Source organism: Podarcis tiliguerta (genome assembly GCF_965153285.1).
Source record: "Podarcis tiliguerta genome assembly, chromosome: 2".
In the NCBI taxonomy this organism is placed as follows: Eukaryota; Metazoa; Chordata; class Lepidosauria; order Squamata; family Lacertidae; genus Podarcis; species Podarcis tiliguerta.
Genome location: NC_139535.1, coordinates 94,784,720 through 95,027,068, shown reverse-complemented (window position 1 = coordinate 95,027,068; position 242,349 = coordinate 94,784,720). Strand labels below are relative to the sequence as shown.

Sequence of the window (242,349 nt, the reverse complement as noted above, 5' to 3'; positions counted from 1 at the left end):
TCCAGCATATTGTTACAAAAACTGGGTGCCACCCCCACTCCAGGGGGTTCCAGTCACTCACCCAGGATCTGGGTTCCATTGAAGGATTGAGACACGGCAGAGACTGTCTTAGCTTTAAGAAATACAGTGGTACCTCGTGTTAAGTACTTAATTCATTCCGGAGGTCCATTCTTAACCTGAAACTGTTTCTTAACCTGAAGCACCACTTTAGCTAATGGGGCCTCCTGCTGGTGCTGTGTGATTTCTGTTCTCATCCTGAAGCAAAGTTCTTAACCCAAGGTACTATTTCTGGGTTAGCAGAGTCTGTAACCTGAAGTGTCTGTAACCTGAAGTGTATGTAACCCGAGGTACCACTGTATGGTTTATTCACCTATTTACACCTTCAGTCTGTATGGAAGGGTCCAGATAACTAGGAAAGGTTGGAATAAGTTATCAGCACCCATTATAAAGGTGTGTGTGTGTGCATTATTCATGATGCTGCTGTCGGTCTGTGTGACTTTATGCCTACCATTCCAACCAAAATATACCTCTATTTAGCTCCTGGCTCGGGGGGGGGGGTACTAAGCGGATCCCTCATTTTAACTTGCTTCTATTTAACGATCACTTGCTGCCCACTCCCTAAGTGGGCATCTTTGCAGGTGCTTAAATCATTGGGCCAACTCCTGTCTCAGCAGTCCACTGGCCATGGGTTCTGTCGTGTGATTTCACATGCTTGTGTGTTTGTGTACCACCCTTCTACCACTTCGCTTTACATGTCTAGCTGGCACCCTTCATTCCTTTTGGACGGGAAGGTGGGAAGTGGCTGTCGTGGCATTTCTCAAAAACCTGTAAAGGCAGTGGCGTAGCGTGGGTTGTCAGCACCCGGGGCAAGGCAAGTAATTTGCGCCCCATAACCTGTGGATTTTAGTAGGGGCAGAGAGCTGCGAGTGCGAGTGCCCCCCCCAGATGTTGCGCCCGGTGCGGCCAGCCCCCCCCTGCACCCCCCACGCTACGCCACTGTGTAAAGGTAAAGGGTAAAGGGACCCCTAACCATTAGGTGCAGTCGTGACCGACTCTGGGGTTGCGGCGCTCATCTCGCTTTATTGGCCGAGGGAGCTGGAGTACAGCGCCACCCGCGTCCCTCAAAAACCTGTAGGCAGCTGATAATCTTCAGGAAACAGAAGTCAGTGGCTGATCATACCTGGGTTGGGGGAGAGAAGAGACATCCAGCCAGTACCTCTCCATCTGTTTTCGCCTTGAATAAGACTGCTAGTAGCAGGCCAAGCGAGAGAGCCTCCGTTTATATATTGATACCAATCAGGGTGGTCTGCCACAATCTAGGGATGCACAGAGTACACCAGGAGGTTAAAACTTAATCAACAGTTGCCAAGAGCTGCCGCAACCATTGCTATATCGATCTCTCTGCTCGTGCTGTTGTTTTTCGCCCAGTGCTTAGTGAAGGGAGAATTTCAATCAAAGTGTCCCACGCTTTGTGGGAAACTGGGATGATGCAGCCAAGAGTTGACTGTATTCTTCACCATTTGCTCCTTTGCCTCCCTCCTAGCTGGAAGGTACTAAGGAAAGATGAACATGACCGAGGCAACATGGGCAAACAAAGCCAGGGACCCAGATGGGGATGGGAAATCGCCTTGTCTTGCTGGCACTGCTGCTGTCATCTATTACTGCATCCTGCTGTGCGTGGGTCTGCCAGGTAAGGAAAAGGATGAGAAGCAAGCCATCTCCACAGGTGTGTCTGGGAGAAGCTTAAGAGATACAAAGAACAAGGAGGGAGAGAAGCAGCAATTCAGAGTGAAGGAATTTTTTAATTCGCAGTACTTTGCTTTGAAAGAAAAGTGGGATTTAAATGTAGTGAAATAAAAATGTGTTTTTCTGTTTTTATTAAAAAAAAATGTTTTTAAAAAATTAAATGCTATAATAAAAAACACATCGCAACAACTTTTTTAAAAAACGAAACAAATAAAAGCCCACAACAGAATCACAGAGAGAGCTGGTATGATATAAATGCTTCTTGGAACCAACCTAAAACTTTGGTGCAAAGGGGCCAAACAGATGCACTGTTTCAAGATGTGGAGCCACCACTGAGAAGGACCTGTGTCTGGTACCCATCAACAAAAAGGGAATAATATTTTGAGACCATGTGGATCATGAGCTCTGGGGTGATAGAAAGTGGCAAATGGTGGGGAAATCTGGGTGTGGAAATAGCAAGGGCTTTAGGAAATAGTTTAGAGAGGTGTTCGCATAAATGATTTGCAAACAAATCTGACAATGAAGAGTTTGGATTTGATATCCCGCCTTTCACTCCCTTTAAGGAGTCTCAAAGCGGCTAACATTCTCCTTTTCCTTCCTCCCCCACAACAAACACTCTGTGAGGTGAGTGGGGCTGAGAGACTTCAAAGAAGTGTGACTGGCCCAAGGTCACCCAGCAGCTGCATGTGGAGGAGCGGGGAATCAAACCCGGTTCCCCAGATTACGAGACTACCGCTCTTAACCACTACACCACACTGGCTCACAATAACCTTAGGGAGTTCAGAAGGATGCAGAGCCAAGGGGTCATGTGATGAGAGAGCAGAAAGGAAACAAAGCAACAAATTTTAAAAAGGCATTTTTTTCCAAGTGAGGGTTTGTTGATACATTGCTTGGTGCGGATTAATTTACCCCTTGTTTACAAAATGAGAAACCTTTTTAATCAAATGCAGCGAGGTTCATTTATAGTGACCCAGCAGTTATCTGTTAGCAGCATTCACACACCATATTGGAAAGCAGGAAATGGAAAATGGTTATGAAATGTCCTATATGAGCAGAAGTCATAAATGCTACTAAGCTTGGTAAATAGAGGAGTGCCGAGTTCTCATAGAATTCATTACGTAAAAAAAATGGGACGTTGTAATGAGAATGAAACCCATTTCAATGCAAATAAATGTGAGGTTTTTAAAAAAGTTGCGCCAGTGGTTGGAAATAAATATAGATAGCAAATTGGGATGTTGTGCCAAAACTCCACCACGGTGTAGCGGCCTTGCTACAGTGAGAATTGGTGGGGCTTTCTTTTATTCTGCACAAAGTGGGGGTGTTCGTCGACGGCACCAAGTTCTCTGAAATTCTAAATTATAATCTGCATGAATGTCACTTAATTCTCAAACTTTGGGATACTTTGCCAAGGCACAACTGACAAGAGACCCATCTCTTTGTCTGTGGCCAACTGCATCAAAAGGACACCCCCCCCCCCCCGTGTTGTAAAAGGGACACATTTTTTGAGCTGAAAAAATTGCAGCACGCTGTGACATACCTTCAGGAAACGAAGAAAATATATATATAAGCGATTGGCTTGGGAAAGGAAAGGTTATTTAGGACAAATAGATGGTCCCCTTATGTAAAGCAGAGTATTCTTTTTAGAGCCAATCACTAGAGGGAGCCATGAGCTCATGTAGATAAGACAATCCTGGACATGCGACTGGTTTGGACAGTGCAGTAAGTGCAGCTCTGTGAATGTGTGCTGGGGAAAAGTAGACCGGAGGCCCTGAAAGAGAATCAGCGGGTGTGAAGGAGAATGTGACTAGCACTGAGGAGGGGAGAAGGTTCAGAGCCAGGCCCAAATTGAGGTACGCATGCTTCCCCAACATAAATAAGACGACTTCGGATCTCGATGGGATAGGGACCTCCACTGCTATCATAGAAAGCTGCCTTATACAGTGGTACCTTGGGTTAAGTACTTAATTCGTTCCAGAGGTCCGTTCTTAACCTGAAGCAAAACTTTAGCTAATGGGGCCTCCTGCTGCTGCCGCTGCGCCGCTGGAGCACGATTTCTGCTCTCATCCTGAAGCAAAGTTCTTAACCCGAGCTACTATTTCTGGGTTAGCGGAGTCTGTAACCTGAAACGTCTGTAACCTGAAGTGTCTGTAACCTGAGGTACCACTGTACTGAGTTAGACCACTGGCCCATCTGGCAGCTTAGTGTGGTCCACTTTGACCGGCAATGCCTGTCCTGGCTTTCCAACAGAGGACATTCCCCACCCTTGGTGGAGTCGCCAGGGATTGAACATGGGACCTTCGGCTTGCAAAGCAAATGCTCTGCTTCTGCCTGGAGAGACATTGGGCACATTGAGGAAAGCTGGAGAAGGAATGTGCAAAAGGTCACCCAATGGGTTTTATGGCTGAGTGGGGATTTGAAACCAGGGCTCCCCGACAGCCACACTGCCTGTCTTTAGCAGAGTCATTCTCTTTGGAACTACCACCACAAAACCATTTCTCTTTTTTTTTTTAATTTGTAAAACTGAGTTTTGAATCGAGCGGATTTGCAGATGGAAGCTATTGTTTATGTTCCTGTACCTTGCTTGTGGTTGTTGTTGTTTTCTGTGACAATCTCTCACCTATTCCAACTCACTTGCCTCTCTTCCTCATTTCAGTGAACATTTTGGCTGCCGTTGCGCTGACCCGCCTGGCTGCCCGCACCAAGAAGTCCTCCTACTGGTACCTCCTGGCCCTCACGGCATCCGACATTATGACCCAGGTCTTTGTCGTCTTTGCGGGCTTCATTGTGCAGGCGGCCATCTTGGGCCGCGAGGTTCCGGGCGCCTTTACCCTCACCATCAATGTGCTGCAGTTCACAGCCAATCATGCCTCCATCTGGGTGACTGTCCTGCTCACTGTAGACCGTTACGTGGCCCTCTGCCACCCACTGCAGTACAGGGCTGTGTCTTACCCAGGGCGCACCCGGAAGATCATTGGCACTGTCTTTGCAATATCATTGGCCACCGGAATCCCCTTCTACGGGTGGCTGGATGTTTGGCATGATGCCTACCCACCCACCACCATGGACAAGGTCCTGAAATGGCTTCACTGCTTCCTCATCTACTTCATCCCCTGTAGTATTTTCCTGGTGACGAATTCTGTGATCATCTACAAGCTCAAGCACTCGGGCTGGCCCCACCGGCGCCTCAGCAAGACCACAGCCATTCTGCTGGCCGTCACCACCGTCTTCATCATCCTCTGGGCTCCACGGACCATTGTCATGATCTACCACCTCTACGTGGCCTCCGTCAGACAGAACTGGGAAGTCCACCTCGCAATGGACGTTGCCAACATGGTGGCCATGCTCAACACCTCCCTCAACTTCTTCCTCTACTGCTTTGTCAGCAAGACTTTCCGGCGCACTGTCTGTGAGGTGCTGGCGTCTATCCGGCTCCCATGCACCCAATCGCCGAGGAGGAATGGCCCCTCGGATCCGGCCCTGAAACCCCTGGGAGTCTTAGATGGGACCATTCTAGGAGGAACATCACCCTTCTGCAACCAGCTCCAACATTGCTGAAAGTTTCCACAGCCCAACAGCTCACTGGGACAGATAGGCTTGGCGTCCTGGCATGACTCTGAATCCAGAGCATTAGACGACAACACAGGAGGGTCTACTAGACATGGATGCATATGTGTGCATGGATATCTATATATGTATGTTTGCATATATGTATTCTGTGTATCTGTGCATGGAGACGGGGTGTGAAAGAGAGAGAGAGAGAGACTTTGTGTGCAGAGAGATACAGTCATACCTCGGGTTGAATATGCTTCATGTTGAGCGTGTTTGAGTTGCGCTCCGCGGCAACCCGGAAGTAACGGAACGAGTTACTTCCAGGTTTCGCTGCTCACGCATGTGCAGACACTCAAAATGACATCACACGCATGTGCAGAAGCGGCGAAAAGCAACATGTGCATGCGCAGACGTGCTATCGCTAGTTATGTTTGCTTCTGGATGCAAACAGGGCTCCAGAACAGATCCCGTTCGCATCCCGAGGTACCACTGTAACCATTTACAAAGTAGGAGCGTTTCCACAGTGTGCATATATCCACATGGGGAGCTGGTCATCTGTAATATCCCAACCAATGGGACGTAAGAGGACAGGTCATTGCTGCTTTTGACCACACCACGAGTCAACATGCTCCCATGACAAAAATCAAAGGGAGGAGGCAACTAGGAGCCACTCAGGGCTCATCTATACTGTGGTTTATTGTGGATCGCAAGATTCCTGTACTGCCACACAGGTCAATTCAGAGTCCAGAGCAACTGTCTACCAGCTCCATCTGGTACTCTGGCTGAGACCTTACCTGCCTGCGTCCTGTCTTGTCAGAGTGGTACATGCTCTAGTTATCTCCCACTTCGACTACTGCAATGCACTCTCCGTGGGGCTACCTTTGAAGGTGACTCGGAAACTACAACTAATCCGGAATGTGGAAGCTAGACTGATGCCTGGGAGTGGCCACCAAGACCATATAACACCGGCCCTAAAGGATCTACATTGTCTACCATTACATTTCTGAGCACAATTCAAAGTGTTGGTGCTCACCTTTAAAGCCCTAAATGGCTTCTGCCCAGTATACCTGAAGGAGCGTCTCCACCCCCATCGTTCAGCCCGGACACTGAGATCCAGCACCAAGGGCCTTCTGGTGTTTCTCTCACTGCGAGAAGAGAGGTTACAGGGAACCAGGCAGAGGGCCTTCTCAGTAGTGGTGCTCTCCTATCAGATGTCTAGGAAATAAACAACTATCTGACTTTTAGAAGACATATGAAGACCGGGATGTTTTTAATATTTGATGTTTTACTGTGTTTTTAATATTCTGTTGGGAGCTACCCAGAGTGGCTGAGGCAACCCAGTCAGATGGGTGGCATATAAATAATAAAATTATTATTATTATTATTATTACTACTACTACTACTACTACTACTACTACTTTATGGTCCAAGCTGCTGCCCTGTGTGCTAGTTTGGTGTCGTGAGCAGCTAGTCCATTGATCTCGAACACGGGTTCAAATCCCCACAAAGGCCACTGAACCAGTCACTGTCCCTCAGCCCTTACCTACCTCACAGGATTGTGATGAGGAATAAGGGGAATAACTAGCTGCCACCTCGGCTGCCCTGAGAGCCTTTGAAGAAACTCCAAAAGGTAACAAATTTCACCCAATGAATAAAAACATGGCTTCATCCTGACATAACCCTTCCATCTTGGCTCAGTTTTGTTTGGCTGGGAAGAGGGAGTAATTCGTCCTCCTTTTATGCTGTAAAGGTAAAGGGACCCCTGACCATTAGGTCCAGTCGTGGCCGACTCTGGGGTTGCGGCGCTCATCTCGCCTTATTGGCCGAGGGAGCCGGCGTACAGCTTCCAGGTCATGTGGCCAGCATGACTAAGCTGCTTCTGGCGAACCAGAGCAGCGCACAGAGACACCGTTTACTTTTCTGCCGGAGCGGTACCTATTTATCTATCTACTTGCACTTTGACATGCTTTCAAACTGCTAGGTTGGCAGGAGCAGGGACCGAGCAACAGGAGCTCACCCCGTCGCAGGGATTCGAACCGCCAACCTTCTGATCAGCAAGTCCTAGGCTCTGTGGTTTAACCCACAGCACCACCTGCAACCCTTCCTTTTATGTTGAGGACTTGCAAATATCCTCAGTTTTGTTGCTCAGCACTAATGTTGTCACAGATCCTACCCAATGGTGGGTCATGGAACCCACACAGATATAGGATGGCATTCAAGTAAGTTTTACTAAGAGAAATTGATTAGTCGTGTTCATACATTTCAGTAGGTCTGCTATAGGTATCACTTAGTTGAATACCACCCATAATCGACCCAACACTCCTAACTGATGCTGTATGGGGGAAATGGGGCAGGAGTACATTTCCCCAGTGACAAAATATTGCAGGGTGCAAGTGTGAAAATAATGCGATACTCCCACCACAGAAGTGCTGTCAGTTTCTGGGCTGGGTGGGTGGGATTTGGAGCCCAGCCGGACTCCCCATTCTTCTTTATTCCTTTTTCATACCAGCCCTGGTCCAGAACCAAGACACAGCATTTTTTAATTCTGGAGACAGAACTCAGCATCTGACCAGAGTGGAAAACCAGGTTGCTGAAAGGTGAGCAATGAGCTCAGTCAATGCCCGAGCCTGCAAAATCCATTCCACGTTTTCAAGACTACAGGCACGCTTCTACAGGCACCCCACCCCCTTGCTTTTTGCTCCCATAATATTTGCCTTTGGGTGGGTTTCTCTCCCTCTCTGAAAAGCTCCTTTCACACCAGTCCTGAGTGCTTCTCAAACCTGGCTGCATCCCAAGTCGCTGGAGGCTGTAACACTGCCTGGGAGAAAAACTGGCTGTATCCTGCCATGCTCATCATCAGCTCATGCTCTCTCACACAAGATGCATTCATTTCAGCTCCAAACATCACATCTGTGTGTGTATACACACACACACACACACAAACACACACACGTTTGTATATGGCTGTGCAAAGCAGAAACACAAATGTATGTGGTCCATTCAAAGGCGGTTCCACCACAGGTTGACGGTGTTTGACTGGTGGCTTAGCTGAAGACACTGTAAAAAGGTAAAGACACCTCTGACCATTAGGTCCAGTCGTGGCCGACTCTGGGGTTGCGGCGCTCATCTCGCTTTATTGGCCGAGGGAGCCGGCGTACAGCTTCCAGGTCATGTGGCCAGCATGACTAAGCCGCTTCTAGCAAACCAGAGCAGCGCACGGAAACGCCGTTTACCTTCCCGCCGGAGTGGTACCTATTTATCTACTTGCACTTTGACGTGCTTTCAAACTGCTAGGTTGGCAGGAGCAGGGACCGAACAACGGGAGCTCACCCCGTTGCGGGGATTCGAACCGCCGACCTTCTGATCGGCAAGTCCTAGGCTCGGTGGTTTAACCCACAGCGCCACCTGTGTCCCTCAAAGACCCTGTGAATCCTCCTTATATCCCAGCATGGCCCAGTCTTCTCACTGAGGCGATAAACTTGGGTCTGGGGCACTTCAGGGTCTTGCCACACTTTCCGCTCCCTCAATCTGGACTTTACCATACCAGGGATACTCAAAAAGGAGAGGGTATCCCCTATTGTTGTTGATGATGATGATGATGCTTATTAATCGCCTTTCACATGCGCATTTCAAGGTAGCGGTTTCCAACCACATACTGAAATGTAGCTGAATCAGACCAGTGTATGTGGAAGATAACATGCTAATCATGCACACATTATAAACAAAAAACATAAAACTGGATCTCAACAGCTCATCAGATACAAAGTCCCTACCTGGAAGCACCCTTAAAATGCCTGAGTTTTTTAAATACACATTAAACATCACCAGTCAATATTCTCTCTCCCATCACAAGAGGGCAGAAGAGACAGGGTCAGGAAAGGAGTGGACAGAAATAGACTTGAGAAAAACTATATTGATTTTTACCGACATTTGACGTTTTTTCCCACAAGCCCTAGGGGTTTTTCATTTGCATTTTTTTTAAGAGGGGGAGAGCAGGATAGAAACTACTTTCCCCATTAAGGGTGTTTCCTTTGGGCCTGGCTGCTCAATATAGATGTAAAAACTTAGGCTGGATCTAGACAAATCAAAAAAATGTGTTTCAGGAAAACATGTTGTAAACTTCAAAATGGGAAATCACATTGGCGAAAGATGGGACTCTGCAGCGCCATCTGGTGCCACAGTGTTATAACGCATATAAAACGCTTTTTCTTTACTAATGTAGCTGTGTCCTTAATCACACCTTTAATGAAAATAAACAACAGAGAAGCCTGCAAGGATTGTACTGTATTGATTTGCGTGCCTTTCTTTGAATGTACAATTGTAATATGCAGTCACCTGATTGTCAAGGGACTTAGATCTCACAGTCCCTGGTCAATAGGCTCAGCTGAAGAAATGGCTGAATGCTCCTAACTGAGTCAATTTTTCTAGCAGTGTAGTTACGATCCTGTGGTTTTGGCTGGGTGTGCTTTCACCAGAAGGCTATTTTAGTAGCTCCCATCACGCAATGTTTTTTTTAAAAACAAAAAAATGAAAAGAAAGCTTGCATTTTATGGGAAACATTTAGGCTGCCCCCTCCCTTGTTTGTTTTTTAAATAGAAACAACTTTTTTCAGAGATAATTTGTGTTACAACAGAGTGCTAGAACTGGAGAAAAGGGATCTTTCCAAAGATCGCTTGAGCACTTCCACTCATGTCAGTGAAACATATTCACATGCTTGTATTTAGTTTTTTATTACAGTGGTACCTCGGGTTACATACGCTTCAGGTTACAGACTCCGCTAACCCAGAAATAGTGCTTCAGGTTAAGAACTTTGCTTCAGGATGAGAACAGAAATTGTGCTCCTGCGGCGCGGCGGCAGCAGGAGGCCCCATTAGCTAAAGTGGTGCTTCAGGTTAAGAACAGTTTCAGGTCAAGTACGGACCTCTGGAACGAATTAAGTACTTAACCCCAGGTGCCACTGTATTTCACATTGACGACTTCTTGTTGTTTAGTCGCATCCGACTCTTCGTGACCCCATGGACCAGAGCACGCCAGGCCCTCCTGTCTTCCAGTTGCTCCCACAGTTTGGTCAAACTCATGTTTGTATCTTCGAGAACACTGTCTAACCATCTCGTCCTCTGTTGTCCCCTTCTCCTTGTGCCCTCAATCTTTCCCAACACCAGGGTCTTTTCCGGGGAGTCTTCTCTTCTCATGCGGTGGCCAAAGTATTGGAGCCTCAGCTTCAGGATATGTCACATTGACTTACAAATGTTATATAATCTTACATTCCACTAGCAGCACAGCAAAGCTTTGGGATACCAAAATGCTTTCTCAGCAGGCCATTCAAGAAAAGTATCACCCAGGTTTTAATATTTGCATTAGAGATATCAGTAAAATAGCGCAAAACAATAAGTATCCATAAACGAAGCGTGGTGAGTAGCCAATAGCTGCAGGAGCAAGGGACACTGGATGGAAGTGTGTGGTGCTGCAAACTGCAAGTGCCCTTGATAAGAGGGAGAAAACTGCATTTTCTCAGCAGCATTTTCTCTGTTCTCTTTACAGGGCAGTTCTGTACATGTCTGCCCAGACGGAAGTCCCACTGTCCCACTGATTTCACAGGGCTTACTCCTAGCTCAGTTGATATAGGATTGCAGGCAATGAGAGGCTTATTCGTGGCCTGTGAATTTGTATCACTGCTCTCTGCACTAAATAAATGAGTGGGTGGGTGCAAGTGCAATCATATACACAGTGCTTCTTTCGTGGGGGGGACGCAGGGGTATGCATACCCCTAAACATTTTGTGAATCTTTGTACTTTTGTCCATTTACTCTATTTATTTTCCCCCATTGGAACTATAAAATGGTGGTTTTTTGGAGTCAAAATGAGAGTACCCCAAAACATTTTATAAGAAAAAAGCACTGCGTATAAATATTTGCTAGTTGCTTTGAGAGGCGGTGGCTCGACAAAGCGGGATTTTAAATAGAAATAAATAAAACAATAAAAAATAGCAGTTCAAAAGCATACCAATGCAAGTAGATAAATAAAACAATATAAACACAATTGCAGAGGAAAAGAGACGTCTAGATCTCCCCATAGCAAGTGAGCAGCTGATGGCGGTACATTTTTAAAAGACGTCATCCCAAAAGGCCCTGTGAGGCAGATGGTCCGGAAATGGAGACATTTTGTGAAAATCTCCGATACTGGACACAGCATCTTTATCAGAAAACTCTCTGCCTCGGAGGGCATTTTGGAATGGCTGCTCTTATTGCACAATGACACCTCTGTGCTTTAAAACACGTTTCGTTTCTTCTGGCTGCTGTTACCATCTTTGGCAGGTTTTAAATGGCCGCTTGCCAAAAGTAGCTGCCTTTGCTCAAATTCCAGGCACAGATCCAAAGGCCGATTGCTGTCCTTTAGCTAACTGGGCAGCTTTGACAGGTGAGCAGTGGGATGTTGTAGGGCTGGAAAGCAAAGTCAATGGGGTGCTTCAAGAAAACCACTTGCTATGGGCCCAGTGCAGCTCAGGCATTCCAGTTCTTCACAGCTTCCAGTTTACATCACCCTCATAAACATGCCACCCTGTTCCCAAGCGCTGAATCTGGATTTACCATTTCCACATGGTGCTTTATTATATTACTTAGCCAGTGCTTTTTTTCTATTAAAAAATGTTTAGGGGTACTCTCATTTTGACTCAAGAAAATCACCATTTAGTAGTTCAAATTGGGGAAAATAAATACAGTAAATGGACAAAAGTACAAAGAACATGCATTATCTCATATTACATAGCTGGCAGCTGGCAGTAAATTCCATGTTGGCTTGAGGTTGTGTACACTAACATCTTCCCAATTCCTCTGCTTGCTGTTGGTGAAAAATAGTAATTTTCCTACTCATATTGAAATACTGCCCCTCAATGAGGTCAAATTTTCATCAATAAAACACCCCACATCCACATTCCACACTGCTTCACACATTAAACGCTCACTTCAGACTCAGGAAACACTGGAAAAGGAAATGAAGCCGCCATCGGAGGTGGTAACAACGGAACTGACGATTCACTTTGCTAGAGAAGAAACTAAAAATTGTAACATTTTTAGTTTCTTCTCCCGTTAGATTCACAAAATGTTTAGGGGTATGTGTACCCCTGCTTCTCCCCAGAAAAAAGGCACTGTACTTAGCAGATTTTTCCATGGAAATGGTAAATCTGAATTGAATGGGAAGAGAAGATGAGAGAGCATTTTTGATGAGGACATTGTGTGGTCGCTGCAGAAAACCCCCCAAAAGTTTGCATGCATGAGCAGCGCCAGTTTTGCAATAAACTGCTGTGTGACAGCCTCCTATATCAACTCATATGCATTATGTGAGACTTTCTTAGTGTTCTTTCAATAAGGGATGCTGCCTTGAATTAAGGTATCTATTTTGGTAGCCTGGGAGAGAATACAGACATTTTGATTGGCACTGCAGTAGGAAAAAGAATTCAGTGTCATTCGAAATCATGCCGTCTGATATGCAGGAAACTTCCTTCAATGGGTCACCAGCTTTGATCCATCAATCTGACTGTATTGTCCACAGTGACGGGCAGCAGTTCTCTGGGATCTCAGGAAAAGATCTCTTCCAGCCCTACTTAGAGATGCCAAGGGGTAGACCATGGGTCAGCAAACTAAGGCCCACAGGTGGAGGAAGGGAGCTGGGCTTTGATTGGTGCCAGCCAATCCGAAGCCTCACCACCCGCACACTGAGACGTGGCCCAGACTCGCCACCCGCCCGCCAGCCTCTCTGTCCATGGCTGCGTTGTGGGCATCGTGACTGGTGCGTCATGGGGCTTCGGCTGGAGCTTGGTGCGCCTGCTGGTCCCACATCTGGCACCAGAAAAGAGAGGCGCCGCCATTGCCACCGGCTCCCAACCTTAGGCAGAGCGGAGGAGGAGGTAGGAAAGCAGGGGGAGGGGAGGGGGGAGAGAGGGGGAGAGATAGAAGCCCCCCTCCACCGCGTGCAGTCTGGCCTGCCACAAGGTCTGAGAGACGTTGAACCGGCCCCCTCCTTAAAAAGTTTGCTGACCCCTGGGGTAGGCCTTTGCATGGTCATCTTATAACATAGGGTGGGCCAAATAGAGAGAGAAATGTGTCTTCTTTTCATTCATTGGTGTTGGGAGCGAGTTATGCAAGTTGGAGTTCACTCTTTATGAGCAAGAACCCAATCTGTACAGACTTGGCAGAGTTTCAGGCCTAATGGGCACAGCAGCTCATCCTCAGCATATATTGCCCCATGGATTAGTTGCTGAAACTGGGGAAAAACCCCACCACCCCCACAGCTGTCTAAGTCCTGTCCTTCCCAGGGTTTCCCCCAAGCAATCAGAGACTGTGCCTTTGTGAAGCTAATTTCTCCTCCACCCTTTTCATGCCTCTTCTGATTTTGGGAGACCAGGTGCGGAGCTTGTCGCAGCAGGAGAGGGAGACTCCCGTGACTCTTCACCACCCGGACTCATCTCTGCCTCTTGGCCTCCCTCCTCTCCTGCTTCAGCTTCTGCCTCTGATTTTGGACTTCTCTCTGCCACAGACTCCCCTAGCTCACTAAGCCCTGTTACCTCTTTGAATAGCCCGTGCTGATGAGAGGGGCACTTTCTAGATGCACTCACCTGTTTGCTATTTAAAGCACAATGCTGCCCTAGCTAGAATTTCTGATCCAGCATAGAAAGGCTTAGTGTATTGCGTTTTATAGTCTTCCAAAGCAACTACTCTATTCCGAACTTAAAAATGGAAAACATGATGCCGGTGGTTAAAAGACTCTCTCAAGGCAAATCTCAAAAAATATTGTATAAACACCGACAACTGGGAAACACAGGCCTGTAAGCGCTCCAGTTGGAGAATAGCCTTTACCAAAGGTGTAATGGGCTTTGAAGACGCTCAAATTGAGGACAAAAGGGAGAAACATGCTGAGAGGAATGCATGCTTGGCAAACCCTCACAGTGGTCAACTCCTGCCCAGAAACCTAGGTCCCTACTGTGGAAGGACGTGTGGATCCAGAATTGGCCTCCACAGTCACTTACGGACTCCCTGTTAAGACCAGGTTCATGGAAGACAATCTTACTCAGCTACGAGTGATCGCCAAAGAAGAAGAAGAAGTTACCTCTTCAGCTTCTGACACCTCCACCTCCCAGACTTTCTCTTTTCTTTATGACCTCTCATTGTCTTCCCACCGCCAGTCCCCAGGCTCTGAGCTGTCTTCCCTTGGGGGTTCCCCAGCTGCTTCCTCCCGCCATTCCTCTGCATCCAACCGATCCATGACATCTGGTGCCTATTGCCTGCTTAATCTGCTCGCTGGTACTCTTTTCATCCTTCAAAGTGGAGGAGGCTGGCAGACAAGGTCGCTTTCGCTGTTAGACTGTTGTTGTTTTTTTGGTGTGTGCTTTTTAAGAAAAAGACCTGAGTTAATAGGGTTGGTGTAGCGCTCCTTCCCCCACCTCAATCCTCCAAGAAGCTCTGGAGTCATTAGGGGCTGATTGGATTCACTTGGCAAACACAGACAAAGGTCTGGCTGTTGTTGACTGTGCCGTAAAGTGTCCATCTGACTTCATCTGCTCTGTTTGAACAAAGGATTTCCTGTTGGTGTGCTGATGTGTCCTTGGGCACTGCTGGCTGGGTTGAATGGTTATGCTCCCAGGGTTCTCTCTCCCCCTTCCCAAAATATGAACACATAATGTTGGTGGAAGATGGCAGCTACTATAGCTGGGGAAGATGTTGTGCCTGTGTGTGCATGCAAACTCACGGAACTACACACACACATGCATACACACTGCATTTGCTCAAAGCAGGTGGAGCCTAATTCAGAGAACGTGCCGTCTGTAAAAAATACGCCACATTTTATTTATTTACACAGTATTAGAGCCGACCTTTTCACAAATCCTTTTTTCAATGTAATAAAAGACAACATAAAAACGCAATAAGACTTTAAAAACAATCAACGCACAAAGCTGAACAGCAGCAGAATAATCGGAAGTGGTACAGTTCAGAATTCTACCAACTCTGTCGTTTACCTGCTCATTGCGTATTAAAGCTGTTGTAAGAATTTAAAGTCTCAGATATATAAATTAAATGTACAAGGCAAACACGTACATAAATATATAAACCACATGTCTGAAACAGTACAGGAAGACAGTCCTGAAACCATTTTGACTCCCCCAAACTGACCAAATGTTTCTCTGCAAGGAGGGAGGAAATGGAAAAAAAAACCTCCCCCATTGTCTCTGTGCTCACAAATCCTGCCTTAAGGGCACATTTAAGGAGTGAATAGGGTGAGCCTATGACCTGGCTCAGGAATTAAGTATTTATCATTACAAAAGAATGGCCAGGCTGCCCGGGTGATCCAATCAGTGACCATTGACAGGTTTTTTGCCAGACAGGATTTTGCTGGAGACCACCTCTTTCTGTGATGTATGCATGATGTATTGGGGTGGTAGTCTTGGGATACACCCCTTCTGTGATGTATGTATGATATTTCTGGGGGTGGTCCTGAGTTTGAGGGTGGGCAATTTCAAAAGTTTATATAGTGGCGGGCACACCTTTGCTCCGGGTTCTTCCTCTTTCCTGCTTGTGGTGAGTGAGGACCCTGTGGCAGCAGTTTAATAAAGATCAAGCTTAATAGCTGCTTTGCTTCTCAATATTCTCTGGTTGGCCTCTGTTATTTTCTCCTACCGATAGGGAACCCACTTAAGGACTCTATACGTGCTCCGGAATACCCCATAAGGGAAAAGGGCAGGTTTTGTTTACAACAAAGCCAATTTAAGAAAGGGATTCACACGCAAACCATCTACTTTGCACAGGTACATAGTGTTCTCAGCCCGTTAACAAACAAACAAAACTCACATTTTACTGCTTCCAAGGTTTAGCCACACAGCCCACTGTGCATTAGTAAATGGGGAAGCTGAACTGCCTTGTGCTACGCTGACGAAGGACTGCAAAGTGATTGCACACACAATGGATCCTTTTTGCTCTTTCTCTGGAAGATCTATGCCATCGGCAACACTGCGGCACAAACCGCACCTGCAGAACCAGCCGATAAAGGCCCCGCATTGCCCTATTCACAGCTTACATATATGGGGCATTTCGACAGATTGTGTTTGTTTTTAAGATGCTGCAAGACTCTTCCTTATTCTTTGCTGTAACAGACCACCATGGCTACTTTGATGGACATGCAGGGCAGAGTATGTCCCTGGCAAAACCTGCTTTGCCCCCGGGACATCCTACCCCAGCCTCCACCCATGCTGTCATTCTCATTCCTTGCTGGGATCAAACACACACCAGCATGGGTTGCCCCGGGCGATAAGCTCAGGATGAGAGTTCCTGTCCGCTCAAAAGAATGAGTAACATTCTCCGCTTGTCAGAGAGCAAAGGAAGGGCATCATTCACACCCCTCTCCTGTTGCATCTGGCTGCCACCTCCTCTGCCAGAGACCAATGTCAAACAGAACATAGCTGGCAAGCCACAAGCTGGTTGTCACTGACATAGAGTTGCCACACAGCAGAAAGAAATAAGGAAAACAGCCTGACCACCACTCCCACTTTGGAATCCATTGTCAGGAAAGCAAGAAGCAAGGCCATCGCTAACACCATGGCATTTGCTGTCTGGTTTTTAGCTGAGCCCCGTAGTGTAGCCTTTGCCAACCTAATGACTGCCAGAAAAATGCAACGTATACGTATCAAGACTTTGAGATTAGACCACTGAAGAAGCCCGTAAAACTATCTTGGGAGTGTGCTACCAGCAAGCCCCAGTTAAAGGGCCCCATCGGGGGCGAACAGCGGCCTCTTGATTACTTGGACTGCCAGGGCGAAACAGATGCAAAACGCCGGCACCCTGTCTCTATCTACAACTCTACTAGCATCTCTTGGTATTGTGAATATCACCAAACTTACCTTTTGTTGGTATCTTCATGAACTTATCTAAAAGACTGAGTTAAGCATTTGAAAAATCTATTGAAAACAGACATTATAAGTTCATTTTAGGTTGGGTAGTTCGCAAGTCTTTGTGGCTTTGTTTAATGTTATGTATTTTTCTCAGAAGGTTGATAAAGTATGTATAATTATTGTTCTGTGTATATTAATCGCCAACATGTTGCATGAGTCGCACTGCAACCTAATGACTGCCAGCTGTTTTGGACTACAATTCCCATCAGCCCCGGCCCAGGCAATAGGTTGACAGCAGCTGCCTTAATGAATGAACAGCATTGACTGGGTCTCCCTGTATCCATCACGCCCCCCACTACTGCCCTGGGACTTTCTTACAGTCCATCAAAGATCGTGGAGATCTGCTCCACTAGCTCTACCAGCAGAACCCTTTGTGGGCCCCACATAGATACCAGAAATTTTGATTTCAGTAGATTTATTATTTGTTTGTTGGATTTATACTTGTTAGTGAGCTGGGGGAGATCAGCTGCATGGGCTCATTTCATTACCTCCTTCCTTCTCAATGTTCCTGACTATAATTTAGGTTCATAATTTAGGTCATGATTTAGCTTCATAATTTAGAGGTGGTGTCCTGAGGCTAAGGGACAGTGACCCAGCCTGGTGAGCAGCAGCTGAGACCACATGAAATTTGGCTGTGTACAATTTAAAACAGAGCCCAATTATCCTCCTTCTTTCCCATCACAAACTTTTCCTCCACGCACTCACCCAGCCATGTACAAGCCTGTTGCGCAGGTCTCACCAGCTCACGTCGGGTTAGCTTTGTTCCCTTCAAGAGGGAGGGTGCCAATTGGGTGAGAAAGAACTCAATGCTTGGCTCTCTCTCATGTGGTTATGATTTTCATGTGTGCACACTTCAGCCACATGGGATAGTGGCTTTCAAATGACGGGCTGTAAACAGCACGTAGCCTCCATTAAATGAGAACAACAGAGAGCGAAAGAGAATGCTTTTCCGTGTCTCCTGCATGCTCCCTACGTCTGTACAGGTGTCTGAGTACTTTCAGGATCTGAGCACAACATACCCTCCAACTGCCCCAATTTTCCCAAGACGGTCCTGTAAATTCCCCAAGCCATCACAGCTTCTGACTTGATCCCAGAATGTCCCGATTTCCCCCACCAGTAGATGGAGGCTATGGAAGCAACTCCTGGGGTGGCAGCAGTATTGGGAAGGAGGTGAAGGCAGAAGAGTTAGCTTCATAATCCGCAATGATACATTGGGCAATAGATATCGGTCATAAATATAGTCATGGAAGCATGGGGACTATTGTAGAATACGGATATAAACATTTTAGCATGTTATGGTCTAAGAGAAAATTATATGAAAATGATATATTGATGGTATCTAACACCGAGTAAATTGGCAAAAAAATGTATAAATCTAAATCAAATAAGTGTTGGAGGTGAGGGTCACATGCCTTGCCAAGCCCAGATGCTGCAATGAACATAAAAAGTGTGGCCCAGGTTTCTCTTTCTTTCATGGAACCCTGATAGTTGGAAATTTGGCAGGTGAAGCTTTTTTCTGGCATAGCAATAAATCATGAGAAGTGTTAATTAAACAGGTAGGTAGTCTAATGGCAGGCTGCTGTTGAATCCCGAATGAAAAACCTACGGCTCTCCAATGTTAGTAGACTACAAACTTACATCATCCGATCACGCCTGACCATTTGCCATGCAGACTGCGGTTGAGCCACACATCTCACAATTTGGTTAACAGTCCCACAACCTTGTGTTACAGGGACAGAAACTGGAAAAGTGGGTGTCAATGCTTCTTACCAAGGCTAGTTTCTCTCATGTCTCTGGTTCAGTCAATGGAGCAGTTATAGCAAGTATTTGTTCTGTTATCTTAAGCCTTAGGACCTGCCAGGAAATTCCCCCTCATGCCTAAGTATTTATTCTGTAGCTATGACAAGGTCAGCTCTCAGCTTTAGGGCCTCTGACGCCAAGCAGCCCTGAAACAGGGGCCTCTGGATAGAGATGGTTTTAGACCAACAGGAATTTACAACAGCTCCTTCTCAGACTTTGCAGCTGGGAAAGGCCAGCTCTCACCCTGATTTATGGCCAGATTACCAATTCTTTCATTTGATTGGATTGCTTCTATTGTTTAGGTGGGAAAAGGAAACACAGAAGACAGCCTTCACTAGAGCAGGGTTTCCCAAACAGTCTCCGGCTGTTGTTAGACTACAACTCCCATCATCCCTAGCTAGCAGGACCAGTGGCCAGGGATGATGGGAAATGTAGTCCAAAAAAAACAGCTGGGGACCCAAATTTGGGAAAACCTGCTCTAGTGAAGGGCTGGCGAATCTGTAGCTCTTCAGATGTTGTTGGATGCCATCAGTCCCAGCCAGCATGGTCAGGCATGATGGGAGTTATAGTCCAGCAACAGCTGATCAGAAAGAGGGGCAGCTACAGGTCCTACAGACCAAGACTAGGAACCAATGGGTGGAAATGGTAAGATTATGGCTAAACATTGAAATAAATGTCCTAAAGATAATTATGATTATGATTATGATTACTGTATGGTTTCCCCAGCCACTCTAGGCGGCTTCCAACTGAATATTAAAAACAATGCAGCATTAGACATTAAAAAGAGAGAGCTGTTCATTAGTGGGTCGGAATATCTTGGGAAGCTGGGCAGACTCTCCTTCTTTGAAAGCATTTAAGCCACGCATGTCCAAAGTCCGTTTCGGGGGCCTAATCCGGCCTGCCGGTCAGTTTAATCCGGCCCCTGTGGCAGTTTATTCCTAACTTTGGGGTAAAATCATAAAAAAACACTCAACAACTTCAATCCTAAAAAAGGATAATTTTGGTCGGCCCTCACGGCCCTTCACTTCATCAAAGTTTGGACACCACAGGTTTAAGCAGAGGCTGGGCAAGCACCTGCAGTTCAGCCTTCCCTGACCAGGTCCCTTGTAGATATTTTGGGGGCCTTTTACAATTTTAAGCAAATATCTAGGGCTTTGTGGGGGGTTGTCTGGATTTTTGCCTCTGGAAATATGGCAACTCTACCACAATACCTTATCAGAATAGACTCTGCTTATGTTCTCAGGCTGCCGATTGTTTGAAACATATTTTATTACACTGTGGGCTATGTAAACAAGCCAGGAACCAATTAATTAATCCCTTATTGGTGAATTTACCTGGAAACGCTGATATCATCTGTCAGGTATCTCCTTGGAGATAAGATAAATGATATAACTGTGGCAAAAAGAATTCTCTCGGAGGTGATAAGAATTAGAAATCAGCATGTTCTGGATAAAGCACAGTGACTGTCTAGAAATGCCTTTCCTGCTTTTCAAAATCGTTTTCTGTGGGTCTTTGGACAGTAATGAAGATTGTGTGTGCTCCAGAGCAGATTTGGGGAGGTGGGGGGCCTTGTGGGGAAGAAGAGAAGTGGGGGGAGTCCTGTTGTGCTAGCTTCTGCTAGCCCAGCAAGCTGCTTGAATATATCCCTAGGATTCTATGATGCTATTTCCAACGGGCTCGTTAAAAAATGCATGCGGCTCCATCGCAAAGCACCCAGTCTCCAGCTCTTGCTTTGCAGAGCTCCTGGGCCTGCCTGAAGGAGAAAGGGAAGGTCACCGAGTCTCCACCAGCCACAGCCACATCGAAGCGCTCAATAATTAATGGTGTCTCTGTTTGCTTCGGCTGCCATTTCCTGAGTGGCTGAAAAATTGCTGCTGATAGGAAAGGCTATCTGACCAGGAGATGTGCCGCCTGACCTTGGCACGACCTCTGGCCCACCATTGAGTCGCTGAAGCACTCCGGAAAGTTGGTTCCACCAGATGCCTTTCGATAATAAGGCTAAAGCTTCATCAGAGGCACTGGTCATTTTACAGCTCCTGTTCAAGATTGCAGAAAGCAATTAACCCATCACCTGGGAATATCCACAAAGAGTCTCGGGGCACCCAGTTTCCTTTGATTTTGCGGTAACAGCCTAGCATGGCTACCTCTTCATATTTTCTGGCATAGGAGCCAGTTCCAGGGGGCCGAGGTCCCTTTGTGTGCCCCCCCCCAATAGTTGAATGTTCAAATGTTGTGTAAGTGCTGCATCTTGTGATTATGTGGGGTGGGGTTGACCTGGCCCCCCAATATTTTATTCAAGTTGGCACCCGTTTTCAGGAGTGCCTAAGAAACCAGCTTTGCAGCACTTGTTCCCTGAGACTCCCCGGGCATTCTTTGCTAGTTTTGGAAACCGGTGTTTTGAAAACCCCTTTCATTTCCATAAATGTACATCCCTCATGATTTTTAGATTAAATGTTTCAGCTAGCATTCCAGGGCATCTGAGAACCATGTTGTTGCTAGTGCTGAGGACATACAGTTTCTATTTTGAGTGTTTTGGGTTGTGATGGAGTGGTTTATGGATTTTTGTTGCTGTGCATTTATTTAGCCACCGTGACTATTTGAAAAGGTACGTTAAAAAAAAACCACACACACAAATAAAATACAAATGCGGGGAAAGCGACAACAACAAAAAGTGCTTTTACTGTAATAAACATGCCCTAAGGTAGGGTGGCCATATCCCCTGAGGTAAAAATCCAGACCATATATATATATATGCTGAGCTTCGGCCTTTTGGGAGATCAATTGCTCAACCACCGGCCATCTGCTGCCACCGACGTCCACGCCAGAGCCCAAAACAGAGCCAGAATCGCCCATGCACATATTTTTTTCTAAACCCAACCCCCGCAAACCCTGAATATTTGCTTAAATTGTAAAAAATACCCCTGGATAAGCATGTAGCCCCCCAAAAGAGGACATGTCTGGGATGTATGGCAACCCTACCCTAAGGGGGGAGGGGACACAACTGAGGGTAAAATTGCATATTAGGCCAAATGCATAGGGCAGAGTTCACCTAAGGAATCTTGTCAGCAGACGTCCTGCTTGCACAACAAGGCTTCCTCCCACCCCCATGAACCCCCCCCCCCAAAATGGTTCAGAGGGATCAGAACCTCACAGAACAGTGTGTGGGGTGTCATTCCACCTGGTACGCTTGCCCATATTGAATGTGTGCCATTGTGTGATGGAGAATGGCACGCTTAATATACAACTACACGTCTTGGTGATTCCTTTCTTCATTTCAAAGGAGCTGGGGTGACAGGTTCTCATAAGGCCTAATCCTTCCTTCCTCAACTGCAATCCCAATGAGAATCTCACACACAGATACACAAGGCTTGGGGGGGGGGGGAGTGCTCATGGGCAGGGGGTGTGCTTCTCATCAGGATCGTGGCCTATAATTAAACAAGGAAAGATGGGAGCTGCGTGGCACACAGCTGGCCAATTTGCACTTTGGACTCTTGTGAAGTTTCTAGGCTGAGGTTCAGAATTTCCAGGTACCGTATTTTTCGTCCTATAGGGCGCACCGGCCCATAGGACGCACCTCATTTTTTTGGGGGGGGGAATGAATTTTAAAAATTTATTCCCCCCCCCAGCCGCGGCTGCCACCCCAAGCCTTGCGCACACCTGCCTGAAGCACGGGGCGCCCTCCGGAGGGCTCCCTGAGCTTCAGGCTGCAGGCTGCTGCCCCAAGCCTCTCCCGCCGGGCGCGCAAGGCTTGCGGACACCCGCCCGAAGCATGGGGCACCCTCCGGAGGGCTCCCCATGCTTCGGGCTGCAGGCTGCTGCCCGCAAGCCTTGTGAGCCGGCGGGAACTCCCGCCGGGCTGGCAAGGCTTGCGGATAGCTTCCTGAAGCCCTGAGAGCGAGAGGGGTCGGTGCGCAGCGATGCCTCTCGCTCTCCAGGCTTCAGCGAAAGCCTGCATTCGCCCCATAGGACGCACACACATTTCCCCTTCATTTTTGGAGGGGGGAAAGTGCGTCCTATGGGGTGAAAAATACGGTATGTGTTTGAACATTTTCCCGCCTTTGTCCTGGCACCTTCCGCGGGTAAAACCATGTTTTACCGCAGAACTGGAGCAAACGGCTGCTGGGTTTTCCATGGGTTGATCCGATTCAGTGGTAAAGCACGGGTTTTCCTGGAGAAAGCGCCAGGGCCTAAAAACAATGCCACCCCACTTGGGCATGGCGAGGAAAGCCCAGATCTGTGCCTAGAAAATGCAGAACAAATGTAAGTGTAGATGAGCCCTTCAAGGAGTATAGCAGACCTTGAGGAAGTTGAGTGGGATTGGCTTTCCTTGATCACCTGACTCTCAAGGTCAGGAAGTCCCCGTTTGTTGCTGGTTCTCCAAAAGGCCTGCCCGTATTTTGTGGCCCCCCCCCCATCCCATTCCTCTCCAAACTCACGAAAGAATATAAGAGAAAACAAGAAGTTTTAGGAAAATTAGGAAAAAAACCAAAACTGATTTAATTTGTCAGAGAACTCTGGGCTAAAAAAAGCCAGTCCTAAAAAGGACACACTTCTTCCCCCGACCCCCACTTAAATAACACTTGGATTAAAACACAACAGTCGCACACGACCCTCCTCCTGAGTTCTTCCTGCCATTCACTCACAGCCAGATTTTAGAAAATCACACTGCATTATCTATATAGAGAACAACTCACCCAAATACACACATACATACAACAGCAAGGCGCAGAACATCATTCTCAGTAAGGCTGGCCAGAAATCATGACTAGGTGCGAGAGGCTCTTCATGACTAGCCTTGGCTTCAGTGAGCATAAATTCATATTCTTGAGCACAAAGTGGTAGGCCGGCAGATTCTAAAAGCTGGATATGATCCCTCTCCTGCCATCGTAGAGAGTGCTTAAGATAAAAGGGAGGCCCGTCTGCAAAAGGCACTGAGTAGACCCACTCTCGGAAAGCAGAGGCCAGGTACAAAGGCATTGCCGGGAGTGTGTAGCTAGCACTTTCTGCATGTCCATTTCTTCAAGCCCTTCTCCCAACCAGGCCCACACAACAGCAGCATCCACCTCCCTGCCTGTATCTGAGAGAAAAACAGAACCTCTTTTCCTCTCTCCAAAGTGAGAACAAGGAAGAGGAGATAAAAGGTGAGGGAGCCTCAGGATGCTAAGAGTACCAAGATAAAGGTCAGGCCATAACCCAACACAACTGGCACAGAGCAGCATGTGAGTGGTGGCACCTTAAAAGACTAAGGCTGAGATCCTGGCACCACTTACCTGGGAGTAAGCCCCACTGAGCTCAGAGGGACTTGGGTGTCTTTTTTTTATGTGGTGAGGTTTGTACTGTAACTGTTTTATTGCAGCACAAAGCTCTCATGGGTCAAAGCCCACTTTTGTCAAAGGCAAGATATACATACAGGGAGAAGGCAAGGGGTTGTTATTAGCGGAGACAGATTGCCTAACAATGCAAGAGAAAAAGGGGGCGTCACTTTATAATGTGCATGGCACAAAAGCCAAGAGAGTTTTAGGCAGGAGATTCAGAGTAGGTGCAGCCCATTCTCAGCAGATGAGGAGTGAATAAAACTAAAGAGAGGCAATTACTTTTCTGTGATGAGCTCTGCAGCCCAAGACTTCCAAAGCTTTATCCTCTGAAACTCCAGTGGAAATACAGCAACTTGGGCATGGAAAACTCCCCATTCTCCTGCACTGCTAGACCCTCTGGCTTCACTTTATAATTCCATCTCCCCTCCTTCTCTCCTTTCTGTGGGGATGAACTTACGTATCTGTCATGAAACTGAGGTGATCACTTTGCGAATCTCACTCAGAGGTCCAAATGAGCTTGTGCTGGGGGGGGGGGGCAGAACTGGGAGGGGGACCCTTTTGACGTTGCATCTACTGACAGGGAACAGCAAATGTCATGGATCTCCCACAACTCTCATTCTGTATGGAAACTAGGAAGTACCCTATCTGTTTCCTTTAGCTTTCCCCATCAGTTGGCACCTCCTGGATGTTCAATGGGTGACAGCAAGAACTTACAAATACCCCCAAAACACAGTCGTCACAGACATCTGAGGTGCTGCCTGCAAAATAAGGCAGAACTGCAACCCCCCTCATGCACCTTGGCACCCAGAGCTAAGCACCAAACATTAAAACGTCCTTATGCGGCCTTCATTTTGTGTTGCCCTGAGGGGTGGAGAGGCAGCAGATCCGGAGCAATCAGGATGGGGACAGGCATAATATCTGTTGCACTTCAGGGTTGGTCCAAAGGCAGGAGGGCTACGAGAGAGCGGTTACCACAGTTCTTTATACACTTGACAAAGTTTTTCTCCGCGGAAGGACTAGCATCTACACGGCCTCCGTTGAAGAGGAATCGAAACAGCAGCACCCTTCTCAGTTCTGAAGCACTCCCTTATGGGATTTGGCAATGGGGAGCAAGGTAGGGGCAATTCAGTCATCCACCAGGAGGTCAAGTTGTGGCCTAGACAAGATCCTCTCAGTATTAGGAAAGGCAGATTTGTACAGCATAAAAACAGGTAGCATTGCAGAAGAACGTGAGACACTCACAGCAAAGTCAATGTGGTCCATGAATGGTGTGGCGTGTTAAAAAAAAGAAGAAGGAGGAGGAAAGAGGGTCCCGAAATGCTGGCTAGTTGTACTGCAGAGGTGGCACTAAGAAGAACTTGATTGAAGGCTCCAAGGAAAACAGAAGTCCTGCTGTCCAGAATTTTAAAAAACAAACAAACCACAGGTGTATCCCAGTACGGCAACCCAGATTTTCTAAAGCAGAGGTCAAGCAGAGCACTTGGAGTTATGTGTAACAAGAAGAAACTGTACTGTCTCCACTGCCAGAATGAAATCTCAATGGCTAACTGAGGCCCAGCCTCATTAGATGCTCCTTCGCAAAGGCAGGTTTTGCAAGGCATCCTTGAGGAACGGGACCTTCCGAAATCAAGACTTTGGCTTCTACCACCTACTCTTGCTGTAAGGAGATGAAGCCTGAAACAAAAGAAGAGATTGATACATTAGTTTTCTTATAGCAGGAATGGTATTTTAAGTATAGCTAACTAAAGCCAACTGGGGTGGGGTGGGGGCCGGAAACAAGCCCTTCTAAGTTTGGAACAGACTCTAGATTGGGTTGCACTCCTCTGAAGGATCAGCTTTGCAGTTCACACTCCACACTTACTGGAGTGTGGTTCAGGTGTTGGAGCTGGCAAGGGGTGCTTTTTAACAGCTTCAGTTGCTTCACCAGCCGCAATCCTATCTGGAGAGAATGGACCTTGCCTTGGTTACCACCTATTTATTAACGACATCCAGGCTTCTAAAAGCTGCTTAGACACTTCAAATGGTAGAAAATGCAGCCACCCACTGGTGTATAATTACAGTGTGTTTCTGGAACCAAATTAAAGTGTTGCAAATGACCTTTAAAGCCTTGGAATAGTTTGGGACCAGGTTACTTAAAGGACCATCTGCATCCATTATCAACCTGTTCCTGCCTTTAAGATCCACTTCAAAGGCCCACCTACAAAGACAATTAGGTTGGCTGGCTGGCAAATGCCAACCATGACTTTCTCAGTGGTGGCCCTACAGTTATGGTGCTCAGTTCCACATCATATATTCACTAGCATTTTATGCTGTTTAAAACATCTTTTTTAAAAACCGTATTACGAATTTTTGGGGGGTGTACATTTTTGAAAACTGCTTTGAAAAGCACTTTGCTTGAAAAGTGGTGTATAATAATCAGTGCTTTTTTCTTTTTAAAATGTTTAGGAGTACTCTCATTTTGACTCAAGAAAATCACCATTTGAAAACATTATTCCTGCTTATAAAACCCATTAAAAAAAGGGAAGAAAACCCCCATTTTATAGTTCAAATTGGGGAAAATAAATACAGTAAATGGACAAAAGTAAAAAGATTCACAAAATGTTTAGGGGTATGCGTACCCCCAGAAAAAAACCCCACAGGTAATAATAATTTTAAAATTAGCAATCAACCTAAATAAAATTTGCAGGATATTCCAAAATTCAAAGTGAGGACCAAATCACGGCTTGTATTTTCTCCAGGTTCTGAGGTTGCACAAGTTGTGCATTACTCTGCAAGGCACATAATATGAACTCACAGCCACATACAGGTCAGCTGCAGTCACATGGGTGCATTATGAATTGCAGAGATTGTATCAAGGCAAGCCGGGCTAGAAGCAGTGTATCAATCAGTTCAGAGGGGCAGAAAGATAGGGATTCACTATATATCTGTAGTTGGGACTGGAACAGAATTCCAGTCGTAGCTGCAGTAGCCAATTACACACCTGCCCGCTCTTTCCATCTTTCTGTGCCACTGCCTGCTTATTCTGTGAAATGTAGGCATCCTCAGCACGCAGTGTGGAATTGGCACTGCCCATCACTTGGCTGTTGGCTGTGGCGCGAGGGAGGATGACGTCATAGGGGCCCTCAGACTGGAAGCAAAACAACAACAACAAAAAGAGTAAGAAGTGAGTAGAAAGTGTGGTCAGAAAGGCAACCAGGAGCTGCAGTACGGTCAAAGAAACACAGAGCCAATCAACATTCTGCACGCGTCATCTATATAGGAATACAGATTTGACCTTCAATGAAGAAGGCTTGAACTGTTCCATTTTCAAATCACTAAAACATTTCCACTTTTCACCAGGCTGTATGAAACTTTTCCTGATTTTTGACATCATTTCCACACGTGAGAAACTGTTGGGACATGCAACAGATCTGAGGCTTTTTTAGATCAAAACAGAAGAAGAAAAAACTGTTTTGTTTTGACTTTTCAAGGGCACGACTCAGTCGGAGAGCATTTTCACTTGGGTCCCTGGAGCAGCATGGTTACATGCACACTTCAAGTTCACGCACACCTTGGATTCCTAAGTTGCAATATACTAAAACTTGCAAACAGTAGAAATACAGCAGCTGCTGCGGCGATACCAAAGATATTGAGTAAATGCCCAAATCCAGCTTCTGCCACATTGTTAGGTGAACTTCTGTATAGAAATACAAATGGATAGTAGGGAAGGTGCAAACTGTTAGGATATTTCCGTTCCACCTTAAAAGGGAGCAGGCTTTGTGAGTCACAGAGTCTGCGTATTTCCTGTTTCACAGGATGTTTCTGTTGTGTCTTTGCTTTCGTCTCTCTGTGCCGGAACACTGAAGCAGGCAGTCATGTTTTTCTTTGTTCTGACCAACGCTGAATAAAATTGTAAATAATACTCTCCTGCGTGCATCTTTCGCTGTGCATTATCTGCTGATAGAGCGTGCATCGGCTCTGGAATGTGGCAAGCTATTTCTGGAGCTCGTGTCGCTAATTGCTGATACTGCGTGTCTACGGGAGATTGATGGACGTCCGGAGACAACGTGGAGTCATGATGGACTTTGTCTCCCTGGCAGTATCCCAGGCAGTATCTTCTCTCATCATCTCTGACACCCCAAATTCACTGAGTATGTTTTGACTGTGTTCAGACAATCATGCCTCATTTTAATATGCTGAGGTGTGGATGAGCCTCTCTTGGCCATGCAGCCCCTTTTCATTCCTCTCTTGGTGTGAGCTGGCAAACAAATCATGGGACCTTCCAATTAACTATCGTTTCCAGTTTTGTCTGAAGCAGGAAACAATGATTAACAACTCTGGAATAAGCCAGGATATTAAAACCAACTTTAAACCATGGCATTGTGTCTGGCTTGTTTGAAGCTTTTCATGCTAACCATCGTTTCCCCCAGGAAACTATAGTTATTGGAAGACTTCCCGGTTCGTTTCCCAGCTCCTGCAAAGGGTTGCACCAAGGGCTGTGTCTGCAAGCTCAGATATAATAATCTGAACGCTTTCTTTGACAAAGTCAGATGACAAAATAGTCAGATGAACTGTCTTCCCTAGCCTCAATCCTTTCCCCTGCCACACATATAATCTCTACAGGACGACGCAGGCCAAATAAACTCCTTTGGTGTTGGTTTTTTTTTAAAAAAAAAAAAAACATGTCCCTGTCAAGCCTACTTCTCCCAGGAAGCAAATGAGGTGGTGAACCTGATTCTGATTGTACCCTCTCAGATTCCAAATGAGGGCTCGCATAACTGAACACCTATCCATGAAATAAAATGTTCTGAAAACATTTTTTTCAAACTAGGTGTTGTGGCAAAGGGTCCTAGGCTTGCCATCTGAATAAGGCGCACATCAGAAGCAGCTTCATCCTATTACCCTGCAAAATCAGTCCAGAAAGAGGGCTGCACTCAAAGACCTGTGAGTGTTACCGTATTTTTCGCCCTATAGGACGCACTTTTCCCCCTCCAAAAATGAAGGGGAAATGTGTGTACGTCCTATGGGGCGAATGCAGGCTTTCGCTGAAGCCTGGAGAGCGAGAGGGGTTGGTGTGCACCGACCCCTCTCCCTCTCCAGGCTTCAGGAAGCTCTGCGCAAGCCGTGGGAGCCCGTGGGAGTTCCCCCCGGGCTCCCCCAGCTTGCGCAGCGCTGCCTCTTATCCCGAAGTCCCGGCGCGCTGAGAAGTCACGACAGGGCTTCGGGTAGCTCCGTGCAAGCCACAGGAGGGCTCCCCCGGCATGCGCAGAGCTGCCTCTTATCCCGAAGCCCTGGCGCGCTCAGCAGTTGCGCCGGGGCTTCGGGTAGCTCTGTGCAAGCCATGGGAGGGCTCCCCCGGCTTGCACAGCGTTGCTTCTTATCCCGAAGCCCCGGCGCACTGAGCAGTCGCGCCGGGGCTTCGGGGAGCTCCGCGCAAGCCGCAGGAGGGCTCCCCCAGCTTGCACAGAGCTGCCTCTTATACCGAAGCCCCGGCGCGCTCAGCAGTCACGCCGGGGCTTCGGGTAGCTCTGCACAAGCCGCGGGAGGGCTCCCACGGCTTGCGCAGAGCTGCCTGTTCTGGGGGCTGGGGTCGGGGGAAGCTCGGGCTTCCCCAGCCTCGCGCCTTGGGGGGAGAAATAAAATTTTTTTTCTTTATTTCCCCCCCAAAAAACTAGGTGCGCCTTATGGGCCGGTGCGCCCTATGGGGCGAAAAATACGGTAAGTTTACATCCAAAGAATGCAAACACACAGAGTGACGCTGTTTATCCTGCCCCCTTATCTAGAGATAACTACACAGAATATCTGGATTTGACATTTATGAGAGGTTTCACCTCTCTCTGTCAGGAGCCAACTTCTCCTGCTGAACTGCTCAAGAGGATGTTGTGTTTTTCATTTTATTTTTTTTAAAAAAGCCCAACATTCTGGAAGCTAAGCTACAGTCGAGAAAGATAAGCAACACCAGCAGAGCTTCACACTCACTTACAGGCCCCTTGTGCATGAGAGCCATCTCTGTGGGCTGGTACACACTCGTCAGCAGCTGCCCGTTGTATCCGCTGTATGGGGACACAGGTTTTTTGGCTGAAAAGGAAGAGAAATCACAAGAAAGGTAACATTAAAAGGCACACAGGCTTGGGAGATCTTCAGTGACAAAGATGGTTTTCAGACAGCGCAGGCTGAGCAGAAGCAGAGAAGATTTTTTACTCAAATAAACCATGTAAGAGACAGAATAGTGGTTTGCCCCAGGTAACTCGGTTGATTAGAGCATGGTGCTGATTATGTCAAGATTGTAAATTCAATCCCCATATGGGACAGTTGCATCATCCTGCATTGCAGGGGGTTGGACTAGCTAATCCGAGGGCCTTCTGGCGGTTCCCTCACTGTGAGAAATGAGGTTACAGGGAACCAGGCAGAGGGCCTTCTCGATGGTGGTGCCTGCCCTGTGGAACGCCCTCCCACCAGATGTCAAAGAGAACAACAACTACCAGACTTTTAGAAGACATCTGAAGGCAGCCCTGTTTAGGAAAGCTTTTAATGTTTGATGTATTATGGTATTTTAATATTTTGTTGGAAGCTGCCCAGAGTGGCTGGGAAGGCCCAGCCAGATGGGCAGGGTATAAATAATAAATTTATTTTTATTTTTATTATCATCCTCAGGGTCCCTTCCAACTCTACAGCTCTATGATCCTATGATGCATACTTCGGTTTGTACCACTTTTTCTAGGCACAAGTCCATGACTTCCAGACATGGGTGCTAGCAGATCTTCTTTTTCTTTTTGGTCCCACCACTTTCCCCAGGAAAATCCACTGTTTGCTGCTGAATCCGAATACAGTGGTACCTCGGTTTAAATACTTAATTCATCCCAGAGGTCCGTTCTTAACCTGAAGCTGTTCTTAACCTGAAGCACCACTTTAGCTAATGGGGGCCTCCCGCTGCTGCGCGCCGTCAGAGCACAATTTCTGTTCTCATCCCGAAGCAAAGTTCTTAACCCGAGGTAATATTTCTGGGTTAGCGGAGTCTGTAACCTGAAGCATATGTAACCTGAAGCGTATGTAACCCGAGGTACCACAGTAAATGTCAATCAGGTTTTCCATGGATTGCTGTTTGTCCTAATTCAGCGGTAAACTGGGCTTCCCCGGGGAAAGAAAAAAATCGTGCTCAGACCTGTACCTGGAAGTCACAGAGACCTGTGCTTAGAAACTGCGGCACGAACGGAAGCATGGAAAAGCCCATACTCCACAATCTAGTGTTGAGCACAGAACTGAAGCAGATCACTGAGATTCCCCCCCCACACACACACGACAGAAACATGACTCATGTTAACGTAAGTTCAGCGTTGTGGGCACAACTCTATTGAACTCCCTCTTACTAGAAGTTCCGAGAGGCACCACCCATACAGAGTTTCAGACACCTGGAGACCTTTGCATCATGAATACTTATCTGACGTTTTAAATTTTCTGATGCTTGGTTGTTGTTGTTGTTTTTAAATAGATTTTAAATATCTGACATTTTTAATTTTTTGAGAATTAATTTACATTTTAAACTTTGTTTCTTTTGAGACCTAGATGGTGAAAAGCAGGTTGTGTTTTAAAAAATAAATAATTACATTAAAAAGGTAAAGGACCCCTGACAGTTAAGTCCAGTCACAGACAACTCTGGGGTTGTGGCACTCATCTTGCTTTACAGGCCGAGGGAGCCGGCATTTGTCCGCAGACGGTTTTTCCGGGTCATGTGGCCAGCATGACTAAACCGCTTCTGGTGCAACACCGAAACCAGAGCAGCACACGGAAATGCCATTTTTTACCTTCCCACCAGAGCGGTACCTATTTATCTACTTGCACTTTTTCTGGTGTGCCTTCCAACTGCTAGGTTGGCAGGAACTGGGACCAAGCAACAGGAGCTCACCCCATCGCGGGGATTCAAACCACAAACCTTCCGATCAGCAAGCCCACGAGGCTCAGTGATTTAGACCACAGCACCACCCGCGTCCCTCAAATAAATACATAGAATACCCTATATGGTAACCTCCAGATGTTGTTAGACTCCAAATCCCATCAGTCTCGGCCAACAACATCTGAACGCCACCATGTTGTCTACCCATGATATAGGGTCAGAGAAGGCGTACGATTGGCTTACAAGAGGCATACATGATGGTAAACTTCTCGCAAGCAGAAGAACCACGCCTAAAAGCCAAAATAAAGCATGCCAATTTTAACACACTACCCAATGATGCATTCACAAAGTTGCATCAAAAAGATAATATTTTTTTCTCAATTCAACATTGCAATAACTCATATTTAATTTACACAGTTACAAGAGCAGATCCCGGTTAAAAAGGGTGGGGTGGCAGCCCTAAATGATTGCATGGGCAACAATCACATTTGTACTCATTTTGACAGAATCGTTATATATGTATATTGTTGTAAACAAAAATCTGCCCTTTTCCCTTATGGGGTATCCAAGAACCTACATAAGGTCTCTGTATGGGCTCTTGGATACCCCATAAGGGAAAAGGACAGATTTTTGTTTACAACAATATGTATATATATGTATATACATACATACACAGAGAGAGAGAGGGAGAGTCAGACATACAAATTAGCCCTGAGAGAGCAAAACTGTTAGATTTCGTCTCCGTAATATACAATGCTTCATTTCATATGCCACTATGCGTTTGCAAAAGCCTTCACCTCTTTGCAAAGAAGTGATTGCTATATTTCTTCCATGCTGTTGGAAGCAAAGCAGGAAGCACTAACTAATCAATGTTCCCAAGTGCAACAACCATCAGAAGCCTGCTGGGGCATTCTGTGACTTAAGCCAGCCATAAAACAAAGCCTTGTTTGTGGGTAACTATAGACAGAGTAGGTTTTAATGAGCACCCTGTGCTCAGGAGACCTTTCCTAAATAACAGAGTCCTCTCTAGGGTTTAAGAAGCAAAGTGTGCTGTAATAAAATCCTGTCAGCCATGTAGTCATATGTGTGTATATTTTAGCCTATTGGTTTTTCCAACAAAGAATTGTGGAGCGGTTGAGATTTTTGACTGTGTGTGAAATGGCAACAAGCTTGGTTACTATTGCCATCAAACATACATGGGACTTCCATAGCCAATTCTTTCTCCTATCATAACCTAGTTGTGTTGTAGTTGTTGTTGTTGTTTACATTCACATACTGTCCTTAGCTTTGCTGTCTCCTTCTATAGAAGAGCAACAAAATGAAAGGTCTTAACTTTGGCTTCCTTCAGCAGTGTAGTATATATATTTCCACAAAGACTGAAATATTATTTTTTTTAAAAAAATGAAGTGGGGAGGGGAAACAATTTTGGAGTTGCTTCAGTGTCTGAAATATAGAGAATCAAGTTCTACAGGGAATCCAAAACTAGACACAGAAAAAGCAGATTACTTTTCTTTTCAATGCAGAAATATTCAGAAGTTCTAAACAAAGGAGGAATACATGGCAAAACTGATCCCTGAAAAGATAATCTAAGGAAATTCAAAGACATGGTGAATAAGTGTAAAACAGCAGGAAGCAGAGCATTTTGAAGTGAGTCACAGAACAATGCTGTGAGTTCTTCACTTCGTATCATGCAGATGAGGATAGTTTTGCATGTTGGGGCTTTTCTTGGTGATGCTTCTTATAAAGCCTGGAGAAAGAATGACAACAGCTTGTTCCAAATTGTGCTTTTCGGTGACACATACAGGTTTTTTCCCCCTGCTTGAAACTGGGGGAGGCTAAACTGGCAACAGGTTTCAAGAAGACACTTTCTGAGGGATTAAGGTGGAGTCTTAGGTGGGAGGTTGGCAGCCAAGAACAGAGGTTAGAGAGAATATATTTAAGTGACATTTTCAGCACAGGGAGCAATGCAGGAAATGGCTCCTTCTCACCCGGGCAAAGCAGCTTCTCATTTATATGTGGCACATATACCCCACACTTCATTTAGAAAGCTCAGAATGGCTCACTTGGGGATCCGTGATGAGCTGCAAAAGCATCATGTGCTCATGAATCATTTTCTAAGCCCGCTGGCAAAGAATCAGTGCCACAGTAGTAGATTCTTTAAAATAGGGCACGCACTAGTGAGTGGAGAGGGAGAAGTCAAGGTAATCCAATCATCAAAACAATTTCTTTACAGAAATACTCATCTGGGTCCATCATCTCATGCAGATGGAATTGTGGCCTTTTGAGCAACTACTTTCTAGGGCAAAAAGGAATCCAGCAATTTATTTTACAAGACGCGATTCCTCTCATTTAAGTTTCTAAACTCCTGAAACTAAAATTTTGGGGAAAGAGACACAAATCTTGGATTTGCAGATGTAAGATTATGCATACTGCCACCTTTGAAAATCTGAAGGAGTAGAATTTAGGATCCTCTTCCCAAGTTTCAAATTATCATCCCCTGAACTTGGCCCATGATGAAAGTAAAGCCAGTGCCATCCTGGGCTCCTTTGAAGGAAAGTCGGGATAGAAATTTAATAGATAAATTTCACACCGTCATGTTCTAAGCCAAACAATATATTTATAGCCCAATCCTATGACGCTCTCTGAGGTTAAGTGTGAAACAGCTTAGAGGTTTTATGCACAATCAAGAGGTATACAAGTTTTGTTAAATAAATAAATAAAAAGTCTCATGTAAAAGTTTGTAAATTTTCAGCTGCACATCTTCTCTGCAAGGTAGGTTTCCGAGTCTCAAAATCCAAAACAATTTAGGCAAAGCTAAATACTTTGCAAAGTAACCAAGATCTGAGCTGTGATTTGACCTAGCCGCTCTCGATTCTGTGTGGCTTATTAAATGAAAGTGAAAGTGACCGGAACATTAGAAAAGTCAGGAAACTGAATTACTACATCAGAGGAGGAGAGGGAAGCAAGGGCGGAAATCAGCCATAAGGCCATGTCTCTTCAACCGGAGCACAGAAAAGATGTCAGGTCTGTCTATGCCTGTGCTAGCCATTGTGTTGGGTTTTTTTGCCACAAGTCAAACTGAACATATGAGTGCTCTTGCGAGCACCGCTTTATGCGCGGAATTCTTGCATGCCTTGGTGTCGTTGCTTTTCCTTCCAAGTCTAATGAGCCAGGCAAACATGTTGTAACACAGATTGAGACAGGAAACCAACAGGGTAAGGCTGACTCTGTACCACAAGTCAGGCCCTGGTTCCTCCTGCTCTTCTCCAGGTATGCCAAAGATGCCCATCACCTGCTTGTGGCGCTGCCCACTTGCACTGTATTGTACTCTAAAAACTCAGAAGATAAAGACAAGGCAAACCTAAGCATTTTTTTAAAGCAATACAGTCATACCTTGGAAGGTGAACAGAATCCGTTCCAGAAGTCCGTTTGACTTCCAAAATGTTGGAAAACCAAATGGCAGCTTCTGACTGGCTGCAGGAAGCTCCTGCAGCCAATCAGAAGCTGTGGAAATCCTGCCGGACGTTCGGCTTCCAAAAACAGTTCAAAAGCCGGAACGGTCACTTCCGGGTTTGCGACGATCGGGAGCTAAAACGTTCAGGAATTAAGCTGTTCAAAAACCAAGGTACGACTGTATTTTAGAACAAGCCTTGTGGTGTTTATGCCTATAGAAAAGCACGATGGAAGTTTCCACAAACCAACCCCATGCCCACTGCCAAATACCTCTCCACAACAAGTATGCTGAGGCCTACCTGAAGAAGGTTCGTCCATTGAGAAGGCCTTGTTCTCCACAAACATGCTCTGGGATTTCTGTTCCTTGAGGATGGTTTCATATCCCACTCCCCGGGTGGGGTAGACATCTTCCTCGTAGATTTGCTCCGGTCCTGGCCGGATGACTTGGGAGATCTCTGGGATGACATAGAAGAAAATAAAGACGCAAGCGTTGGAGACGAGAGCAATGGCCAACGTGGGGTCGTCCCAGGCCTGGCCTCCTTCCTGCTGGTTGCCGTAAATGTACATCACAATCCACACAACCCAGATGGCCATAGAGAGGGAGGTGGTGAGGAGAACAAAGATGGCGTGCTTCCTCCAGTGCTTGTAACGTCCACACAAGACAGGCCACGAGGCAACGAAGGCAAGCACTTGCAGGAACATGACGTAGATCAGCGCCATGACAAAGTCTTCATTCTTCACCCGGCAGGGGTCCTTGGGCGAATCATCGCCCCTCACCACAGTGATGATGAGCCACTCAGCGTTGATAATGACCTCCACCAAGACGAGGAGCAGGGCCATGCCAAAGGTGACCCAGCCCCGGGGCCCGTGGTTCCGCCGGGCGAGGAAATTGAGGCTGAGGGAATGCGCCACCAGGCAAGAGAAGCACACGGCGAAGAGGACGCCGAAGAGGAAGCGTCGCGAGGCGCACGTGGAAAAATCTTGCTTCACGATGAAGGCAAAAGTCAAGCAGAAGAGCCCAAAGGTGCCAAACAACAGGAAGGCTTGCGTCCCTATCAAGCTCTTCTTCCGATAGTCCTGGACAAACGGAACGCTGGCCACAAGGACGACGGTGAGGACAAAGGTGGTCACGACACCAAAGGCGGCTACCGCCTCCAGCACCACGCCCCAGGCTGACGACAGGTCGCACAGGTTGTAATAGATGGACGGCAGCTCCTTGCCGCAGCCTGCCGGCGGCGATGGAGTCACTTCCGCCAAGCATACTTTGGTGGGAAGTCCCAGGAGCCAAAGGTATGGCAGCAGCGCCTTGGGTACACCCATCGTTTTGGAGCGATGACACATATTCTTTGGCACTTTGGGAAAGAACTGAAAAACAGGAGGGAAAAGACAAAGTCAGCGTATCCGAAAGAAAGCGTATTGTTATCAGAACTGGGCAATTTTGTAGTATCGATGGTGGTGTTTGGTTATATAACAGAACCGGTGATGGTCTATGCCAGCGTTTCCCAAACTTGGGTCTCCAGGTGTTTTTGGACTCCAACTCCCATCACTCCTAGCAAGTAGGACCAGTGGGCCAGGGATGATGGGAATTGTAGTCCATAAGCAGCTGGCGACCCAAGTTTGGGAAACCCTGCTCGGCCCCCTGTACCAGCACTGCTAGGCTCTGTCGGAGGTTTAGGAGACCAGCTACTGTACAGTGGTACCTCGGATTAAGAACTTAATTCATTCCGGAGGTCCGTGCTTAACCAGAAACTGTTCTTAACCTGAGGTACCACTTAAGCTAATGGGGCCTCCTGCCGCCACCGCCGCGCAATTTCTGTTCTCATCCTGAAGCAAAGTTCTTAACTTGTACTGCTTCCAGGTTAGCAGAGTCTGTAACCTGAAGCGTCTGTAACCCGAGGTACCACTATACTGCGTTAACCAACAATTAGTCCAGAGAGCAGGGTGACACTGGTGGTGACAGAAGCATTTAAAAACTGAAAAGGCAAGGGCCATGATTCATTTGGTACAGCATATAATGTACCTGGAAAGATGTAATGAACTTAAGAAGAGCGTTGCTGGATCAGGCCAAAAATCCCATCTAGTCCAGGCATCCCCAAACTCAGCCCTCCAGCTGTTTTGGGACTACAACTCCCATGATCCCTAGCTAGCAGGACCAGTGGTCAGGGATGATGGGAATTGTAGTCCCAAAACAGCTGGAGGGCCACGTTTGGGGAGGCCTGATCTAGTCCTTGGCCAACCAGATACCTACACAAATCCCACAAGCAAGACCTGAGTGTGATTCCCAACAAATAATGTTTATATATAGCAGGTTATATATATATATATATACAAGCAAAGTCTTCCCCTCACCCTGCCTAAAAACTTTTTGCCTTTAATTTGAAGTATATTTTGACCTCTTTCAGAGGGACAGGACTTGTATCCCTGCCTATTTGTTTTGGTCTTTGATTTCTTGGTCTTTGATTTGAATTGTTGTTGTTTTGCTTGTATTGTTTTTAATTGGTTTTAATATTAAGTCGCTTGTCAGAAAAACGATTAAAGCCACAAAAATTTGATGACCACTAGCACATCTTGCAGAAGAAGTGAGTTCTATTAAATCTGCACCATGTCTGCCTTCAATCTCCAAACCAGCTTCCTCGGATGGCCCCAAGTTCTCCTATGGGAGAGCAAAACTTACTCCATTCACTTCCTCCACAGTGAGGCAGGCCTGTGCCTCAGGGCCAAACAACACATTATGCAGGAGTTTGGAGATTAGATCTTCTGCCATTTTAATCGCAGCCAGGGGGGGGGGCTCCAAATGGGAGCAGCAGTGGAGCATGGATTGGGGGGGGCAGGCAGTGAGTGTTTTAACCCTTCCATCTGCCAATCTTCTCTTCCAGATCTGATCATTTCCCCTCAAGTTGCTGTTATAGCCCTGTTGTGGGGGAGGAAATGTTTGAGCCTCCCCACTCCTGAAGGGCTAATACAGTAGCTTTCGTTTCGGATAGGGAGTGAGCCGTGTCGGAAACTCAGATATACAGTGGTACCTCGGGTTAAGTACTTAATTCGTTCCAGAGGTCGAAACTGTTCTTAACCTGAAGCTAATGGGGCCTCCTGCTGCCGCCGCGCCGCCGGAGCACGACTTCTGTTCTCATCCTGAAGCAAAGTTCTTAACCCGAGGTACTATTTCTGGGTTAGCGGAGTGTGTAACCTGAAGCGTATGTAACCCGAGGTACCACTGTATAAGCTAGGTGCCAAATGGCTCCTTAAACCAAGATTAGAGTCGCCAAAACGAAATGTCTATTTTGGGACAAGACAACTCCAAAGTCTTATTTTTCAAGTGATAGGCTGACTGTGATTGATTCTCTGTTAGACACCTGGCTAGTTCAGATGACAACCTTGAGCTAGGCTACGGTAATAACTTTGAGAACTTAAAGAAGAAAAGTCACTTGATCCAGGGACAGGCCACATATAAAGACTCCGGTGGATACAGAGTACAGTGGTACCTCTGGTTACGTACTTAATTCGTTCCGGAGGTCCGTTCTTAACCTGAAACTGTTCTTAACCTGAAGCACCACTTTAGCTAATGGGGCCTCCCGCTGCCACCGGAGCACGATTTCTGTTCTCATCCTGAAGCAAAGTTCTTAACCTGAAGCACTATTTCTGAGTTAGCGGAGTCTGTAAACTGAAGCGTATGTAACCCGAGGTATCACTGTACACATGTCCCACAGTGCCTCTTTTAAATGACTGACCCTGTATATATTGGCCTATTCCTACAGGACGGAGCATGAGTGTGTGAAAACAGTCAAGATCCAAGGATCCCCAGATGGTGGAGATGTCAGGCATCATCCTGGCGCCCAGGTATCTTCACTTGGTCGCAAGTGGCCCATAGCCACGTGAAAAATGAGCCTGGCACATTTCAAGCACTGGGAGCGAGGAGAACCCCACATCATATATAGCTCGTCCTTGAGAGAGGGGGAGAGCCGCCGCCAATCTGGGTAAAGTACAGGGCTTAGATGGGCCACTGCCCTGGCTTGTCATAATGCAGCCCCTTATCCCATCCAAAGGCTATATGGGCAGGTGACACCACAATTACATAGACTCGGAGCAACGCTGAAGAGTATTTAAAATAATGGACCAAGGCGAGAAGAAAAAAAATAAACGGGTTGAGAGGAAGAAACCATAGACTCCCAGAGTGATCAGCAGCAATCCATTAAACCCTACCCTCTTGAGACTTCTTCCTCACTCCAAGGTTAGAGGCAAAAATACGCTAACTCACCGCACCACCAAACCACCAGCAGCCAGCCATCTCAGGCTTCACCTGGAGGCAGCTGCCTTTAGCATCTTGTTGGGATGATTTATGTCAGGCATCCTGCCCCATCCCCTGTGTGCCTCATCCTGACCTCCCTGGAAGCAGGCCAACAGTGAAATTAGCAATTCCGTTCCCAACGTCTATTACATGGGTAGGCAAACTAAGGCCTGTGGGCCAGATCCGGCCCAATCACCTTCTAAATCCGGCCTGCAGACGGTCCAGGAATCAGCGTGTTTTTACATGAGTATAATGTGTCCTTTTATTTAAAACGCATCTCTGGGTTGTTTGTGGTGCATAGGAATTCGTTCTCCCCCCCCCCCCAAAAAAAAATACAGTCTGGCCCCCCACAAGGTCTGAGGGACAGTGGACCGGCCCCCTGCTGAAAAAGTTTGCTGACCCCTGGGACTCTATTACCTTGATTTCTTTTGCAGCAACAACAACAAAAAAGACCTCAAAGTGCTCACAAAATTAATATAAAATAAAGATTTGCCTAAGCAAGGGAGGCATCCGGCTCCCTGTCCCTCTCCTCCAGATTGGCACATTGCTGAAGGCTGGAGAGGAGAAGCTAGGTCAGGCAGGCCAATGAAAAATGCCTGAATCCCCCCTTTTTTGTGGCTGTGTTTTGAGGGATTAGAGTTCAAGGAAACAGAGGTGACTTTTAGATCATTATTATTTTTGTAGAAATCACTTGGGCAGGGGAAGAAGAACACATCCTCACGTAGGATGTCATTTCTAAAAACAGCTGTAACTGCAGCATAAAAGGGGGGGGGGAAAACAAAATAAGGAAGAAAATGAAATAATTAGCTGCCCCACTGCAAAGCATATTCCCAGACCGGCTATGTTCCCCCTGAGAAAGAATCGGCCGGCAAACTGTTGGCCTCCCCTTGGCTGCCACTCAACACTTCTTGGTTCCCAGGCTTAGAGGATTCCAGATGACTTCCGAAAGAAGAGAACTCTCTCACATGCCTTCCAAATCCGCTTGTTGTGGGACTTGGATCATGGGCTAGACCCAGCTTCTGGGGATTGGGGCTTTATGCTACAGCATGTGAGAGCTAGCGCTGCTCCAGCTTTCTCTCTCCTGTTCAGACAGCTGCTTCTTGTACTAACTGAGAATGCTGGCGCCCATTCAGTTTGGCTTACCTTTAGGAGTACTGGCACGAGGCTAGTTCAGCTCCAAAACGTAACAGTCCAACAGAGTGAATGCCGCACATCCTCTGCTTTGCAAAAGCACGTTTTCCAGTCTCAAGGTAAAGCACCGAGAAGCAGGAAGGTCCCTTATCCTTTCAGTTTCTTTTCTGAACTATAACCATCATAAAGTTTGAGACCGAATGATGCAAGGTTAAAATGAACTAAATGCATCAGACAGCTTTTAGCAGGGACTGTTCAAGGACCTGTTTCATTGGCTTAGGTAAGAATAAGGCCTGTCTTGTCATAGTTTCAGCACCAAGCAAATATATTTTTTTTCTTCTCCAGGGCATTTGGGCAGCCCCAGAAACTAGTTGCTTGTACAGTGGTACCTTGGGATGCAAACGGGATCCGTTCCGGAGCCCCTTTCACATCCTGAAGCAAATGTAACAAGCGATGGCATGTCTGCGCGTGTGCGGGTCGCGTTTTGCCGCTTCCGCGCATGACGTCATTTTGAGCGTCTGCGCATGCGCGAGTGATGAAACCCGGAAGTAACACGCTCCGTTACTTCTGCGTTGCCGCGGAGCGCAACCTGAACGCGCTCAACCCGAAGCACATTCAACCCGAGGTATGACTGTATTCTGATTATGCTTTTAATAGGCTTGTTTTTATTTTTATACTGGTTGTAAACTGCTTTGGGACTTTTCGCAGCGGGCAGCAATATATAAAACTAATCATCATAGTAAACAACCTATATCCTGGTCAGTCCTAAGAACCAACCTGCACTCTATAGATCATCACCTATGTGGCTTTAATTGGCTCCATGTAATGTATTAGCCTAGATGAAATCCTGAGAAAGTAAGACCATTTAATTTTTTAAGACTGCAGTTCTATCGGTGCTTCAGAAAACATACAGCTCAAAAATCAGAAAGAGGCAGGAATGATCGGAACAATGATGGAGCAACAGGATATCGTCCATGTAATGCCTATGCTCAACTGAAGCTCAGAAATAGCTGTGCCCTCCATGTTGCAGACTCCAAATCCCATCATCCCCCAATCAGCAGGGCCAATGGTCAGGGTTGATGGGAGATGTAGTTCACAAAATCTAGAAAACACTATGCTGGCTACTACTATGTCCAAGCAGAGCTCCTGCACCTTTAAACCACTACCAGACAGGCAAAAATGAAACAGACACACATCTTTCCATCATTACATCTCTATGCCAAGGGACGGCAAACCTGATTAATTTCTGCCCGCAAAAGGGGTGCAACCATCTTTTTCTGGCAGTGCTCCTAGTAAAATGGAAACCGTTAGGACAACTCTTATCTGAGCTGAACACCTAGGGGTTTGGGGCATGAATGTTCTTGTTTCAGATGAGACCATTGATCTGGGAGGGCTTGACACACAGAATATTTTCTCAGCTCTGCAAGTCTGCAATTCTATGAAAGCCAGAGCACTTATGTGATTTCCTCCCCAGCTTACATAAATCAGCATTGCATAATTCAGCATTTTCTAGTCGCCAAACTTGGATACTTTTTATGGTGTGGAATATTAGACTTCCTGCTTAAGAGATTATTTATCATCCCACTACTGTTAAAAGAGGGACGTGGGTGGCGCTGTGGGTTAAAGCCTCAGCACCTAGGACTTGCCGATCGAAAGGTCGGCGGTTCGAATCCCCGCGGTGGGGTGCGCTCCCGTCGTTCGGTCCCAGCGCCTGCCAACCTAGCAGTTCGAAAGCACCCTCGGGTGCAAGTAGATAAATAGGGACCGCTTACTAGCGGGAAGGTAAACGGCGTTCCGAGTCCTGCGCTGGCTCGCCAGATGCAGCTTGTCACGCTGGCCACGTGACCCGGAAGTGTCTGCGGACAGTGCTGGCTCCCAGCCTATAGAGTGAGATGAGCGCACAACCCTAGAGTCTGGCAAGACTGGCCCGTACGGGCAGGGGTACCTTTACCTTACTGTTAAAAGAGTTTTGTCTGGTGGCTTATCTGTGGACAGAGAGAAATTCAAGAATTCCCTCTTGTCTGGAGGTGCAAGACTAGCTTGAGCAGCAAGAAGTATGCTGGTGGTTCCGTTTGCCAGTCCACACCTCTCATTTCAGTACATCTACTCCAAATAAACTTCTTCCCTGCCCTAGCAGCTGGACAGGGCTTTGTTTTAGTTAATGTGGTTTCCATCTCAATAATCACACAGTTAGACTGCTTAATGATTAAGCCACTAAACTTGCAACGCATTTGTGCGAACGCATTCACTTTCTTTGCAAAGAATTTGCAAACTTTGGGGGGGTTGAAAGGAAAACAACAAACCTGCTCCATTACAGATCAGGTATCACATATACGTTATTTTCAAATGCACCATTCTATATGGCCCATTTCATTGTTTGCGTAGGAAAAAAACACACTACGTTCCAGAATTGTGGAGACTACGGATGATCGCTATGTGGCAATGGGATCCACTGTTTCCTGCCTAGCACATAACTGTGTAGATTGAACAATAGCTGCACTTCACTCTGGAAGCCACTGATTTGTGGTGAGGCTTTAATTCTACTCTGCCAATCATTTCAGGAAATAGGCAGGTTGATTGCATCTCACACCTCAAGAGGTGGGGTTTTTTTAATCACTCCTTTCAGCAGAGCCACAAAGTCCCCTATGGCTTACAGGCTATCCACGTGATAGTCAAGATGAATGATGAGGAGCATGAGAAACACTTGCGTGTGGTGCTACCTCCAACAACTTGTTGTTGTTGTTTAGTCGTTCAGTCGTGTCTGACTCTTCGTGACCCCATGGACCAGAGCACGCCAGGCACTCCTGTCTTCCACTGCCTCCCGCAGTTTGGTCAGACTCAAGCTGGTAGCTTCGAGAACACTGTCCAACCATCTCGTCCTCTGTCATCCCCTTCTCCTTGTGCCCTCCATCTTTCCCAACATCAGGGTCTTTTCCAGGGAGTCTTCTCTTCTCATGAGGTGGCCAAAGTATTGAAGCCTCAGCTTCACGATCTGTCCTTCCAGTGAGCACTCAGGGCTGATTTCCTTAAGAATGGATGCGTTTGATCTTCTTGCAGTCCATGGGACTCTCAAGAGTCTCCTCCAGCACCACCTCCAACAACTGGGGAGGCTCAAATCCACACACTCACAGGGTGGGATCTCACAGTCTCACAGTCTCTCTCAGCCTATCCTACCTCACAGGGTTCTTGGGAGGGGGCAGGAATACTATGCATGCTGCCTCGAGCTCATGGTGGGGGGGGGGAGTCGGAATATGAATGCAACAAATATAAATACATTTTTCTAAGTCCTTCTAAGCATGTGTAGAAAGCTGCAGTCTGCATATGGAAACCGAGGTACACACCACCAGCTTGCTGTTACAGCCTGGAAATTATAGTGGAAACGTGCAGGTATTCTGGTGTTCTTTTTTCCCCTGCGGCCACGGCATGCCCAATAGTCGCTCAGTCCAAACTGCTCTGTGTACTTGAAGCATTACGGCAGCATTCTGCTCTGCAAGTCTGCATCTCGCAAAAGGCAGGGGGGTGCTACGAATGCGGCAATTATAGTTCTAAGTTTCTCACCGCCACTCCTTGCCTCAGGGTTTCCTCGCTGAAACTGCTTCCCTGAGCACCTGGGTCTCTATGGAACATCTATGGCACATGCTACACAGCTAAGAGGAAGGAGAGACTGTGTCCCAAAGCATGGTCTGAGTGCATGCATGTGTTTAGGAAGAGGTGCGCATGGGAGGCGGCCTGAGAACCCCACATGCATTGCCTTGAGTGCCAGGATAGAAGAAACCATCATTCGGTGAAGACTTGGCCTAGGTGCCGCCCCACCTCTGTCTTTAAGAGGGAACATTTTTGCCCTGCTAATGAACAGCATTTGATCAACATTAACCCATGCAAGCTCCTGGTGTAGATCCCCCAGTGGGAGTTATTATGGAGAAGAGCAACGTGGGGTTGGTGGTAGTTCTGTTAACATCACTGCTGGCTCACCAGAACTCCCCCCCCCCCCAAAAAAACCTATATTCTCAGTGAAGTGGCTTAACTTTCATCCTCGCTTTCCCTACAGATCCCAAACTGGCAAGAAAACGGTGCTCACACCACGTTGAAACTGGGCACTTGCTGATCTTGGCAGTGACTTCTTGAGATTCGATTTGGTTTGCTCTAACGGGTCATCGCTGGCTAGGGATGGCTCCACGGGTGACCACGCAGAAGGTCCCAGGTTCAGTCCTGGGATCTCCAGTTAAAAGGATCTTGGGAATGAGGAAGAGAAAACACCCCTTGCTCGAGAGCCAGTGCCAAACAAAAGAAAAACCAAAGTACTGAGCTATATATAGGCAAACGGTCTAATTTTTAGTAATAGCACAGCTACACACGCTATCAACATTTCTCAGGAGCAACCAACATGTTGCATTAATAATAATAAAAAATAATAACCGTGTAGAGGCACTGCTCAAAGGGAGAGGAATCACATGCCAATGTGAAACCACAGCGCTGACACAACCGCAGATGCCTGATTATCATCTTCCAAAGCAACTACTCTATTCCAAACTTAAAAATGGAAAGCGTAATGCTGGTGGTCAACAGAAGAGGTTTAAAGACTCTCTCAAGGTAAATCTTAAAAAATGTAGTAGAAACACCAACAACTGGGAAACACTGGCCTGCGAGCGCTCCAGTTGGAGAACAGCTTTTACCAAAGGTGTCATGTTGTGGGCTTTGAAGAAACCTGAACTCAGGATGAAAGGGAGAAACGTGCCATGAGGAAGGCATGCTTGGCAAATCCACACCGTGATCAACTCCCGCCCAGAAACCTAGGTCCCTACTGTGGAAGGATGTGTGGATCCAGAATTGGCCTCCACAGTCACTTATGGACTCACTGCAAAAACCATGTTTATGAAAGACAATCTTACTCAGCTAGGAAGGATCGCCAAAGAAGAAGAACAGTGCTGACATTTCTGCTTGTTTCCATGCCACCTCAAGAGCACAGAGCAAGCCAACCACTTTTGTTAAACACTTCAGGGTCTTTTAAACTTCTCCACTCATGTCCCTTCTTGCACAACAGAGGCTTGGGTGGGTGATCTCTTTCACTGCACTAAATAAGGATCTTGCATAACACAGCATAGGGACGTGTTGTGCTTCCCATTCCAAAGAGCAAAACCCCCAGTGCCATCATGGGCATGTCTTCGTCAGAGCAAAACAAAACAATCCATGCAACTTGCCATGTCCCCCCCCCCCCAGTTTAACTTCAGAGGCCCAGGCTGTCCCGTCCCGTATGATTCACTCCTTCTCCAGGAAGCAAGCCACATTTATCAAGGTAGCTGGAAGCTGTTACCGGATCTGTCTCAAGAGGCTGGTTCCAGCTAAGAGCCTGGTGTGGGCAGAGGGCAGGAGAAAAGGCAAGGGAGGAGGAAGCAAGGAGAGACTATCTATTTTGGAGAGCAAGAGAGAGGAATGGTTTGGAAAGTCAGGAGTTGGTGGAGCAGATCCTATTGGATCTCGCCCTTCTCACCAGGGTTCAAAATCCCCCAAGGACTTCTCAGGAGAGGGTGCCCGTTGGGAGTAAGCACTGGCCTCATCCCCAATCGTTGTACCTAGGATTGGCTTTTTCGTATTGCAGGCAAAATAAAAAATGGGGAGTTCCTGAAGGTCATATAGCAAAATCAGCAAGCAAGCAAGAAACTGTGGGGCGGCAGAGGGTTCATATTCCACTCCAAATCGCAGAGCTATACTCTCACAGATGGGACGGCCTGTCACCTGCCTGAAAGCGGGGGTTGGCAATGTGGCCTAGTGGGCACACATGAACCTGCAGACCTTCTGTGGCAGCCTCAGGGTCCCTGCCTCTCCCCGCTGCTAAAACTAGGCTTGGGAGAAGCATTCTATCCTAGCCAATAGAACGTGTGAGGCACTCACAATTGTTTCTTCGGTTTGAAAAGTGCCCACTAGCCCGCAAGGGTTGGCAACCCCTACAACGTCATCCACTGGGCAGTATAACTTTGGTGTTTGGGATTTGTTTTAACTTGGTTCTGAGATGGGAGCTTGGCAAGGCCTTTTCACCTACTCCAGAGCTTGGAAAACTATGTGACCCCTGGTCTGGAGTCCAAAACTCCAAACCCACTTAAACAGGACCAGACAGAAAATCCCTTGCCCAAAATCTACATCTTAGTACTCTCCCCTTAGTACCGCAGGACTCCTTCCCTTTCCCAAATCAGAGCTCACCTGGTTCTCCACACCAACCCACACCACTCCCATTCCCACATTACCAGGGCAACATGTGAGAGAAACAACATTTATTTATCTGTCACACTGGCATCATGCCCTTCCTCCAGGGCACTTGGGGTGGCACATATGAACTTATCCCACATTATCCTGCCAATAACCCCAACCCACTAGCAAGCTTTGAGACTGAGCAGAGATTTGATTCCTGGTCTTCTGGGGGCCGATTTCATTACTACCCCACCCTCCACTATAACTCACAACTCGCTATGGTTTAGTTTCCCCTATTCCAGTTATTAGATCCTACGGGAGGATTAAAAGACAACCTAGTACATAGGCACAGATTGCATTTTGCAAACCCTTTGTCCTGTGCGTTTCTGTGTATAAACAGAACTACCACCCCAGCGGTTAAACAGAGGCCAATTCACATTTTGCCAGCCCAGATTCTCAAAACCCTTCGACTTGTCTCCTTGCTGAAATCTAACCATTGGGGGGGGGGCTATTTCCTCTCTTGTTTAAACAGGCTTTCCTCATCTCCATTTTTCGAAGCTTCAAACCTCCCTCACCCAGTATCAAATACCGATTTTTAAAAAGAAATGCCTAAATTAGAAAATCTAAACTCAAATGCACACCATGACAGTACGTATTATTCTTCGGGGGAAGCATCTGTATCAAATTCAAACACTACAACCGCGCAAGCTATTTCTAACGTATAGTTTAAAGGGCTAACCTAGGAGTTCCCCCCAACGCACAGGCTAGAGAAGGGGAGATTGAGAACAAGGAGACAGGGGGTGTTGTTGTTAGACCTGCTCCGTCCCTTCCATTCAGCCAAGGGAGGGGAACACCTTTGACGCACACAAATATTCTGGAGTCAACCGGGTCAGCAAGGCGGGGGGGGGGGGAGAGAGGTTCCAAACTTTTAGAGACCCGTGCGGGGGAGTGTGAGGGAGATGGATCAGCTCTCCAGTGGGCGACTTCCACAGAAGATCCGCACCCCAGGCGCTCTTACCTGCCTCTCCCCACCGCGGAGGACAAAGCCAAGCGGCGCCAAGCCGGGCGCCCGGGACTCCGAGGCGGTTACGGTCCGGCCACCACCACCTGGTGCCTTTCACAATCCGGATCCGAAAGTTGAGGCTCTGGGAGGCAGGCAGGCAAGCAGGCAGGCGGCGCAGGGGGCGTGCCGTGGCAGAGCAGCCGCGCTGGGCGCGGGTGGGCGCGGAGAGGCGAGCCGGGCGCGGAGAGGCTCTTTCTTCCCTCGCTCGGCGCTCCCTCGCTTTCGGCTCCGGGAAGCTACGAGCTTGACATCACGGTGACATCAGCCCCCATGCAAGGCTCTTATCGGGCCTTCGCCCAGCCCTGTGCAACCAGATTGCAGGCTAATCAATCACCTTCCCCGCCCACCGGCCCCGAAATCTTTGTGTCTCGAGTAGACGTGCCGGAGCGAAAGTGCAGCCTCCTCTTCCTCCGGCTCATCCTCGAGTCGGTTCTCTGGCGCTGCGATTCCAGACCTGGTTTTGTGGCCGACACTCCCCCTTTTCTCCTCCACGCCTCTTCCTTCTTTCTTCATTGTATTCAGGCGCTCAGGTACAACAAATCCCGCATGACTGGTGAAGCTTAAATCTTTCGTGTGCGCGCGTTTGTTTCCAAGCTGCATTTCACAACGAGGTGGTGGCCCCGGTGGCTTAATTGCAATAAGAAACGTGGGGGGGGGGGGGGCTGTGGTGAACGCATGTGCTCAGAGGCACTCTGCATATGCTCAGAGGCACCCTGGGATTTGTTGTCGCTACATCAGCCCTGTTCTCACATCAGTGGGATCTCTTTGGGCTTGCTGCCAAATCACAAATTGTAGAATCGTAGAACTGTAGAGTTGGAAGGGACCACAAGGATCATCTAGTCCAACCCCTTGCAATTCAGGAATCTCAGTTGAAGCATCCATGACAGGTGGCCATCCAACCTCTGCTTAAAAACCTCCAAGGAAGGAGAGTCCACAGCCTCCCGAGTGCACTTTCTTCCCTTGCTCTGCACTCCATTACTTTTGGCTCCAGGAGGACACAAGATTGACATCACTGTGCCATCAGCCCCCATTCAGGACTCTTACTGGGCCTTTGCCCAGCCCTGTGCAACCAGATTATATATATCCTGTGCACACTTTCCCCAGACCATGGAACACAGTGGGAGCTGATTCTGAGAAAACATGCATAGGATAGCTGTTGAAAAGGTAAAGGGACCCCTGACCATTAGGTCCAGTCGTGACCGACTCTGGGGTTGCGGCGCTCATCTCACTTTATTGGCCGAGGGAGCCAGCGTACAGCTTCCGAGTCATGTGGCCAGCATGACTAAGCCGCTTCTGGCGAACCAGAGCAGCGCACAGAAACGCTGTTTACCTTCCCGCCGAAGTGGTACCTATTTATCTACTTGCACTTTAAGGTGCTTTCGAACTGCTAGGTTGGCAGGAGCAGGGACCGAGCAACGGGAGCTCACACCGTCGCGGGGATTCGAACTGCCGACCTGATCGGCAAGTCCTAGGCTCTGTGGTTTAACCCACAGCGCCACTCGTGCAAACAATTCCTTCACAGGCATCAGAACTTCCTCTCCGTACTAAAAGGAGGGACGAGGCCTTGGTTAAAGGTTAGGTCGGGCAGAGATAATTAGTTTAATATTCCCTTTTACTTCTGTTACTCTGGAGGCAATTGTCAGAATCTATATTCATTTATTTGTGCATCAGATTTTATTACCTGCCCCTCATCCTAGTCCCTAGGGCGGATCACAACAGTAGAACGTCGCATTATAAAAACAGATAAAACATTGCGAGAACAAAACAAGTAAAACCCGTTCCAAATGGAAGGAAGCAATGCACTCACTAAGTGGAAGGGTGTCGGTCTGCCTCCCAGACAGCACATATGATTCCTTGATTTCAAAGGGGGAAACAACCATCAGCGGAATAGCAAGGAGCAATTGCTTGCAGTGGTTTGAGGAAGGGGTAGGGCAGAGATTCAGGCTGCTGTGTGAGCCTTGTTAGTCTGTGGCTTCACTACACACCTTGGTCCAAGTCTCTTAGGCTGCATGTTTGAACCCCAAACTGCACAAGAGCACCTGGCTCCTAGAAGCTGCTACTGCCATTGTGGTGTAGTGCAGTATTAGAAACTGAGATATGAAAGCTAGAAGCTAAATGGCACCTTAATCCTAAATTTTGTTGTTGTTGTTTAGTCGTTTAGTCGTGTCCGACTCTTCGTGACCCCATGAACCAAAGTACGCCAGCCACTCCGGTCTTCCACTGCCTCCCGCAGTTTGGTCAAACTCATGCTGGTAGCTTCGAGAACACTGTCCAACCATCTCTTCCTCTGTCGTCCCCTTCTTGTGCCCTCCATCTTTCCCAACATCAGGGTCTTTTCCAGGGAGTCTTCTCTTCTCATGAGGTGGCCAAAGTATTGGAGCCTCAGCTTCAGGATCTGTCCTTCCAGTGAGCACTCAGGGCTGATTTCCTTCAGAATGGAGAGGTTTGATTTTCTTGCAGTCCATGGGACTCTCAAGAGTCTCCTCCAACACCATAAGATTAATTAGGGAGGCACAACAAAATATCTAGGCATGCTTTTTCTTTAATACCAAGGTATGTTCATTTTTCACATGATCCAATCCTTCCCCTGCCCACCCCCCTAATATTCTTAAGAGGGTCTCTTCTCCAGTCTTCAGAGAGTAGCTGGAATTGAGGAGGCAGAAAAGGATCCTCCTTTCCTTCCACTCTGCAGTTTTAATCTGAAATCTTGGGCGCAGTACCGCGCCCAGAGCTCAAAAACTGCTCACGCTAATTAAATTCCCTGTCGCAAAATGCGCCTACAACAAGGGGAGTTTCGAACACTGGTGTAGTGGTGAGAGAGTTGGATTAGGACCTGGGAGACCAGGGTTCGAATCTCCACTCAGCCACTGACCTTGGGCCAGCCACTGTATCTCAGCCTAAGCGAGCTCATGGGGTTGTTGTGAGGACAAAATGGGGAAAGAGGAACCATGTAGACTACCTTGAGATCCTTTGAGGAAAAGGTGGTATAAATGTAAGAAAGTAAAAAAACTACTCACCCTCCTCAATTGGCTTTAATGCTTTTTTTAAAAAAAATATTAAGAATTTAAACAAAACCTATTGTCTTAATGCACATCATCCTTCATTTCCCCCCCATTTTCCCCCTCCCCCCATAAAATAACCCCCCTCCCCTCCCTCCCCCCCCCCAACTTCCCTCAGCTCCAATCTCTGGTTTCTCTACAGATGCTATTCTCTGCATGTTACAAAATTGTATAAATCCTCAAATAAAAAATTTGAGAGAAACCTACGGTCTGCAAATAAAAACATCCTGAAGGTCCCAGGCCTCAGAGAGGTTAGGCTGGCCTCAACTAGAGCCAGGGCTTTCTCGGCTGTGGCCCTGATCTGGTGGAACACTCTGTCACAAGAGACTAGGGCCCTGCGGGACCTGACATCTTTCCGCAGGGCCTGTAAGACAGAGCTGTTCCACCAGGCCTTTGGTCAGGGCGCAGCCTGACCCCCTCCTCTGGCAATCTGCACAGAATCTTGCTTAATGGTTGCCATCAATTTGATTTTAATTAATTTTTATAATGAAAGGTTTTTAGAATGTTGGATTATTTTGATTGTTGTTAGCTGCCCTGAGCCCAGCTTTGGCTGGGGAGGGCGGGGTATAAATAAAATTTATTATTATTATTATTATTATTATTATTATTATTATTTATTCAAAACCTGCCAAGGAGTCCAGTTCACTTTGTTGTTGGCTTTAATGCTTTAAATCTCCCAAAGCATAGTCATTTACCCCTTTGAGATTCAAAGCTTTCTCCAGCTCAGCTGGTAGAGCACGAGACTCTTAATCTCAGGGTTCCAAGTTTGATCTCCACCTTGGGCAAAATATTCCTGCATTGTAGGAAGTTGGGCTTGATGGCCCTTGTGGTCCTCTACACTTCTATGATTCCAACTGCTTCCTCACCTAGAAAAAGCATTAGCTTAGGACAGGGTTTCCCAAACTTTGGTCTCCAGCTATTTGGGGACTACAATTTCCATAATCCCTTACCGCTGGTCCTGCTAGCTAAGGGTGATGGGAGTTGTAGTCCAAAAACAGCTGGAGAACCAAGTTTGGGAAACCTTGGCCTAGGAGATACCTGTCGGAGAGGATTTGTACAAGTATAAGAACTCTATGTCAAGATTGCTTTGTGCGAAAACTATATTTCAGTTGTGTCTTCTTCACTTTGCATCAGAAAAGAGCACTCCTCTGCTTAGGGCACCTGTCTATCCAGAACTCAATTTAATCTTTTCTCCTTAGAGGATGTTTGAAATTATGAGCTAAGAGAGAGGCAGTGAAGAGCGTACATTGCTCCTGGGAAATGCAATTGTATACTGGCAGCAACAACTTATCTACAGTGCAACAGGAAAGTCCTTTTCCAGGATGGAGGAATGCTAGGTCTCAGCATTCAAGTCAGGATAGGGCCCAAAGGGAGAGGTTGGGGTAGACCAGGTGTCACCAGTCTTCTGATCTCAGCCTCTGATTGTGGGTCTTCCCCTGTTAGCATGGTAGAAGAATGTGCAAGGGTACTATATATCTCAGTTCTCGAAATGCAAGGTGACTCATCCTGGTCTTAAATCTCTCCCTGGCTCCCTGACTCATCTGTCTGGGATCCTGATTTCCACTTAAACCCTGCCCTATTCCTGTGGAGTTTTTCTTGATGATATAAAATACGGTTGGAGCCCAAGGTCTACATGATAACACTGTGTATTCCTTCCTCAGCAGGGATTTCAATTAAAATAACTTACTGAAATGACTTTTGCCCTGAAACAGGGGATTTCATACATCTCCCTTTATCTGTGCTATTACTATTTCAGTAGCATTTTCATATACAGGAGCTTCACGGTTCTCCATTTTAGCCTACGACAACTCCCTGAGATAGCTTCGGGCAGTCTTCGCCAACTGGGTGTGATGCTTTTGGGACTACAACTCCCATCAGCCCAAGACTGATGAAATATACATTAAACATCTGGAGGGCACCCTGTGACATATTTGAATAAGGAGAGTGTTTATTTCGGGAAACAGAATGAGAGCAGCAGAGAATGAGTCAGGCAGAAGAGAAAAGCAAGGAAAACGATAATGTTAATTAAGCGCTGTGAAATCCGGCAAAGCTCTCTGTGCACAGCTGTGTGAGGGGTTTGAATTACTCAGGCGGGACAGCGCACGGGAGCAAAATGTGGAGGTGAGGAAGATCCGGCAAGGGAGAGGTTGGGCACACGTGCAGGATGCAGAGGAAATAGCAGAACATCTGGAGAACCTGCTGAATCACACCAAAGGTCTATCTCGTCTGGCACTCTGTTGTCACAAGGGCCGAACAGATGCCCGTGGGAATCCCAGAAGCAGACCTGAGGACACCTGCACTCTCCCCTCTTTCAGTTCCTGGCAGCTGGTATTCAGAGACTACTGCCTCTTAACAGTGGAGATGGAGCATATAGCCATCATGGCTCATGACCAGGAATAACCTCGTTCTCCACAAAGTTGTCAACTCTTCCTCTAAAGCTGTCCTTTAAAGCTACCTCTTGTGGAAGCAAATTCCATCATCTTCTGAAGGAGGCTTGTGGGCTGTAAGCTTCTCTGCTGCTCCAGAGAAGCGGACACGGAGCAATGGATCCAAACTACAAGAAAGAAGATTCCACCTAAACATTAGGAAGAACCTCCTGACAGTAAGAGCTGTTCGACAGTGGAATTTGCTGCCAAGGAGTGTGGTGGAGTCTCCTTCTTTGGAGGTCTTTAAGCAGAGGCTTGACAACCATATGTCAGGAGTGCTCTGATGGTGTTTCCTGCTTGGCAGGGGGTTGGAGTCGATGGCCCTTGTGGTCTCTTCCAACTCTATGATTCTATGATTCTAGGTTGCTGCCTTGCGTTGCCGATGAGGGCTTACGGATAAAGCCAATAACATGAGAGCTGCCTTTTTGAACCAGCGGGGAAAATAAATCTAGTTCCTGCTTTTGATTTCTGTCAGAAGAGTCAGCCCAGTGCCTGTGGCAACTCACAGGCAGGGCAGGGCTGATCAGAGTCAAGATCACAACAGTGAACTTTTGGCCCACTTTAAGCAGTCACAAATGTCTTCACTTTTTATTATAATAATATTTTATTCTTTTTTCCAAATGGAAAGTTACATTTGTTACTCAACAATTACATTCTGATTCGACAAAACAAGTGGCTTCCCGCTCACCCAACATCGATGTTTATAACCCGAATTATGTACAATTGCGTTTTAAGGTTCTGTCTTATCTAATTTCATCCTCTTTAACATGTTTCTTAATATATTCTGCTATTTTCTTACACTTCAAGCCATGCTGTGATCTTTGCATGGGGGAAATCACTTTTTGTATAGACTAGAAAGACTTTCCAGTCTTCTTTAAAAGATTCTAAATTTGTATCTTTTATCGGTGCCGTCAATTTTCCCATCTCTGCAAAACATTTGGTACAAAGGTCCTCCTTGGGTCAGTCAGAAGCCCGAGCTGAAAACCGTAGGTACTAGGCTCAAGGCACCCTTCTCAAAACCATGTACAGTACGTCCTTTGAGAAGAATGACATCACAGATCTCGATGACGCAGGCCTTACTTATCTTGATGCATTTCGGGTATAGGACGTGCGGTACAAACCGAACCTGCTGTGCAAAGCTACAGAAGTTAAATAACAGTGCCATTCTATATGTGCATATTTCATTGTTGTTGCTTTTATGCAACAACTCCAAGGAACGCAAGATGATGTACATGGCTCTCCACCTCCCCATTTTGTGCTCACAACAACCCTGTGAGGTAGGTTAAGACTGAGAGATGGTGGCAGGCCCAAGGCCACCCAGTGAACTTGGTGGCTGAGGGGGGATTTGTGCTGTGGTCTCCCAAGTTCAACACACTAAGCGCCACACTACAGTGGCTGTATACATCTATTCAGAAGCAAAGCCCATTGAGTTCAATGAGATTGGCTCCCAGGAAAGTGTGTATAGGATTGCAGCACAAAAAGATTCCCCAGTCATACCCATTGATTCATACCCATAGATCAGGACGGATGGCTCATACATTGCAAGTTAGCAATTAATTGGGTTTTGACTGTAAATTTAGGCTGTATAAACATTACCAGTTTAAAACACTGCTAGGTTCTTCTCTATCTCCATTTGGATCAAACCCGATTTGGAGATGCACACACATCAAAACGCAGTATTTCCTAGGAAATAACAAGATAGATAATGGATTGTGGCTAATGCGGTGTGCTCACCGCTTCCCAAATCCACTGGATGACTGGATGCAGATTAAGTGGAGGTGTGTACACAGCCATGAACTGGAAATACCAAACACGTCCATGCTAAAGTATTAGAGAAATATATAATACAATTCATATCATATCAAGAACATTTGTTTTCTTTCGTGCTTGCCTTCTGGTTCAAGCAACAGTCCTCTGTGCTTTTGATTGCCCTCCCCCTCAAAGATCAACATCCTGCTGGGAGCTGTTCAAAAGTTCTTATGGATCCCCGAAATTCAGAATAGACAGGGCTAGATCTGAAGATGCCATTAGGGAGGCAAAAGGGATGTCTTCATTGTGCGATCAGCAGAGCACGGGTACAAATTGATTCAAGACCATGAAGAGATCCAAGCACTGATAAAACAATTCTGCAGGACATAGACAGATGGGGAGGATGTGCCATTGAAATTTTCCACAACTTTGGGAGCGGGACTTTCTTCTAAGGAGGGGGGGGCATGGCATCCCCCATGCCTTCCAACCACTAGGAAGTCCTACCACATTTGAGATTTATCAGCATCTTAATGCCTGTGCCTTCAGCAAGTATCTCTAGTTTACTAATAGAAGGGTTGCTCTGCTGGTTTTGTGCTTTCTAAGAGCTCTGTGATGGCCAGATGGCATTGGAGATGCAGACATAGCTTATTACTGGCTGTTACGCATACACACACCCTCCTTACTTTGTCCCTCCAGGCTTTTGTGTAACTTGAACCTCCACCAGCATCACGCCTTTGAAACGTAATGAAGGATCTGCTTTAACCCACTTCCTGCACTTTGGTACCGAAAGACTGCAATGCAGGCATTGCTGGATGTACAGCAGCCTAGCACAGTGACATCTATCTGTCTGTATTCCCCCCCCCCCCTCAACATTCATCCTAAGAACCGGCGAGACATGAAAGCTTCCTTTTAGAATTTTAAATACCAGATGGCTCTGTTAAAAGTACTGCTTCGCTCGCTTGCCGCTAATCATAGGGGGGCAACGTTGTTGGGTTTTTTTTGCTGAGCATGCTTCTTACTTGACAATGCTCTTCTGAAAAGTGTAACCAGAAGCTAGTGAACTGGGAGTTGGGGGAAAGCCAGGCTGGTTCTTGCACAAAAAGTCTGCGGGGATCTCTTCTGTGCTGGAAAAACCCACAAACTGTTCTCTGGGGGCACATCACTGTGGACAGAAGCACCCCCTTATAAGCTCAAAGAAGTGTGGCGTTGCAGAGCGGAGTTTTCCCAAATGGTGGGTCACATGCGAGTCTTTATGGCCCAATCAGCACACGGCTGGCTGTGGAAGCTGGAAAACAAAACACATTTCCCTCTAAACGCCGCAAAGTGCACGCTCCCTTAAGTCTAAGGCCCAGCGTAGCAAGAAATTAACCGGCTGCTGCCTGAAACATCAACACACTAGCTTCTGGGGCTGCGTCATATAGAGTTTATTGTCCTTGCATTATTAACAATAGAAATTGCCCATTGTGTGTTGAACATGGGCTAGCTTCTCAGAGAGAAAGGAGCCCTGCCAGAAAATAAAAGGCAATCAACCCTGCGCACAATATAATCATCCAAATGGGAGCCAATTTGCAAGAATCATCCGTAAGCTTCGTTCCAGAGCTGGGAAATGTAGTCTGCTCTGTTAATCATTCCCAGGTCTGCCATCTTTCATGGCAATTGGCCCTTGAAATGGCTATTAACCCAAAAACCAGAGGTGGAGAATTCAGAGGAATTAAAATCACCTCTCCCACCCCAACACATCCCCAATTCAGCTTTCCCCAAACTGGTGCCTCCAAATGTTGCTGGGCTACAACTCTCATCAGCCCCCAGCAAGTATGGCTAATGGTCTGTTGGTTGTGGGGAAGGCTGTTGTCTGCGAATTTTAAACAATCCCCTTTTTGCAACTGAATATGAAAAGCCATGAAGGAGAGTTTGGATTTGATATCCTGCTTTATCACTACCCAAAGGAGTCTCAAAGCAGCTAACATTCTCCTTTCCCTTCCTCCCCCACAACAAACACTCTGTGAGGTGAGTGAGGCTGAGAGACTTCAGAGAAGTGTGACTAGCCCTAGGTCACCCAGCAGCTGCATGTGGAGGAGCGGAGATACGAACCCGGTTCACCAGATTACGAGTCCACCGCTCTTAACCACTACACCACAGCCCGGACACTGAAGCCCAACTCCGAGGACCTTCTGGAGGTTCTCTCACTGCAAAAAGTAAAGTTACAGGGAACCAGGCAGAAGGCCTTCTCAGTAGTGACACCCTCCCTGTGGAACACCCTCCCATCAGATGTCAAGGAGATAAAGAAGTACACAACATTTAGAATATATCTGAAGGCAGCCCTGTATCGGGAAGTTTTTAATGTCTGACGCTTTACTATATTTGTATGTGGGTTGGAAGCCGCCCAGAGCGGCTGGGGCAATGCAGTCAGGCAGGCGGGGCATTGTTGTTGTTGTTGTTGTTGTTGTTGTTGTTATAGTTCAATGGTGGAGCAACTGCTTTGCATGCCCAAAGGTCCCCGGTTCAATCCTTGGCCTTTCCAGGTAGAGAAAGGACTTCCCTGTCTGAAACCCTGAAGAGCAGCTGCCAGTCTGAGTAGGCAGTACTGAGCTACATGAACCAATGGCCTGACTCAGGGAAGTTTCCAATGTTCCTTGAAAAACTGCTATCTAATTCTCTACTCTGTATGACAAACATTGGATATCACCTCTAGATCTACATACAGACATACACTTTTATTCTTTTCTTCAGAGGCGACTCAGCAACCTTTTTCAGCTGTGGGCCAGTCCACCGCCCCTCAGACCATGTGGTGGGACAGACTATTTGGGGGGGGGGGGGAATGAACGAATTCCTATATCCCACAAATAACCCAGAGATGCATTTTAAATAAAAGCACACATTCTACTTATGCAAAAACACCAGGCAGGCCCCACAAATAACCCAGAGGTGCATTTTAATGGGCATCATGATCAAATTTGCAGATGACACCAAACTGGGAGGGGTGGCTAACACCCCAAAGGACAGGATCACACTTCAAAACGACCTTGACAGATTAGAGAACTGGGCCAAAACAAACAAGATGAATTTTAACAGGGAGAAATGTAAAGTATTGCACTTGGGCAAAAAAAATGAGAGGCACAAATACAAGATGGGTGATACCTGGCTTGAGAGCAGAACATGTGAAAAGGATCTAGGAGTCTTGGTTGACCACAAACTTGAAATGAGCCAACAGTGTGACATGGCAGCTAAAAAAGCCAATGCAATTCTGGGCTGCATCAATAGGAGTATAGCATCTAGATCAGGGGAAGTAGTAGTGCCACTGTATTCTGCTCTGGTCAGACCTCACCTGGAGTACTGTGTCCAGTTCTGGGCACCACAGTGCAAGAAGGACACTGACAAACTGGAACGTGTCCAGAGGAGGGCAACCAAAATGGTCAAAGGCCTGGAAACGATGCCTTATGAGGAACGGCTAAGGGAGCTGGGCATGTTTAGCCTGGAGAAGAGGAGGTTAAGGGGTGATATGATAGCCATGTTCAAATATATAAAAGGATGTCACATAGAGGAGGGAGAAAGGTTGTTTTCTGCTGCTCCAGAGAAGCAGACACGGAGCAATGGATCCAAACTACAAGAAAGAAGATTCCACATAAACATCAGGAAGAACTTCCTGACAGTAAGAGCTGTTCGACAGTGGAATTTGCTGCCAAGGAGTGTGGTGAAGTCTCCTTCTTTGGAGGTCTTTAAGCAGAGGCTTGACAACCATATGTCAGGAGTGCTCTGATGGTGTTTCCTGCTTGGCAGGGGGTTGGACTCGATAGCATTTGTGGTCTCTTCCAACTCTATGATTCTATGATTCTATACTTGTTATGTATTGAAGTTCTCACCCTGGCCACCAGGGGTATCATGTATATAGTTTTCACTCAGGTCCATATCACTTAATTTAGGTGGGAAACCCTGGGTGGTGGTGGTTGTTACAATGTTGACAGCCGGCTGCCTATAAAAGCAGGCCAGCTGAGCTGTTTGCTGTTCAGTTCAGTTCCAGCTTACTTATAAAGAACTACAGTGGTACCTCAGGTTACATACGCTTCAGGTTACACGCGCTTCAGGTTACAGACTCCGCTAACCCAGAAATAGTGCTTCAGGTTAAGAACTTTGCTTCAGGATGAGAACAGAAATTGTGCCCCGGCGGCGCGGCAGCAGTGGGAGGCCCCGTTAGCCAAAGTGGTACTTCAGGTTAGGAACAGTTTCAGGTTAGGTACAGACCTCTGGAACGAATTCAGTACTTAACCCGAGGTACCACTGTACTTGGAGAAATCTCTGTGTCGTCTGCTATGTCCACCCACTATTTAATACTACTCATGTAAAAACACGCTGATTCCTGGACCATCCGCGGGCCGGATTGAGAAGGTGATTGGGCCGCATCTGGCCCTCGGGCCTTAAGTTGCCTACCTCTGCATCCATAGAGCTCCCTTCATTATCAGTGCATTATCTTTTGGGAAGTGAGTTGGCCAGCCCATCTGTATCCGGCCGTCTGCCCATCGGCTGTTTTCCCTGCGTGTTTATCAAGCAGGAAGCATTCCTCAGCAATACCTCGCTAAACTTTGTTCCCAGCAGCTCTGGGGGCTGCTGCTAGATTCCCCCAAACGTTCTTATTTAAAAGTTAGAATAGGTTGCCTCAGAAATGCATTGCACAAACTGCACAGCAGGTGAGCAGAAAAAGGTATTTCACCATCTGACGCAGTATCAAGGATTAAAAGATCTCCAGGGGAACAGGCTGGGACTTCGGTGGCTTATTATGCTGCAAGAGAGTGGCCTGCATGCTCATTTTCCTAAGTCCATCTGCAGGTTGGCTGCCATGGACTGTGTTTAGTTTTGTTGCGAGTTGTGTGTGTGGAGGTGGTGGTGGGAAAGAGAAGCAAGTGGGCTCTCGGCTCCTGTTGGGTTGAAATTCCAGCGAGATCCTCCCCTTCTAGGTGCCTCTTTCGCTCAAAATAGCTGAGCGGCTGGCAGTGAGCTCCAGGAGGGAACACGGCAGCTGTCGTGAAATACTGGAGAGGCCGAAGGGTCAGGGAGTTGGGAGTCTGACTGGTCCAAAGGGCAGCTCTGGCCCATCTTGGATTCCTTGCGACACATCAGGGGCTGTATGAAGGGCAGAGCTACATTCCAGGCTTAGAAACAGCCTAAGGCCCTGGACAGGTCAGCAGCTTAAAACACAGCAAGGTGTCCCCCGCCCCACTGCATTTCAAGTTGCATTTGCATGTTGCTGTACACACCAAAGAAAGGGCGGGTGTTCGGCTTCCCCATCCCTGCAGCCTACCCCCCCAACTCCTATTCCTGAAGTTGTCACCTGCATATGTACAGTTATCTACCCACATGCAACAGTTGTGTCAAATGCACACACCTCTGCTTAACTGCCTTGCGGGGGGGGGACCTGAGCTAGTATATGCATATATGTGTGTGTGTAGATAGATAGATGATAGATGATAGATAGATAGATATAGATGATAGATGATGATAGATGATAGATAGATAGATAGATAGATAGATGATAGATGATAGATAGATAGATAGATAGATAGATAGATAGATAGATAGATATAGATGATGATAGATAGATAGATGATAGATAGATAGATAGATGATAGATAGATAGATAGATAGATAGATAGATAGATAGATAGATAGATAGATGATAGATAGATGATAGATAGATGATAGATAGATAGATAGATGATAGATAGATAGATATAGATAGATGATAGATATATAGAGAGAGACAGATGATTGATAGATGATAAATAGATAGACAGATAGATGATAGATAGATGATAGATAGATGATTGATTGATAATAGATAGACAGATAGACAGTTGATTGATTGATTGATAATAGATAGATGATAGATATAGATAGGTAGGTAGGTAGGTAGGTAGGTAGATAGATAGTTGATAGAGAGATAGACAGATGATAGATAGATAGATGATAGATAGATAGATAGATGATAGCTAGATAGATAGATGATAGATAGATAGATGATAGATAGATAGATAGATAGATAGATGATAGATAGATAGATGATTGATAGATAGACAGATGGATGATTTATTGATTGATTGATTGATATAGATAGATATAGACAGATAGACAAAGATGGATGATAGACCGAGACTGACATCCTTTAGATTTCAGTCCCTCTTCTGCTTTTTTAGAAGTTAGATGGGGGGGAGGGCTGAAGGAAGGAAGATATGTCTTGATGCCAGCACACACACATGAACGCTAACACATCTTACAGTCCCCATCATGTGCCATTTCTGCCGCTGCAGCTGACGAAGTTTATTTTCCGGTGCAATTACACTTTCGCAATTTACCTGCAGCTGAAAGAAGAACACCCTCCTCTTCTTTAACTCAGTGCCTGGCAGGCGAAATGAATTCAGGACACAGAGCAAACAGAGAAGGTCCTTTGGCAAGGTGGAAGTCAGGAGAGAGAGGGAGGAATGCAGGCAGTGGGAAGGCAAGGGTGTTCTATAGGTACACATTTTCATTATAAAGGCTGGAGGGCATGGAGAGGGAGATCTGCTAAAATACCTTTCCTTGATGGATACCTGCTCCCTGCCTCCTTGGCCCTTCCTCCACTTTGTGCTAGAACACTTCCCCGTGCTAAAGCTTAGCTGAGAGAGGATTCCAACCAGCCTGGCAGCAGCTGCTGCTGCTATGGGAAAATTTGTCCTTGACTAACAACAACAACAGAGGCATCTGGCCATGGGCTGCAGCTTCTGCCAGCAATATATGCTGAATCATCACCAAAGGCGACCAGGACACATGCTGTTTCCTTAAGATTATTTCTTTCCACGGCTCAGGTTTATTTTCTAAGAGCCTGACCCTGGCTTGCACCTAAACACTTTGGCACCAGATTGTAAATTCCAGGAGAGTTCCACAAATGCCATCAAGGGCTGCCCGCTGTGCCAGGAGTTCTCCACGTCCAACTGGACCCTTGGAATGGCAAGGGAGCATTTGCTACGTGGCCATTTCCAGAGCCCTTTGTCACAGCACACAAATGAGCACAGGAAGCTGTGATTTTCTGATCAGATTACTGGCCCGTCGGACCCTGTTCTGACAGCACTGACTCTTCATGGCCTCAGGTAGAGGTCTTTCCCACTTGCTAAACTGCTAGCCTTTTAGCCAGAGATGCTGAGGGTGCAACCTGGGACCTTCTGCACTGAGAAACCCAAGGGTACCATTTCACCAGGAATGTGGTGGTTCCTCAGAGCCTAAAATGTCGTGCTGTCGTCCAAGCAAAGGATTCATTTCTCATCTGTGTCTCACTTCCAGTGTAATCAGTTGGCAGTAGTAAAGTACACCAAGCAAGCTCGAGTTAACTATTAGCAAAGCAAGATCTGTGTCAGGTGGTCTAGTGAGCACAACGATTCAGGTCTTACCCTCCAGAAAGCAGTTGCAGAGACTAAAGATTCCTGTCTCCTCCACTCCAGGGTTTTCCCAAGCAATCAGAGACTGTGCATACATGCCTGCCTTTGCTTCTCCCACTTCATGCCTCTCCTGGTTCTGGGAGACAGGGGACGGGGAGGAAAGCCTGTTGCAGCAGGAGTGAGAGTGACACACCTGATCCATTTTTGCCTGTTGGCCTCCCTCCTCTCCTGCTTCAGCCTGTGCCTCTCATTCCGGCCTTCTCTCTGCCACAGACTCTCCCCACTCACTAAGCCCTGTTACCTCTTCAGCTTCCATCACCTCCTCTGCCTCCCAGTCTTCTCCCTCTTCTCCCTCTGGCCACTCATCATCATCCCAGCACCAATCCCCAGGCTCTGAGCCTTCTTCCCTTGGGGGTTCCCTACCTGGTGCCTCCCATCATTCCTTAGCCTCCAGTCAGCCCATGACATCAATTAAGCTGCTCAAATACTTCAGTACTTTAGTAACTGTGATATTTTGAAGGTATTTAAGAGACAGCACAATTTTTTGCTTAAACAGGCAGAGCCCAACTGTTCAGAAAATGATCTCCAGCACATTGCTATACCTCAGGTACCTCAGGTTACATACACTTCAGGTTACAGACTCCACTAACTCAGAAATATTACCTTGGGTTAAGAACTTTGCCTCAGGATGAGAACAAAATCGTGCTCCGGCAGCACGGCAGCAGCAGGAGGCCCCATTAGCTAAAGTGGTGCTTCAGGTTAAGAACAGTTTCAGGTTAAGAACGGACCTCCAGAACGAATTACCGTATTTTTCGCTCTATAAGACGCACCAGACCACAAGACGCACCTAGTTTTTGGAGGAGGAAAACAAGAAAAAAAATATTCCGAATCTCAGAAGCCAGAACAGCAAGAGGGATCGCTGCGCAGTGAAAGCAGCAATCCCTCTTGCTGTTCTGGCTTCTGGGATAGCTGCGCAGCCTGCATTCGCTCCATAAGACGCACACACATTTCCCCTTACTTTTTGGGAGGGAAAAAGTGAGTCTTATAGAGCAAAAAATACAGTAAGTTCTTAATCCGAGATACCACTGTAATGTGATTCTATAACAGTTTTCCATACTGGCCAAAATGCATTTAAGAACCCACTGACATTGTAAGTTGTGCCAGATCCTTTGAGACAACCATCTAAAGCTCTGCTTGGCCATCTCCTTTCTGCAGAACTGGAACAAGAAACCAGTGGCCCTTTTGACTCCAACTCCCATCAGCCCCGGTCAGCATTGCCAGTAGTCAGGGACAATGGGAGTTGAAGTCCAGCAACATCTGGAGGACCAAAGGTTCCCCATCTCTGCTATAAGGTAATTTATTATCCTAGAGGGCTGTGCTCCTCATTTCCAGGCTACTTGATACTACTACTGTTTTTGAGGAGTATCCTCCAGCCATGACCTTGGGCATGCTGGTAACCCCCCAAAAAGAGAAGCTGTGGGAAAGAGAGATGGATTGTAGGAGAGGACATCTTGCGTCATCCTGATGCCCTTCTTCAGCAGCACAATTTTCCATCTCTCCTTGTAGATTTTTCACAGCTGTCTGCTGGCATGGCGCCCTTCTAAAGCCAAAATTAGCCAACATCCACATTTCCTTTCTTGGCTCAGGCTAGCACTACAATTCTGTTGTGGCTTAACAATGTCTGTTTATTCGTTGTTGCTTTTCAGTACATAGAGAGTTTCACCTGTGGGATGAGTTTGGGAACTTCTTGTACCTGGGCAGGGCTTTTTTTTCAGCCGGAACTCACCAAAACTCAGTTTCGGTATCAGGTGGACGCCATTGCCATTTGAAGAGAAGAAGGGGAGCGTTCATGGCGAGTCCCGGCACCTCTTTTTTCTAGAAAAATAGCACTACCTGGGAGCAAGACGGAGCTGGCTGAGCTTGGCAGCTTCATGTCGGCTAATTACCACTTCCATTGCAAGCTGTTCCATCCTGAATGGTTCTTGTCCAAGCCAAGGCTTCCAAGAAACCACCCCAGTTGTGTAAACAAAAAGCCCTGAGTACGATTTAATCTACCTCTTGCAAATGAGTAGAAAACAGACGTCAAGCTCTGTGTATATAATGAAATATGTCCTTTTTGTTGCTGGTGTTGCACTGCAATATGTCACTTGCTGGGTGGTAAACCAACACCCTTCACTTGCGTCACCAACATATCTGCTAGCAAATGACCATTACAGTGGTACTTCGGGTTAAGTACTTAATTCATTCCGGAGGTCCGTTCTTAAATTGAAACTGTTCTTAACCTGAAACGCCACTTTAGCTAATGGGGCCTCCCACTGCTGCCGCGCTGCCGGAGCACGATTTCTGTTCTCATCCTGAAGCAAAGTTCTTAACCTGAAGCACTATTTCAGGGTTAGCGGAGTGTGTAACCTGAAGCGTATGTAACCTGAAGCATATGTAACCCGAAGTACCACTGTATTGTGCAGATGTGGGATGAAGAGAGCATATGTACTTGCCCCACATTTTATGGGACAGTCTCAGAAAAATCAGTTGTTGGATGTGTGCTTTCCTGGAATGAATGCTCATTAAATAGCCAGCATCATCTCATCTCCCTGCAAACAAATCAGGATGAAAGTTTGAGAAGTAGGTTGTCTGAACCACCCCGCACCCCTTGAAGTAGATCAAGCCCGTTGCTCGGTCCCTGCTCCTGCCCACCTAGCAGTTCGAAAGCACGTCAACGTGCAAGTAGATAAATAGGTACTGCTCCGACGGGAAGGTAAACAGTGTTTCCGTGCGCTGCTCTGGTTCGCCAGAAGCGGCTTAGTCATGCTGGCCACATGACCCAGAAGCTGTACACCGGCTCCCTCGGCCAATAAAGTGAGATGAGCACCGCAACCCCAGAGTCGGACACGACTGGACCTAATGGTCAGGGGTCCCTTTACCTTTTTACCCCTATCTGAGGGGTGCTCTGTACAATTTGTTTGGATGTATGCACGAAGACCGCAAAAGCATTAACACAACAACGGAGAACTATCATCAGGGGACGCTTGGATTGACTGCACACCCAGATGTCCTGCCAATTCAAGTAATCTACAGAGCTGCATTGGGGACCCTTTTTCAGCCCAAAGGAAGTGTTTTCCATCTTGGCCCATTCTGCAGGGTCTGGGTACCAGCCGTGTGTGTGCCCAAAGCAGTGTAATCAATCCCTGACCAAGAGAGTGTGTCACAATCTTGAACAGAGCATGCCACTGCTCTAGGCATAAATCAGTTTCATGGATTAAGGAGCAGTGAAATCTACATAGCAGCAGCCATCCCAGTTATATTCCCTAATAAATCTGATGGGGCAGGGAGTTCCTTTACCAATGGCATTAAGTGGGAAGTTCCAGTAGATCGTAACCCATTAATGTATGTCGTAGATGTGTGGTTTTCTACAATGGCTCCATCGCTATTTGCTTGAACATTTCGCTGTCTTCGCCATATTTAATCACTTAAGCCTCGTCTGACTTAGTCTCCGCTTCCTTCTTTACTGCTCATCCTTAACCTACTTCACTTCAGAGCTATTCTGCACCGAGGTTTACACCCTCGATGCCACAACAGGACCGCAAGACAAGTACAAGCAACCCTTCGTTTTTCCATTTACTCTGTTTTCAGTTCTCGTCCGTCAGTCCCGCATTGTGAAGCTGAATCAATACGAAAAGCCGCCAAAGAGGCTAAATCCGTCTGTTCTGCAAGTTCTCTAGGGGTGCAGAAAAACATGGTTTAATGGAGAATTAACAGTGGGAAAGCCTGGTCTGGGTTTGGGGGATTATTCAACCAGATTACAATAAGATTCTTAAAAGGGGATTTAGGCTTGAAAAAGTGGGACACTGAGCCCGTCAAGCACTTGCTTTCAGGGGGAGGTTGAGACAAGCTGGGGAGTTAGGGGAGGGGGGCTTTGTGCAAATGCACAGTGCGTGTTTTCGGGGGCGTAAAACCGCCGCTCATCTCAATGTGTCAAATTTGTATATCCCACACAAATTCTTGAGCCAGAACTGGGGCTACCTTCTTGCAGGGTTGTAAATTTTTTGAGGGCACATGCAGCTATTGGGATGGCGCCAACCAAGCTGTGCTCAGAGTAGATGCCCTGAAATTAATGGAACTTAGTCTGATTTCACACTCTTGAATGTGACTAACGGTGGATGCAATCCTTTGGACTCCTTTCCTCTATGCTGCGTTTGCGGTTGTTACCGGAAAAATCTGAGGGCTCCCTTGGACAAAAGTAAAGACACCAACCAGAGTAAATTGGAGCAAATCAGCAGCCTGTAGGCGTGGCCTTTACTGTACTGTTGCAGCAGGGTGTTCCCCTCACTCGCAGGAGAGAGGAAAGACCCAGAAAATGGTGTGCAAGACCTTATAAAAACTTTTGAAATTCCCCTCCTCTAGGTCAAGCCCACCCCCAGAAACATCATGCATACATTACAGAAAGGAGGGGTTGAGGGAGGAGTTGTGGTGGTAAGCTGAGTGTCCTGTCACCTGGCTGATTCCCCTCTTTCCCCCTCCCCATGAGTCATTTTCTGAAGACAAAAGGTAGTCGCAGTTTCCTGCCCCCTGAGGGGGAATCCAATCACTGTTCTTTTGTCATAGTCCTGTGTTGAATCCACTCGTGTATGCAGTCTGTTGTGTAGTTGATAGTCTTCTGTCTAGGACCATCAGGGTTGGCATAGCAACTGGGCAGGGCTCAAGGGATTATGGTGGCCTGTATCAAACCTTCCCCATTTTGTAGTCCTTCCTTCATGGAGTAAAATAAAAGTGGAACAGTGCAAATCTGATGTATGGTTGATTTTCTATGAATTTATAACAGAAGTGTAGCGTATGTAGTGTGTGAGTGTGAGTGTGTGTGAAGTCTGTACAAACTGAATGATGGGGGGGGGGGGTTTCCTGCTACACGGTGAAGCAGATCTCTCCTACCTGACAGATGCTCACGCTACGTGATGACACTAAAGGGAGATGGGAAAGGTTTCTCTCAATATTTTATTCTGTTGCTCTCAAATATTATCTACACATAGTAAATTCCGGCACTCTGCTAGGATGGTTACACAAGCTCAAACCCAAAAATGCAGTTATTTGCAAAGTCTAAATCAGACAGGTCAGGAGGCCGTTTCCTGTCTAACCAGCTATCTGAAACTGCTGATGCTAGTTACAGGTCAGAAGGTCGTTTCCTGCCTAGCCAAAAACTGCTGTCAACTAAAAACCACTAGCAAGATGTTTCCTGCTTTACTTCTGCTTTAGATAAGAAGAGATACGAAGGGAATGCTTAGCTAGCGAACACGTGTACAAGGAGGTGGGAGGGAGTGCTTGGCTTAGCAGAAAGACAGGAATATTTAGCAAGCAATAAAATGTGTTAAGCAAGCAATATTTGCTAGCCGATTGGGGAAGTCTGGGGGTATAAGAAAGTCTGCTGAAGTGTCTTGCTTTACAGCCAGTGTATTTCTAGGAACTAACCAGCAGGCTGTCTCTGAGTACAGACCTTGACTCTGTGCTCAGATCTCAATAAACTCTTTTTCTCCAAAGAAGATTTTGCTTTCCTGGTACTTTTGTTCCCTCCGAGGTCCAGGGGATGGCGTGGCTAATGGATCCCTAGGTAAATAAGGCTTCATTTCTTTGGGGGCTCGCCCGGGATCAGCCCCCTCCCCAAATACGGACCGGAGGGCCAGGCTCAACTAAGGTGAACAGCTCCAATCGGCGTTCGCATTTCCGGTGCACACCCTGCCAGTTTGTAGGGGGAGATTGCCACACCGTCCTGGAGCGGAGACATCTAGTTGAGGGAGAACAAGAGGACAGAACGGCGCCGAGGGGACAGGTCCGCAGCGGAGAAAGGTAAGCCCGAGGGAAAGGGCTAGGGGCCCGAGGGAAAGGGCCAGAGGCCTGATCAGCCTCACCTGGTAGTTGGCAGTAGAGTGCCCGGCAGTAAGAATGCCACCAGGAAAGGAATTGGTAAAGGTTTGGGAAAGGGAATGGGGCAGAGGGAATTGAGTGTTTTGTTGACATGTTGTGTGTCAGATACTCCAGTGACTGAATTGTTGTCAAGTGTGGGTCGGGGCCTAGCGCTCCCCTTGGCCGAGCGATTGCAGGGTTGTGCGTTTTCTGCCAGGGCGACCTCGTGCAGACCACAATCTGTATCGTGTGAACTGTGAAAGAATTTACAGCCCAGTCAGGTGCGGAGTATCTGAAAAGAAAAAAAAAAAAAAAATAGGGTCTGGAGCAAGCCAATGTATTCCTCTGGAATGCTTTTTTAATAACTGGAAAACAGCCACGAAGAGTGATGATTCACATTGAAAAAACAGAGACTCAAAACTTTATGTGAGGTGGACTTGCCAACCCAGAGAACTGCGTGGCTTTGATTTGCAATTAATCAACCCCCTGTGGCAAATCAACCCCCTGTGGCAAAATATATTAAATGTCCACCCAGACCAGATCCCCTATATCTCTACATGGAAGACCAATGTAAAGAAAAGAATCTACCATGGCTAAAGTCTTGCTGTGACAGCAACACACAGAACAGGATTTGTACAGTGAAGCCTCTGGTGTTAGAAGACCCAGAAGATGAGGAGGGGGAGTGATTAAGCCACCACCTTACACTCCACCAACAGCCCCTCCAAACCCCCCCCCCCCAGGCCAAGATCAAGAAGCACAGGGAGGTGCTGGTGTAGGGGGGAGGAGGACCTGCGAAGGAGGATAGTGAGACGGAAGAAGAGGAAGATGAGGAAGATAACGAAGAGTTTAGGAAGACACTAGATGATATGAATCAAGGAAAGAAAATGTGGACAGAAAGACAGAAAAAGAGACTAAAGGAGTTTGTAAAGCCATTTGAGGAAGAAGTTGGATGTAAGCCCCTTGTTAGTTGAGGCAGCAGAATGCTGCACCCCTGAAAAGAGGAAGAGATGGCAACGTAAGTGGGGACAGGCGGCGAAGAGAGTTATGTCTCACAGATAGTATGAGAAAACCAGGAAGGATCAGGCAACTGGAGAAATGCCCCTTCAGAGGGTTTATGATCCACCAGCCCCTGTCCCAGCTGAACAAGCGAAGGCACCACAGACCTACACGGTCCAGCATATACCCTTTTCAAGTGCAGATGTTTGTAATTGGAGAAATCAGAACCCCTCTTTTGAGGAGAATCCAGCAAAGATCGTAAAATTGTTTGAAGGGATTTTTTTTTTTTTTAAACCTATAATCCCACTTATGATGATGAACAATATCTCCTGGACTCACTACTAATTACAGAAGCATTGCTTGGCCCCTGCATGAGTCAACTAGGGAATAGAGAAGGATCCTTTTATATGGGGCAGGGAACAGCAGCAGGCTTTTCAGGATCTCAAAGTGACAACAAGCCCCAGTGCTTGGCATCCAAACCCCAAGAAGCCTTTTACGCTGTTCATAGATGAAGACCAGGGGGTAGCCAAGGGAGTCTTATGCCAGAAACTGAAAAATTGGCAGCAACCCGTCGCATACTTGTCAGAGAAGCTAACCCCAACAGAACAGAGATTGCCCCCCCCCTGTATGAAAGCGATTGTGGCAGTGGCCACCCTACTCACGAAGGCAGATAAAATTCACGTTTGGACAGGACACCACCTGTGTGACTCCACATGCAGTCCCAGCCTTACTTGACATGAAAGGCACCTATTTCCTATCACAAGCGAAAATGAGGAAGTGCCAGATGCTGTTATTACATTCACGCCTGAAGTTTCAGGTTACCACAGCCCTTAACCTAGCTACCTTATTACAGGTAGGAGAAGGTGAACAAGGGAGCTGCCCACTCAGTCTTACCTGTGCCTGTAACAAAACCCACAAACCAAGTGGTTAATATAATTGGGGCCACAGGTAAATCACAAAAGGCCCCGTTTTTTTTTGCAGTCTGTTACCTGCTGCCTAGGTGGCCAAGTAGTCCAGCACAATTTTTTGTATATACCAGAGTGTCCCATTCCTTTATTGGGCCAAGACTTGTTAACAAAATTACAAGCCCAGATTTCCTTCCAACCAATGGGGGAAGTAATGATGACAACTGGACCAGCAGGAGAGTTTTCTTTAGAAATGCCCCTGAGAGACCATTGGTGCTTGATGATGGTAAAAGAAGAGGAGGGAATCCTCCCTGTTAGCCTGCCTCATGATGTTGACCCTGGACTATGGGCGAAAGATAAAAACCAATACCCCATCCCACGACAGGCAGCTGAAGGAGTGTGGGTGCATTTGAAGCGATTGCTTCAACATGGAATCTTGAAACAATGCCAATCACAGTGAAACACCCCACTGTTGCCAGTGAAGAAGGAAGATGGTGGGTACCGCATATAGGCCCCAAAGTTCTGGAAAAGAGGAAAGGATGAACAGGACTTTGAATAAAAACCATTGACCCAAGAAACAGGGTCTAATTGGGTGTCCATGTTGCCCTTGGCTTTGCTTAGAGTCTGTAGCCTCCCATTGAAACGTATTCACTTGTCACCCTTTTGAAGTGATGTTTGGGAGACCGGTTCCTTATGTGTGCATGCTTTCACCTATCCCTGCTCAAGATGTGGAATTGAACAATTATGTACAGTCTCTCTCTCGAGATTTTCTCTCTCAACCCAGGCCCGAACTTCTTGCATGACCAGTTTGAGCCAGGTGACGAGGTGTGGATGAGACTGGTCCCAGGCACCACTGCCGCCGTGCTGGAAGGGCCCATCTGCTCTCCACACCCACAGCTGTGAAGGTCGCTGGCACCACCCCTTGGGTCCACCACATAAGAAAGCTGCTTCAGATTGGACTGTGTCTCAGCATCCTGAAGATCCCCTCCAGTGACGACCGCCTTGCTGATATCTCTACGCACGGTGAAGAATTGGATGGGAGGGGCGCCCGCAGGCAGCGCCCCCAACGTAGACATTTGTTCTCCAGCCAATTTAGAGGCACCACCGGGACTTTTGATATTGGTACCAGAACTCACTCCAGACGATGTGGAACCACGTTACACCCTTGATGAACAGCAGTGGACCAGCCAAGAAGGAGCAACGCTCCAGGAAGGACCGGACAGCCGTGTTTTTGTGCCCCAACATTTGGCCAGCACAATTGTAAAGAATTACCACGAGTCCACCCATTTGGGAGGCCCAGCTGCTAAGGCGCACCTTGGGAGAATATTCTACCTCAACTAACTGCTGCTATAACTAACTGCTGCTATATCCCAAAATGTGCCCTGTGCGCCAACCAAGAGACTGAGAACTATCACCCTTTGAACTTCTATATGGCAGGCCAACCCCTTTCGTCCGAGGCATCCCCGCCGGTTTGGGCAGATGGGAGATCACATCACCCAAGAACAAGTGCAATCCCTGTGTTTGTTGTGTGTGTTTGCTTTCTTTCCAGGTATTCCCTCAAGCGTACACCTGCAGTCCCGTGGCAGTCTCGCTGAGCCGGTTCACCAGTCCCTCTGAGTGACAGCGTCTGGCGACCCCCTCATCCCTAACTGCAGTGAAAGTAGTCGAGGTGATCCCCTGGGTACATCACACGCATCTGAAGAAGGGTGTCTGGACTTGCAAAAGAAATCCCGCTGACCCTCTGAAGTTGATCATCACCTTGTGTCTGACGCTACCAGGAAAAAGCGTTAGGCCACGGGCAACGAGATCCTGCGACTAATCATCACAAGGACAGTTACAAAGACTTTCTCTTTTCTCTCTTATTTTCTTTATTGACTTGCTCTATGTCTTATTGCCCTGACCCTACCGAACCATACCAACCCTATTGGCCTGCTGGCCTCTGCTACGACTGGTTCGTCTTGCCGGTGGTAAGAGATGGCGTGCTCCTTGGCTATTGGAAACTGGGGTTTGATGAGATTACCGTATTGAGACACCCCACTGCCCCGTTGTGGCTCCTCTCCCACACCACTGACCAGCATGCGTGGACAGTGCTCTTACGGGAAGCTGTAGAGACGATCGAAATCTATCTAGTTCTGTACCGCTCTTGCTGTTGTGGGAGGGTAGTCAACTGTTATCTGGAAGGTAGAGCACTGTACCAACCTCATTTGATAGACCAGGTCCTACTCTTAACCCAGGTGATAGATGGGAGCCTGAGCCAGGTGTGCATTGAAATTACTAAACAAGTGCCAGTAAGAATTGCCACCCCAGGATTTCAGCTTCCATATGCTCTGGTCACTAGGGAGGCAGCACGAGAGTTCAATCCACCCAACAGGGCTAATAGAAAAATTGACCCACATAGTGGGAGCATCAGCTCACCGGTGGGCTCTCATCCTTGAGGCTCAACAGGTAGTCGGGCACAAATATCAGTGGGCTCTTCAACAATGAGCACACCCCCTGAATATTGGTGGGAGGAACCATGGAGATATTGGGTTTGGTGGGTAGGAGTGATATGTACCGCCCTTGTCATATGGATGCTCTCGTATTTCTGTTGGCATGAACGGTATCGTATTTGTGGGGAGAATAGGCCCAATAATGCTTCTATTGCTTTTCTGCTTCTGTATACCCTGCTTAATGCAATGCCTGCAACATATGATGAAAAAGATGATGTCTCGCATGATGGGACCTCGCGTGATTGCTGTAATGAGAGAATATAGACCCCTACCCCAGAACGAATCTAAGTAATAGATTGTTCAAAAGAAGAGGACGGAGTAAAGGGAGATGGGAAAGGTTTCTCTCAATATTTTATTCTGTTGCTCTCAAATATTATCTACACATAGTAAATTCCGGCACTCTGCTAGGATGGTTACACAAGCTCAAACCCAAAAATGCAGTTATTTGCAAAGTCTAAATCAGACAGGTCAGGAGGCCGTTTCCTGTCTAACCAGCTATCTGAAACTGCTGATGCTAGTTACAGGTCAGAAGGTCGTTTCCTGCCTAGCCAAAAACTGCTGTCAACTAAAAACCACTAGCAAGATGTTTCCTGCTTTACTTCTGCTTTAGATAAGAAGAGATACGAAGGGAATGCTTAGCTAGCGAACACGTGTACAAGGAGGTGGGAGGGAGTGCTTGGCTTAGCAGAAAGACAGGAATATTTAGCAAGCAATAAAATGTGTTAAGCAAGCAATATTTGCTAGCCGATTGGGGAAGTCTGGGGGTATAAGAAAGTCTGCTGAAGTGTCTTGCTTTACAGCCAGTGTATTTCTAGGAACTAACCAGCAGGCTGTCTCTGAGTACAGACCTTGACTCTGTGCTCAGATCTCAATAAACTCTTTTTCTCCAAAGAAGATTTTGCTTTCCTGGTACTTTTGTTCCCTCCGAGGTCCAGGGGATGGCGTGGCTAATGGATCCCTAGGTAAATAAGGCTTCAACACTTGTTAGCCTGTGAAAATGGCGCAGGGTTTTGGGAGGATGGAAATGATTCACTGGTATGACTGTTGCCAGGATATCAGAAGGCAGCACATGTGAGTGAGGGCCGGTGTGCATTCAAGTGCAATGCTTTGCCCCATGCTTCAAGAAGCAGGAACATAAGTCTTTTCCCAGAATGGTCAGCTCTGGCTCTTGTTGAAGCTTGTATTTCTGAGTTAGGGTCTCCAGGCAGCTGCCTGCTTCCAGATCTTCTGTCGCCAAGGTGGAACCACGGGGGTGGCACAGCAACCAGCCAGCCAGCCGCACATGCTCTATCTTCAGGCTTAATTAAACAGCACCAAATCCTCACAGAGAGGCCTGTTTGCTGAGCACGCTGAAGGAGAGGGGAAGGGGGCAGCTGCAAGGGAAAACAAACAAAGGCTCCAGCAGATCAACATGCCATTATGCAGCCAGCTAGAGATTGCACAATAAGGACACGGATGGAAAAGTAGGAGAGGGTAGCACAGCCACGAAATGGGCAATAGGTTCCAATAACAAGCAGCATTGATGTTGCTACAAAACAGTCCCCGTTTAAAAGAAGAAGGAAAAAAAAGAAAACCACCACTTCCAGCTATGTGACTTTGGCCTTCTCAACGTCCCCATGGAAATGTGTTCCATAAGCAAAGATTTGTTTATTTATAGCCTGCTCTCACCCAAAGGAAATGCTAGGCATGTCTGAGGTGCTTAGTTCAGGCAGGATTTCAAGCCCCATTGATTTTAGTGGGAGGGGTTTAAACACATGCTTAAATCTGCTATGGGAAGAAATGAGCCTTAAAGATGCTAAATGATAGGTGGGTTGTGCCTGAGTCCAAAGTTTCTATACATTTGGGGATGTTGGACACCTCTTAAAACATGGTAACTGAATTTTGCATGGCAGTTCTTGAGATCAAGGAGCAGACGTTTCCCAATGTTTGGATATAACCGGACACTATTTTGAATCGAGATGGCCGACTGACCCTTTCAAAACTGCACTGATTTTGCCCACTGGTTTCAAAACTGCATGGATGTTTTGGGTTTGGTTTTTTTAGACTTCCTGATCAACTCTTCTAATCATTTCTAAAACAAGATGCTCCAGAGCCCACATCACCCTAGGTATCATGCTGCTTAAGATCCTAGATGTGTAGTTACCTAGTGATGCAACTCTGCACATGCTCAGAAACACTTTATCTACAGCCGGCCTGCTTGTGTAGATAAACTGGATTCCCAATGGAATCCTAGTACAGATTAAGTTCTGGAGTGTGCTCACTCACAGCCGGACAGGTTGTTCCCATCATATGTTGCCAACTCCATTCTAGCTGGGCTCCTTAGGAAGTGAGAGTTCAGAGTCTCCCTCCCACAACAGAGAACTAAAGGGCTCAGTGAAACCTGAAGCTGGCTTTCTGCTTCACATTTTTCCTTCCCATTGCTTGCTGCATATTTGCAGCTCACCTCCGGATCCTTCCTGTACTTTTTGCATTAGAAACACACCTCAAATTTGCATATTAGTTTACTCTGAGGCAACTAGTCTCTCTTTGGCATGTGCATATGAGTGAATGGGTACATCTCCTCTTCTGAACCACTTTTTTTTTTGGAAATGTTGATTGTTTTACACTAGTAAAAGTGTTATGAGAATTATAAGGTCTAAAATGTTCATAAATGTACCAGGCAAACACCTACATAAATATATAAACCACATGTCTGAAACAGTACAGGAAGACAGTCCTGAAACCATTTTGACTCTTTCAGAGACCTCAAATATTCCTCTGCAGCTTGGATGGAAATGGGAAAAACCTCCCCATTGTCTCTGTGCTCACAAATCCTGCCTTAAGGGCACATTTGTGTATGAATAGGGTGAGCCTGTGACCTGGACTCAGGAATTATGTATTTATCATCACAAAAGAATGGCCAGGCTCTCCAGGTAAACCCATTAATAGGTTTCCTGCCAGACAGGATTCTGCTGTAGACCACCCCTTCTGTGATGTATGTATGATGTAGTAGGGGGTGGCCTTGAGCTACAGGGTGGCAATTTCAAAAGTCTATACTGTATAAGGGATTGCACACCATTGTTCTGGGTAGCTCACCTCCCTCTCTGTTTGAGGGGAGTGGGGGACCCTGTTGCAACAGATCAGGCTTACCTGAAACTGTTCTTAACATGAAGCACCACTTTAGCTAATGGGGCCTCCTGCTGCTGCCGCGCCGCCGGAGCACGATTTCTGTTCTCATCCTGAAGCAATATTTCTGGGTTAGCAGAGTCTGTAACCTGAAGTGTATGTAACCTGAAGTGTATGTAACCCGAGGTACCACTGTATTATTTTCTCCTACCGATAGAGAACCTACATAAGAACTCTGTACGGCTCTTGGGTACCCCACAAGGGAAAAGGAGCAGTTTTTTCTTATAACAAAAGGAAACACATCATTTACACTTCTGTGCCTCTTGTCCATTTCATTAGACATGAGCTGATATATTTTTTAAAATTATATATAACATGTCATATGACACCAATGTTTACTGCGCTGTTCCGGTTGTGCCGTAATACTCCCTATCACAACCTCAGCTGAAAGAATAAAGGGTTGCTCTTGCACAAATTAAGCTTAAGACAACAACAACTCTTTGGAAAAAGCTTACTTCAAATACATCAAAGCGCAATCCAGTAATCCAGGCTGGAAAACAGCAAACAGAACTTTTCTATGGCCTGTGCAAACAGAGTCTAACTCAGAAACCCGATACGCAAACAGCACACATTGTTAGGAAGCAGGTACCTTGAAAAGCACCTCTTATTTCTGCCCTAACCTCTTAGTCATGTGTCAGGCAAGAGAGGGAAGAAGAAGGAATAGCTTCCCCTGTTCAGATCCAGGAAATCCCTTGGCTTGAATAATACAGTGGTACCTCAGGTTACAGACGCTTCAGGTTACAGACTCCGCTAACTCAGAAATAGTACCTTGGGTTAAGAACTTTGCCTCAGGATGAGAACAGAAATCGCACAGCAGCGGGAGGCCCCATTAGCTAAAGTGGTACCTCAGGTTAAGAACAGTTTCCGGTTAAGAACGGACCTCCAGAACGAATTAAGTTCTTAACCAGAGGTACCACTGTAAATAATAAGCACCACCATCTTAAAGCAGTAGCCTATAACTTCATTTATGCAGAAGCCTGACTGAGGGCAATGGGACTTAAGCTTGTGCAGTGCTTCTTTTCTGGGGGTACACATACCCCTAAACATTTTGTGAATTTTTCCATTTACTGTATTTATTTTCCCTGATTTGAACTGTAAAATGGTGATTTTCCTGAGTCAAAATGAGAGTACCCCTAAATATATTTGTTAAGGGGGGGGGGAAGCACTGGGCTTTTGTACACATGCTTAGGACCTCTGCTTTAGGCATACAGCCTTCAGTTCTAAGCACATATGGAAATAAGTCCCAAAGAAAGAACTCAATGGGACTTAAAGGTAAAGGTACCCCTGCCCGTACGGGCCAGTCATGTCCGACTCTGGGGTTGCGCACCCATCTCGCTTAAGAGGCCGGGGGCAAGCGCTGTCTGGAGACACTTCCGGGTCACGTGGCCAGCATGACAAGCTGCATCTGGCGAGCCAGCGCAGCACATGGAAACACCGTTTACCTTCCCGCCAGATCAGTCCCTATTTATCTACTTGCACCCGGGGGTGCTTTCGAACTGCTAGGTCGGCAGGCGCTGGGACCGAGCAGCGGGAGCGCACCCCGCTGCGGGGATTTGAACCGCCAACCTGACGATCGGCAAGTCCTAGGCGCTGAGGTTTTACCCACAGCGCCACCCGCGCTTATCAGCTTATTATCTAAAATACACCCTGCGTGTACTGGAGTGTTTGAACTGTCTTGCCTTTGTCTCTGAGGGAAATGATCGTGCAAATCAGACATTTCAGATCAGCTAAGGGTATGTGCAATAGGTAAAAGGTAAAGGTAAAGGACCCCTGGGCAGTTTGGTCCAGTCAAAGGCAACTATGGGATTGTGGCGCTCTTATCGCTTCAGGCCAAGGAAGCCGGCATTTGTCCACATGTGGGTCATGTGGCCATTTCTGGGTCATGTGGCCAACATGACTAAACCGCTTCTGGAGCAACGGAACACCATGATGGAAGCCAGAGCACATGGAAACACTGTTTACCTTCCCACCGCAGCTGTACCTATTTCTCTACTTCCACTGGTGTGCTTTTGAACTGCTAGGTTGGCACGAGCTGGGACAGGGCAACGAGACCTCACCCCGTCGCACGGATTTGAACCACGACCTTCTGATCGGCAAGCCCAAGAAGCTCAGTGGTCCTCCGTTCATCTCCCACTGGTAAGATGGAGGGAAGATCAGTGGCAGCACAGCCAAGGGGAGGAGGGATAGTAGAACTGCTGAGGAGACCTGTCTGACCACTGCCAAAGGTGCTGAAGAAAACCAGCATCCTTTTCTCCTCACCCCATCTCAAAAAAGGTCCATCCCAAATGAGATGACCACAGGGTAACTACCTGCTGTACCTTCCGCTGTAAAGAGGCAGGTGCAGCTGAAAGTTTTACAAAATATAATAATGCACGCTGCCCTGGAAGTTGTGGTGTCTCTTTTTGTGAGTGGCAATGAACGGCGTCTTGGAGCCAGATGTCCGAAAATCTGCACGTGCGTTTATTAGGCTCTACTGAAGCATGACATTCAGGAAAAGAGGACAACTTTAAAACAACAGCCCCTTTGATGATTATAATGTGGGCATGCCTTGTGGCATGTTCTTCCTGGCCAGAAGTTATTGTTCATATTAACTTTGTTTTGGAAAAATCTTTGATATTTGTGGATGGTCATGCAATCTTCAGTTATAGTCCTGTTGTGTGGAGACCAACAGATGGGGCAACAAACATGGAACCCGAGACCCCTTATGGTGGCAAATATTGCAAAACTGGAAGGGCAAACATCCTCCGTCCACAATTCAGGGGCCTGAAGACCTCACTGCCCCATTCTCTGATCAAATGTATCTTGGTAAGTAAGTTGTTCACTAGGAATCTGGGCACTTCTTAAGATATTGTAACCAAATTCTGCATGGGAGTTCCTGAGATCAAGGAGCAGGTTCAAGATAGCTGAGGTTTTTTCCATAATGGAAAAAAACCTGATTTTAATAAATGAATACAGAATATTTGTCACTTAAGAGAAGTCTTGAAGCTGCAAAGAGACTGAGGGAAGTCAACTAATATAGCAGGGATTTATTTTACAGAAATAAAGTGACTGTAAACAAAGAGAAGAAAAAATACAAATGTATTTCTTTCTGAGAACCTGGTGTCTAGAATATTCAGACTTCTGTTTGTATCCTTTGAATAATTTTGTGTACAGTCATACCTCTGGTTGCGAACGAGATCCATGCAGGAGGCACGTTCGCAACCCGCAGTGTTCGCAGCCTGAAACGCGGTGTCTGCACACACGCATGACGTGATTCGGTGCTTCTGCACATGTGCTGAAACCCAGAAATAACCCGTTCCGGTACTTCCAGGTTCGGCGCGGTCCGCAACCCAGAAATGCACAACCCGCAGCATTCGTTACCTGAGGTGTAACTGTACTTGATCAATTCTTTTTCATTTGTTTATTAATCTTTTTTTCATATATATATGCAATATATTTTCAAAAATGCAATAAAGATATTTTTTAAAAAATAAAATAAAATTAGAAAGCAAGCAAGCTGAGGGTTTTCTTCTTCTTCTTATGGGCTAACACAGCTACTTTTGACTTTAAGAAAAATGTTCCAAATACATAGAGCTGGTGCCCCCACATGAATGCAATACTGCTAAAATCTAGAGAGCTCTCCCCTGGGGCATCCTGTCATTGTGCAACAGGAATTAGGTAAGGCCATAGAGGAAAAGGCGGGCTGTACATCCGAGAAGCTGTTTACAAGTCCTCTTAATTGAGGACAGCACACCCACAATGTCATCGTTTGTGCAATCAGGCTCAAATTGGTTTTAATTAAATCTCAGCCAAGTAGTTTGAACCAGCGACATCTGCCCCATCCCCAGCAGCTTCAGAACATGCTTCTGATCATTTTTCTTTCTTCTGGGGACAGTTTACCTTTCCATTCCTCCTTTGTGGGATAACTGAACGTAAATAACTGCAGCAATAGGACTGACCCCCAAACACCATGCTTGGGACTCCGTCCTTGATGGTGTCCTGTGCATGTGTAGGAAGGGGAAAGTCAACATGATGCTCCTCAAAAGTTGCTGCACAGCAGACCTCAAGACTGCATAGCATCTCTTTGAATCAAAAGCTTGCCAATATATTTTACTATCGTGGCCCACCCAAAAGCACAGTCTTAGCAGTTCTGGACCTTGCAATACTTTGGGACAAACTGAGCACCCATTCTTGTGCTTTTAAGGCAGCATGTACCTTGCAGAAATAGAGGCAGTGAGAGATTTTACTTTCTTGGGCTCCATGATCACTGCAGATGGTGACAGCAGCCACAAAATTAAAAGACACCTGCTTCTTAGGAGAAAAGCAATGACAAACCTAGATAGCATCTTAAAAAGCAGAGACATCACCTTGCCAACAAAGGTCCATATAGTTAAAGCTATGGTTTTCCCAGTAGTGATGTATGGAAGTGAGAGCTGGACCATAAAGAAGGCTGATCGCCAAAGAATTAATGCTTTTGAATTATGGTACTGGAGGAGACTCTTGAGAGTCCCATGGACTGCAAGAAGATCAAACCTATTCATTCTTAAGGAAATCAGCCCTGAGCGCTCACTGGAAGGACAGATCGTGAAGCTGAGGCTCCAATACTTTGGCCACCTCATGAGAAGACTCCCTGGAAAAAACCCTGATGTTGGGAAGGATGGAGGACACAAGGAGAAGGGGACGACAGAGAACGAGATGGCTGGACAGTGTTCTCGAAGCTACCAGCATGAGTTTGACCAAACTGCAGGAGGCAGTGGAAGACAGGAGTGCCTGGCGTGATCTGGTCCATGGGATCACGAAGAGTCGGACATGACTAACCGACTAAACAACAACAACCTTGCAGTTCAATGCACTCATATCTAAACATTGTGCGACATCTTCCAACAGAACTGCAATCCTGAATGCTCTTTTTGCACACTTTCTCTCTAGCGATTCCCAGTGAAGTCAGTGTGAGGCATCTGATCAAGGCCTGTATTTTAAAATGAGCTTAAAGATATATTTGCAAATGTTTGTATGTCTCATGCCAGGCAGAAATCAGCTGGCTAAGTACTTTGGCAGTTGTTTATCTTCCTGCTCACCTGAACAAGGGCCCCCCTGATTTATAGCAGTAGCAGGAGACAAGTTTCTCAAAGTTATAAAAGGGAATTACAGGCTGGCAGCAAATGTTACACTGACCCTACATATTACAGAATACAATCAAGCTGCAAAAACACTAATTAAGAGTTGGTAAATAGTAAGATTTATTGTTTAACAGAAAATAATACCATGTGCCTCCCATCAGACTCTAGCCATATTTTCCTAAGGTTTAAGGTATACTGAGAGAGTTAAAGGGCAATAAATTTTGGGAAGAGCTAATGGGAAAAACAGCTGGCTGGGAAAGGGGGGTGTAAAATGAAGAGGCTTCTTTTGAAGCTGTTTTTACTGAGTTCCTTTTTTACTCTGCAAATGCCTTTTCTTCTAAAAAGCTATCTATGTTATGTATGAGATTTGTTGGCTTAATGTAATTATGCAAAGGATTTAGAAAGTAAGAAATGTTAGATTCTTATGCTAGATTCTTATTTCATTGATGGTGTGTGAGAATGTGAACCCAAGATCTCTGTTTAGATAGAATTTAATACCATGAGCCATTTGTTTTAGCCATTTGTTTTGGAATGCAGGGGCAACAGGGGCAAAAGGTGATCTGGTAATTAAGGTGCCTTGTCGAGGCAAATGTAAGATATATGGCTACTTGTCTGCCATTTATGGATAGAAGGAAATATAGCTCTTTGTCTCCCATAAAAGGTAATAGGAAATGGGTGTATCTTTTATGATTGGTTCTAGCAAACAGCCAATAGGAATTTCAACCAGGCTGATTGGACAGAGGGAGCCAAAGGAGGAGCAAGGGGGCTGGGCTGAGGAAATATAAGTGCTGGCCATCAGGGCTGGAGGGGGCAGAGCTTTGGTAACCATATACCACTGTGCCTATCATTTATTTGTCTGACAAATAAATTATTATTTTAATTTCCCTATTGCTGCGTTGAATATTTCATTCCAGCTAAGCGTTAACCACAAGCAGGGTGCTACAAGTGCAGGACTTGTCTTTCAAGCAAAAGTGATAGGCACAACAAACTCAAGGTGTTCATCTGTTTGAGTACGACTGTATAGGACATGCAACCGTAACATTCCCAGCAGTCTGGTTGTATCCAGAGTTTTAGAAGCCAAGGGATAAGCTGTGAAAAGCTAGTAAAACAAAATGATTCAAGCAACAATTTGGCAGAACTAGACTGATCCTTGTATTGTATAAATATAGGTTAGTAGGGAGATGAAAAGAGACTATATAAGAAATATGCAACTGTGCGGTATAAGGCAATTGATAAAGTACAGTGAGATTAATTGGAAGTTATTTTTAATTTCTTTCTTTATAAGTTTTATAACTGATTTCAGTATCGGGAGTATAAATGATGTTAGTTACACTAATTTTGTTGTTTCTTATATTGTGGTTGTTTGTTTGACTTCTTCATTATTTGCTTGTATGTTTATTTGTTTGTTGGTCTGTTTTCCCATAAATGTATTTATTTTAAATCCATAAAGATATACTTAAAAAAAAAAAGATTCAAGCAACAGGTAGCTAAAAGTGGTGTCGGATGTAGATCAGGTGCTTTGTGAGAAAATGACCATACTCTTAGAGCCTAAACCAGCACCACAGTGTAGTAAATAGCTGTATTACAGATTGTAACCCCTTAGATTCAGCCAGAACACAGACAGTGAACATAAAGGTTCAAACCAGCAACTACAGCCCAATTCTGCATGGAGGCTGCAGGTGATGCAAAGAGAAGCTGTGGGAACATCCCTCACTACTGATGAATCAAGGATAATGTTTCCTGCCGTTTGGCTGTGACAAGAAGAGGTGCTCCTTCTTCCCAGCCCACAGGATGCTACTTGTACCACACTATATTAGTATAAAAAGACGAGAGGATTCCCTGTTGCTTATGGGCACATCCTGCCACCTACTGACAAGACCCATGCTAGACATTTTAAGACTCCGCTGCCACTCTTTCCCAACCTCCTTTGTTTGCACTTATGGGGACATCCCACTAGGACATCAACCTGGGTTGTTGCTGTTTTAATGCAAATCTTGTTAGGAGGAAGTAAATTGCTCCTGTTTTCAATTAACTCTTGTGAGTGACTGAAGAAGCGAGAAGCCTTGAAGAATATTTTTTGGGGGGGAGCAGGGGAGAGAAGAGAGAAATGACATGTCTCCCCCCCCCCCTTAGCTTCACCAGCCCCACATTCCAGGATGGAATTTTAGCCTTTTCCGTAATGGCGTCCCGGTTTTGAAATGCCTTCCCCAAAGAAATGTATACCCAGTGCTGACTGTCGGATCTCTAGTGCCAAGGAACAACCTTCCTATTTGCCCAGGCATTTTAGATCTTGCCTACTTCGACCTATCCCAATTAAAATAAAATAAAATAAAAAGTTTGATATTTGGGGGTTTTTGGAACCTTTTGATGGTGGGCAGTTAAAGTATTGCAAAGCAGGAGACTTGCTTTCTGTTCCACCCTGAATAGGCTGTCACTGGAAGGCATCTTCAAATTCACTCCGTGATGGTAAACCCATTCCTGGGAGACTTCCATCCCAATACTGGATGGGAGTCACAAGGGAGCACTATCTGCTCTGAAGCCTCATCCCACTGCAGGGAAAATAACTCTCTTTGCAACTAGAACAGGACAGCAGAGAAGAGAGACAGCAATGCCTCCTAGCTGCAGGGGGGGGAGAAGAGGCAACAGATCTGGTAGTGGAGTAGGAGAGCTAAAAATATTCCCAAGATACATAGCTGTCAACTTTTCCTTTTTCTTGTAAGGAATCCTATTCAGAATAAGAGAATTTCCTTTTAAAAAAAGGGAAACGTTGACAGCTATGCCAAGATATTTCAAAGCTGGTAACTCACGTGCTCCTTGGCTTTCAGATAGTACGTGCATGTCCAACTTTCAAGAGACTGAGATCTATTCCCACTATAAAAAAACTGGCAGTGATCTACCAAAGTTTTGAGCTCTTTTTAGGAAGCCGAAGTTGTTGAACTTTTTTGGGGGAAGTCAAGCTTGTTGAGCTTTTGGGGGGGGGGGCAGCAATCTACCTCAATCTACAACAGAGCCCTCACGATCTACCAGTAGATCACGATCTACCTGTTGGCCATCCCTGATAGCACATAGGGTAGAGGAGTCTAAAAAGCCTGGGACATAATTTTTCACAACCCTCTTGTGACTAAGGTGGCTCATTTTCCAGAAGGAATGTATTCAGCGTTGAGTACAGTGGTACCTTAGGGACGCGGGTGGCGCTGTGGGTAAAAGCCTCAGCGCCTAGGGCTTGCTGATCGAAAGGTCGGCGGTTCGAATCCCCGCGGCGGGGTGCGCTCCCGTTGCTCGGTCCCAGTGCCTGCCAACCTAGCAGTTCGAAAGCACCCCCGGGGGCAAGTAGATAAATAGGGACCGCTTAATAGCGGGAAGGTAAACGGCGTTCCGTGTGCGGCTCTGGCTCGCCAGAGCAGCGATGTCACGCTGGCCACGTGACCAGGAAGTGTTTCCGGACAGCGCTGGCCCCCGGCCTCTTGAGTGAGATGGGCGCACAACCCTAGAGTCTGTCAAGACTGGCCCGTACCGGCAGGGGTACCTTTACCTTTACAGTGGTACCTTGGTTCTCAAACTTAATTTGTTCCTGGAGTCCGTTCGACTCCTGAAACTGTTCAAAAACCAAGGCGTGGCTTCCGATTGCGGCATTTGGGAGCCAAGCCATTCGGGAACCAAGGTACCACTGTATGCGCTTCCAGAGTTAATGCTAAATACATTACTTCTTGTAAATGAGCCACCATAGTTGCTAGATGGCTGTGAAAATTTGTGTCCTGGGTTTTTAAGACCCATGTACCCGGAAGCTGTACACCGGCTCCCTGGCCAATAAAGCGAGATGAGCGCCGCAACCCCAGATTCGGCCACGACTGGACCCTAACGGTCAGGGGTCCCTTTACCTTTACCCATGTACTATCTGAAACCAAAGGGGCACATGGGTTGCCAGGTGTGAATTTTCCCCCCAGCTCTCCTACCACACTATCGTGGGAAGCAGCATTTCCTCTATTTTTGCTCCAAAACTCATTTGCTGCCTGAACAGGGACCACATTTTCCAAACCGGTCAAAGATCTCAATGGTATCTGCTTGTATGCGACAAGAGCAGGCAGTCCAATCATCTCTAACGTCTTTTGTTTTTGAAGCTGCCAATAATAAAAGAGGGGCTCCAGCTTGGAATTTTTGCCTTTTCTTCTGGCACGTCAGAGAAGTAGATAGGAAAAATGTGCCTCTCTCTAGAAATACCAGTGTAATATTAAACACAAGAACGATTTCTGACCACCTTCCAGCCACAAGAGGAAGACCAAGCTGGGAAGAAATGTATCTTAACCCTAAATAGCTTTGCTTGGCAATCCTCTTTCTCCTTTCACATCTTATTTATCTTTGTGCCAGTGCATTGAGAGTGGGAGCGAAAAGTGTTTCTCCAACTTTGTTGGGGAATATATGGATGCAGAGTTGCGCTGGGCAGTTAGCAGCAAGAAACAGAACTTGCCACCGATACTGAAAAAGCGGGAATAACTGAGCCTTTCATAACCTTTAAAATCAAATGAGACCATTTTGCTTTGTTGTCATTTTCAGAGTGCTATTTTCATTCCACATTCCTCTGCCAAATGGCTGCACCAGCGGATAATATAAATATATTTATTCGGTGTAATTGCCTCCGAGACCATTCCCATTCTGGTACTTCTACTCTGAATCCCAGAGGAAAGTTAAGAGAAGGTTAGAGAACCCCCAGGTTGCTAAGATCACTAGGCATGAAGTTCCAAGGTTGAGTCTAGAAAAATTCCACTGTATACACTTTGCTCTGCTTCTGGAAGTAGCAGATGACTGCCATATTGCCCAATGCGTACAACACTAGTCAGTCTTGCTGGTCCTGATGGCTTAATGCGGTCATCCAAAAAGAGGACCGTTTAAATACACCGCCATCTTGGCTGCTGCTCTGTCCTTGTATTAAAATGTTTCTTCCTGTTTTCTGGCACAGTTGGAAGCATCTCAGACGGGCTTCTTTAGTTTGTCAATAGCAAGCTGACTTTCGGACATTTGCTGCTGCTTGCGTTTCTTTATGTCCCGGTAAGCTTGGACAACCCTTTCTCTTTCCTCCAGCACAATCCTCTGGCGAGCAAGGGATGTGTGGAATACTTTTGGAGTGGAGGGTGTCCCACAGGAGCCCAAGAGAGATGTCAACAGAAGCTCCTTCTTGCCGGCCTGGAATGTAAGAGAGATTGGCTCAAGTTAAAGAAGCACACAGAGGAAAGAGGTTATAGATTGAGTATGATCATGAACACAGAACCAGCTTTCAGAAAACAAACAAACAAACAAACCCTGAAATACCCGAAACTCTGATACAACTAGTTTGATAATAGTATTGCTAACACCAAACCAGTGTTCTTCCCCAAGCTTTGCTACCGATCGTGTAAAATTATTTCCTGTATAGGTAGCAGGGTCACTGGCAAAGTTAGAAGACAGAGATAGAATTTCATGCAGCTACATAACTTACCTTGTCTTTGACAACACTCTTTCTAGGTTTCGCTGTAATTGTTGGGGGCTGTTCAGCAACCTCACCAAACTTCACCGAGTCTGAAAGGAATGGCAAAGAGGTAAGCTCCCAGGGACTGAATTGAGATGGAGATAGCACTAAAACAGAGATATTCTCCTCCCGTTATATCCCACTTAGCAGCCTGACTCAAGCCTGAAGTCCAGTCTAGAGGCCAATACAGCCACTCCTATTTGTCATGTCACAGCAAAGAACAAGTGCCTTTCCGTCCTGTATGTTAATCCCCACAGCACACAGTAACAGAGACTATGGTTCAGCTCCCATTCAAATGTACCTGTCCCTATTACAAAATTCAGCACAATGCAACTACACTTTTATATATTTCAGCTGGGAATTTGTTGCTTTGGACATAAAGGTGTGCCCTAAAAAGCAGGTGTCCAAACTTTGGAAGTGGAGCTGGAACCAAGCTTCCTCTTGACAATAGATTTGCTTGATATCAAAGACCACCAGGCTTTGGCTTTTAATTATCTGGTTTCTTCAGTGTTTGGGATGTTTTAGTCCTACCTTTTAAAAATACGAACAAGTTTCCATTTTTATTCTGTTTCAGCTTTATGTTGGTTTTACTCCATGTGTTATTTATTTATTTATTTGTTGTTATTACATTTGTTTAAAAAAGCAACTAATGAGTAACAACAACAACAACTGACAGAGAGACTGGTGGTTCAATTGATGAAAGTGTTTGCAGTGCTATAAAAACTCCTAACACCAGCTCTCCATGGCTGGATGCTACAGCAGATGGCCTGTAGCTTAAGGGTGCATTCATTTTCCAATCCTGCTTAATAATAATGATGATAATAATAATAATAATAATATTTATACCCCAGCTGAAGCTGGGCTCAGGGCGGCTAACAACAATCAAAATAATCCAACATTCTAAAAACCTTTCATTATAAAAATTAATTAAAATCAAATTGATGGCAATTGATTGACTGTGTTTTGTGTTGTTGTTGTTGTTGTTGTTGTTGTTGTTGTGTGTGTGTGTGTGTGTATGGAATGTTAGGTGTTTTTAAGCTGCCCTGAGTGGGGATTTTGCACCAGAAGAGCGGGATAATAAATAATACGCAAATGATTTAACATATCACTATAAACAGTGATATGCTAAATCAACTTTCTGTTCCCGCACAAACTGCAAGTTTTTGTTTTATAAAGTACAAAGAAAGAAAGATACTTTTTGAGTTGAACTTAGACTACAGCCTTATGAAGATCCAGACAAATCCCATAATCCAAAGCAATTGTGTATCCTGTTGTAACATAAGTCAACACCACAATCCTTCTCCTCAGTATGAAATTCTCAATATCCAGATAGAACTACCACCACAAAAATAAATGCACACTCAAAGCACCCCTTGGGGAAAAATATACATGCAGGAAACATCAAGAAAGATGTGGTGGTTTTCAAACCCTTGGAATTCTGTAGCAGAGATTTGGGGTGTTCTGGAACTCTGAAGAAAGCCAAAAAGCCATACATTGAAAAATACTTCCCCTACCTTTGAGAAAGTCTTTCTCCAGCAATGCTGCTTTTTTCTCCTCTTTCTTCCGACGGATTTTATCCAGCTTCTTCTTCTGAAAACTAGAAAGCAAGTTTTGTTGAAGAAAGGATGCAACAGGAGCTGTACACAGAAATTTCAGCAGAGGATAAAGGGAATACAATTCAGAGCCCCAATCAGAGCAAAGAGGGCTACAAAGATACTGTGTCAATAAAAGGCATTGTGTACCTGGCTATTGGCCACCTGCGGCCAAGTGCAGATGACTGGGTACCAGGATGGTGCCTGACATCTCCACCACCTGGAGGTGCATGCCTGAACCGTTTGCACACACTAATACCACATCCCGTAGAATTCTATCAGTTATATTTTATCTGCACAATTGGAATGAATTTTAGGAACCAAATTGCTTTTTCTGTGCTGCCTGAGCCGGAGCGGTGAAGAACGTTAACAGTTTGTTGTTGCAGCTTGCCTTCACTTACCCCACCCCACTGCCTTGCTCACAGTTGTGAAGAATATTCTTACATTATGAATAGTCTGTGTCACCATTAAGAAAAAGAGGTAGGGACAGGCCAATATCTATGTGGACTGTCCCTAGATCAAATGACTTTTCTTCTTTAAGTTCCCAAAGTTCTCACCCTAGCTCAAGGTTGTCATCTGAACTAGCCAGATGTTTAACTGAAAATCAATCACAGTCAGCCCATCATTTGAAAAATAAGACTTTAGAGCCATCTTGCCCCAAAATGGCAATGAGACATTTCATTTTGTTGACAGTAAGCTTGGTTTAAGGAGCCATTTGGCACCTAGCTTATATATCTGAGTTTCCAACATTAGCTGCAAACTAAGGACGTGGGTGGTGCTGTGGGTTAAACCACAGAGCCTAGGGCTTGCCGATCAGAAGGTTGGCGGTTCGAATCCCTGCGACGGGGTGAGCTCCCGTTGCTCGGTCCCTGCTCCTGCCAACCTAGCAGTTCGAAAGCACGTCAAAGTGCAAGTAGATATTTACCACTCCGGCAGGAAGGTAAACAGCGTTTCCATGCACTGCTCTGGTTCGCCAGAAGTGGCTTAGTCATGCTGGCCTCATGATCTGGAAGCTGTACATCGGCTCCCTTGGCCCATAAAGTGAGATGAGTGCTGCAACCCGAGTCTACGACTGGACCTAATGGTCAGGGGTCCCTTTACCTAAGGGATCAAGCTTACTCTTTCTTCCTCTGGGACTTTTCTGGGACTGGCTCTTCTTTTTCGGGTTCACGCTGCAGCTGGTATTTGGTAAGGAACATCACATGCTGAGTTTCCCGCTCAATGCGCCCGATGTAGGTAGAATCTCCCTCTCCTTTTCGCCGCTTGAATTTTGGCACAGGTATGTCACCCTCCAGTATATGACCTGGTTGCTTCTCTGAGATGAAAACACAAACTATTACAGTCTTACTGTGCCCAACAGCACCCAGAGAAATAAAGAAAGATGAAGACAAAAAAACCTTTATTTCCCTGGCCCTCTGCAAAACAAAAATAGACAAGCACAGCATCTATTTGACAGTGGTCCAAGCTAGAGCAGTCTAACATACTTCTGTGGGGCATAAATGGGTGTCACACCATGTCCAACCACCCTAGATTTCCCCACCCCCAAAATGTCACAGTCCTGGTGCTAGCTAGGAGGACTGGCTCTGCAACTGAATATAGGATCAAATTACATTGGAATCCATTAACTTCCCAATATAGCATGTGTTTTTTGCACTGATTGTGTTTATTATTACAGAGCTCCTTAGAGCAGATAGCTGCTGGCCCTCTGCCATAAGCAGGCAACGGATGTTGTTGCCAAAAGACAAATGGATTGGCAATGAGTTATTTATTTCCTTAATAAATTTACACCCAGTTTTCACGAAAACAAATCCAGAACAGTTATGCTGTTACTGACTGATCAATTCCCCATGCCAAAGCTTAATGAACTGAAAGTTGCAGAGGGACGTATTGTGCTATTATGGTAAAGAGACAGTAATCCTAGAATTGTAGAGTTGGAAGGGACCCTGAGGATCACCTAGTCCAGGCATTCCCAACCTGCAGCCCTCCAGATGTTTTGGCCTACAACTCCCATGATCCCTAGCTAACAGGACCAGTGGTCTGGAATGATGGGAATTATAGTCCAAAACTTCAGGAGGGCCGAAGGTTGGGGATGCCTGATCTAGTCCAACCCCCTGCAATGCACAAATATGCAGCTGTCCCATATGGGGATCGAACCTGCAACCTTGGTGTTATGAGAACCATGCTCTAACCAACTGAGCTATCAGAATTGGGTCCATAGTGTATGTTGGAAAAACATGAAGACTGCTTTTTTACCCTTTTTCTTTTTCTTCTTGCTCTTGGGGTTCTTTAATTCATCACGGCTCCTCATTATTTCCCGCAACCGAAAAGGAATTTCTTGCTCATCCAGGCACTGAGTTTTATTCTTCTTAATTTGTCTACAGGGTTTTAAAGGGGGGGAGATGTTACGGGCAAGGTTGTACAGCTTGTTTCAACAATTAAAATTTCAAAATGCCTTATGGTAAGTACGACCAGAAGACCAGCTTGAATGACAGGTTTAGAGCAGCTGTCCATCACACAGGCAACTAGCAGGCAAAAGCTTGGGATCACAATTTCACAGGCTGCTCCATATTAGAATGTCAAGGTTACACCATCTGTACAGGGGCAGCTACAACAATGCCCACATACAGGACAGCTGCAACAGCATCATTTATTACATCGTGACATCAATGTTTTAAGCAGGGGTACCTAGTATATGCCCCTCCAGATGTTGCAGGGCTAAAAGTCCCATAACCTCTGACAAGCAACAGAAATTGGGAAGCCAAGACCTGAAGGGAAACAGCGTAAGCACTCCTGGTATAAAGTGGCAATTGATTACATTTACCCGAAAGCAACACAAGATTAGGATAATAGTTATATTTTAGCAACACCTGGAGGGTGCTTATATATACAGTGGTACCTCGGGTTAAGAACTTAATTCGTTCCAGAGGTCCCTTCTTAACCTGAAACTGTTCTTAGCCTGAGGTACCACTTTAGCTAATGGGGCCTCTCGCTGCTGCTGCGTGATTTCTGTTCTCATCCTGAAGCAAAGTTCTTAACCTGAAGCACTATTTCTGGGTTAGTGAGTCTGTTACTTGAAGCGTATGTAACCTGAGGCACCACTGTATGTCGAACTCTGAGCACTGAGTCTACTACTACTAATCATCTGAAAACAATGAACCTCAAGCTTGACCTCAAGTTTAAGCCGCACCCATCCCGAGGACAGTACTAAAGCAAGTTTTGTTGCGTGAGTTTTGGTGATCTTGAGCCGGGTTCCAGACGCAGCTGACATTCCCAGTGCCAAAAAAAGAGAGAAAGAAACCCCAAAGGCACGCTTACCCCACTACCGGGAAGCGCACAACCGAAACCCGACATCGGCCCGCTTTTTAAGCAAGCCGCTGAAAAACCTTCCAATCCTCAGCTCCGCGTCTGCGATAAGGAGGGTGATGCGCATCACGTGGGCCTACCTTACAGGTCTGTTGTTTGCCAGCACCCCCCCCCCCGGGACAACGCGCACACCGAAACATCACCGGCGGGATAAACACCCACCTGCCCCTTGGAGCAGCCCCTTCCCGCGAGGCGGTGGCAGCAGGCGCCGTTTGCGTCCGCACCTTCCTTTTGCCCATCGCGCCTCTTCTTTCCTTTCCGCTTCACCCACGTGCGCCTGCTCTACTTCCGGTGCCCCCCTTTGCCCGCTCCCCATTGGTTGAAAGCTTTGACATCTCGTCGTTCCCCGCCCACAGCCTCCCTGGAGGCCGCTGAGGCCATTGGCCGAGAGAGATGCCAGTCTCGGCGCCCGGCGCAGGGACGGAGCGTGGCTTCTTCCCAGGCAATCCGGAGCTGATGTTGATGCTGCTGTTAGTGGGCGCCCTCCGCTGCAGCCGGCGGCTGGCCGGGGCTCAGGCTGCAGCAGCAGCAGCGGCCAGGCACTCGCAGGGGAAGGTGAGGGGGTCCGGCGGCGTCGGGGCGAAGCTGCTGGTCCTGAGCGCGTTTACTGGGCAACGGGTCGCTCTTGCCCGCGGACGGAGAATCTGCTGGGAGGAGGCAAAGGGAGAGAGCAGCCTGGAGTCGGCTGTGCCTAAAATGCCCGCTTCAAGAGGCGCCCCGCTTTTCCCTTTCGCTTTTTAGAGTTACAGGCTTCAGGAGATGGCTTGTGGTTTGTTTATAGGGCACCACAGCAAATAGCAATAATGTTGTGGCGACTGTTTCTAGAAGGGGATTTGTGTGCTGCTCCACCATGAAAGACTCTGATCACAATTATTATTACCCCCCATTATTATTATTATCGTCATTATTATTTTTGTACCCTGCCCAGTGTTTTTCTTCCAGAAAAAAAGGGGCCGGTACTCACCATGAAGTTGCTACACTTAGTGCCACATTTTAAACCAGTGGTTTTTCTTCTAGAAAAGGTGCCGGCACTGCATACCCCCCCCCAAAAAAATAAGAAAGCACTGATCCTGCCTATCTGACTGGGTTGCCATAGCCACTCTAGGCAGCTTCCATTATCATCAGCATTATCATTACAATCAAACCATGGTTCCTAAACAACTCTATTATCGTGTGTTTTGATTCCCAGACGCCGAAAACCCGAAAGTAAATGTTCCGGTTTTCGAACATTTTTCGGAACCTGAACATCTGACGTGGCTTCTACCTGAGTGCAAGAAGCTCTTGCAACCAATCGGAAGCCACGCCTCAGTTGTCAAACGTTTCGGAAGCCGAACAGTATTCCAGAATGGATTACGTTCGACAACCAAGGTTTGACTGTATTTTATTTGTACCCTGCCCAGTGTTTTTCTTCTTAAAAAGGGGAGGGGAAGTACTCACCATGAAGTTGTTACAGTAAGCACCATATTTTTAACCAGTGATTTACTTCTAGAAGAAAAAAGTGCCGGTACTGCATACCCTCATAAAAAAGCACTCACCCTGCCCACCTGACTGGATTGCCCCAGCCACTCTGGGCAGCTTCCAACATATACAAAAACATATTGAAACAGTAAACATTAAGAACTTCCCAATACAGGGCTGCCTTCAGATGTCTTCTGAAGGTTGTGTAGTTCTTTATCTCCTTGACACTTGATGGGAGAGCGTGCCACTCAGCTATAATAGCCCTAGATGTTTCTCCCAAGTCCTCAGCATCCGCCAACCCACAGGGTCCATGGATCGGGGTGGTGGGAGTTGAAAGTCCAGTAACAACACCTGGAGGACCACAGGTTTGCATCTCCCTGTGTGGCATTTGGTATACATGCATTTGTCGATGCTCCATTTCTGTTCAGACTTCCCACAACACACACTTTATTTACAGGACTTGTTGCCTCAAAACGTGATAGCTGCTGACTGAGATGGCTTTAACAGGAGGTTGGGCAGATTCAAGGAGGATGGCTGCTTGCCCCAGAGGCAAGATGTATGAGTTTAATATGTCACAGATTTTTAAACCGTTCGGAGTTCGAATTTGTCATTACTGATACTGCAATTGGGATATACGGTATAGCACGTGGGTGGGTAGGCAAACTAAGGCCCAGGGGCCGGATCCGGCCCAGTCGCCTTTTAAATCCGGCCTGCGGACGGTCCAGGAATCAGCATGTTTTTACATGAGTAGAATGTGTCCTTTTATTTAAAATGCATCTCTGGGTTATTTTGGCCTGCCTGGTGCTTTTACATGAGTAGAATGTGTGCTTTTATTTAAAATGCATCTATGAGTTATTTGTGGGGCATAGGAAGTTGTTTGTTCTTCTTCTTTCCCCCAAAAATATAGTCCGGCCCCCACAAAGCCTGAGTGACACTGGACCAGCCCCCTGCTGAAAAAGTTTGCTGACCCCTGGTATAGCACATGTTACAAATTCTATGAATAAAATACATGAAATCTGGCAAGTCACACCCTGGGATGGATGGGAAGTACTGGAAATAAGCAGCGGGGATATAGAAAGGGTTTAATCCATTTGTTTCTGTTTTTGTCCTTGCTAGGAATGCATCTATCTATTCGGGCACTCACACAATAGTGGGACTGCAGTGCTTTTGCACAGATCCCATCACAAGTTCTTAGTTAACATGTGGAGGTTTCCGGCAATGCTGATGGTCGATGGACGGCGGTACATGCACGCAGATGCACAGGACAATGGTTCCAAAAATGCTACTTCCCTGATGGGCAAGGAGCCTGGCTCCAAGGAAGAGGCTGCTTCTTCAGAGGACAAAGATTCTGCTTTTGCCACCCCTCCAACACTTCTCCCCCCCACAAACTGTTGCATGAGTGGATGCCACAACTGTGTCTGGATTGCATACACTGAAGAGCTTCTGAAGTATTACCAGGACGGTGGAGAACAGGCATTAGCAGCTGTGGACAAACACATACAGGATGAGAATATAAAAACGATCTTAAAGATGGAGATCAGATTCCGAATGAAGAAGGACTGAAACCTTTTAAAAAGAAAAACAACAACACTGTCACAGCTACATACCTCATGCCTGGTCTTGGGCCGTAACAGATTCTGAAGGAAAAATCTATCCTGATTGTTTATACTCCCTTTTCTGAAGTAGAAGGGGCAAGTCTAATTTTATACAGGAGTCCCAGTATTATTAAGCCTATCGGGATGATATGCAGTCCTAATATTCTGTTAAATTTGAACTACCTGTTCTTAAAAAGATGTCCTTATCCTGTATCCAATGATGATTATTATGTTTAACTGTATTTATTATTTAATAATGAAAAACAATGCTGGTTTAAGATTGGAGTTAAGCCTATCTCAGGTTGGCTGATAACTCTTGTTATGAGTGCCACTCAGTAGGGTGATAATGTTATTTACTATGACGATTCAAAGTGCTTAAAAAGGTAAAGGTAAAGGACTCCTGACAGTTAAGTCCAGTCACAAATGACTCTGGCGTTGCAGCGCTCATCTCGCTTTACTGGCCGAGGGAGCCAACGTTTGTCTGCAGACAGTTTTTCCGGGTTATGTGGCCAGCATGACTAAGCCGCTTCTGGAGAAACCAGAGCAGTGCACGGAAACACCGTTTACCTTCCCACCGGAGCGGTACCTATTTATCTACTTGCACTTTGACGTGCTTTTGAACTGCTAGGTTGGAAGGAGCTGGGATCAAACAATGGGAGCTCACCCCGTCGTGGGGATTCAAACCACCAACTTTCCGACCGGCAAGCCCAAGGCTCAGTGGTTTACACCACAGCGCTTAGCCTACATTATTTCAGTAATCCTTATAGCTGCCCTGTTACATAGATTGAGGATGAGCCATAAAAGTGAATGGCTTCCATTGTCCTCCACTTTCCCTCATAAAGGGCCTACAATCAGCAATGCTGCTAAGGATGCAGCAAAGCAATATTGGGCAGGGCAGAGGGCTTGGCAGGTTTTGTCTCCATTTCCAGCAATGCTGCCAATTGTAGCTCTTACTTTGCCCCCTCGGTGATAGGAAGAGCTTTTGTGGAAGAGAACCAGCACCCACAAAAGTGCATGCCCCTTCTAGGCCAGAAGGGGCAACCAACTGGAAACCCAGTGTATCAGAGGCATATATTTCTGTGTAATATTATTATTGGGGAGCTGCCTAGTCATGTGATACCTGTGTACAGAGCACTGCCTATGATTGCCAACTGACCGCAAAAAAACTGGCAAAACTGGCTCTGTACCTTTAGGATCACTGTTAACTGGCACAAAATCTGCCAGTGAACCTTTTTTGCAGAATGGATGAACATTGTGCCTGCTGTTAAAGGAGCCAATTAAAAAGATGGCATTCCTAAAAAAGAGAAATTTCCATTTGGCTGTGTTAATTCCACTTAATTCAGACCAGCTAACCATAGCCTTGCCTCATCGGTAAAAAGCCACAAACTGCATTTCAAAATCCCAGAGAAGGATCTTGTGCAAAGCTTTGTATTTCCTCTGGCCCCTTTTAGAAAAGCAAACTGCCACCCTTGTCCTTGGTTTGCCAGGATAATATCACTTACGATCCTTTCCTAACCCCCTTGCTCTAAAGGATTTCTCAGACAGCCTAATCGCAGGTCACTTTAATGGAACTGCTGAACGTTCCACGAATTACAGCTAGCTAGACTTTAGTAAATAGGATTAAGCTACATTCTGTTAAGTGAACACAGCTGGATCACTTTGTGTACCAACTTTTTTAAAAGAAATGCTTAATTTGGTGCAAGTGGCGTGAAACTCATTGTACTGAAATGCATTGGTAGGAATTCTTGCTTGTGAGAAAGAAGGACACCAGAAGCCTTGAATTCACCACCCCACCTTATGTTTACACAGGCAGCCCTTTGTTTGTGATTCTTGCACAGAGTATAGCTGCAGCTATCTTCTTACTTTAAGATCACCAATTCTTTTTTTTTAACCAGTTCCCGTGGCAGAGCCTCCCAACAGCAACCTGATGGGCATATATTTTAAGGTGCAAAAGCAGGTCAGGACAGGTTTTGTTTTGTTTTCTAGCCAGATGGCAAGCTTACTTTCAGGACATTTTGCTTTGTAATGATCTCTGGTGTAGAGGAACATTTTGCAAGCAATATAGACCATTAGGTGGAAATGGCCTTAGCTCCCTGTAACCTACAGTTTCCTATTGCTCTGCTGAACAGCTGATCGTTAAAGGGAACCTCTGTGTATCCTCTTGCACCCTTCTCTGCTCCTGAGTGCAATGTATTGAGAAGTCTTGCCTGCAGCCATCATCTCCCACAATCACTCAGCACTTGGTTATTGCAGACCTTGTTTGTACAAGTATTCCACAACTGCTGTCTAAACATAGATAACACTTGTATTAGACTACTGGTAATTTGGGCTGTTCTGCTGGATGCCTCCAACCTCCTCTCACTAAGCCTTGCCATTCCTGCCCAAACCATGTAAAACAGAAGTGGGTGTGCGGCCCCTGCAGGCCCAATTATTTTGATTTCATATGGCGGCAATGCCTGCTGGCATAGGAGTATATGAGCCAGTGTGGTGTAGTGGTTAAGAGCAGTAGACTTGTAATCTGGTGAACCGGGTTCTCGTCCCCGCTCCTCCACATGCAGCTGCTGGGTGACCTTGGGCTAGTCACACTTCTCCGAAGTCTCTCAGCCTCACTCACCTCACAGAGTGTTTGTTGTGGGGGAGGAAGGGAAAAGGAGATTGTTAGCCGCTTTGAGACTCCTTTGGGTAGTGATAAAGCGGGATTTCAAATCCAAACTCCTCCTCCTCCTCCTCCTCCTCTTCTTCTTCTTCAAACTGCACAGAACATCATTGGGCATGTAATGTCATGGAAGTGCATTTGTCTACTGGTTCTAGAGGCAACGGGCAGATGCTGAGTCTATCACAATTGATCTGGAAAAATTTCCATACATTTCCCCCACTCCCCCTGTTCTGAACATCCAGCCCACAATGTACCTGTCATTGAGGTTGATACGGGATTAGAAACAAGAGATATAATCCTATTAGGAGGAGCAGAATAAATCTAGCAAACCCCTTTGAAACCTCTCCAAAGCTAGAGATACACTCACTGGCAACTCTTAATTCTTGCTGCAGTGGTTCAGGCAAAGGTTGACACTGGCGTCTGGTGAGTAGCAGCCCCCTAATTTTTTTCTTTGGCTCATAGTTATCTTTTTAATCCACCCAATTTGCAGCTTCTGCTTTAATGTGGGTCCTGTTGTGGTTGTATTCCTGGGAGGACAGACCCTGCTATAAGAGAGGAGGCCCACGGGTGCAACAAACTCTGTGTTGAATTTCATTCTAATGCTTCCTCAGCCATGGGATGTCACTGGGTAGCTATGGGCAAATACTGCCTTTCTGCCATAGGGTGGCTATTAGCATGCATAATATTAATAATTTTATTCTTTGTACCCTGCCTATCTAACTGGGTTGTCTAGCCACTCTGGGCAGCTTCCAACAAATATAAAAGCATCATAAAACTGACTGATCCTGCAATGCTATGCATACTGAAATGGGAGGAAGTGAGACTTCCAAGGAATAGCAAGGCAGCAAAAGTAAAAAATGAACAGCTTTTTGTAGCTTGACGAGACAGCTTGTCGTTGGCAAATGGATACGGGAGCATAAAAGTAGATGTGAGAGTTGTGGCTAATTTTGTATAATTAAACAATGGGGTGAATGTACACATTTATTTGACTGGCTGCATATCTGAATCATAACTTTTTTAATGGTTTGGCTTTTTAGATACAAGGTGTGGGAATCCTCAGAACAGCAATTAAGCTGCTAAGTCTTTCCTCATTAGCTAGAATAGCTGTGGAATAAATATCATGATCTGTGTGATCTGGAAAAATTAACATTACTGAGACTGGGAGTAGCAGGGATATGCATCAGTTTTCAGAGAGGGATGGTAATAACTAATGAACATAAATAAAATCCTCTCCCCCTGAAATAATAATCCTGTAAACAAGTGCAAATATTAGCAAGCTTGTTTACTGGAGAGGGGGAGAAAAGGTTTAATCAGATTAGCATTTGTTTAGGGATTTATCTATGAACAAAATTAACGCAACACTGCACCAGACCAATGCCCCATTTATCCTAGTGTCCTAACGACAACAGCCGGCAGCTTTTCTTTGGCTAGGCTGTGCGATCTGCTGAGGGCACATAAAGCAACAAACCAAATTTAGCTGTCCATTGGGTGCGCATGGGCACATTCTATCTGCACTGCCGTGTGTCAAGTGCATTGCCATGCCAGGTGCGTTTGGCACGCGTCATTCGCCGAGAATAAATTTCACATGGCACTCTCCTGTGCAACCCCATTCCAGTGTCTTCTTGCCCTCATTCCTAGGGATGAAAGTGAAATAGAAAACATCGGGTGAGTTGAACAGGGAGCGGCTTCTACAAGTCCACACCCAGACAAGGCCGAGATAAATCAGGTATTTCCTGGATCCTAGCCAGCTACTTTTTGAGTGGCTCTGAACATTATAATCTGAAGTTTCAGATGGAATAATTAGGGTTTCAACATCAAAGCTTGGTCCACACGTGGGTTCCAGTCCAAGTGTAGAGCTAGTCAAGTCGCATGAACTACGAACTAAATATTATTTCGCTCTGTGCTACTTGAAGAGTGAATGGTGATGAACCTAAAAGTGTTATGTATGGAAATATATGTGAGGAGTTGTGTCTTAGAAGACAAAAGCTTTACCCTGGCATCTTCAGGTGGGTTTGGGAATGCCCCCTGCCTGAAACTCTGCAGAGCCACTACCAATTAGTATTAACTTCACTGGATTAGATGAGTTAATGGTCTGACTCAGTATATATATTCTGGAGTTAAAGATGTTGCACCTCATTTGTTTCTTTTCTTTGGAACATGAACTCAAGATGTGATGGAAGTTCAACAGCTGATGTAATTAGCTGTCCACAGAAACACTAGACCTGGGAGTATAATCCTTTTCCCTCCTTCCTTTCTTCACAACAGATTAAACCACAGGAATCGGAAGCCATTTTTGGTGCCGCAGCATTTTCACGGCAGCCATGAGCCTCGAACCTCCCAAGCCAGAAATCAAATCAGCCACCAGAGTGACTGGAGGTCCTGCCACCCCCAGAAAAGGACCCCCCAAATTCAAGCAGAGGCAAACCAGGCAGTTTAAAAGCAAGCCACCAAAGAAGGGTGTCCAAGGGTGAGAGATGGAGACGTTGCTTGGGTGAAGAGGACTGATTTCACGTTCCTCCAAAAACAACCAGTGTGGTGTAGTGGTTAAGAGTGGTGGACTCGTAATCTGGTGAACCGGGTTCGTGTCCCTGCTCCTCCACATGCAGCTGCTGGGTGACCTTGGGCTAGTCACATTCTCTGAAGCCTCTCAGCCTCACTCACCTCACAGAGTGTTTGTTGTGGGGGAGGAAGGGAAAGGAGATTGTTAGCCGCTTTGAGACTCCTTAGGGTAGCGATAAAGCGGGATATCAGAATCCAAACTCCTTCTTCTTCTTCCTCCTCCTCCTCCTCCTCCTCACCACTATCAACAGCTAGCATCCCTACCAGTTCCAGGAGCAGTTTTAAAACCATTGTTTTGTGTATAGGAAGCAGGGGCTACCTGTGGCATTTTGTCACCTGAGGTGAAATGCCCTGCTGCGTACCCTCGAACATTTCTCCCGTGAAAATAGGGACGTCCCATTCCATAATGATAATTTTACTATTTACATCCCACACATCTTACTGGGTTACCCCAGCCACTCTGGGCATTATATAAAAACATAATAAAACATTAAACTTTTTTTTTAAAAAAATCCCTATACAGGATTGCCTTCAGATGGCTCGGGAGTTGTAATAACTCCATACCCTCCAACGCTTCTCCAATGAAAATAGGGACGTCCTAACGAAAAGCAGGACATTCCAGGGTCAAATAAGAAACTGGGACGGCTTCTCTAAATCAGGGATGTCCCTGGAAAATAGGGATACCTGGAGGGTCTGCTGCTGCCACACCTGAGATGAGTGGCACAAACTCCAGAAGGGCTTCCCCTTGAGACAGGGGGGGGAGGTATTCTGCAGAGCTTTGACACTGGTCCTTCTCTACCCTTAGAGGTTGGGGAGACCAGCAGCAAAGCTGGGTGGAAGAACACGGCTGCCACCCCTTGGGTAGGTGCCGCCTGAGGTAACCGCCTCACCCTGCTTCATGGGTGGGCCAGCTTTAGAGAACACATTCAGTCTATAGGTCACATATTTAGTTCCAGTCTTCACAGCAGGTTTCAAAAACATTCCTGTTTCTCCTCTTCTGCTCCCAGATGACTCAAAATGGGAATTTCTGTGTTTGCCACAATGCTAACAATTTTGGGGGATTCGGTCAAACCATGGTTTAGGCTCCCCCAAAATAAAGGAGAACTTTTCTGTGAGTGGAATTCAATGCAATGCTAAGTGGGATATGCAAACAGGGAACAAGGTCTGCTCACACATAAATAACGGTATTTTCCCATGTATAAGACTGCATCCCCCCCCCCAAATTTTTAAAGTTTAAAATTGGGGGTTGTCTTATACATGGAACATTACAATTAAATATTCTTAATTTTGGGGTCAAAAAATAGGGGTTGTCTTATACATGGGAGGGTCTTATACATGGAAAAATACAGTACCTTCCTTTTCCTTACTCCCCTCCTTCCTTTTTTTAAAATTATTTTTATTCAATTTTTCCAATACAAAATTTACCGTATTTTTCGCTCTATAAGACACACCAGACCACAAGACGCACCTAGTTTTTGGAGGGGGAAAACAAGAAAAAAAAATTCTGAATCTCAGAAGCCAGAACAGCAAGAGGGCTCGCTGCGCAGTGAAAGCAACAATCCCTCTTGCTGTTCTGGCTTCTGGGATAGCTGCGCAGCCTGCATTCGCTCCATAAGACGCACACACATTTCCCCTTACTTTTTAGGAGGGAAAAAGTGAGTCTTATAGAGCAAAAAATACGGTATACAATTCATACATTTTTTTTATATATCCATTCTCAGTTGCTCCCCTCCTTTCTTGCATGTAGCCCCATACCTGTCTGGGCATTCTCTCAACCTTCCAGTACAGATTTATGGGTTACACATGGGCAAGGGAGGCAAAGTTCTGTTGCGTGATTGGACCCTGCTCTGCACATGCAACACCTTGAATCCTGTCCTGGGATAACAATTGCCATTCATGCACATTTTGGATCTGATGGTATTGGGATTTAAACTAGTGAAGCTATCCAGTTTGCACCCACAAGGAACAGAATGGTTTTTTATGAGTCAGCATGGCAGCCTGCTATGTGGAACAGCAAGCCAGAATGCTGACTCATTAATCAATCTGTTGGTAACGGAGGAGACAGGTCCAATCCTGCTGCTTGTAACATTCTTCTCTCTGCCAGCAGATTTTTCTGGCTGGGAACGATTCCTTTACAAGCAGCAGGTTGGAACCTTCCCCATCAGTGAATCTAGTCATTTGCCTATTCAGGAACAATTCTCCTTCACAATGCCTCTTCCACTATCATCTTTCTCAATTAAGGAACTCACTTTCTCACTGCCAAACCCAGAGATAGGGCACTAAGTTGGTGATGTGGTGCAAATTGTTATTCTGGGGAAATGGCTGGTCCAGATATTTGACAATGATGCAACGATTAACATATAGAAAATACTAAATAAATAAAAAAATTCTTCCAGTAGCACATTAGAGACCAACCAAGTTTGTTATTCTTCAGATATCTGAAGAAGTGTGCATGTACACGAAAGCTCACACCAATAACAAACTTAGATGGTCTCTAAGGTGCTACTGGAAGGAATTTTTTTTTTATTTTGTTTTGACTATGGCAGACTAACACGGCTGCCTACCTGTAACTAGAAAATACTGAGCTAGACAAACCACTGGCCTCACTTCTTATGTTCGCTTGGAAATGCAATGTACTTTAATATTCATCCGTCTTGTCTTGTGGGTACTGCAGGAGATAGAACTCAACGATGGCATGCTGCATTGCTTTCGTTTAGGTTTCAAAAGTGCAAGGTTTGCTAGTCCGAGACATGGTTATAATGTTTACCATGGATCTGGTTTTCTTCTTCTTTTCTTTCTTGATTTGTGCAAATGCAGGTTATGAGCAAAAGATATTTAGAATACGATTAATATGTCAGGTGAGGGACGCGGGTGGCGCTGTTGGTTAAACCACCGAGCCTAAAACTTGCCGATCAGAAGGTTGGTGGTTTGAATCCCCGCGACGGGGTGAGCTCCTGTTGCTTGGTCCCTGCTCCTGCCAACCTAGCAGTTCGAAAGCAAGTCAAAGGTGCAAGTAGATAAATAGGTCCCACTCCGGCGGGAAGGTAAACGCCGTTTCCGTGTGCTGCTCTGGTTTGCCAGAAGCGGCTTAGTCATGCTGGCCACATGACCCAGAAGCTGTACGCCAGCTCCCTTGGCCAATAAAGCGAGATGAGCGCCGCAACCCCGGAGTCGGTCATGACTGGACCTAACGGTCAGGGGTCCCTTTACCTTTACCTTTACTATGTCAGGCACCATGGCAATAGTGTGTATGTGCCTTTTAGACTGTGATTCGGTTGTGTCCTGCAAGGAATCTGCGGCAACTTTGCCCAAAGCTGGTGAGGGTTCTGCCATGTATGGAATTATTGAATCAGCGGCTGTCCTGAGACTTAAGCTCTTGCGTGGAAAAATCACCATCCTGCCTTAAACCACTCTACGTGGTGCCCTATAAAGAAATTATATCAGGGATAGACAACATGTTGCCCTGAATATTTTATTGGACCACAACTTTCACCATCCCTGGTTGTTGGTCAGGTTAGCTGGGGCTGATGGGAGTTGTAGTCCAACATCTGGAGGGCATCACAGTGGCCATCCATGGAATATATAATGTGGAGGAATGATCCGGGTAGGGTGAAAAAGCCAAATGCATCATAGACTGCTCTTTCTCTTTTCCTTTGCAGATTTGGCGATGACATCCCTGGTATGGAGGGCTTAGGGACAGGTACCAAAGATTCCTATTTTTAGTGCACCACACAACATTATTCTGCACCTTTGTTAGTACAAAAACTGCCTGGTTTTTCTTTATTGATGTTTTCCACCTACCAAGGAATCTGTGTGTTTTGCCTAAGGATGGAGGCAGGCCTGGGAACCACCTTGTGTTTGTATGTCCTGAGATTGTTTCTCCTTCCCAGAAGGCCTTAGTGCAACCCACTACCTCCACAGCACTTGCAGCACTTTCTTTGCGTGTCTACTAGTGCTACCTCCTGCCATTCATTGGTTGAGGACTGTTTTTAATCGCTCGTCTTGGCATCCCCACTTTTGGGTAAGGCCATGCCAACATACCATGCGGTGTTTTGATAGAGTCCCTTCTCTCCGAACACCACTGCACAGAAACTGAAGTCCTTACTTCACATGAGCCTCATTTATGATTATGAACCCCCACAATTGCTTCCTCGACCAGTGTGAGAGCGAGTGTGGTGTAGTGGTTAAGAGTGGTGAACTCGTAATCTGGTGAACCGGGTTCGCTTCCCGCTCCTCCACACGCAGCTGCTGGGTGACCTTGGGCTAGTCATACTTCTCTGAAGTCTCTCAGCCCCACTCACCTCACAGAGTGTTTGTTGTGGGGGAGGAAGGGAAAGGAGATTGTTAGCCGCTTTGAGACTCCTTAGGGTAGTGATAAAGCGGGATATCAAATCCAAACTCTTCTTCTTCAGTTGTCACCACAGGCCTTTGGGGCAGATTTCAGCCTAGAAGCACAATGACCTTTGGCAATAAGCGTATTCTCTCTTCCTTTCAGATATTACTGTGATCTGCCCCTGGGAAGCCTTCAGCCACTTGGAGCTACACGAGCTGGCCCAATATGGCATCATATAAACACACAGAGGCCAGAAGTGGGGCTGCATGGATATTTGCCTTCCCTCCAGTTGAGGAGGCAGCTTCTGTGACCTTCCTTTTATCTGTGCTCCTAGCCTCTTCAAATCAACTTTGCAGAAATCAGCTCTTGGCCTCCAGCAATTGATAAAACCATAATAAAACCCAAGTGAGCAAGTATTATGCTTGACTTTATGCTATTGTCTCTATCTGCGATGAACCTCCCTCCGTTGCAGCTACAGTTTGCAAAAATAGACATCTTTACATGTATAGTAGTTTCTCCATTTTACTATGACATCATACCCTCCCAACATTTATCCAAGGAAAATAGGGATGTCCCATTCCATAATGATAATTTTACCACTCCACACATCTTACTGGGTTGCCCCAGCCACTCTGCGCAGCTTCTAACATATATAAAAACATAATAAAACATTAAACATTTTTTTTAAATCCCTATACAGGATTGGCTTAAGGTGGCTTGGGAGTTTGATAACTCCATACCCTCCAATGTTTCTCTGATGAAAATAGGGACATCCTAAGGACACGGGTGGCGCTGTGGGTTAAACCACAGAGCCTAGGACTTGCCGATCAGAAGGTCGGCGGTTCGAATCCCTGCAACGGGGTGAGCTCCTGTTGCTCGGTCCCTGCTCCTGCCAACCTAGCAGTTTGAACCTTGCACATCAAAGTGCAAGTAGATAAATATGTACCGCTCCGGTGGGAAGGTAAACGGCGTTTCCGTGCACTGCCCTGGTTCGCCAGAAGCAGCTTATTCATGCTGGTCACATGACCTGGAAGCTGTATGCCGGCTCCCTTGGCCAAATAAAGCAAGGTGAGCACCGCAACCCGAGTCTGCCACAACTGGACCTAATGGTCAGGGGGTCCCTTTACCTTTACCTTTAAGGAAAAGCAAGACATTCCAGGATCAAATCAGAAACCAGGATGGGCTTCTGTAAATCAGGGACTGTCCCTGTAAAATAGGGACACTTGGAGGGTCTGTGTCATTCTCTTCCTTCTTATCTATTCCCTGGAAGTGGAGAGGTGGTGGTAGTGAGGAGGTTTAAAGCAGTAGATGCAATGCGGCTAGCAACCACTGGACCTGGTGGGGCAGTCAAGGAGTTCACTGGATAGAGGGCGAATTTGTTCGGGGTTCCTCTCCCTCCTCCCTTGCGAAGATGCTGTGGACACTTAATCAAAGACCGAGTAAAATATACTGGTGGGCCTTGCCTGAGTGACCAGCCTCCTGTGAGCAGATGAACTCATGCAATGAAAGCTATTGCAGCACTACTTGTTGGGCTCAAACAAGGAAGCACGAGGGCAGGGAGAGAGACTTTATTTGCAACAGGGAACCTTTAAGATGCAGTGTGATGTGAGTGGAATACTGCAGTGGAAAGGAGTAAAGTTGAAAATATGGATTCTGCACATATAGAATAGGATATAGTTTCTCCAGAGAGGTTGTAGAGTAGCCATAATAGGTTTGCTGGCTTGTAATCTCTGTTTTCACTGCCTGCTGAAAGGCATACAGAGAGGGGATAGGTAAGATTCCTACCAGAATATGTTCCCTAAATCTTGCCACTGCAGAGGAACACACCTTAGGAATGTTGGTTTTGGGAAGGGTGGGGGAAGCCGGTTGTTGGGCTGAAAATGCTTTCCAGGTACATTTCAGAAACCGGCTTTGAGAATGGGCTACAGGAAGCTAATGGATGGAATTCCACAAGAACTTTCCACAACACATGGAGACCAGATCCTGAAAGGAAGCTGTTCCGCTGCAACACTCTTCTTCTTTCTCTGTGCATATTTGGAGGGTGTGTCGGAGGAAGAGAGACAGTACTGATGGAACAGGATGCAGCCGGAGGAGAATCAGGGACAGTGAGAATGAGGAGGAAGGGTATGACGTAAGCAAGAGAAATCCAAGCACAAATGGTCTCCCTGTCCTTCATACCAGGTGCAAACCCTGCTCTGAGGAATTAAATAGTATATCATAACAGGATGAAATAGACTCAGAGTCCTGTAGTGATTTCATGCTCTTTATTGCAGCTTGTAAAACAGTGACTGAATTTCCCCACCAATTTCCCCAGGCTTTTATATACATTATTTACACAATGAGTCCCATCTGATTGGCTGATTCTGCTTCCCTCCTGGAGCCTGATAGGTCTTTTCCTGCAGGCCAATCAGTTGTTGCATTCTACGATCCTACCAGCCTAATAGGCTGATTAACTTCCTCCTGGAGCCTGATTGGTCTTTTCCTGCAAGCCAATCAGTTGTTGCATTCTAGGATCCTACTTGCCTATTGTTCTAGGATCCAAGCTTAGTACGTAACACCCCTCCCCTCTAAGTTCCCGTTGCGCTCGGAAGGTTATTCTGGATTCATAGTTTGCAGCAGATCATGAGCAAAATCCCTTTTGTCTCTGATGATAGGAGAGCAAATATGTTTCCTCCCTCTCACTGGAATCCCGAGTCCTAGCAAGGGCAATGCCTGCCAGAAGCTTAGCGGTCAGTAATAAGCTTCCTACTTCAATCACAATCAGAAGCACACAATACAAGCCAATCACTCCTGCATGATTATTAAGCCATCTGCTCAGCTGGGGAACGCAGCCTCCGAGATAGACGGTGCTTTGGGCCACAAACTCCTCCAGGGCCAGGGTGCCAAAGCCACACTGGGAATTCGGGATGGTACCGTTTTCCAGCGGATCCAGGCAGCAGGAAGCTGGGACGCCGCAGGCTTGCACGCCTGGAGAACTGCAGTTAAAATATCTGGAATGTGATAACAGGAAGAATCATTTCATCTGCTGCTAAGGCACAGAGGCTCTCCGCCTCTTCCAGCACACCCACTCCGTTTTCTGCATGTGAATGCAGAAGATATCCAGGCAAAGGATGGCATTCCTGCTGGTAAGGACGGTCTGCACATGGATTCACTAACTTGACCAGGACCAATGCATGCAGAGGCGTACTTTGCAAAGGGAAACTGCACACCCGGCACTGTGTGCACAGTGTGATCCATGCGTAATTGACTTCAGGCATGCGTTGCTGAATGGATGGACGGCAGCAGCAGGTTTGACACTGCCTGTTAGGGTTTGAGCTCACAGCAATTCTTGAATGGAAGACCGGAGAGGTGGCAGGTGTGGATTCAAGCTGTGCACCACTTACCAGCTCACACCAAAGGAGGGGAGCACAGAGAGAGACCAGATGCAGCAGCTAAGGAAGCTTCTTAACAAGAACAAGCCAGAGCAGCTCATACAATACTTCCTGCCAGTTTTAAAGCCAATTGTGCCAATTATCAGTGCGTGTGCACATGCAGGTCCTGAGTAAATACGTTAAATATGCACATGAACGTTGCCTTTGAACAAAAGATGAGACTAAACTGACACAGCCTTAGAAACTGTCCAGCACTTCTTGCATTTACAGACAATAACATGGCACAATATGCTTTTATAAAGAAAGGGCAAAAAAACCCCACAAAAATTGCAAGCTTGTTATTGTACTTATCCTAAACTTAACCTACAAACCTCAATGTTTGTAAGGTTTTTTTCTGTTGTCTTTTTACATGGCTGTATCTTAACAACTGTTATTTTTCCCCCCCCATCTTATTTTACCTTGTGCACTTATGATTTTATACTAGGTACAATTCCTTTTTCAATGAAGAATTGTGTGTATGGAAACATGAAGGAGATGAATATTAGCAGCACAGAAACCATAGACAAGATTTTCTGTGGCTGTGAGGTTTCCTTGCATATTCTGGAGCCGATCCAGAGAAAATTAGTCATGCTTAGTTATTCACAAGCAACATGTCCCACTGATTTTAGTGTGGCTAAACTGCTTATGGACTGGGGCCTCTCTCAGCATGATTCTGGTTAGAAATGAACTCAATTAGGTCTCTTAAAATGAAAGCAAGCAAGAGGATCAACCCAGATTAGTAGCCCAGGTGAAACCCAAGTAAAATGTGAATACCATGCTGGTGAAACAAGATGGGCATTGATCAATCACACACTGTCTTCCTAGGCTTCCCAGGCTTCTTGCAGGCATTACGTGAGGAGAACACAATATAGTTTTGTTTCAATCACATAAAGTGTAGATGAAAATAATAATAATAATATAATAATTTATTATTTGTACCCCGCCCATCTGGCTGGGTTTCCCTAGCAACTCTGGGCGGCTTCCAACAAAGATTAAAAATACATTAAAATGTCACACATTAAACACTTCCCTGAACAGGGCTGCCTTCAGATGTCTTCTAAATGTCAGGTAGTTGTTTATCTCTTTGACATCTGATGGGAGGGCGTTCCACAGGGCGGGTGCCATTACCGAGAAGGCCCTCTGCCTGGTTCCCTGTAGCTTTGCTTCTTGCAATGAGGGAACTGCCAGAAGGCCCTCGGTGCTGGACCTCAGTGTCCGGGCAAAACAATGGGGGTGGAGACGCTCCTTCAGGTATACTGGGCCAAGGCCATTTAGGGCTTTAAAGGTCAACACCAACACTTTGAATTGTTGAAAACAGATGGCATTATTAGCAATTTTGATTGATGGGTGATGATGACGATGATTGGGCTACATTGCGCTGTGCTGTGCTGCTGTTCTCCCACCTTTCCTAGGTGTTAACAGAACAGGGCAAGGGGAATTCTCCAAGTAGGCTCATACTCACAAATTTGTTTTCCAGTCTAGGTAGGATTCCACCCCACAGCACTGCAGGCCCATCTGAATTTCATCCATGATGAATTTGAGATCTGGGTCATCCTGGTATCGTAACACGGCCACTGTGAGGGACTCTTGCAAGGAGGTCTTGATTTGGCGTCTCAGAGAAAAGAAAACGATTCCACCCAGAGTTTCCAGGATCACAAACATCATGATTCCTCCCGTGAAAAGCTTCAAGAGGCAGGTGTTTTCAAAGAGGGCTCCTAGGCAGCCCAGGAGAGAGATTGTGCTGGCTACAAGACCCGCTAACACAAAAAAGAGCATGGGGTCGCTGCCCAAATAAGTTATGCGCTCACTTGCCAGTGACTCTTTGTCGGAGAGACCCCAGATCCCGATGGCCAAAATGAGCAATCCTGTAATGGAGAAGGCTAGATTCCAAACAAAGGTCAAGTATTTAACACAGTGGCTAAGTGAATCCAGAGGGTGATGGGAAGATGGGCAGAGGCGCCATTTTCTTGTCCGTTTCCTAAGATGCCATGCTTTTCGTCCTCTGCTGGGATTCAGCAGGGAGCCCTGTGCATTAGAGGGGCAAAATATGTCCACTTTGTCCGCCTAAACAAAGAAGAGAACCGAAGAAAACGTAGACCAAGCGTCAGAGATGAGGAACAAAACCAAAAATGGAGGTACAGTAAGCATTCCCTTCTCAGAATATCCTGTTGTATAACTGAAGGCCTTTGGCATAACAGTAGGGTAGAGAGCAGAGGACAGGACAGAAAATAGATTTTTGATCGACTTATATGGCAGGGGGGAATAATACATTATGGCTGGGTTATCATCTAGTCAGCAAAGACTTGATTCCCTGTGGCTTTACTTTATAAGACAGCTGGAGGCAGAAGCATAGATTAAGGGAAGATCCACACCATGCATTTAAAGTACAGTGGTACCTCGGGTTACATACGCTTCAGGTTACATATGCTTCAGGTTACAGACTCTGCTAACCCAGAAATATTACCTCGGGTTAAGAACTTTGCTTCAGGATGAGAACAGAAATCGTGCTCCGGCAGCAGCGGGAAGCCCCCTTAAAGTGGTGCTTCAGGTTAAGAACAGTTTCAGGTTAAGAACGGACCTCCGGAACGAATTAAGTACTTAACCCAAGGTACCACTGTACATTCAATGAACATTTAATATATACGACTCCCCTCAGAGAATCCTGGGAACTGTAGTTTACCCCTCACAGAGCTGCAATGTAATAATCTACAGTCCCCAAGATTCTTTGGGGGAGGCGGAAGCCATTTGTTTTAAATTATGACGGGGAACTGCCTTATGCGTAGTGATGACAGAGGTTTCTGACGTATCACTGCTGAGCTATAGTGGGCAGAGGGCAACGTTATGGGGAAATCTGATGGGAAGGACAAAGCATATGTGATCCATTCAAGAGAGAGAAGAGGCCATTTAAAATGACTGAGGGAAGTGGCAGGCAAAGTGATTAATGGTGTGATTGAACTTGGAATAGAATAAAAGGTACATATGTAAGACCAAGGAACGTCAAATTGTCATTTTAAGGCATTCTTCTTAGTAGACATGCTAATACATAGTCTTAAGTATATTTCATTAGAAGAAAGTCTGACAGAACTCAGGGGACTTACTTCAACGTAAACTTATTTAGGATTATTCTTAATATTTTCATATTGATGACCATACAACATGATGGACTAGGGAAAAATTTGGTCTCTGCAGAATTAGGTCAACAGTCTGTCTTTCTTTCTTTCTTTCTTTCTTTCTTTTCTTTCCCCCTCTCTCTCTCTCTCCCCACATGCTATTAGAAAATCTCATTTGTTTTCCCCTCCACACAAATGGGAAAACAATGCCATATATAGAGGACTAAAGATCTCCAAAGACAAGGGTAAACTCAGAAACAATATACAAATCATAATGATTACCTTTGGTAGCAATGCACTAGTTTCATCAACTTCCATCTTCTTGTCCTGCAAATATAGTCCTGGCAAAAAAGGATTTAAAAATGCAGCAAGTTTCTCTTTCATATTTCTAAAGCCGTAAAAGCAATTAATTGGATATCATTCTGCCCTTCTCCTGGCTAACCTAGCGAGAAAGCTGCAAATGTTATGCACTGCATAGGGGGAGGGAGTTTCAGGGCAGACCCCGCTACAGTCATACTTGTATCATGTGAGAAATCACATTTCCTGGCTCAAAGAGGCCACCTTTGTGTTGCTTATGAATTATCCACTAAGTAGTTATATGTTCCATGATATAATTAATACCACACAACTGAATGCATTTCATACACATACACATATATAATATTCAGACTTACAAAGATAAGGGTTGCTGCTGCACTGTAGCCTTCCACGACAGATAAAATTGCAAGATCAAAATGAGATTCACTTTACCCTGAAAATTAGCTATGTCCTTATTTGGCACAAACTCTTAACTGTACCACCAAACAGGAGACACACTGAACATCAAAAAGAGCATCAAAGCATCACAATTTTACATTCTGCAGAATCTGTAACATATGGATTCAAATTCAAATTCAGTCATAGATCTGCTGAGCGGCCATAAAGAAATTCCAAACGCTGGCTTCCCATCTGTAAAATAGAAATGTGACAGATCAGAGGTGCCAACTTGAATAAAATATGGGGGGGGGGGTGCAAGCTGATAAGCCCCACCCTACATAATCGATCACATGACATTTGAATACCAATGCCCATGAACTGGTGTGGGAGGGTATCAACCCCCCTTCATACGCCCCTGTGCGTGGGGCGCTGGCACCCCTTTTGGTTGGCGCTGTGAGTCCATGTGTTCCACAACTGTTCTAAAGGTTTTAAAGGTAAACAACTATTTCCTTAAAACAAGCCAACAACTTTGGGCCCCCCCCCTAAAAAAAGGTCGACAACTCTGGGCAACTTAGGGGCGCCGGGTGGATCTTTGTACCCCGGTGCCACATATGCTGAAGATGGCCCTGTGAAATGAGCTCAGTAGAAGGCAGTTCTCTCTTCCTCTTCTGCTTAGAGTGTCTCCTTCTTTCCTCTTTACAGACTGTAGTTTCAAGGATGGGACTGGGGCAATGATAAGAAGATTGTCACCTCCACTTGGGTTGACTGTGTGTTATAAGACGGTCTCCTCATACTGCAGGGTCTTCCATTTTACAGAGTGTACATCCAAGAAGGGGAGGGGAGGGAAAGTGCTCTGCTGCAGAAATTCCTTTAGCTAATGGGGCCTCCTGCTGCCGCTGCATGATTTTTGTTCTCATCCTGAAGCAAAGTTCTTAAACTGAGGTAATATTTCTGGGTTAGCGGAGTCTGTAACCTGAAGCGTATGCAACCTGCAGCATATGTAACCCGAGGTACCACTGTATGTGTGTGTGTATATATATATATATATATATATATATATGTGTGTGTGTGTGTGTGTAAATCGCTTTGGTTCATGCAATGCCGGTCTGTGAATAGAACCAATGTTACATATGATTATATGTATAGACACACACACACACGTGTCGTGTGTGTGTGTGTGTGTGTAACAAAAATCCTAGAACAAGCACTGGGATTGCTATCGCTAGTTAAAACAGTTTCCCAGTCTGCCATAAGCCATGCTCAGGCAGGAGAAGGGAAAGCATGAATGAATTGCGACTGGAGAGAGCAGCTTCCAGAGGACATTTTGCAGCAACTCCGCGCATTACAAGACTTGGGAAGCACAACTGCATTGAAACTTAACGACGAAACAAAACTTGCCAGGCGGCTTGCTACCTTTCTAAGAAACTTATCTTCATAAATAAATAAATAAATAAAACACCTTCTGGCGGGGCGTGTCACGTGCGCGGCGTAGAATCCGCGTGGAACCTAGGATCTCTCTTGTGAGAGACAAGACAGAGAGTCCTGAGTGGGCGGAGCCTAAGCGCAAAAGAAGAGGAAGAAGGGACGGGGGGAGAGCAGCGCCCGCCTTCGACGCCGGACCGTTTCTCTCCCGGAACCTTGTTGCCTCCGCTTGCGTTACTGGGCCGGGAACGGTGACGCGGCACTATTGGCGGTGCACAAGCTGGCTACCAGGCAGGAGGCGGCGCTACCGGTGCCGGGGCAGGACGCGGGGTCGGGAGCGGTTGCGAGGACATGGCGGAGACTATTGTAAGTTGGGCTTGAGGTGGGGGGGGTGAGAAGAGAAGGGGGCACGTGGGGTGACCTGTCGTCGTCCTATTCCCCCCCCCCCAGACAGCCCTGGGTTGCCCCGGGTTCCCCCGACGTGAGGCCTGTGAGGGAACAGGAGGCGCCGCCGCTCCCTCCCTCCCTCTTTGTCATGGTGAGGGAGGCGGCGAGTCTTGGGAGCGCCCCCCCCGCCTCGCCCTGCCCCTGGATCCCCACCCCAGTGGGGGGTGGCGGCATTGGCCAACTGGGTCTGATTCCCCTCCAGTCTCTCCATGCAGGTTCTGGGAAGGAGGCGGAAGAATGATTTCTCCGGGGGGGATTCCTCGGCCCTTCTTTTTGAGAAGGGGGGGGGCGGCCTGGGCATACTGGCACTGGCAGTCGCTTGTGTCCGACCTCCCCCACCCCCCAAAAATAACCACAACAACTTGGAAGTATCAAGCGATCCCTCTTGTGCTTTCACCAAAGGGAGGAGGAGTGCGGAAAAGACGGGGCACCGCAGGGCTAAGCCGCTTTAATCTCAATTTCTTCTCTCCACCCCCCAAAGGGAGAACAGCGGGAGCTGCAGTTCCCGAGGTTGGGAGGAGGGGCTGCGAACTAAGAATTCCCAGCAGAGCACCAAACTACAATTCCCAGAGTCCTCTAGGTGAAACCATGACACTTCAGCTAGCATAAAACTAAAAAAAACAGCATGCATATGCCTAGTTAGTCGACCTTAACTGCTGTCAAAAACCCATGGAAGTGGGGAGCATGTGTGGCCAATGTGCAACCCATGTGAACATAGTTTCTGCGACAGCAACTATTTTTTGTTTTTTTTTGCCTTCAGTTTAGTGATCATTTTATTTCTCAGTGTCCAGGTTCAGTTGCTATTTTTTCAAGATCGATGTGCTGTTGGGCTATTTGGCGGCCTGCCTAAAATGCATTATGTCTTGTGTGTGTGCATGCGTGCAAGTGTGGGCATAGGGGTGAGTGGGACCCTTAATATTTTTCAGAATTAAGTAGGAGGCTAGCTCACAGGCTGTAATTGTAATTCTGTGCCTTGTGAGATCAGTAACTTTTAATGTATGGTCATAAATAGCTGAGTTATTTTCCACTTGAAGCTTTAGATGCATTTATATCCATCTGACAATACCCAGTTAGGTTGGGTACAAGGCAAAAAAAACCCCAACCCCTGGATTTAACTTGTAGAAAATTCATAAGCGTTCTTGGCTTAGCTCCAGTTGTAGAATGTCAGAGGATTATGTTCCTTACTGAATAAGGGAAACTTAGTTCATGCTAGAATGTGGGAATACTCCAGCGGTTGCCTTACATTAAGTTGTTTTTGTGAAGAAGCCTTCACATTGTTTTTCTCTGTCCATGTGGACAAGGTGAGAAATTAATCCCTTCAAATATAAGTTGAGTTAAGGCACTTTTTAATGGGACGAAGGAAGAAAATTTAGGGTATTATTTGAGGCATTTGAGAAAGAACAGATTTATCATAATGCCATATGCAACATAGGAAGCTCTCTTGCACCGGGACAGTCTATACTAGGCAAGTATAATCTACTCTTAATTGGCAGCAACTTTGCAGCATCTTAGACAAAAACCTCTCATGTTACTTGCTACTTGACCATTTTTTAATTGGAGATACTACAAACGAAATGCAGGACATTCTGTGTGCAAAGCGTGTGCTCTACTTGTGTGCTCCACCTCCTTCCTATAGATGTTTGAAGACTGATTGTTCCATAAGAGCACACACGTCTGAAGTTTGAATTACATATAGTGTGGGTGTATCTCTCCCTATAGTGCATAGAGATTAATATCACATAGGCATGAACACATAATCATGAGAAACCATGGGCAGCTTGAAATGCTGCCTTTTGAATTATTAGGTCACTAGTACTCAGTTTTCTCAACAGCCTAGTCCTGTGAAGATTCAGGTGTATGTAACTGCATAGGATCGGACAGCACAAGTTATAGTAATGTGCGTGTGTTAGCTAGACGTAGCTTATGCCAATGTTAACAAATTGTTGCCAGTATCTGTGATAATCTTGACCATATGTATCAATATTCATTAATTGTCCATACAAGTAAACGAGGCAGGGGCTTATTTGGACATTTTTGGCATGCAGTCAGAGCCTTCAGTCTCCAGAGCGAGACTGTGGTGTGGTTTTAATGGCATTCTAGTTAAACCTGTTTTTGGTAGGGTTAGATCATCCACTTTGATTGTAGCTAAACGGAATGTAAATGCCACTGTTTAACCTGCTTAAGAGGTAGGTTGTTTATGTAGTATTCTTTGTGGCAATTAAATGCCCCACTTGGTTGCTGACACCTGGTTTTCAGTGTAAACCAAGTTTTAGCAGTAGAACTGAGTCAGCATAGTTTTCTGTAGGAAGTGCAAATCACATGAAAGACTTGACAGACAATAGTTTTGGGGAAATGCTCTTGCTGGGGCTTCTCTCAAAATTATCTGTCCTTGCCTGTCTAGGAAACAGGGTAGTTTCCCTGCTTGTAAAGGATTCTAATGCATGTCACTATTATAAGATTCTGACTTACAGGTGGCTTTTAATATTGACAGGTTTCTTGGTTGATATTCTCTGTACTTTGGGCCATCTGCTGAGGCAGCTTATCTGCCTATCATCATCATCTGGACACTGCAACCTTTCAGTTTCAAAAACCTTTAAGGTTACTTTTCTAAAGCTACACAGCAAGCATTTTAAAAGTGTCTTCTAATAGTCTTTCATGTTTGTTACCACGATAGAGGAATACTACAGTTTCAGAGTAATTATGGACAAATGCTGTATACTGTATTATTCAGATCCATTTTTCTCTCTATGTGTGATTGGCGTGTTAACACCCACAAGGTGAGTGCTGGTTGCTATTCTGTGTGCCATCTACACCAATGGATGGAGCTTTGGGGAACGTATCCTGCCTTTCGGACAGGGGCTTTCCACTCAAATCATTATTTGCCTGCCTCTGCTACTTGTTTCTAATTTGGGCATGCACTTTCTGTACTGCATGTGCACACTTTGGGAGGGGGGAAAATAATCACGGAAGTGCACCGGAGCAAACATTACTAGCTCTCAGTTGTCATATGTCCCAATAAATTAAATATAGGCTTTCACTTTTTTGGAAGGTGGGATGCAGGGTTATACATTCCCATTTAGTTTTAATTTGAGAATATAGGGAGGCCTTGAACATAAGTGGCATTTAGCTATGTTAAACTGCTAATTGATTCGAAGGACAAGGTGGGGTGTGTCAATAAAAAACAAAACAAAATCCCGTATCCATAAGATGCACAACTGCACATTACTCCCCTCCAAAAAAAAGTACTGCAGCATGGAATACTGGACATTCCGATAAAGAGGTCTTACCTAATTCTGTGTAATTCTCTTAAAAATAAATAAGGTATTGATTTTACATGTACAAAAAAGAAAATACAAGCTAACATCGATTAACAGTGTTTACATATGGTAGGTGCATCAGTGGGATGGAGCAGGCTGACTCAATAGTTACTTTTTTTTTTTTAAAAAAAAAAGAAAGATCCCAGTGTATTTACCATGATCTCAGAAGTAATTCCCACATTTACTGTGTGAAAATAGTGAGCGAATTGATCCTGCAAACTGTGTGTGCCTTCAGCATGGCAGTCAGAGGGAACAGAGGTCTTTCATTTAGGCTGGTGGAAGCATAACAGTTAAGTTGTGCCAATGAGCAAATGGAAAATATGGGTTTGGTCACCATGGACTGCTTAGACACATGACAAACCACCCATCCAAAAATGCACCAGTGAGCTTCCACACCAGCAATGACTGCAGTTTTTTTAACTGGCTATTTTTACTTACTGAATTTTCCATGGTAAGGGAATATCTGGATTCAACAAAGAAAAAGTATAGGCTGGCATTTTGATGGCAGCAGTGACATGTGGATGCTGTGAAAAGGTATGAGCACCAATTCCCCCAGTAAATTCCCATCTGGAAACACCCACAAGTTTGAAGGTGGTTTTTCAAATGGAAAAGAAAAGACCTATTGCATGATGTTGAAATTCAAAGGGGTTGGGCCTGGAATTAATAGCGTGACTTGGTCTTAGTATTAGTCATCCTGCTTTCACTCTAGAGTGGAATACTACAGAGAGTCACTGCATGTTTACTGTCAAGTAAGTTATATTGAATTCAGTGGGGCTTGCTCCCAGGCAACATCCTGCTTTGTCATGTTGGATTTTGTTAGGTAATAAAAGCAAACATCAGAAAAATTGAATGTTAAAACAGTGTTACAAAACCACATTATGTTTATATACTTAAAACTCATAGAAAGTATCAAGGTGGTGCAAAACAGTATGTGCCAGTACAATAAAAGATAAAACACTATTCAAACAATGCAAGATACATGCCCTAACTGTATGTGTTCATTTAAAACATGGGCAGAACAATCTAAAGAGGGTGAATGAGGAAGCACCCAAGACAGAGGAACCACCAAATCCAAAGCCCTGTCAGGTTTATGCCAACATAATAAAAAGCAATGTTTGTTTCCTTTCCTCTTTCCCTTTCTGCAGTCTTTTAGAAGACAAATCCCTTCCATTGGTCCCAGTAGATGGGAAAATAAGTACCGTATTAGCCCGAATATAAGCTGCACCCGAATATAGTTATACCTCTAGTTACGTACTGCTCTGGTTTCGTAACTTTCAGGTTATGAACAGAGCAAACCTGGAAGTGTTTCCTTCCCGGTTCGCTGCACGTGCAGAAGTGTTCTGCGTGCTTTGTGCATGCACAGAAGCAATCTGCAGTAGCAGCCCTTTACTTATGGACTTTTCGGGGTGCAGGCGGCACCCTGGAATGGATCACGTTCGTAGGTAGAGGTACCACTGTATAAACCACACCTTTCAAATTGGAGGTGAAGAAAGAAGAAAACCCAAATATAAGCTGCTCCCTTCTTCACTGGCTGCATACTGGGTAGGGTGGGAGAGCCGTGCTGTGTTGCCGGCAGCCTTTCCCCATCCTTCCTTCCTCGCTTTCTCCCTCCCTGGCCTTGGGGGAAGGGGAGACTTTGCCATGCTCCTGGAGCTGTTTGCCCCGCACTCCTGGCTGCATACTGTAAGGTCACGAATAGCAGCCGCACTTTATTCATGGTTGAAATTGGGGGTGGGTGGGAGGCTTATATTCTGGCCAATACGGTATATTGGAACCAGAGCCAATGTACTCACCCCATCCCTGTTCTCTGTGTGTTGGGAACAGAAGGAATTTGGATCCAGCGCTTCCCTCAACATGCTCACCTCCTACGTGATGGGGGACACAGCTGCAAAAATTTCCATGACTGCAGCATGGAGACATCCATGCTCCACCCACCAAGAGGCAGACCTCTTGCTCCACCCATGGAGAGGTAGATCCACAAAATCCTGTGACCCCTAGGTTACCTGGGATAGCTCTCCAGCTGAGGTTGCCCTTCATTTTTTCACAGGGCAAAATTGCAAAGGGATATCAGATTATTTTTCTTGACCTCTATGTATGAAAGCTTCAGAAGTGTAAAACAAGGCAGCAGTGCTTCAGGCCCAGGATTACCTTCCTAGGGACAATTACCTTGAGCTGTTGTTTTCCCAGAGTAGATAGCTGCCTTTCTTTTTCCATCTCAAGAGATTGCTCCATTGTTGCATGTCCCGTAGGACTTGCATGATTTAACGCACTGTACTGCTGTGGTGTTTGAACTCCAGCTGTGATTGGCCCTGCCGCCATGTGCAGTGGTCAGAAATGATGGAAGTTGTAGTTCATCAGCATCTGGAAGGCCAGTTTCCCCACCCCTGTGCTAAAATGAGAGCCACTGGCAGTTAATGATGCTACTTGATGTAATTTTTTTTCTGCTAAGAGAACAGCCTGAAAACTCATGAATGTTTATTGCTGAGCTTGTAGATAATTCCTGCTGTTTTTGATTTGTAAACTCAGTCTCTGTCAGGAAAATAACTTAGAAACCTATTATTGTGTGTCTTTAAAAAAGATAATATGAAAATGCTTTAGATTTTACTATTCCACTTATTCCTCTTCCTGCCAGTTATATGTTCCTGCATTAAATTTTGTATTAGTGTCCTCTTAAGGACTTACAGGCTGCATTTGTGCTGGTTTATTTCCTACATTTAAAAGCCAGTTCTCTATGTTCAGCCTCTTTTGCCCCCAAACTCAGAACTTCACAGTTTTATTTTATTTCTAATTTTCTTCAAAACCTTTCCCATTCTTAATAGATAATTCGTGTCCAATCACCCGATGGAGTGAAACGCATCACAGCAACAAAGCGGGAAACTGCTGCAACGTTTCTGAAAAAGGTATTCTAGCTTGGCATATTCTTTGCTGTTCTTCTAAGGAAGCAACAATAGGGAACCTCTGTTTTCGCATCACAGCCAGTTTGTGCACCTGCTCTTTAGGATTTGGTTGGATTTACCCAGAAGCTTTCTTTGACGATGATTTAACATAATTAGAAGAGAATAGTGGTGGCTTTGTGGTTCAACACACATCACAGAAGAAGCTAATCTTTCCAAAATTAAACTCCAACAACCTTTGGTTGGAAACCCACATTTGAAACTTTTATCAAAGCCTAACCTTGGTATATTGTAAAATGTCACCAGTGCTGTTTCAATCAGAGGAGTATTTTTTAAAAAAACAAGAACCTTTTGATGGCAGAGGATCAGATGTAGTGGTTCAATACACCAGGCACTTACAAGCTTTACAAGTAGTGTGGTGGCCTCTGTGTTTATGCTTGCTTCTTTGGGGACTAGTGGGATTGATTTGTATGCTCATAAGCCAAAACAGTGACTGTAGTGCAAAATTCATCTGTTAGTTGGGAACCTCTTCCATAATTTAGTTGCCAAGCAAAATAAATCAGATGTCTTGAGGCAGCCTGAGTCTGAAGTCCAAAGCATCTATGGCAGGAATTGAGTTATATTGAATCCAGTGGAACTTGAGCAAAAATGGTTTCGGATTGGACTGTGTTATTATAACTTACTGTATGGCTGCCTTTTTAACTGAAATATAACCAAAGGGACGCGGGTGGCGCTGTGGGTTAAAGCCTCAGCGCCTAGGGCTTGCTGATTGAAAGGTCGGCGGTTCGAATCCCCGTGGCGGGGTGCGCCCCCGCTGTTCGGTCCCAGCGCCTGCCAACCTAGCAGTTCGAAAGCACCCCTGGGTGCAAGTAGATAAATAGGGACCGCTTACTAGCGGGAAGGTAAACGGTGTTTCCGTGTGCGGCTCTGGCTCGCCAGAGCAGCGATATCACGCTGGCCACGTGACCCGGAAGTGTCTTCGGACAGCGCTGGCCCTTGGCCTCTTTGAGTGAGATGGGCGCACAACCCTAGAGTCTGTCAAGACTAGCCCGTACGGGCAGGGGTACCTTTACCTTTATAACCAAAGTGGTATGCAACACAAACAATATTTCATTTCCAAACACTACTCAGCAATAAAATTTATGCTCAATATAAACTTCATAAAAACAGCCTAAAATTGCAATGCAACTGAAACCAAAACCATAAGTACTGTAATTCAGATTTTCACCTATATACACCTGCATACGTCAAAATTCAGGGAAGATCTTCCAGTAGGCAAGGACCCACAAATACACTTGCAAGTGCCCCATTTTTATTTATATTTTGCTCTATCAAGAGGGTCTCCACTGTTCTTGGAGAAGTATGAGCACAGTCCCAGGCTCCATGATGGCTCAGAAGCATGGAAGAATGGCAGAGGCTCTTTCTGAGACTGCCCTGAACCACAGTGATCATTGGAAAACCCTGAAATTTCTGGCTGCTTTCTCAGCACCTGAGGCTTACTGCAGTGGGGTTAAGCTCTTAGCCCTTTTTCAACAGGGGCTCTTCCCCACCCCCATTGTACTAAACTTTGTTTCCCACTGCCAATGGAACAAGTTCTCTTTATGGGAAGTGGCTAGCTGAAGCCCCATTGAAAGCAAATTCCTTAATCCAAGATTGGCCTTTCTTACACTGAGCTCAATTTTCAAAGTCAAATGGTTGATTCAGACTACTGTTTAATTTAGAACCATCTTATCAGCTCTAATGGGGTTTATGTGCATTTGCCAGAGTTGCAATAAGGTACTTTGCCTAATTACCTATACAACTAAACCACAGATTATGTTTCCACAGTAATTCCCATGTTCTTTTACCCATGAACAGGAAGAGTTGAAAGATCTTGGTGACATTTTTCTCTTCTAATCTGTATTCCACTTTCATTTAGAAATTTCCTTTACCAGGTTTAAGCAATTGGGGGTGCACCAATTGGGCTTGCCTGCTCCCTGTTTTCCGGAGTGAAAATTATTCCCTGAAATGGGCCTAACCCTGTTTCAGCATTGACTTCAACGTTAATTGCTGACAAGTGTAGCTTAATTTGAAATTTCCACCCATACAATGTCTACATAATATGTATTGTGGATTCTGTGAGTGTACATTTCAGATATTTCCGCTTCCATTTTTGTGTAATAAACTTCATGTGGAGATAACATCTGAGACTTGTGTTGTAGGGATAAACATACCGTAACTGTATGAGATTTCTGCTGTAGACATTATGTTCTCTTTTTTTTCTAGGTTGCAAAAGAATTTGGCTTCAGAAATAATGGATTTTCTGTGTACATCAATAGAAACAGGACTGGTGAGATCACATCATCTCCCAATAAGTCCCTCAACTTATTAAAAATCAAGTAAGTACTTTGCAAAAGACATGGAGCCACTGTTGGACTATAGTTGGCTCTGTTTCTGTTTGGGCAAGGCCAGTCAGATTTCTTGACAGTGCCTGTCTTGGCAACTGAACAAGAATACCCACTCTAATATTCCCTATGTGGTGTCGTCTGTCCTATTTATGTCTATGGGTTTAGATGAAGCAGATCTCTTGAATTGAGATTTTGAAAGAATTATGAGGTACTACTTAGTAACCTATTCTAATATGTTACAGTGCATTAATTCTTTTTTGACCCCAAAAATTGTTTTAATCCATTTCTTTCTTTGTTTACATGCACTTGGTCTGGAAAGGAGATGGGAGAGCTGGGCTGCTTCTGCTGCACAATTTTTCCTTGGACACCTAATTTGATGATACAGTGGTACCTTGGTTTTCGAACATCTCCGCCGACAAACATTTCGGTTTTCGAACACCGTAAATCCAGAAGTAAATGCTTTGGTTTTCAAACTCACCTTGGAAGTGGAACATGCCACATGGCTTCCATATTGAGTTTTCCGTATTGTGTTTTCAGTTTTTGAACATTTCAGAACTCGAACAGTCTTCCAGAACGGATTATGTTCGAAAACCGAGGTACCACTGTACTAGTTAAAATAAAATGGATTTTAGAATACTATATGCTCAATATCGTAAGAACCAAATTTGGAAGGTATGTTGCTTGCCCTCTAAGGGCAGTGCTGGATCTATTGGACCCTTCAGCTTGGATACAGACGCGGGGGTCCCGTTCCTGGCCCCATTGTGTGTTGGCGGAGCATGCATAAGCCCTGCCCCGTTCTGCCCTCTTCCAGATCTAAAAGGTACACACATGTTGTTGGCAGTCACGATAGCAATTGACAACAGTTAAAACAGTAATAATTATTATTCTGATAAAATTAAAATGGGGTAGAGCAGTAGCTGATTCCCAGCGAAACAAGGAAGTTCTCACTTGTTTGTAAAAAGCCAGCAGGGAGGAAGCTGTTTCATTTCCCTTGGATGGATGTTCTATTTAAGGGCAGGTGACTAATTGGCTCCTCTGTTAGCTTTTCCTTTTCTTTTTTAATTGCCTTTTGCTTTGGAACGAAAAAGCAGCTGAACAGCAGCCAGATGCACCTATGTTTTCTTTAATTGCATGAGCTCTAATGGATAAGTCTCCTGCTTGTAGGCTAATTTGTGGCTTAGCAATAAGTTTCCTAGCTGTTCCTGGTAGTTTGCAGAGTATGGCATGCAGTCTTCATGTTTTTTTTCCACTTAACATTACATCTAGTCTGACGCCTTGTGCATTCAGGTTTACATGGGTTGAATAATGAGCCCATTGGAAATCTGTGCTTACCCACTTTTGTTTAGAAATGTAGTAGAAGCAGCAACAGCAGTTATATTTTACCATCATCCTGGAACGATATTGTCAAGTAGGTAAACCATTTTACAGATAAAAGCAGAACACCAAAAAACATTGTTTTTAGTAATAAAACAATCCTATTGTAGCATCTCGGACTTCCTGACTGTAACTGTCTTCATTACAGTTAATATAATAAAGAATTAAAAATAAACCCAGAAAATAAAAATATTAATAATAAAGTAATTTCAGTGTCATTAAAGGAATTCCAAACTATACTATTGCCTTAGAGTCAGGAGTAATTTTGACTGCATTCAAAGAAAGAGTTTGCAGTAAATTAATTTTGTCTTTGACCCATCTCATCAGATCTCAGAAAAGACGTCAATTTTGACATTAAAATGAATTTCCAACCTTGATCCATTCATTGATATTAATTACTAAAGGGGACTTCCATTTCTGCACAAGCAGCATTATTCCAGGAACTGTCATGTTTGAAACTAATTCTGTATGTATTCTATTAGATATTTTGTGTAATTTAATCGTAATAATAATAGAATGGTATTTCATATCCCAATACACTGGTTGTTTTCTGAACTTTTTGCAGTAAGCTACATTTCCATCACATATGAAAATGGTCTCCTGGTTCCTTCCTACACCTCCAACACATTTTTGCATTGTTTCTATTTTGCTTAACATCACAGGACTTAAATACCAGCATTGCCTTACAGTAGTTTCCCCTTATTGTTATAGTCTATGAGAATCTCTGGCATAAAACCCAGACTCTCACGGAGATATTGCTACCAACACCTTGCACCACTAACCCAAGCACATTAGTTCACTTGCTCAAAAACAGTTGATATTTTCTGGATAGTAGCCTTTTCCAAGTGCACGTAGCTTCTTATTTTTTATTATTTTATCTAAATAGAGCACTCCTTCTCCAGTTCTTAAAGCTGTGGTCTGAGTCTGCTAAGCTTGGATGTTTCTGTTTAGGAGAAGAAAAGTTAGGCTTGGTGTAGCAAGGTTCTTTCCAGAACCCTGGCACAGAGCCGGCTCAGCTATTAGGCAGACTGAGGCGACTGCCTCAGGTGTCAGAAGCCCGCAAGGTGGCAGAAGAGAGTCTGGAACAGAAGAGACACTGGAAGCATTCAAAATTGTGCGAGATCTTGTTGAGCGTGCAAGATTTCAGCAAGATCTTTCCTGAAATTGGTGCTATTTATCTGCCAGCAGTGAAGGTGGCAGGGCAGGCAGAGAAGCAGCAGCAGCAGTAGTAGGTATGGTGTTGGCAGCAGGAGGGCAGGGCAAGATGACACTTCCTGCTTTGCCTCAAGCAGCAAAATGGGATGTGCTGCCCCTACCCTGGCGAATAGCCTTCCCCCTGTCTGCTGTTTTTGGTAGCCTATCAATAACGATAGAAGGGAATGTGCTGTTTAGAAGGAGAATCTGGAAAAGCTTTTATGTTTTCCATGGCTTCTCAGTTGTTCCATCCCTGATTGGGGAGGAGAGATGGGAACATCTTTAAAATGTAGCACAGGACAGAAGTTGAGTGATTGCGCTCTGTTGGCTCATCTTGGGGAAACTGCATCACCGAAAACCACGTCTTTAAAAAAGCAGCATCATTGATTGGCGTGAATTAGAAAGAAACATCATGCAGAGAGCCAGAGATTCTTTTAAGATTGCAGTCCTCTGCACAGGTACTTGAGTACAACTAGATTTAGCTTCCAAGTTAGCATGCACATGAATGCTCTGTAACTGATGCAGTGGTACCTTGGGTTACAGACGCTTCAGGTTACAGACACTTCAGGTTACAGACACTGCTAACCCAGAAATAGTACCTCGGGTTAGGAACTTCGCTTCAGGATGAGAACAGAAATCACATGGCGATCACGCGGCAGCAGCGGGAGGCCCCATTAGCTAAAGTGGTGCTTCAGGTTAAGAACAGTTTCAGGTTAAGAACGGACCTCTGGAACAAATTAAGTTCTTAACCCGAGGTACCACTGTACTGATTTAGGCTGGATTCGGAGCTCCTGCTTGAGGAAAGGTGGGAGCATTTCCCCCACTTCAGCCCCCTATGTCCCCCGAAAAGTTGCTCTGAAGGATTAGAAGGACCCTTCTACAGGGGACTACAAGGGGAAGGGAATGGGTAAAAAAAATTCTCCCTTCTTCCTCCAGTAGGAGCCTTCATAAGACCTTATTCCTTCTGGATTAGAAAAAGCCCTTCCCTTTGCAGAAGGGACACTCTAGATCCAACCCGTAATGTATAGTGCTAATGTCAAGACTGTAGAACAGGCAGGTGGTCCCCCAGGCCTCTGAATCTGGGCTCCTGTTCTCACGTAAGCCATACCATCTTACCCCTAGGCTCTACCCCAGCAGTCCTGTTCCATGGTGAGTGGCCATGCAGGAGAAAATAGCTTCCTGTAAAGACCACTTATGGGATGCGGGTGGCGCTGTGGGTTAAACCACAGAGCCTAGGAGTTGCCGATCAGAAGGTAGGCAGTTCGAATCCCTGTGACGGGGTGAGCGCCTGTTGCTTGGTCCCAGCTCCTGCCAACCTAGCAGTTTGAAAGCACGTCAAAGTGCAAGTAGATAAATAGGTACCGCTCCGGCGGGAAGGTAAATGGTGTTTCCGTGCACTGCTCTGGTTCGCCAGAAGCGGCTTAGTCATGCTGACCACATGACCCGGAAGCTGTACGCCGGCTCCCTCGGCCAATGAAGCGAGATGAGCGCCGCAACCCCAGAGTTGTCCGCGGCTGGACCTAATAATGGTCAGGGGTCCCCTTACCTTTACCTTAAGCACCACTTGGTTTGTTGCTGTGCACTGAGCCTTCTGCTTGAGCCCCTTTCTCAGAGCTCAGTGAGAAAGCCAAGCTAAGAAATGATAGTGAATAGTGTGTGTGCACATACATGATAGAGAATGGAGTGTATGTGTGATTTGGCCCTGCCCACTTTCCGCCAAGAAAACCCTGCTTTGCCGGGTGTGAAAAGGATTCCACACCCTGCTATGAGTTGCCCAGCCTCCCCGCACCAAGTTCATCCCAGCTGCATTCCTGTCTGTCTGCAAATATGGGGAAGAAGGTCCATGGGAGTCATTCTTCCTGTGTTCCTTTCCTTTCTGTACATTGTGATTGCCGGCACCAAAAAGGTAGGGAGCAAGCAGATACATGATGGGATCACTGAAATCCATTGCGTGACTCCCATTTGCCCATGTGAATGTCTGGCTTCTGTATACGCAGCCCGTCATTTCCCACCAAATGCAGCCCTTGGAGCCAATATGGCGAATGTGTAGGCTTCACATAATTGCTTGTGAATTATTGACACTGAGGCACTGGGGTTGTGTGGTACCTAAGTATGAAAGTGGTGTTCATTTTCATAATTGAAATTTCATAATTTTCATTTTCCCCAGAGTGGCTGGGGAAACTCAGCCAGATGGGCGGGGTATAAATAAATTGTTGTTGTTGTTGTTTATTTGGTAACGGTTTTATCACATTTTTGTCTCCAATTATAGGCATGGGGATATGCTGTTTCTCTTTCCCTCGAGTCCAGCTGGCTCGTCCTCAGAGAACATGGATACGTCATCGATGTCTCAAGGAGTTCGCCCTCTAGGTGTTCCCCAGGTGGTAGAAGATGAAATTGACCAGTACCTAATAAAACAAGATGGAAAGATTTACAGGAACAAAGATCAGCAACAGTAAATACCATTGCACTTTCTCTCTGGACTTTATAGAGCAGTTCTCAAAGTTGCATAATATTACACGGGAACATTTACTGTTATAAGCTTTTCCAAACCTAATTAATGTCAATCCATGCGATTCACCTTTCAGCACTCACTCTTCTCAGACTGCTGGCAAGCAGGTCATATGAAAAGGGGCCAGGGAAGGGGCTGTATGGGTCTATTTCAAGGTTCTTTGTCAGGGGACAAAAGGTCAGGATTTTAAAGGTGAGGATTGCTGCATTGATATCTAGCCCAGATAGTGAACATAGTGGTAGGACATCCTTAAGAAAGCCAGCCTCGCAGTTTGAGAACCCTTGTGAAAAAGCTACCAGTTCCGTCTCTGTGCTGTCCAAGCTGTAAATTAGTCGTTTATACCACAGCGGTTGTATGACTTGACTCAATGATATTTTATTTATTAGATTGATACACCGCCCTTCATCATAAGATCTCAGGGCGGTTCACAGAATAAAATACCAGATAAAAACAAGCAAATAAGTAAAACACAACAGCAAAACAATAACCCCCCTTCCCACAAATGCATTTAAAAGGCTATACTATAGAATATTAATCAGCCAAAGGCCTAGTTGAAGAAGAACGCTGGCGCCTCAAAATATATAATGAAGTTGCCAAGCGAACCTCCTTGGGGAGAGCATTCCACAAACGGGGAGCCACTACAGAGAAGGCCCGTTCTTGTGTTGCCACCCTCCGGACCTCACATGGAGGAGGCACATGAAGAAGGGCCTCGGATGATGAACGCAGAGTCCAGGACAGTTTTATCTGGGGAGAGGTGGTCCTTCAGGTATTGTGGCCCCGAGCTGTTTCAATACATGCTGGTACCCAGTCGATACAGAATTTGCAAAAGTTATATCATGTAGCATCCCACCCCAATAATAAATAAACCATCTGTAATATTGTAAGGTAATGCGTATGGTGCTGCGACAGCCAATTACTCTTGCACAAAAAGTGTTAGGGTTTTGGAGAACAATGAGATGACTAGCCTTGCTAGTCGTCGTCACACTCATTTGAAGTTGGTTCAAACGTTGGTGTTTCTATAAATACGAAAAACAATAAAACTCGCATTGCAGAAAGGCTGTGTGTATATTTAGTTGTCGTTTCAAAGAAGCTGTGAAAATGGAACCCAGTGCACAGAGTAGCAGGCGTCATGATTCTAGAGTCTCTGCCTGGTTTTATGTCTTTGTCTTTATGCTGCCTTTTTTTCTTTAAGTTGAAATGGCTACATACCTACCGAGATGTCACAGGTTTTGTCAATTATGTTGAGACTCCAGCTTAGAGTTACCATGTATTTCCTTTATGGAAGCTTTAAAGAAGCTTGAAACGCTCAGCTCTCAAGAGGAATATTGAAGACATCCCATGGTTTGACCTGTGACTGGGAAGGGACATTGTGACTACCTGTTGGCCACTTGTTCCCTGTAACGATCATCCTATTGGTAGTAACTTGCAAAAGAGTTGGCCTTAAAATTTAAAAATGGCATGGTTCAATTTAAAATGTAATGGCTCCGTTTTGCCCCTTTATATGACCTTCCATACATGTGAATCATTGCTTCGGTGAAGATCAAAAAGTGGAAGCCCTTGAATAGTGAACTTTTGTCTAGACATTTTTAACAGCAGTTAAGTGATAAAAATTGTGCTCATAAAACCATCAAAGGCAAAATTCTCTGCTCTTTTGTTAAGAGACTATGCCTAACTTTTCCAACATATATTCCTGGAGAATGTATTATGTTGTTGCTAGCAATAGCGACAGACTAACATTTATTAAGGAAGGAACCAACAGTGAACCAAGAAACTGATTCTTAGAAGGTTATATGAGTGCTGAGCACTAGAGCTTTATTTCATTGAATGAGGATGAGGTGTTTCTCATTATCCTTTATCAGCTGGTATACATGCACCAGTCCTAAAAAAATAGCCAATCTGTGTATTGCAAAAAACTATGGTGTCTTAATTCAGTGCTCTAAATAATTAGTTTCTGATACCTGGTGGTGAAAATTAAAGCTAGATGACACGGTAATTTAATTAGCAGATGTAGGCTTCTCTGATATGTTGATGTCTGACCATTATTATGATTATTATTTTTAAAGCAGACTTGCTGCTGGTTTTTCCAGCTACTTCTGTTAAATTTGTTAACTCCGTAAAAAATGTATGAAAACTTCAGAGTGCTTTTCGGCTGCTAGGGAACATGGTTGTTGACTTTTGTTTCTCTTTACACAGATGTCGACATGGCCCGCTGGGCAAATGTGTGCACTGTGTACCATTAGAGGTAAGGAGTAAAACTGTAGCTGCTATGGTAATATTTTACTTGTTAAAATGTCCGTCCCCCCCTCGAATATAGTTGCTTTAATGGCAGCAATTGAGAGGACGCTGCTGAAACATTAATGTGTCCTGTCTGTGCTGATAATGGCCAAAGAGGCTAAACAAGTCCCTTGGATATATCTTGTCTGGGCAGTACTTGCATTTATCAGGCTTTTGACATCTGTTTTTTCTGCAGTAGTGGATTGAGCAGGCTATATCACTAAATGCTCAAGCAAAGCTCTCTCTCCCCCTGCCCTCACTAAATTTGTGTGCACTTTGCTTTCTTGGCATTATGGATTTTCCGTTCGTTTGCAGAGGTGCACCTCAGAACAACTTGTGCTGTATTCTTATATACTGCAACAGTTCTGATTATTATTTCCTTTCTCACTTGTGTAGAGATCTTCTGATAGAGACAAACGGGGACACATTCACCTGTGCCAGAGTTCTCCAGGCATGCTTGATCAGTTAGCCTTTAGCTCTGCCAGTTAAAAAGAAGGAAGACTATTCTACCCATGAGACAGGTTGGGTTTCTGAAGACATTTTGAGTGGGGCTAACACTTCTACTGTCTGGAGAAAGGCCTCCACCATTCTTGTCAGGCTAGTAACAGCTGTGGAAAAGAAGCACAAAGCTTTCTGATTCTTTCCACATTGAATGCTAGCAAAGGAGTTCGGACAAAAACATCTATTTGTTCAGTGATCAATGTGTTATCAAGTAGGTGTCTGACCTGGTTTTCCTTTATGCATTTCTTTTTTTGGCAGCCTTTTGATGAGGATTATTTAAACCATCTGGAACCCCCTGTGAAGCATATGTCATTCCATGCCTACATCAGGAAACTGACCGGAGGCGCAGACAAGTAAGAAACCTGCACCTTTTCTTCAGAGAAAACTCTTTATAGATGATAAAACAGAATGTGAAAATCCTTAAGATTATTTATAGCCGCGGAAACAAATTCACTTCAAGCAGTGGCAAAAAGGTAATTTTCAAAACAGTTTTGCAGAGGGGAGGAAAGATTGAAAACTTCGTAGTTATTTCCCTCCCTTGATCAGCAGATCTTTTCCTAAACCAGGACCACAGATTGATGCCATTGGCATAGTTTTATGAAGGGGGGTTGCATTTATTTAAGTCAATGATTTGTGATCTCGTATACATTGCAAGAACACTGCAAGGACTCTGTACACTCGCAAAAGAGGTGTGAAACATTCATTGCTTCCTAAGCACCTTGTCTTACCATCACGACGAAAGCAACCTGCAGATGCTCTAGTTGATGTTGATCTTTCACACACAGACTCCAGTCCATGTGTCGCTGAGTCCTGTATCCCTGTTTCCAGCATGTCTTGACATTTTTGCTAATGCCAGCTATAATGAGGGGAGATAGGTTGACTTCTGCAATGCATTGCTAGTTACACCCCACCCCCAGATTTACACTTGGGCCTGGGACATGTTGTGTGTGCAACTATTAGAGCACCGAGCCTGACGAAATGTTCTGATCTGATGTCTGTTGCACACCACTCCGCATAGGAGCTTCTTTTGTTTTTATAAATACTTGGGTGGTAAGTATGTCCTTTGTTTTCCCTGTTTAGGGGGAAGTTTGTTGCCCTTGAAAACATTAGCTGCAAGATTAAATCTGGGTGTGAGGGACATCCCCCGTGGCCAGAAGGCATTTGCACTAAGTGCCAGCCAAGTGCCATCACACTCAACAGGCAGGTAAGATCAGAACAGCAGAGGCACTTGTTATGTCTGCTGTTTTTCTTTTTGGAAATGAATGTCCAGCTTAGATTTGGGTGCGTTTTTCCCTTGGTGTAAACACGGTTGGTTAGCTTTTGCACAGATGACAGGGACACGTTCTTATTCCTTGTAACTGGAGGACTCATGTTCTTGGCATGAGATAGGAGAGGAGCCTTTAGTGGATTTGAGAACCACCTGCTCAGATTTCTTAATATGATCACAAAAAGCTGCGGACTTGTAAGAATGGAGTAAGTGGTTGGTGAAAAGGGATCTAGGTGTTATTTTCTTTGAATTCCTGTAATGTATACTGGCTCTGTTCAGTCATAATTCTCAACACTGGGTTTTAGATTTAACGTGAAGGAACCGCAGGCTTATGAGTTTTGCTTCCTGCTCCTTTGGGTCAGCCACAGCAAGGGAATTTGGAAGCTTTTGCTTCCATTTTCAACTAACTGATTCATTATGTCCCAAGCCAGGCATACTGGTTAGTTGATTTGGGAGAACAAGCCAACTTAACCAAGGTTAATGACCCTTGCTTGTTTCTGTAAACTGTAGTTAATGCTAGCCACGGTTTTAGCTTTGACTATCACAGTCATCCACGGTGAACTGAAAATATAAATGAAAGCTTCCATCTTGTTTCTCATGGCTCCATCGGAGAAGGAAGACAAATATAGTATGTGAGTCTAAGGCAGGGGTCGGCAAGGTTTATCTTGCCTGGGCCAGATCAATCCCGCAGAGATCCCTCTGTGGGTTGGATTGCGCACGCGTGCTGGCGATTTTCAGTGCCGCGGAAGGCGAGTCCCCGCACTGCACTGTGCTGGTTTAGCACAGCTCAGTTCAGGGGCGGCTTGTGGGCCAGTCAAACGACCTCCGCAAGCCGCTTCTGGCGCATGGGCCTTAGGTTGGTGACCCCTGGTCTAAGGCTCATGTATAGCACTAAACCATGGTTGAGCTGGTTAACAGCTGAACTAGATCGCTGATTTTCCGTGTTAGAACTATTGTGGTAGGGGGGATGGGTTTTGAAAAAGTGGTAGAATAGTAGGGGCAAACGATTTCTCTCCACTGTTTTCCTCACTGATCCATAGCCTATACAGCCGAGGCAAGTCAGTTGAGAATCAAGAGGTGTCAGTCTGTGAGACAGAATTGAGTTAGAATATAGCAAGCTCAAATCTTATGTAGACTGGGTGACTGTGTTGAACATCATTGATCCTAATCAAAGGGCTTTGCTTGATACATTATTATGCTTTTCAAACGGCAGAAATACAGGCATGTGGATAACATCATGTTTGAGAACCATACAATTGCAGATCGTTTCTTGGACTTCTGGAGAAAAACGGGAAACCAGCATTTTGGGTACTTATACGGGAAGTATACAGAGCACAAGGACATCCCTCTAGGTATCCGAGCTGAGGTTGCTGCCATCTATGAACCTCCACAGGTAACAGATGCTCCGCTGTAAAATGTCTTGGTTTGCTCCACTTGGAAAGGTGCCTGGGAAACAGAATAGACCTTAGCACTTGCTGACACCGGAGTAAAACTGTCAACTTTAAAGCATGCAGCTATTTTGTGGTGACGAAGCCTCTCCACAAATGGCACATCTGTCAGCTTTGTGACTTTATAGTCCTGATACTGTGCATGTATATATGCAAGTAAGTTCTCACTGAGCTCAGTGGGGTCTATTTCTATGTAATTGTGCATGGGGTTATGACTCGGAGGCGAGGCAGTGGTACTGCTTCATACCCCATGGAGAACCTGTCTTGCCCACAGCATTTGTAGCCATCTCTGCAAAGAACCTGTTTATTGTTTGCTTTGGCCACCTTGAGAGAAGTTACTACCAGGGCAAACAACAAACAGATCACCGTATTTTTCGCACTATAAGACGCACCAGACCATAAGACGCACCTAGTTTTTAGAGGAGGAAAATAAGAAAAAAAATATTCTGAATCCCAGAGACATGTTTTGTTACATATGCTGACTGTTTGTGGGTGTGGGTGGGTGTGTGGGTGGGTGTGTACTCCACACCCACCCACCCACAACACACGAAGCCTCTTCAGGACAGGGGGAGCCTTCATCCCGCTGCCCTGAAGAGGCTTCGCGCGGCTAAGCCAGAAGCTAGAACAGCGAGAGGGATCGCTGTGCAGCGATCCCTCTTGCTGTTCTGGCTTCTGGGATAGCTGCGCAGCCTGCATTTGCTCCATAAGACGCACACACATTTCCCCTTACTTTTTAGGAGGGGGAAGTGTGTCTTATAGAGCGAAAAATACAGTATTTGCAAATATGGCTGTGACTGCTGTGGACTAGACAGATTGACTGGGGCGAGGGGGCAGCAACAACCTCTTCTTTTCCCCTTCTCAACAGAGCTCTAGATGGCAGAAAAGAGCAATTGAAAGAGGCTCTGATCTTATGAATATTGCAGGAAGTCCCATTGAAATTGATAGGATTTAGAGTGCAATCCTAATCATGTTTACTCAGAAGTCCTGTTGAATTCAAAGGAACTTAACTCCCAGATAAGTGGGGTTCATTTTGCAGCCTTGAGGAGCAATCCTAATTGACCTTCCCTTAGCCTTGCAGGGCCACCACCATATCCTCAGCCTTCATCACATGTGAAGATGTTGGGCATATTGTGGTGCAGTGATTGGGCCCAGTGCCTTCTGGATTCCCACGGATAAAAAGGTGGCAGGAGAGCTCCAATGCTTTGCCCTGCTGCTATTGAACTATAGTAGCTTATGGTGGACTGGAAATTTTTGAAGCTGTACGGTCATATAAAGTCACTAGGTGGCACTAGCAGCTGGGTCTCATAGCTGCAAGATGAAGTGGAGTAGTGTGATTCAGATGAATGTCAAGGGGAAACTACAACTTCACAACGGAATGGAAATTTCTAGTAGAATAAATTTGTATAAATATATAATTTTCTAAATTAAGGTAAGGGAGTGTCTACAGGCACCAAGCGAAAACATTCCTCTTTAACTAGACTTTTTGCTGTTAAACAATCTATAGCCTTTTCAATATGAATGTGTGTTATTGCACATTTTATTATTATGTTATGTATTTTGTGTGGGTTTTTTGGTTAATTGCCCTCCGATCCTTGAATGAAGAGCTGTATATAAATTTAATTAATGGTGATGATAGAGATCTGGTTGGATCAGTGGTTCATGAATTTTTGTTTGGTTTACTAGCCAAGCTCAGTCCTTCTTGATGACACCCTTTCTTGTGAGATGCACAGAGAACTCATGAGAGGGTGTTTTCCTCTACGGCTGGGCTTTTGCAAAAAGTGCAGGCAGCACCTTTCTACTGCTCCCTCCTGCAAAATCTCAACAGGAACAAATAAAAATTACTTTTATCTTCCTCTTCACTGAGGTGAGGGAGAAGTTTTTCTCCTATAAGCTGGACTTTTGCAGAAAGCACTATTTGTATGCTATGGCTTCTGCCAATGTGAAGGGAAAGAAACTATCCCACCGCCATGACAGACACACACCAGACTCCCTTGCAAAAAAAAAAAAAAATAGGGGCCATTTATTTCCCTGCTTACATGGATTTTTCAGGAGGTAGGAGCAAAAAACCACTGGCACTTTACGCAAAAGCCCACCTTTCAGGACAGAATCCATCTTTCCTTTCTTCCCCATTCTTGGAGGAAAGGAAACATGGCTTCACTCTCACAAACTGAGTTTGGGTGAATACAGAGCGGTGTTCACCGGATGAAGACAAGGCACTTGCTATTGGCAAGGTTTTTGCAACCTTGCATTGGACAATCTTTTGTAGTTCAGATTGATTTAATTCCTTTCAACTGATGCTGCATCAAACATAACCCAGCTGACGTATTCGCTTTAGAAGGACATTTCTGGATTTGAAAGCTGCAAGTGATGGAGAATTTTGATCAGCTATTAAAGAGGTTGCTATGATTATCATCCTTGTTCAAAACTACTACTACTAGTAGTATTATTATTACTACTACTACTACTCCACCCTTGGAGTAGACTTGGTTGCCCCAGCCACTCTGGGCTGCTTTCAACATACATAAAAACACAATAAAACACCAAACATTTAAAAACTTCCCTATACAGGGCTGCCTTCAGTTGTCTTCTGAAGGTTGTAAGTTACCTATCTCCTTGACATCTGATGTTCCACAGGGTGGGTGCAACTACCAAGAAGGCCACTTGTCTTTATAGTTTCTCTGCCCATTATTAGCATCAAAATATATAGCATTTTCCACCATGCAACTTTAACATAGTGACCGGAGAGCAGCAAGTGAGGATACTAGGGCCAAGCAGTTTTCAGAGTACTTACTAGTGTGTTAGGTTGTAGTTTGAGGAAAGAGGACAGTCTGTTGTCCTATGATCCTCCTTTGGCCATTTTATAAAATGCTGTCTCAACACATAGTGACCTTGGAAGTGTTGGTGGGGAGCTCCTACTGAGGAGGGAGCTCCTTGCTTATGCATAAAATATATGTCTGTTGGGTGATTTGAGACATGCAAGCTGTAATAATTCATTGGTGCGCTGTTCAGTGGCAAGATTCATGAGTTCTGTTAAGTTGCAAAATAAACTTACATCAGCGCCCTTGAATCCTCTGCACACCATGAAGCTAAGTGTTGAGCACTTTGTTCGCTTGCCAGTTTGTGTGTTTTGGTATTGCATCATGGTACAATGTGCAGAAACCAACAAGCAGCTGTGCTAGAGGGGTTGTTCTCTGGTTTTGTGGCTCCTGTGTGATTTATCAGAGCTGCACTAATGCTTGTTCAGCCCAAGATAAACAGATAGCGTCTACAGTTCCCATTTTAGATTTGTGATGATTGGCAGCTATTATGTCGCTGAAACCATGCGAATTAAAAGCATTGAGTTTGGAACTGATGCAAACACTATTGCTGTGATTTGCAAGAGAGGCTGTGTTCCTTGGTATCCTGGCAACCCTTCAAGATCTCTGCTGGCTTGGCCAAAGGCAGACAAGAGTTACAGTAGATCTGAGACATCCTTGATCCAGTTCAGTTGCCCTCAATCTTCAGTTGAGATACCACCTGATTTAATGCATCTGTTTCCCCAATGAGAAAACTTTGGGTAGGTGGTGTAAAAATACCTGATGTTGCCTGTCAGTTAAATACAAGCTTATTCTTTCTGGAAGAGAAAAGCCAGCTTGTCAAGTGTGTAACAGAATATGGTAGTATTCTACCCCTAAGGAGGAAGAATGGGAGGTGTCAATTCAAAATATTGATGGAGGACAACTTTTTATTGTTCCCCTACATTTTATGTGAGGGACGCGGGTGGCGCTGTGGGTAAAACCTCAGCGCCTAGGACTTGCCAATCGTCAGGTCGGCGGTTTGAATCCCCACGGCGGGGTGTGCTCCCGTTGCTCGGTCCCAGCGCCTGCCAACCTAGCAGTTCGAAAGCACCCCCGGGTGCAAGTAGATAAACAGGGACCGCTTACTAGCGGGAAGGTAAACAGCGTTTCCGTGTGCTGCGCTGGCTCGCCAGATGCAGCTTGTCACGCTGGCCACGTGACCCGGAAGTGTCTGCGGACAGCGCTGGCCCCCGGCCTCTTAAGTGAGATGGGCGCACAACCCTAGAGTCGGACACGACTGGCCCGTACGAGCAGGGGTACCTTTTTACATTTTGTGTGTGTGTGTGTGTGTAATATATTTGCAAGTAGAACAGTGCCACAGCAAAAAGTCAGCTGGGCTTTCTCCCTGATAAGTTAATTATTTACTTGCTGATGAACTTTCACATGGGAAAGCATTCAAAACAGCACCCCCACTATTCAGTCTGGAGTGGTACTTGGTCAGTAGAGCATGAGACTCTTAATCTCAGGGTCATGGGTCAAGCCCCACATTAGGCAAAATACTTAGAGAAAAACTCTGACTCTCAAAGCATGTTTGAGAGAGAATCCACAATCTAGAGAGAAGTCTGTGCACTCCTGAGATACATTCCTGAGTGCTTTCCCCGTATTTTATGCTTCTATATGGCACAGAATTTGACTTTGGAGATGGAGACTAGCTTGAATGTGAGGTGCTTTTGGCAGATTTTTATAGCCTGTGAAAGGAAGTTATCACGGTTAGCTGCCTGTTAAATTTTCATATCAGTATTTATATAATACAAATAATGAATGAAGATTAAGGGGAAGAATCATAATTAAAAGTTTAGTCTTAGGAAACACATATCGTACCATAGGGTGGTTCATAAGTATTTAGAAAGAAAAGAGGCTTCTAATAACTATATAGAATTGTTGAAAATCCAGCCTTCTGTTTTCAGTCAGATAAGTAGGAAGCTAAGGAGCAAGGCAGAATTAGATAAGAGTGTCAAAGTTGGAAAGGGAGGAGAGACTGGAAGATAAGAAATCTGTAAATTAGAGACAAGAGAATAAAAAGCTGTGGGTCAGGTGGCTTAACTTAAAATTAATTAATACCTTGTGACGCATTAATGTCCATCCATCAAAAAAATATTGCTGGGTGCCCTATATAGGTAAGGAATCCAATGTTAAGCAGACAGTGATGGTGAGGGTAAAATTGCCAATGTGTGAGACACTAGAAGGATTTCTAGATCACAGACTTTAAACACAAATTGTAAGAGGCTTTGTTTTTTAAAAAATACTTCATTTGCTCCTTGAGTAAGAAGATTTGATGCAATCCCAATGGGGATCATAGCTGGGGAGAGTGCTGCTGAGCTTGGGTCCTGCTTCTGATCTTCCTATGGACATCTGCTTGACCAGTGAGAACAGGATATTGAACTAGATGGGTCATAGCCTGATCCTTCAGGCCTCCTCTTAGATTTTTACAGGTGAAAGAATGTAGGTTTCTTTACAGTTATGTGTTGGGAAATGACTGGTTTTCGTAGAGAAGCATAGCTCATTGTTTGTTCAAATTAATATTCAATAGAACCAGCAGTCAATAGCCTGGTGTCACACGTATCAATGTAACTGCAGCGAGACACAGCAGCTTGTCAATATTCATTCTCCTGACATTTCCCATCGTTTCTTTCTCGAGAACGAAACATTTTGTCTCCTTGGGATGCTAAATGTCCACCCCTGTTTGCAAACTGGTTCTCTGTTGCTTTTCTCTTTCTTTTCAGATTGGTACACAAAACAGTCTGGAACTCCTAGAAGACCCAAAGGCGGAGATTGTGGATGAGATTGCAACCAAGCTGGGCCTGAGGAAGGTAATAAAAACACGTGTGGGCCAGCATATAGGGGGAAACCTTTTGTAAGGAGCTGGAAGGTTGGCAAATGTACGGGATCTGGTTTGTTGGGAGCTAATTGGGCTAGTGTTGCTTCAGCATGCAGGCTGTACTGGAGGTTTTGTGACCTGTTCAGCTTTTTTCTGCTGCATAGTCAACATGAAACTGAGTGGAAAGTGTGGGTTGGTGTAGTTAAGCAGATCTGTGTTGCCAGTAACACAAAGGACATATAGATGTGGTCACATCGTTTTGAATTCCTCAGTCTGCTGATCAGGCTCCTGCTTATCAGCTGTTTATTATAAAGGCAAGTGAAGCAGGAATCTTGGCGGAGCACCATAAACAGTGCCCCAGCTGTGCTTTTCTGGTATGACTGGGGCAGAGAAGATTTCACCTCTTGGAAATCTTCTCCTTAATCTGCAAACTGTCAGCTTTTAAATAAATTCTGACACCACCCTTGCGCAGATGCCTTTCAGAAACATACTTAGTTTTCTTGCCTTTATGAAGATACTGCTTGCGAAAATAAAGGATAAAATACATTGCTTCCTTACCCCCCAAAAAGGGTTGAATATTTTCAGACTTCTAATGAGTGGGTCATATTAGTCATTAAATTTGGGTTTATATAAGGCATCTGTGTTTAAGATATAAAACAGTTTGTTTTTGTTTGAATCTAGCCTTTGTTTTATCCTAGTTTTATGGTTATTTTGCTATACAGATCATCACTAATAACATCTACAAAGCATATCAGGTTTAGCTCTTGATACTTGTTGCAAGTATAATAGCAACACCTGAACAGCAACTGAGTGCTTGAACAGTGAGCAATGGATATGAATAGTGTATGGATCTACATTTCAGAAAGGCTTGCTCTTCTTTAGCATGATCAAGTGGGATTCAGGAAATAGGAAATTTGAGAGGGTTCCCTTTTAGATTAACCAGCATAGAAACTTGATATCTTGAGAGCACTTCTGTGAACTGCTTTTGACTCTACAGTGTGGACACAGAAAAGTAAATGTATTTTTATGAGTGAGGTGCGGAGGAGAATCCCTGCAGTCTCCAGATCTTTCCATAAGGAGGCATAAAACTGCCGGTCTCACCAGTTGTCACTGCAAATGTGTGAATTGTATTCAAATGAAGTCTGTGTAGCTAAGGGAGTAATTTCCTTCAGGCTGCTGTTGAGAAGGCTTTCTCAAAGAGCTTCCTCTAGCCAAGAACATTTTGTACCAATGTGGGAAGGTCACCTTAAAAAAAAAAAAAAGGTAGAAGAATAAAATGAGCATTTGTGTTTTAAGGTTGGCTGGATATTCACAGATCTGGTCTCGGAGGATACACGGAAGGGGACTGTCCGGTATAGCCGGAACAAGGTGAGAAGCGAGCTTTTTCTTTTTTTGTCCTTGTACTCTTTTATTTGCAGGCTCTGAGGGGGGGAGGGGACGTAGTTTGATGCCTTGCTTTTAAGGGTGGGCCTTGTTTATTAAAATTAGAATAATGCATGAGTTTGCTGGGAATTTAGAGAAGCCATGAATCATTTAGAATGGAGCTTTGTACGGATAGGATGTCAGGATGGTTTGAAATGTGTCTGGATTCTTGGATACCTGGCGAAGGTGCACCACAAACAAAATCCTAGTTCTCTTTCCTTTACATATGACTTCACTTCATCTTGCTTGTTTTTAAAATGTTTCAGCAGCGCCAATACCATAAGATCCCATTGTAACTTGTTTTTGTATCTATCTAAGCTTTTGTATACCTTCCTTGATTTTCCAAATCTCCCGCAGCTGTGGTCACAGGAAGCAAGCTCTTATTCTGCAGTTTGTTTCAACCCAGCACATAGCAATGTTCCACATACCTGATTATTGTTAATGCTTCCCTCTGCTGGATAATTTCTGTCTAGTTTTCCTCCTATCCTTCTGAATCCTCTTTCTAGGTCTTCATTTGCTGCCCTTACTTGGACTTTCTATAGTGAATTATCTCAACCAACCACTATTCTGTGACCATAACCAAGTACCATAAGCTAATAGGAGGCTTTGCCTACTTCCACTATAGTGAAAATCAGGCATAAATCTAAAACAGCCTGCTTGCTCATGATGAAGTACACCCCATTCCATTATTCATTTTATAGTTTGATCACACATTGGGGAAATTAACCTTTCATGGGGAAGTTATTGTCTGGGTTCTCCTTCTGTCCTAATTTTGCCACCTCCGTTCTTTACATCAACCAGATGTGAGCATGAAGACCTTGGACCATATGTCAGGCTCAAGATGTTTTCCACCTCAGCTTGTAGACTTTCGTTAGATTCTGGGCAATCTTAACTTCCGCGAATCTGAAAACCAGTAAATTTTTTAGTTGTCATAGTTCTAAAGAGAGCTCATAAAACCCGTGTCCTAAAAGTTCAGCGACCAGAAGCCAAATAAACTTGCCTGATTTATTTCTCGTTTTAAAAAATCTCCTTTAAAAAGCTTGGTTTTCCTAGTATGATTTGCTGAAACTAAAGCTTTGCAGGTTGTAGTGCCTATGCGTCGTGATGATTTTCCAAGATGGTCATCTGTGCTAGATTTAGAAGTTACTAATCCGTGCTTCGGGACGCGGGTGGCACTGTGGGTTAAACCACAGAGCCTAGGACTTGCGGATCAGAAGGTCGGCGGTTCGAATCCCCGCGACAGGGTGAGCTCCCATTGCTCAGTCCCTGCTCCTGCCAACCTAGCAATTCGAAAGCACATCAAGGTGCAAGTAGACAAATAGGTACCGCTCCGGCGGGAAGGTAAACGGCGTTTCCGTGTGCTGCTCTGGTTCGCCAGAAGCGGCTTAGTCATGCTGGCCACATGACCCGGAAGCTGTACGCCGGCTCCCTCGGCCAATAAAGTGAGATGAGCGCCGCAACCCCAGAGTTGGCCACAACTGGACCTAATGGTCAGGGGTCCCTTTACCTTTAATCCGTGCTTCATTTTAGAAAGCACTCCTGGGTTACCTTAAATGCCGCTCGTGCAATGGCTCCGTCTCTTTTAACAGTCTCACTTTCTCGCCTTCTTTAGGATGCTTATTACTTAAGTGCAGAAGAGTGCATCACAGCTGGGCATTTTCAGAATCAGCACCCAAACATTTGCCGCCTGTCCCCAGATGGTCACTTTGGATCCAAGTTTTTCACTGTGGTGGCTACAGGTAAAAACAAAACAAAATGCAACCTCTTCTGCAGACACCTGAAATGTTTCATAACCCTCCACCCCCACTCCATTAAAGCAGCAAGCTTTTCAGAAATTGAGACCAGTAAAAGAAAACAGTGTTTTTGGCCATGAGGTGGTTTCTAACTGCATGTGCTTAGGAGCCCTCTGCAGGCTAAAAAGAGCCCGCAAACCCAGGAGCACTGGGCCTGGCATGTGTGCCCTTGCCCCCATTCTCTGTTTTTAAACCTGAGTGTTTTCAACTTTAGTTGAAGAGGAAACCTCCTTCCCCTCCCCAAAATGGAGTTTGGTTATTTGGAAATGCTTATGTTAATAATGTTAAAACCATATGTTTTTTGTGTGCATGAATTAAAGCCAGTCATTCTGCCTTCCCATGACATCTTATGCTGGGGTGGGAGGTGCAGTTGCTGATAAACAATATGCATCTTTCCTTTCCTTTGGTTTAAAAATCTCCTTGACAAATGCCCCACCATGTGCAATATTTAATAAAGCTTTTCAGTGGTACCTTTTGCTAAGACGAGGACTGTGTGAGATGAAGCTGAAATCTCCTAATTGTATGAGAAAGTGTTGCTCAGTGCTGCATGCACAAGAAAAGTCTACAGCACAACATAAAAATCACAGTGGCCTGGCACCGTAGTGTTCTGTGCAAATGGCGGAAACCCAGTAAAACATAAAACTATTTGCGGGTGTAAATGTATAAAACTGTGCAAATACATGTGACCTCTTAACTGTATGCAGTCATTTATATGACTTCTTAACAAATCCCCTCTATCTGGATACCTCTCTTGGAAAGTTGTGTACTGTTTGCCATTTGAAACTCTTAAGCCAATACAGGCTCAGAATAAGAGTCCTGTGTACAGTCATACCTCGGGTTGCGAATGCTGCGGGTTGCAAGTTTTCGGGTTGTGGATCGCGCCGAACCCGGAAGTACTGGAATGGGTTACTTCCGGGTTTCGGTGCTCACGCATGCACAGAAGCACAAAATGACGTCATGCACAGAAGCGCCGAATCGCATTACATGCATGCGCAGATGCGGGTTGCGAACATGCCTCCCGCACAGAGCCCAGTTGCAACCCGAGGTATGACTGTACTTAAGGCAGAAAATCTGGATTTGATGCACTTACATTTATTGGCTCAGTGATGTCTTATATCCATTTTTAGTGTGCTACAACCTGTGTACATATATACCTTCTTCTCGAGTGGCTAAAAGTACCTTTTTTCCCCAGGTGGTCCTGACAACCAAGTCCACTTTGAGGGCTACCAGGTATCCAACCAGTGCATGGCTCTAGTACGTGACGAGTGCTTGTTGCCATGCCGTGATGCTCCAGAGCTCGGCTATGCAAAGGAATCCAGCAGTGAACAATATGTGCCTGATGTGTTCTATAAGGCAAGTGTGGATAACCTCCATCGACATGTGGTCTTTTCCCATTTCTGGGAAGGTGGTACGGTTCACTCTCTTCTTTTCTGTAAGGTGACTAAACAATAGTGGCAAGCCATGAAGGGTAGCCCTTTCCCAGTACTTAATGTCTGGAATTTCCTTCTGCCCTTGGGAGCGTGCTTAGCCTTCTCTGAAAGGCTTTTGGAAGCCTAGGCTAATGGTTTTTCATGCCCAAGCTAGCTGTCAAAGAAAAAGGTGCACTAGCTGTTCTATCATCTTTCTCTGGGTTGATTGCTGCATGGGCAGCAGTTCTTCTGGCACCCCCTTCCTTCCTTTCCTCCCTAGCTCTGGAGACAACCTGTCTTGTCTGCCCTGTGCATTGGAAGGTGTTGCCACTGAGCCATATCTCCTGTCTACATTGGCACATTTGGCCTATGTTGTTCAGAGCAGTGCATCAGCATTGGGGAGCCACCTAAGTCAAGATTCTGCCATGGCTCCGCATTTGTTGCTTTTGATGTTGTCTCTATCGGATCCACAACGACACCTCTGAACTTTGAAGTTATAGGGCAGGCATAGGCAAACTTGGCCCTCCAGGTGTTTTGGGACTACCACTCCCATCATCCCTAGCTAACAGGACCAGTGGTCAGGGATGATGGGAATTGTAGTCTCAAAACATCTGGAGGGCTGAGTTTGCCTATGCCTGTTTTAGGGGGGGCCTCAGAACAGTAAGCTGTTGTATTGACTGAGTATAAATTGGAGCATGCATTCTTGCGCACACACACACAAGCTTGCAAACAGCAGTTCAGCAGTATGTATGGAAATACAGATTTGCAATAGTTTCTTGCATAAATAAGCTCAATTTCCCTTTTCTTGAAAATCCTCCTATCATACTCCAGATCCTATTCAGCTTCAGTCAGAGGTAAGCTACTTTGTGCCCCCTATCGGGCCCTCTGAATTAATGATGCCACTTGTGTTTGGCTGTGACTGCCACCCCTCTTGTTGACTTCGGATTCCTGACTAATGTTTGCTGTTTCCTTTGCCCAATTATGCTTAGGTGAGATGCTCAGTGAAGCAAAACGATGCAGCAATAAAAGCTGCAGGTTTCTGACAGTCAGCGAGAATAGTTTTTGTTACGTAGGATATACTTATAAGACACCCGGTGAGCAGCATCAGTTGCTGCATAGTGACAAGTAGCAAAATAGAAAACGTGGATTCAGAGAAGGTAAATTTTGTGGTGGGGAAAGAGGGAGGATGAGAGCTTTGAGTGGAGAACGATGTAAAAAAAGGCATGGATAGATCCAGAAGATTGGGCAGCAGGTAGGATATAAATAATTCCTCTGTTCTGTTACTACAAGCAGACAGCATTTTTCTTCCCCCCTTATGTCCGCCTTATATGTTGCTATTCAAGAAACAAAAAATTTGAGATATTTTCAGTACTTCACTTTGTGTGTATGTGTGCTTTCCAAACCAGAAAATTCTGGAGCAGACAAATCTGATTACTCTCTTCTTTTTTTAGTATTGTGGTTTTTTTATCCTCTCAGCAAAAGTCTCCCTAAGATGGCAGCATTTTGTAAGCAGTAATTAGTATGTGCAGCCGACACCCAATGCACAAAGTGTTGACGGTGGCACTCCGGAATGGGAATTTACTAAGGCCTCCGCTATCAGTCCCACTTCTGTTTACTTGTACAGTGCGAAGCCATTTTGTGTAGGGTTCTCACTTACACTTTTCAATCCTGCAGTACAGAAATTTCCAGCTATGGCTTGTGACTCAAAATTACATTGCTTCTACTTTCTTTGAATACAACCTTGCCTGGCTATATAGCTGTCACTTGAATTGATCACTGAGCCTTTAAAATTCAGGCTGCTCAGAAATATACTCTGGAATTCAGGCAAGTGTTTCAATAATCCTTGAGCCAGATGCAACATAATGAAATCACTGGAAAGTTTAGTAAATTCTGTGTTTAAGGACCATTTGGGCCTTGATAAATGTGGAAGACCTGGCTCTTTAGACAATACTTTATCACAGATTTTGTGAGTGACAGCTTCATAAAGGATCGTTAAGACATTGTCTTGATGCCAGAATATCTCTGGTAGGCTCTGGCCCTGTTAGAATACGAAGCACAGCCTTAGTCGTCAAGTACGGCTTTTCTTATTTTATTTGGCTGGTTATACTTCTATACTTTTCAGTTCCTGCCTTGTACAGTAGGGGAGAGTTATTGTTTATGCCATATGACTTTATGAAAACTTAGCGGGAACAATTTGTGGTCACCTTTTATATATTCAGAAAGCAAGAGATCCGCATCCATTCGCAGAAAACATATGAGCAAAATAATCCAAAGGTTCTGAGAATAAAATGTTTTCTTTTTGGAAGTCCATTTAGTGCGTTTTGAACTTTTCACTCTGTCAAGGTTATTTTACCGTTCTTTTCGTAAAAGGCAGGTGTGTTGAACCGAAGGTGAGACTGTCTCAGAAGGCTTGCAAATGCCATTTAATGGGGAGTTGCTGCAAGGATGAGCTCACATATGTTTATAGATTCCCTTCCTTTTAATATACGCTAGTTGGCTCGCTTTGGTGCAGTGCTTATCTGGGGTGCTGGGCTGTTGGCCCAGAGAGGGAAGCTATCTGTAAGCCTTGGATAGTTGCCACCTGTGCCCTCATGGCGCCAGGTGGATTGATGGGAGGGTCTGGCCAAACTGATGCATGCTATCATTTGTATAAGTAAGGAATGAATATTTTTCTGGGTGCAGACAAGTCATGACGACACCTCACTGCTGTGGTGTCTGACCCACGTCTGTAGTGGCTTTGTGGGGTTTGCAGGCTGTGTTGAAAGCTTACATTTCCCTTTAATATAGCACTATTCTGGCGTTCTTGACATCCTCCTTTGGTATCCCTGCAGCAAACCATTTTTTACACAGACCCTCCTTTGGGCCTGTGGTTCAGAACAAAAGGTTGCCTTATTTTCTCCGTATTCTGTCCTTACCGTGGTATTAGGAGCACTTAACACTCAACGCCCCATTCTTGTGAGATGAAGGAATATATTTTGATCCAAGCTAGGGGTTTAGCTAAGGGAGGCTGTTGTCCTGCAGTGTTGGTTTATAACATGCCCAGAACAGGAAGACGTTAATGAGCTACTTGGACTAAATTATTTATTGGGGTAAAAGCTTTTTAAAGGTTGGTCTCTTGGCAGCCAGCTACTACAAACCAGCACAACTACCTTTCCAGAAAATTAGGAGAGATCTGTATTGGAGGTTTTTGGAGAGTGTGTGTGTGTGTGTGCGTGTATATATATATATATATATATGCTTTCGTAGATTTTCACGGGTACAGGAATGCAGGTTTTGGTGTCCTCGGGTGTCTTCCCGTGTAAAAGTTGGGGTGTCTAGGCGACGTTTCGACGAGGTCTCACTCGTCATCTTCAGGCTGGTGCTTTCGGCTTCTTGTTACTGGAACAGAGCAGGATCTCAGTGTTTGAGTTCCTATAAATACTGTTGAGGAGGTGTGGTGTATAGCCTCCAATGTTCTGGGCAGAGAGGAGGTTCCCAGGCTAGTGTGCCTTTTCTTCTTTTGTTCCTTAATTACTTGAGGGATATCTTGAGTGATTTCTTGAGTGATTTCCTGAATCCCACTTAGGTGGGTCATTAGGTGTGGATTAGTTGCTAAAGCCTTCGTGTCTTGAACTCTTGAACTTTGTGAAGAGTTTTTCTGAGAAGATGGCTGTACTGCACTTGGTTGTGCTCTGGCTTGGCTTCGTGTATAGGGGCGAGCTGTGGTTTTGTGGCCTGTGCCAGCCAGATCTGTGTAGGGATTGCAGGGGGGTGCAGCATCCGGAGGTGCCACCCTGGTTTGGCTACTGGATGGTGTCTGTAATTTATCTGTGGAGAGGGTCTGGGTTTGGGTCTGGTGTGGTTGATTGGTGATGGCGTTCTGTGTGCCTCTGGATCTGGTGTCAGATTTTGTGGGGAGGGCTAATTTCCAGATGTCTGGCAAGCGGGATGTGTCGTCACGCTTGTTCATGTTGTGAGGGTGTTTCTCTATCTCGATGGCTTCCATGATTATTCTCTTGTGGTGATGTTCCATGTTAAAGAGCAATTTGGAATCTGCAAAATTAATTTCGTGTCCTGTTTCTTTCATGTGTTGGAAAACACATATATATATATATATATATATGGCTTGAGCACTCACATGAAAGAGCTTTTAGAAATTTGTTGGATCCGCCCCAAGAAGCCAATGTTTGTGTAATGTGGAGTACATTTATCTCGCAAGGTTAGCAGCAGTTTAAATACAGCAGAAGCTATTGAACCCCTGTGTCGTCTAGCTGGGTAGGAGAACAGATGCTCTTTAAACTCCTGCAGGCAGAGAAGAGGTGATGTATGTAAAATCAGAGAGACTTGAAGCGGTGCCTATGTGAAACTTTGCTCATTGCATAAAGTATCCAGTCCTGGTATATTGTTTCTATACTTTTGGAAAACGTTTTTTCATGAAGTTGTCTCAGTTGCTTGCTGCACAAAAGAAGCCCATGTTGGGATCAAAGCCACACGTCTAGTGCGTTGCTGGCTGCAGGGCCTCAGTGAGCCTAGAGGTGCTTAAAGGGCAAATAACAGGCTTCTTCTCTCTTGAGCCATCCTTGGGTGGTGCGCATCAGTGCGTGCTTGTGGGACAGGGCCGGAGGCTGTTGCACCCATGACGGCATGTTCCAGCCATTGCTTGTTCCCATGAGAACAAGTATGACTCACTCATATCTCAAAAAACCACCAAAACAGGAAAACCAACAGCACCAGGTTTGCTCCAACTTTATGGAGCCAGGCATTTTTCTGACGCCTCTGGCCGTGCAAGACTTTTATGTCTTTACCACTCTCTTTATTTTGGCCCCTTAAAGACTAAATCAGCACTGGCAGCAATGCTTTTAACTGCATCTGGATGCTGAAATTTGACTGGTGTGAAGGGCTTGAGGCTTATGCTGGTGTGAACATTAGGAGTTTTGAGAACCAGAACAAAAAAATGCTGTTTAAATAGCTGTTCTCACTGTTGAAGAACACCTCCTCCCCTCACCCACCAATGGAGAGTGTGTCTGGAATGGAAAGTCTGATTCCCTGTGTTATTTATTTCATGTATTAATCACTTCCTATGAAGCATCTCAATACAATACAAACATGTATAAAACAATTACAGATATAAAAACAATTTAAAATCCAGTGCAGAGACTGACTGAAATAAAAAAATTCCACTGAGGACGCCTTGCTGAAAGCAAGAAGTCTTCAACCAATGTTAAAAAGACATCAGAGATTGTGCCCATTTGATATGTAACAGGAGAGCATTCCAAGGGGCAGGTGCTGCCACGCTAAATGCCCGATTCAGATACCATGTGGAATGGACTTCCTGATAAGATGGCATCTGCAGGAGGCCCTCTTCTGCACAGCGTAGTGATTGCTTTGGTACATAATGGCTGAGACTGTCTTTTAGGTATCTTAGTCTCAAGTTGTATAGGGCTTTGCCACCGATTCCAGCACCTTGAACTTAGTCTGAAAGCTAATTAAGAATTAAGGCAGCCTTTATATCATCATCATGCATCCAACACCTGAGTAATCTGTAATGGGTTTTTATGCTTTATAAACTGCTTAGAAGCAGTTTGGCATCATGTAGTATATCAATTACTTGATAAAAGTACATTTCTCTGCTTTTCAGCTGGATGTGGGCAGGCAGGGTATTTGCGACTTCCTGTAGCACCAGAAATAAGAGTTGTTAAGTTAACCATTTATAATGGAGAAAGGGCTAATTGCATTATTTTCAAGAATGTAGGAGTCTTGCGTATTCTATCTTAGAAGACAATTCTTTCCTATCTCAACCAGTTTCCTCTTTCCAACTTACTTAAGCTTGGAATGTATTTTGCCCTTGCCAGTCTGAATAAGAGAAGGCTGAATAATACGCTGCGTTCCTTTCATAGGTCTTTATCGAATGTCAACGGAGACCAAGCCTAGAGGTTTTATAGGGCTGGGGCAGAACTTCTGACAAGCAGATGTTGTTTGACTTACATTTCGCATAACACTAGATGTCTATAAATTTTAGATCTCCTTTCCTAAAATATATTGGCATTAGTTATCATAGCATAGTCAGATGAAATCACTGGAAGCCGTGAGAGCCGAACACTCTTTAAAATTTGGCATTTTCATCCATTTCCAATTTGCATTAATGGAGAGCAGTTCTCCGTTTTTATGTTTCTGGGTGTTTCAAACACCTCCTCTTCTTCCTGAAGCAGCATCCAGCCAGTCTGCTAAGTTTGACTTTCCATTATCTGGCTGTCATCTTATTGGGCACCCCTGTGAGTCTTGTGCTCTTGAAGTTGGTTGCTGCACCGCAGGACTCCAGCTCTAGACTTATTTCATGGATGTCTCAACATTCCATCAAATGCAGAGTGCCAAAAAAGAAAAAGGGGGGGGGGGAATCCAAAGGGGAATCTGAATTTTATGGATCCTTTGAAGCAGAGTAGCAAAGGTTTAGTGCTTTTGCAGGACTCTGCTCCCTTGTTGACTTTTGAAAAATACATATGATCTTAGGACCAATGCAAAGATGTCATCTTTCCCAGTGAGTTATGTTGTTATTGATGTTCTAATGTCCAGGAAATGTTTGGGGTGGGTAGAAGATGAAAGGCACTTGAGGACACTTGTGTTACCGATAGACATTTGCCCCTTGCATCGTTCTTTTACAGACTGGATACGGTTTTGCATTTAGGCTGTCGCTTCAGCTTTGTATGGTACGCTGGTCTAAAGAATTGCCAGCTGCTAGATTTTAGTATGATATATCAGGTTTCCTCTTGTCAAGTCATTCCAGTGGCAATACTGGAAGGCCAAGCACTCTCTATTAAGAGCTGCCTGGTACTTGTTTTCTTCTAAAAAACCAGGACTCCTGGGTATTGTTGAGTTATGAGCACTTGATATGTACGAGACCTTTCATTCCGTCTGGGGATAAATTGAGAATCCTGATGTTCTGTTGATGTTGCCTTGAGACGGGGACATGAGATGCCAAGCACATACTTTCTTGGTTGTTGGAATCATTCAGAATACTCAGGATTCCTTTGCCCAGCCTCTTCCCACTCCCCCATATTTATAGAGCTGTACAGGGTTCTTTATGCCAGATTGCCAGTGACATATCTCCACTGAAATGTTCTCATCAACTTTTCTAGTTCCCAGCTTGCCTTTTGCTTATGAAACATCTACTTTCTAGCTCCAAATAGCCTGTTGTGTACCCCATTGCTACAGACTAGTTTTCTGCCCCCTACCTACTTTCTCTGGCCCCAATATAACCCATTTATACACTTCACTACTTTCTTATTTCTTTTTTAAGAGGAAAGCAGAAAACTAGCCAATACCAGGATTGCCAGTTCAGCCGGCACTAGAATGGGGGCTATTTATTCCCCACATTTATTCTCAGTGCAACTCCTCTCTCATGTGGAAGAGTGACCCTGGTGACTCATATTTCAGCTTGTCATTCCACATGCCTCTCCATCCTTCTCTGCAGTGCTACTGTCTACCGACCTGTATCGCCTATCTGTACTTGCACATTTAATTGTGCTGGGGATAGGTAGTTTCATCAGCCCAGAAGGTTTTCATGTAGTTGTGTCAAGGCACTGCGGACAGGATGGTGGTCCCAGACAGGCTGGACAACGCGTTGTACTTCCGCAGCTGGAATTTTTTTAATGTTTTGCAACACGTTGCATATAAGTACAGAATGGTGTATGTTGATAAAGCTCCCAAAAAAGGTTTCATTTAGTAGTTGCTGTGACTGTTCACTTAAGGAAACAATTTCTCGTATATTAAGCATAATTTGAGTCTCCTTTTCTATGGCTAAGGAGCCCTGCCCACTCTCCTGCATGTGTGCTATTAGATAGCCCAATCCCTGCTAAAACTCCAGGCTATCTGGCAGTCGGAGACTGAAACCCACATTGCCATTTCCAGGGCTTCCTCAATCACGGGCAGATGTTTTTTGGCTTGTCAAATCAGTCGCAACCATTCTCAGCCAGGTAACAAGCAGCCCTGTCATTTCTCGCTGGGGTCTGTGAAAACTTCTCCCGGCTGAAGCAGCAGGGTGGCAGAAGCATTCTGTTTCCAGACCAAAGGTGTAGCTGAGGTTTATGTGTGTGCATTTTAATTCAGGATAAGGTACATATAGCAAGGTTAAGACACTAGGAATGTAATCCTTTGCATGTCTACTCAGAAGTAAGCCCCACGGAATTCAATAGGACTTCCCCCACAAATAAGTCTGTATAGGGTTGTAGCCTCAGTCACTTACATATGGGGAGTATTTGGGAGCCCAACAAAGTCCCAGTGTTAAGTCATCTATAATCCTGATTGCCCCATTTTTGCCTTTCATCACCATAGGGTGCTGCAGCTGCGACACATGCAGTTCATTAGGAAAGTAAATAAAACAGGAAGTATCACAATGCCAACCCATTAGTTTGCACAGTGCGTAATTTTAGCTTACGAAATGCATTGTTACAGAATGATGTGATGGCAACTCACTGGGCTTTTAAACATTTGTTAGACAAATTCATGGATTATAGTAAAAAATAATAATTTATGGCACAAAAACTGAAAGGAGACCCATCCTGCCCACGGACTTACAATTTAGTATAATTCAAGTCCAACTGTAGGTCCGAAATGGGGTCTGTTCACAGCTGTGAGCCACGTTAGCTGAACGACATCTCTGCTTACCAGATGCTGGAGACAGTGAAGTGGCTGCTGCCATATTATGTTGCTTGTGAGCCACCAAAGCCATTTAGCTGTTGCGGCTGGAAATCTGGACCTTGATATGACCCAGCAAGGCAGGTTTCCCCCCCTTTCCTGCAGCCATAGATCAAAGCCCCAGCACTGTTACTGTCCTCTAATCTCTAAATCTTAATTATTTTTTCATATAAAGGGTTACCTCCTGACAGTGTGCTTTCACAGAGCATTTCTCTTTCCTGCCCCCACCAATAGCTTTGACAGTAACACTCCTGCATTTAAGAGCTTGCCAAGGGCCTTAGTCATAGATGCATCCTTGACGTTCAGAGATTTCTTGCCTCGGCTTGTTGGGTAGAGGAAGTTCTCTTGTAGCAGCTGCTTGCTGCTGTCATTTACTCCTTTCCCAGATATGCTAGTGGCCACGTATTGGCAATCTTTATAATACTGAAAAGATTGACCGGCTCTGCATACACATTTTGGTTATGAGTGATCAGTTATAAGGACTGTATCTTCAGAACAATCCACGCATTTGTACAATGCTGGATCTTCAAATAATATACTTAAACCCCATACACAGCTTTGTCTGTATTTGTTCTTTCCACTGTACTGTTCTACTTCAATTGAAGTAGCAGATGTGAGGCACCATGATAGTGTCAAACGGTACCTGTACCTTGAAGCATTCCATCCCGCTGCTTTTGCCTCTTCGCTTCTCGCTTAAAGATTCTGCAAGAGGCAAAAATATCCCGTCGGCAATAGAGAGAAGTGTTGCAGACCAACTGCTGAATTTGTACCAGAGCTCTTCCTCAAGAGAGGGGTTAAAATAGGACGTTTCTCCTTGCTAAAGTATTCAGGTGCGGTTGGAAAGCCTTGGGTAAGAACTAAATGCCCCCACTTCCTTATCTTGCAAAAGCAAATCAAGGGTAGATTTTAGAGCCCCTATATGAGGGTACTATCTTTGGTGGCAAATAGCTCTCTTTGGAAACCAGGTCTGTAGCACCCTGCACTTTTCATTCCATCAGTCCCCAAATAAATATTTGCAAGGAAGGTATTGTTTCCCTCACTGTCTCCCAACCGAAGTTTGTTAAGGTCTATAAAAAAAAAAAATTGCTAATACAGTAGCTTGTGTGTGTGTGTAGCGAGGGTCATGATTCCCTACTTTTTATTATTATTATTATTATTATTTTATATATATATATATGGACAGGATTTACAAATACCACTTGCAGTGGAGAAGATAGAAGGTTCTGTTTTATCGATAGGGGGTGCCATTCAGATTTTAGTAACTGGACTTTAGAAAAAAATAATGTAAAAAGTGTTTTTCATTTAAATCCCTGGAGGGAAATATGAAAGTCAACAGGTGCTGGGGAAAAATGTCTCTGCATATTAGAACTTAATTGGATTTGAAGATGCGTTCCAGGTGGGCTAATTATATGGGTGGTATAGCAGGTTGTTTCTTGCACAGGCAGATCTACAAGTTGGTTTCATTGGATTTGATCTTGCTCTTTGCAGCCTTTTCAAGATTAAGGGCTGGTGCATAGAACAGCTGCTCATGTTCTGCTGGCTGAATGCTGCAATGTAGAGCTAGAGGTATGGGAAGTGTCCCTAGAAAAGGCATAGGCACCCTTTCCTCCCTTTACACCCTTCTCCCCAAAAGGGAAGAGGAATGGGATGAAATCCTGTGGAGCACAATGAGTATTGACTGCTCCTGTAGAAAAGGGCAAGATTCCCCAAATAAATGCTGCGAAGACATGCCCATAAAAAAGAAATGGGTTTTTAAGCTAGTAAATGCCATCAGAAAAATTCCATCCTCCTCCCATATCTCCTGCTAGAGCTCAAGATATCTAAAGGTTCAAGCCTCTGGGCTTGTTGCCGAAGATATTACAACACCAAACTGTCTTATTTGAGAAATGAAAAGTAGCTGTGAGTTTTTCCTCTATAATCAGCATTTCTTTAAAAGAATGCCTACAGGCTTATCATGTTTTGGGCAGGTGTCTGATTGGAAATGCCATGGATTTTCCTGCAGTGAGAGAGGTCGGTGATAATTAATAATATGCTGCGTGTTTCCACTTTATATATAACAGCTGCTTTTTTCCATGAATCTTTCTAGTCATCTTTACACACAAACTGGGTTGATGGAACTTGGCATGTTCATTGTTGCTTGTTCTTTGGAATTTTTAATTTTGAGAAGCGTTACCACGTTCCATTTGGGAACGTGGTGAAAATTCATCAAAGAGCACCCTGCGTTTTCATATCAGTCAAGTTGAGGAACAAACCTTGGTGAATCTAGGAGAGGGTTTTCCGATTGCCCAAAAATTGTTGCTCTGAAATGGATTTGTATCGCAATTTGCATGAGGTACAGAGAAACTTCCCTAAGACCCTCATTCTCCATGACAGCAGGGAAACAGTTGTCCTGGACAGAGCTATCTCACCCCCAAGGGGAATCATCTAGCAACTTCTCTGCCTCTCTCTGGATCAGCTGCCTTGGCCCCAAAGGAATGAGCTCACACCAAGCACACACCCACAACTTCTGTTCAGCAGGCAGATAGGCATCAATGTGACGTTTTGTGTAATACAGTAGATAGCCCCCAGCCCCGATCTGCTGCCTTTATTCAGTAAGCTAACTTGGGAGGTTGGGATGTGTTAGAAAAAAATATTGGCGGGGTAGTAGTCTGCCCTTGACTCCATGCCAAACTCAACTACCTAGCTCACTTGTTACCTTGGCTTGGCAATGGGGCTGAGATGATGCTCACCTCTTGCTCATGGAACCCCTTGGTTACCTGCAGAGCGAGAAATGGCTTTTCAACATTCATAGCACAGTGTGCTCCTGGCCACCTCTTTTGTTGAAAATCAAAAATGTTCTGTTCAAAAATTGAATATAGTGGTACCTTGGTACCCGAATGACTTAGCTCCAGAATGCCACAAACCCGGAAGTGAGTGTTCTGGTTTGTGAACGTTCTCCGGAAGCCGAACGTCCAACGCGGCTTCCGTTTGAGTGCAGGAAGCTCCTGCAGCCAATCAGAAACCGCACCTTGGTTTTTGAACAGTTTCAGGTGTTGAACGGACTTCTGGAACAGGTTAAGTTCACCGTACATAGAAATTCAGTGTGATCTGGATTTTTCTTAGTTCTCTGGGTAAGAAGGCAACAGTCTTAAATAAGAAAAAGATGAAAATTTGAACCTGTAGCTTTCAGAATTGTAGTGATGACCAAAGCATTTGCCTGCATCTTGAAGTATTGATTAGCAGTGCTCATCAGAAATGTCAATCTTAGGACTTTGTCTCCCTTTCTGACTGCTTGCAGTGGAGGGGTGTGTGTGTGTGTGTGTGTGTGTTTCTGTTTCTACACCCGCCCTCAATCTTCCTGGCAATAAATCAAACATGCAGATTGACAGCTGTGTCCGAGTACTTGTCCTTGGGATCTGCCTCATAGTCACATTTTGCTTTTGGAAGCTTAGCAAATGTAAACTTTTATGTAAGGTCTCTGATTGGAAATTACAAATGTATAATTTATATAGGTCTGAGTGAATGATTTATATCCTGTTAAGTGGTGATTTAGGTGGAAAATACAACCCCCACTTGCAGAATCTTTAATGAAAAGTGTCTGCTCTTACGAATTTATTTCTGAAGCAGTGTTTGAGCTCGGTGTGTTTGACATAAATCAGGTCTAATTGTCAGTTTGTGATTAATGAACATATGCTAGTCATCTCCCCCCCACCCCATAATTGAACTTGTGTTCAATTCATCAGACAGAGCGCAACAGGTTTAGGCTTTGTCAGATTGTGTGCCTTTTCTAGCCCCTGATTTCAGAGAGGATGGCTCGGGGCTTCTCCTTTTTTTGAAACTGCAGAGGGATGGGAAAATGAGACTTTATTTGAAGGCTAAGGTTTTTGGATTCAACAGGGCAGCTTGTCAAAATGTCAGTTGGATTGGCAAAGTCTTGGAATGCAAAGGCAACACAGTCCAGGCTGACCTGCTAGACCAGGGTTTCCCGAATTTGGGTCTCCAGCTGGTTTTGGACTACAATTCCCATCATCCCTGACCACTGGTCCTGGGCGTAAAATCTATACAGGTGTGGGAGGATTCCCATGTTCTATTTAAAATATGTGACCGACAGTACAATCTGTTCTACAGTGCAATGTGGAACAAGTCCTGAAAGGTCAGTTTGTATATGAGAACCAGAAGCTCTCTTCCTTGCTCCCCCAACCTACTCCCACCCCCTTTTTAAAGAGCCTTCAAAAATTGCTGCCTCGTTAACACTAATAACCATTTCAGTAAGCCTAGTTCACATAGCGATATCTCCCTGCCATATTGCACAAAGGATGGCTGAGGGATGGGGGGGCACTTGGTTTGCCTGGGCAGTACAATTGTCCAAACCTAGGATGGAATAATTGTGCTAGATGGGACATCTGTGTAACTCCATGAGGGGGTGAATTGGGAGGGCCTGCTAAATCACGCTTTGCATCGCACCTACTTTTTTTGTTGGTAGTAAGGCATCTTTAGTTGTTCTAGACTTAAGTTATTTCATATTACTACAAAACTGTTAACCTTACTTGGTTAGATATGCATTTGCTGCAGGGGTGAGTGGCTTGTGTCTTTCATAGACTACACTGAAAAACAAAGAAACGCAGCCACAGCCTTGAATTCCCACGTTCCACTTGATATGTGTGTAAATTTCTAAAGCAAGTGTGTGTACTTGGGATCTCTGTATAGTTATGGTGTAATCGATCTTCAATATATAGTCATGTTTAAGAATATAAGTTATTCCGTACTGGACCAGATCAAGATCCAGTTATGCAGCTTTCTTTGCAAGAATCCAGTTAACCAGATTGCTGTGATCCACTGAGAATTAGCCAGTAGCCCACATGCAGCACACCAACCCCAGATCTATATTTCTCCTTAGCAATTTTGCATTGATCATTCAGTCTAACCAGTAGACTTCTGTTGTTTCAGGATATAGACAAGTTTGGCAACGAGATTACTCAGCTAGCTCGTCCACTCCCTGTGGAGTACCTAATCATAGATGTAAGTATCCGTTACGCTTTTCTTTTTTTCTTTTGCAGAGGGAAATAAAAACGGGCTAACTTCACCCCAACACTGAAGGTGAAATTTTTCACTTTGTTCCTTTCTTTAGCTGCCCTGCCTTTGTTAGGAAGCTAAATGTTAGCAAGCAGCTCGTAAGTCAACGCGGTTTTATTTTGGACTAGTGGTGATGTGAAACTTCAGAAAAGCTTTTAGCCTCCTTGTTAGGTGGTTCTTGGAGCACCTCGCTGCTCTTGCGAAATGACATTTATCCATTAGATGAGTAGAAACTGTCACCCCCCTACAGAGATGCTGGTGATTACATCACCAGGAGCTTGTTAGCTAGTGTCGGTTGTGCCTTTCACTGGAGTGATTAAGCAGTCTGCTGCTTATAGTGACCGAGCCAGACATGGTTTGACTGTCTGGCTGGAAAACGGGTGGCTTTCTGATGTGCAGTAAGGATATGTGTGCATGGTATCAAGGAGCAATAAATGGCCCCGGAGCTTGGATTTAGCATTAAAAGGATGGGAGGAAACTATTCTACCAGATGAGAGCATGTAGTAGTACAGTGATGATTCATCAGCAGACGATATGATAGTACAGGCACTGGTCTGATTCACTGCAGCAGCATGTAATATAGGCTGGAAACTTGAACATGGTCCTCCTCCTTGTCCATGTATTTACATAGCTGCTCAAGCGTTGGGATACAGGCATTTAATGCCTGATTCATGCCACAGTGATGGCCATTGTGTTGAGCCTGCAAACTTTGTATTCCAATTGACAGCCCAGAAACATATTTATTACCCAAGCAGTGAAGGCATCTGTGTGTGTGTTTTCGACTACCTGGGGTATAATTAAAATGAAAGGAGATTGACAGAATATGTACTTAGGAGGCGTCTGAAAAAAGAGACAAAACCAAATTTCTGAAGCCTCTCTTTACGGTTCTGCTTTTTTGTTATTCTCTAATGACTTGAGCTATTTCTGCAACTTTGGTTGTGGTTGCAAATTTTGCCGATCCCCGACTGAAAAGTCCTTTATTGGTAAGGCTCCATAGAATTGCAGTTGGGATATGATAGCTCTTCACTTTCAGATATAACAGCTCATAATATTAGTCCGCCTTGGGCAACGAGTGGGAGAGCAAGCAAACATGATCTCCTCCCTGCTGGAAGAGTATAGATCCAGAAATCACAGCCACCTCACATTAGCAAAATTTACAAGCCCTCTAGAAGATGATGTGATTTTATTATAGTAATCCCTTATAAAAAAGGATGCAGTTTCAGGAAGGGCATTGATAGTTTGAACTGCTGAAGACTTCAGCCCAGTATTTCTACCTTTTCTGTATCAGAAGATGGACCCACTCTAGAACAGCCAATTCAAGCTTGCATGTTCCTGAATCAGCCGTGCTTTTTGAAAACGAATTCCTTGTTGCACTCTGCTTGTTTAGCCATGCATGCTGAAGTATCTCCTTGGGAAATAAGGTGGGCGTTAGATTGAGGCCTAAGCATGGAACCCAACGCAAGAAATAAGGCAGTCATCACCTCAACTTTTTTTCCCTTTTTTTAAATTTAAGATTACTACTACGTTCCCCAAAGATCCAGTTTACACATTTTCTATTTCTCAAAATCCATTCCCTATTGAGAATCGTGATGTTCTGGGAGAAACTCAGGTATGTGCAAATCGTATTTGGGGTGGGTGCCAGGGTGGGGTGGGGGGGTGCTTTAAACAATTTAACTGACTTTAATGTTTAAAGATCATAGGATGTTGTGCAAAAAAACATCAACAACAATGGTTGGTTGCAAATGCTAAGTAGTCTAAAAAGCTCCCATTTGCAGTTGGTTATTGTGCTGAATTTGTGTGTGGGAGTAGCAGTTCTGTGGGGAGAAATTGCACGTAATCACATAAAATGTACTCTTAACTGTGAAGTATGTACATCAGAAGTCAGAACGTGGCTTGCGTAGATGATTGTAAGAGAAACGTTCTTGCACAATTCCTCATTTCCCCCTTAGAAACAGAAATGTTGCATTTTGCATCCCAGTAATAGGTCTCCCCAATGCACACAAGTATTTGTAGGTGTGTGCCCCTTCAGCTATCCTCTTGCCTACTACTGCTTGGGCAAAAGGTCCCCTGCAGTATATGGCGGAAGGAAAAGCATGAACACTGTGAAGAAAGAGCTGCGCTTGGGAGAGACGATACCCTAATTTGCCTTGCCTTTTCTGTTCCTGCTGCTGACACAATTTGAGCTTGTGTCTGTGGAACTGCTGGGTCTAGAAACAAATAAGACTAGCTCAGCTTTTCATTCTAGTTATCCTGGCGACTCCTGTCAGCCAGCAAGGTCCACATATAAGTATGTAAGTAAATTTTTATTTATGCCCCGCCCTCCTCAGCCAAGACCGGGCTCAAGGCGGCTAACATCACATATCAAATACATTAAAACACAATCAAACAATTAATTAAAATACAGCTTAAAAATTAGAATCAGGATACAATTAAATGACTGCCCACAAATTACAACCATAGGGGTCGGGATCATCATGTATTCATCAGGGCCAGCTATCCATGTTGGTCCCACATGAGCTGATAAAGGGGGCAAAGAGGTAACTTACAGGGTCCCATAGAGGGGGGGTCAAACTGGGCCTGGACCGAAGGCCAGGCGGAACAACTCTTGCAGGCCCTGCGGAAAGATGTCAAGTCCTGCAGGGCCCTGGTCTTCTGTAATAGAGTGTTCCACCAGGCTGGGGCCAAAGCCAAAAAGGCCTTGGCCCTGGTTGAGGCCAGTTTAACCTCCTTGAGGCCCGGGACCTCCAAGATATTATTATTTGCGGACCGTAAGGTCCTCCGTGGGGCATAGCAGGAGAGGCGGTCCTGTAAGTACAGCCTTGTGCATGGAACGTCCTTCGTTTACGCCTCTGGTTAGAAACAGTGAATGCAAGTGAAAAGTAGTGTGTCTGTCCCTAGCTGCGCTTGGTGGCTATTTCAAGTAGCCAATGGCAGATGTTTTTGAAGAATACTGAGCAAGAATGGTCTGAACTTTCTCTGGTGCTCCATCCATTCGTTGTTGTTTTTCTGACTGTTTTCATATCAGAGAGAGAACAAGTAGCTTAGTACAGAAAGGAATTGCAGGTATATTCTGGTTGGGTGGGGGATATTAGAGAACTTGGGGCCTTTTCCCCAATGTACTCTTTTGACTTGCTAGGACAGTATCGGCCATTTATTCATTCCTGTTGTTGAGAGATCTGGTGTCATTTCACATCCCCTTATTCCTACATCTGAATAAAAATAATTGCTCTCTTGATTTGAGAATGTGTCCTGGTAGAGCTTCATTGACCAGAGTGATTAATCTGACAGGTTTTTATTACTACCATTGTTATTTGTTTGCAACTTTTTTTACGGAAAAAACTCTGAATGACTTAACGCGAAAGTTAAAAACAATTAAAATTGGAAAATGTAAAACAATGTATCGTATTAGATAGGGGTAGATAGTAGAGGCACCGGCCGTTTTAGGCACATTCATTGCATGCGCAGCCATGCACACAAGCATCACCACAACCTGGAAATGGTCAGGAAAGGAGGCAGGGCAGGGTGGGCTGGCATGCGCTCCATTGGAGGTCAGGAACGCACACGCCTCCCCACGCAAAACAGTCATTCCCTGTAGTGCTGCCTATACGGACCAATCCTAAGAACACTGAAATGTTTATCCTCTTTACAATTTCTACAGGACTTCCACAGTCTGGCAACTTACTTGTCCCAGAACACGTCCTCCGTGTTCCTCGACATCATCTCCGATTTCCATCTGCTTCTCTTCTTGGTCACCAACGAAGTGATGCCTTTAAGGGTATGTAATGAGAAGGAAGTTAATTCTGGTGAACGGTGTGAGTTCTTGCAAAGAGAGTTCTGTATATTTAAGGGCATGGGCACCTCTGGCCTCCACACAGTCTACCTCGCTTGCTTGCTTGCTTGCTTGCTTGCTTGCTTGCTTGCTTGCTTGCTTGCTTGCTTGCAGAAAGCTACATGCTTCTCTTTACATTCGCCTTCAGGTAGTTTGGCAAGGCATCTTTTCTCAGACACCACAGGCTGCCCTATCTCTTGAAGTGCCTCTTCAAGGTTGGTGGCAAAGATGCTCGTGGGATTTCAGTGTGGCAGTCTCAGCTTGGCCTTTGTGTTGTTTGTATTGGTATGTTCTTGGACAAGACAAGAGCCAACTTGGATGTTACACTGACAACTGGAAGCACTTCCTGCAGTAAACCGCTGCATGATCAGTTGCCCAGTCTTACCAAGGCCAGCAACTTCCTGTGTTTGCATCTCCGCCCATGCCTCCGCCCTCTTTTTATTGGCTGGGCAGCTGGCGATTATAACATCTGGAACGCCCTTCATCCCCCCCCCCCAAAGTAAACACCAAAAGTGGCGTGGGGGGCCTTGTTCCATGTATTGAGAACTGCAAACATTCAGCATTTGCATAACAGCTGGGTCTACCAGTAGGCAACTGAAAAGCAGGACCAGTCAGATATGCTTTGTGTTAGATAACAAGACAATGTATTCCCTCCCTTATTAATACTATTTTTTTAAAAAAAACAAACCTGAATACTTACATTTAGTGCCAAAAAGGTGGGGCAGGTGTGGTGACAAGATAGGCATGTAGCCCATAAAAAGGGGGAGGTACTTCACATTTTCACTGCATTTTGTCTTTTGGGGCCATTTGCCAGTTTCTGAATTGAGCTGATGTATTAGTGAGAGACATGTACAGTATGCACACTCAGAAGTCTTAAGTCTGCACCTCTGAAGTGGCCTCTAGCGCCCTCTGCTGTTTGGAGCACAAGATGTCCCCCTTCAGCTAAGTCATCTTCATACAGCCATGCAAGTTTGCCACTTGCATGTGGCAAGTTGCGGTTGCCGAAAAACGAATGCATGAAAGAATGCAGCTGTACTGCAACCCACCATTCAGACTCACTCCCGCCGCCACTGCGGTCTGGTTCTTCTGGGTGCTGTCCTGGCTGGTTGAAGGAGTTCACACTGAAAGTTCCTTTCCCCCAAATACAGCAACGTACCATGCAGGGTTGTGTTCAGTGTGTGTGCAGTTCATCTTCTTGTTTTATAGCATGAGTAGGCAAACTAAGGTCCGGGGGCCGGGTCCAGCCCAGTCGCCTTCTAAATCCGGCCTGCGGATGTTCCGGGAATCAGCATGTTTTTACAGGAGTAGAATGTGTCCTTTTATTTAAAATGCATCTCTGGGTTATTTGTGGGGCATTGGAATCTGTTCATTTATTTTTTTCAAAATATAGTCCAGCCCCCCACAAGGTCTGAGGGACAGTGGACCGGCCCCCTGCTGAAAAAGTTTGCTGACCCCTGTTTTATAGGGTTGCTGGCCCTTTAATCTGGAAGGGAGGCAGAGAGCACACCTGAGATGGCACTGGGATGCTGTTAGATTGTTGGAAACCGAAGTGTATCTTTTTTGCCAGTCAACACAAGCTTTTCTGCTTGCCTGATGAGACGATCAGCCATCTCTCCCCCAGCCCCATATGCTGTTCTGGGACTCTTCCAACCCTCCCCCAGAGCCAGTTTGGGGGTATGGGGAAAGAGTGGGGAGCCCCACTGTAATATTGGTGGTCTTTATATTTAAGGGGATGGGCACCTCTTTGTGGGGTCTTTGTGGGGACGTTCGCTGGCAAGAAAACTTAGCTGTGTTTGGCCCTACAGATGTGTTATTTGCAAAGATGCCTTATTGTTAAATAAGCAGTCATGTTACCACTACGGTTGGTGGATTTGGGGTGGGGGGGGCAGCTCTGGAGAAAAGAGATTCTTCCTGAACAGCCCCAGGTATCCTTGAGGTAAATGGGATTAGCTGTGACCTGACCCATCATCTCTCTTCCAGGATAGCATCAGCTTGTTGCTGGAGGCAGTCAGGACTCGGAATGAAGAGCTTGCACAGACTTGGAAGAAATCTGAGCAATGGGCCACCATTGAACAGCTTTGCAGTATGTCATGTCTTTCCCCTTTGATACTAGGATTTGGGCACCTCTGCAGAGATGTTGGAGAGCTTTGGTTTTATCTGTTATCAGATCACCCAGGGTTGTGATTTGGTGTCTGAGTTCCCTCAGTTACTTGGGGGGCGGGGGGGGGGGGAGATCTCAGTAGGAAGGAAGGGGCTTGAGCAAGGATAACAGTCTCCCTGGCCAAAGGAAAGAAATATTTGTGAAACAGTCTGCGGGCAAGCGTGTAATCCTTGTGGATAAACAACTCGGTGAACTTGATCTAGTGCAGGAGAGCAAATAAAGTCTCTCACAAATAATACTATGAGGGGATCCAAAGCTGTACAGACCTTGCAGAAGAGGAGAAAATATAGTTGGCATATAGTAAAGGTAAAGGGACCCCTGACCATTAGGTCCAGTCATGGCCAACTCTGGGGTTGCGGCGCTCATCTTGCTTTATTGGCCGAGGGAGCCGGTGTACAGCTTCCGGGTCATGTGGCCAGCATGACTAAGCTGCTTCTGGTGAACCAGAGCAGCGAACGGAAACACCGTTTACCTTCCTGCTGGAGTGGTACCTATTTATCTACTTGAACTTTGGCGTTCTTTTGAACTGCTAGGTTGGCAGGAGCAGGGACTGAGCAAAGGGAGTTCACCCCATTGCAGGGATTCGAACCGCCGACCTTCTGATCAGCAAGTCCTAGGCTCTGTGGTTTAACCCACAGCGCCACCCGCGTCCAGTTGGCATACAGCTCTGCACAAACTAGAGAAAGCTACCCTTTTCTGTAATTTTCAGCTGAAAATTCCCCCACTTTGTCAGAGCTTTCCTAACCCCCCTCCTGATTCTTCTTGTGTGTTTTTTTAATCCCTTTTTCTAGGCACAGTTGGAGTTCAGCTTCCAGGCCTCCAAGAATACGGTGCCATGGGTGGTTCAACACACGCCACAACCTCCGCCATGTGGGCCTGCCAGCACTGCACCTTCATGAACCAGCCGGGCACCGATCACTGCGAGATGTGCAGCCTCCCACGTAGCTAGGCCCCCTCTCGGCTTAGCATTCGGGGCGGCCCTTACAGACCAACTGGCGGAAATACAGAGGCAAACCCTTAGCCAGGCGGGGGACTGTTCTTCCTCCTGGGATGACGCACCCTGAGGGTCGGGGCAGGTGGGGGAGGGGAGGGGAGCGACCCACATCGTGGGCACTTGGTGCCATCCAGCGGGTGACAGCTTGCCGGTGGAACTGGATGTTTTAGGGGGAGGGATACGGCACAGCCCCTCTGCCCGGCGCTGCTGCCTTGTCTTTTCTTTGCTCTCAGTATTGTAGAAAGCCAGCCAGTGGTCATGTTTCCCTGGAGCTGCCGTTGCACAACCCCGTGGGCACATGGCAGTGTGGTCATGCTGCGCCCGCCCCCCCCCCCAATCAGCTTGCATGCCACAAGCTTCCCCCAGCCTTAAGCCAGTCACAGTGAGGCAAGGCAGTTGTGTTGAAGGGGTCAATTGGGTCCCCAGGCTAGCTTGCCTAATGTTGCTCCCTTGACATGCTTTTTGCATTTAGCCCCAGAATCGCTGGGTCCCTGGTGCCTGCGTCACTTCGGTCCAGCCTCTAATTAGAGCTTCCAAATTGAGTGACCTGCACTGGCAGAACATACAGTTGCTTTGTAGCCCCCTGGGCTAAGTCCCAGACCGACTATCTCGGCTAGAGAGGAAGAGGAGGAGAGAACACGCTTCTCAACTTGGTAGGGTGTTTACAGTCGTCCAGCCCAGCCGCAATGGCCACAGATTTAAAGAGCTCTATCAAAACAGCTGTCTCCTGGTGCTTCTCAGCTAGAGCTAGGTAACAGAGGGCCGTTCTTGCCCAAATCGGGCAGTGGGGACCAGCTGGCTTCCCAAACTGGAAGCGGGTCGCAATTTGGCGGCATCATCCTGGCTGTTTCAGGGTTGGGCAGGCAGTTCGCGAGCAGTTTGCTTGCTCCAGATTTCCATATGCTGTCATCCCTTTGCATTTAAAGCCAATTCCTGGTCTTTGTAGCTGTGAGCAGGCAAACCTCGCAAGTACCTTTCCTCGTGCCTGTTAGCGACTTAAATAGCATCCCAGCAGGGAAAGCTAAATGGAACGTTTGTCGGCATCTTGAAAGGAGCTTTGTCTTGCTGCAGCGCGATCCAGGCAAATTGCAGCCGAGGCGCTGGAAATTCTCCTGCCTCCAGAACACTTACCTGCCTCCTCTTCCCATAACCACATTTTTAGCAGTGCCCTCGAGCTCCTCGTGTCTTTTGATGCGTGAGCTCCTCCATTGCCATACAGAGATGTGCTTTCATTGTCCAAAAATTCCCAGCATCTCTGCCAGCAGCGTTAGGGCACATTTGGTTCCTCTTGCACAGCAGTATTTCTGCACCTAACTAGCCTGTTCATCCCCCAGGCAACTCCCATCAGTTTTATAGCAGAGAAGCAAGGCATTCATGCCATCCATTGGGTTATGGGGACAGAGGGCATCCCGTAATTTTTATCTTGTTAGATGCCCACCCCAGCAAAATGTGCCTCCACCCCAGCTACCAGTTTTCTTTATGGGCCTGTAGGCCTGGCTCCCAGACAGCTGCCATGAGCGACACAGTCTCTACCTGTCCATGGCTGGAAATACCTAGGGCTTTGTCCGTCAGGTGTTTGAACCAACACGTCACCTGGCCCTTGTTATTGCTGACCGGACGTGCGGCTCTCTTCTTTCCTGGGTTTGTGTTTTGACTAGATTCCTTGAGCTCACCGGGCTGTAGCTACTCTTGCTATTCCTTTTCATTCTATGGGTTGCAGAGGTGTGTGTTTGGTTTGGACTGGAGTTGACTGAATAACAGCCCTGCAAATAAAAAAATATATTAAAAGCGTCTGAAATGGAAGCCTCCTGGTCTGGTTCTTTTGCCCGCCTTGTCCTCTTGTGTTTGCTTTTCTTCCCATCCGTTTTACGAACTTGTGCAGCTCTTGGATTAACAGAGCTTTCCCCAGACAAAGCTTTGAATATTCTTCAGAGCAGTGCCCCAGTGAGAATCTTTTTGATCCGAGCTCCCCACTTCAAACCTTGTAGTCCTTGCCTGCCGTAAATGCTTGCTAAGGACTTTGGCAACTGCAGGAGGGGAGCAAATTGTGGCATTTCAGCAGCCCTTCTGCTGAAGATGGTGAAGCTTTGTCTAGAGAAAAACACAGTGCAGTGGTACCTTGATTGTCAAACTTAACACATTCCGGAAGTCTGTTCCGGGAGTCTGTTTGACTCCCAAAACGGTTCAAAAACCAAGGTGCTGCTTCCAATTGGCTACAGGAGCTTCTGCACTCGATCAGAAGCCGCGTCGAACGTTTGGCTTCCAAAAAACATTTGCAAACCAGAACACTCACTTCCAGGTTTGCGACGTTTGGGAACCGATTTGTTCGGGAGCCAAGCCGTTTGACAACCAAGGTACCACTGTACTAGGCAAAGCTTTAGTATCTCATCTCAGAGCTCTACCAAGCAAAACATACAGTTGTCACTTAGGTGTTTATAGTGTAGCTTTAGATCAGCCTCTCTCAACCTGTGGGTCCCCAGATGTTGTTGAACTACAACTCCCATCACTCCTAGCTAGCAAGGCCACAGCTCGGGGATGATGGGAGTTGTAGTCCAACAACATCTGGGGACCCACAGGTTGAGAACTGCTGCTTTGATGAAGAGCTCACTTGAGTAGTCTAAGAGGGGGAAGCTTAGAAGGATCTCGCTGAAAGTGCTTCGCAAGCCAGTCTCCCTTGTTTTGGCTTTGTTTCTGCCCATACAACAAAGCGGCAGCAAAACATTTTAAATTGTAAAAGGGATTGTTTTATTGTAAAACACTCAATATTCCTCAGACTTGCAACTTAGAATTTGTAAAGCTCCCTGAACCTTACATGCATCCTGCCCAACATCAGTTGTCCTGGCTACAGCAGAAGCAGGTGAATGAGTGAGTCACTTCTTCCAATGTCCAGTTTTGTTAATTGGCTTCAAGGAGCAATGGCCTTGCGGGATTCTTGGGTTTTCAACTCTCATTTGACCATGCTTTTTTAGGAGTCAGACTTTTAATTTCGAATGTTTATAAGGGGAGGTAGAGAGTTTGGGCTGAAAGTTGGAGTGGGCTAATTTGGTACAGTGGTGCCTCGCAAGACAAAATTAATTCGTTCTGCGAGTTTTTTCGCCTTGTGAATTTTTCGTCTTGCGAAGCACGGTTTCCCATAGGAAATGCATTGACGGTTTCCCATAGGAATGCATTGATGGTTTTAAGAAAAAGGCGCAAGACGTTTTCGTCTTGTGAAGCAAGCCCATAGGGAAATTCGTCTTGCGAAGCAACTCAAAAAACAAAAAACTCTTTCGTCTTGCGAGGCATTCGTCTTGCGAGGTACCACTGTACTAGCAGGGAGCTGCTTTAATGCTTATTTTTCAGAGAATGGATTCCAAAGAGCCGGATTTCTGACTATTCAAAGCATACGCAATGGAAATAAGAGTGACCAATACACACACACACACACACACACACTAGTAGGGATCCCCTGCAGCCTCCAGCATGGACAATAAACATCCAATTTGTTCACAACTTGCCAAGTGGCAACTTGCCATAATTCTGAAAAATTGCACTAGCAAGGGGTGTAAGGTTAGGTCCAGCTTGTGAAATCCTTTTGAAGATAATATGGACTTGGAAGGTGCTCAATATGAAGCTGAAAGAGAATTCTATAGGCAGACATGGGTTTTCTGGATTTCTATGAAGTGTCCCAACACTTGAACCCTTCACCCAAAGCTCATTAGCTTTCGAAAATTGCCTTCCTTGTACACATGTCAACTGGCTTCGAAGAAAACTTCCCTGTTTGCATACATGCAGTAAATCCCCCTCCAGCAAAATACTGGATTCCTGCTTTTGCCCTGGGCAGTTTGCAGTGCCAGCTTTCTAGGAAAATCGTGACCTGGCCCTGTCCAGATTTTAGGTTCTTAGATGGGAAAGGGTCTTAATGCTGGGCAGAGCCCTAGCAATAAATGATGTTGCTGCCCTCAAACGCTGACACTTGGCAGAAAAGGAAATGACACAGAAATGAGCCGGCAATATCTGTCCCGTAAAGAAGACCAGCATCCAAGATAACAGCTGAATTCTGGAATATCCACCAAAGCATTGACTTGAGAGTTAATGGATTCTTGGAGCTGGAGAGAACTTGAGAGGTAGAAAAGCCACATATTGATGAGCATATGCACTTCCACTCCACAGCTCCTGTGAAGACCCATCATACCCTAAGTGAAAGAGATGAAGTTTAAGAGAAAGGTCAGAGCCTCTTCTGGTGAATATTTCACTCCATCCAAAAGAAAGCAAGTTCTGGGAGGGGTTGTCTTCTTCTTGTAGCCCTTAGCAGAAGAGCAGGGAGCCTGTGGTCCTCCCAAATGTTACAAGGCTCCAGCTCCCATCATCCTTGGTCATGCTGATGGGTGTTGGGAATCCAAAGACCACATGTTCCCTGCCTCTGGCTTAGCATCAACAGTGACCTTGGACTCCCAAATCCAACTTGTGCAGAGGGATTGGATTGCAGACTTTCTCTGAAGCTCCGTAACAAACCAAAGACAGTTCAATTGGGCAGGAGAGAGCTCTCTTGCCCTCTTCCGCCACGTGTCTGTGTCCTGAATTGTACTTTTGCAATTTCTGGGAGTTGTTCCACTGTCCTGTAGGCTTCCTCCTTCCTCCCTCCCCCCCCCACCCTTTTGAAGGAAACAAGCCATGGCCTGGAGGCCTCTCAATAGGCCCAAAGGATCTGTTTGCAATTAGAAGACTGCTGTGTGGCTTGGCAGAATTCCAGGGCAGCTTGGCTATAAGGCGAAGAGAGGCAGACCTTGGCCAGAGAGAGAGAGAGAGAGAGAAGAAAACCCTTGGACTTGAAAAAGCAACTGCCACAATTTACCATCTCTGATTCTCTGTTCAACAGGTAAGGAGTTTCTCCTTTTTTGCAGTCTATAAACCTAGTTCTGAGCATTATTGGCTCTCAAGCTACTTGGGGAGAACGTTCTCTAAAGGGGTTGCCAGGTTTCTGGGGTACCCTTTAAAAGGTAAATGGACCCCTGACTGTTAGGTCCAGTTGCAGTTGACTCTGGGGTTGTGGCGCTCATCTCACTTTACTGGCCAAGAGGGCCGGTGTTTGTCCGCAGACAGCTTCCGGGTCATGTGGCCAGCATGACTAAGCCGCTTCTGGCGAACCAGAGCAGCGGAAGGAAATGCCTTTTACCTTCCCGCCAGAGCGGCACCTATTTATCTACTTGCACTGGCATGCTTTCGAACTGCTAGGTTGGCAGGAGCTGGGACCGAGCAACGGGGGCTCATCCCGTCATGGGGATTTGAACCGCCGACTTTCTGATCAACCAGCCCTAGGCTCAGTGGTTTAGACCACAGCACCACCCGCGTCCCTTGGGGTACCCTTTGCTAGTGCCAGATCTCTGTCTCCTATTCGGACACAGTTCCCAGCAGTGCCTCCTGTATGTTATTGGGGCCCATTGCAGTGGCTCTGATGTCTTGGAAGAGAATTAATAGAGGAGGCAAGCAAGGGTCCGAGGATGAAGACAGCACACAAAAGTTCTGAGCTGTCGTACCGTCTGTTCTTAGCCTCTCATCCAAACAGCTTGTCAGCACAAAAATCACAGGAAAGAATGGAGTTAACATCCGAGAAGATTCTAGTGTATCCAGCCCTGCGAAGTATCTGCTGTTTCTTCATGTTTTGGATTAAAATGTTTGGGGTTACCCTTGAGATCACGGGTAGGAAGCAGATGCAAGCAAAGGATAAGCCAACATTTTCCAGCAACCAAGCAGAAGCATGTAGAGCAACCCAGATAAACAGCCTGACTACGCAGATAATTATTGTTGGGCCGGTCAAAATGAAGAGAGCCTTCTGTTACTGGTCCCAAGGCTACAGATTAGAGATTCTTCCTTGCTCCTTGTCTGTAGTCGCTACTGTAGATGCAGGTTTGGTATGTATCCTGTCCCATGCTGCCAGCCCTTCTCAGCTCTGTCTCCACTACAAGGATGTAGCAAATGCTTTTCTGGCTGCTCCAGACCCTCCAAGTGTCCCTATTTTCCAGGGACAGTCCCAGATTTACAGAAGCCATCCCAGTTTCTGATATGATCCCAGAATGTCCCGCTTTTCCTTTGTTGTTGTTTAGTCGTTTAGTCGTGTCCGACTCTTCGTGACCCCATGGACCAGAGCACACCAGGCACTCCTGTCTTCCACTGCCTCCCGCAGTTTGGTCAAACTCATGCTGGTAGCTTTGAGAACACTGTCCAACCATCTCATCCTCTGTCATCCTCTTCTCCTTGTGCCCTCCATCTTTCCCAACATCAGGGTCTTTTCCAGGGAGTCTTCTCTTCTCATGAGGTGGCCAAAGTATTGGAGCCTCAGCTTCAGGATCTGTCCTTCCAGTGAGCACTCAGGGCTGATTTCCTTAAGAATGGATAGGTTTGATCTTCTTGCAGTCCATGAAACTCTCAAGAGTCTCCTCCACCACTTTTCCTTAGGACGTCCCTATTTTCATTGGAGAAATGTTGGAGGGTATGGAGTTATGCAACCCCCAAGCCAAAGAAATAAGTAACTATACAACCTTCAGAAGACATCTGAAGGCAGCCCTGTTTTTAAGTGTTTTTAAATGTTCTGTTATGTTTTTATATATGGTAGAAACCACCCAGAGTGGCTGGGGCAATAATAAAAAAAATATTCTTATGAAATAGGTAGGACGTCCCTATTTTCATCGGAGAAATGTTGGAGGGTATCCCTTTCTCTCCTCCCCCAAATAAGAGTAGAAGGTTTAATGCCATACTTGTGGGTACACAACACTGGCATGTTTTGTGGCATGGAAACAACTCAGGAAAACCTGGGTACAGATTCTTGCATCACTGGTTCACACCACTGGGCCGCATTCCCTTTGTGCCTGACGCACAGAGACTTGCCGGGATCTGACCTATAAGTGGACACATGCAAATGTGACGTTGCTATGGCTGCAGAGCCAGAGAGGCCCTTCCCCCCCCCCCCTTTCCATTTGGTATGAACAGCTTGTGACCATCCCGGCTGGGAAATGTCCATATGGGAGCCATCAAAGCAATAGGGGTGAGGAAAGGGGACTGTTGTTGCGGAACTAGTACTTGGGGAAGGGAGGCTTTTCTGATGCATTTTTCCTTCTCCTGTCCCTCTGCAAAGGCACCATGAGACAGATCTTCTCCCTACTGCTTTTGGTGGCAATCTGTTGTGCCGCCAAACCAAAGAGGCAGCAGGCAACGTCAGAATGGGACTACAGATCTGAAGGTAAGGTTCCAGATTTGCTGGGTGCCAAAGAGTGGGCTGATGCCACGCAAAGCTTGTTTTGTCTTTTGTTTCATTTCCATTTGCAAATGTGCATTTGGGGCTGCAGATTTCCCGGTTTTACTATCCATGCGCAGGCCCTGCCTTCTTGGTTTTGCAAAGCTAACACAAAACTAATAGGGTACATGGGCTCTAGCCAGCCAACTCACACTGGACAGATAAGAAAGTAAGCTTGGTTTCTGAACTGTCAGCATAAAAAACCCACTTTTGTGAAGGTTTTGAACACAAGACCCAAATCTCCCCTGCATACATTCGCAATGCTTTTGAAACTGTGGACAGAAGATTAAACTTCCCTTCTGCCCCTATCCTGTAGAGCTTTAATCCTGTTTGAGCATTTTTTGATTTACCCATAAATCCATTCCCACTCTCTGTATCTTGTCACCATGATATACTTGAGGATATACTTCCAGGGATATACTTCTAGGGAAACAAATTCCCTGAAATTAAATGTTTAAAGAGTGGCAGTTCTGTATATTCCCCTCCCTCTCTTGGCATATGTAGTCTCGACATCGAATATAATAACACCTCAGTTTCTAAAGAGGCTTCCATGTTCTCAGTTGTGTATGTTTTGTATTAGAATGTATTTTTGGTCTTTATATAAACTTCTTAATCCATCAACAGATGTGAACAAGGTGGGTTACATAGTTTTAAAATGCAGCTGATAAACCAAGTTTATTCTAATTCCATCTGTCTTAGGATGGATTTCACATGTGTGCTTTTTGTTTGCAATTATTTAGTCTGACAAATGATTCAAATTCTGGTCTGATGGAAATGGTGGGGGAGCCCTCCCTTTCCGAGCCAGGAAATGGAACTGCAGAACTGCTATAGTTCAGAGAAAGGTGTATGTTCTTCTATATTATTACAGTCGTACCTTGGATCCCAAACATCTTGGTACTCGCACGTTTTGGCTCCCAAACACCGCAAACCTGAAATGAGTGTTCCGGTTTGCAAACGTCCTTGTGAACGCTTCCTGCAGCCAATCAGAAGCCGCATCTTGGTTTCCAAACGTTTTGGAAGTTGAACGGACTTCCGGAACAGATTCTGTTTGACTTCCAAGTAATACGACTGTATTACTACTATGATATTCTCTCATACTCCCAATTCTGTCTTCCAGCTGAAAAAGTAAACATGAGGGGATGTGCCAACCTCACTGTTGTTCTGGACAACTGGAAGTTTGCTATTGTGTCTCAAATGAAGAATCTTCTCCTCTTTGACCACCAGTCTGTGTTGCCTGACTATGGAAGGTGAGCCTGGGTAGTAAAGGTGGCAGCAAAATGGACTTCTCCTGTGATCTGTGCAAACCTGCTGTACAGTCGCCATCTTGGGTTCGGCAGGTCATGTATGGCCGCCTACTTGGGACTCAATAAAGCAACCTGTTTGGCAGCAATCTTGGAAATGCATGGCTAAGGGGCTGTTTTCAGTTTTGTGGGCTACAAGTTGTAAAAGCAGTGCCTCCCAAACTTGGGTCTCCAGCTGTTTTTGGACTACAACTCCCATCATCCCTTTCTAGCAGGACCAGTGATGGGAGTTGTAGTCCAAAAACAGCTGGAGACCCAAGTTTGGGGGGACACTGTTGCTCTGTCTTAAGCTGTTACCCTCCAGGTGTTGTAGGACTACAACTCCCATCATCCCTGAGCGTCGGCCATGTTGGCTGAGGTTCATGGGTGTTGGAAGTTCATCAGAATCTGGACAGCCACAGGTCCCTCATTCCCTCACCTAAAGCCATTGGCTCAACGAGAGGCATCTGCCTCTGTCAGTCCGTGCTATACTGTGAAGAAATCCCCTGTAAGTAAACTTTGGTTTTTGTAGCTGGTTTTTGGGTGGTTGCCCTGCCTAGATACTGTGCATGCAGTTTGGCATTATGGGAAGAACTTGCTCTTTCTTAAGCTCTGAACTTTTGCCAAAGTGTTTCTCCCTTAAGTATTATTGCAGTGTCCCTATTATCCAGGGCCAATCCTGGATTTACAGAAGCCATCTGATTTGATCCCAGAATGCTCTGGGTTGCCTTAGGATGTCCCTGTTTTCATTGGAAAATTTTTGGAGGGTATGGAGTTATGCAATCACCCCAAGCCAAGGAGACAAGTAACTATACAACCTTTAGAAGACATCTGAAGGCAGCCCTGTATAGGGAAGTTTTCCCCGTACAGTGGTACCTCGGGTTAAGAACTTAATTCATTCTGGAGGTCTGTTCTTAACCTAAAACTGTTCTTAACCTGAGGTACCACTTTAGCTAATGGGGCCTCCCACGCTGCCGCCGCGCGATTTCTGTTCTCATCCTGAAGCAAAGTTCTTAACCCGAGGTACTATTTCTGGGTTAGTGAAGTCTTTAACTAAAACGTCTGTAACCTGAAGCATCTGTAACCCAAGATACCACTGTATAGGGAAGTTAAAATGTATAATGTTTTATTATGCTTTTATATATGTTGGAAGCCGCCCAGAATGGCTGGGGCAACCCAGTCAGATAAGCAGGATATAAATAACAGAAGAAGAAGGATTAATATTATTATCAGGGCTTTTTTTCCAGCTGGAACTCAGTTCCGGCACTTCTCATGTGCAGAGGCAGAGCAAGGTGGGTGCAGTCTGCCCTGGGTGCCATCCTGAGGAGGGGGGTGGTGACAAAATCCCAGCCGGGTCCAATCACAGATAATGAAGATGGAATAGGACATCCCTGTTTTCACTGGAGAAATGTTGGTGGGTATGTTATTGGTTGCTGTGGAAGTGCTCCTTGCTTTGGGCTTTGTAGCCCACTATAGAGGAATTTATTTTTGCTTGCTTCTTTCCTTTCTAGGATCAAGCCACTTTCCGACGCCCTCAACGACCTGTACCTAGAATTCAACGCCCTCAAGGAACGGCTTGGAGAACTGACCACGCGCTTTGAAGGAGTGGAGTCTTTTGTGGATGAGATGAACAAAAAAGGCCAGAGCCAGCCTGTTGCTAAGACCCCCCTCAGGGTTGCCCAACCAGAGGTGGAGAAAGCAAGTTTCCCCTTGCCAGCCAAGCGCCGGAGGGTCCTGATTCGGAATGGGAGAAAACCCACAGAATCACTGACAGGTGGAACACAGTAGAAACTTTGCTGAGGGGGTCTCCTCCTCTGTTCCGGAGTGCTCCGGATCTTACCGACTCCTTTAGAGACCAAATGTATCTGTCTGTCTATCCTTTTCCCCCCTCTGAAAGTCTGGATTCAGTGAGAGACAGAGACCTAGATAGAAGCCTTTCCTTGGCTAATTTCACTCTGTGCTTGCACTGCAAAAGGTATAAGGAGGATGGATTCTGGGGACTGTAGAGTTTAGCTGCATGGTTCCATCCAAAGAGGGTGGTTTGATTCTCAAGGGGGCCTGTTCCTTAAAATCCTCTCACACAGCTCAACCTGACAGGGAACGAGGCACTTCTCAGTATTATCAGTATTGTACAGATCTCAGGAAAGGTGATGCGCTGCACTTTGCACATTTCCAGTGTCGTAGAACCTTGAGAAGAAATACTGCTGTGGCCACAGCACCGGTGTCACAGGTAATCTGTGTCGAGCACAGTCGAAGGAAGTGTCTGGCAGTTGCGTAGGAATCTGTTCATTTCTGACAGCTGCAGCCAACGCCTTGCATTTCGTCGTAGGATGTAGTAATGCTTAGACTTCCACAGTGCAGAATCTTACGGAGGATGTCAGTGCATAGGCTCTTGCCTTCCAGATGTTGTGCTCTAGAGTTTCCCATAAGCATTAACATGTACAGCCTCAAGAAATACTGAACGCAACTGAGGAATAATCGCATCTGTTCCCCCCGCCCGCCCTCTTGCTAGTGGGAGCAAATGAAGGCAGTTGATAAATAGCAACGGAACTGTGCTTCCGCATACTGCGGAAGCAAGCAGATAACTCTGAATTCAGACTCTAAATTAGTTTTTTCTCCCCTGTGTGTCCATTTTAAAGTACAAACCCAGTCTCTTCTCGCATACCAGAAAGAGTGTTCAATCAGGAGCGGCTTTTCTTTTCTTACATGTAGGTTTATTAAAGTGACAGACGCCATAAATGTGCGTGCAGACCCTATGCAGATTATGTAAAGGAGTGTGCAGATGCCATGCTTGGTGATAGCGCACTGAACATCTCAGCCACGTTATGCCTAAATGGCACCTTGGACGGAAACCTAGTCATGCTTTGAAAGCGAAGTCATGCCATTTGAATTAGGTAGTCAGCTCCCCTGGCTGCCATTTGCTTCTTAGCCTGGAATGTTGCTTTTCCTTTAAATAAAAATGGCCCACCTCCACCCAGTGTCACGAGAAAACCAGCAGAATGAAGTGTAAACAGGATCTGTCTTCCCTTGCCGCCCACCCCCAACTTGGCTCTACAAGCCGAGGCCCCTTCTCGGAAATGGGAAATGCCGTGCCAGATAGCCAAACATCACAGATTAGCTGCAGCCAGATTATGAGTAACTGAGTTTTATATAATACTCCCCATTCCCCTGGGGAGCTAACAGACACTCCTCTCTCAATGTTGGCTGATGGGCACTTGGCCTTCATTTCCCTGCATCTTGCCCCCCCCCCCCCCAGCCTCCTTCTCAGGGCCAACATGTTAGCATTTGGATGATGGGAAGGCAAGGCTGTGGAGAATCGTTGACATTCCCACCCCCAACCAGCCCAGCAGGTTTAAATTGCTGCGAGGCACAGGGGATTTCAAGTGTCAACGCCTGGGATTCAGCATACCTGACAACACCTCCATACCAAAAAAATAAGTGGTATCAGCCAGTGTTAGAAATATATATATATACAGTGGTACCTCGGGTTACAGACTCCGCTAACCCAGAAATATTACCTCGGGTTGAGAACTTTACCTCAGGATGAGAACAGAAATCGCGCAGCAGGCCCCATTAGCTAAAGTAGTACCTCAGGTTAAGAACAGTTTCAGGTTAAGAACGGACCTCCAGAATGAATTAAGTTCTTAACCCGAGGTACCACTCTGTGTGTGTGTGTGTGTGTGTGTGTGGCAACTAGACATTCTGTTTTGGTGACTGCAACCTTGGTTTAAACTTCTCTTTCAAGTCTGTTTCTGAAATTCTTTTGTAATAAGACAGCTGCTTTGCGATCCTGTATTGAATGTCCTGGGAGACTGAAGTGTTCTCCTACTGGCTTCTCTGTCTTGTGATTCCTGATGTCAAATTTATGTCCATTTGTCCAATATAGAGAGTTGAAGCGCACGGCTGGCATTTGATGGCATACACAATGTCAGAAGATGAGCAATTAAATAGGCCTGAGATGGTATATTGGATGTTTCCTTATGAAAAATTTCACCGCACACCACTGGAGATTTCAGTAAAAGTTTGCTTGGAGCATGTCAGCTATGCAATTCATGCCAGACATTGGTTCGTGGATGTTAAAGCCTCCAAAAGCACCTCCAGGTAAACTCTTAAAACAGGTCAAAAATCATACAGGATAAAACTGCAAGAGATTCAGCTCGATAACTGCCAGCGTGGAAGGGTTTCCATACGGAAATGGGGAAAAGTGTGTCCTCCAAGCTTTGCTCCACTTAGTCTCACTTTATATTGCATTATGTCCACAAAGTTTTCTACTCACTTTTCTGTTGTTGTTGCCAAACTTTCAACAACATTGCAGGGCAGGCGATTTTCTTCCAGTTGTACAAGTGAGTGAATTTTCAGCAAGGTGCCCTGTGGCCAAAGTGGAAAGTGCAACATTTCCCCTGATGAAAAAAAGCTGTTAACACAGAGCTTTCCAAACCGTGTGTCGGCTGCAGTCTGTAGCTAGGTGTGTCGTGCAAACGCTTCCCCACGCTCTGAGAAGGGGTTAATTTAGCCTCCGGCTGGCTAGCAAAACTGAATTACCATGCCGCAAAATGATGCAGGTCTAAAAAGTGTGTCATCAACATGAAACGTTTCGAAAGCTCTGCTGTAACAAGTCTCCCAGCTATTCAAGTTCAGCTGGAGCATTTGGCACCGAAATCCCTGTATCCGTATTTTATTTTTATATGCTTTCCCCACTATCTTTTAAACTGTAACTTTAAATAAAGACAAACGAGGCAACACACTGTCCCAATAACAGTTGCTTTGCTTATGAAGCTCGAAGCCAAAGTACACCCGTGTTTTGTAGCAAGATGAAGAATCAGTCTAACCTTTGTACGTTGCCAAATGGATCAAGTCTAAGAACATTTATCAAAGCTTTCATTGGAAGCTTCCCTAAATGTTGCCCTTATTTCAATATAACACTTCCCAAGCCACTTTGTTCCTGACCTAATGGACAAATCTAAGGCAGTACAGAAGCACCAAGGCGCCATCCATCATAGTCACAGTGTTGAAGTCCTTTACTTGTACAGATGCAGCTCATGGCCTGTCCGAAGTGGAATGCCAAATTTGGGAATGAATCATTCTGTAGCTTCTCATATGCTGTACTTTTACTCTAAATGCATACATGTTTTAAAAAGGGCTTTAAAAAAATCAGATTACTACCTTTAGCTCTGATAATTTTTATAATACCAGGCGCTCTCTCTCTCTCTCTGTCTGTCTGTCTGTCTCTGTATGTATGTATGTATGTATGCGGGTGGTGCTGTGGGTAAAACCTCAGCACCTAGGACTTGCCGATCGCATGGTTGGTGGTTCAAATCCCCGCGGCGGGGTGAGCTCCTGTCGTTCAGTCCCAGCTCCTGCCCACCTAGCAGTTCGAAAGCACCCTTAAGTGCAAGTAGATAAATAGGTACCGCTTTATAGTGGGAAGGTAAACGGCGTTCCGTGTGCTGCTCTGGTGCTGGCTCGCCAGAGCAGCTTCGTCACACTGGCCGCGTGACCCGGAAGTGTCTCCGGACAGCGCTGGCCCCCGGCCTCTAGAGTGAGATGAGCGCACAACCCTAGAGTGTGTCAAGACTGGCCCGTACGGGCAGGGGTACCTTTACCTTTACCTTATGTATGTATGTATATAATAGTTCTACATGAAAAATCCCCAAAGCTACAAAACTTCCACACTTGTGTACATCTAACCTTTTAATAGTCCCTGCCCTCAGGCTGAAAATCTTACTAGTTTCGCAAGCCATTCTGGGAGACCTGTTGGCTTTGTTTTGGTTTTTTTAAGAACAGACTAAAAATACTTCAAATAATAATAATAATAATTGCACTTTTTTATTTTGGCTGTGTGATTTTTGTGACTGATGCAAGAGCTGGTTTTTAAGTGCAACAACTACAGTGGTGAGATGAGCATGTATGGTTTATTACGGCATATGGAAGGCATAATGGTCAGAAGTAACAAGGACTTGAATGACTGGATTCTGTGCTGAAGGGAGAAGCCAGCCTCTGGATTAGGCCCAAACGCACCTGATTTATCAGTTCCACATTTCTCCCTGCTCCCCATGGCTCAGTCTTCTGCTTTATCCTGGTTTATTTCCCAAATATAGCTCTGTCCCACGGCGGGCAGTGATGCCCTCTGCTGGTTCCACAGTGCTATAACTCCCTTTTTGCTTTTTACGCCAAGAATCGGTGGCACCAGCTCTTAGAACATACCTATTTTCTGTAGCCCTGAAAGCTGGGGATCGACCGGAAAATGAACTAAGCAGCTTATAAGAGAAAAAAGAAGAGGGATCTGCAGGGCCAGAACAAGGGGCAGTCTAGTCCTGCATGCAAGCCTGGTATTCAGAGGTAGACTGTCTCTGCACATGGGCGCTCCATGCCTCTCCCGGGCTTGCAGTTTTCTTCAAGCAGATTTCCCTCCCGGCCACGTTTGCATTTATAACTCAAATGCAGTTTCAGCCGTCAGCCCTATGCAGGGCATCTGAACCAACCTCTCGTCCGCTACCCCCCGCCCCGCCCCGCCCCGTTGTTTCCCCTCCTAGCCCGCGAAGCCGTCCTAAAACAAGACGAGAAGTACGCATTGCATTGCATTGCACGGGGATCATTGCAGCGGGTTGCGCTAGATGACCGCCGGAGTGCCCTTTCCACAACCCGACGGTTCTCGAGAGGCCCCACCTCCCCATGCACACAGCTTCGCCCTCCCCGCCCCCCTAGCAACGCAGAGCCTACTCTTCACTCCCCCCCCCACTCCGCCCTTTTTAATATTTTTTTGCGGCATGCCGTAAACCATCCCTTCCCGCTACAGGCAGTCGCAGGGCGAGGAGACGAGAGACGGGGAGAGCCTGGAAGGGGAGGTGCCGCCCGCGCCCGCCAGCTGCTGGGGGCATTAGAGCAGCGGCGGCGCCCCGGGGGGTGGGCTGCGGAGGCGGGGCCACAGTAACAACCCCGCCCCTTTTGCTGGGGGGGGGGTGGAAAGGGAAAGCGGGGCTGAATCGCTCGCCTGCGTGGGAACTGGTTGCTTAGATCCCCCATTGGGGTGTATTGGTTCCCCCCCTCTCCCTTTTACCTTATTGGGAGTGGCTTTTGTTGTCTCCGTGGGAGGGGTGCTGGTGGGGTTTGCCCCCTCCCCTCCCTCCCTCCCCCGTGTGGGTTTCTAATTCATCCCCCTTTCTCTCCCCCCTCCCTTGAAAGAAAGAGGGGAGGGTGCTCACGTCGGGGTGGGCTCGCCTCGCCCAGGTAGGCTGGTCCCTTTGTGTGGCAGGGGAGGGCGCCTCCATCGTTGGTTCTCCTCCTCCTCTTCCTCCCCCCACGTGTTTTAAGGAGAAAAGGGGCCGCCCCAGGCAAGACTCTCGCCTCCTCGCCCGACCCTGCTGCTGCATGCGTGTCCTCCTCCGCGTCCCTTTTCCAGGCTGGCACCGGGGGGGTCGTCGTCATGGCACAGGTGGGGCACCGGGTGGATTACCTGGCGGGCTTCTGTTGCCCGGTGGGGGGGCTGGCGGCTGGCAAGCCCCGCGTGCTGTGCCATGAGAACCAGATTTACCTCTCCAACGGCACCGAGTTCGTCTACGTTTACGACCAAGAGGGGAGGTTGATGAAGGTAAGCGGGGGCCTTTGATTCTGCTGACCCAGATTGGTCCCTTTTGCTACAGGGGGTGGGGTGGGGGACACGCGCGGAGAAACTGGGTCAGATGCTGTGAGGCAGGCAGAACACCCCCCCCCCCGATGCAAACTCTTTGAAACGCTAATGGCAGGTGCGCAGGATGTCACACATCTGCAGGCTGCACGAATTTATCTGGAATTGCTTCCTCACCTTGCTTCTAATTGCTAACCTCCTCTAAAATTGCCCCATCGGAGTGCAGGAAAAAAACCCACCGTTTTAGGCACCCAGATTTTGTGTGCCACGTAACGTTTTGGGGAATGTGAGAGGTCAGTTCGCCAGCAAAGTAAAAGCTTGATCTACCGTCTTGGTAGTTCAGTTTCTGTGTGGTCCTTTTTTTTGTTCATCGCCCCTTAGAAGGTGGCAACAGCTGCTGGCTGCTTCTATGCATGGGCAGAAGATATAGCTGTGTGTTTTGTGTGTCTGCACCGATCCACCCTTCACAGCAAACTCAAGTATTGCATTTTAAGCATATACCCCAGAGGGTGGGGAAGGTATCGCTGTATGCACGGTTATGTTTTAATAGAACATTTCTATTCCCCCCCTCCCCGCTGCCCCCATTGTGCTCAGAGGAAGAAGACTATGGCTGTATTGTGACAGAGCAATTGGCATTTCTCTAGGAGATCTGCTTGAGAGACGGTTGAGAACCAAAGCCCTGGACTTGCACGAACTTTGCTGTGTGCACCAGGGATGTGGAACCTGTAGCCCTCCAGGTGTTGATGGACCACAGCTCGCATCATTCCTAATAGCTGTGCTGGTTGGCGCTGATGGGAACTGAGAATCCCAACAACCTCTCAAGGGTTACATGTTCACTATGCCTGGTGTGAAGAGAGTTTACACATATGTATTCATGTGCTCATGGAAGAGAACAGAGTGCCAGGCTCTGTACATCTGTTCAGCCACTGAATTGTAGCCAGTACCTTTTCTGGGACCAAATCTAGGTTTGCTTTGCAAGCTTCCAAGCAGATGTGCATAGGCGTTTAGAGCAAGAAGCAGAGTGAAATGGATTCTGTGTGGCTACACATCCAGATTTGGTGTGCCTTGTCACCTGCTTGCCTCGGCAACTGTAGCATGAGACAGAGCATCCTAGTTCCTCCCCTCCCCATCCCTTTATTTCTGTGATAAGATTACATAATGATTTGGGGATTGGTTCTGCAGAGGATCTTGTATATTACCTGTTGGACGCCTCATCTCAACATAAACCACCTGTGGCTTTTGGATGTTTGTCTCATGTGCAATTGACAGGCAAGGCTCCCTGATGTGCCAACCTGAGCTTAAGCATCTAAATCCTCAATTAGGTCTTCTGCTGACTTTCCAATTCACTCTCTCACTCTTAGCAGCCTTTTTTTGCAGGAGGTCGGTTGTCTGTACTACATAATCGACTTACATATGGCATCCAATTTTTGACATCTGCCTGTGGTGGTCTGGGCTTGTTTTTGTGTGTGTCATCTGTCAGATAGAAATCTGCCTCTACCCTCTGGGGGTAGCTCTGTTAAACCAAAGTTTAGAACTGTAAAATATGGGGTGTTCTTTGTTCTGTTCATTTGCACTGTCTATCGTCCCTGTCGTTGAGCGACTGAAGTCTTTTCGTAGGGATTCTATCATTTCCCCCTGTTACTGCCTGTTGGGCCCATGACAAGCCTTAGCACTATGCTAAATGTATCCCTTTAATTTATTCCCTTGATTGTTTCTAAGGAGCCTGTGATTATGGTAATATCTGGCTCAGCCTCCCACACTATTCTCTTGCACAGAGAAGTAGGTCACAAACGGGTTAACACTTCTTTTTTTTAATGCTGCTGATTCCCCAGATCACATGTGATGCTGGAACATCTAGCGTTTGCCAGATTTCTCATCCTCAAGAAGGTGCTCACTTTGCAATCCTCCGAATTGCTGTTGCAGCTTTTACTGCAGACAGACACGTGGGGCTACTGCCTGCTCCTTCGCTCCCGAAATGGAGGCCCATCTTGCATGAAATATGTCACTTGTTCATCAGCAGAGCGCAGCAGCAATGGCAACTGCTAGCAGCTTAAAATGAGGAATTACATATAGACTGCTAGATAATATAAACTCCGCTTATTGCAATGGATGCTCCTCAGAGAAAATGGCAGGAGTTGTACATCCTCGGCAGAGAGAGGAAAAATAAGATGCTGCTGATTTATGTGAGGGAAGGCTATGTTAAATCAAAGTGTGTGCAGACATAACGGCTTCGGATGACACACCACTGGGTATACGGAATGGTACCCAGAGGATGTTGTGTCTGGCCAGACTCAGGATAGGATATAGGAGGTAATAGATGCTCCTGGGAAACTTGCTTCTTTTTCATGAGGCTACAGCATTTTGAGGAGAAATTCCCGTGGTACCCTTGGGGTGGAACCCAGCGTTGCACTGTTACAAACAGTGCCTGCTCAAGAATTGCAGCCTGCCAGATGGAAAGATGATTTTGGGGCATGTGGGAGCATTGGGGTGGGGAGGCCTCTTGCACAAGGCTTCAACTGATGAGGTGTGTTAGGTGAACCCCACCCCTTGTGTTATTACAATGGGGAAGCTCTGGGATAGCTCAGTCAGTAGAGAGCACGAGACTCTTAACCTCAGGGTTGTGGGTTCGAATCCCACATTGGGCCAGTGGCGTAGCGTGGGTTGTCAGCACCCGGGGCAAGGCAAGTAATTTGCGCCCCCTAACCCATGGATTTGCGCCCCCTAACCCTAACCCCCAGATATTGCGCCCGGTGCAGCCGGCCCCCCCTGCAACCCCCACGCTGCGCCACTGCATTGGGCAAAAGATTCCTGCATTGCAAGGTGGTTGGACTAGATGGCCCCTTACGATTCTGTGATTCTATTGATTATTTTCAAATGAACTGTGTGGCACCTTTGAAAGCAGACAGGTGCTGACTTTGTACTGGCTTTGCACCCACACCTTTGACCGCAGAGCAGCGTGGATGAATTAAAGTGAAGCTTCTTCCATTGTGTCTTCATGACGGGCAAAGCTCCACGTCCTAATTTTCACCATGCCAGGCTGCTGCTAATAACGCAGGAGATTGCCAATCTTTTATTTTTCTCTTAGTGGCCAATCTTATGTGTTAGGCTTTAGCAGTCATGAAGAAGCAAGACTGGTGTTCTGCCATTTTGGCTTCTTTGGAGTGAAGAAGGTTTATATTAGGTCACTTTAGACCAGTGTTTCCTATACTTGGGTCTCCATGGATCATCCTTAGCCAGCAGGACCAGTGGTTAGGGATGATGGGAATTGTAGTTCAAAAACAGCTGGGGACCCAAGTTTGGGAAACACTGCTTTAGATCAGCATTTCCCAACCTTGGGCCTCCAGCTGTTTTTGGACTACAACTCCCATAATCCTCAGCTAGCAAGACCAGTGGTCAGGGATGATGGGAATTGTAGTTCGAAAACAGCTGGAGGCCCAAGGTTGGGAAACACTGCTTTAGATGATCAACAGCCTGCTCTGGATGTGCGTCCATAGACCTGGCCTTCCTGCGGGGTCAAAATGTGTCTCTCCCAGGGGATGGGGTTATAGAGGTGGCTCCCAGTGCCCTCCTTCCCTTGTAGGATTACTGAAGACGTTCTAAGACCTTCTCCTTTCCCTTTCCTTGGCCTGTTTCCTTCCTAGGCTGTCTACAGGTTCCCCGATCAAGTTTGGCACGTGGAGCTTCTGCCTCTCCACCAGCAGCTCTATATCCTGTGCGCTGGAGTTGGTATTTACTGTGTTTCCTTGGACTACCAAAGCAGGTGAGAGACAGGGCGAGGGCGTTACCTGGCAGGTGTTTCATACCTGTTTCTGAGGTGCTCCAGGTTCTTCCACAAGGCTGGATTAGTGGTCTGGGCTGGAAGGCCTGGGCTATCAAGGAATGGCTCCTACTCTATGCTTACTGTTCTCACATCCTTGGAAACGGAGATTTCTTAGGAATTAATGATCAAGTTGCCACCAGTGTTGGCGACCAGACTATCTTCTTCCTTACCAGGCTTAGAACTTTTTCAGTGGCATGATCCAAACAGACCCACTCATTTGTCATGTTTATATTGCAGTCCCGTACTCACTTACCTGTGGGTAAGCCCCAGTGGGCTCAGTTGGGCTTGAATACTTAGTTGAGTATTCACATACTGAATTGTGTGTTTTTACACTTCTCCCTGTGGCCCTTTCACGGTTACCGACTGCCATTTTGTAGTTTCTTCATTCTGCTTTTTAAGATAAAGCGGTAGAGCATCTGATTTGCATGCAGAAGGTCTCGGGTTCAGGTAGGGCTGGAAGAGGTGTCCTATCTGAAAACCTGGAAAGCCACTGCCAGCCAGTGTAGCAATTATTATTATTATTATTATTATTATTATTATTATTATTATTATTCTGCCCTTTATCGAAAGATCTCAGGGCACCGTACAACGTTAAGAACATGTTTTATGGTGCATAATAATAACAACATAACATAAAGCATAATAATAGAATAGCTCAGTTGGTTTGAGTGTAGTTCTGATAATGCCAAGGTCGCAGGTTCAATCCCCGTATGGGTCAGCTGAATATTCCTGCGTTGCAGGGGGTTGGATTGGATGATCCTCAGGGTCCCTTCCAGCTCTACGGTTTAATAATAAGGAAGAACAAGCACAGCTTGATAATAAAATAATCATTATTATTATTATTACTGAGCTAGATGGACCAATTGCTCTGACTCTGTATCTGCAGTTTTCAGGCAGAGAATTGGCCCACACAGCAGCAACCTCAGTCAGTATTTTTTTTTAATGGTAATAGCAGCCAGAAAGAGGGGTTATAATGTTTGTGTTTGCAGCACTAGGGAAGCTAGTCTTTAGCATTCTCCACTCCCTCTGTACCTTTTTGCCTAGTTAAAATTGCCACCTCTCCATTTTGCCATATGGTACAGTTTCTAAATAGGAAAATGGTGAGGGGTGGATATTAAACCCCTCCCTCCCCAATGCTGCAGCCCCAGTCTGAAACCCTTTGAGTTGTAGCCAACGAAATCATTGCATGTGCAGAACATCTTTCCTGAGCAGAATTTCCCCTCTTTGCATCTCCCCTCCAGGCCCCCCTCCCCAATAAGACTCGGGGGGGTGGCGGTCCTCCAACCCTCCGGAGCCAATTTGGGCAGCGGCAAGGAGAGGAAGAGGGAGTCCTGTTCCACTTGCAGAAGTTGTTCCTCACATGCAGTGATTCAGTTGGGCGCCACACACTCCTTTGGGGCAGCCACTGTCCTATTTGTGGTTCTCCTGCTTTGCAGCTGAGGTGCCTGTTTGCCTCTCTGCCACAGCTCCCCATCTTCCCAAGCTGTTTTGTGAGTCTTCAGGGCAGCAAAAGGGTTAAGTGGGGGCAGGGGGTTTGCTCTCCCTCCAGAGCAGTAGCTTCCCTCTCCTTTACCCAGCTGGCTGCTCCCGAATTCAGCTCTGTGAATCACTGCCACCTCCACCTTTGTTTCTGAGCTATACCCTTTGGCTCCGCTGAGAGCTTTCCCTTGTTTGCTTTGAAGGTTAGCGAAGCGGGCAGACAGCGAGGAAAACGACTGCTTCTCCAGCGTCCTCCCCATGGGCTCCGACACCTGCACCTTCCCCGACGCCACGCTTTGCACCTTCACGCTGCTCAACGACGTCCTGGTCACCCTCTCGCAAGTCCAGGGGAAGTGGTGCATGAGCCTACACAACCTCCCGGGCCCTGAGGACCGGGGGAACTTGCCACGCCAACCAATAAGCCATGTGGATATCACCACCAGCACAAACAACGACGGGGACCTGTCTCTGGCGCACTTCCTCCCCGTCCTGTGTTGCGCCTCATCCCCCAGCGCCACCGACCACAAGGAAGGCCTGCGCCACTCGGGGGGCTTTGTGCTGGAAGAGCCTCTCTTCAGCCTCCTCTTTGGCGTCGATGCCGCCATGTTGGATTCTCCCATGATCCTCTGCGGCTTCCCAGACGGGCAGCTCTGCTCCGTGCCCTTGAAGGCCCTGAGCTCTCCCGACAACCGCAGTTGCGAAGATTCTCCCATCAAGATCCTCCACCACTTGGAGGAGCCGGTTGTCTTCATCGGGGCCCTGAGGACAGAGCGGAGGTCCCCAGAGGCAGAGGAGCTGCCCGCCTACGGAGATTTGGGCTGCGACTGTGTCGTGGCGCTGGGTCACTATGGCAAAATGGTGGCCATCAAGGCGGCTCAGGGAGAGGAAGTCAAGGTCCCGGAGCTCCGCGAGTATTGCCTGCAGGGGCCCGTCCTGTGTGCGGCGTGTAGCGGGGGAAGCCGCATGTACTACAGCACCCATTCCGACATCTATGCCGTCGACTTGGACAGCAACATCCCGGAGGCCGAGAAAGTGGAGGACGCGGCAGGGACCCTTCCGTCCGCTCTGTCTCCCGCCAGCTTAAGCATCTGCAGTGTGGTGGCGCTCTCCTTGTCTTCCCGGGAGTCGGAAGGTACTGCAATGTGTCAGGGAATTACTCTGTGGGCTTAAAGTATCAGAAGTAACTTGGGCATGGGGCCATTGTGGGCATGCAGCCCTCAAAATGGCTGCTTGTAAATGGCGAGAGGAAGGCGGATGAATTGTGAGGAAGTGGTGGCCAGGATGCACCTTAGCTGGGGCCTGGCTGTTGTCCCTCCCACTCCTTACATCAGGCCTGCACTACTCTGCGGCACCATTGGCTGTCTGTCATGTGGCTGTCTGTCATGTGGGCAGGATTTGTTCCACAAACAGGCCAGAGAACCAATAGGGATGGGATTTGGGTCCACAAACAGGCCAGAGAACCAATGGGGATGGGATTTGGTTCCACAAACAGGCCAGACTATTTTAAATCTGTCCTTACACTGGCAGACAAGTCTCCTGGGCCAGATGTGGCCCTGAGAGAGCCACTCGCAGCCCTTTTAGTTGCCAATACAGAAATAGGAAAGGGGCCGGGCAAAGGAAGACAGTCTTTCGGCTCTGGGTGCAAGCTGTGCCCACCTTCCCGGTCCTTTTCCCAAGTGCTCCCCACCCCTCTCCTCAACAACGTTAGCTGCTGCTCAGGGCTCTGGAGACTCTTGCCCCTGCCCACAGTTCCTGTCAGCAAGCTCCTGAAGCCCCCACCACACTCTGAGCCTTAGCATGCTGTGGGTGAGCTACAGCCAGCATGGTCCCAGGTCATCCCCAGGCTGCAGGCCTTGACCAAAGGTGGGGCCTTTGCCAATGAAGCAACCTGTGGCCCCCTGAGAGCGAGTGTGGGGCCGTATCTTCAGGGTCTGCCCCAAAGTTCTCCCTTGCTACCATCCCTCCTTAAGGCCCCCATTTCCCTGTGAGCCATTCATGCCAAGCCCCCCAAGTTGGGCCTAGCCAGTCAAGGAGTGGGGAGTTCTCTTGTTCTGAGGAGAAAATGGAAACACTTGCCTGCCAGCCTGCCTGCCTGCATGTCTCCAGCCTCATCCTAAGGCCTGCTTTCTTCTCTAGAGAGAGAGAGAGAGATGAAGGCGTCCGGCAGAAGCTGTGCCCATCCTGCGCTGGCTCCAGGGTGCCACGGTTCTCTCTTTCTTCAGCCTCCTGCACAGAGGGGAGCTTAGGGCCAGCACAGAGCAACCCCAGGCGCTAAGAGAAGCAGAAGGAATTGAATGGCAGTTCAGGAGCTCTGCCTCCTCTGGCAAAATGGCTCTGTAACGCTGTAGCCATTCAGAGTCTTGCTGTTTTTCCCCTTTTTCTTGTGTGGAACAGCTGCATTGTGCTTGCTCACCATGCAAGAGGCATTAATATCCTGTGTGCAGGAAGCAGCCTTCCTCTCGCCCTCGACGAGGATCAATAAAGGCTCAGCGGCTGCCATTTGTCTCTTGCCTTCAGAGCAGATCAGGAGTGGGGCCGCTTAGCCTGCCAGGATGGGATTAAGAAGCGTGGGGCTCTTTGCACCCACTCTTCCCATCAGGGGCAGCATCAGGGATGTTGCCCAGACTCAGAATTACAGTGTTTACTTCATTGTGAATATTTGGGTTTCTACAACGCAGGAAATGTCTTTCATGTACTGGGCTGTTGAACTGAGCAGGAAAGGAAGATGGCGTTGGCTGAGAGGGCAGACAAAATAGCATTGACACAGGGCACGTGCGCTCATGAGAACTAGGACCTTAGGTTTGTTGGTTTCTTAATTGAATCCTGAAGATCTCAGGGAGGCAGATTTTGCCCGTAGCCTTGTCCCATGCCCTGTCCGGACACCACCCTGCCCGCAGGCCAGTTCTCTCATCTCAAGAGCTTGCAAATCGGGAGATGGAAACAAAACTGAGGAACAATGTGGCCACACAGAACCAAGTGAAAAGAAGCCGGCTGGCCGCTGTGCTCAGCCGAGACAGGATTCTGCAGGGAGCTTGTATGTGTGAGTTTGCACGTCTTCTCCCGAGTGCTGCCGAACTCTTCTCGGAAGCGGATTCTCCGTGCCCTCACAGCCCACCCCCCTTCGGCTGCCTGTCACTTTGCTTCAGCATCACTCCCGACAGCGATCCTCTGTGGGGACCAAGCAGCGGGAAGCCGCTTGTGCCTGCCTGTGCCCCTGGATAAGGGAGTGCAGTTTGCCTGGCAGCACAGAGCTGTGCGCTTCCTTTGTAGCAAGGCGGCTGATGCATCCACAGCAAGGATCTTTCCCCCCTTCCTTTGGCTCCCTTTCCTTTGCGCGGTCCCCAGGGCGGCTCTGCATCTTTCTCACTCCCCCTAGGAGTGCTGTCTCCTGGTGCCATCGCTTTCCACACACCCCCTCACCCCCCGTGCGATTGGTTTCCTAGTGAGGGGCGGGGCTGCTTCCGAATTTGCTTTGTTCCCACCGATGCAGCCGTGGCGGCTTTCAAACCTTCAGCACAGGCTCATAAGGTTCATGGTCTTCCTCACCACACCTTGCAGCTGCTCCTGTATGCAGATAGGAAATTGCAGCCTCATGATTAGCACTACAGTGTTTCTCAGACCTCTCCCCCCCTTTTTTTAAATATATGGCTTCGGAAAGGTTTCTTGTCTGACTTACTTTTCTTCCCCTGAAGCCCCAGTACAGTGGTACCTCAGGTTAACTTAATTCGTTCCGGAGGTCTGTTCTTAACCTGAAACTGTTCTTAACCTAAAGCACCACTTTAGCTAGTGGGGCCTCCCACTGCCGCCACACCGCCACCACACAATTTCTGTTCTCATCCTGAAGCAAAGTTCTTAACCTGAGGTACTATTTCTGGGTTAGCGGAGTCTGTAACCTGAAGCGTCTGTAACCTGAAGCGTCTGTAACCTGAAGTACTACTGTACTGGAATTCTAGACCAAGCATGGGCAAGAAAGTCGATGGGGGGTTATTGATGGATCTCAGGATGGCAAGGATTCACAAGTCCCAACAGTTACAACAAAATGAAACACACACCCCCCCCCCGAAATATACTGCTGAAATAAAGAAAGCAGTAGGCAGAGCTGGGCGTAGGTTATTGTCTGGAAGAATTGCAATCTCAGTTTAGCTCTGACACTCAAAACAAAATGGTGGACTCAGGATTCCTCACTCCAGCGGTGGAGAGCCTGTGGGTGCAGGGGCGGAGGAAGGGAGGCGGTGGGGGCGGTCCACCTCAGGTGTCATCACTGAGGGGGGTGACATTCGGCACGCCGCCCACCCATGACTCCCAAGCCTATCCCAAGTCATTAGGGGAAGTGGCAGAGCTGTGCTGCTTTCCCTGCGGCATTCCTCCCTTCCCCCTTCATTTTGACAACTCGGGAGAGGCTTGGGAGTCACAGGTGGGTGGTGTGCCATTGCCTCCCCCCCCCGCTCCTGGGCTGCTTCCTGGGAGGGGGGAGACTCCCCCGAGCTGGCAAAAGGAAGAGGGAAGAGAGGAAGGCTGTTGGCAAAGTGGCGCGGTTCGCCCCCGCCCCTGCCCAGGAAGCAGCCCCCTGGGTCGCCCACCCCGCCCCATGGCCCCACCCCCGGGTGCACCGCTTCGGGTTCTGGAGCAGCTAGCTCCGCTTCTGTGTGGGTGTTGCCCTTGCACTGCAGCTCCCATAATCCCTTGCCAATGGCCATTGTGTTTTGTTTTGTTTTTTCAAAAAAAAATTATTGGTTTTCACAAAATTATAAACAAACAAACAAACAAAAATCTTAATCTTATTAAAATTACACTTATTAACATTATTAAGTGACTTCCCCTTGGTTGAATTTCAATGCATATCCTTTTAACGGTTTTCCAAATCATAATTCTTATAAACTTAATCATTTAACATCCTTATATCTTTTCAATTCGAAATTAAACATAATAATTCATCACTTAACTTATATAAACTCCTAAGCCAATCAAGTACCTGCAAGCTATTTCCAATTAATTTAACTTGATATATTTAACTAAATAATCATTAAATTTTGTCCATTCTTCCTGATACTACTCCTCCTCCTTCCGGTTAGGTCGGCTATGACCTCACCTGCCAATGGCCATTCTGGCTGGGGCTGATGGGAGCTGGGAGTCCGACAACATCCCTGCTTTGATCTGGAGTGTATGACTTTTGCACCTGGCTCTCTGATTGGTTGGTCTCAAGGTCCTGCTGAAAACCTTAAGAGGGGTTGAGGTCAGGCCCACATCCTCCTGAAGCCGTTTTCTAGCACCCCACCCTCTGCCCCAGTCTCCATCTCTTGTGTGCCTTTCTTTCCTCAGGTGAGTCCGAGCTTCTGGCGTTATCTGCCAAAGGCCGCCTCATGACCTGCGGCTTGTGCAGCCCGGATGATACGCAGCCTTTCAAGATGAACCCTGACAAAGCTGGGCAGAGGATCAAGGAGCTGCTGTCTGGGATAGGCCATGTCTCTGAAAGGTAGGAGCTGTCTGGTATTTGCATCTCTGCACCTCCCTCCCTTTTCTGTCTCTCATGCACACAACATATTGCACACACCAGATGTTTTGTGCATTTTTTTCTTTCCCTTTTCTTAGTGCATATAGAGAAAAATGCAAAACTTAGTATCCAGTAATCTTTTTTCTTTTTTTTTTTTTTGGTCCAAGCTAAGACTTTGATCTAAATATAATAAAAACATAAAGAGAGGCAGAGGGGTTTTTTTTGGGGGGGGGGGGAGAAAGGAATAAAGAAAGAGAGGGAGAGAAATAAAGAAAAAGAACTAGAAAAGAGGTTAAAAGAGAGAGACAAATAAAATTCAGAAGGTAAGGGACTTCCGATTCTTTGTCCACTATATATAAACAATATTCACTTCATCCACCCCAATATAACACCCAATGAAGTCATTTTCTACAAACAAACGTTATCTTCAACCCTCAAATCCTAACGCCGTTATTTCATTTTCTTTTTCACGCAAAACGTTTATGAGAGGATTCCATCCTTTAACAGATGCTAACAATGACTTTTTTTCTGATCAACCATGTCAATTTCGCCATCTCAGCTAAGTCCGTTAGTTTTAGCAGCCGTTCTTCCATTGTTGGAAATAATGAGTCCTTCCATCTTTGTGCATATAAAAGTCTCGCAGCCGCAACACACTGGGTGTTTTCATATGAATATCTTGCAGTGCCAACGGGATTGTCCTTCCTCAGAAATTGGTAAGGGGAGGTCAGCTTTGGCAATCTGATGGCAGCATCCAAGGATCAAAAGCTGGCCACAGGTGCCTTGCAAACAGGTTGGCAATTATAGCTCTGTTTGGGCATGCAGCCCACCATTTAATTCTGTTGGCTGGGCTCCACCATTGTCTGCAATTGGGGACTAAAACAGAGAGTTTGCAGGCTCCCTGCATGATTTTGAACCTTGGGTGTGCTTGTACAGCAGGTAGCCTTTTTCGGACCTCACCCATTTCCCCTGCCCCACCTGAAGAAAAGGCATGGAAAGCAGCAGGTTTGGGCAAAAGGAGAGTGGCAGGTTTTGTCTTCTCCAGTGTTCTTGCACAGGATTTCCTGTGCATGTTCATTTCTGGCAGGTGAGTGCCTTTGGCCCCCTGTCAATTCCTCTTTCCTTTTGTGTGTGTATCCACGCCGGCTCTTGGCCTTCCCTGTAATCCGTTAGGACCTTCAGGCTCCAGTAGCAGCGCCGGCATGACTGTGTTTCTCCCCCACCCCGGTCTCTGCAGAGTGTCATCGCTGAAGAAGGTCGTGGACCAGAAGAACCGCGCTCTGACTTGCCTGAACCAGGTGATGAACGTGAGCGCGGCTTTGCTGTCCGGCCAGAGCAACCAGAAGCCCATCACTTGCACCATCACCACTCACTGGAGCCACATCCTGGTCCAGGACAGCTTGGCAGTCTCCTGCGTTTTGGAGAACGCCAGCGAGTGCACCCTGGAGCGCGGCTGGACCTTCTGCGTCCAGCTCTTCGCCAGCTCCTGCGACTTCGAAGAGGACTCGTCCGATTCCGCCACCACCTACACCTTCCCCATAGACCAGCTCCTCCCCGGGAACAAGACGGAGGTGACTCTCCCGCTGGGCCCCGCCGAGGGCTCCAAGCTGGAGCTGCCCTTCATGGTCTCCTGCTCCCTCTACTACAGCCTGCGGGAGATCCTGGGCACCGTCTCGGAGTCCACCGACCTGCTCGACGACCTGCTCTCGGACGACTCCACGGGCCTCTCCCCGGATAGAGAGGGCATCTGCCTGCCCCTGAAGGAAGTCACCATTGACCTCCTGCAGTGCCTCCGCTTGGGCGCCACCAACGGCAGCATCTCTGAAGCCTCTCCTCCTGCAGCTGCCCTCCCCCTCCCTCCGGACCCAATCGACACCTTCCTGAAGCTGTCCCAGATGCAGTCTGACCTCGAGAGCGTTGAAGGCGGCGGCGAGCTGGTCCCAAGAGCTCTTGGCCCTCTGGGAGAGGCGTACTTGGCTCCCTCCGTGGCCTCGATCAAGGTGTCCTCTGAGCTGCTGAGAACCACCTTGAAGGACTTCTGTGCAGGTGTGTGATGCTTGGGGGTTACCGGTGACCTCTCTCCTTTCTCTCTGCCTCTCCCTGGTGAGGGTTTTTAGCGCCTGCTGAGCCCACCTGCATTGGCGGTTCTTAAATGCTTATCCCCCCCCCCCCATGCTGGAAGAGGTTGCTTGTTTTGTGTGCAGAGGAGGCTGTTTGCAGGATGAGCCCATTCCTTGTCAATGGGCTGGTTTTATCCCATCCCTGTGCAGCAACGTGCAGCCAGCTGGCGTTTTATTTCGTCGCATCCCGTTTACAGCCCCGCTCGTCCTCCAAAAAGAGTTCAGAGCAACTCCCATATGCTTCCTCAGGGTGTCCTCACCCAGATCTGGCAGCTTACTTGGCCAGCCCCTGCTTTAGCCTCTCTTTTGGAAAAGGCATTCAATCTGCCTTTGGGCTGTTCCGTTTGCCAACTCGCCCCTCCTGGCGCAGATGAGAATAATGCAAGCTGCCCGACTCGGGCTTCTTCTCCGGCTCTGTCTCCAGGCCAAAGGCAAGCTGTGTAGAAACAGTTTTACTTAAACTCACAGTGGCAGCCTACCTCCAACAAACCTTGCAGAGAAAATGCTGGGTTTGTGCTCATCCCTTCGTTCCCAAGGATGTTGTTGCAGGAGCCCGCTTGACCCTGGCTGGTTAAAAACAACCTCAGAAAACACCCATCCTCTGGCTGTTAATGAGTAGCACCTGGCCATGTTTATTCCTTAGTTTGGATGTTTTTCGTTACTTTGAATTCCAGAGAAATCAGTGCCACAGCAGTGATGTTCTTGTGAAGGTATCCCAGGGGCATATGTCCCTTGAGAAAGACTTTCCTAGGTTGAGTATTCTGTGCTAAGCCTAGGACTGATACTGGAAGAAGATTATTATTCTGCTTGTGAGCTGTTGGCCTTGCAGGACCCCAAACAACTTTTCTAAGCACCTTTTCCTGCCTAAGGTCCATGAAAAACCATAGTTTAGAGGTTCCGGGCCCTAAGGAAGTCAGACTATCCTCCACCAGGGCCAGGGCCTTCTGGTGGAATGCTCTGTCCCATGAGACTAGGGCCCTGCAGGATTTAACCTCTTTCCATCGGACCTGTAAGACAGAGCTATGCCGCCTGGCTTTCAATTTGAATTTAGCATGATCTCTTATTCCTCTCTCATCCCTCCCCCTCCCCTTTTATGAAGATTACCCGCTCTGGGACCTCACAGCTAATTCTCCCCTGGCCTCCTCGCTGGCCCAAATAGGACTAATTTAGCCAGCTAGCCCTGGTGACCACCTAATGTTTATTGGATGGATTTCCCCCCAAATTGATTTTTGAACTTTGAATTTATTCTTATTCACGCTTTTATACTCTATTTTATGCTGTTTTTTTGTTGTATCACAATTAAGTGTTTTAAATTTGTTGTTAGTTGCCCTGAGCTCGGTTTTCTGAACCAGGAAGGGCGGGGTATACATAACAAAATTATTATTTATTATTATTATTATTAAGTATGAAGGCAGCTAATTTCAAGGCCAGGCAACTCTGCAGTGAAGATTTTCAATTGTTGGCAGATGATCCCTGCAGAATCCTTTATGGAACCATAGTTAAATCGAACCAGAGAAGCAAACTTGGGTCTTCCTCTCTTCTCTGATTTAGTGCTGCATACTGGGTGGCGCTGTGGGTTAAACCACAGAGCCTAGGACTTGCTGATCAGAAGGTTGGCGGTTCAAATCCCCGTGACGGAGTGAGCTCCCGTTGCTCGGTCCCTGCACCTGCCAACCTAGCAGTTCAAAAGCACGTCAAAGTGCAAGTAGATAAATAGGTACCACTTCGGCGGGAAGGTAAATGGCGTTTCCGTACACTGCTCTGGTTCGCCAGAAGCGGGTTAGTCATGCTGGCCACATGACCCAGAAGCTGTACGCTGGCTCCCTCGGCCAATAAAGCAAGATGAGCGCCGCAACCCAGAGTCGTCCGCAACTGGACCTAATGGTCAGGGGTCCCTTTACCTCTACTAGCACCCTAAAGCTTGAAAATGATTCCCAAATTCTTCAGCAGGGTGCGGTAAACACTGCTGCCAAGCGAGAAGTTGCACCTGGACCCAACTCCCCACTTGAAAGAAAAGGGGGCTTTGAAGTAAAGAAATGATAATGCCATTGGCACATGCTAGCAAAAAAAACCCAGGGTGGCCCTCCTCATCTGTACTTCCCAGTCTGCAGATCCTACTTCCAGCCAAGGCTGGCGTGCAAGGTTTGCCAAAACAAGCAAAAATATTTTCCCCCAAGGAGCATCAAATCCTGTATTTACAGTTAATTACGCTGGGTATAAATTTGCATAATTGTCCTCATTGGGTTCGGTTGTTGTAGTAAGATTCAAATGCCTTTGCCAAGAATGATGGCCGTGGTGGCGAGATTAGGATCTGGGGGTTCCCTTGATCCATCTGCTGGAACTGTGGATCCAGCTCCCGCAAGCTAAGGCGGGGTGCCTTTTGAGCTGCTTCACCTGCAGGTAGGAGAGCAGCCTGGGACAGGCACATGTGCTTTTGTGAAGCATTAAATTTGGGATTGGGTCTTTTGTCTACAAACCAGGTGTGTGCCCTAGCCTTGGACCGTCTGCTGCAACGGGCCGCTCCTTTCACCCCACCAAGTTGGCAACCGGTATCAAATCACCCCTTTGCTTGGCTTGCAAATATTCTGCCCCCTGTCATATTGCACTGCGGGACAATCAGAAGAACCGGCGGGGCTATGGGGTCTTTCGCGCTCCCTGTTAATTTGCATCGGGAACAGCCCTGCCTTGTGCCGCTGCGGCAAATAATCCCGGCCAGCAGCTTCCCAGGCGCTTCAGGTGGTTGGTGGAGGGTGGAAATCGGGGAGAGGGGCAGTCGATGGCGCCTGCGAGCCGCCCACAATTCACACGTGCTTAATGCTGGTGTCTGCTCTTCTTCTCCGTTGTCGCTGCTCAGATGTCTCGCTCTGCTGCGCTGTGCTACGATGGCTGCTGGCGGAGAACGCCGAGGCGGACGCCCTGCAGAGCCAGGATGCAGCAGCCGTGCGGGGGCTGGCCCCAGATGGAGGCGAAGTGCAGTTGAACATCCGAGAGGCAAGGCATGAGTGGTGGGCTGGGCCTAAGGGAGACGGGTGTAGGGTTATCCTCCTGCGGGCACCTTGGCCAAGCCAGAACCTGGCGTGGTTTGGGTTAGAATGTTGAAAAGGGCCTCTGCCCTTGGGTCAAAGCTCTCATCTTGCATTCCCCCTTTCAGGTACCTGGAGTAGTGTCTCTGCTATCCTCATAAGATCCCGGAGCCTGACCTTAGATTATAAGACGCCTGAATATGGCAGAGGGAAAAGAGATCTTGGGAATACCTGAATAGGAAGCTTGAAGCAATTGAATTACAGCTTTTTGCCAGGCTTTTCTGCACGCCTTGCATGACGTGTGGGGTGAAGAGACCCATATCTCTGCACAGGCCTCGGTACATCTGTAGACCTCTGCATGTCCTGCCCACCCCACCCCCCTCTCTTGTCTCCAAGGTTATAAATTGCTGCTGTATATGCAGAAGAGAGGTGGAGCAACCCAGCCCATGGCTGGAATTTCTGCATGCTCACTGCAGTAGCTGAATCACAGTGGCTAGGCTGGGCTGAAAGCATCCTTTTCTGAGTACTATAGCACTAGGTGTAAGGGAGAATTCCCTATAGCAAGTTGTGTGTATATGTGTCAGGCAGGCAGGCAACCTATTAAACAAGAGCAGTGGAAACTGCTGGGGCAAATGCCCTGGTTTCTGACCCCTGTCATTTTTTTCTCAGTTGCTTCACTCACAAAGTAAAGTCTTGCAAGTTTAACCTTGGAAAGACGGGTGGGCTTCTGGCATACGAGAATTGGTGGCTCTCCAAAAGTCGCTGAAGTCCCAAGTCCCACCAGTGCCAGCCCCCATATCCCACAGTCAGGGATGATAGGAGTTGCAGCTCAAACACCATGTGGAAGGCCACAGACTCCCCACCTCTCCTCTAGCTTACCCAAAGGCAGATTCTACAAAGTCATGCGTGCGCAACAGCCTTCTATCTAGTCCAGGGATGGGGTACCTTTTGCAGCCCTTTTGGGCAGACCTTCCGGGGCCTGCATGCCAGGGGCTAGAGGCAAACATGGACAGGGCAGAAAATGTGAGTCCCACCTTTGTAGAGTAGGCTACATTACACACACTCTCTCCCTTTCTCTTTTCCATTCAGGCTAGCAAGACACATCACAGTTCAAGGACTAATTCTGACCAGGCAGGAGTGCTTATTAATAAGGGCATGGAAATGGGGCCAGGGAGGGGTAGTCTGAAAGAGGGTGGGCCGGTTTGGACAGAGTCCCAGGGGTCCAGATGGAAAAGGCCTGAGTTTCCCCAACCCAAGGGCTCAGCTGCGTTTGGTCTCCTTTGCCCTCGGTCACTGAGATATGAACATTGCTACCGCTTGACTGCAGGAGCCTGGTCCAGGGCACTAAATAAACGGGTTTCTCTTGCTCATCAGCTCTGCCGCATTTCAAGGGGGAGGGTGATCAGACAGGAGCTTTGGCTGCCCCCCCCCCTTTAATCCTCTTGCCGCGGCACATAGCCGATGTTAATTGCTAGCTGGCTCTGCCACCGTGGCCGGTAACCCCCCCGAGAGGGGTGGCAGAGCGCTGGCAATCACCCGGCCCCTCTGGCTTTGCGCAAGGGAGCGTTAATAACTCCAGCAGTGATTAGTGGCCGTGCTAATTCTGCTCTGGCTGGCCCTTGCGGATTAAGCTCATCGGGGTGCATTTCAGTGGGGCACGGACAACAAGCCCTCTCATTTCGGCAGGGCGCAGGGGCTTCTGGCCCAGCGTTTCAGCTGGCCACTGCCGGGGTGCCAATTCATGCCCATGTTTGGTGGGTCTCAGCCTCATCTGGGTAAATTCAGGAGAGGGGAGAAGTGGGCGATCTGTGGATCTGTTAATTAAAGCTACTCCCCTGGCATCTCCTTGGAGTCTGGGAAGTTACTGGGCACTGTCTTGCCACGGTTGGAGGAGAGATAATAGTGGAAGAGGGTAGGACGGGAAATGATTAATTTCCCCCAGAATCTGCAGAAGCGTGCAACAAAATATTAGACCCAAGGGGACCAAATGCCGTCTTCGCCACCAATACGGCAAGCTGTGCCAGCCACCTGCTTACATCCCCTGTAAAATGGAAATGGATGGTGGGCTTTTTCTGAAAACAGACCAGTGAGGCGCTTTGCCGCTGGGCTTTTTAATTTGCACTGTTTGGATGAATTTGCGGCAATGGTGTGTCCTCGTTATCCGCCAGGTGGCTGTCAGTGACCTGAACCCAGCAGGCCCCATCCAAGCGGTGGAGATCATAATCCAGAGCTCACCAATGGAAAACATGTCCCAGCTGCACCATGCTGTGGTCAGGCGCATTCAGGTACCTGAGATTTCAGATAAGTGGGAGGGAGAGAGATGCTGTTTTGGGGTTCTGGCATCCATCGGCTTTGGCCAGCATGGGCGAAGAATGGTCAGGGATGGAGGGCCATAGATTACATGTTTACTATTAATGTTTGATGTTTTTAATTACATCTTGATAACATGCTCCGGTTATCTCCCGCTTGGACTACTGCAAGGCACTCTTTGTGGGGCTACCTTTGAAGGTGACTCAGAAACTACAACTAACCCAAAATGCAGCAGCTAAACTGGTGACCGGGAGTGGCTGCTGGGACCATATAACACCGGTCTTAAAGGATCTTCATTGGCTCCTAGTACATTTCCGAGCACAATTCAAAGTGTTGGTGCTGACCTTTAAAGCCCTTAACGGCCTCAACCCAGAATACCCAAAGGAGCATCTCCATCCCCATTGTTCAGCCCAGACACTGAGGTCCAGCTCCAAGAGTCTTCTGGTGGTTTCCTCATTGCAAGAAGTGAGGTTGCAGGGAACCAGGCTGAGGGCTTTCTTGGTGGTGGCACCCGCCCTGTGGCACGCCCTCCTGTCAGATGTGAAGAAAATGCAGAACTATCTGACTTTTAGAAAACATCTGAAGGCGGGCCTATGTAGGGAAGTTTTTTTGTTTGCTGTTTGACAGGGTTTTTAATATTCTGTTGGGAGCCACCCAGAGTGGATGGGGCAACGTTGTCAGATGGGTAACATATAAATAATATTATTGTTGTTATTCCCCACTCTAAAGGGTTTGAGAAACAGGAACCCTGTTCTGCCTCATTCCAGTCATCTTTGAAAAGTGTGGGTCCTCTGATTCTCTGTGGGTCCTCTGATTGGTTAATCTTGCTTTAATGAGCCCCTCACCTTTTTTTTTTAAATGCAGACTCTGATTCTGGAGCAAGCAGCCGAGGACTCTTCTCCCCCAGATATCCGTGTGCAATACCTCCACCAGATCCAAGCCAACCATGAGGTAAGAGGCATTTCTCTCCCTCCCAGTCTCCCAGGTGTCCCTAGGTTCCAGGGGCCACAGAAGCAGATCTTGCGCCACATATTTGTGCCTGAGTTGTTGCAGGAAGGCTGGAGAGTGGAGGGGTGGTGGCGGCAGCAAGGGAGGTGGGTGGGTGAGGCGAATCACATGCAATCCCAGGCCTTTTGCTGCTTGGGTTGAGCTCTGGAATTGCCTCTGCCCAGAGCAGTTAAACAGGGCTTCTCTTTCGACTCTCGCCCGCATCAGGCCACACAGAGACACCTAAATAGAGGAATCCGGGTTGACAGACTAAATGACAGCAAATGGATTTATGGCTTGTTCTGTAATTGCTGGGTTGAGACAGGCAGTTGGGCTGACCCAATCTGGCAGTGACTGCGTTCCGTTCTATTTATGCTTTCCTTGACTTGATTAGCAATGCCCCCCCCCTCTCTTTCTTTCTTTCTCTCTTCCTTCCTCCCTCCCTGTCCCTCAACCCTCCCCTCATCCCAGGGCTTCAGGCAGACATTTATAATGCATTCCATATGATTTCAGGAACTGGAAATGTTAAATCTCTTTGGCACTAAGGTTTTCACTCAGGGCTTGTCTCCTCTCTCTCACACACACACCCAAATTCAGCAGCAAAGAAAATTAGATTCTACAATCCGAATGAATTTTACACAAACACTGCTTACGTAATTTGGGGTGGAGGCAAAAAAGGGGATAACCGGGAGGGGGGAGAGGCGCCTTGTTCATAGTGGGCTGAATGGCGAGTCGTGGAGAGAGGACTGTTACGTCTAGGGGAGGAATGAGGGAGCATGCCACAGGATGTGGTAGACCAACTGGACATCAGCCCGCCTGTTTAAGCCAGCCCTCTAGCTCAGTTGGTTAGGGTAAGAATGCCAAGGTTGCAGGTTGCAGGCATGAGCCCCATATGGGACAACTGCAGTTTCCTGTGTTAATGATCCTTCCAACTCTATGATTCTATTACAGTGGTACCTCGTGTTACAGATGCTTCTGGTCACAGACTCCGCTAACCCAGAAATAGTACTTTGGGTTAAGAACTTTGCTTCAGAATGAGAACAGAAATCGTGGGGCGCCGGTGGGAGGCCCCATTAGCTAAAGTGGTACCTCCGGTTAAGAACAGGTTCAGGTTCAGAACGGACCTCCGGAACGAATTAAGTTCATAACCCAAGGTACCACTGTACTCCTTTGCTGCTGCCTCTCACACCAACTGCGCTCCTCGCCTCTCTCTTTCTTTTGGAAGGTGCTGCTAAAAGAGGCACAGTCCCTGCGTGACCGCTTGTGCCTGGGGAACGATCCGGAGGCGACGGTGGAGAAGCTCTTGCACGTCTACCAGCAGCTGCGCAACCCCAGCCTGGTGGTCCTGTGAGCAGGCCGTGCGCCGTGGCACTCCGTCTTCAGTGCACCTCGGACGGCTGCGCATACTCTCTTTGCCCTGTGCCGGTGGAAGGAAGGGAGCAGCTGGCTGTAGACCTTGCAGGCGGACCGAGGGCTGGAACAGAGGCATGGCAGGGAGGAGGAGGAGGAAGGGGATTCCAGCTGGACATGCCCTGGGGAGAGGGGGTGTCTGGCTGGGTCTGCTCTGTGGAGACCCGGCCTTTTTAAATTTATTCTCCTTTTCCCCTGTCCCTTTCTGCACTCACCCACCCCATTTCAATGTGATTTTCCCCACCACCGCTGCCACCCCCCGGGTTCTGAATCCCTGCCCATTCCTGGCAGATCTGATCAGTTTGTCTTGGCAGCCTCGCACGCAGGCAGAGCCGTCCAAGCAGACAGCCTCTGTGGATGCGTGTCTGTGGTGTGTGTGTGTGTCACGCGTGTGTGTACGTGCGTGTGTGTAACTTGGATGGCCGACAAGGTGCCGTTGGTGGGTGTGGGTGCCGTGTTGTGGAATCACACTGGACCGTTGCTAGTTTAGCTTCTTTCGCTTTCGGTGACAAGTGGCTTTGCTGTGCCAGGCCTTGGGGGGGGGGAGGGAGGGAGGCGGGTTTTGGGGGTGAAGTGGGAGGGGGAGGCCTGTTGAGTTGTGGGGGGAGGGGAAGGGGGCAGATTTTAACCGAGTTTTTGTTCCCTTCCGAGCAAAACGAACAAGCCGACAGTGGGGGAAAAGGGCTATGCCTCTAGCTGTGTTGTGTATTTCGGAAACACTGTGGAAAAACAAGACTCAAAAAAACAGGATGCCACATGCATAAGTAACTCAGGGGTGCTGTTCGGATGGTGCCCCTTTTTCTAATGGAGCGCTTTGCTCCTTTTTCCAGTATTTGTCCTTTCTATATAAACAACTTGCTTGTCTTATTTCCATGGTGGAGACTCGTGCACCGTTGTTTGTGGGGTATGTGGGGTGCGTGGGCGGTTTTCTGGGGGATCTTTTGTGGGGGGGAGTGCACATGTGTGTTTAAGCCTTCCTTTGCAAAAAGCCACATCTCCGAGAGAAAAAACACCCCGTTTTCATAAAGCTGCACGACAGCCTCCCTTCGCTGTGCAGCCTGTCCATGTCTCCCTTTTCCTTTCTCCTGCTCTGCTGGCAGCTTGGGGGCCCCCCACCCACCCACTTTCGCCCCCCGTGGAGCTAATGCAGCTTCCGCTTTAAAAGCTGCCTCTTTTCCCGATGAATAATTGAGAAGCCATTCGGCGCGCTCGCTGGCCGGCACTAAAGGCCATTAGGAACTGCTCCAACACTTGGGGGTGAAAGATGCGAGCACTCTCCCATTGCCTGATCGGGAATAATTGATGTCATGTCTACCCTCTGACCTCCCAGTAGAGTCTCTTCACCTTGAGCCTCTGAGAGCTTCACTTCAGGCAGATGGGGCTGCTTCCTCTCCCCCCCCCCCAAGCTACTGGTTCAGCCTGAAAATGGGGGGGGGGGGGACTGTTGTCACAAAAATAAAAGATTGCTGGGTTTTCTTTTTCCTTGCCCAGGCCTGCATTTTGAATCCCCGAGGTGGCCCAAGCTGTTTTCTTTTTGCAAAGCTCCACTGCATCTCCCTCTCCTATTACACTGCTATTATTATTATTATTACTCCCACCTTTCCTCCATGGACCTCAAGGGTGGAGTGCATGGTTCTCCCCTCCCCATTTTGCCCTCACAATAACTCTGCAAGGTAGGCCAAGCAGCCGACGGCCCCAAGGCAACTTGGGAAGCTTGAGTGGCGGAGTTGAACCCTGGTCTCCCATGTGCTCCTCCTGCACTCTAACCACTACACCATGCTGCTGGCTCACAGGGGGAAACTGGGCCTTCGAAAGCGAGCCTCTCTGTGCTATTCCCTGCTTGTGACAGCTGAGCCGAGCTAGGGGCGCTTCTGCCTCTGCAGCCCCTTTCCACAATGAATAGGGAGCGCAGGGGTCAAGGGTGCCTGTTGAAGGGGTCACACAGAGCCATCCCTTCCTTTTGGGAACCAATGCAGCCAGGCCAGGGGTTTGCAGCGCGGAGGCCTGGGTCAAGTGGGGAGGGGCCGCTGAGTGCCCCACGCTTTGCGGGTGTGGGGAGGGGGCCGCGCGGCATCCCTCCTCCCGCGCGCCTTTGGAAAGGTTAAGTCTCAGGCGGCGGCTGGTGCCTGTGTCGGTTGCGATTACGCACTCGAGCGCGCCTGCCGCCTGCCTCCCGCTCCTGCTCAGCGAGTCTTGAAGGGAGGAACTGACAGATCTGGGTCTTTGGGTCTCCTCCGTCGCCCTGCAGGGCTAACCTAATTGGATTGCAGCCAAAGCCGCCCAGCCCCGCTTGCTCCTGCGATTGGAGGAGGGAGCCCGGCTCGCAGCCAAGGAGCCCTTTTGCAGAGGTGCTCGCAGCGCGGGGGTGCGGGGAGCTATGGCTGTGATCCTGCGAAGTCCTGTCTCCCCGCACTCCAATTGCAAAGGAGACAAGCAGAGCAGGAGCTTTAATGAAGCAAGCGGCCGTCTGACCATAAGCCTGTGAGTCCTGGTCGCTGCCAGCCTGTGTCCAAACTGGAGAGAGTTGCTAACTGGGGCGTTCAGACGCAGCACTAACTGGCTTAATACTAGCAAAAGAACCCTGGACCCAGAAGAACCTGCTCTTCTGTGTACCCAAGCCTCCCACCGGCCCCTGCCCTGTGAAGAGGCTCCCCAGTGTCCCAGAGGAAATGCCTGGGTCTCTGCTTCCATAGCATTTCTCCCTGTAAACTAATTGACTTGGAAGCTCTCGCCTGCTTGCAGCTCTGCTGCTGCCCCACCGATTCCTGCCCGGCTGCTGCTTCACCGCCCCGTCGCAAAACACAGCCGAGGGGCTTCCGGGAGCGCGTGCGCCTCTGCCTTGCCTGCCTCTTGGATTTCCCAAGAGCCGCGCGCAAAGGCGGCCCTCATTCGGCCGGATAGCACCTCCGTTGCTTAGAGTGCTGCGCTGAAGACGCCAAGCTTGCAGGTTCGATCCCTGTAAAGGACGGCTGCATATCCCTGCATTGCAGGGGGTTGGGCTAGGACTTAGGTGATCCTCGGGTTCCCTTCCAACTCTCTGATTCAAAGCGCTGCGCTGGGAGCTGTGCGCCAACAGCGGCACTGGGTGCAGCCGGTTTTGGTGGCTGCCCTGAAGGGGTGCTTCCGGCAGGGCAGGGTTAATTATGCCACCGCGATGCTGCCCTTCTTCTCCCGCAGGCGGAGCGGTTTCCCTGCAGGCAGCGCCGGTGCTGAGCCTGCAAAATAAAGAACCCACTTGGAACCGGGAGGGAGGCTCTCGGCTGCTTAGCTGAGCACGGGAAGTCGCAGCACAGCCCATCGTATATTTTAGCGTACATGCCGCACGTCTCATGTTCGCCGTCCCTGGATCTGATAACCTGGAAGGTGATCGGTGGGGCTTCCAGCCGAAGCCACTGCCGTCGAGCCGTTCCCGGCTCCAGTGCTCCGCCTTATGCTGCAGGTGGCAGCACGTTCATTGCGCACGGATCTCTCTTCCTTGCTACCGTATCGGGAGAGGCGCTCCGCTCGCATCAGCACCACGAAAGAAAGCAACAAAAAAATTCTGGAAGGAACCTGTTGAGCTTCAGAAGTTGAATTGCTCCTCCACCTCCCACCCCCACAGCTCCTGCAGCTATTTTTAAACAGGCCTCCTTTCCAAGTCCCAGGACTGGTATGGGGAACCTGTGGCATGGCAGAGCTGTTGCTACCCATAGTGCAAACGCTCCTCTTGACCTCCCTGGCCTGCCATGGTCTTCAACAAGCCGGGGTTACTTATTGCTGTGGCACTACGGAAAAAAATATGGGCAAAAGCCACAGTGAGGAAATGGCTTTATCATACTGCATTTGGGCAGCGGGGGGCGCTATTATCTGCACACAACTTCCTCCTCCCAGTCTTAACCGCATTTGCTCTCACTTATGGGAGTTTTAGTGCTTAGGATGGCAGCCATACTTTGCAGAAAGCCGTCACAATCCTGCGTCACACTTTGGATCTCTCGCTCACTTGTCTTTATAGCTCTTCCGATTGTCCCTTAGGTGAACCGAAGCAAGCGGCTAACCGCGTGCCTGTTTTGGTGTCACTAACTGAATGGGATAATGCTCCCTTGCCGCTTGCCAACGTAGTTTGAGGGTTTTAGGCATAGAATTACAGAATTGTAGACCCCAATCTAGACCGACCCTCTGCAGTGCAGGAACCATTTATTGCCTGACGTGGGGCTCGAACCCACGACCACACTCTACCGACTGAGCTATCCCAGCATACTTTTATGCGCAAGATCCTGGGAACTATAGTTTTCCCCAAACAGCTGCGATTCCCAGCACCTTGGAAAAACTACAGTTCCCATGATTCTTATGCAGGAAGTCATCCGCTTCTAAGCCTAAGGTGTCCACGCAGCCACCTTTTAAATTATATGTTGGGGGTTTCAAAACATGTGAAAGGGGGGAACGGGGTGCGTAACAATACGCGAGGCATGGCCCAGCTTAGCTCCATGCGAGCCTTAAAATGACTGTGGTTGCAAAACCTGCATTGTGTCCGGGGTGTCCATTTTTTCCTGTCAACCTCAACATATATATGCTTTAGGACTTCTACAAGCCGGATCTGATGCATAGCTGTCAAGTGTCCCTTATTTGAAGGGACAGTCCCTTATTACAGCGCCATGTCCCGCTGCTGTCCCTTATTGATGGATGTCCCTTAAATGATGTCCCTTAAATTTCAAAGGAAGCAGCTCCTCTCCTTCCCTCCCTGCCGGCCAGGGAGGAGGCAGGCTCCAACTGTGTTGTTTGGCTGTGTTGCTCACCCAATAAGTCTAAGATCGACTGGGGGGGTGGAGCTTGCATGCCTTGTGTGTGGCTAGTTAATGCAAGCTGAGGGGGTTTTCGAATTCTGGACGCCATTTTGTTGCACGTGCTGCTGCAAACTTTGCAGTGCAAAGCCAGGCCGGGGAGCCATCTTAAGTTGAGGCTGCATAGGCCTTGTGGTGCATGTGATTCAGATTCTATTCAGTTGAACCTCTGGTTACAAAGTTGGTTGGACAGTGTTCTCGAAGCTACCAGCATGAGTTTGACTAGACTGCAGGAGGACAGGAAGACTGGAGTGCCTGGAACAGGTGAGGCTGCAGGTCCCTTATTTTGGCTGCTGGTCCCTTATTTTCAAATCTGTAAGTTGACAGCTATGATCTGATGTCTCCCTCGCAACAAAATTTAAAAATCGGAGTACAGTACTTATGTTAGACTCCCTTGGTATCTTGCCCAGCAGGAGACCAAGGAGTAAAACTCATCTTTCAACTCATGGAAATGCCATCAAGTGAAAAGGGCACGGAGACCCTCTCCGGATTACTGGAGATGCAGCAGCCACGGTGGAAACTGCCATTGTGGATAAAGGGCATTGCTGGGGGTGGGGGCGGTTCTTCGACCCCACTGGCTGAGCGACAGGCTTTTCCGAGTGGCCTGCAACGCGCACCTGCTGCCCCTAGGGGGAGTCGCCGCTTCTTTTTGCAGCTCCGCTGAAGCTGAACCAGTTAACCCGTCAATCGCCGTAACTCCAGTTTGCTTCCGGGATCCACATTCAACATTTTAGCAGACCGAGTGGGGGGAAGTGGGGAGCAATGTGCCGGCGATTCTCTCTCCACAGACCAGGAGCCAAGTCGCTCCTCCTTCCACGCGCCGCACACCCAGGCAGTGCTAAAAAGAGATCTGAAACCGGCAGGGGACGCGGCTGCAAGTTTGCCCGCGATCCTCCACCCTGCGCGCCCGCCTCCCACACGTTGCACCAGCTGCGCCCCGCTTTGCTGCAGATGACTGGTTTCATGCCGCCACGAAATCCAGCAGTAGCAATCCCTGCAAGTGCGCTTAAAAGAGGCGGGAACAGCCCAGTTAATAAAATGCAATTATTATTAATAATATTATTATTCGTTTTTTAAAGCGTGCAGCCCGATCCTACTCATGCGTCGGCAGTAATTGCCGCTGAGTGCAACGGGGATTCACTTCCATATAAGTACAGGCCTTGTGCCTCGTCAGGCTTCGCCGGGTCTGTTTCAGATTTGCACATGCTATGATTTTTCTGAACAGGAAGCGCAAGGGGTGATTTGATTCGCCGCTCACGGTGACTAAACGCCCTCGTTGGTATTGTCACTATTTTCTCCTTATATGGCGCTGTCCGAGCTGGTTCCATTTCCCTTTTCTACAGAGATCGCCCTGGAGTTGCCTTTATATGGGCTGTGGCCAGCTGGGCCAATGAGGAGAGCCCTTCTGTTTGCTGTGCAAGGATTTCCCCTTCTGAGTACTGTATAGGATCCTGGAAATCGGGAGGCAGGGAGGCGGTGGGGGCCGCTGGGCTCCAGATATTGCAACTCTCCTTGTCCCTAACCATTTATCATACTGTCTGGTTGAAGAGAGTTGGAGTCCTAGCCCATGGGCATAGCCAGGGGGGCAGCTGTCCCTCCCAATCAAGTAAATAAATAAAAATACTTAACTAAAAGCAGAAATAATCAGAATATTTGAACTGGAGGTCACTTTAGTGTGTCTAGCAACACAACTGGCAGCCCAACTGAGTCATAGGCAGAGCCAGACAGAGGATGATGACAGTTGGGTGTCCTGCCCCCCCCCACATAAATCCTGGCTATGCCCATGCCCTAGCCCAGGCATCCCCAAATTCGGCCGCCAGCTGTTTTGGGACTACAACTCCCATCATCCCTAGCTAACAAGAGCAGTGGTCAGGGATGATGGGAGTTGTAGTCCCAAAACAGCTGGAGGGCCAAGTTTGGGGGTGCCTGCCCTAGCCAGTGGCCACATCTGGAGGGCCACAGAATGCCCCTTTCCCTGTTTAGATGAAACCACCTCCCGGGGGAGGTTCACTAATGCACAACAGGGAAGAGCAGTAGCAGTGTGTGTGAAAACAGTGCATTTAGTGAGGCACAGGTGATCTGCATTTTATTCTGGCTGCCCAGTTGTATTACTCCATAATGTTGATGCACGCCTCAGGTAGCTTATCAGGCTTCTGAGCGTGCCCCTTTCCCCACCCCTAAAGGCCTGCAAACATGGGGGGGGGCACCTGGGAGAGAAGTGGTGGCAGTGGGATTCACATGGAATGGCTATGGAGTGACAGGCCCCATCATTTAGTGCAGCGGTCAGCAAACTTTTTCAGCAGGGGGCCGGTCCACTGTCCCTCAGACCTTGTGGGGGGGCCGGGCTATATTTGGGGAGGTGGAATGATGCAAGAGCCCCATGAGCCCCAGTGGCTGCTTACTTGTGTTTTGCGAGCGGCCAGGGCTGGCGGTGGGACGATGAGCGGCGAGCGAAAGGACTCCAAAGAGGGGCTGCTTTAAATGGCGGCCGCTCAAGCGCTACTGCTGCTGCTGGCACCAACAAAGCCCAGCCCCCTTCCTCCTCTAGGCAGGGCGGGGAGAACCCAGGAGGAGGGAGGGAGGAGGCGGTGGTGCCGTGGGAGGGAGAGGGAAAGAACACACGCACTGACGATCCATGCGACAATTCCTGGACAGTCCACGGGCCAGATCCAGAAGGCAATTGGGCCTGATCCGGCCCACGGACCTTAGTTTGCCTACCCATGATTTAGTGTTTGGGAGCAGGGAGGGAGCCAGAAGTCCCCTGGCTCCCTGAGGCTTTTCGTTCCTGAGGGGGAGGCTCAGGCTGCATGGGCTGTTTCTTCTAATTGGCGAAAGGTTAAGTACCTGTGGTTCCTCATCCCATCATGGGACGGATGGATGCTAGAAAACAAAGCAGCAAAGCCACCCCTCTGCCTAGGGTGCTCACTAGCTGCTGCTAGGAATAGATGCTGCTATGCCTTTTAGACATTCAGCTGCCGTGCTTGGGTGACCGGTGCAGCTTTGAACCAGGTGCGAAGGCCTTTCCGCAGGATACTGCCACGCGCTTTTGGGGAAACAAAGTTGATACACTCCAGCACCACCTAGACGCAGCAATGCTTCCGAAGAGAGCAGGGTTAGAACAGGATGCCAAATACAGTCGTACCTTGGAAGTCAAACAGAAACCATTCCGGAAGTCCGTTCGACTTCCAAGACGTTCAAAAACCAAATTGCAGCTTCTGATTGGCTGCAGGAAGTTCCTGCAGCCAATCAGAAGCCGTGGAAGCCCCATCAGACATTCGGGTTCCAAAAGAGCCTTTGCAAACTGGAACAATCACTTCTGGGTTAGCGGTGCTTAGGAGCCAAAACATCTGAGTTCCAGGGCGTTCGGGATCCAAGGTACGACTGTCCATAAGTCACACAGGAGCCAACTCTTAGGGGCCCAATAAAATATTTGAGGGGGCTGGGCCCCACAAAGTTGATGGGCATTCCCATTCAAATAGTGTGCGTGCACTGTGTCATGTGATTGATTATGTGGGGCGGGGCTTACCCCACAATATTTTAAGTTGGCACCCCTGGTAAATCACCTGTGGCTTGGGAAGCTATGACTTCTACTCTTCCTCCAGCATGGAAACGTCTATATATCTGCTCTAAATTTTATTTTTAAATATAATATGGTGGGGATGCCATCCCTCCTATGAAAACTTCCTGCCTCCCACTGGAACTAAATGGGGGCTCATCGGTGTAGCCGGGGCTGGCAGCTGCCCCCCAAATCAAGTAAAGAATTAAATAAAACTAACTGACCAATTGTGTCACACATAACTCGGTCCTGTCCCCTACACACATAAAGCCTGCCCCCCCCTAAAATAAATCCTGGCCATGCACAGGTCAGGGCTAGCACCTTCTTAATACTAAGAGGAGGGAAATCCACAAGGGATATAGATTTTGAAGTGGGAGGGGGGTTGAGTGAACTTTTTAAGAAAATCCTTTCCAGCAAGATTTTCACAGGCCTGTTACTTGTTCGACCCCATTGTCCTCCTCAAGCAGGGCCTCCTTTCCTGGCATTTCGCTGTGTATCAGGTGGCGATGAGGGAAGCTGTCTATGGAAAGGAGCTCCTAGCCAGCCGCCATATGCAGCTGTCGGAACAGGAAGCTCTATATAGAGGCAGCTTCCTTCCCCTTTAGGTTATTTGTGGAAGGTGTGCAGCATGTGCAAGAGGGGGAGGCCCTTGAACAGAGCAGCAGGACAACGGAGGCGTTTTTGGAGACCACGCGTAGCTTAGGACTTGCGCAAATGACTTAGAGGGGTGGTCATACCGTAGACTTTATCATATCACAGAATTGGAAGGGACCACAATTGTCATCTAGTCTAACACAATGCAATTCGGGAATCTTTTGCCCAACATGGGGTTTGAACCCACAACCCTGAGATTAAGGGTCTCGTGTTCCCGGGCCTGGGATTCTCAGCTGTCATATGAAGACCTCTGCTAGTCTAACTACGGTTCCTCTTCCTCCAGATCTTTGCATCCTTTGGAGACCAGCTCTGTCTTTCCCCTCCTCTTGGAATGTTACCCAAAACGGTCCATTGTCTGTGGCTAGACCACCCCATGGAAGATGTTCCAGCCCTGCCAAGACCCTCCTGACTGCCTTGACTTCTAAACGGCACTCAGCTTCCATCTCCGCACATGCAGCCGCTGGGGCCCACAGCCACTGCTCCCCCCCCCAAAAAAAACCCCCCTCAGGATACTGTTTTTTGTTCCAGAGTTGTACGTGAAGAGAGTATTAGAACTAGAGCTCTTGCTAAAAAGGGAAGAGAAAATTGGGGAGAGGGGGATCTGAGGAGCTGCAGGTCATCCATTGGACAGAGCAGAGAAAGGATTAGGGGAGAAGGTTTCCTCCTTCTTGAAGGGCACCTGCTTGGTATGTAGAAGGGCCCAGGTTCAGTCCTCGGCATCTGCATGTAGTGCTGGGAATTTCCACTGCCTGAAACCCTGCAGCATTCTACCAGTCAGCGTGGACAATATTGAACTAGATGTACCAATGATTCTGGCTGAGTACGAAGGCCGCTGCTTTCTATCTTCTACTGCTCTCCTAATTTAGAGGGAGTGGGGAGAAAAGGGCTTCCAACTTCCATTACTTCACTGAAGATGGGGATTGTGCCCTGTGAGCATCTCCAACTAACCCTTTCCTTTTGCCCCTTTTGCCTGTGAATCCTTCACGCTAAGCTACAGCGAGCAGAGCACGCAAAGTTGGAGCTTCCCACATTTCCCCTGAAACCTGCAACTTGTCGTCTTCTGTTTCAGGTGCGGAGCAGGGGAAAGGGAAGACAGCCACAGGCAATGTTGTGCCGGTTCTGAAACGGAGCCTCTATCGCTTTAATCCTGGGTACATCAGTGTCGCACCCTTCTGGGAGCTGTGCATTAGGGTGCTGCTTCTAAGGTTAGACAGATAAGACTATGGGAAATAGGGCAAGAGGTCCCCACCCCTCCTTCCCAGCAAGGTCCTTTTCCATGGAGGAAGGTGTGAGTATATTACCGTGCCTCTGGAGTCCAGGTGGGAACACTCAACTTTCCCCTCCCCGCCAAATACCCCACCTCTGTGTCCGCTCTGAGCTGGCTCGGCTACCGTGGCGGAAGCTAGAGCATCTACGGTGCTACTCAGCAAGTGGCACGGCGTCAGTACTCCCAGAGGGTGGCCCGGTGCAGGGTGTCGGCATCGGCGCGCAGGGTCCCGGCTTGGTCGCCGCGGAGGTATTTGCCGTTCTTCCCTTTGATGGCTACCCGGCTGCACTCGCGGAACTCAAAGTAGAAATCCTCCGACATCTCGCCGTCGCTGCAGACGGTGCCGTTGGTGGCCACATACCAGAACTTGCCACCGAGGCCTAGGAGCATTGAAGGAGCAGGTGTCAGTGGGAAATAATAATAATAATAATAATAATAATAATAATAATAATAATAATAATAATTTAGTTATAGCCTGCCCTTCCCAACTGAAGCCGGGCTCAGAGCAGCTAACAAAGTAAAATGATGAAGGTAAAGGTAAAGGGACCCCTGACCATTAGGTCCAGTCATGACCAACTCTGGGGTTGCGGCGCTCATCTCTCTTTATTGGCCGAGGGAGCTGGCGTACAGCTTCCGAGTCATGTGGCCAGCATGACTAAACCGCTTCTGGCGAACCAGAGCAGTGCACGGAAACGCCGTTTACCTTCCCGCCGGAGCAGTACCTATTTATCTACTTGCACTTTGAAGTGCTTTCGAACTGCTAGGTTGGCAGGAGCAGGGACCGAGCAACGGGAGCTCACTGCGTTGCGGGGATTCGAACCACCGACCTTCTGATCGGCAAGTCCTAGGCTCTGTTGTTTAACCCACAGCGCCACCTGCGTCCCAGTAAAATGATACAACATTCTAAAATCATTTCATTCTAAAATCAGTTCAAATCAGATTAATGGCAACCATTGGGCTAGAGTTCTGTGAAGATTGCCAAAGGATTGGTCAGGTTGTGCCCTGGCCAAAGGCCAGGCGGAACAGCTCTGTCTTGCAGGCCCTGCGGAAAGATGTCAAGCCCCGCAGGGCCCTAGTCTCTTGTGACAGAGCGTTTCACCAGATTGGGGCCACAGCCGAAAAAGCCCTGGCTCTGTTTGAGGCCAGCCTAACCTCTCTGTGGCCCGGGACCTCCAAGATGTTTTTGTTTGAAGATGTAAGGTCCTCCGTGGGACATACCAGGAGAGGCGGTCCCGTAGGTACGAGGGTCCTAGGCCGTATAGGGCTTTAAAGGTTAAAACCTTGCATGTAATCGAGCACATAGAGGCACCACCACCTCCCCCCCTCTCTTAAAGGTGCATGGGATTGACGTTTGTGGCAGGTAGTGATCCGTTTGGGGGAGAAATCTGAAGTTCTAGGAAAGAAAGGATAGAACAGGGATGTGGAACATGTGGCCTTGCTAATGTACCTGGGCTCCCAATGCCCATCATCCCTTGGCCACGGGTTCCTTAAAAGAGCTGCTGAGTCATAACTGCTCCAGTCATCCACACACACACACATGACTGAGACCACAGCAAAGAACTGGCGGAACCTTATAAAGCTACCAAGCTGGGCTACAGGGGAAGTCCAAGCAAATACGGTGGAAAAGCAGGGTCGTTGGCACTTAGGGGGGCTCTTCCAGTTGCAAACGTGGCCACCTCCCAGGTCCACATGGAGGCAGTCCCACATTGCTGACTACTTGTGAGGCTCCCCATGTGTCTACAATCCCGAATCGCAGCACGATAAAAGGTCATAAGCGAATTTTGAGAAGGTTCTAGGCACTTTAGGGGGGAAAGTAAATTCCGAGGGGCCCACCCCTTTGCTGTTCTGGTGTCCTCCCCAGAGAAGGCATCTGAGTGGCTGGGCTTGCTGCCACTCTTCTTCCACTCAGTGGAATTTTACTGTTAAGGAAACACCACAGCTGCAGCTTCAAGTACTAGCCATAACACTTTCTAGAGTGTGGCTGCTTGTCAACAATGGCCAGCTACCATTGAGGGATGAGAGGGCCGCAAAATCCCCAGACTTTTGCCTAGCAGTCTATTGCTTGACAGTGCCACTGCCCAATCCTCATTGGCTGTTTTTCACCTCCTGCACTCGCATAAATATATATTCATTGGGTACTCCTGCAAACCTTGGGGTTCCCCCCCTCCCATGCCTGATGATACTTTTCTGGCCTCACACCCAGAGTTTGTTATAGGATGGAATTGGCAATGGGTTCTAATGGTGAGGTTAAAGTTCTCCAAATGGTAGGAACTGCTTTGCACAAATAGCTTACTGTGGTAGTGCATGGGGGGGACCTGACTTTGCAGTCAGTTGGAACATAGGAACCTGCCTTATACAGAGATAGAGTGTTGGGTCCACCTACCTCATTATTGTCTACACTGGTTGGCAGAGGCTCTCCAGGGTTTTAGGTGGAAGTTGGAGGGGCTGCGTTCACAGCTGGGAAACAAATGTTCTCGTAGCATCCCTCCGACATATGGTCCAAAATTATTTCACTATGTGATGAGCTCCCTCCCCAGCTCCCAGTTTGCAGCCAGTTAGTGAGTTACCTTTGATCTGGTAAGCGCCGTCGTTGAAGATGATCTGGAAGACATCATAGACGGAACGGTTGGCGTCTAGCAAGTTGGAGTTGCGGTGGTAGCACACGAAGCCATGAGCCCCGCGAAGGACCAGGATGGGCCGGTTGATCAGCTTGAGAACAAATTCCTCATCCTCCCCTGTAGTCAGATAACTGTAGGTCAGTGAGTTCGGAAGCTAATGTGACTGTGATGAGCTAGGGATCCAAAATGTGCATTTGTGAATACATTTGCATCAGACTTCAGCCCGAGTGAGTCCAGGATTGCTCTCCCAGCCACATACGTGCTTTCAGTAGCCTGAATTTGCAGATCTCCAGCTAACGTTTTTGCTTTTCATTAGGAGTTCTGTAAGCAGGATCAGTCCGCTTTCAATTCCCCCTTCCAGTTAAGTTTCTGAGGTTACAACTGGGCTTCATCCAACTTCTGCGAGCTCCTTGCCATTATTGATCCTAAGAGTTGCAAATGCGGAAGAATCCTGGACAAACTATGTCATTGATTACTCGTTATTTTGAAACTGCTCTGGCATCACCTTAGTGCTCTCCTCCTGCTTTGGCATACTGAATTGGCATCTGCAGGTAAGCCAGAGTCCGACCGGAGTGGCCTTCCTGCTATTGGGCTCATCTCAGGTGCACCTGGAAGCCATCCAGCTTTAAGCCGCACTAAACAGCTGCGTCACTTTCAGTAGGACTTTGGTGGCCTTTTCTGACACCTGGCAATAGCCACCTGCTCTCCTGACTTGCAAGGTGTGCCTGAGGACCTTACAGCTGCTTAGGATAAGACCACACTTGTTGGCCTATTGCTGCTCCCTCCCCACTTCCAGTCAAGTAACTTCCAGTTTCAATCTTGGTTGGCCTGTGCTCTAGCAAAAGTGACTTCCTCCCAACTGGCCTGCAAACTCTTCGTTTCATTTGTTCTCAATATAGCCTCCGCTGGAACTGCTCAATATCTACGCAACCTTTTCTCCGCTCTCAGGTTCTGACTGTCCCGTGCCACAAAGACCCAGCTATACTTGTAATATATTCCGTTGGCTCATTCGTTGTGATCTTGCCCCACAATGTTCCAGTTTCCATATAACACAGATTTAGGTACTCTCCTGATGCCCATCGAGCATGGTTTTGGCTCACCTACCTCTTCCAGCGACCATTCTCAATAAGGAAGCTGCAGCAAATAGCGGAAGACGAGCACACAGACTGTGGTCCTTGGTTTATCAGGTTTAAAGGTAAAGGTAAAGGACCCCTGACAGTTAAGTCCAGTTGCGAACGACTCGCTTTATTGGCCAAGGGAGCTGATGTTTTTCCGCAGACAGTTTTTCCGGGTCATGTGGCCAGCATGACTAAGCCGCTTCTGGCGAACCAGAGCAGTGCATGGAAATGCCATTGACCTTCCTGCTGGAGCGGTACCTATTTATCTACTTGCACTTTGATGTGCTTTTGAACTGCTAGGCTGGCAGGAGCAGGGACCGAGCAATGGGAGCTCACCCCATCGCGGGGATTCAAAAAGCTGAACTTCCGATCAGCAAGCCCAAGGCTCAGTGGTTTACACCACAGTGCCACCCGCGTCCCTTTATCAGGTTTAGGCCCCCGTAATTGAGGCAATGGCATCCCATTGTAAGACTCACCCACTGCATCACTGACAGCTGCCAGTTGTCCATTCTTCTTGGTGCAGATATATTTGCCATTGCGAGCTTTGAGGGCTACCCGGCGTCCACGCCACTCCATATCAAACATGGTGCTAGCAGATCTGGGGGAACAAAGCAAGGGGAGGGAGAGCACTGGTCAGATTGTGAATGATCATTTTGCTCTTTCTTCCCTATTGTGTATTTAACATACAGAGAGTGCAGCCCTACACACACTTGCATGGGCGTAGGTCTTGCTGAAATCAACAGGGTTTTGTGCACAGGACACCACATTGTGTAGCAGGTGCAACAAATTGCCACTCTCCCCCATTAGGTTGCTGGCGGGAGCGGGAAGGAATACCTGGGGGGAAATGGGGAGCGGTTCCTTGACTGGAAGAACTTGTAAGCCTGGTTCTGGTAATTCCTAAGCTAAGAATACGCTGAGAGGCACCCTGCTCCATCATTCGCAGTGTGTGACTGCCTGGTGAATCTCAGGGTTCTAATAAAGACCAAAACAGATCCCACAAGTCTGTCCACCCGAAGTTTAGAATCTGCAGATAATTCTGAGCTAGATGGACCAATAGTCTATCTCAATGCAAAGCAGCTTCCTAGGATCCCCTAATTGCTTGAAGTTACTGACAATGGCAGTCCTCTCTCCCTCTCTCTCTTACATTCCACTTCTGTCGCTAAAGGTGCTGCTATAGGAATAAAGGACACACAGCAAATTACCCTGGGCAAGTGCACCAGGGCTGAGGACGCCTGCCTTGTCTGTGACCATCTAGTTCTTCAGCTGGTGAGTTGGGTCCCACTGACTAGCGGCTTGCGCAGCCAACCTAAGATGGGTCACAACCGCTGTACTATCAAAAATTCAGTAGTGAGCTATATGTCCTATTTTGCAGTATTATTTGTTTCTTATAAGTGTGTTTCAAAAAATTCAGCAGTGAATCCCAAACTCCGTGTTCGAGCTGACAGTGGGTCCCAGGTCTGGAAAAAGCTTGCAAACATCCTAATTTAGCCCGGTTATGTATGCACACTTTTGCCTGAGACTCACTAGCTACCCTTGGGAGATGCTGCTCTGCTGCCTTCCCAGTTGGTATCAATGATGGTGCCGTACTGAACATTATCCTGAATTATCCTGCCTTCTCTGAATGGCTTTGCTGTTCACTTCCAGGTCCCTGATTCTCAAACATATGTGCAAATTCTTGTATGTCTGCAATGCTGTGCCCAAACCATGCTTTTCCTTTCCAGACACACAAAAGGAAGCGTTGATGGACATTCGTTTAGGCAACTGTATTTGCCTCAAGTCCTGCTTGGGGGCAAACCAGAGTCACTGGCTTGCTGCTGTGAAAAATGGGCCGCAGGAACAGAGAGCCCACTGATCTGACTCGGTAGAGGTCTTCTATGTGCTTATGCAACCATCACTCCTTCCCAGAAGCCCTGTTCTAAGTCTTGCATTCTCTCCATGCCCTGGCTCTCCTTCTGTTATGTCTAGCCAAAACTGCCATCAGACTTCCAAGGCCCCAAATGCTCTAGGGCCCCATTAGTGACATGAGGACATGACCTAACTCACACTTCTGTGGCTGTGGCCTGAATTCCCCCATGCGACACCAAGGTCCAGTAGTTGCCCGTGTTGGAATGGAAGATGCACTTCTTGGTTTCTTTATCAATCTGTATCTGGAAGGTTTCGTGGTGTGTCTCTTCATCCTGATTGGCCGAGACGTTGACACCTAGTAGGAAGAAAGGACACCGTTTCATATTGTTTAGATCCATCGTGCTCCACTGTCAGGCATGAGACCAGATACGAAAACCTGTGAGAAGGGTTCAAGCAGAGGTCCATCTTAGAATCATAGAATGGTAAAGTTGGAAGGGACCCTGAGGATCACACAGTCCAACCCTCTGCAATATGCAGCTGTCCCATGTGGGGATCGAACCTGCAATCTTGGTGTTATCAACACCACGCTCTAACCAAACTGAACTATCTAGTTGAAGGCGTTCCTTCAGACACACAAAAGAGAGATAGAGAAGGTGTAACTAATTATCGGGGGGGGGGGGAATAAAAAGTAAATATATGGTTCATTAATTATGGACAGCCCCATAAAATGTGAGTAACAGCCAACAGTAAATTCTGAGAATATGAACAACAGAAAAACAACAACGCTCTTCCTATATTTTCGCCTGGAGGATCACGCTAAATGTGACTCTGTTCACAAAAATAGCAATTACATGAATTAAAAACAAAAACCCAAGTAAATAGGTGCGGGTGGTTGATCCAGATCAAGACCACAGCAATGGGCAATAGGTTAAATCCGTATCCCTCCCACCAGAGTCACATTTGAAGTTGAGGGCCTTATACATAGGAGCCGTCTCCTAGGGACCAAGGAGGCTTTGCCCCCCCCCCCCAATAAAATACTTGAGGAGGCCAGCCCCCCCCCCAAAAAAAGTTGATGGGCATTGCCATTCAAATGGTATGTGTAATTGATTATGTGGGGCAGGACTTACCTGGGCCCACCCCCCAATATTTTATTCAAGTTGGCACCCCTGCACCTATACCTACTACTTATGCAGAGGTGGGGGGAGAAGAAGAAGAAGAAGAAGAAGAAGAAGAAGAAGAAGAAGAAGAAGAAGAAGAAGAAGAAGAGGAATAGTAGTAGTAGTAGTAGTAGTTTGGATTTGATATCCCGCCTTTCACTCCCTTTAAGGAGTCTCAAAGCGGCTAACATTCTCCTTTCCCTTCCTCCCCCACAACAAACACTCTGTGAGGTGAGTGGAGCTGAGAGACTTCAGAGAAGTGTGACTAGCCCAAGGACACCCAGCAGCTGCATGTGGAGGAGTGGAGACACGAACCCAGTTCCCCAGATTACAAGTCTACTGCTCTTAACCACTACACCACACTGGCTCTCCACAATTGCTGCTTGAATGTTTAGTTTGGGGCCCCCACTAACTTGCCTCTGCCTCCATCCTCTGTGCCTTGGAGGGCTGCTGTTGGTCATCCCATCCTTGCTAGCATTCCATAAGGCTTAGGGCACTACACAGATAGCAGGGCTTTATCTCATTCACCCCCACAAAAGCCCTGAGATGTGTGTGACTCACTTTCATTCCATTGTGATGGGGATCTGCAGTAGAGATATAGCTATTTTCTCTAAGCCACCTGGTTAAGTCTACAACAAAAGCTAATCTTTAATCCAGGTCCAACATCCTATATGCTAATAGCAAATTCATTCTCCAAGTGACGATGCTTATGCAGCCAAAATTCATAAGAGGAAGGAATCGGTAATAGACTTGAGGAATCCCAAAGTTTGCAGAAATACAAATTAAGGAGGGGAGGGAAAGAACCTCAAACAATCTAATCAGGGCTGAGCATGCTCAGTTGCCATAGAATGCTGAGTATTTGTTTAGGGATGGGGAAACTGAAAACTGGGAGAGGATGGAACGGAATATCCTGGGAAAGGGTATGGCTGGCTGGAACACTGAACAGGAGCACTCCACGTCGCCGTACTTTGTTGCAGGTCCCTGGTTCTGTCTACTGGACAATGCCAAATAGAAGACAGGTGTGTAGTTTTCAAGTGCCTCTCACTGATTTGATTGTCATAGTTGGCACTTGGATTTGTCTCCTGATTGGCTAGAAACCAATTGGACATGTCATTATCTAGTTCTTAACATTCTGTTGGCAAGCATGGGCAGGAAACCACCCAAGAAAACACTCCACTGTTCTCTAGTCAGCTCTAGCCAGCTCGGGCCTGAGCCCTGTCTACACCACCTCAAATGCAGCCTCCCTACGAAGTGCCTAATTTTTTTGATTTATTAGCCATAGGTGTGTGATTCACAGAACTTGCTTAGTCAATTCCCCATGAAGCTCACTGCTGGCAGTCAGATCACCAAAGAGTGACTGCAGGCGATTGATTAAGATCTCTCAATCTCTCTCTTGCAACCTTCCTCCCCACCTCATGAATTACTCTTCCCCCTCCCCCTCTCTGAAACTAAATGTGATCTGCGATTGTTTTAAAGCTCCAGTTGGGAAGCTCCAATTATATTTTCCCCCCCAGAACAGCAGTACTGTAGTGGGAAAATTCCCCAATGCTCTGATCAAAACCATAGCTTCCATAGCTGCTTCAAAGTAAAAGCCGAGACATCAAGAGACTCCTGAATCGGTTTCAGCTTTCCTATGCATGCAATGTACATTCGCATACTCTGCAAGCCTATTCTTGACCTGTTCTTTCTTTCTTTTAAGTCCTTGTTCATCTGGCTATAGCGCCACAGTCAGGCTGGCTGGGATGTTGGGCCATTCCTCAACCTGCCCTGATTATTTCCAGGAGGCAATTTCATCCTGGGACCAGAGATTTTGCAGATCTGTGATCTTTGTCAAAAAAAAAATAATAATGGCCTAATGCGAGCGCTATGCTTTGCTGTCAGCTGGTTCACCCAGGACTGGTTTTGTCCTCCTACCAGATTTGTGACGTAATTTATGATTCCAACAAGAGGCAAGTAAGAGGAACTTATCTCTTTAGTATCCCCTGTGCCTATTGTTTTAAAGCCTAAGGAAATCAGAGGGAAAGAACTAAGCAGCACGTACCACAATCTCCGAAGTAAATAAATTGCCATAAAGCTGACAAACCAATGAGCTAACATTAACAAATTTATTCAAAACAAAGGGGTGGTGGAATCTTCAACGATAAATCAAACATTTCCACACACCCTGGCTTTGTCTGTAGCAAAAGGATAGATAGATGATGTCATTTCTCCAAAGATGGCATACATACATTGATTTCCTCACAGCAATGACACTGTAAGGAAGATAATGTTAACAGCGGGAGAACTAAGGCCAGGGCTATGCATTTGCACCAGCAACAATGCTGGATTGGGTCTGCTGATGCAACCACACAGCCCAAGCCTTGCCTGGTTCCTGACCTCACCTTCTCAGTATGCAGAGCTGATGCTACTGCTGGCTAGTTATTGTTGTGGCTTCACCCCACCAGACACTATGCTTCTAAGATACAGATACTGGCCCAAGGTCACCCAGTGAGTTCCATGCAGAGCCGGGGAAATAGCAGCCTAATATATATATATATATATATATATATATATATATTTGCTTTCGTAGATTTTCACGGGTACAGGAATGCAGGTTTTGGTGTCCTCGGGTGTCTTCCCGTGTAAAAGTTGGGGTGTCTAGGCGACGTTTCGACGAGGTCTCACTCGTCATCTTCAGGCTGGTGCTTTCGGCTTCTTGTTACTGGAACAGAGCAGGATCTCAGTGTTTGAGTTCCTATAAATACTGTTGAGGAGGTGTGGTGTATAGCCTCCAATGTTCTGGGCAGAGAGGAGGTTCCCAGGCTAGTGTGCCTTTTCTTCTTTTGTTCCTTAATTACTTGAGGGATATCTTGAGTGATTTCTTGAGTGATTTCCTGAATCCCACTTAGGTGGGTCATTAGGTGTGGATTAGTTGCTAAAGCCTTCGTGTCTTGAACTCTTGAACTTTGTGAAGAGTTTTTCTGAGAAGATGGCTGTACTGCACTTGGTTGTGCTCTGGCTTGGCTTCGTGTATAGGGGCGAGCTGTGGTTTTGTGGCCTGTGCCAGCCAGATCTGTGTAGGGATTGCAGGGGGGTGCAGCATCCGGAGGTGCCACCCTGGTTTGGCTACTGGATGGTGTCTGTAATTTATCTGTGGAGAGGGTCTGGGTTTGGGTCTGGTGTGGTTGATTGGTGATGGCGTTCTGTGTGCCTCTGGATCTGGTGTCAGATTTTGTGGGGAGGGCTAATTTCCAGATGTCTGGCAAGCGGGATGTGTCGTCACGCTTGTTCATGTTGTGAGGGTGTTTCTCTATCTCGATGGCTTCCATGATTATTCTCTTGTGGTGATGTTCCATGTTAAAGAGCAATTTGGAATCTGCAAAATTAATTTCGTGTCCTGTTTCTTTCATGTGTTGGAAAAGAGAGGAAGTTTTTTCTTCTTTTTTGACGGCATTCTTGTGTTCTGCGATCCGTGCATTTATTCGTCTGTTTGTTTGTCCAATGTACGTGGCTGGGCAGACTTTGCAGGGTATTTCATAGACCCCTTGGTTTTCCAACTGAATTTTATCCTTGGGGTTTCTGAGGATATTGGCTATTTTTTGGTTGGTGCAAAAGGTTGTTTTGATATTGTGTTTATGGAGGATTTTGCTAATTTTATCTGAAAGAAACACCCCCCAAAAACCAAGACACAGAAGAAAACAATGGCATAGCCCTCCTTCCTTATATCAAGGGCACTACAGATAAAATTAGCAAAATCCTCCATAAACACAATATCAAAACAACCTTTTGCACCAACCAAAAAATAGCCAATATCCTCAGAAACCCCAAGGATAAAATTCAGTTGGAAAACCAAGGGGTCTATGAAATACCCTGCAAAGTCTGCCCAGCCACGTACATTGGACAAACAAACAGACGAATAAATGCACGGATCGCAGAACACAAGAATGCCGTCAAAAAAGAAGAAAAAACTTCCTCTCTTTTCCAACACATGAAAGAAACAGGACACGAAATTAATTTTGCAGATTCCAAATTGCTCTTTAACATGGAACATCACCACAAGAGAATAATCATGGAAGCCATCGAGATAGAGAAACACCCTCACAACATGAACAAGCGTGACGACACATCCCGCTTGCCAGACATCTGGAAATTAGCCCTCCCCACAAAATCTGACACCAGATCCAGAGGCACACAGAACGCCATCACCAATCAACCACACCAGACCCAAACCCAGACCCTCTCCACAGATAAATTACAGACACCATCCAGTAGCCAAACCAGGGTGGCACCTCCGGATGCTGCACCCCCCTGCAATCCCTACACAGATCTGGCTGGCACAGGCCACAAAACCACAGCTCGCCCCTATACACGAAGCCAAGCCAGAGCACAACCAAGTGCAGTACAGCCATCTTCTCAGAAAAACTCTTCACAAAGTTCAAGAGTTCAAGACACGAAGGCTTTAGCAACTAATCCACACCTAATGACCCACCTAAGTGGGATTCAGGAAATCACTCAAGAAATCACTCAAGATATCCCTCAAGTAATTAAGGAACAAAAGAAGAAAAGGCACACTAGCCTGGGAACCTCCTCTCTGCCCAGAACATTGGAGGCTATACACCACACCTCCTCAACAGTATTTATAGGAACTCAAACACTGAGATCCTGCTCTGTTCCAGTAACAAGAAGCCGAAAGCACCAGCCTGAAGATGACGAGTGAGACCTCGTCGAAACGTCGCCTAGACACCCCAACTTTTACACGGGAAGACACCCGAGGACACCAAAACCTGCATATATATATATATATATATATATATATGGGCCAAAAGTGTTATGAACCTAATGGTTCATCCAACCCTGGTTTTCTTTCCACCAGCCCCTTCAGCCACCACACTTGCAACGTTAGCATGACAGCTCAGCACTCACCAGGGTTAGGGATCCTCCTGGCATGGTAAAAGTATACAATACAGGTAAAGCTAAATTGGTTTAAATGAGAAGCCACATGGGTAAGTCTTCTCCCTTGCCTGGCATTTAATCAGCTCTTACCTCTGCAACACAGGTCTTTTCAAGTGGATTGTATGATCCACCATAACCGGCTCCTCAGGAGCACCACAGCTGACCAGTGGTTCACTCCCCTCTCTCTCTCTCTCTCCTTCCAAATTCCTAGGAATTTTGGTGGGCTACTAAATACCCCCCCCCCCCAGATTAAAGCACAATAACTCGTATTTTAATAACTTTTTTCATTCAGCACCAGTATCATAATCAAAACCAGCACCTTATTATGAAAATCTCAGGCTGCAAGTTAGGCCACTGAGGAATAACTCTTTTAATTTGTTCATTTCTAGAAAAAAGAAATAGACTGTGTTAGTCCCTATTATGAAAACCATGGGCCCTCAGCAAAAGCCTTGTTTACCTGCTTGACAATCTGACCCTGGTGAAAAAACTGTCATTAGTAAAAATAACTAAATCATGTGCAGGACCATGAATAAACCCATACCCTCCAACATTTCTCTGATGAAAATAGGGATGTCTCATTCCATAATGATAATTTTACTATTTATGCCCCATACATCCTACTGGGTTGCCCCAGCCACTCTGGGCAGCTACCAACATATATAGAAACATAAAAAAACATTAAACATAAAAAACTTCCCTATACAGGATTGCCTTCAGACGGCATGAGGGTTGGATAACTCCATGCTCTCCAACATTTCTCCAATGAAAATAGGGACATCCTAAGGAAAAGTGGGACATTCTGGGATCAAATCAGAAACTGGGACGGCTTCTCTAAATTGGGGATGTCCTTGGAAAATAGGGACACTTGGAGAGTCTGTAAACCCTTTTCTGTGGACCACCTAAATGGAGCTTGCAGACCACCAGCGGTCCATGGATCACAGTTTGAAAACCTCGCAGTTTGACAATTATATTTTCTCCTGATTGCCTTGGTAGTGTTGCCTTGGGGAAGGGAAAAGTCATGATTACTCATTGTGTGTGTGTGTCTACCAATATGACACACAGAGAGTCAAAGATAACTTGTACGTATGTGGTGATTGTGGGATCCACAATCTTATCACTTTTTAAAACGAATGTCACTCACATAGAGACAGGAAGATGGGACTTCCCAGGGCCAGCCTCACCATAAGGCACTCTGAGGTGGCCGCCTCAGACATCAAATGCTGAGGGAGCAAAACTGTGTGTCATGTGGCATACCCAGTGAGTATCCCCTAGACTAGCTTGCTGCTTTCAAGTGCAGTAGAGGCCTCTGCCCCTGAGTTGAAGCAGGATTCAAATGCCCGTCTAGTCAGCTTTTACACACAATCAGCTTTCGTACACAGAAGGGGGTAGCACTGTCTCATCCTTCGCCACAGGCAGAAAAACATATTGGGCTGGTCATAACATCTTCCTTGGAATCCTCTGCCTGAGTCAGTTTTGCTGCTTCGCATTGTTGCTGCCTTTGTCTGCAGGGTTTCATTTACCAACAGACTCCACAGCCAACCTTAGTGGGCAAGCTACCGTATTTTTTGGTCTATAAGATGCACCAGACCATAAGATGCACTTAGTTTTTGGAGAAGGAAAACAAGGAAAAAAATATTCTGAATCCCAGAAGCCAGAACAGCAAGAGGGATCGCTGTGCAGTGAAAGCAGCAATCCCTCTTGCTGTTCTGGCTTCTGGGATAGCTGCGCAGCCTGCATTTGCTCCATAAGACGCACACACATTCCCCCTTACTTTTTAGGAGGGAAAAAGTGAGTCTTATAGAGCAAAAAATACGGTACATTTTCTCGATGCATCCCATAAGCACCAGCCATGGTCAAGTCCACTGTATAGCTTTCTCCATCCTGATGCTCTCCAAATGCTTGGGAGTACGTCTTCCATAATCACCAGCCAGCGCGTCCAATGGTCAGGGATGATGGGAGTTGTAGTCCAACAACATCTGGGAGGGTTCCGGATTGGGGAAGGCTGGTGTGGTGGACCCCTCCAGGCAAACTACTTTTGATTAGATTCCTCACCGCAAGGAACCATATACCTGGAGGGAAGGTATTCATCAGAATCTCCACACAAACTCTTGTCAAACAGGTTACAATTGACAAGGAAGATGGCTAACCCTCCAAGCTGAAGGGGCATTAACGATCCCTGCTAAAATTATGCCCACCTCACTGAGCCATAGGCACCCCCTTCTCACACTCCTGCGTTGCTAGCAAATCCTCCAACAATCACTTTAATTATCCTCATTAATCTGATTGCTGTTGTTTCCATCTGGCTGACACACAAGCCCCCTATTAATAACTTGCCAGCCAATGTCACCAGCTCCTAAGTGGCTTGGAACAGGCAAAGGAGGTCTGTGAGCCTCTGTGTTGGCTGTTGCTCATTGCCAACAAAGCAAGTCTCTTGCCAACATACTGATATCTCTGGCATCCCACCATCCCAATGGGTATGACCAGACCTGGCAAAAATGCAGAGGGAAGGCTCTGGCTAGTATCTATAGGGCCAAGCGGGATGAGATTGTAATAGTTTGACAATATAATATTAACCCTAGCAGAAGAGACTAGCTTCTGGGCCTGTCAGCCACATCCAAGCTCTTCCCGCCGGAGGGCAGTGATAAACATTGCTGCGTTTCATCAGCATAAGACAGGTTATGACTGAACTTAAATGTGGGATAATCCTATTCAAAGAGATGAAGTGGCTGGTTGGAACAGCTGGCGGGGGGAGACTGGGGCAAAGGGGATCGGGGGCTGGGATTAAGGAGATACAGAGGGAACCATTTAGGAATTCGCAAGCACATCCTGTGGGTAGCTTCAAATCATTCAAGTCGAAGAGCCAGTGCAGACCAAAGTGCAGTTGATTAATCCCCGTAAGTAGCTGCTCTTGTAATTGGCCTACTCATATGAGCGGCAAAGCTTCTGAAATGGGGACACAACACAACAATAAACCCAACCCCCTCCATATAATCTATGGAGGTTTGCCACTTCGACAAGGACCCATATGTTGGTTTTGCAAGTACAGGAGCTTTGTTTTGTTTTTAATTGAACATATTAGAGTTTCTGAAATAAGAGGTCACTGACGGTGACAATGGACTAAAAATGAAACACCAATATGCTGAAGAAGAGTTGAATGCTGCAGCAGCCTACTAGGGGAGTTGCCAATGAATTTTTTAAAAAGCACAAAACAGCAGAGAAGAATTGGCCTCACGCATCACCAGCAACGTCACGGTCCCTATTCAGAAGGTATCTGCAAGAGGATACCTGCTTGATCAATGCAAGAGACTACCTGGTCCGACCTTTCATTGTCCACAGTGGCCAGTCAGATGCTTCTAGGAAGTCCACAAGCAGACTATGAAGAAAACAACCTCTGCCACTTGTTTATTACTCCCCAGACAGTCCAGACCAACTAGTATCAGTGGCAGCCACTTTGGTGGGCCAGAATCGACACAGACACTGCTGCAGCTTACTAGATCAATTTTGCTTTCAGGTCACTTTCTGTTCCTTTTGCCTCTCATCTCCCTCTGACCTCACAACTCTACATTCCCCATCACCCCCACCATGTTTACCAATGCAGGGTGATACTTCAATGCATCTGATGAAATAGTCTGTGGCTCCTGAAAGCTTAGCCACAGTAAATGCGTTCGTTTTTTTAAGGTGGCACAATACTCTCTGCTATTTTTAGAACTGCCTTCCATGCATTTGCCTAATCCTCTTTGTAAAGCTGTCTAAACTAGTGCCCGTTGACACATAGTGTGGCAGCGAATGTGGCCTAGGACACGCATGAAGACACACCGCAGAGAACATGCAAGATTAGAAGTGGGCACGTTGGCCATAGGAAGACGGCTGCTTTCCCAGAGACAAAAGGCTGCATTTTAGGTGCTGAAGAAAAGCAAAAGCCACCTGGGTTCCATGCTATGAATGAATAGCAAGTATGCTCTACTTTTGTTTCACCATAAGCAGATGGTCTGGTGAGGCCCACTGCTTTATAAGTATACAACTGTGCGCACGTTCAGTTTTAAGAGGTATACACACCACAGCAACTTCTACGTAGGGTCAGCTACATCTGTGTTCACACACACCCATGAACTAGAAGACATTTTTAGGCTAAAGTGGAAAGGACGATTGGTTCAAGAAAGCATGGCTATACTGTACTGTAAACAGCCTGTTAAATGACCTAGGGAGGAGGGGAAATAATAAAGTTTCTTTTGATGATCATGCTGGGATTGATTGATTGATTGATTGGGGGCATTCACTTGTTTCAGCTTCTCCACACACGTTATCTCAGATCCTTCTCAACACTTCGCAACCACCCTTCAAAGCTAAGGCGTGTCCGCAGGGGTGTTATGTCCATATTGCAGATGAGTAGCTGAGGCTTAGAAAGAGCAGCTTGCCTAAAAAACATAGAGCCTAGTGGTAAATTTGTGGCTGAGGAGAGATTGGAAATGACAACTTCCTATCTAACAGCTTACAGCAAAATTTTCTCCTCCCTCAAAATTACAGGTGGGAAAGAACCTCATTAATTTCTGTGGAGCGATAAGCCCTATTTTTGCAGTTTGATGTATGACACTTTGGGCCACAAAGTAAAAAAGTTCCCTTCCCTCACAGGACTTGGATTTCCCCCTTCCCCCTTCTTTCGTTGGGTTACGGATGGAATGGCCTTTCAAGCTTGACCGGAAGATCAAGTTATACAGTGATCTTCGGGACTTTTCGTTCATGGGAGACTGGGTAGCTCCTCTTTCCCCCAGAAACTGGCATAGGCCAGGTTGCTATAGTAACGGACACAAGCCATTTGGCAGCATGGCATTTCCTGTTGCCACCTGTTACTCACTCAGCTCCCATCTGGTTGGTTTATGTACCGCTAGGGTTTGTTTGCCCATCGCATGACTCCTAAGCTAGCTGAGGAAGAATACAATGAAGTGGGTCATCTTGAGGAAATCAGACTGATTTCCATACAACATGCAAATACATGTACAGTTCATTCCAAAAGCACTCGTTGGCTGTTGTAGAAGCTGAAGATCTTCCTTCTTAAGCTTTAAATAAAGCAATTTTTCTACAGTTGATGACCACTGACCGCTGATGTCTTCAGATCATTTAATTCATTAAGGATTGAAACACACACCATTTTGCTGGCAAAACGTATTTACCTGAATTTTATAGCTGAGGAAAAACATGCAATACACACCAAATCCCCTCCTTCACCTCAGAAACAAAGCAACCTCCTGCATATTTGCCTCCACAATGCCCAAAGAAAGAAAAGGGAGAGATCAACATGGTGTTGTTTTTCCAGAAACAGCTACCCTTGAACAAGGCATCTAGAGTCCTACCACACAATGCAAGATTTAAATTTCTAGTACAGTTCCCTTTTCAGAATATGGGTTTCTATTTGATTTTAAATTAAAGTTCCTATCCTCATGACCCTCATGATTCCACACAGAGAAAAATGTAAAATGAGGATGGTATTTGTCATAGTTTTGGAGATGATATCAGGGCAGAGTGAAAATGAAAAATTTCAGGACATACATTTCATGGCCCTGGGATGACCAGGCGAAATTCCTTCTTCTACTAAGCTGTTAATAAAGAGTACAGAAGCACTGTTCTCTTTTGCATCTAGACACCCTAGACGCCCCCAATTCCTTGTTTTTCCATATTTAGGTCCATATTTGAAATCCCATAAGCACTTACATGTGAGTAAGTCCCACAGAATGCATATCTCTGAGTAGATATGAATAAATTTACACTGTGCTTAATCCCCTCCACATTTTCCCACTCATGTTCCAAATTCAAAAAAGGTAACCAGAAGAAAATGCAAAGGTACTTTATATAGATATAAAATCAAATTGCACTCCATTGTCACAGCTGACAATCGCTGTTGTTAAAGGGGCCCCTATAGGAGCCCATTCAAAAGTTGACAGCCTTAACCTGCTTCTGAATTGGGGCATTTAATACCCACCAGAACATCAGAAGACTGATGGACTAGAATCATCTCCCAGAGCTTCTTAAAAACAGCATTGAAAAGAAGAAGGGTCCATATCCAATCACTTTTCTCTGGGGCAAGAGGAGCGGCTCCTGGGTAAGCATGCTTAAATCAGTCTTTTTTCCTCTGGTTGGGGATTTTTGATTATTATTATTATTATTTTTAAAAAGGCTAATTATCAATGCCAGGCAATGTGAATTTTAAATTTGCATTTATTTAAATGAATTAATATGCAAACATCTGGTAACTCCACGGGGAGGCTAAGAAAATAATTACGCTAATCACTGTGAGAGAAGAGGCCCATACTGCATTACAGTAATGAAGGCCAGATAAGCAACTAAGGGCAGGAATACAGTGGATTAGCTGCCCACCTAATACAGTTCAGACACACTTTTGTAAAACAGGACAAAAGGGGTATATTAAACAATGGCCAAAAGTGCAGGTTCCCCACTCTGTTAATGCAGAGTTAATCCAGACAAGCTGTTGTGTAAATAGGAAAGGCGATCCGGACATGGGGCTACAAGTGGTTGGGGTGGGGTGGGTGTCGTGCAGTCCCCTGTAAAGACCAAGTGTGCAGCCTGGGCTTGGTGCTGTCTATGGAAGCACAAATGACTGTGGTTGCTTTTTACTTACTGCACTCTTATTTAGAGAAAGCAGACCTTGCCTCCATCAAACATGCGCTAGTTACATCCAGACTAGACTACTGCAGTGTGTTCTATGGGGTGCTGCCCTGGAAGACAACCCAGAAACCTCTGCTGGTATTCAGGGTGTCTTTTGAGGGTAGACATTTAGACCATATTATATACCAATACTGTGCCAGCTTGCCGGAGCATTTCCAAGCCAGATTCCAAATGTTAGCTTTGAGTTCTAGAGCCGTAAACCAGGTGGGGTCACTAACATGGTGCCCACAAGCGAACATGGAACTCACAAAAACCTTCCCTGTGTTTCCCCTCCCTCTGCTGAAATTAGACTTGAAAGAAGCAGTGTATTGTAGCCCATAAGTTAGGCTGCAATATGTACTTAGTTGCAGTGTGTATGTGAGGCCCACAACAAATTTCTCTCGTTTGCCTATGTATGTGCCCATAGGGCCCCCAAACGCTGGCAACCTATGTCTTAAATAGCCCAGGACCCGGTTATGTGAAGGACCATGTAACAGTCTGGGCCTTAAGATCAGACCGCCAACACTGCCTGGAGATGGCCCCATAAGGCAGTATATAAATAAAGGTAAAGGTAAAGGGACCCCTGACCATTAGGTCCAGTCGTGGCCGACTCTGGGGTTGCGGCGCTCATCTTGCTTTATTGGCCGAGGGAGCCGGTGTATAGCTTCCGGGTCATGTGGCCAGCATGACTAAGCCGCTTCTGGTGAACCAGAGCAGCACACGGAAACGCCATTTACCTTCCCGCTGGAGCAGTACCTATTTATCTACTTGTACTTTGATGTGCTTTTGAACTGCTAGGTTGGCAGGAGCAGGGACCGAACGGGAGCTCACCCCGTCGCGGGGATTCGAACTGCCAACCTTCTGATCGGCAAGTCCTAGGCTCTGTGGTTTAACCCACAGCGCCACCCACATCCCGCAGTATATAAATATTTTACATAAATAAAGGTCAGTTAGGTTGTGTACACACCATACATTTAAAGCATACACACACACACACACACAGAGAGAGAGAGAGACAGACAGAGAGAGAGAGAGAGAGAGAGAATGAATAATGGGAAATACAGTGTACCCTATGCTGAGCTACAATTCCCAGTACCCTTAACAAACTACAGTTCCCAGGATACTTGGGGGTGCTTTAAATGAATGGTATATAAGCAGGTGTGCACCAGATATAGGGCCTTGTCAGTGGTGGTTTACCGGAACTGTCTTCCAAGGGATTTGTAACCGGCCCCGTCAGGGCCAACCTTGAAAAAGCCTTTGAAGAACCATCTGTTCTGATTGGCTTTTAATTAAGATTATTTTATTAAGGTAGCTGCTCTCTTAGAGTGTTGGTTTTAGGCTGCTAGTTATTAGAGATTGTTGTTTTAACTCTTTCTATGTTGGGCCGTGTATTATTTTAAAGATTAGTTAATTTGTAGCAACTGAATGCTAGTTGTTTGGTATTGTGCTGGTCAAAATTTGTGTTATGTACATTATTTTATTGGAATTGCCTTTTTATCTGGTATATATTTGCATGCCACCCAGCGAGGACATTACCCTGCAAGGCAGCCTAAAACCCTTTAAATAGAAATAAATTTAAAAATAGAAATAAATGAACATTTGGGCAGGGAATTCTAAACAACATTGGCGCTTCGGAAATGAAGCCGATGGAGACCTGCCCATCAGTTTGTCTTCGTGTCACAAAAAAGTTTCAGCTATTTAATTTCTTCCTGCCAGGCTGCTTTGAAGGCACAGAATCAGGGCCAGCTTTTCTTAAAAAGAACGCAACCCTAGTTTCAGAGTACAGAAGCAGAGTGTGATTACTCCAGATCGATTTGCTTCACCTGATTCATTCGTCCTCCATCTTTTTATCCCTCTTCTTACTGGCTCACAGCCTGGTACACGAAGCCAGTGAAGCTTTCCCTGTCGTGAAGATAGTGATGAGGAAAGCTTGACTTGCTTAAGTTTGTGTGAGAACCCTGTTTGAGGCACGGGAGCTGGGTTAGCATACAATGCGGCAACCATAGCAGAAACAGGGCACAGCCTTTTCTGTTTTCAAGAGACAGTTGGTGTTGCAATTAGGCAAATGGGTTGGGAGGGTGATTCGTTGGTTATCATTAGGTGTAGTGTCAAGGTTTGCATGCGGCCTTCCAAATCCTGTGGTGGCGCTTGAAGAGGGAGAGAGAAAACGAAGGAAGAGAATGGATGGATAATGGATGGATAAAGGGAAGAGACGTGGGTGCTTGTGTACACCTGTGGTAGAGGGGGAAGAGAGAAAATAAAAGGATGGTGTATGAATAGAGGGGGAGAGGGAGAGCTAGAGAGAGAGAGAGAAGGGCTGTCCCACCCAATTTTTGCATTGGCCTCACCTGCCGCCTGCAATAGGCATCCTCCAGCCCCAATTGAACAAGGCCCTCAGCCCCGGAAAGGTGTTAAAAGCTATAGTCCGTGGCCACTATAATCACCCAAAGGTGCACAGGTCAAGAAAAAAGCATGGTGTAATGGTTAGAGTGGTGGACTAGGACCTGGAAGTCCTGGGTTGAAATCCCCACTCAGCCATGAAACTTAGGGTCACCTTGGGCCAGCCGCCATCTCTTAACCTAACCTACCTCATAGAGGATGAAATGAGGGAGGAAGAGAACCATGAACACCACCTCAATATCCTTGGAAGATCAAGGTGGTATATAAATGCAATAAATAAATGAAAATAAACAGGAGATTACAGTTAGTTTTCTCTTAGATGCATGGGAAGAAGTAGTTATGGGGGAATAGCATTCTCCCTCTGGAAAGAATTTCAGAACCTTGGGAAAGGAATATTTTCTCAACATGAAACCATCACTCTGTAGCACCTTCAGACATTTGGGACATAGCTTTGCTGGGGATTGCTGCTGTTCTTTTGTTTGGGGGCTGATTGAAATATGGTCCGGTTGTGTAAGCAGTTTAAAGGCCAGTTCTGGAGCCATATGGGAAAGATGTAAGGTTGGAGTTGCCTTTCATTCTTTACCCAGAAGGCCTTTGGGAGTGCCATTGATCTCTGGGCAGGGGGAGATCGCCTAAAATGGTTCACTGAAGAGCATTTCCTAGAAATGCTGGGGTAGGACATGGGAATCGTAGGAATGGGCAACTACAGCTGTGAATGTGAACAGCCCTTTCAGGGACACTGGGCAGATGTTTGATGGACACCGTTGGCAGCACTAAAAGCAATGTAGGAAGAATGAAGGAGAGCTGGATGCACCCACTGATAGGAAGAAGGTTATAAAATTGATTATAATTTTTTAATACCAAGGACGGCAGTAGATGATGGAATCCAAGTGCCATTGCCTAATTGTGTTGAAGGAAGTTAAATGTAACGAGCACATCATCTGTCCACACGCCACTCAGATTAATAGTTGTTGCTGGAGAGAGCTTGTAAAAATCTCAATCCATTCCAGCAGGGCCACTCTCTGGTGTGCATGCACAGAATCAGAGGCCTGTAAATTCACATGAGTGTCATTCTTGCTAAAGGGCTGCCAGACCCACTGGCTTATCTATGGAGCCACCATGCCAGTATTAGCAAAATCACAGGAGAGTGGCCCATCCTTTGAATATAAGACAGAGCCTGCAACTGTTCTTGTTTCTTAAGCAGCAGGGATGCCTGCTGACATACTGATTATCATGTGGACTAGAAGAACTTCCAATCTGACACGCTGCCATAGAAGCAGTAGCAAAACATAGAGAGCGAAGCAGACTTTCCTCTTCTCCACCGGCGCCACTGCACTTGTCCTTGGCTTTCAGACCCTGCACTCATCTCTTCCCCACAACATCTTCCTAGATCCTTATCTGTGCAAATGAGCACAACGCACCTGCCCTGTACTAGAAACGGATATTGACTTGATGGAGACCAGCAAGGAACCATAATAGACGCCATGAGACACATCTTTCCTTCCCTATCCAAGCATGAGGATTAGGAAGGCAGCTCCTGAAGCAAAGAAGCATCAGGAAACTGATGGTGGCAACTGCCATCATCAACACCCCCCACCATATGCATTCGAATAGTGAGTCACCTGTGGCTAAGAACAAGCATATTACCATTGTACAAAGCGGACGAAAAAACAAGTCACCCATATTATGGCTATGGAGCTAGGAGGGGAGAGGAGTATTCCCTGGCTATGCGTAGTCCCACAGAGCAGAAAGGTAATGGATTTACCTTGCCGGATGGAGACATATCTGCCATTGGAGGCCACGAAAACTACTTGCGGGTGGCTCTCTTCCAGATCAAAGAGTTCATCTTTGCCCGGCTTGGAGCTCCTGCCAGATTTTAGAGTGCCGGTAGGTCCCATGGGCGCCAGGTATTTCCCATCGCAATCCTTGAAGGCCAGCTTGCCTGCCTTGAATTCCAGGGTGTACCCTGCGCGGGGGTCGGGCTCCTTGACCAGAGTGCCATCGTTGCGCAGGTAGCGGTTGTCGCAGGTTCTCAGGCAGTACTTCTTGTTCTGGAAGGTGAGGGTGATAAGCGAGTCCACACCCCAAGGGATGTTGCTGTCGGTGGAGATCTCGTCCTCCTGAGCGCTGAGGTGCGCATACCTTCTCCTGCTCACGCTCAAGAGGTTGGCCTGGGGGTGGATAGCCAAGTGCACAGCCCAGAGCTCTGTTTCTGTGATGGTCTGGGCAAAGCAGGACAACCTGTCTTCGGAACCGCCAAAGAAACGCTTGTAGGGTTCTGACTGGAGCGCCCAGCGCCCATCCGACTGGGTGACAATGACAAAACGCCCATCACCTCCCGGTTTCTCGGCTTCACATGAGACCTTGCCGTCCTTGTCGGCAGATAAGTACCTACCTAGGTGGCTCTTCAGGAAGACCACGGAGCTGTCTCCGTCCTGCTCCAGGGTCCATATCTGCTTCCTTTTCAGGCTGGGCGCCGAGGCGTTGACCTTGTAGCCAAAGCTCTCTGCCGTCAGGTACCTGTTGTCAGAGTTAATCAAGCCAAACTGGATCTTCAGAAGCTGGTGGATCCCATTCGTTGGCATCTTCTGTCCGGACAGCGGATATAGTCCCAAGGACTGGGGTGGGCGCCTAAGGTCTTCCCAGTCCTTCCTCGGGGGTACGGAAACGTGCACGCTCACATAGGCACAGCCGAGCGAGCCGAGCGATCTGGATTAGTGCAAATGAACCTTACACCTCAGTCAAAGACCCAATGACGTGCACCTGCCCCAGTTCCCAGTCTCTTTCTCTCTCTGTGTGTGTGTGTGCACCAGCTCTTCCTACATTTAATCTTCTGCCCGTAAAGCCAATCTCGTTTGGCTGCCTCGTCCCCCCTGCTGGCAGTGCTGCTGCCTCCTGCGTGGCTCACACTGACCTCTTCCTCCTCCTCATCTTCTCCAGCGTGGCGAGGGGGTGGGGTGCGGATGGAGAGGAGAGAATGCTCAGGGAAAAATGTACATGCTTAAGCACCCGCAGCCTTGCTTAATTAGCGCAGCTAGGATTACAAAGATTTCAATGAGCTGCCGGCCTCCTGTAACCAATAGTGGGGCTTCTACAGAAGACACAAAGAAGGGAGGGGGGCTTTGACAGGCTACACAATGGCCTTTTGATGAGACCTATTCTTCCGCTCCGGCCTGCTCCCTGCGCTTGTAGTGCTCTGCACTGTATCTGTGTGTCTCTTGTTTGCGTTGTCTCCCTTCTTCTAAGGCTTGATCCACCCCAAACGCCTTTCTATCCCACCGCTAAGGCCAAAACGCTCAAGCGGCAACTCAATCTGCCGCCTCTCCCTGGAGGAGGATTTATTTTTCTTAGCGCCGCTTTGGTTAACGTTACCGAGGGCTCTCTGATTCCATGCGGCAGGTCACCTCCAAGCCGAGAGTGCCTGCCTGGCCCAGCCTCTAATCTCCTTAACAATTAGCTGGGCATTTCTATTAGTGTAAACCTTTCATCCTCCTTTGGCCCCTTTGCCTCCATCTGTTCCGTAACCCCAAATCCACAGCTCTGTCAAAAGGATAATAGTGGCCTGGCCCCCCTAGGAAACCGATGGGGCGGCCTAGCTGAGAGGCCTAGCTCAGAATCGAACCAGGGTGGGAAGAAGGGAGGCTGGGCCGTCCGGGGCTGCACGGCAGCTCAGATAAATGCAACTTGAAAGAATGGGGATAGATTTAAACCCAGCAAGTTGGAATCTGCTGAAGCAGAAGTTGTTGAATGACAGAGGTGAAAGCCACCCAGAATAGCTTGGCTGTCCTAGCTGCCTCTGTAGACAACAGCAAGGCCTGCTCTGCTCTCCTCCACCACCCGCCGCTGCCATGACTTCAGAACAGATACTTTTTAAGATCCTTCCATTTAGCCAGAGAGAGAGAGTTGCTAACATATGGGAGGGTTGGGTTGACAATACCACAGTTGACAGTTAGCAAAAATAGGGTTGGGGAAAACATGCCGGCAGATGGCGAAGGCCCAGTGGTTCTTATGAAACAGGCAGCAGCGAGATCCCAAATGATCAGAATAAATCTGACCCACAAAATGCACCACTGCTCTCTGTGTCCCCAACTAAGGCTGCTGTCCTATGTTCACTGAGCCCCATTTAACACAGTGGGGCATATGTCTGAGTAAACATGCAAGTCACGCTGTGCAAGGGAACAACTTGTTTGGATCCGCTGACTTTCCTTCTGTTGATGGGTTTCCCGGCTCCATCGTCGCTCTGCAGTCTCTTGAAAATCTGCCTCTGGGACTTTAAGTGACATTGAGGGGCATGGTGTCTGGATGCAAAAGTGGCCAGGGCACCTGCAACTTTAATAGTTGTGTAGAAGAGGGGATTTTAGCAGGGGCAGATTGCATTACATAGCTATTAAAGGTGCAGAAGTCCTGCCTGCTTTTGCATTTGGCTACCCTTATTGAGAATGTTGTGGATATGGTGCGGGGGCGCTGCAGATGAAGGAGGCTGCAGACATCACCTCCATCATTGCATGGAGGCAAGAGAGATTTGCCCAAGGGAAGCCTAACAGGTTCCTTGTTTGAATGAGAAGTCTAAGAATTGCATCCTGGCATGGGGGCTCTTCCAGCTGCCATCAGCACCAGCCAGCATAGTCAGTGGTTAACGTCCAATACCGGTTCCCTATCCCTAGTTAAAAATTATGTGCTGAAGAAATGTTTGATCAGGTACACATGTGACGTAGGGTAAGGCCCAAGACAACTTTCCTTAGCCACGGGGAAGAGAGAAGGTGAAAGGGGGAAATTCGCTAGAGGCTTTGTGAAGGTGGGAGGAAGCAGGTCAGCCACCCACATGCTGGGCTGTCTTAAGCATATGCGGCACCAGGGGGCAAAGATCTGCCCGGTGCCCCCCCCAGTTGCCCAGTCCCAGGCACGCAGGAGGGTGTAACCGGCAAGCCGCCTCAGCGTCTCACTGGCTCGGTCGCTCCCAAAGTCGCGGTGCAGAGCAGAAGAGCCCACTGCGGTGCTCCAACCAACGGGCGGGCTCTTCCCCAGACTGAACTCTCGGGCCCCGAACTCTCAGCCTGGTGCCCCTGAGAGCCCAGCGCCTGGGTGCCCCGCACCCCTAGCCCCTATGGGTAAGACGGCCCTGCCCACATGAAACCTAGGAGAACAGACTGCACTCACCATACTATTGGGGACTGCAGATATAATGCAACTCATGAGGTAAACATTTTTGTCATTGGTCAATTGCCCCCCAAAATTCACCAGAATGGGAAACTGGTCAAACATTTGTTAAAAGGGGACTCCAAATTTTGTCTCAACCCTACCTGATACATCAGTGCTAGAGATGGCATGGAGAGACCTTCTTCATTCGCATAAGGCCCAGTACCTTCCTGTTAATTTGCTCATCTCCTCCATCAAGTTTGCCTTGTTCCTCTCTACCCATCCTAGCTTAGAAGTGTCTTACAATCCGAGTCTTCATTCCACCTCCTGGCTGCTGGATAGAGGAAGTCAGTTATTGTCTTCAGTAGCCTGTGAGGGTATTGATTTCTCCCTTTTGTGCTGGAACAAACAGGAAGCTTGCCCTGCACGTGTGAACCTGGTGTCCACAGAATCAACCTCCCAGCTGTAGCTGGGAAGCCCTTTGTTTTCGATGAGTGGAGAGTTCCTTCACTTCTGCTTGAAGGAAACCACAGATATTTCCGCTAGCACAGCCTGTTTCCGTCTCTTAATAGGATATCTTTCTCTCCCGTCCAGCGAAGTCAAAATATGTAAAAGCTGCCACATGTTCTGTTATGTCTCTCTGTTTTGTTTTGTTTTTATAGTGGGTCAAAAAAAAAACAATGAAAAATGAGAAGGATTTCAACACACACACCCCAAGCCTATGTGATAACAGCCCTTTCCTTTAAGCTAATGAGCACAACAAGGTCAAGGGAATCTGAACAGCCTTTGATTCAAGAAAGAGCATCTTTCCTCCTCTGAACTGTTGTATTTATAAAGTTTCATACTTAGTAAGGTATCCTGAGCCTCAGAACTTCCCTCTGCTTCAGTCCAGATTGACAACTGCCTCTCTTTATTATTTATTAAATTTGTATACTGCCCTGCATCCAAAGATTGAAGGGCAGTTTGCAACATAGAAAATACAAAATTAGAACACAAAACGCACAACAGAAACAAGCCAATAAACCCCCTCCCACAAACACAAAAATTCTCTCCATGTGAACCAACCCAGACCCTGCATTACTCATCTCCGACCCTTCTACCTCTGAGGGAGGTGTGTGTGGGGGGGGACATGAGAACAGATCTTTTCTGTGGGGACTCAACATTTGTGGAACACAAAGGAGGCGCACCTTCAAAATTATAAGGGCTTTGTATGCCAGCTTTTCCATTTCCTTCATTTGGTGCAAGCATTTTCAGGATAAATAGGACTCCATTTTTGCACCAGTACCTAGACACACACACACACACACCACTTTAAATTGTTCTCCAAGATGTGAAAGGGAGGAAGAAGGAAAACTGAGACATTCTGGGATCAAATCAGAAACTGAGACAGCTTCTGTAATTCCGGGACTGTCTCTGGAAAATAGGGACACTTGGAGGGTATGTATCATGCAGTGTGCACATGCCTTTATTGTGTATTCTGCTCTGGTTGTTTTCATTTCCTCCATTTGTTTGTTTAGCATGATATTGTTTTATTGTATTTGGGCGCATGGTTAGTTTATATCATACTTTTTATTCCTGGCATTTGTCGGGGCTGGAGTCTGACGCAGGTCAGCAATAAAGGAAGCAGATCTCAGTAGTTAGTGAAGTTAACTCTTCACTAGAGTTCATTCAAGGAAACAGCTCGGCTTAGTGGTCTCAGCAACACTTCCCAGTAGGTCTTGCCCCTATGGAGCAGTTGCCGGAACTGAAGGTCCCTTCCTTCTGCCCTCTCTAAGGCTCCTCTTTTCCCGGATGTTTCCCAAGCAGTTTCAAACAATGTCTGCACACCTCTAGCCTCTGTTCTACTCTCCTCGTTATTGTTCCTGGAGACAGGGCTGTGGAGCTTGTCACAGCAGGAGAGGGAGACAGCAGTCCCTTGAACCCCTCCTCTGCTTCAGCCTCGGAGTCTGAACTGCTCCCTGTCACATGCTCTTCCTGCTCACTAAACCCTGCTGCCCCTCCAGCATCCAGCACCTCCTCCCCCCACTCTTCTCCCTCTGACCTCTCCTTAGTGCTCCACCACCAATCCCCTGGCTTTGAGACTTCCTCCTCTGGGGTTACCCTTGGGCTGGGGCAAAACTAGCCTTTGTTTAACCTGGGTCAAAGACACCCCCATGCACATTTGCGTACACAAACAAACAGGCTGGGAGCCTCAATGACGCCCCTCTGGAGGCTTCATCTGGGGTATTAAAAAAACCGCCTAGCGCTCCCCCTGTAGCTACGGCACTGCCTTGGGGGTTCCCTGGCTGCTACCTCCAACCACTCCTCTTCATCCATTCAGTTCCTGACGGTATCTGGAGATGAAGGGTGATTTACGTGTTGTGTATTCAGTTTCATATTGTAAATTTAAAGTTGTGTTGTATATGTAAACGCAATATGTAAGAGGCTGTAACGCAAGGGGAAAGCACGTGCAAAAGTTCCCATGTTCTTACTTTGTTTTCTTTTAGACTTAAGTACAGTGGAACCTCAGTTGTCAAACGTAATTCATTCCGGAAGACCGTTTGACTTCTGAAATGTTCGACAACCGAGGCTCAATGGATGGCTGGCAAATTCCATTGAGAAAACGGAGAAACGCTCCTTGGAAGCCGTTCAACTTCCAAGGCGCATTCGAAAACAAGCAATTTCTTCCAGGTTTTCGGCATACGAAAACTGAAATGTTCGGCTTCCCAGACGCTCATAAACCGAGGTTCCACTGCAGCTGTTTTATCTCAGTGTATTATAAAAAGGTATTTTGTAATGTGTATTATTTTTGTGCATCTTTGAATAAGTATCAAATAATAACTTTTAAAAAAAACAACCCAAAAGTTCCTAGATTCATACTGCAGCATTTCCAGGCAGGGCTGCAGAAAACTCCTGTCTAAAACCCTAGAAAGCTGTTGCCGGTCAGTGCCGACAATATTGTGCCAAATGGGCAAATGGTCTGATCTGGTACTGAAGGGAGAGGGGAACGGTTAATCATTAATATTATCTACACATAGTAAATTCCGGCACTCTGCTAGGATGGTTACACAAGCTCAAACCCAAAAATGCAGTTATTTGCAAAGTCTAAATCAGACAGGTCAGGAGGCCGTTTCCTGTCTAACCAGCTATCTGAAACTGCTGATGTTAGTTACAGGTCAGAAGGTCGTTTCCTGCCTAGCCAAAAACTGCTGTCAACTAAAAACCACTAGCAAGATGTTTCCTGCTTTACTTCTGCTTTAAGTAATGCAAGATAAGAAGAGATACGAAGGGAATGCTTAGCTAGCAAAAGAATACACGTGTACAAGGAGGTGGGAGGGGGTGCTTACTGAGCAGAGAAAATGCTTAACCAGCAGAAGAAGTGCTTAGCTAGCAGCCTTAGCCAGCAAATATAGATGTGCCATATAAGGAATAAGTTGGAAACTTGCCAGCTGATTGGGGAAGTTTTGGGGGGAGGTCTGGGAGGTGGGTAAATACTCTAAAGTATAAGAAGGCTTGCAGATGCGTATTGCTGCACAGTCAGATTTCAGAAACTATATTCTGCTGACTGTCTCTGTGCACAGATTTGCAATAAAACTCTTTTCTCCAAAGAAGAAACTTTCCTGGAATTTTTTATTCTCTTCTCGGTCCTGGGGACGCGGGTAAGCAATTCTCTGGCAAAGTAAAGGGCATAAGCCTACAGCTTGGTGCATTGGCCGGGAATTGCCCCACCCCAAGGGGGCCGGGAAGAGCCAGGCTCGACCAGGTGAACAGCTTGGACCGGTGTTGGGGTTCCAGTGCACACCCTGCCTGTTCGTGGGGGGAGCCAGCCGCACCGCTCCTGAGTGGAGACACCTGGTCGCGGGAGAAAGGAGACGGCCGAAGGGACGTGGGTGACTTCTGAAGTTAAGGTAAGCTCCGGGAAGTGGTATTGGAGCTTAGGAATAATGGGGCTTGATCACCCCCGGCTGGCCGTGGCAATAAGGTGCCGTCAGCTAGGTAGGGAAGGAAAGGGAAGGAAAGGGAAGGAAAGGGAAGGGGGAAACAGGGGAGGGGAGGTGTGTGTTGAGTGAAGATACTCCAGTGCATGTAGATGAGTGGATGAGAGGCTGGGGCTCAGAGCCATCGGCCAAGCGATGTGTGGTCCTTGAAGTGCGGTTCCCAGCAGCGCGAGCTCGTCTGGGCCACTGACAGGACGTGGAGATTGGAGTGTGTGTGATTGCTGGATTAGGTGCGGAGTATCTTATAAAATGGAGTCAGGCGGTAATAAATGCACCCCTTTGCAATGTTTTCTGAACAAATGGAAAGCCGCCACAAAGGATGATGATTGGGGTTTTAAATTGAAGAAAGAAAGATTAAGAACCCTTTGCAAAGTAGACTGGCCCACCCAAGGGACTGGATCGCCTTCCAAAGGAACCTTTGGTGAAAACCTAACAAACCCCTTATGGCAGAACATTATTAAAGTTCACCCTGACCAGGTGCCATATATTTCAACCTGGTAGACAAATGTTGACAAAAATCCCCCTTGGCTGAGAGCGTGCCACACAACCCCGCCTTTGAAGAGGACCCTGCAAAGATAATTAGGTTATTTGAAGGGATCTTTAAAACCTACAAGCCCACCTATGATGATATACAGCTTCTGCTAGATTCCCTCCTGACTACAGAGGAAGTCAGGAAGGTACACACAGGAGCTAGGGATTACTTGAGATCCCAGAACAGATAGGAGGTAGAGATAGAAAATATTTACCCCAGGAGGACTCCCAATTGGGACTATAATGACCCTGGTGGAATAAATGCTATGGAGACTTACCATAGAACAGTAATAGAGGGCATGAAGAGGGCGGCCAAGCGTCCTATCAATATGGCCAAAATTGCTGAAGTTGTGCAGCCGCCCGGCGTCTTCCTTGAAAGACTGAAAGAAGCATATAGGCCACAATGCCCCCCGGGGAATTAGTGATGGAAGCCCCGCTGAGGGAATATTGGTGCCTCATGATGGTACAAGAAGAGGAGGGGCCTATTCCCACCTGCATTTTAGAGCAAGTAAATCCAGCTGTATGGGCAGAAGATAATCCTCCAGGAATGGCTAAAAATGTACCGCCCGTAATTCTGAAACCCAAACCCTTTGCTAACCCCATAGCTGTACACAAATAGACCAGTATGTTCAGTCTCTCTCTCGAGTTTTCCTTCCCTCAATAGGTGGACCCAGGCTCGCACTCCCTGTGTTTTAGTCGAGCCCTGCACCACTTTGAACCTGGTGACGAAATGTGGGTGAAAGACTGGTCCCAGACTCCGCTTCAGCCCTGCTGGAAGGGACCTTACACCGTGTTACTTCCCACACCCACTGCCGTGAAGGTTGTAGGCATCACCCCTTGGGTCCACCATACTCGTGTGAAAAGGGCAATAACTGACTGGACAGTGATCCCCAATTCACAAGACCCCCTCCAGCTGACCATCTCCAGACGCCTGGCAGACGACCGCTCTGCTGATATCACACCGGAAGCTGATATCTCAACGCACAGCTGAAGAATTGGATGGGAGGGGCGCCCGCGGGCAGCGTCCCCAACTCCGTGCCAGGACTAACCCAGGAAGCTCACCAGGACATTTA

At 46.7% G+C, this 242,349-nt stretch overlaps 10 protein-coding genes across 12 annotated transcripts; 6 read left to right on the top strand and 4 right to left on the bottom strand.

The window, feature by feature from the left end:
* The first annotated feature begins 1,550 nt into the window (after window positions 1–1,550).
* On the top strand, window positions 1,551–5,933 carry GPR142 (G protein-coupled receptor 142). The gene is made up of 2 exons (XM_083427899.1): window positions 1,551–1,690; window positions 4,400–5,933. The coding sequence occupies exons 1-2, from the start codon at window positions 1,564–1,566 to the stop codon at window positions 5,299–5,301; spliced, it is 1,029 nt and encodes a 342-aa protein (XP_083284025.1). The 5' UTR covers window positions 1,551–1,563; the 3' UTR covers window positions 5,302–5,933.
* Window positions 5,934–23,502: 17,569 nt separating this feature from the next.
* GPRC5C (G protein-coupled receptor class C group 5 member C) lies at window positions 23,503–49,329 on the bottom strand. Its single transcript, XM_083427798.1, has 5 exons — window positions 48,285–49,329; window positions 35,967–37,032; window positions 30,307–30,401; window positions 27,325–27,471; window positions 23,503–26,018 (listed from the first exon to the last, which is right to left on the bottom strand). The coding sequence occupies exons 2-5, from the start codon at window positions 37,006–37,008 to the stop codon at window positions 25,986–25,988; spliced, it is 1,317 nt and encodes a 438-aa protein (XP_083283924.1). The 5' UTR covers window positions 37,009–37,032; window positions 48,285–49,329; the 3' UTR covers window positions 23,503–25,985.
* Window positions 49,330–86,109: 36,780 nt separating this feature from the next.
* CCDC137 (coiled-coil domain containing 137) lies at window positions 86,110–92,256 on the bottom strand. Its single transcript, XM_083428020.1, has 6 exons — window positions 92,127–92,256; window positions 90,855–90,976; window positions 89,721–89,916; window positions 88,524–88,606; window positions 86,980–87,059; window positions 86,110–86,687 (listed from the first exon to the last, which is right to left on the bottom strand). Exons 1-6 carry the CDS (start codon window positions 92,201–92,203, stop codon window positions 86,475–86,477), a joined length of 771 nt encoding a protein of 256 aa, XP_083284146.1. The 5' UTR covers window positions 92,204–92,256; the 3' UTR covers window positions 86,110–86,474.
* A 117-nt stretch (window positions 92,257–92,373) lies between these two features.
* OXLD1 (oxidoreductase like domain containing 1) lies at window positions 92,374–97,188 on the top strand. 2 transcript variants are annotated; one of them, XR_014507504.1, is made up of 3 exons: window positions 92,374–92,519; window positions 94,539–95,400; window positions 95,758–97,188. XR_014507504.1 is itself a non-coding variant. In XM_083424506.1 (2 exons), exons 1-2 carry the CDS (start codon window positions 92,421–92,423, stop codon window positions 94,983–94,985), a joined length of 546 nt encoding a protein of 181 aa, XP_083280632.1. In that variant the 5' UTR covers window positions 92,374–92,420; the 3' UTR covers window positions 94,986–97,188. The 2 variants fall into 2 exon arrangements, 1 of the variants encoding a protein (XP_083280632.1); XM_083424506.1 differs by having other exon boundaries at window positions 94,539–97,188.
* A 129-nt stretch (window positions 97,189–97,317) lies between these two features.
* Window positions 97,318–104,981, top strand: PDE6G (phosphodiesterase 6G). Of its 2 annotated transcripts, none has more exons than XM_083424507.1 (4): window positions 97,318–98,096; window positions 99,939–100,140; window positions 103,892–103,932; window positions 104,728–104,981. In XM_083424507.1, the coding sequence occupies exons 2-4, from the start codon at window positions 99,995–99,997 to the stop codon at window positions 104,802–104,804; spliced, it is 264 nt and encodes an 87-aa protein (XP_083280633.1). In that variant the 5' UTR covers window positions 97,318–98,096; window positions 99,939–99,994; the 3' UTR covers window positions 104,805–104,981. The 2 variants fall into 2 exon arrangements, with proteins under 2 accessions (XP_083280633.1, XP_083280634.1); XM_083424508.1 differs by lacking the exon at window positions 97,318–98,096 and adding an exon at window positions 98,794–99,399.
* A 1,834-nt stretch (window positions 104,982–106,815) lies between these two features.
* Window positions 106,816–111,544, bottom strand: TSPAN10 (tetraspanin 10). The gene is made up of 3 exons (XM_083427887.1): window positions 111,368–111,544; window positions 109,438–110,039; window positions 106,816–107,555 (listed from the first exon to the last, which is right to left on the bottom strand). The coding sequence occupies exons 1-3, from the start codon at window positions 111,467–111,469 to the stop codon at window positions 107,186–107,188; spliced, it is 1,074 nt and encodes a 357-aa protein (XP_083284013.1). The 5' UTR covers window positions 111,470–111,544; the 3' UTR covers window positions 106,816–107,185.
* Window positions 111,545–113,334: 1,790 nt separating this feature from the next.
* Window positions 113,335–165,598, top strand: NPLOC4 (NPL4 homolog, ubiquitin recognition factor). The gene is made up of 17 exons (XM_083427556.1): window positions 113,335–113,569; window positions 119,787–119,867; window positions 122,127–122,239; window positions 127,086–127,268; window positions 129,519–129,567; window positions 130,359–130,453; window positions 131,181–131,304; window positions 132,581–132,760; window positions 138,376–138,462; window positions 139,767–139,838; window positions 141,505–141,631; window positions 142,878–143,038; window positions 156,691–156,762; window positions 158,330–158,425; window positions 160,475–160,591; window positions 162,626–162,728; window positions 163,598–165,598. The coding sequence occupies exons 1-17, from the start codon at window positions 113,555–113,557 to the stop codon at window positions 163,753–163,755; spliced, it is 1,833 nt and encodes a 610-aa protein (XP_083283682.1). The 5' UTR covers window positions 113,335–113,554; the 3' UTR covers window positions 163,756–165,598.
* Window positions 165,599–168,456: 2,858 nt separating this feature from the next.
* Window positions 168,457–177,090, top strand: LOC310671689 (uncharacterized protein). The gene is made up of 4 exons (XM_083428116.1): window positions 168,457–168,658; window positions 170,912–171,016; window positions 172,188–172,317; window positions 173,862–177,090. The coding sequence occupies exons 2-4, from the start codon at window positions 170,917–170,919 to the stop codon at window positions 174,136–174,138; spliced, it is 507 nt and encodes a 168-aa protein (XP_083284242.1). The 5' UTR covers window positions 168,457–168,658; window positions 170,912–170,916; the 3' UTR covers window positions 174,139–177,090.
* Window positions 177,091–179,153: 2,063 nt separating this feature from the next.
* FAAP100 (FA core complex associated protein 100) lies at window positions 179,154–201,478 on the top strand. Its single transcript, XM_083427397.1, has 9 exons — window positions 179,154–179,938; window positions 183,616–183,734; window positions 185,477–186,405; window positions 190,593–190,746; window positions 191,999–192,807; window positions 195,736–195,872; window positions 198,073–198,189; window positions 199,079–199,165; window positions 200,427–201,478. Exons 1-9 carry the CDS (start codon window positions 179,774–179,776, stop codon window positions 200,550–200,552), a joined length of 2,643 nt encoding a protein of 880 aa, XP_083283523.1. The 5' UTR covers window positions 179,154–179,773; the 3' UTR covers window positions 200,553–201,478.
* An 8,094-nt stretch (window positions 201,479–209,572) lies between these two features.
* On the bottom strand, window positions 209,573–236,037 carry FSCN2 (fascin actin-bundling protein 2, retinal). The gene is made up of 5 exons (XM_083427704.1): window positions 233,398–236,037; window positions 216,685–216,841; window positions 215,118–215,239; window positions 213,473–213,640; window positions 209,573–211,285 (listed from the first exon to the last, which is right to left on the bottom strand). Exons 1-5 carry the CDS (start codon window positions 234,215–234,217, stop codon window positions 211,080–211,082), a joined length of 1,473 nt encoding a protein of 490 aa, XP_083283830.1. The 5' UTR covers window positions 234,218–236,037; the 3' UTR covers window positions 209,573–211,079.
* Between the last annotated feature and the right edge of the window lie 6,312 nt (window positions 236,038–242,349).

Coding starts and splice junctions, on each gene's coding strand:
- FAAP100 (XM_083427397.1), top strand. CDS start 179,774: ATGGCACAGGTGGGGCACCGGGTGGATTACCTGGCGGGCTTCTGTTGC. Junction 179,939..183,615: donor AAGAGGGGAGGTTGATGAAG/GTAAGCGGGGGC, acceptor TTTCCTTCCTAG/GCTGTCTACAGGTTCCCCGA. Junction 186,406..190,592: donor GTCTTCCCGGGAGTCGGAAG/GTACTGCAATGT, acceptor TTCTTTCCTCAG/GTGAGTCCGAGCTTCTGGCG.
- FSCN2 (XM_083427704.1), bottom strand. CDS start 234,217: ATGCCAACGAATGGGATCCACCAGCTTCTGAAGATCCAGTTTGGCTTG. Junction 215,240..216,684: donor CAGGCCACAGCCACAGAAGT/GTGAGTTAGGTC, acceptor TTGTTCCCCCAG/ATCTGCTAGCACCATGTTTG. Junction 213,641..215,117: donor AGCTGTCAGTGATGCAGTGG/GTGAGTCTTACA, acceptor ATCTGACTACAG/GGGAGGATGAGGAATTTGTT.
- PDE6G (XM_083424507.1), top strand. CDS start 99,995: ATGAGCCTCGAACCTCCCAAGCCAGAAATCAAATCAGCCACCAGAGTG. Junction 100,141..103,891: donor CCAAAGAAGGGTGTCCAAGG/GTGAGAGATGGA, acceptor TTTCCTTTGCAG/ATTTGGCGATGACATCCCTG. Junction 103,933..104,727: donor TATGGAGGGCTTAGGGACAG/GTACCAAAGATT, acceptor TCTTCCTTTCAG/ATATTACTGTGATCTGCCCC.
- GPR142 (XM_083427899.1), top strand. CDS start 1,564: ATGAACATGACCGAGGCAACATGGGCAAACAAAGCCAGGGACCCAGAT. Junction 1,691..4,399: donor GCTGTGCGTGGGTCTGCCAG/GTAAGGAAAAGG, acceptor TCCTCATTTCAG/TGAACATTTTGGCTGCCGTT.
- OXLD1 (XM_083424506.1), top strand. CDS start 92,421: ATGTTGATGCTGCTGTTAGTGGGCGCCCTCCGCTGCAGCCGGCGGCTG. Junction 92,520..94,538: donor CCAGGCACTCGCAGGGGAAG/GTGAGGGGGTCC, acceptor TGTCCTTGCTAG/GAATGCATCTATCTATTCGG.
- TSPAN10 (XM_083427887.1), bottom strand. CDS start 111,469: ATGAAAGAGAAACTTGCTGCATTTTTAAATCCTTTTTTGCCAGGACTA. Junction 110,040..111,367: donor CTAGTGCATTGCTACCAAAG/GTAATCATTATG, acceptor TTCTTTGTTTAG/GCGGACAAAGTGGACATATT. Junction 107,556..109,437: donor CTAGACTGGAAAACAAATTT/GTGAGTATGAGC, acceptor ATCACATTCCAG/ATATTTTAACTGCAGTTCTC.
- CCDC137 (XM_083428020.1), bottom strand. CDS start 92,203: ATGGGCAAAAGGAAGGTGCGGACGCAAACGGCGCCTGCTGCCACCGCC. Junction 89,917..90,854: donor CAAGAAGAAAAAGAAAAAGG/GTAAAAAAGCAG, acceptor TTTTCATCTCAG/AGAAGCAACCAGGTCATATA. Junction 87,060..88,523: donor GGAGAAAGACTTTCTCAAAG/GTAGGGGAAGTA, acceptor CATTCCTTTCAG/ACTCGGTGAAGTTTGGTGAG.
- GPRC5C (XM_083427798.1), bottom strand. CDS start 37,008: ATGTGTCATCGCTCCAAAACGATGGGTGTACCCAAGGCGCTGCTGCCA. Junction 30,402..35,966: donor AATGGACGAACCTTCTTCAG/GTAGGCCTCAGC, acceptor CTTCCTTTTCAG/CCAAAAAACCTGTGTCCCCA. Junction 26,019..27,324: donor AAGATGGAAAGAGCGGGCAG/GTGTGTAATTGG, acceptor CTTTTGTTTCAG/GCTTCATCTCCTTACAGCAA.
- LOC310671689 (XM_083428116.1), top strand. CDS start 170,917: ATGAGACAGATCTTCTCCCTACTGCTTTTGGTGGCAATCTGTTGTGCC. Junction 171,017..172,187: donor ATGGGACTACAGATCTGAAG/GTAAGGTTCCAG, acceptor TCTGTCTTCCAG/CTGAAAAAGTAAACATGAGG. Junction 172,318..173,861: donor GTGTTGCCTGACTATGGAAG/GTGAGCCTGGGT, acceptor TTTCCTTTCTAG/GATCAAGCCACTTTCCGACG.
- NPLOC4 (XM_083427556.1), top strand. Junction 122,240..127,085: donor CTCAACTTATTAAAAATCAA/GTAAGTACTTTG, acceptor CTCCAATTATAG/GCATGGGGATATGCTGTTTC. Junction 130,454..131,180: donor CTGACCGGAGGCGCAGACAA/GTAAGAAACCTG, acceptor TTCCCTGTTTAG/GGGGAAGTTTGTTGCCCTTG.